This window comes from Pelodiscus sinensis, chromosome 2, assembly GCF_052426305.1.
Source record: "Pelodiscus sinensis isolate ZL-2025 chromosome 2, ASM5242630v1, whole genome shotgun sequence".
NCBI lineage: Eukaryota > Metazoa > Chordata > Testudines > Trionychidae > Pelodiscus > Pelodiscus sinensis.
In genome coordinates this window covers 159,125,539-159,413,896 of record NC_143053.1, presented here as the reverse complement: position 1 = coordinate 159,413,896, position 288,358 = coordinate 159,125,539, and the positions used below count along the sequence as shown (strand labels likewise).

At 41.5% G+C, this 288,358-nt stretch overlaps 4 protein-coding genes and 1 long non-coding RNA gene across 19 annotated transcripts; 2 read left to right on the top strand and 3 right to left on the bottom strand.

Annotated features, from left to right (window-relative positions):
• Positions 1-19,369: 19,369 nt before the first annotated feature.
• LOC142827248 (uncharacterized) lies at positions 19,370-36,832 on the bottom strand. Its single transcript, XM_089776494.1, has 2 exons — positions 36,541-36,832; positions 19,370-26,402 (listed from the first exon to the last, which is right to left on the bottom strand). Exon 2 carries the CDS (start codon positions 23,083-23,085, stop codon positions 22,012-22,014), a length of 1,074 nt encoding a protein of 357 aa, XP_089632620.1. The 5' UTR covers positions 23,086-26,402; positions 36,541-36,832; the 3' UTR covers positions 19,370-22,011.
• Positions 28,581-131,282, top strand: IKZF1 (IKAROS family zinc finger 1). Of its 9 annotated transcripts, none has more exons than XM_075921674.2 (9): positions 28,581-28,747; positions 42,912-42,965; positions 54,558-54,671; positions 95,642-95,701; positions 98,586-98,846; positions 106,930-107,097; positions 110,834-110,959; positions 116,665-116,769; positions 122,440-131,282. In XM_075921674.2, exons 1-9 carry the CDS (start codon positions 28,597-28,599, stop codon positions 123,144-123,146), a joined length of 1,746 nt encoding a protein of 581 aa, XP_075777789.1. In that variant the 5' UTR covers positions 28,581-28,596; the 3' UTR covers positions 123,147-131,282. The 9 variants fall into 9 exon arrangements, with proteins under 9 accessions (XP_075777789.1, XP_075777793.1, XP_075777788.1 ...); XM_075921673.2 differs by having other exon boundaries at positions 28,586-28,747; positions 116,665-116,799; positions 122,440-131,281; XM_075921678.2 differs by lacking the exon at positions 116,665-116,769 and having other exon boundaries at positions 28,583-28,747.
• Positions 56,047-90,696, top strand: LOC149525363 (uncharacterized). The gene is made up of 3 exons (XR_016348913.1): positions 56,047-68,191; positions 73,006-79,664; positions 79,989-90,696. It is a non-coding gene; the product is annotated as an uncharacterized LOC149525363 (long non-coding RNA).
• Positions 131,283-158,549: 27,267 nt separating the features above from the next.
• Positions 158,550-167,381, bottom strand: FIGNL1 (fidgetin like 1). Of its 6 annotated transcripts, none has more exons than XM_075921671.2 (3): positions 167,287-167,381; positions 166,222-166,273; positions 158,550-161,469 (listed from the first exon to the last, which is right to left on the bottom strand). In XM_075921671.2, exon 3 carries the CDS (start codon positions 161,467-161,469, stop codon positions 159,397-159,399), a length of 2,073 nt encoding a protein of 690 aa, XP_075777786.1. In that variant the 5' UTR covers positions 166,222-166,273; positions 167,287-167,381; the 3' UTR covers positions 158,550-159,396. The 6 variants fall into 6 exon arrangements, with proteins under 6 accessions (XP_075777786.1, XP_075777785.1, XP_006136423.2 ...); XM_075921670.2 differs by having other exon boundaries at positions 158,550-161,474; positions 167,287-167,371; XM_006136361.5 differs by lacking the exon at positions 167,287-167,381 and adding an exon at positions 167,194-167,281 and having other exon boundaries at positions 158,550-161,474.
• A 4,465-nt stretch (positions 167,382-171,846) lies between these two features.
• Positions 171,847-287,929, bottom strand: DDC (dopa decarboxylase). Of its 2 annotated transcripts, none has more exons than XM_075921669.2 (14): positions 287,677-287,929; positions 251,764-251,986; positions 241,478-241,591; positions 240,053-240,172; positions 231,104-231,238; positions 229,221-229,364; positions 219,776-219,842; positions 216,133-216,227; positions 208,721-208,788; positions 202,663-202,739; positions 197,649-197,668; positions 195,874-195,972; positions 185,814-185,915; positions 171,847-177,701 (listed from the first exon to the last, which is right to left on the bottom strand). In XM_075921669.2, exons 2-14 carry the CDS (start codon positions 251,962-251,964, stop codon positions 177,495-177,497), a joined length of 1,449 nt encoding a protein of 482 aa, XP_075777784.2. In that variant the 5' UTR covers positions 251,965-251,986; positions 287,677-287,929; the 3' UTR covers positions 171,847-177,494. The 2 variants fall into 2 exon arrangements, with proteins under 2 accessions (XP_075777784.2, XP_025033878.3); XM_025178093.3 differs by lacking the exon at positions 287,677-287,929 and adding an exon at positions 258,826-258,916.
• Positions 287,930-288,358: the final 429 nt, after the last annotated feature.

The following is a 288,358-nucleotide window of genomic DNA, read 5'->3' as shown; positions in this document are numbered from 1 at the left end:
CTGTTCAAATATATTTATTTGTTCATGCAATTGCCTGGTTTCACATGCAACAGCACATTTTGTGACTGCAAGTAACTGTGCTTGCATACATCCATTTTATATTCACACATCAGGCATCTCATTCAAAAATGTGGTTTTCTAGTTTCTCATCCAGACAAAGCAGTAAAGAATTAATAAAAAAAAACATTCAGATCACATTTTGTATTAAGAGTCCATTTATAAATGGCTTATAAAAGGTTAATAAAGGATTAATAGATATTATTTACACATTACAGCTAGGAGTAATGTATGTTGCATAACTATCTATAAATATCAGTTTAAGGTAGCACAAGTGGCTATAAGCCCTGATTCTAAGCAATCGAGGTACCTGCTAGACTTTGGAACAACCTAACTATAGATTAGCCAATATTAAAAACCCATTAGCTATAACCTGTCTTAGACTAGTTATAAATGTGTGGTTAAAATCAGATGTCAGTTTTCACACTTTTTTGTGTCAGAAGAATAAAAGCAAAACAAAGTCTATAATATAGATCATTTTCCCTGATGGGCAACAAAAACAATGAGATGTTATTAAAGAGGTTCCGGTCATTAAATATTGAGTGTGCTGCAGACACATACAAATTCCAAATGGAAGACTGAGAGTTACTGAGAAGGTTTCTACATTTTGTGGCCTAGTGTTTTATTTATTTATTTAAATATTTTTTACGCTGCCTTTCTATTTAAAATATTCAAGGCGGCTTCTTGAATATTTTACTTTAATATTTTTGGGTTTTACTATTAGAACCTAATTCTGCTCATGTGACTCGTGTAAGGCTATGTCTAGACTGCAGACTTCTTTCGGAAGAAGCTTTTCCAGGAGGGATCTTCCGAAAAAACTTCTTTCAAAAGAGAGTGTCCACACTGCCAAAGTGCATCAAAGAAGCGATCTGCTTTTTTGAAAGATAGCATCCACACTGAATGGACATGTAACTCTCATGTAAGATGTGATTACTATGGATGGAGTGGCCACCAGGACACCTGTGTGTAAGGGGACTGTTACCCCTTACTAAAACTCTGTGGGAGTTTTTTGGTTTACCAGCTTCAGAAGGGGAAGGGTTCATGAGACTGACAGACCCCAGAGACAATGGAAAGCAGTCAACACTCCAGCTCAGCCTGACTGACAGGTTGTAAGTGGGGATTGTTCTGGCTCTGTCTCTGAACAAACAAGCTGTGTGCAGAAGAGGTCCTGCAAAGACAGAGAGCTGAAAGAGGAGGACAAGAAGAAGTCCTGCAGCGACAGAACCAGACTCAGACTGGCCAAGCAGTGCAGACCCTGTGTTGAGCAGCAGACTGGCAGTGCTCAGAAAGCCAAAAGGAACAGAGAAACAACACAAGGAGCTGGAACTGGCCAAGCAGCACAGCCTGCAGCCGGATGTGGTGAGCTACTGGGACCTGCAAAGTGTGGGGAAAGGCTCTGGACTGGGAGAGGGGTCTGGCCACTTAGAGACTGAGGCTGTGTGGTCACTGCCAGTGCAAGTGTGTCCAGCCTGCAGCCCCTTGCAGCACTTCCAGGGCTTCTAAGGAAGAGACTATGAACTGTCCTTACACTCTGCAGACTGCTGTGTTGATGTCCCTGTGCTACAGAGCAGGGCTGTGTGTTCTCATTTAACCATTCTCATTGTTTCTTATTCTATTCTCTTTAATCAGTTGATGTTTAATAAATTGTATTTGCTTTGAACCTTATGAAGTGATCACTGGGCCAAGAAGGCCTGCAGTGTAAAGAGAGCACCTCGGAGTGGGGACACCCTAACTCCTGCCCCTAGTGATTACAAGGTCAGGGATTAAGCCCCAGGAAACCTGGGCCCAGCCTTGTTGGGGTTTCAAGGGCTCTGCTACTCAGGAGAGTGGAGGGGGAGCCCTCAGGATCAGGGAGCCGTGGGGTAAAGGAAGTGGGAGCGGGGACTCAGATCCTTTCGCTGGTTCATTTCACCGGGGTGTATAGAAGCCAGGAAAGTTCCCCACAAGAGCGGGACCATTCCCCCGCTTACATGTGCTTCTTCCTCTTTCCTCTTCTTTTGAAAGAACTCCCTCTTCCCCGTCCACACACACCTTTTTTCGAAAGAGCTCTTTCGGAAAAAGGCTTCTTCCTCGTAGAAAGAGGTTTACCAATGTCAGAAAAACCCCTCTGTTCTTTCGATTTTCTTTTGAAAGAACACGATTGCAGTGTGGATGTAATTCAAGTTCTTTTCAGAAAAATGGCCATTTTTCCAAAAAAACTCTTTAGTGTAGACATAGCCTAAGAGGTCTTATCATCTTATCAAGCCAAATTCTGTGATTATACCTAGTGCAATCTTGCTGGGCCAGAGTGGGGTTTTCAAAAAAGCTGTAGTCATGGAATGACTCATTGCTGCACAAAGATGCACAATTGTCCCTTCTTCCCCCCTCCCTTACTCCAAAGAGCAAACATTTTGCTACTGGCTAACGTCCCCCTGCCTGCAGTCACTCAACTGCACTTGTCAGCTTTGGCTTCTTCCGCTCCCTGAAGCGAGTACTGACTTACTCCTGTGCATCCAGACCAAAGTTTGGGCATACCATACAGCACACTGTGCGTTTACACTTCGTTACATCAGTGGGTGGCTATGTTGTCCAAGGAACAATCAAGCACACTGACTTTAAAGAGATTGCAAAGGGATTGTGGGAAGCATTGAGGTCTAGGGTAGTGAATTTAGCATCAGGAGACCTGCATTTGATTATCAGCTCATTCACTGACCTGCTGTGTGATCTTAGTGGTGTTATTTTAAGTGGGATTTTCAAAATCACTTAAGTAGAGTGCAAGTCCCATTTGGCTTTCAATGGAACTTGTACAACTAAGTGATTTAGGTAGTTTTGAGTACTGCACCTTTCATCCCTTTTATTTCTCTCCTTTGTTAAAGCACTTTGAGCGCTATTATTATTAAAGCAAGCAAGATTTGGCACTTTGTGATTATTGAAAATTTTATTAAAAACATATAACTAAAATCAGTGGAGATTCACAAATATAAATGAAGCAGTCTAAATGTTAAAGGTGAACTAAAATACTTTTTATCTGCCAACTCTTCAGATCCAAGATCTGTGTTTCCTCTTCAAAAACTGATGATATCACAAATTCCTGAACACTGCAGACATCTTCTAACATCACATTAGGTGTAAAGAAGTAACGGGGAAAGAAAGAATCCTAAATTCAGGTCTTGGCAGGTAAGTAAGGGACAGACTACTTTTCAAGTATTTTATTTGGAAAAGTTTTTATTTATAATATAAATTCTGTATGAACTCCCCCCTCTTCCTGCTTTCCAATGCATGCTACATTGCTCATGTGTCCTGTGTGTTTAATGATTTGGGACCTTAAAGAACATTTTTAAATTAAAAATAAAATTGTACTTTACCTTTAAATGATAGAAAATGCCAGTATTTTGGAATTTTTTAATATTAACATGTTGAACTGATTTATTTTCTCCATGCAAACTCAGGATAAAGGCCATTACCAGAAAGTCTCTTTTGTTTACAAATATTTAAATAACTTTGATAATTGTATTCCCTTATAAAATGTCTGTGAAATAATGTGTGTTTCATTTTGAGAGTTAATGGACCAGATCCCCAGATAATGCAAATGAGTGATTTTGATTTACACCAGCTTAGGGTCTAACCCATTTTACATAAACTTGAGCTTTTCACTGTGGGTAGTAGCTATCGTACAGAACTTTCTTGTATATGCAGCAGATGTGGAGTTTCATTTTATGAGATGTAACTTATATCAAGAATTGTCTAGTAACACCTCAACTGACAGTAGTGCAACAGTGGAATAACAGAAAAGAAATCTATCTAGGACATGTGTAAGTTTACTTGAAAGGAGGGGCAGATCCACAGCTGGTGTAAATTGCCATCACACTGACTCCAATGGATCTGTGGATGTGTCTTAGTATTTCTGAGGTGTGTGCTAGCCATAGATGCTTGGTACCTTATCCTGCTCTCATTTCAGTGAATGGGAATTGTGTCACTGACTCCAGTGGGTGCAGAATCATACCTTTACTTAACAATTGGCTAACTGTATTTTTGTGGTGTCTATTTTTTGCATTCATTTTCTCTGTAGTGTCTGGGTGTGAGAGTAGGTGGGTGCATGTTTCATGCTCATTTTATAATATATACTTATAGAATTGCACCATTAATCCAACAACCTGCATCCTTCAAAATGTTAAAGAAGCAGTATTAGCAATTACAAATGCTAATATCCATTATATTTGACCTTTCTTAAGGAGTTTCTTTACCCCTATATTACAGGCATAGAATCTTCATGGACAATTAGCTCTTTGACTACCGTAAAAATTCATGCACCACTACTTACTGATCTAACTGCTGGAGGGCTACTTCCTCAGAGAATTGTTGTGGAGGATAAGCACATATCCTCAACTAAATAAAGGAAATGAGTGACTGCTTCCTTGATACTAGTGTTAAGGGGTCCAGTGCAATTCTCTTGAACTCAGTGGAAGCCTTTCTGTTGGGTTTAATGACAGTTTGATCAGACTTAAAAAGAAGTGCTTAATATCTTTACTTTTTTTTAAAGAATACATGAAAGACTGGTGGATAAAATACAGGCAAGTAAGAGTCACTTGGAGTTACAATATTAACTCTAAAGTATGCTTCTGTCAAACATGAGTTCAGATGCAGAGCATGGAGATGCACGAGGCAGCTTCCTTGACTTCTTGACCAATGCATACCTGTTTAAACATAAGAGGATCCCAAGAAATTAAAGATCAAATAAATATGCCCTTCTTGTTGTCTGTTCAGATCCCACAAGCGGGAACTTAAATTCCAGTCTCTTCCTAGGATTTATTTATTCATGTATTTATTTATTTATTTGTTTTTTTGTTTGTTTGTACTGCTGGGATGGGAATAGGGCCATTGGTATTAGCTTGACTGCAGCTACATAAATCTCTTGCCCTTGAGTTCAATTGGCCAGAGGACATAATTTGAACATAAAAGATAGTTAACTGAATTTTTTATTGCTTAAAATCAGTATAAGGCCTTCCATATGGAACCTTTTATTAGCTCAATAGAAACTGGTAAAACAGAAGAACTATATTTGTTAAAAAGTTATTTTGTAGAAGACACACTTAGCTGGCAGATATCTGAAAACAATATATCTGGCTACCTGAATTTGGTAGCCAGTCCTCTGATTAGCCAGTCAGATCACATATATGAATAGATACTTATTGTTTTGGCTTAGCAAAGGTGATTGATAATAGTTACCAATCCTTAACCACAGACAATGAGAATGCAGTTGTTTACATAGGGTATGTTTATACTACAGTGTTATTTCGAAATATCTAATTTCGAAATAGTTATTTTGAAATAATGCGTCTACATATAAAAGGCATTTCAAAATTGCTTTTTGCTATTTCAAAATAGTGCATCCACACTGAGTGGACTCTGAATCTCATTTAAGGCTGGCCAGAACCAGGTCAGGCAGAGCATCAGGTCAGGAGTGTCTTTGTGTGGCTGCTGCCTGAGGCTATCTGAGGCCTGTGCTTAAAGGGACCCCCCCCCCGGGACAGCCAGTGTTCAGATTTCCCTGCTTGCTTGCCTACCTCGATGAGGGACAGCAAAGCATTTTGTCTCTGCGTTCTCTGGTTGCCCTCACTCGGGACACCACAGCACTTGGCAACATGGAGTCAGAGCTGCCCCTGGACACTCTGGTGCTTCTCTTGGACACGTTGCTGAGAGCCTGGCTGCACTTTTTGCAGGCTACCATCCAGGAGGTCCATCGGGGATCTGTCAGTATCCAGGAGGCCCTGCAGGAGAGCTTCCACCCTGAGTAGCACTAAGAGCCTCCCTGGTCTGCCCCACTGGGGGCTTGTGCCTCATTCCTCCCTCACATCCTTCCACTTACCCCTCCCTAACCCCCCTTCCTGATGTCAAATAAAATACACGTATTTTCATGACCACAAACTCTCTTTATTTAACAAAACTGGGGGGGGGGGGGGGAGAAGGAAACTCTTTAAGGGCTCTGGGGAGCGGGAGAGAGAGAGGGAGAGGAGTGTTTTTGCTTAAGGCCAGAGTGGCCACTGGGGTGCCCTGGGAAGGCTGGAGGCCTCCTATTTCAAAATAAGTGTCTATACAGCACTTCTTTCAAAATAGCAATTTCGAAATTGGCATTATTCCTCATGGAATGAGGTTTACCAATTTCAAAATAAGCCCTCCGCTATTTCAATTTAATTTCGAAATAACGGAATGTCTGTGTAGACGCTAGGATAGTTGTTTCGAAATAACTTTGCTGTGTAGACATCCCCATATTCATCCTGGTTTTTACACATGACTACAAAATTATTGGCAACTGAGAAGGTAAACAGTAGAGAATGTTATGATTTATCATGTCACTGCTTTCAGCCAATTATGAGACAAGATATGCTTATGTTTAGCAGATACTGATTTCTGTGTTAGGTGGAGATACAAATGCATTGATTTTAAAAGTTAATAGCTGGCATCTTGATCAATATTTATCTTGAAGGACAAAATGTCTTTATAGTCACCTATATGTATCATTCACATGTTCAATACTACAGTCAGTAAGGTCACTAGGACAGATTTCCACCCAACTAAAAAAAACTGCATTAGGATTTTTTTCCCCTTTAAAATGAACTTCCCTAGAGGATGAGGAAAGTAGAGGACCAGAAAAAGGATTATTGTTCTCCTTTGGGATAATATTTTTCACTGACATCAGCTGAGTCAGTCAGGATCCACTGATTTCAATATGCAGTACAGTGTATGAGCAGTTAATATTCCTCCAGACCTCAGCATTATTGGCTTATGCGAGGCTGAAACTAGAAGCTTAGTGGCTCATCATGTGGCTGTCTTTACTCAGCTATTGGTTAGGAATTTCTTCTTGTAGGAGTTCACTGACACAGAACTAACCATAAATTATATAAAGATAAACTAATTATAGAGTAATAGGACAATTGTGGTACACATTTCTTTTCATGATATTTATTCTCTGTCCCATAATAGCTGTAACACTGTGTTAATTATTTTTCCCTCTTCTTTATGGCTAATTTCCCTCTAATAACACCCATCTTCATCTTAGGTCTCCTGAGGCACATCACTGTGAAAAGGATACCCTGTGGGAGGGGCTAGTTTAGAGCAGCCACCAGCTCTTCTGAAACAGCTGCCTAGTTAATATTTGTTCCTGTAATGATAAACTCCATATTAAAAATATGTAATTCGTGTTACTTTGGTTTGGCATAGAAAATGCAGCATTTCAACACAGACCTCTGTCTGGGTTCTCAGATGAAGGCCATATCTAAATCTTGAAGATTCTTTTTTCTGCAAAACAACTCTAAGATAAGGTCTTTCTTTTCCATCCACGCCCTTTAACCTCTCATTTAGGCTTTCATCCTAATGTGTCTTGATTACTGCCACACAGGGCTGGCTCTAGACCAAATGGTGCCACAGGTGAGGAGAATCTTCTGTTTCCCTCCTCCATTTGTTAAATTTTTGATTACTTTATATCTTATTGCATTTCTAATCCATTTTACAACTTTGATGCACCATTTGCATTCATGATTTATGCCTGTCATATAAGACAATACATTTGCATGTTAGGATAGGTAAATCTGTATTTAATCATATGGTATCTAAGCAAATAAAAAATGTTTCCTTTTAGCTTATAGAAACTTTTTAATTTAAAGAATAACTGAAATGGAACTTCATGAAATTGAACTGTGTTCCAACAATAGGTGGACCACTAATAAACAGTGTTACAGGAGGTGACCTCCTTAGACTGTTACATTTTTCCACTTTTTGCCCCTGCAAACTGAATCATAGCATCAGAGAAATCAAAAGACTGGCCAATGGCATTTTCAAGTGATAAAATAGCAACTGATCTGTTTCAAGTTGTGCATAGTCAATTAAAATATGTTTTAATGTGTCACTGGTGACTGGAAATGTGAACTATTCACACATTAGGAAAAGTGTCCTTCAGCTCTGCATTATGAATGAATTGCAGAACTTGGTGCAGAGAGTCCTTCCCGTGTTACAAAATGTGATGGATGTTGTCCAGTTCCACACAGAGGTCTTTATCATTGATGTCCAAACATTTCCCATGTGACAGCAACTGGTGAAGGCCTGTACTGTACTGTTGTTCACCAGTGTCTTTTTCCTGCCTGCCAGCATCTTGCTTAGGTTATAGAAAATCACCCAGGTCTTTTTGTGATGCTTAATTTGTCTAAACCTTTCTTTGATGGACACTCAAAGTGTATCAATGAGCAAGCAAAAAGGTCTCTCTGAATTTTTCTTTCGAGCTCCCCATTGCCTCATTTCTGCCTTTGTAACCACACTGTTTCTTCTTCTGATTAAAACATGTTTTCTTGAAGACAGATTCATCTCCTAAGTTTTCTGCCATTTCTTTGGCAGTAATGATGGCATCTTCAAATCTGCTGACTCTGTAGGCCACAATAAAATCAAAGCAGCTTCTCATCAAAATAGTAGTGGCCATCTGTCCATCGACTTAATTTGCTTTCAATGTTTCTTTACAACAGGATATCATGCCAAAGAGACCAGAATTTGGAAGTTAGCAATGTGGTTTGTTGGGCTTTGTGTGTTGTGTCCGATTCCGGCCTTAGCTTTGATCAACTCTGCCAGTTCTATCAGAGCAGTGTAAACCTGAGTCTCTTGGTACCTCACTGGCCTTACTCACTGAGGGTATGTCTACACTACAGCACTAATTCGAACTAACTTAATTCGAATTAGTTAACTCGAACTAAGCTAATTCGAACTAGTGCATCTAGACCTAAAAACTAGTTTGAATTAGCATTTTGCTAATTCGAACTAGCATGTCCACATTGAGTGGACCCTGAACCGAGGTTAAGGATGGCTGGAAGCAGTGCCATCAGGGCATCAGATTAGGACTTAGAGCATGGAGCTGCTGTCTCAGGCTAGCCGAGGGCTGTGCTTAAAGGGACCTTAGAAAAGACGAGACTGAGGGGGGATATGATAGAGGTCTATAAAATCATGAGTGGTGTGAAGAGGGTACATAAAGAAAAGTTCTTCATTAGTTCCCATAATAGGACTAGAGGACACCAAATGAAATGAATGGGTAGCAGACTTCAAACTAATAACAGAAAGTTCTTCACAAAGCAAAGAGTCAACCTGTGGAACTCCTTGCCGCAGGAGGCTGTGAAGGCTAGAACTATAACACAGTTTAAAGAGAAGTTAGATAAAGTCATGGAGGTTGGGTCCATGGAGTGCTATTAGCCAGGGGGTAGAAATGGTGTCCCTGGCCTCTGTTTGTGGAAGGCTGAAGATGGATGGCACGAGAGAAATGGCTTGGTCATTGTCTTTGGTCCATCCCCTCCAGGGTACCTAGGGTGGGCCGTTGTCGGCAGACAGGCTACTGGGCTAGATGGACCTTTGGTCCGACCCAGTATGGCCATTTTTATGTTTTTATGTTCTAAGCTCAGGGCTCAGGGTCGGGGGTCTCACTGGACCACCTTGATTTTCATGCAAACCTGCTCCTGGGTGGCCAGGCTGGCAGCTCTCCTGCCCTAGATGGCTACTTTCCTGTGCCTAGTGCGGAAGTCGTGGATGAGGTCTACGATGTCCACACTAGACCAGGCGGGCGCCCGCCTTTTGCGGCCCCGGGCAGGCTCTTGGGAGCCGCCAGCCTGGTCCTGGGCTGAGGTGTGAGCGGAGGGCTGGGTGTCAGCGGGTGGCTGGCTTGTGCTGTGCCAGGTGCAGGGTCTGTTAGTTCGAATTAACTTTGTACTGTAGACATACCCTCAATGAGGCTTTCCTGAAGAGTCTGAGTTAGTGGTTTCACAATGAGATTAATAACATTTTCCATAAGACTCTTCCTCTTGACAGTTGATGTGACAAACAGGTTGTATTTCCTTTACAGTGCTCAGCAGAGAGGCTGCATACAAGAAAATGATGCTGCAGCTGACACAACCATGTTGAGGGAATGGCTGCCACATGGCATAACAAAAGCTTTTGGGTTCAACAGGATCCTTGTCTGGATGCTACTTCCCTTCATGTTCACACCATTGTTGTAGACCAGGGGTGGGGAACTTTTTTGGGGGTCGGGGGCTACTGACCCATTGAAAAATCAGTCGGGGGCCAAACCCCTCTCTGACATGGCCCCGATTGAGAAGGAGACACTCCCCAAATTACCCTCCCATACCAGAGCCTGGGGGGCCCAGGCTAGTGGATTCTGTGTGCTCCAGCCCCACGGTGAGGCAGCGGGGGTGCTGGAGAGCCAGTGTGGGCTCTATGTTGCTGGTGGGAGCCCTGAGCTTCAGGGGCTGGATTCAGGCAAACTGGGGGCCGCATCTGGCTCCCAGGTCTTAGGTTCCCCACCCCTGTTGTAAATTATGTCAAAGCAGTCCTGAGCTTTATTTTATTCTCATTCAAAACATTTATTAACCATCCACAGACTGGAAACAGAGGGTGCTCCTTTAGTTGGATACAGCCATTCATGTCAACAAATCTTACTGTAAATGACATATTTTCACAGTTTAATATTGGGAGTGCAGTCCATTACAGCCAGTCCCCGAGTTGCGAACGATCGAGTTACGGCCATTCACAATTACAACCAAAGCTCCCATGGAGCGGTCGTAAAGGCGGTCCCCGAGTTACGAATGCAAGCCGTGCTTATGAACAGCACAGTCGCTATGTAACTCAATGGGGTCCGAGTTATGAACAAATCGAGTTACAGCCAAGTGTCTGGTCCGTAACTCGTTCGTAACTCGGGGAGAGGCTGTATTGCAGTGTACTATTTCACTTTGTTGAGTCGCATCAATATGTTATCAAGCACCTTTCTTGTCATAAGGTCAATCAATTTGTGATGAATTGTTTTGTTGCAGTAATAATCCATAGCTTCTTTTACGAACCTCTGGATGTAGATGCTCATGCAGGACATCATCATATTTCCCAAGGAATTCTGCCACACTGAGGAAATATCATTATGTTCAGTAAATAACTTATCTGATGAGTCCCAGAAAGCCAAATATTTTTTGAGATCAGATCCTCAAGCATATTAATCCTGTGTTGGGTTTCTACATTAATAATGTGTGTGTGTGTGTGTGTGTGTGTGTTTATGCATTTACTCACCTTTAAGCCTAGGCTTGACATCCATCCATTTGAAGTAGCTTTTAAAATGAACAGGTAACTTTTCATGTTACTTCTCAGCATCTCCTAAACCAGTAGCTTCACTTGGATTTAGTTGGATTAGGTCCTGCTTTGAACAGAGGATTGGACTAGATAACCTCCTGAGGTCTCTTCCAACCCACAGTTTGGCATTTCTGACAAATATTTGGCAACAGCACCAGAATGTTTTCACAGGTGATTTCAAGTAAATTAGCCAGTACCAATTTAGTTTCTTGCCATGACTTTGCACTGACTTTGAGAAGTGTTGTTTCTGCTCATTTAGTGGAAATGTTTTATATATATATATATAGAGATAGAGAGAGAGAGAAAGAGAGAGAGAGAGAGAGAGAGAGAGAGAGAGAGCGCCTAGCCCATTCAAAATTGCATGATCAATATCAGCAGAATTTAGGATTACCAGCCATAAAGCGGGATCTGATGTATTGATTTGAGATGTGCAATTTTTCTCTCTGCTGTTGCTGTCATCATGCAAGGCTGATTCTTCTTTTTCATTTTTCTCCTTTTCAGGTGAGCCACATTCTTCTATATCATCACTCTCCTTTAAGGCTGCCAGGAAAACTGGATGATTCTCCATCACTTTCCTCACATTTTCATTCCTTATCTTCAGGTAAATCCACAAATTCCTCAGTAATAGGATTTCATTTATGCTGGCTCCTCAATGGGATTGCAGGTACATGACATGGGCTCCTAGGTATGTCTATAATTATAATCTTTAGTGAGGCTCTTTGCAGGCCCAGCAATTCAAGTTACTTTGCTATTTATCTGAAGCAGTTATATGGAATTTACGTCCATACAATCTCCACAACACTATTTTGAGAACACATGTATTATAATCCCTATCTGACAACTGGGGAACTGTAATACAGAAAAGCTAAGTGATTTGCCCAAGGTTACATATGAAGTCTATGGCAGAGTAGGGAACATGACTCCAGGTCCCCTAAACCTTAGGTTAGTGATCAAACCATTAGACTTTCCTTTCTCTATTGCTTATTTAAAGAATTACACAGCACCCACTTGGATTCTTTAACAGAAATTCCTAACTGTTATTAGTCAAAACTAAGATTTCAAATGGTGAGAGAGATCACAGTGGCAGTCTGACCACATACACATCATCATCTGAAAGTTAGAGTCATTTAGAGAGGAAACTTGAAGTACGCCCTGAGCTCTATTAAAATGCATTGGAACAGAAGACCATAGGGAGGTACAGAGTAAAAAAAGGACCATACATATGTCAGCCAGCTTCCAGAAACTACTCTCCACTGCAGAGCACCCAAGCAGTTCATAAGCACATAAGTGCAAGATCCCTTTCAAACAGATTGCCTTTGATTTTCAGACCAGGTCATTCTGTGTATTTGGGGGAAATAATTCATTTTCAATATATGGCCTGGTTACTTGTTCTTTTAAGAACTGTCAACGGGGAGGGGAGGAGGTGAAAGGATCCCTATGCTAAAAGATCAAATTGCTCTCTTGTTCCATGTATGGAGTTAACTCAGATAAGGAACAATCTGTGAACTTGATGCGTGCTTGAAGCATATGATATGATGCCTGTAAAACACTGCAGACCAAAACCACCCGTTTAATTTCCTAAAGCAAAATGTATCTATTTTTGTGTTTGCTTATTGTAAAAATCCAAATAACTGATTTTTACTGATAAAAATGGCGATAAAAAGCAAACTTTTCAGTCAAGTATTTGCAGAAAATGAATTTTAGATTCACACATGCAAGTGTTCTGAATGGTCATCTGCCCAGGGTTCAGAAACAATTAGGTGACTTATCTTGCAAATTAACAGTAAAGCAACACAGCATGAATTTTGAATATTCAGAATCAGGATACAGTGTGAAAAGTTCAGAGAGATTCATTGAATAAATAGCAATAGCAAATTAATGTGGGGAAATCATGATCTGCCCGTGGATGTTCCCTGAGAAGAAAAAGAGGATACATCCCTCAAATAAATTAGTCGCTAAGAATGATTTGGCCACCTCTATTATCAACCCTTCCACTTGCAGCCTAATAACATATTTCTGCAGGCGGGAGGTAGCATTGTGCTCCTAAATCTTTCTCGTCTGTCTTCAATGGAAGATAGATTTACAGCAGTTGAGTCTGTGGCCAGAAACTTAGGAGATGGTAATTAGTCTCTCTTAGGGTATGTCTCCACTACAAGATAGGTCGAATTAAGATACGCAACTTCAGCTACATTACTTGTTTATCTGAAGTTGAAGTAGCTTACTTGGCTTTGGCGCTGTCCACACTGCAGGAAGTTGAAAGGAGAACATTCTTCCTTCGACTTCCCTTACTCCTCATGGAAGCAGCCTTACCAGCATTTACCAGAGTGCCCTCTCAGTTTGAATTAGCGTGTCTTTACCAGGCGCACTAATTCGAACCCTGGAAGATCGACAACAGCAGCTTCGGACTTCCTCTGTAGTGTAGGCATACCCTAGAGAGATGCTTGAAGCAATTTGTAAGCTCAATTCCTTTACCTCCTATTGATATGAGTCTCTTTAGCGGGAGAATATTCTGAATTCTTTGTTTTGTTTTACGTTTGCCAGAAAATCAAAGGTAATAGTTAAAGTTGTTGCTGCTGAGCATGTGAAACATCAAAAGTAAAAGTTGAAGGAATCCATCTATCTGAATTGCTAATGCTCCCTTGAACCTAGTATACAAGATTAAAGATCATATATATGTCCAAAGATGGATCTAAATTTTCTCCCTGTTTTGAAGCCACCTTCTCAAGTGGGATCAACCTTGGCTGTCTTCCAGAGGAAATATTGCCAGGTTTCTGTGCTATTCTGATACTGGAGAAATCCCTAATAACTAGATGAATCTTGCAATGATCCTTGTGTGTGAGAAGACTTGAGCTCATCTTAATATCTTGTGTGGTTATGGGTCTTCCTTTGGCTATGTTTGCCCTGAGATATTACATTGGGACAGTTAACTGCACATCTCTGTCAAATGAAACTGATATGAAACACGGAAAAATGTTACAATAAATTCCTGTAACCTTTGATAGTCTGGAGAATACAAAATGAAATGTGATATTTTCCCTTAGGGTATGTCTAGACTACATAGCTCCGTTAACGGAGCCATGTAGATGAGCTTACTAGACGTAGGAAAATGAATTTAAATAATCGCTGCTTCATTTACATCAAAATGGCCGCTGCACTGTGCCGATCAGCTGTTTGGTGGCACAGCGGGGCAGTCTGGACGCTCTGCGGTTGACAACGGAAGCCTTTGTCGACCGCTCCAGTATGTCTCGTGAAATGTAAATTTTTAAGAGCTTCATTTTCCTATGTCTAGTAAACTCATCTACATGGTTCCGTCGATGGAGCCATGTAGTCTAGACATATCCTATAGATTCTCTCCCTTGGGTCTGTATGGAGTATACCATCCAAAACTAGAATTTTATTCCTTCTTCCTTTTTTTTAAAAAAAAGCCAATTAATTTTAGCAGGATTTTAATTGACGTATAGCCAATCTTTTCAAGCTCTGAACAATATGGGAAATTAATAGGAAAGAGTACTACAGAAAAGGGTCAGGGAGTCACAAGCTGAATTTGAATCAAAAGTGTAACAGTCTTGCAAAACAAACAAATAAATATTCTGGCCTGTATTAGCAGGGGTGTTGTAAGCAAGACACGAGAAGTAATTATTTTGCTCCACTCTGCACTGATTAGGTCTTCTCTGAGGTATTGTGTCTATTTTTGGGTGCCCAGGGGAGCTGACAGACTTGCAGGGCCCCTGAGCAAGATAGGGGGCAGTTCAGCACTCCTAGAAGGGGCAGGGTCTCGGGTGGAAGAGGCAGGGCTGTGGGGCAACCCTCAGCACCTCTCAGAGTGCACTGCACTTTGCCTCTCCCTTCTCACAACCATCTGTGGAGTGCAACAGCACCCCAGCAGCAGTGTAAAGGACCTGATGTTCCAGCCGCCACCATACGAATTGCTGGGCCCTTCCCTCCCTGTCGGTGGGCCCGTGAGTGCCACATTTCAGGAAAGATGTGGATAAACTGAATAAAGTCCAAAGAAAAGCAACAAAAATTATTAAGGTTTGTTTTGTCCGGAGGAAAGAGAGAGGGAACATAACAGTTTTCAAATACATAAAAGAATATTATAAGGAGGAGGGAGAAAAAATGTTTTCCTTAACTTATGATGATAGGACAAGAAGCAATGGGTTTAAATTGCATCAAGGGAGATTTAGGTTGGATACTACGGAAATCTTCCTGTTGGAGAAGTTAAGTACAGGAACAAATTTTCTAGGAGAATTGTGGAGTCTCTGTCATTGGAGATTTTTAAGAGCAGGTTAGACAAACACCTGTCAGGGACCAAGGTGCTAAAATAATTTGTGTAGTGCTGGCAGCCAGTGAATCAAACTCTGTATATGATTGGAAACACTTCAAGCTAAGGAGTGCAGCAGCATCTCCATCACCCCTGGTCCCAGCACGAATGGTCATGGATGGTCTAGTCCTGCCAGGAATGCCGGGGACTGGACTCAATGACTTTTAGAACTCCCTTCCAGTTCTGTGATTCAATGCTTCTCTGATAGGAAGCTTTACTGGATCAGATTTAAGGTCCCTCTAGTTTAATATCATGTCTTTAACAGTAGCCAGCACCAGATACTTCAAAGGAAGATGCGAGCGACTCCACTGTAGGCAACAGTGGGATAATCTGCCCTCAGTGGTGCTGGAATTATTTGTATAATAGCGGGGGGTACTGACCAAACTGCATAGAACCAAACTGCAAACCCTGTATAACACTGGTCTCCAACCTTTTTATGCCTAAAATCTCTTTCTGAATTAAAGGCAACCCAAAATCTACCCTGCCCCATCCCCAAGATATACTTTACTTCATGCTTGGGGGTGTGATAGCACCCCAAGCAACTCTAGTTCCAGCAACTATGTTTTTCCCCCCACAAATGTCTCACCCTGATAGATAGTTAGCGATTGACTCAAACCCTGAAGCATGAGGTTGGATATCCCTTTCAAAAATGTATCATTAAGTCTGGATCCTTTTGATATCTATCCAAATGGCCAGCCCCTTTCTGAATCTTGCTAAATTTGTGTCCTAAATTACATCCTGTGGCAATGAGTTCCACAGTCTAAATTATGCATTGTATGAACTAGACTGTTTTATCTTAGTCAAGTCTTTAGTATAGTATTACAGAAATGTAGAACTGGAAGGGAGCCCAGTGGAGAAAGATGGTTAAGCTCCATCTATGATTCAAAGATGAACCTTACTGCAAGTGAGTTGTAAAATAATTGAGTCCCCCAGCACAGGTGACTTTATCAGGCAGATAAAACTTATTTTCATTAAGAAATGGTGTATCTAAAATTTCAGTCTGACTTTTTGTTTCATGCAATACCAATTGATTGATCACTCTAACATTTGTATTTATATTTGCCAGACACAGTCTTGGAACAGGTCAATTTTTAATACTCCTTTATTTCACCTTCTCTCTCTATCTCTGTAATCTTTGGATAAACATGTTGTTTAGAAGAGATCACACAATTATTTTGCTCTTTTCTTTCACATATTTTTCATTTGTCTGTCTTGTTTCTCTTGTAATTGTTTAGCTACTTTGAATCTTTAGGGAAAATTTAGTAATCTAGAAAGTCTGATATATCAGCAACAATTTACCAGGGTTTTTCTGTGTTGTTGTTTGAGGAATAACATGGTAAAAATATGGATATGCAACTGCTCAAGTAGGTGTCACTGAGTCTTTATCTTTCTGTAACACTCCCCATAATGTTTGAGGAAAGTACTCTGTGGACCTACTTGATGTATGTTAGTAAACTGCTGATATAGGTTTCCGTTGACTCCAGTAGGTTTTGGATCTGTTTGCTAGGGTATATTATACTAGTTAAGCCTGAACTCAGTCAGACCAATGGAAATCTGGATTAAACTCCAGTAGAGTTTCTCCAGATGTACATTTATGTAACTGAAAGTAGAATTTAGTTTGTTATCTGTATGAACTCAACTAACTAAAACTGATTCACGGATAGATTATCATTTCAGCTCTGCTGAAAGATCCACAAAACTATTTTCAGTAGACCATAGATTTGGGATTTTGATTTCAATTACATTGGAGAAAATTATAACTTCATGGTTATGTATCCAGAATAATTGTTACTGGCCTTTTGAAATTAGTTATGGGGTGCTATAACCTTTAATTTTTTTAATTTCAAAACCAGCATATTCCTTGTCTGCTGCATCTTGTCTGCAGCATTATTTGAAAACACTATTTCCCCCTATCTTCCTTACGATTAAAACCATCTGATTATATCATGATTGTCGCCTGACCTAGATACAACACGGTTGTATATTGCTAGCTGGAACCTTATTAGCATTGCCTAAGATGATTGCAACGTCCCAGGTCTAGCACTATGTATCTGTGTGTTCACAAAATGTCTTCAAAAAATGAGGTTTACAGGATCTTTCGAAAAAGGTTTATCTTTTAGAAAGAACTGCGTCTAGACTGCGGTTTCACTTTCGAAATAGCATTTTTCGAAAAAAAACCCTCTGTGACGTGATTATGCAATGAAGCACAGGGAATTCAAATCCTGGTTTCATTTGCAATTTTGAAATGTCTAATTTACATCCCTCTTTCAAAAGAGGGATGTAGTTTAGACGTACCCTGAAGTTTTTTGTACTACTATAACATGAGTAATATGTCTTCCTTACAAAATGGAACAGTAACTGAGTCCTTCACTCCATTGTATTTGTAGGGTAGATAAGCGTGTTCAGACTTGAATTACACAGGTGAGTTAGAGGAAGTAGGTGATGACTGTTTAGAATGTTGTGGATTCAAATTGTATTTGTTATGCTTGGCCTGGATATGAAAATTCTTTTTGGCAAATTTTAGAAGGACGGGTATTTCAACCATCGATATAAGCACAGTCGACTGATGTGTCTGACCCTGCTTTTCTTCCACACCCAAAACTTTTCTATAATGTTTGAATTTTTAACCACATTAGTTCAATATATATTTCAAAAAAGAAAAAAAAATATTTTAACCCCACTAAAATTCTTAAATATGTATAATATGTTAAAATTAATAGAGGGAGTTTTCTGTTATATAAATATTCACTTCTAAAACATTACCTGACATAACCTCCACTCCACTTTGCCAGTCACGATGAGTCAGAGAATGTAGCAATCCCTAATGCAAGGAAATATTTCTTCAGTCACATTCAGCACTGTTGTGTTCCCTTCCCATCTTCCTTTATAAAAGCAAGCTCCTAATAATAAAAATCTAACAATGGTCAAGTAAATTCAAAGATGAACAAAGAAATCAGTAATAAAATGTATGGGATTTTTATACTATTATTTTTTTACCCTATTGGCAATTTAATAATACAATTTACACATATGGACACAGACAAAATCTGTTACATTGGTTTAAATCTGACCCATTATGTGCATGTTACTCATGCATACTTAGCCAAAGTGTGCTCTGTTATGAATTTCTGGGATAGGTCCTTCTGTTGTCTCATCTGAGGTGTAAGGATTAAATAAGTAATATCCTGAAACAGCCTCTATTCCTGTCACTGGCCTTATTTACCTCTCTACATTTTAGGAACGGCACATATAAAGGGCTAATTTTTCAACCATCCAAACACAAGTTAAAAACACCCACATCTACTCTTACTATTATAACTATTTGTTTCAGGTAGTGCTCACAATGTGCCAGAAGCTTTCTGGACATTCAGGAAAAGCTGGCCTCTGCTTTAGGAGCTCACAGACTAAGGACAGACTGGTAGACTCAGGTAAGGGAAAGGGAACATCAAAAAGAATGTTCTAAATACATCAAAAAGATTCATGATAGGCAGCATGATAGAACTAGGTTTTTATGGGGGACTTAAAAATAGAGAAGTAGTCTTTTTTCAAAAAAACTTCACTTACGTCTAGACTGCAGCCAAGTTCTTTTGAGAGTAAATCGAAATAACGCGGCAGTTTTTTCGATTGTGGTAAACCTCATTTTATGAGGAATAATGCCTTTTTTCGAAAGTACTCTTTTGAAAAAATGTGCTATTGAATGCCAACTCTGCTTTTTTGAAAAAGAGCGTCTAGACTCTCTTTTGAAAAAGCGGCTTGCTTTTTCAAAAAATCTGCTTGTAGTCTAGAGACGCTCTCTTTCAAAAGAAGCTTTTTTGAAAGGTTCTTTCGAAAAAGCCTCTTTCAAAAGTGGCTTGTAGTCTAGACGTAGCCGAGGAGTGGAAGGGTGGGTGACAGTAAAAAGCTTGATAAATAATAAGTAGGGCAAGGGAGACTGAAGGGGTGATCGCTCATTTGAATATGATGCAACAGTAGAAGGGGAACTAAGCAGGGAGAGACATGAACAAACTGATGGGAAAAGAAGAGGACTTTAGAGGCTGCATTTTCTCAGTACTGAGAAGGAGCAATATGTGTGTTTTTGGGAGGCCAGGGATGAAGCTTCCACTGTTATCAAGGCAGACCATAAAGAGTCTGAATGAGAGATTTCACTATGAGGTTAGGAAGGAAAGGATGGACTTTGGAAGGAAGTGTTCAGGTCTCTATAAAACTCCTTTATGTAAATTCAGAAGTTATGAGCCCTTACATACTCAGGTTGCAGTTGTGAAGTACCACGACGACTGATGGAATAAAGGCATTAATCCTGTAGTGGCTGCATTCACTACCAGGAACATGCCTGAAGAACTGCTCTGCCTTTGGGAAAGGTGCTCTGATTTCTCCTTGCTGTGGAAAGCACCCAAGAGTGGTTGCACTGAGAATATTCCCTCTGAGCTTCACTCCTGTTTGCAGGATATACAATAGTTGTACTGCTGCATGTGAAGTATACCAACCATGTGCCACACACATTACTTTGTATAAGATGTAACATGAAGCTGTTGGGGTTTTTTGGTGGGAAAACGGGGAGGGGGAGGGGATGTGTACTGCTCCCCTGCATTATCATTTTGTCAGTATCCTCATACTGACCTCACCTATAGAGGTGTTATGTTACCTGCCAGTTCTATTAGCCAATGAAACTGCTGGATGGTTGACAATGACTCAAACATGTAAATAGTGAAACTTCTCCGTGTCAGGAATCAAATCAGTATTATATCCACTATTTAAACAGAGATAAGGGCTTTTTAAAAAATCTGAAGCATTTGTTCTCTACACTAACTAGAATGCAGCAAATCAGAAATTCCATTACCATTATAAGAAATCAGATTTCTATCCTCCTAGTTATATTTGTTTCTTTCCACACCTTCTCTCTCTTTGTCCACATGTTTGTTTCATCCTGTTATGGCTTTTCTTCTAGGCCCTGATTCTGAAAAGAGAACCAGGTGGATGCAGTGGTACACCTGAGTGATTCTCCTTATAGGACTGAAGCCTTACATTGGAAACTCTTGGGTCAGAAGTTGTCATTTAATACAGCTTTGTACAGTGCCTGGGAGCATGGAGATACTGATCTGTTTGAGCATTCCACATACTACAGGTTGAACCTCTCTAGCCTGGCACACTCTGGTCCAGCAACATCCTTGATCCAGCATGATTTTAGTTAGCTGGATGTCTGCTTAGCATGAGTGTGGTCAAGTTACCGTGGTCCCATGAAATTAGTTAGCTGGATGTCTGCTTAGCATGAGTGTGGTCAAGTTACCGTGGTCCCATGAAATTTGTTTACAGCCACCAGTGCTGGCTCTCAGTGTTCTGTGCTTTTATTTAGCTCTAATTAACCCCTACATGTCTTCTAAGAATCCACTAAGCAGTGGAAGTGTTGCTAATGCTAGTTGATAATATTGACCTCCCATGGTCCTGCAAATTCTCTGATTCGGCACTGGTCAAGTCCTGAGGATGCCAAACTAGAGAGGTTCAACCTGTAGTACAGTAATAATAGATAAAGGGAAAGATAACCAAAGGCACAAATGACAGCTAGGTGTCCCATTACCACTGCGTGCTTGAAAATCTCCCCAAAATTGACTAAGCATGTAGTAAGAGCAATTGTGTTCCACAATCTTAATTCTATATAAACACAAATATTGTGTCTTTTTGCTCTCAGATCTGTGGGCTCCACAATTTGGAATAACTTTGGTGCTGGAGAAGCTATATGCAGACTCCACACTGATAAACTGCTATTTGGACCTTCTCCAGGAAGTGTGTATCACTATATCTACATGGATTTTAATAGTTTATTGTTGTACAGATGTTTCTTTTGGTCATATGTTAAAGATCTAAACTACAGCCTATATTGGAACAGTGATAGAAATGTAGCCGTGTTAGTCTGGGGTAGTTGAAGCAAAATGCAGGACAATGTAGCACTTTAAAGACTAACAAGATGGTTTATTAGATGATGAGCTTTCGTGGGCCAGACCCACTTCCTCAGATCAAATAGTGGAAGAAAGTAGTCACAACCATATATACCAAAGGATACAATTAAAAAAATGAACAAATATGAAAAGGACAAATCACATTGCAGAACAGAAGGGAGATGCGGGGTGGGGGAGGGGGAGGAAGGAAGGTAAGTGTCTGTGAATTGATGATATTAAAGGTAGGGAGAGTGGGATGTTTGTGAGTTAATGGTATTACAGGTGATAATTGGGGAAACTGTCTTGGTAATGGGTGAGATAGTTCAAATTCTTGTTAAGTCCTTGTTGGCAAGTGTCGAATTTTAACATGAATGACAGTTCAGAGGATTCCCTTTCAAGTGCAGATGTAAAAGGTCTTTGTAGCAGAATGCAGGTGGCTAAGTCATTTAGAGAGTGTCCTTTCTGGTTAAAGTGGCAAGAAACTGTTTTCTCTTTGTGATCTTGTCTGATATCTGTTTTGTGGGCATTAATCCTTTAGGGAAGTGTCTGAGATGTTTGTCCAATGTACATAGCAGACGGACACTTTCAGCACATGATAGCATAGATTATATTTCTGGATGCGCAGGAATATGTGTTCTTGATCTTATAACTCACTTGGTTAGGTCCAATAATGGTATCAGCAGAATGAATATGTGGACAAAGCTGGCAACGGGGTTTGTTGCAAGGGAAGGTACCAGGGTTGGTATTAGTGTGGTATGTCCTGTGGTGGTTGGTAAGAATCATCTTGAGGTTAGGTGGTTGTCTATAGGAGACTATGGGTCTGTCTCCCAGAGCCTCTTTGAGTATGGTATCCTGTTCCAATATAGGCTGTAGTTTATAGATAATGTGTTGGACAGGTTTAAGTTGGGGGTTGTAGGTGATGACAAGTGGTTTTCTATTGTTGGTTTTCTTGGGTCTGTCTTGAAGTAGATGGTTTCTAGGTATTCGTCTGGCTCTTTCAATTTGCTTTTTTATTTCTCTGGGTGGGTAGTTGAGATTTATAAATGCTTGGTAGAGATCCTGAAGCTTCTGGTCTCTGTCAGTGGGATTAGAGCAGATGCGGTTGTATCGAAGGGCTTGGCTATAGACGATGGATCGTGTGGTGTGTTCTGGATGGGAGCTGGATGCATGTAGGTAACTGTATGAGTCGGTGGGTTTTCTGTAGAGAGTGGTGTCTAATTTTCCATTGTTGATTTGTATGGTGGTGTCCAGGAAGTGGATCTCTCGTGTGGAATGGTCCAGGCTGAGGTTGATGGTGGGGTGTAGGTTGTTGAAATCTCTGTGGAATATCTCCAGTGTTTCTTGGCCATGCGTCCAGATCATAAAGATGTCATCGATGTACCGTAGGTAGAGGAGGGGTGAAAGGGGACGGGAGTTGAGGAAACGTTGTTCTAGGTCAGCCATAAAGATGTTAGCATACTGTGGGGCCATGCGTGTACCCATGGCTGTGCCGCTGATCTGGAGGTATAAGTTGTTCTCAAACTGGAAATAATTGTGGGTGAGAACAAAGTTACATAGGTCTGCTATCAGGTTGGCAGTAGTGTCCTCTGGGATAGTGTTTCTAATTGCTTGTAATCCATCTTCATGTGGGATGTTGGTATATAGAGCTTCTACATCCATGGTGGCAAGGATGGTATTATTGGGGAGGTTATCGATGTTTTGTAGTTTCCTTAGGAAGTCAGTAGTGTCTCGGAGATAGCTGGGGGTATTGGTTACGAAGGGTTTGAGAAGAGTGTCTACATAGCTGGATAGACCAGTAGTGAGCGTGCCAATACCAGAGATGATGGGACGTCCGGGGTGCCCAGGTTTATGGATCTTGGAAGTAGATAGAACAATCCTGGTCGGGGGTCAGAAGGTGATTCTGTGAGGATTTGTTCCCGAGTAGCTGTGGGGAGGCTTTTAAGGAGACAGTGTAGTTTCTTTTGGTAGTCCAAGGTGGGATCAGAGGGGAGAGGTTTGTAAAGTGTGGTGTTCGAGAGTTGTCTGGTTGCCTCCTGGTTATAGTCGGCCTTATTCATAATGACCACAGCACCCCCTTTGTCAGCTGGTTTGATTACAATGTCCAGGTTGTTTTTGAGACTCTGGATGGCATGGTGTTCAGCGCGGCTAAGATTGTGTGTCGCTTGTTGTCGTTTGCGAATAATGTCAGTCTGTGCGTTGTTGCGGAAGCTGTGTATATAGAAATCCAGATTGTAATTCCGACCGTCAGGGGGAGTCCATATAGAATTATTTTTCCTTTGGTGTTGGTAGGGGGAATCTGGTAGGTCAGATTGATGTTCAGTGGTGGTTTGGAAATATTCTCGGAGACGGAGGCGGCGAAAAAAGCCTCAAGGTCACCACAAAATTGTATCCAGTTTGTGGGGGACGTGGGGCAGAAAGAGAGACCCCGGGACAAGACAGACTCTTCTGCTGGATTGAGTTTGTAGCTGGAGAGGTTAACAATATTATCCGGTGGGTTGAGGCAGTTGCTGTTGTAGCCAGTGGTATGGAGCAGGTTAGAAAATTTATTGTCTTTTCTTTGTTGTAGGGAATAGAAGTGTGTATAGTAGATTTCTTGTCTGGTGGAACAAAAGTCTTGCAAGGTGTCAGTCGGTGTGGATGTTTGTCTTGAGATGAGACGATCTAAGTTAGAAATGTCATTCTTTATGGTTTTCTGTTTGGATACCATACTCAAAGAGGCTCTGGGAGACAGACCCATAGTCTCCTATAGACAACCACCTAACCTCAAGATGATTCTTACCAACCACCACAGGACATACCACACTAATACCAACCCTGGTACCTTCCCTTGCAACAAACCCCGTTGCCAGCTTTGTCCACATATTCATTCTGCTGATACCATTATTGGACCTAACCAAGTGAGTTATAAGATCAAGAACACATATTCCTGCGCATCCAGAAATATAATCTATGCTATCATGTGCCGAAAGTGTCCGTCTGCTATGTACATTGGACAAACATCTCAGACACTTCGCCAAAGGATTAATGCCCACAAAACAGATATCAGACAAGATCACAAAGAGAAAACAGTTTCTTGCCACTTTAACCAAAAAGGACACTCTCTAAATGACTTAGCCACCTGCATTCTGCTACAAAGACCTTTTACATCTGCACTTGAAAGGGAATCCTCTGAACTGTCATTCATGTTAAAATTCGACACTTGCCAACAAGGACTTAACAAGAATTTGAACTATCTCACCCATTACCAAGACAGTTTCCCCAATTATCACCTGTAATACCATTAACTCACAAACATCCCACTCTCCCTACCTTTAATATCATCAATTCACAGACACTTACCTTCCTTCCTCCCCCTCCCCCACCCCGCATCCCCCTCCTGTTCTGCAATGTGATTTGTCCTTTTCATATTTGTTCATTTTTTTAATTGTATCCTTTGGTATATATGGTTGTAACTACTTTCTTCCACTATTTGATCTGAGGAAGTGGGTCTGGCCCACGAAAGCTCATCATCTAATAAACCATCTTGTTAGTCTTTAAAGTGCTACATTGTCCTGCATTTTGTTAAAGATCTGTTAAACTGAAGCCTTATCTGACTCATCTCACTACAGTCGAAGGATTTCCACTGCAGGAGTAAGAATTATAGCATTAGGTCCTACCCAGACAACCTGAGAAGTTCTGAGCATCGCCTGTGAGTTGTGGATCGCCCTCCACTCACACTGCCTTGTAGGAAGGAGGCACTCATCATCTCGCAAGGCATAATTGGAGGAGGCACTCATCTGACTCAAGCAAGGTAAAATTGTTCTGACATATCTATGGTTGGTTGAGTCTGACGCTACAATGCATTCTCAACTTTTCAGGTAGAAATCACAGCATGTATGTTGTGAAATGCACTTTCCCCCCCTGCAGATATGGTTTCCTTTCCAAGACACAGAAACTAATCTGTTTGATGAACCAGCACCCTGCAAAATTTCATTTGAAAATAAGGAAGCCACTATAACCCAGAGGAGCTACCCAGCCATAACTCTGACATCATAAAATCCAACATCATTTTTTGTAGTGGGGAGCCTCTGGGTACTGCTAACTAGCTTTCCCGTTCTAACTCTGTGGTGAGTGAAACGCTCCATATGTATTTTTTCCCTGCCACGTTGGGATATCATGACACTGAATTGTTTCTTGTAAAACTCTTTGGGTTCCTTGGATGAAAGACACCATCAAAGGGCATGGTGGTATTTTTTTTAATGCAGGGGTAAGATCTTGACACACAGAGCCAAGTACTCCTTTCATTTACTCACATTGATGTGCTCCGGAACTGAAAGGAAAATTTGACTCCAAGATCCAACCCCTAGTAAATCTGTATAAAACCTTTGTAAGTCCTTGAAAATGGACTGATAATGGGAAAGACTGAAATTTTTCTCATTCTACAATGACAAATCACAGCTTTTAAAATGTGGCATACGTCAGGTACAGCTCCCTTCTTACGCTTCTGTAAGGCATTTGACTCGGTACCATATAATATTTTGATTAAAAACCTAGAATGATGCAAAATGAGTATCACATAGATTGAAAGCTGGCTAACTGATAGGTCTCACAATATAATTGTGAATAGGGAATTATCATTTAATTGGTGTGTTTCTAGTTTTCTTCAGAGACTGATTCTTGGCCCCACATATTTAAGATTTTTAATAAAGATCTGGGAAAAAAACATATAAGCATCACTGATAAAGTTTAAGACTGATACAAAAATTGGCTTGATAAACAATGAAGATACAGTGTGATCTGAATCGCTTTGTAATCTGAGTGCAATTTTTATATGGGTAAATGTTTACATCTAAAAAGAATGAATATAGCCAAACTTACAGGATCTTGGACTCGATCCTAGGAAATGGTGACTCTGAAAATGATATCAGCATTCACCATGGATAATCAGCTGAGTATGTGCTCCCAGTAAAATGCTGGTCAAATGGGCTAACGTGATCCTGGAATGCATAAACAGGGGTGAAATAATTAAGTGTACAGAGGTTATTTTACCTCTGTATTTGGCACTGGTTGACTGCTGCTATAATACTTCCACTAATTCTGTTGTCCACATGTCAAGAAGGATGATGATAAATCGGAGATGGTTCAGAGAAGAGTCATAAAAATGATTAAAGGATTAGAAAACATGCCAATAACAATTAGACTCAAAGGACTCAATCAATTTTGCTTAACACAAAGAAGGTTAAGGGATGACTTAAATTACAATCTATAAGTACCTACGTGGGGAACAAATATTTGAGAAAGGGTCTTTAGTCTAGTAGAGAAAGGTATAACATGATCCAGTGGCTAGAAATGGAAGTTAGAAAAATTCAGATTGGAAATCAGGCATAATTTTTTTAACAGTGAGAGTAGTTAATCCCATTGGAACAATTTACCAAGATCATAGTGGATTCTGCATCATCACAAAGACTGTTTTGTAAAAGAGTTCCTCTATGTATTATTCTGGGGAAGCTCTATGACCTGTAGGAGGTCAGACCAGATAATCACAATGGTCTCTTCTGGACTTGAAATCTATGAAGGGGTCTTGTTTGGGCATAATACCTATTACATTCATACTTTCAAATGGCCTTGTCTGTGCAGTCCATAACAATCTATTTGTGCAACGACTCCTGTAGAAAGAAGAGATTGACTTTAGATTTTAAGTTGGACTCTAGCTACAATTTTATTAATTGTAATATGGTAGTATCTGGAGTCCACAGCTAAGATCAGGGACCCATTATGCAGGGTGCTATACAAATATATGGCGAGAGAACAACCTTGTTCCAAAGGGGTTATAATTTAAGATCCCAATCTCATAAACAATTTACACCCAATTTATCTTTATTCCTGAGAATAACCCCATTTAAGTTATTAGTACAGCTCACATATACAAGGTTACAGTCTTTGTAGGATGGGAACACATAGACCAGACAGGACAGGAAAAACAAAAAACAACAAATAGTCTGGTAGTACTTTAAAAACTAACAAAACACGTAGATGGTGTCATGAGCTTTTGTGGGCACAATTTATGATACCCACGAAAAGCTCATGATACCATCTATGTGTTTTGTTAGTCTTTAAAGTGCTACCAGACTATTTGTTGTTGTTAAAGTTTACCCTGTACAGACTAACTTGGCTACCCCCTGAAGCTTTCGAGGATGAGAAAAGGTCATAGTATTATCCTCATTTTGCAGGCAAGGAACTGAACACATGAAGGTTACAGTGATGCATGCTCTTAACATTACTTGTGTGTTTAATTCCATTGAATCTATAGGGCCCTGGATTGAAATTTAGGAGCTAGGGGTTCAGTACCCAACTCTGCCATATATTTGATGCATGACATTGGACCAAGCACGTAAGTTCTAATCCTGCAAACATTTGATGCATGTGTTTATCTGAACAGTAGCCATGTTTTTACAGTTCGATCCATCAGGCTGTTAGAGTAAGGGCCAACCTTCCTTTCTAACCTTAACTGTGGCAACTAAGGCAGCCTTTGAATTGGTAATGTGTGCTAGCCCACCCGTGTAAATTACTGCAGGGCAGTAAAATAACACCTCATTGGAGACTCTGGTGAACATACAACATACATTTTGATTTATGTCCATATTTTGGCCGACATCAGAGGAGTTACTCTAGAGTCAAATTGGGTTCATCTGGATCAGAACCTACATTCCATCTACATCCCTCTCTTGTGAGCACTTTAGAATACCCTTGCTAAATTCGTCTGGTGCCAAGGTGGCATTTTTCTTTGCTGGCCAAGTAAAAGAGTAGGGCAGCAAGAGCAGGTGAGCTGCTTTGAGTGGTTCTGCCACGGGGCATTAATGTGAGTTGTTCCACCCACCCCTCTGGCATGTGGGCACTCTCACAAGTCTACTGTCGGGTTCCTTCCAGGTACCCTGAGAGGCTAAGCCGCCGCCTCCAATGCTGTGCATCCCAGCAGCGGGGTTGTCTCATCCCGCAGGGCATGAGGGGTTAACAGGTGGGTCCAGGCGAAGCCCCGTCCCGCTGGGCAGCGGCCTGGCGCTGCGGGGTGCAGGCGAGGCTCGGCGAGGCAAGAGGGTGTTGCCCGCCTCTGACAGCCTCGGCGAGGCTCCGGCGCCTTAAAGCGCGCCGCGGGGGAAGCGAGATGCCCGCTGGAGGTGGCCGGCTGCCGACATGCTGCATTGGAATGAGGAAGTGGAGTGGGGAGGGGAGGGACTGAGCGCGGAGCTGCCTCCTGCCGCGGCTCTGCTGCGAGGAGGCGCCGCGGCACATGGAGCAGGAGAGGACTGGAAGAGCTGTCTGCAGCCAGCCCCGGCCAGAGCAGGTACCGTACTGCGCTCCAGAGGGGCACCTGCGGAGCCGGGCAGGGCCTTGCCCCGTGCCGCCCGCCGCCTGCTCCTGGGCTGACACCTGTCTGAGCGCTTTGCTGGGCGGCAAACTTTTTTGGTTTGGGTTTGGGAGGGGGAGGCGAGAGCTCACTTTGCTGAGCAGAGGGGGCGAGGGCTGAAGGGGAGCGGTGGGGAGCGAACTTTTCTGCTCAGGGCAGGAGATCCCTGCTCCTGTGTGCGAGGGGCCAGCGCTGATGTCCTAGGGTGGTCCTGCGTGCTGGGACCAGCGGATGGCCACAAGCAGCGGAGACCAAGTTTGTCATGTACAGATGCCCAGATAAGAAAGGGCTGTTTCTTTCCTAGCAGTTGCATGTTTTGTGGGTTCGCCTCGTTGTTCTGTCTGTGGTCTGCTCACAGCGGATCCGCTTTTCGCCAGGGATCCTTATCCCCCCCTCCTCCTCAGGTAGCGTTAGCTGAGCTCCTCAAGAGTCAGTGGGGTTCAGTCCTCTAGGTGAACAATGTAAACTCCCGAGAAATGACACAAGAAAAACCTCAAACTAATACAAGGAAGGCTCGTCTGTTGTCTTTTCTTTTCTTCTAAAGAAATAAGGAACAGTGTGAGCTGAGCAATTTCAGGAAGTTGTGAAAGAAAACTGGGAGATTACAGAGGCTAAACAAGTGGTCTCTCTCTCTCTCTCTCTCTTTTTTAACCAGTGTCCCTTCTTATCCTGTCCTATGCATGAGAGCAGAAAATAGATGTGTTGAAATGGAGGCTGCACGAAAGTGGCCTACGATACTTTTGAACTATTCCCTACAGCTTTGAGAAAGAGGCAAAACCAGGGAGGATTTTAAAACAATTATTCCTTATTTCAAAAATATCAGAAGGGTGGGGAAAGTAATAAGGCAGTCAAAACATAATCCCCTTTCGGGAGCACGCTGATTCAATGTCTGTGAATCACCCCCATCACCTAAATTCATTCAAAGCCCAAGTTCAAGTAGTTTTCTCCATAAATTGCAGAAAGAAGGCAGCAGAGTGAATAAAACCATCAGAGACTTGTAAAATTAGCAGTAGCAGAATACAATTATTTGAAGATCTGGATATTTTATCTTACACATAAAAGCCTGAGCAGGTGTTTTCTTCACTGTGGTGCTGGCTTTCTCCATTAAAGATTTGTTCTTTCTCTCTACACAGCAAAACTTGGTATTTGACTTTAAAAATTAGTATAGAAAAACTTCACACTTCAGATATCATTTATAAGGAAGCTTCTAATTTTGTTTTTGTTTTAATTGAAGAAATCTGTATTACTGTTGGACAATGTTCTACAAAGTACAGCAAGACTCCCCTGCACTGCACAAAGCATCCTCTTAGGATTTGGAGAGTTATGATCTATGATAGCATTGTGGTTATTTTCTGTCTACAAATAACTCTCAAAACTACAATCCTAATGTTGTTTATAATCTCAAGCCCTTAGATGAAACCTGTGTTTTGTAGAATATAATACATTTTAAAATGTTATGGTCTATTGACCAAACATAGCTAATAATTTGGAGAGGAAAATATTTTTTTAAAAAAATGTGTAAATGAGTGTGCTAGGAATTTATACACATTAATGGAACTGGAATTTTCAGAAGGGTAAGTGCAAAGATGGAGAACAGAAACAAGACTGAGGACTTTCCAGTTCTGTTTTGTCCATAGGACAGTTTTAAACATGTCACAATAGCTGCATGTCACTTAGGTTGTATCCATATGTACCCACCATTATATAATCCTAGAAAAACACCCCCAAAAAAGTAGCCTAAAAGAGAGACTGTATTTGTTTCATGTGTTTGTGACTACTTCCACCTGTGCAAGTTTTGTAGCTATTAATTCATTTTTTAACTAAAAGACAAACTAAGGGCCAGATTCTGCAAAGTTCCGCCTATACATCCATTAACATCAATGCACTGCTCGTGTGAATTGTAACTCATGCAGGATTATGCTTTACATAAATATTGATGCTTATTAGACACAATAGCAGTCTATGAAAAGTTAACATAGTACATTTAACCTCTTTGCCCAAAGCCTGTCCAAATAATCTAAAAGGTTTGGCTTGCATCAGTTAAAACAAGGAAATTACATGAGTTAGATTGCTACTCTCAGCTTGTCCTCAACTTCCCTCTTTATGTCCTAGTATTTCAGGGATCTACTAATGTGAGGAGTTCATGAAACACTTCTGCTGAAGTGTCTAGACAAAATATGAATTAAGGATGGAGTGGCATTCTTAAATTGAAATTCCATTGCGTCTATTGAGCCACTTGTATTCCCACTTTAAAAAAAAAAATTTGTTTGTTTTTTGCTTTTAATGTACAATTAAGAAAAAGACGGGAAAAATGCTATTACTACTGTATTGTATATGAGCCAACTTTAGGCCTGGTATTCCTGCTCATGGGGCTGATATGTACCACAATGTATTACACTTCTTGAAAAGTAGTTACTAATTACACATAGGAGTTGCTTTTCAAATATAAATTGTTCGCTTACATGATTTGTTTTGTTTTTAATTCATGAGTGCACGTCAAAAAGCCAAATATGCTCATGTTAAGAACCACGTGCATGTGCATATAATTAGAAATGAAAAAAAAAAACCTCAACACTTGATCATGGACTGAGTACTTGAACTTTTAGCTTGAAGCAAACTTGAATGCCCAAGTATTAAAACCCTTTCCTCTCAAAGAAGTGCTCATGGACCCAAGAAATTGGAAGAAAACTCCATGCTCTCAGAGCAAAGTCTCTGTTGCCATACTCTCCTTTTAGAAACCACAGTCCTTATTAGCAGAACTGAGTGGGGGAAGACTCAGCTAGCTTCTACTTCCCTTTGCACATGATCCTTGTTCTAGTAATATCTAGTCCCAGAGCTGGGGCCAGCTGTAAAAATCTTGTAATAAATGTTAACTTTTGAGCATCTTGGAATAGTTAGCTTTTTTATTGGTAACATTTAGTTAAATATTTCTTTTTTACTGAATGAAGTAAATAAAAATACAAATATAAAACTATAATAAAAGGTAAAATTCAAAATCTAAGAACCCGCTTTTTGAGTGAAATCCTGACTCTGTTCAAGTCAGTGGGAGTTTGGTATTCGCTTTAATGGAGCTAGGATTTCAACTCTAATGCAATAATATCTGGAGTCATGATCTCTCTTGAGTATTTTTCTTCCAGTGGAGCTGCTTTGGAGTCACAGACATAGTGTGAAATTTTGGAAACAGTTCACATTTATTGCAGAATTAACTGTTGGTACCAGTTAAACACTGATATTGAAGGAATTAACACAGCTCAGGATTTACATATGCTTGCCCATTCCATTATATGCTCATATTAACTGCAGAAATGTAAATGTTGTTCTTTGGTGCCTTATTTATCCCATATAATGTTTGCTGAGTGGTCACATATCCTGAAGAACACTAAGTAAGATGAGGAATTTTGTAGCATGTTGCATGTGCAGAAATTGCAATGGATTAAAGACCTGTCATACATCCGGTACAGACTAAATGCCATTGCTAACTTTGGACACATTGATAGAATGCTTCGTTGTTTAAGTGTATGTATGATATTAATGCAGCATGATAACAAAATGCAGCGATGCCCATTCCAATATTACTAAAGCAGTTTTTTATTCTGTTGTGGGTTTTAAAGACTGCTTCACTTGTCACTTCAACTGAGTAACTACACTAAAGTCAAGTATGAGAGGAAAATCAACCTGTGATGTTTTAAAATAGTGGTAGATGGTTGTATTCAGTATTGCTCATCAAATACATTGGATAACTCAAAAATGATGCTACAAATCTTTCCAGATATTTGAACTTAGAGGTACTACTTATACCAACAGTTTGCACATTCAAGAGGTAAGAAAAACGCTTTAAACAACACAAAGCACAGAATAAGTTAAATGTCCTATACTGGCAGTTTGCATCTGGCAACTTTAAACAAAATCTAGAGGGTGTTTGTCACTGGTCCAATCCTGTATCTTTTTGGTAGGCAAACCTTCCACTAATGAGTCTCATATTTGTAAGGATTACGGGATTGGGCTCAGGAGTAACTTCTACTGTCAGGTTTTCTTAATATTCATCAATGTTCTTTAATGCATTTTCAAGTCATTTTTTCCCTGCTACACAGTGTAGGAGAAATAAAAACAAATGTAAAATAAATAGTACCATGTCAAGCAGCTTTTTACATTGGCAACTTTAGATGGTAAATTAGGAGCTGCACATGTGCAAATGCTGATGTGCTGCAAATATTTTAAGGTGTTCCCACATAATTTCCACTCTTAAGTCTGTGATAAAACCCTGTGTTCCAGGGAAGCATGTCATCATAGAGAGAAGGTTGGGAAACTAATTATTTTTCATTTTATACTCATCTCTTATACGGGGAGGAGACAGCATCCCTGGACAGTTAAATTCATATTAAGTGCATTTTCTGGGAATGTTTAGAAGAATATAGAGTATACGTTCAGTCATTTGAAATGCAGACAGTGAGTATTCTTTAACAATCAAAAATAAGTCTGGGAGTTTAATTCTCTGGGAAACATATTGAAAATCCCTGCCACTTAGAGTACTTTTACACAGCAGCATTATTTTGGAATAACTAATGTTATTCCAAAATAGCATGGTGCTTGTCTACACTACAAACCTTTATTTTGAAATAATTTTGAGCTGGAGGACTTCTTACTCCGACTCATGGTAACCCTCGTTTCACGAGGAGTAAGGGAAATTGAAGGAAGAGTGCTCATCCTTTGACTTCCTGCTGTGTAGACAAATCCAAAAGCTGAATTTCAAGTTAAGCTACACAATTGATACAGCTGAAGTTGCATAGCTTAATTCGACTTTAACTCTGCTGTGTACATACCCTTAGTGAGCATCCAAGTGGTAAAACATTTTCTCTTCTCAAATGTTTTTATGAGCTCCAAAAAGTCATTTGTCTGTGGAAGGGAAGATTTAGAAGTACCAAAAAAGTCTAAGAACCTTGTTAGAGGCAAGGGAATACCCCAAATCACTCTTCAGTTTGATAGTGAATTTTAACAAGGGGATGCACTAAGCCCCTTCCAGCATGTTATAAATAACTACATGTCATATTTCCCTAGTGGCTAGGCATCAGAACTGATTACAGAGGGTAAGTTCCCACAACCAAGGTCAGCTTTGACTTGCTCTCCTCAATCCTACATGTGCATGATTATGATTTAAAATTAGTAGGAGTTTTACATGTGGAATGGGCCCTAAATTTGAACAGAACTGAGAATTTTTGCAGAGAGAGGAATGGATTGTGGTGCATCTTAAAAAAACTCAGCAAAATAAAAACCCATCCTAAACCACACCTTTTCCCCCCTAAGCCATGCCCTCTTTTCTGCTCTGAGTGTTTCAACAGGAAGAGTGACACTACTTTGAGCTGAGCAGATTGTAACCAAGTCAAATTGTGCCTGCTGAGTGAAAATCTAAACCCCATATCTGCAATGACTGATGTGGTCTTAACTTTACTCGGAGAGTTGTCACACTGTGAAGTCATGTGCCTTTGTTCAGGATAATTTGAGGGTGTATCTTGTGAGTGTGCTACAGTACAACAGAATACATTTTTCAAGAGGCATCACAGGGTGCTTAAATAAAATAAGCACTAAAATATTAATGATTTAAAAAGCAATGGCAAGCATCTGCTCCTTTAGTTAAATAAGATATTTTTAATAAACACTTAAAAACTTTTCTGTTCCCCTGTTGATGTTTCATTAGCCTTTTCAGTAAAGGAGTCATTGCCTGCCTGAAAGATTGTAATCATGAAATTTACTACACACAGGAGGCCAGATCCACCACTCTGTGACTCCATTGTACATGTGTGTCATCCCAGTTAAAACAATGAAGTGACAGCAGTGTAAAACTGGAATAATCAATAGTGGATTGAATCCAAATTATTGCAAAACACAAACTAACCAAAAGAAAGAAATAGAGGAGAAAAAAATCTGTTAATTTATTTCAGTTACAGTAATTTTTCTTCTGAGTTATTTTTAACTATAGCTAGGGAGAAAATTACCCACATATAATATACTGTTCAGAGATAATCTGTCCCTTTATAATCTTAAACAATTTGAACACTGTGAAGAGAAATTAGGAAGTAATTCCACAATCTTGGATACCGGAACTAAAGCTGCTTGTCATTTGAAGAAACCAAAGTGACTGCTGATTCTTACTTCAATAAATGATCTGGGGTATTTGGCACTGAAATTTCTATCAAATATACAAATATCCCATACCCTCAACTGTTTTTCTAGAGTTACTGTCACAAACTGTTTTTCTAGGTTTACTGTGTAAAGTCATACATAAAAAAAATACAAAAAGTACAGTTCTGCATGGAATATTTCTCTAACTTGAGAAGCAGCAGAATTTAACTCTTGGGTAGTATGCTTTGTTCTTAGTCAGTCAGTTCCTTAATTTACACTCCTGACTTTTTTAGTTGGTTTGTTTATTTGATGGAGGTGAGAGTCTTTTTCTGTATGACGGTGATTTTCTCTCCTTTCCTAAAGAACGGAGTCAGAGTTCAATGATTGCTAAAGCGTGGCCATAATTAAGAAAACTGTCTCCTTATTTTTCTCATTGTGCAAAGCAAATTTTTTTAATGTATCAGCTTCTATCTTAAAGTTTGGAAGATCCTTTTTTCATTTTTCCTTTGGCTCCAATATGGGTATTTAAAAATTGCAAGAATTTGTTTTTAAAGCGAATAAAAAGGGAAGATATGTATTCTTTCCTTTTACAATATGCTATAATATAAATACAACTGAAATCTAGTAGAAAGCTAGTAAGATTATATATGGTATGAATATACTTTTTTAAAATAGCATTTGTAGTGCTCTTACAACAAGTTCCAAAAGAAATAAGAATTATATAGGATGTTTGTTTCACCTTTTTTCAAACCCTCACAGTTGTTCACGAACAATTAAATTATTTTTATAAGTACCAGATATATAAGCAAATGTACAAATATTTTGAATCTGTGCTTTTAAGCAGAGTGTTTTTGTTTGTTTATTTTTACTCTCATGTCTTGAATTACAAAGCTTCCCTCATTTTGTAGACAGGAGCTCTCAATTGAATTTTGACTTTACATTTATAATTGTTCTGTCAATTCCCATAGTTAACCAGAATTTACACTTCCCAGGAGTCGAAAAATTACTATTAAATAATCTCCTCCCTAGACTTTATGGAAAATGTTGAATGTATACTGGGTAGAAGAGAAATTGTCACAGTGAAGGGAAAGGATTGATCTTCGTTTAAAACTTCTTTTTATAGAGTCCCCTAATAGCAGTGAAAATATATTTAATAGTTATTGGAAATGCTGGAGTCCATAGTGTGATGTTCAATTTTCTTTCTCTAGAAGGGACTCTTTTTTTCTTCTTAGTTACTATTTATATTGAGTAGTGTGATGGGGAGGAAATTAAAATAGAATTAAAATGATTCTAAAGTAGCGTCATTCATAGAGACTGTGAAGTCTACTTTATTAAATTACAGTGATAAAGTTAATTATCAGCTGCTTGTTGAGATATTGAACACTTTTAATTAAAACTAGTTTACCAGTTTCTAGCAATTTTCTACATGCATTTCCACCACATCCTTCTCAGTTGATTCAGAATATGCTACATTTTACCCATACTTAATATCCTTCCTTCTTTTGCCTTCATTCTCATCTACCCAATTTGGCTGTAAAGGTCCTTTAAAACAAAATGACCTCATTTACGGTAGCTGCATTTAAAAAAATAGAAAATAATAGAAAGATAAATACTTTTACAGAGCTTTTCCTCTTTGTTCATCGTCTCTCCATGGTCTTTGGCCCAAACCTCAGCTTTAGCAGATTTGAGGGAATTATCTCAGTAACATTCTGCAGTTTGAAACCGTTTGATGCTGTTAAAGATACAACTAAACTGCAGTTATGTAGATGCATGCACCGGTTGACTTTTTTCATTAATTAGGGACCCATTCATGCCACTCCTCGCTTAGTCATGCCATTAATATGCATATGCTTTCAAATACTTGAGCAGTACAGTTCTTTGATTGTACCAGGTTTGCTGGGAAGCTATCTGGGTTGGCTTTATCGAGTTAGACCTCTTTCTGTATTGTTGAAGCTACGACTCGTGTGAGATATATTGCTTTGGCTATGGGGTTTTTTTATGTTGTATCCTGTCTGATCAAGAGCTACTGAGACTTATATTTCAAAGACCACAAAAAAGGAGACGCACTATAATAACAGTAATCATTTAAGGCCAGGTCCTGCAATTCTAACTCAAATGAATTAGGTTTACTGCTTGTATAAGTGAGGGTTGCAAAATCAGCCCTTACCCTGAAAGGCTTTGTCAAGGAGGGTTATGGTTTTTTAGAATAGACCTACTAGCTCATGGTTATTGAAATGGAATAGCTGCTGTTCCACCATCATGTATATTATATGCATTTTGGGTGGGATTTTCAAAAGTGCCTAAGGGGCTTAGGAGCACAAGACTAATTGTAAATGAGACTTGCTCCTCTGACTCCCTTAAACATTTTTAAAGCTCTCAAATTATGCACATAATTTAAGAGAGCAGTATCGTTATCTATGTGGTTATTTACTTGTGCATCTTTGAGACCTTTCTATTTAGACATTGGGGCTTAGAAATCCCACAAAATGAATAGGAAACAAGTAGCAAGGAGTATAATGTAGTTACTGAGGCCCTAACCATACTTCACAAAAATCATAATTAGTAATATAAACAAAAGGCCAAATTCTGATCTTAGATGTGCAGATGTAAATCCAGTGTACTGGCACTGAGGTCAATACTGTTACTTCAAATTTTCCTAAGTGTACTTGAGATTGGGATTTAGCCTACAGTGTATTAATAGAAGCCTTGATCCTGCAAACATGTATGTGCTTTACATAGGCGTGTGTGTTGTCCCATTGAAGTCACTCCCTAAGGGCTTAAAAAGAAGAATGAGGAAATGTTTGCAGGACTGGGATAGTATATTGGAGTCAATTTGGCAATAGGCCTTATCCTATAGTCTCTTTTTATACTCTAAAATGCCATTGGTTTCAGCAGAAATCTTGTTGCACAGGATCATTTGAATGTGTAAAGCACTTTATAAATGCTATGCTTTAATGTATATGTTTTACCTTTAAATTTGCATTGAAAAATATGAACTGAAATAATACACCATGACTCCATTTGCAGAATTCAAATTTGGTGCATTTTGAAGGGCAACATCCTGAGTTACACAAATTAACCTTACAGAGATATTTTTCCCTCACTGCACCCTAAAGGACCCCATTAACTTTTGTGCCTACATTCATCATTGATGTAACCCTACTGAGATGAATTGTAATCAATGTGAATCATTAATTTGGCTTGTTTTGGCCCCCCAAGTGGAAAAAATACATTGGAATCTAGAATGTGCATATTGGGCTAAATTCTCTTCTCACTTACACCAGTGCAAAGCAGCTGAATATGATTGGTGTTGCGTGAGTGTAACTGAGGGCATAGCTGGAGCCACTCAACTTTTCTTCAGACTATGAAAGGTTAAGTGTTTCACGTGAACGCATACAAAATTGTTCACGTGTTATCCCTTAAATGCAATGTAGTTGCTATACGCAGGCATTTCCCACAAACGCTGCATAGGCTGAGTTGTAGACAGGAGTTGTCAAGAGGAAAAAAATTATGTGCATTTCTGCATACATAGGATTTGACTAGATGGTAATCTGCTCTTTCTTTCTTTCTTTCTTTCTTTCTTTCTTTCTTTCTTTCTTTCTTTCTTTCTTTCTTTCTTTCTTTCTTTCTTTCTTTCTTTCTTTCTTTCTTTCTTTCTTTCTTTCTTTCTTTCTTTCTTTCTTTCTTTCTTTCTTTCTTTCTTATTTAAAGCATCACTTTGTGTAAAACAAGCCAAATACAGCAATTCCATTTTAGTGTGTGTTTCTCTAGGATGAATACTACCACAACTCAAAGATTTACTTTTTGTTTTCAAAAGCATTATAATTAATTTTTTCAATCCAATCTCTAGATTATTAAGAGGAAAAACTATTGGTTTCAATTCAGTTTCTAAGGAGATTTGAAGAAACTAGATGTTTTGAAGGGAGCATTGTAGATATTTTTGGTAATTGCTAAATCACTTAAATCCATATTTAGGCACCTAAGGAAAAGAGGCCAGAATTTCCTTTGGGGGTGAGCACCTACATCTTCTGTTCAAGTGAATGGCTCCTGATTTGGTGCCTAAATTTGGACTTAGGGTGTCTAACTTTAGGCACTGATGTTTAAAAATGTTGGCATTGATTTACTATTGGCATAACTGAGTAGAAGGGAGTGAAATTGCACACGCTCATGACTGTAATGAATCTGACTCACTGAATTTAAAACTATTAAAAGTTGCAAAGGGTTGATTGTTAATGTTTTTCTTTTTATTAAATAATAGTACTTTTCTCTCATGTCTAATGTTATCTACACTTCTGCTGAAATCCTTCTGTGTCCACCCATGATAAAGATTTAGTATGAACATTAAAAATTGTTATTTGGTGAGGGGAGTCCTGATGTCCTTACTCAGGGCTAAATCCTGCTCTCCTTGAAATCTATAGCAAAGTTCACATTGATTTCAGTGGAAGCAAGATCAAATCTTATACCTATGTAAAAGTCATTGAAACAGGTAGTGCTTTCATTACACAAAAACTTGGCCCAATGAGAGATTATGCCTGAATAAGGATTTCAAAACCTTTGTACAGTCACAAAAAAGGAAGAAGAAACATATTGTCCAAGCACTTAGATATGGGTCCAGTTATGCATCCCCTAGCAACACAGACCTAAAACTTTTGCTGGAGTTGGTTGGAATTTCACTGGTACTTACAATCTAAAGACTACTAGCATTACATTATTATTTCCCTCTTCAAATTAGGCATCGCCTGATTTAATTTAATTACTTTAAATTTTTTGAATGATCAATGCTGTGACTGCCATACATACATAAGACTGGTTCTGAAGTCCAAAAGATCATTTTAAAATGGCATCCCCTCTTCTTTCTCAACCAAACTAATATATTGCCCATCTACTCATTCTAAAACTCTAATCAGTCTCATGTTCCCCTCAAAAAGCCTGGAGATAGAAGTGAGCCAGAGAAAATGGACTGATGGTGAGAAAGTCTAGGCTTTCATAGACATGAAAACATGTGACATAGACATAGGCATGTGGCAGAGTGGAGGATTTCTCCTCAGGGACACCTAGTTACCAGTTCTCTTTTGTATAAACTAGGGGAGCTCCCCATTTAGAAATTGAGAAACCTTTGCAAATTTTATTCCACATCTGACTAGTTACAAGGAGCATGCAAAAAGGGTGAATGGTTTGTCCTGTTAAATGTAGGGAATTATGGGAATAATACAATAGAAAAACGTTATATTTAAAAATCCATTTCTGCAAAAGAGACTGTCTTTAGTGTATTCATTGTGGCCTATTTTGCATGTCTTCTCTGAAGGCCTAGAAATAGAGCTTGAAGCATTTTCTGATTATTCTAGACACACTGTTTCATTAATAACTAGGATTCCCTTCTAGTGTGTGTTTTCTTGGGGTTTTGTGTCGCTGGAGGTCATCATGCCACAATGAAATTATCTGTTAATCAAACAGACAGATGATCATCTAAGCCACCAAGAAATGTATAGGAATGTCCTTTTTTTCATTTGCATCCAGTGACCCATATAGGAGAACTATGGGAGTGTATATATGGAGACCGGGTTCATTTCCTGTAACTGAATGGGTTACAATTAGAAGATATTGTTGGGTTTCCCCACCCTCAGGATAAGTAGGCTGTACCTCCCACTGACTATCCTTATTAAAAAGTGGACACATTGAAATCTCTTCTGTCCCACAGAAGTTGATGTAAAGGGTGGGGTGGGTGGAAGCTTTCTGTGTTTTGCACAGCTACAATCTATTTTAGACAGGTTTTTTTAAACACATTTTTGAGGTGGAAGTAAAATTTGGGACTCAAAGCAAAACAAAATGTTCAGGTATGTTTAATAGCATTATGGCAGTTACACAGTAACTGGTTGAGGGGACAGACTGAAGGCGTGGTGGCAAAATGCAGTGGGTAAAAGTCTGCTCTTCAATCCACACAGCAGATGTGCACTCTGATACCAGGCTCTTCCTTGTGCACAAAGCTTACATTGACATGAAAGGGCGATATGCATGTGTCTAAAGAGTAGGCTGCTAGATCTGACATGCACTATGTGGGTTCAGAGACAAACTTTGCCTGGGAAGTCCATAAAATTCATTGGAAAATTAAATAGGGCAACTGCTATTTTCCACTGCCATTTATTCGGTATCATGTTACTATCTCCAGCATTTCTTTCTTTCTTTCTTTCTTTCTTTCTTTCTTTCTTTCTTTCTTTCTTTCTTTCTTTCTTTCTTTCTTTCTTTCTTTCTTTCTTTCTTTCTTTCTTTCTTTCAAAATAGATGTTTGAAGACTTGAGAAGAATGGATGTTGTACAGTTGTCCCAAATATCAGAATAGTGGTGTAACTCTTTGTACAGTAACTCAACCACTATCCTTTTGTGTTTCTAAATCTTTCATGGAAATAGATCTTCCAAAAAAGCTTCTTCCGAAAGAGAGCATCCACACACAAAAGTACATTGAAAAAGCGATCTGCTTTTTCAAAAGATAGCGTCCACACTGAATAGACGCTATCTTGTATTTAAGCTGTGATTATTATGGATGGAGTGGCCACCAGGGTACCTGTGCTTTTTCCGCTTTCCTCTTCTTTAGAAAGAACTCCCTCTTCCCCATCCAGATAAACCTTTTTCCGAAAGAGCTCTTTTGGAAAAAGGCTTCTTCCTCATAGAAAGAGGATTACCAGTGCTGGCAAAACCCCTCTGTTCTTTCAATTTACTTTCAGAAGAGCATGATTGCAATGTCAACATAACTCAGGTTTTGTCAGAAAAACGGCCGTTTTACCGACAAAACTCTGTGGTGTTGACATACTCTCCAGAGCCTGATCCTCTGCTAGTGTAAACTTCATAGTTCCACTGAAGTCAAAGAAGCTGTGACAGTTTACATCAGATGAGGACATGGCCCAAAGCCATGTAGTAGACAGAGTTTACAGGTTAAATAACTTTTTTTCTCCTAAGGTTACCTGAGTTGCCAGCACTGCACTGAAAGTTCAGTATCAGGTTGTGCTGGGAATACCTGCTCTTGTAAGCCATTTATTATCCAAAGCGCTACCAGATGTCCACCACAGGCACTCGAGACTTCAGACTTGCAGGCTTGTGAAAATTTTAACTTTATTTCTACCCACTAACGCTCAGTGTGCTTCTCCCTGGGGTTTGTGGTCACTCGCAACTTACTCTCAGAACGCTATGTGTTGCAACAGAAGGGCAGTAGCTTCCCAGTATTTGTTACCAATCTGTGGAGCTGGCCATCTGTCAGCAAAACAGGAAGGCCTAGGTTCCCTTTGTCTCCTGGGCTTGTTTTGCTATTTTAGGGAGCTTTACTTCTCCCTGTGTAGAAGAAAGCTGGTGTGGTCTGGAGCAAGGGCTCCTAAAAGAGTGAGGGCCAAAGACTGAAACTGCTGTTTTGCCCATCTGCCACTGCTGGAGGTGTATTCATTATTAATGGAGGTAGTGGCGGTTGCTGCTCAGATATGCAGCCCTGCCTGGGTAAATGAGACATTCTTCAGCAAATTGCTTCGTTTTTTGATTGCTGATTGTACGCGTGTCACCAAGCTGACTCAAGGTTCATCGATGCATGCTCAGTAAATTAGAAAGAACATAACTATGGATCAACCAAGAGAATGAATTCTGTGCCTACAATGACCCAGGGCCATTTAATTTTCTGCTTAATTTTGTTGCAGTCAGTTTGCATTTTGGGTTATTATGCAGTAGGAAATTAACAATAAATAACAAATTTGGTCCTCCTGTGCTTGTAATGATATTTTTATAAATCTTTGTAATGCTGTTTTTAAAAGGATCAAGGTCTGTGCCAGTCTGATACCCAGGTATGCAGGGAGGAAAATAAAGAGAAAAATACATTATTCTTGCCAGATAATCTTATAGTTAAATAGCAGAGGATTTCCCCCCCTCACCTCGCTTTTTGTCTTGGGTTTTCTTTTTTTTATATATGTATATATTTCACATTAACTTAATGTTTTTCCTCTCTTTCTTAGATTACTTGAGGAAAATGGAAACAGATGAGGCTCAAGATATGTCCCAGGTTTCAGGTGAGCTCCTTAAAGAATACATCTAGGATGAAAATCCTGAATCGCTGTTAATCTCTGTACCATAGTGCAGTGTTGTTTTTATTGTCATTATAATTGCTTTGAATCTTTTGTAATGCTAGAGTAGAAAGCAGGACATTATTAATGGTATCACTTAATATCAAGTCTAGTACTGCACAGACTTTTTTTAAGGGACTTAATAAATTAAGAAGCCAAGGAAAATATAAGTAGTTTTGCATTAAACCTACAGTAGTATATTCTTGGAAGCATGATCAGACTCATGTTGGGTTTTGAGGGGAAAAGAGAGCAGAAGATTGATTGGTACATGCCATTTTCAGGACAAATAAACTTCAGTTATGAAGGGAAAATATTCACTAAAAATTGCTCACCAAGTATGTTTTAATACCCTCTCCCTAAAAAAAACCCTTTTATAATGTTATTGGGCTTTGAAAGTATAGACTGGATTGATACATAACTGGGTAGATATTTAAAACTATAGCATCAATGGCATTAGACTTCAAGGCCCAGGATTATTTTATTCCAAGGTATCAACACTTTGAGAGAATGTGAAAATGTTGCTTGAGGAGGCTCATATAATAAATGGAAGAGTTAGGCCTCTAAAATTTGCCCTCTGGATATTATACTTAGGAGTCTACAAGCCCTGGGCATACCATTTCCCCCCATGTTACTTCCCTTGGCAAAACTGGAAATATAGATTATCAAGATAATACTATGCTTAGTACTAAAGTGCTCCATCTCTAGTCTTAGGGGAGCCATACAGTTTTCCCTCTCCATAGGTTCCCTAATATTTGAGCTCAGCAGTGATAAATGACTTTAGTTTTCACTTTTAGTATGCTGTCTAGAACAGGTCACCTTTGTTCAGTGAGGTCTCCATCTTGCAAAAACTTAAGCAGGTAGCTTACTTTAATAGACAATGGTCACAGTTAAAATTAAACATCTGCGTAAGTGTTTGGAGGATCAGAACGCAAAGACCACCTGTATATGATCAGAAAATGGTCTTGAACCATAGAACATGACAGAACATTTTATCCTTAAACCCCACCTGTAACTATAGTTTTTGTCTATTTTTGAAGGACAAATTATAAAGTAAATTATATAGATACAGAACAAAAATTGTGTATGTGATACAAAATTTTGTTTTTTAGAAATCTCTGTTTTCTCCTCAAAAAAAGAAAAAAAATTATTTTAAGATGAAAACCTGATAAGTTTAAAATAAAATGGTTGTGTCTCACGGAACTTTCTGTTTTGATTTAAAACGCCATTTTCCATCATAGTTTTCCACAGAAACTTTTCAGCTGTTGTATTTTTCTCAAATAATTATTCTCATTTTTATATTATAACTAAATATACCGAGCAACACAATTTCATTGCATACTGTAATAATTAAAAACTTGCTATCTATGACACTGCTGTGCCATTTTGACACCTACTCTGCCGATTGGGAAAAACAATGGAGTACAGATCTTGTATTCCTTATATAGAGGCAATTGTTAAGATCTGTTTAGACTAGAGCTTTTAGTTGTGTTGTGATTCAAATTCAACGATTCTGTGTGCTGCAGAATTGCGTTTATGGGTGCCTCATAGGGATTGGGTTCTACTGGGCCCCAGGGGTGCTGGAAACAGTTGTGTCATTCTCCACCTCCGTGGCAGCATATATCCCAGTGGAGAGCCACACTCAATGTCTTGGTGCTTAAAATTGCATTAACTTGAACTCTACATTCACCCCTTCTTGCAATGGCTGGTCAGAGGCAGCATCACTCCGAGGCAAACTCCTGCTGTGAGGAGGAGCAGTGTGATGGGCTTGTTCTCCATGGAATGGACCACTTTTGCTTATGGGTTAGGAGGCCACATTCTCTTCCTTATTCCTTGATGGGAAGATCTGAAAGAAACTCCAGTAAAATTTCTAAGGGTACGTCTACATTAAAGAGAAAGATCGAAGCTACCTCTGTCGATCTTGCAGGGTTCAAATTAGTTGGTCTAGGTAAGACAGCTCATTTGAAGTGAAAGGGGCAAGTATTCTGATGGTGGTGTTGACATCATCCATAGATCAACCATTGATTCCGTAAATCATTTCGATACCTTATTTTTCCTTGTGGTATTAGTATATATTTGCTGCATATAGCAGCATGGCCTAGTTTTAATGCCACGCAGAGTAGCTTGTGGTATGGAATGTTCTCCTGAGCTCACTAAAGCAGTTGGATGCTGCTATATCCCTTGAATGGGTGCTACTTATTTCCTTCCCATAGGGTTGGCAAGTTCTGCTGGCCAGTGGGCATGACCTGAAGGGAATCATGCCCTATTCAGGTTCCATATGCCTCCAGGTACATAATTGCAGGGCAAGGGTGCTGTAATATATGTTGGGGACAAGCTTGGCTGTTGTACAGTCCCGGAATTGAGGGGATCATAAATGCAGCTGTAAATTGCCTTGGTTCTCTTTTCCTGAAGTGTACCTACTGCTCCTGAACTATCAAAGCTGAGCCACTGCCAGGTGGCCTGCTGTGCCACTGATTTTTGCCTGGTGTCAGTATTTATGCTGTGAAAAGTAGGTATAAAGTCCCATTCAAATCAGAATGGTTGCATTTGGAAGCTATTTACTTTGCATAGTGGTAATTGGCACAAGGCGTGTCAGTGACTCAGGCCTACAGAATCAGGCCCACAGAATATAAAATGGGCATAAGTGAGATCAGAGTCAGGCCCTTTCTGTTTAAAACACAAATGTGCCCACTTCTTGGAATTCGGTGACGGTTAGCTCCTAAAGGAACCAAAACTATAGTAAGCTCAGAGTGCACCTTTTTTTCTCCTGAAAGTGATATTTCATGAGACAAGCAGTTGCAGTTCTGAAATGAAGAGAGAGCTGACGTACATTTAACCGTACTGTATCCGGCACTCAGGCAAGAGAATCAGAAAACACAGATAATATCTCACTTAACCAGCAGTGTAAATCCTGCTGTTTTTTCAGGTCTAGTTTGGGTCTAACAGTTGAGGGAGAATGAAAGCCAGTGTGAATGTTATCACCACTATCACACAAAGATCTCTCTAAGGAACCTCTGTAGTTCTCCATTTTTGCCATTTGTTGAGAAAACAGGGGAAAAGGTTTTGCTTTTGATACTATAGGCTAGATTCAAAGCTAGTGTAAACAGGCATTGCTACATGTAGCTCCAGTTCCTGGGTCTGGTTCTCTTATTAAAACAGTGTAAATTGGGAATAACTCCATCAATGTAAGTGACTTTATACCAGTTTTTAAAAGTGGCATATGGAAAAGAAAAATTAAAAGCAAAATGTTTTTTAAGTACATCAGAATCTGGAAGCTTGTTAAACAACCAGTGGGGCCTTTTGACGATCAAGATGCTAACGGAGCACTCAAAGATGATAAAGTCATTGCAGAGAAACTAAATTAATTCTTAGCTTCAGTCTTCATGACTGAGGATGTTAGGGAGATTCCCAAACCTGAGCCATTCTTTTTAAGTGACAAATCTGAGGAATTGTCCCAGATTGAGGTGTCATAAGAGGAGGTTTTGGAACAAATTGATAAACTTAACAGTAACAAGTCACCGGGACCAGATTACATTCACCCAAGAGTTCTTAAAGGACACGAATATGAAATTGTGGAACTATTGGTCATGCAACCTATCCTTTAAATTAGTGGTCCCCAATGCGGTGGCCGCGGGTCCACTGGGCCATTTCTGTGCGCCTGCCAAGTGATAGGGGCCGGCCCCGCCCTCGGGCATGCGGTGCATGGGCGGTGCCAGCCCCATGGCACATGAGCAGCACCGGCCCCGGGTACGCAGCACATGGTTGGTGCCGGCCCCGGGCATGTGGCGTTTAGGCGGCCCCACCCCCGGGTGCGCGGCGTGAGGTCTGTGCCGGCCCCGGGTGCGCAGCACATGGGCTGCCCCGCCCCTGGATGAGCGGCGCGAGGGCCGTGCCGGCCTTGGGCTTGCAGCATACGGGCGGCGCCGACCCGGGCGCGCAGCACATGGGTGGCCCTGACACCAGGCGCATGGTGCATGGGCACTGCCAGCACCAGGGCATGAGGCACAGACTCTGCCTCTGGGCACGCAGCGCATGGGCGGTGGCGGCCCCGCCCCTGGGAGCACGGGACATGGTCTGTTCCAGCCCCGGGCGCGTGGCCTATGGGCGGACCCACCTCTGGGCGTGCAGCACAGTTGTGGCGCCAGCCCCGGGAGTGCGGCGCATGGGTGGCGCCAGCTCCAGGCACGCAGCGTATGGGTGACCCCACCCCCAGGAACGTGCATAGCCTTGCCCCTGGGCGCATGTGTGGCCCTGCCCCTGGGTGCCCGGCGTGTGAGCAGCTCCGCTCCCGGGCACCCGGCAGCCCCAAAAGGTTGGGGACCACTGCTTTAAATCAACTTCTGTACCTAATGCCTGGAAGAGAGCTACTGTGACGCCAATATTTAAAAAGGGCTCTTGTGGTCATCCTGGCAATTACAGTCTAATGTCAGTACTGGGCAAATGAGTTGAAACTAAAGAATAAGATTGTCAGACCCATAAATGAACATGATTTGTTGGGGGAACGTCAACATGATTTCTGTAAAGGGAAATCATGCCTTACTAATCTATTAGGGTATGTCTACACTACCCCGCTAGTTCGAACTAGCGGGGTAATGTAGGCATACCGCACTTGCAAATGAAGCCCGGGATTTGAATTTCCCGGGCTTCATTTGCATAAGCTGGGCGCTGCCATTTTTAAAACCCCGCTCGTTTGAACCCCGTGCAGCGCGGCTACACGGGGCACGAACTAGGTAGTTCAAACTAAGCTTCCTAGTTCAAACTACCGTTACTCCTCGTGGAATGAGGAGTAACGGTAGTTCGAACTAGGAAGCCTAGTTCGAACTACCTAGTTCGTGCCCCGTGTAGCCGCGCTGCACGGGGTTCGAACGAGCGGGGTTTTAAAAATGGCGGCGCCCCGCTTATGCAAATGAAGCCCGGGAAATTCAAATCCCGGGCTTCATTTGCAAGTGTGGTATGCCTACATTACCCTCCTAGTTCGAACTAGGAGGGTAGTGTAGACATACCCTTAGAGTTCTTTGAGGGGGTCAACAAACATGTGGACAAGGAGGGTCCAGTGGATATAGTGTACTTAGATTTCCAGAAAGCTTTTGACAAGTTCTCTCACCAAAGGCTCTTAAGTAAAATAAGTTGTCATGGGATAAGAGGGAAGGTCCTTTTATGGATTGATAATTGGTTAAAAGACAGGAAACAAAGGGTAGGAATAAATGGTATGTTTTTCAGAATGGGGAGAGATAACTAGTGGTGTCCCCCAAGCATCTGTCCTGGGAATTATCCTAATCAACTTATTTATAAATGATCTGGAGAAAGGGGTAAACAGGGAGGTGGCAAAATTTGCAGATGATACTAACCTGCTCAAGATAGTTAAGACCAAAGTAGACTGTGAAGAGCATCAAAAAGATCTCACCAAACTAAGTGATTGGGAAACGACATGGCAAATGAAATATAATGCTAATAAAAGTAATGCACATTGGAAAAAATAATCCCACCTATACATACAATATGATGGGGACTAATTTAGCTACAACTACTCAGGAAGAGAGATCTTGGAGTCATTGTGGATAATTCTCTGAAAACATCCACTCAGTGTACAGCAGCAGTCAAAAAAAGCAAACAGAATGTCAGGAATCATTAAAAAAGGATAGAGAATATCTTATTTCCTCTATATAAAACCATTTCTGCCCACATCTTGAATACTGCATCCAGATGTGGTCATCTCATCTAAAAAAAAATATTGGCATTGGAAAAAGTTCAGAGAAGGGCTACAAAAATGATTAGGGGCTTGGAACAGGTCTCATATGAAGACTTGGACTTTTCATCTTAGGCTGTGTCCAGACTCAGGGTTTTTTTCGAAAAAAGTAGCCTTTTTTCGAAAAAACTTCCCCTGCGTCCAGACTCAAGCAGCGTTCTTTCGAAATTAATTCGAAAGAACGCGGCTTTTCTTTCGATGGTGGTAAACCTCATTTCACGAGGAAGAATGCCTTCTTTCGAAAGTTCCTCTTTCGAAAGAAGGCGTTCTTCAATGTAAATAGGGCTTCTTCAAAAGAGAGCATCCAGACTCACTGGATGCTTTCTTTCGAAAAAGCAAGCTGCTTTTTCGAAATTTCTCCGTGCAGTCTAGACGCTCTCTTTCGAAAGAGGCCTGCAGTCTAGACATAGCCTAAGAAAAGAGGAGACTAAGGAGGGATATCATAGAGGTCTATAAAATCATGACTGGTATGGAAAAAATGAATAAGGAAAAGTTATTTACTTGTTCCTGTAATATAAGAACTAGGGGGCACCAAATGAAATTAATAGGTAGCAGGTTTAAAACAAACAAAAGTATGTTTTTCTTCATGCAGCATACAGTCAACTTGTAGAACTCCTTGCCAGAGGATGTTGTGAAGACTAGGACTTTTTAACAGGGTTAAAAAAACAGCTAGATAAAGTCATGAAGGTTAGCTCCATCAATGGCTATGAGTCAGGATAGATAGGAATGGTGTCCTTAACCTGTTTGTCTGGAAATGGATGACAGGAGAGGGATCACGTGATGATTACCTGTTGTGTTCACTCCCTCTGGGGCATCAACATTGACCACTGTTGGCAGACAGGATGCTGGGCTAGATGGACCTTTGGTCTGACCCATTATGGCCGTTCTTATGTTAATATGTAAGACAAACTTTTTTCTTTTGTCTTGCATTTTTGTGTAAGTAACAATATAGTTACCATTCAAATAACTGTAAATCTTCAGAAACCTTTAACTGATATTGATTTCTAGAAAAATAAAGACCAGTATTTCTAAAAGAAAACATTCACTGTCTTTTTAATAATACTTTGGGCTTCTAAAGCACCTTTCTGGCCTGAACATCTGAGATGTCAAAACATTCTGTGGAGGTGCTCTGTGTTTATTGCCTTCATTGAGATGAAAAAACATCCACATGCTACTTGGATTGGTTCTGCAAGTGTCCAGAAACTCCTGTTTGGTAGGTCAGTGCTATCATTCCTATGATACAGATGGAAAAACAAGTACAGATGTTGTGGGCCTGATTCTGCAAAATAAACAATTTGCAGTATTTGCACAGGTATTTAGGGCTAGGCATTTGAGATCCTATCTGCAGAGCTACATTTGGATTTGGATACCTAATTTTAGATACCCAAGTTTAAAATTTTTGGCCTAAGTAACTTATCCAAGGCCATCCAATGACTCAGTGGCAAAGCCAGGAATAGACCTCAACATTTCCAAAAGTCTTGTAACATTTTTATAAATAAAGGTGTGTTTTAAGACTTTTTAAAAAAATTCACACCCAAATGCTAGACTGAAGCGTGTGTGTGTTTCACACACTTTGAGCAAAACTACATATAGGAGTAGAGAAAACGTGTAGGATTTGGATGTTTGTGACGTTTTAATAGCCCCAGTGCCCACTACTTGTACTACAATTGAATCCCTTACATCTGTTGTTATTCTGGACATGCCTGATAGAAATTAAATGGAGAACTGTTTCTTTTCCCCCTTTCCATTTTTAAATTCATCTGCAAGAAATGTTTGTGAGATTGCATATCTGTAAGATTACCATGCAGTAGTGATTTTATCAGAGTGTGACAATTTAGATGTAGTTAAGGCATGAAATAAGAATATCATGCTCTAGAATTCAAGAGAAAAAGCTCTAAAAACACAGTAATTATTAAACTAGTATTTTTACCTAGTCTTTTCATATACAAGGATTGCTCTGTCATGTGCAGTAGGAAAAAAGCCAGGCTTCTGTGGCAAGAGTTATTAAAATTAGCAAAGTGGAATTTCCTTCACTCCAATCTCTCAAGCAAAGCAGTGTGCTATTTGTGTAAACAGCTCCACTACAGACCACTGATTTACACCAATTGAGTGTCTAATCTTTTAATAAAACGAAACACGCCAGTACCCATATCCATCTTACAAACCTGGTTAAATGCTGTGAACTACCAGCATGCTTGCCCATTTAAATTTTTTTGGAATCCCAGAAAGAGTCTTCTAAAGATGTGAGAAGTAGGTGCCTAAATTGGGAGTGGGGGAGAGGAATAAAGTTTTATGCTTTCTATTATAATAGAATGTGGTGACCTGCAATGCCAGCTATCTATTTAAACTGGTGTTTAGAAACACAAGCCTGATGCTTTTTATGGTAACTCTTCTCCCAAATATATAGTAACCTGGTATATGTGGGCTTAAGCTCATGCACCTGAGAGTACAATAGGGCCTTGGACTTGCAAGTGGCTTTTAATTTATTTATTTTTAAGCTGTTTTGTGAAGGAAAATCTAAGACTGGGGGAGATGGTTCTCATTGGAATGACCCTTGCCCATAAGCTAAATTTCTTTGTTTTATTATTCTTATTTGAAATAGCTCAAATGTGTAAGCCACATTGCCTCACTCTCTGCCTTCACTCCATAAGATGCAGCTCAGCTTGGCAAGTTGTGACTTGCAGTGGAAGAGTGGTTGGCAGTTCTTAAGTTCCTTAAATCCTGTAAAGCAGTGAAGGAAATCACAGGGCTAACTGAACAAAAGGGCTGAGCAAATAATAATTGAAACAACATTTTAATTAGCTTACTTCCTGCTTTTGTTCTTTTTTGCTTTGAGCCCATGCTTCTTTTCCCTCATCTAACCCATCTTCACTTGGGCGGCCACATCCAGTCACTATTATTTGTCTCTTTCTGTAAATACCATGACAGAAATTAGAGATGTGGAAGACATTTTATCTTAGATAGTCTGTCCCTCTGCCAATGCGAGGATTAGTCCGTATGGTTTATCTTGAAGTTTTTTATCCACTGTAGCTTTAAATGATTCATTGGATGCTGCTCCAGCTGCTTCCATTGAGAGACTGTTGCATAATCTGATAAATTCATCAAGAAATTATCAACTTTTTTTCTCATTCTCACTTTTATTCCCTTACACCTAATTATGTAGCCACAAAATCCTTTCCTCACCACCTTTAAATACTTGTAGATGATCTTCATAAAAGGCCTTAAGCAATTAAAGCTGGTAAAGTTACTAGCGTTACACTAGCATAAGAGAGATCAGAATCCAGCCCATTGTCTTTCTTGTTCTTTGTTTCATCAGAGAATTGTCTTTTAATAATGGTGGTCTAAATTAATCTCCCAGATAACTCAATTGGCTACAGCAGAGTTGAACCAGGCCTGGATTTGTCCAATAGTGTTTAAAACCATTATAAGAAGGACTTTGGCAAGATTATGCATGCTAGACTACCAGATACTGTTATTTATACTATTATAAAAGGAGAAGTGTCCATCACGCTGTCTGTCACACAGAACATTTGTGAAGACTTGAGAAGTTTCTAGGGGAAGGCAGGACCCATCTACAGCTCCACTCCCTCCACTGAGGCCCTGCTCCCACCACAGGGAGGGAAGGAGGAGGAGCAGCATGCCGAGCTCACACGCCCCTCTTTCCCCCCACTAGGGGGAAGGGAAGAATGTGTGCGCACCAGTACTCCCGGAGCAGGGGAGAGGGAAGAGGCCACACGGCTTGAACCTCCCTGCCCCTGGGAGCAGTAGGGAGGGAGGAGGCCACGTGTATGTCTGTCACAAGGGGACAGTCAATTCTAGTATCTAAAATGAATGAAAACTAACAGAGGAAACTCACCATCTGATAGTGTAGTAATTAGGGGTAGAAATATAAATTTTTAAATGCATTGCATTTGGAACTGAAATGTTATTTTTTTTTATTTAAAAAATGGCTATGGAACTTGATTTGCTTATATTACAAAAAGCTTGCATTCAGGCTATTGGATGGCTTTCACTTTGTCAACAGGAGATCCCAAAACACAAAGTACCGTATATTCCGGCGTACAAGACGACCTCTGAAGTTAAAAAACATCCCCCAAAAATCGGGGGTCGTCTTGTACGCCGGATGCCCCGCCGCCGGAGCCCCTCCGCGGCTTTGAAAGCCTCGGGGGAAGCCGGCGGGGGGGCATCCCAGGCGCGCATGGGCTGCCCGCCCGCCGGAGCCCCTCCGCGGCTTTGAAAGCCTCGGGGGAAGCCGGCGGCGGGGCATCCCAGGCGCGCATGGGCTGCCCCCCCTCCGCAGCCCCTCCGCGCCGCCGCGGAGGGGCTCCGGAGGGGGGGCAGCCCATGCGCGCCTGGGATGCCCCCCCGCCGGCTTCCCCCGAGGCTTTCAAAGCCGCGGAGGGGCTCCGGCGGGCGGGCAGCCCATGCGCGCCTGGGATGCCCCCCCGCCGGCTTCCCCCGAGGCTTTCAAAGCCGCGGAGGGGCTCCGGCGGGCGGGCAGCCCATGCGCGCCTGGGATGCCCCCCCGCCGGCTTCCCCCGAGGCTTTCAAAGCCGCGGAGGGGCTCTGGCGGGGGGGAGCCCAGGCGCTCCTGGCGGCTTTGCTCCCGGTGCCTCTGGTCTGCTGGGGACCATCTCCAGCAGACCAGGGACACCGGGAGCAAAGGAGGCGGAAGGGCGCTGGGGTATAAGATGAAACCCTATCTTTTAATTAAAAAGATAGGGGGTCGTCTTATACGCCCAGTCGCCCTATACGCCGGAAAATACGGTAGTATCCTGTTGGGTGATACTTGATCCTGGTGCAGTGCACTGGAATGAATGAGAAAAGTCACTGGGAACTGAGGGAATTAAGTATGTTATAGGGTGAAGCCATTTTTAAGGCTTGAGGCGGTATTTTGAGCCAGCCAGTAAAAGCTCTGGCCAAGAGTGAAGCCAAGCCATAGCCCCTAGTCATTTGCAAGGAGAGCTTTTAGAATGGTGGAATGCAGCCTGCCGCCCACAGGCTGCATGTGGCCCATCATGGTTCTATGTGTGGCCCACCAGGCTTTTTGTTTACTGTTGCCCACATGCAGGGTTGCCAGATTTTGCTGGTTTCCATCCAGGTAGGTTTTTTCCTACCAGTATTACTAAAATGAAAAGCATGTAAAGCCAGTGCCCGTGGCATGAAGTGCGTACTGATTGCACACAACGTTGATAGTGTGAGGCATGTGCTCCCTCTGCGGCCAATCAAAGCACTGCTACAGTTCAGTTGACACACCCTGCAAATTGTAGGTACACATGTGCACTTAGCAAAATTACCCTATACCGAGAGACCATCTTGGTTACGAGAATGTTGCAGCCCACTGAGATGAAAGAGGGCCACTTATTGAACCCACTCACAAGCCTAGGCTGCCCTTTGCTGGGTTAGAGCATTTGACAGTATAGCTTTGATGTTAGTAGGTGTGGCACCAGAGCAAAAATCTACTTACCTTCATGTAGCACCCATAGAAAAAAGGAAAGTTTTTGGTAAACAGCATCAAATAGTTACCTTTATAATCTGTAATTGATTGTTTTCTAGACTGGATCTTTTGAGTTTAGCAGTACATGTCATGAGTACCAGAAATGAAGCTAACAAGCTTAGTATAGCTAAAATAAATCTAGCAAGGGTGTTCCCTAATATACACTTCTTCCATGCATATAACTCCCACTGCAGGAGGAGTTTTTCATGCAGGAGGAGAGCAGGCTAAGGTCCTTATAAAGTTTTTTATCTATTCCCACCAATATTATTAATCTAAGAAACATTCTTTTGTGATTTAGGAAAGGAAAGTCCTCCAATAAGTGATGTCCCAGATGATGCAGATGAGCCCATGCCTGTACCAGAAGACCTTTCAACCAGTACAGGAGGACAACAGAAGAATGATAGAGCTTTGGGTAAGATGGTTGATCTGCTGTGTTTAGAAATATTAGTTCAGTATAATATTGAAACAAATCATTGTATAGTTGACTGGTATACTAGGAAGTCTTGAGTCTCTTCATCCCCTTCAGCAGATGGTAATTCAATGAGGTTGTTCCCTGCTTTTCCCCCAGCCATCACACAGGGGAATGCCATCTGAAAAAAGGAATTAGAAACATCCTGCCACTTTGTCTCATTTCTCTAAGCATGACTGGTGGCGTGCCTCGCCCTGGAGGAGCTGACACCCTTCTCATTCTGCACAGGAAACTGTTGCACTGTAGCGATCAGTAGTAGATTATGCAGCATGTGGTTCCAGGGCAAAATAAAACATACTCCAATTTTGTTAACATGTGGAAGGAACACTCATTTTTCTGCTCTGAACATTAGGTTGGCCATGAGCACCTAGGCTCTGTGCTCTGTGGATTTCTTCAAACTCTTCACATTACATAATACAGTTTGCTCATAACTTTCACATTTGTTGGCTATTTATGTCCAACCTTTTTACAGACTGCTTGGCAGTAAGACTTGTTGTGTCTATTGAGAATACCCTGACAATCACTTGAGTTTCTTTTTCCTGTGTAATCTGCAAAATGGCCAAATCCATAAACTCACCATTAATCATAAATCAGACTGCTTTGCAAAGTGCTGGTACTAAGGGCTGGTCTACATGCTGCTTTAGTCCACATAAAAAGAAAGCGAATCCTAGTGAGCAGTAGCATGTTGCACACTAACTAGTCTGTGTGGAGCCTACTGGTGTGCACTGCAAGTCCCCCAGTGTTCATTATTAATGTAGCACTGTTTGAAATGGAGCAATGTTAACATGCATGAATGAAGTCTTTAGTGCCCGCTAGTAGAGTCCACAGTTAGTGTGCAACTCGCCAGTGCACACAGAATTTACGTGTGTCTGATTTGCACTAATGCCGTGTGTAGGCAAGCCCAGAATCATTAACTCACAGCCCAGGGTATAGGATTGGGCCTGCTGCTGCCTGTTCCAGGTATATGCCTATGTTTACCGTGAGGCTGTGTCTACACTGCACCCCTTTTCCGGAAAAGGGATGCAGATTAGACACTTTGGAATAGGCAAATCCGCGGGGGATTTAAATATCCGCCGCGGCATTTGCATTAACATGGCTGCCGCTTTTTTCCGGCCTGGGGATAAGCCGGAGAAAAGCGCCAGTCTAGACGTGATTCTCCGGAAAATAAACCCTTTTCCGGAGGATCTCTTATTCCTACTAAGAGGAATTCTCCGGTTTATTTTCCGGAGAATCACGTCTAGACTGGCGCTTTTCTCCGGCTTATCCCCAGGCCGGAAAAAAGCGGCAGCCATGTTAATGCAAATGCCGCGGGAGATATTTAAATCCCCCGTGGATTTGCCTATTCCAAAGTGTCTAATCTGCATCCCTTTTCCGGAAAAGGGGTGCAGTGTAGACACAGCCTGATAGAGTAAAATACTCGCAGATGCCTGTGCTAATGCTTGTCTCCAATAGGGTGACAAACAGAGGAGGAATTTACAGAGCCATGAAATCAATATTTCCTCTGTCTCCAGACTTGGGATTTATACCAGGAAAAGCTGAAATGTTTCTTTGGGTAGCAAAAGTCAACAAATATTAAATTACCCTCCTTGCCTCTCAGCCAGCCCCTGGGGGTTAGTAAAACCCCCTTGATTTTTACCGAGGTGCCTGAAGATGGGTTTATTTTATGGTAACACTTATAGAATACCCCAATAGAGATCATGGCTCCATTGTACTAGAGGCTATATAGACTGAATTTTGAGAGAGTCCCTGCCTAGAAGAGTTTAGAATCTAAATAAAGAAGACCGGGTGGGAGGGGAAAAGGATTCACACAAAGGTAAAATGGTTTATTGAAGCTGACCCAGCAGGCAGTGGCAGAGCAATGAGCAGAACCACCAACCCAATACTGATGCAATATTTTTCATTTTGTTTGGTGATTAAGCAAATATTCTCAAAAGTTGGAGCATAAACTTAGGCTTCTAAAGCCATAATTAGGCACCTAAAATACAAGTGCTCAGCTAGGTTTTCCTACTCTAACTGAAGCTATTCCTGGAGAATTTTTTTCCCAACATGACATCATGTCTTTTTCTTAAAATATCCTAACCAAATCTCCAGGATTGCTTTCACTAGTCTCCATGATTGAAAAGGTTGGCAGCCCTATGCTCAGCAACTTTGAAAATCAAGTCACTTATTAACTGAGGAGTTTAACTTTAGGTACCTATTTTTGAAAATGTTGGCCTTTATATCTTTGTTCACATGATCAGTAAACTGGACCTATCACTCCCCCATGATAACCTGCTATTGCAACTCATTCAAATTTTGATTCAAAACCTCCTAATCAAATAACTGGCATATATAGATAACTAAACTAGCTAATATTTTATGACATAGAATGTCTGCAACCGCACATGGAGGATGCAAAATGGGCCATGCTGACACCTACCTTTTGGGGGTGGTGCAACTGTCTTATAGGCTTCTCCGCATGCCTGTGGTAAGATTGAAAAGCAGCACATAGCTACAGGGAAGGTTTTTTTTTTAAACCCAAGCATTGTTCTTGGGGTTCCCTAAACAATCAAATATATCTCTTGTCCTCATAGAGTCCCAATAGAAAAACAGTTCATCATCTTAACTACAGCATATCTTTGTACAGTTAGTTGCATGTTTCATCTATGACTGTTGGGTATCAGGGGTTACATTCTTGCAAGGAAAAGTCTCATTGCCCTATATAACAACAAAGACAATTTGCAATACTCTGCTGTCTGTGCGCTATTCGTGATAGGCACTGAATCCAACCCTTACGTTGTTTCTCTAGACTCCAGAGATGGATTTGCTTTTATCCTTTCCAATCTTTTCTCCTGGAACTAACCATAGATTTTCTTTGAAAATTATAGTTTCTCATTTAAAAGACCTCTGTTTCATAATAACTACCCCATATTCCACACAATCTTAGTGCTGCCTTTTTTTTTAAGATGGCATTCATAATAAGGGGGACTCTAGTTCTGCTTTCATAACACTTATCAGTGCATGTTTCAGGGTCCCTCCAGCTGCAGAGAGAGGCATTTTGTTTATCATTCCATCTTTGTCAGAGTTAAGTACATGACTTTCATTTCCCATTAGCAAGGCTTGGCATGCAGCATCCATTTTCATAGTCAGTGAAATATGGCCTCCACAGGCACTTTGGTTTTATAAGGTGGCTCCTCAAGCCTGCTGAGGCTCAGCGGGAGCAAAATGGGCAGTTGCCCCAGGGCCTGGTGTTTCAAAGGGCCAGGAGCTCCCAGCCATCGCTGCTGCTACTGTGACCACGGCAGCAGCTGGAATCCCCTGGCCCCTTTGAATTGCTGCTGGTGCTCCGTGCCAGGTGCTCCTTGTGGCTGTGAGAGCTGGTGGGGGGACCCAGTGCTACACTCCAGGTGGAACTAAGGGCTGATTGCCCTCAGTCATACCCCTCTACCTGGGGCACCATCCCTTCCACTTGTGTCCCCCATGAACTAGGAACATTAGATGAGGAACTTTAAAGGGATGACATACCTCTAAGGTTGACATGTTCCAAATGGACTATTTGCTTAGTCAGATTTGTAGTTGAAACATGTAATCCCATACTCAGAAAGTTAGTTATCTTTATTTGTCCATTTAGCATGTTAAAGTTCAAAAGATCAAGCTTTAGACAGAACGATAGGCACCTTACTCCCTTTGTGCTTATGAAAATCTCCTCTCCCAAGCGCTCCTGTGCTAATCTGAGAGTGGAACCTTATGCTGCAGACCTGCTAAAAAAGGAATATACTGAACTCTCTTCCCTTGACAGGAAGTGCTTGCTGCATTGATTGGCCAATGCTTACTAGACTGTTCTGGGCATATGTGTGAATAGTAGCAGATAGTGTCAAGAATGGGGAAAAAGAACAATAGATCAGTAAACATGAGCCTACATGCCTGGGAAATGCCCCACATAAGCGCTTCTTTTCTTTGGTGAACACTGTGCAGGTACTTTTGCCTATACACAAAACATTCTTGTTTATATGTCACCAACTCAAACAGAAGTGAAGGTATGGTTGGTTCCTTGATAGCCGTAAGCAGCAGAACAAAATTCACCAGCTAAGCTTTTCTTTAGTGAGGAGTGATGGGGGTATGTGTCTGTCAGTTTTTGTATGCCCAACTTGAATCAGCTTGAAGGGACCCAGATTTTAAAGTGTTAGTGCTCAGCAGTTCATAAAAAACTTCAGGCCTCTTTTAAAGTATCTCAAGATGAACACTCAAAAATGGAGACAACTAAAATCTCTTTCACTTTTGGCCATTGTGAAAATGGTAGGGCAGCTTTGAAAATACTCTATGCAGAAGTAAACGGATCACTGGCCTCTGAGAATACCCTAAACCAGCAGAGCAAAGCACTAATAAAGAGAGTCTGGGGACTCTCAAAGATGTCATTTTATTTCCTTCATTAGCTTGCCAGCTTCTTTATGTTATAACTTCTGGATCACTGTGATATTGAATAGCTTCCTCCCTCCACTTCTATTTCTGCTGCCCTGTCTACCAAATCTCCTTCCTGCCTTTCTTCTCCACCCTAGATTTCCTTCTTGTGTTGATCTGGCACCTGTAACTAACTAACTAACTAACTAACTAACTAACTAACTAACTAACTAACTAACTAACTAACTTTCTTTCTTTCTTTCTTTCTTTCTTTCTTTCTTTCTTTCTTTCTTTCTTTCTTTCTTTCTTTCTTTCTCACCAATAACCATCTACTCTTGAGTTTCAGGATCTTTACTCCTAGAAACCAAAGGTGAGATTTAAAAACGCCAAGATGATGTAGGAGCACAAGTTCCATAGAAAGCCACTAACTTGTGCTAAGTCACATAATGCCCACTCAGGTGTCTCACTTCAATGAGAGTTTGAGGGTCTGAGCCTTGGGCCCTTTTGAAAATCCTGCCCTTTGGAGATAAGTGTTTTGTAACCTTGTATAGATGCATAGTCCAGCTTCCCCTGTTTAACTGTTAATTAAAAAGCTGACCTGCGACATTTGGTCCCCACTTGCCCTCATTCTGGGTTTGTAATAAGAATTTAGAGCAGCTGCTGTGCACTGTCACCATTGAACTTGCATTTGATAGGCAGTTACGGTTTTAGAGCTTCTCTGCCCTAATTTGAGCCATCTGTAGTCAGCCATTGATGTGCAGACCACTAGTCAAGCCCCCGTTTGCATTGGTGTAACTTACCTTCCTTTCCACCGGTGCAAAATAAATCTTCCTTTGCCTATGTTAGTTTACATAGGTGCAGCTACATCAATGACTGGTCACTGATGGCTACAATGGAAGGTATATTCCAAACTCAGATGAGGCTCCAGAAAGAAACTGTGGGCCCAAAATTCACTAATTTTCTGATCTGCTGCCTGTTAAAGGTGGGTATTCATGTTGCTTACTCACAGCAGCGGCATTAAACATTCATTTCAGAATCAAATGGGGGCAATGAAGAGAACCAGTGGCTTTGTAAACAAAAGATAAAAATGGCCTCTATCCCAGTAGCAGGTGATTGCTATGGGTTTGGAATTCATAGACCACAAGACCCCTTTTTACTTGCCAAAGAAAGTGGGAGAAAACGCCTCCCCCGCATGTTGAAATGCTGACAGACTGTGAAATAAAATGCCCAAAGTAATAGGTTTTAGAGGTCACTGGGGGATCACTCTTTTAACCCAAAGCATGATGGATTTTACTATAAACTAAAAACTCCAGTCAGTTTTCTCAATCCTTTTAAAAAAAACAAAAAGGGGGGATGTGGATGGGAAGGGTAGAGTAATATCTATCCCTCTAATATGAGTTTGTACATTATCTCCCTGCCAGACACCTAGGCTACGTCTACACTGTTCATTGTTGTGCAAGAAGATATGCAAATGAGGCGCGGCGATGAATATCCTTCTTGTGTAAAAAACCTCTCTTGCACAGGAGCCATTCTGCCGCTTATTTTCAGGAAGAACAGGTCCTGTGCAAGAGGGGTATTTTGCGCAAGAAGGAGCAGTGCAGACAGCTCCTTCTTGCACAAAAGTCCCTTCCGCAAAAATGATGGCTCATTAGGTATGCAAATGAGGCACGGCAATATTCGTCACTGCACCTCATTTGTATATCTTCTTGCACAACAATGCACAATTTGCAGTAGGAGCCTGCTTAGATACTGAACCTCAGCACCTGGCACTGCTGGGACACATCTCTGGTATCCTTTTTTTCCAGCCACCTTGACAATTCAGACACTTGTATCACTGCCTTATTAGAACTGGTCAATACCAGGATTTTTACTCCAGGATGCCATGGTGTTTTGTTTGTTCTAGAACACTTCAGCACCTGGCAAAAAGGATACCAAGGTACATAGGTGTCTGAAGGTGCTTTCTACTGCAGCTCAACTTTAAAATAGTTCTGTGGCAACCCACAAATAGGTGAGTGCAGGCAAAGAAAAAAGTGAGGGAAGGATGCTACGAAAAGAGGGAGGCAAGGCAGGAAAACCAAAGGGTAAGTGCACAGGCCAATTGGTTAAGATAAGTTCATATCACTCTGTCCAGTTAATTGCTATTTTGACAGTGGAACTGTGGGCCCAAAGCTATAAAGCATTTAGGAAAGCAACAGAACTAAACTCTTTACGGTCACCCAATATGTCTCATCCAGCTAGACTTTGGTGTCCCATAAGGGTGTGTGCTGTGTATGTATAATAAAATACTTTTGTTGTGTGTAATAGCTCAGAGAGAAAGAGAATGAATACAAAGCTGCAGTATGGTGTAACGGGTTCACTTCCATCAGTTTGGGATGGCCGCATTGCTCACATGAGTGACAAAGCACTGAGGGAACTGTGTGATCATCCCAAATTAGTGCTGGTAAAGCCTCGTATATTTTCAGGGCACCAAAGATGTAAAATAAAAGCAACTTCAGAAATGTTTTGGGAAGTTCTCTGTTAAATCTCCACACCAGTGCCAAATTTCTGCAGTATCATGAATCCAGCTGAAGTGGTTTCTGACAGAGTGGGAAACCAGTATGTTTTAGAAACTTTTTAAAATAGGGAAGCTGGGAATCTCCCCTCTCATCAAGGATAAAGCTTCCGTTTCTTCCCCTGAAGAGGCAAGAGACACTAGACTTTAAAAGGTCACTGATGCACATCTGAATATTGCCTTGAGTGGGTACCTTGACAGTATAAATGTTTGAAACATTTCACATTTGGGAAGAAAGTTGGAAATATTTTTGTAGAGTTGGTTCTTATTTTTAAAATATGTCTGAATGAAACAGCTCAGAGTTTTTGTATATTAGAGAAAATAGGGTGGAGCTGGGTTAGTGGGCAAAGTACAAAAAAGACTGTTAAAGGTGCATGATAAATTACACAAATATTATTACCACGGAAGTGGCGGGGGGGGGTGTTTGTGTGATGTATAGTTATGCACTAGGCTTGCAAAATGGTATTTTCCCATTGGATAGAATGAATCAGTGTACTACATATGTATTTGCTTCACTCCAGCAGTCCATGTACTGATGTGATGGTTGTGGAAAACTGATGAAATTCTGAAGGATTTTGCTGTGCTGCTGTGCATGTGCAATACAGACAGGTGATGGGTATTTTCAGTAGCTTATAATGCAGACTCATAGGTACAGATTTCCATGAAGCCAGTGAAAAATACTTCCCCGAACCCTGCCAAATTTCAAATCCTGCTGCAAATAATGGAGGAGTGACAACTTTGCAAAATTGCAGGAATTGTCTATAATGGCAAATGTTAGGACATTTAACATACGGTTTTGCCATATTCCTACCATAACACAGGACCCTGTGGACAGTAAATCTGGAACCTACCATAGAACCTGTGTCAAAGTCTGTTCTCTAATTATAAACAAGTGGCCCTCTTGTCTTCAAGGACCTCCTTGAGACTGTAATTTATCTTAAATAGGATAATCCTTTAAGTAGAGGAATGACTTATTTACTCAGAACACAAGAACCATTCTGGGTGGTGGAGGTATTTTTTTTTTATGAAAGTGGTGTAATTAGTAGAACTAATGCCATTTTAAGGGTGTTGAAGCATTGCTGAGCACAGTACAAATGCCCACTGGCAAATTTCATTACTCTGCAAGGGAAGAAACAAACTGAGTGTTACTTCTTCACAGTGGAAAGCAAGAGAGCAGTGAGCTTTGGCTAAACTGGAAATAAACAGCTATGTGGCTTGTAAGTACGGATACTGCGCCTGCTGATCTAATCTACGGTTAAAGGAAGTTGTTTTTTTTTAATCTGCGAAGCACATCTCTTCTGCTCTGATAAGCCCCATTCTAGCTGGGGAGTTAAAATTATCTAGCAGGATCTCAGCCATGGCTGCAGCAGAGCTCAAACATGTAGAGCTTTTGCTGGATGTGGGGGAGCAGATTTTAGACTGGCGAGGATCTTTGTGACAGTAGATAGTTAAACCTCAGGTTATTTTAAGGGATTGACTGTGTATAGAAAGCTTGGATGGGTCTTGGGTCCACCCACTTTTATATTTATTATTTGTTGTTTACCATTTGGCTCAGCCTTGCTCTCTCTAGCCTGTACAAGTTCTGACTAAACCTGAGCAAACAGTAAGTAGGGTTGTCGCAAGGCGAGAAAATGATTGGTCTGAGCTGTAATGCAAAGAGCAACTGTTGCCTGAGCTTTGGAGTAAGCTGCTCACTCTCCTATTTCTCGTGGCATATTATCTTACTGTTGCACATGTATCACTTTGACTAAGGTTGGACTGCGTGACTTAGGGACAGATTTTCAAAGATAATCAGGCCTCTGAAAGTTCAGATAGGCACCGAGTGGGATTTTCAAAAGTGCCTAGGAATGGAAGTACCATTGCTTTTGAGAATCCCACTAGGCGTGTGTCTGCATCATTAGGGGCCTGAATACCTTTGAATATTTGACCTTGTTTCTAATTAGGGGCTTTAGCACTGGTGTGCTTGCACTGATTCAAACCCCTAATATCGATGTGCGTATCCAGAGCAAAATGGAGCTTGCACTTGCACCAGTACTACAATAAGTTGCACCAATACATCATGTCAGTGTAGCTGCACCAGGGCAAATTTCCCTAATTTGGGCAGGCTTTACATTTCTGATCAGGAAGGGGGAAAAGAAAAGTTTATTTATTCCAGTTTCCTTTTCTAAATCCTTGATCCCTTAAAGTCCATGACAAAACCCCACTGTGGTCAGTGGGAAAGAGATGTGTCCCTGTATCTTTCCAATTCTATTAACTGAAGTCCCCTCCAATCCTAATCAAGATGGATCCCTGTAGAAAAATTGCGCACCAAATGCAGAAGGTTGAATTCCTAGCAGCACACCTTTTGTTCGGGATCACTTTTCATTGCAAACTCATGAGGCTTTTATTTATGGAGATAGGGTGAGGAGAACAGGCAGTTGACTTGTGAGCTAGAAGGAACCTCTTCACCAAAGTCATGTCCTAAGGAAATGACTTGTAGAAAGTCCAGCTTAGATCTCAATTGTATATGCTCCCAAGTGAGTAAGACAGAGGAAGAAGCAGGAAAAGCTGCACAGGCTGTACACGACATTAGAAAATCCCTGCCCCTTCCGCCCTTACCTATAATGAAAAACTTGTATGCTGTAAAAGATGCACATGTGAGAGAACCAAATATTAGGGATAGTGCTTTTTTTTTTTTTTTTTTTTTTTTTTTTTTTTTTTACAGTTTGCTTTTATTTCCTTGTTTTGTTTACATCTTTAGGATAGAGATAACATTTTCAAAAGTGACTTAGGGTGAAATTTTGAAATTTTAAAGATATTTAGGTGCCTAAACATGCCTAGTGGGATATTCTGAAGTACCTAGTGGCCTAACTCCTATTGAAAGCAATGAGATTTAGATTCCAAACTGTCTTTTTCTGAAAATGGGAGGTAGGTGCCTGAGACAATTAGGCCCAGATTCTCAAAAATATTTAGGCATTTAACCCCCATCGAAGTCACTGGGAGTTAAGTACCTAAATACCTTTGAGGATCTTGACCTTAGGAGCTTTTGATAATGTTACCCTGGATGTGTAGACAATTCTGTCTATAAACCAGACTGCTAACTTGCCATTAATTTCCTACTGAACAGATTTATTTGTAGTTGCTGACTGTCACCTTTGTTCCTCTCCTGCCCCTTAGACCAGTTAGGCAGAATTTTTCTTCCACTCTCTAAAGTGAATTAGCAGAGAGTTTTAAAAACAGAAGAAACTTGTGTACTCACTAAAACATGTAAGTAGAACTTAAAATTGTAAGCCAAATTTTCTGCCCTGGAAAATATATTATTTTTGAGGAAGTTGCTCTTACAGAGTTTTCAGTAACCTTGTTTGCTCTGAACTATTATATGAAGGAGATAAGCCTTCCTTTTTGGGGGGGGGGGGGAGAGGAGTTTTAACAGAAACTGTGTCCCGCAAATGATCAGAGAATAACTGTACAAGCTTTTAGCCCTTCTGGACAATTAGAATTTGAGGGAATAATCTAACAGAAATTTCTAGTGAATTTAAAGGAATGTTTTAAGTGAATTTGGAGAGGTTTTTAGCATTTTTAGCATGTGTTGTAATTTATATAAGAGGAAATATTAATTGACCGTATTTCATCATAGTGTTTGCAACAGGCTGTGATAGCAAACATCCCCACTTGGATGGATGTGAAGTGTTTGCTTCTTTTTGTTGTCTTTTTTGAAAGCCAGTGGTTCTGTGTCTTAATTTTGAATCCTGATGCAATTTTGGGGAGCAAAAGATTGGTCCTTTGTCTTTCAAGATACATTTGCATCTCAACATGGTGTGAGCAGGGTAACAGGCATGTAATTGCTTGGTATAGATACATTTTAGTGCTTGCAATGGTATCAGTAGTTGATGTTAAAAAGGAAAGTCTTCATTTGCACTGAAATGAGCATTGTTGGCAAAGGAACATTGCTAAGCCTCATCCATTCATAGTGGACAGTCTCTCTCTCTCCCTCTCTTTTTTGCAAAAACAAGGTGGGTGAGGTAACAACTTTTATTGGACCAACTTCTGTTGATGAGAGAAACAATCATTTGAGTCACTGAGAGCTCTTCTTCATGTCTGGGTAAGATACTTTGAGCAACACAGCAAAATTCATGGTTGAACAGCCTGTGAACAAATTTTGTCTGCCTACATGACAGTCTTTTCAGAGAAGACCGATATGTGTGTCTTTCTTCCTGTGCATGTTAAGAGGCCCCCGCTAGAAGTCAACTGACAAGTTGAATCCTACTCTTCTGCCTGTGAGGTTATTGGGTTGGATTCTTTAAACTGCTGCTCCTGCTTCCTGAGATGATTTACCATTGGGAGAGAGTAGGCATTTAGCTGTGGAGAACAACTTTGATTTACAGCTGTGTTTCATAGGAGCCTTGATGGTACAGGCTCTCTGGGGAATGTATTGTATTGGCCATTTTCCCACCTTAGCCAGCTTTGCCTGAACCAGCCAAATGCCAATCACTCTGCTTCATCATAGAACCTTTTGCCCTCCCTCCCCACGTACTCTCTCCTTTGCTCATGATTCTACCATATGTTGGTTACTGTAGGTGCACAGCTCAGGTTTCCATTGGAAGCCAACATAAGCATTGACTAGCATGGGAATTTTGACTAATACTGCAGACTTCCCCCCTCATTAGTTTGTACTATGGTATCACAAGGACACTCACACTTTCCTTTTTGTAGCTGTATTGAACCTTTCTCTCAGACTGAACAATTTTATCAATGAAATATGACTTGGTTGAAGTTAGAAAAGAGTTATTGAACTAAAGGGATTGCTGGAACTTTTTTATACAGCAGGTCTAGGACCATACTGTTCTAGAAAATGAAGTGGGAATTGGACTTCCCTGTTTTGTCTTGTTGGTGCCTGTTTGAACACACAGGAAGTAAATATAACAAATGTTAATAGACTAGCTAGAGTGCACAATGACTGTGAAGCCCATCACATGCAGAAAGCAAGGAATAAATAATGGTAAAGAGGTATTACTGGTGTTATGGACACATTTGCTTAATCTTACCATAGCATTGCAAGTAGATCCTAGTAAAATTGGAGTCCTATAATGGGATTATTGTGGTTAACTTGAATTTTTTGCTCCCTGCAATACAGTGCAGGAAATGTCTTATTTTGTTAGTTCTGTGATTACACATTAATGTGCCTCCCTCCAAGCCATTGCTGAGAGATTTTTAATTTAGAAATCCTTGTCTTAATTTATTTTTTTAATTTAATTTTTTATGTTGCCCACCTGGAAGCTTGAAATGACAGTGTTTCCAGTGTAAGTACACACACACTTATGTTTAGTAACATTATTTGGTGTTTTGTGTAAATATATGTAAATACACCCAATGCCAACACATAATCATACATTACACACATTTTAAAATCATATCACTCATCCACAGATTTATTGGTGTAGAGTTCCTCTTGAAGGCAGAGCTTCTCGCAATTTTTTAAAGAACCAAGGGCACTGAGGTGTGCATTTTGCAAAAGAAATACAAATATCAAAACAGATGGTTTCAAACACCAAAGAGGAAAAGATTAGTTGCTGCTAATTTAACAGTGTCCCTTCTAACCTGACAAAGGTAGCATTGTAAATTCTTGTGGGAAGTGGGCAGGAGCTGGGGAGAATACACTTACTTTTTAGTTTTATATTCACTGCATCTCTTACAGTTTGTGTGAAAGCAGTGTGCCCATGAGCGCTGTGCTGTGAGAAGAGGAAGGGAATATGAAAGTAAAATGGACCAGAAAAGTCTTTCTTTTAAAGAAAGGAACAAAATCAACAAAGCATGCTACACACCCTTGCCTCCCTCCCCACCCTTTCTTTAGAACCCCACAGGTCCCTGTTTCTTCCTGCCGCTGAGCACCGTACTCTGCTGCATGGGTTTGAGACAGTCATTAGAGGAGGCATCAGCTCTTAGGGCCAAATTCTCCTCCCACTCACAGTGGTGTATATCAGGAGTGAGTGACTCTGTTGAAGTCAGTGAAGCCATGCTAGAGTAAGTGAGGGGACATCCAGGCCATCACAGTCCTCTCAGCAGCATCTACTGCACAGTAGAGGATAGAGGGCATCCAACAGCAGCATGAATGCCAAGGGAGTTTAGCTGTTGAAGGTAGAAGCTTGCAGAACAGCAAGTATCCCTTAGGATCCAAAGGAGTGGGAACAGAGTTGACCATGGATACTCTGACTCCATAGGTTTAGCCCTTGCAATCTCTAAGGCCCCAAATAGTAGTTTTAGGTGGACGCTGTACTTGGTTTCCTGGACTCCCTGTTCCCTTTTCACAGATAGGGTTTATGGGTGGAAGGGCAAGTTGCAGTCCTCTGTCTGACGCAATGCTACTCGCCTATGCTATTAGTATTGGACCCAACTGAAGTGAAGGCAGGTTTTTTTCAGTGAGAGCAGGATTATCCGTTAGGTGCACAGAACCTCAGATGCTAAGTCACTGACTGATGTATGTGCTTTATTTCTTAAAGCAGTTACACTGGGTGTTGATCAAGTAGAGACAGAAGAGCTGTTAATGAAACTTTAAAAGGTTAGTTCATAATATTCAGCTCTTAACATATTTCTTTTAGATCTAATTTTTACTTTTTTTTATCATGTGATAGCAAATTTAGCAATGCACACTTGTACCCTTTGAGGCTTCTTGTCCCTAAAACAGTAGCATTTCCACAATCATATAAAATACAAATACAATATCTTGTACCTCTTTCTTCATATACACTGAAAGCTGATACATGCCTTCCAGCTTGATAACCTAAGAGATGTTTCAATAATAGATTGAACAATTAAATGTGGAGGAGCAATTAATATAAAGAATAACTCCAAATAGAAGTAGTTAACATTTCTATCCTGCAGTCCCAGGAAATGAGTGTGATATTTAAGGAACCACCTCCAACATGTGCAGGGGATCTACAGGTTAGTGCAAAATGCAGCATTTCACAAAGCCTGGGCTAGTGTGAGCAGAAAGCAGACCCCAGCCTTCCTGTGTGAGGCCCGGTGTTTGCTGTGTGATCTCCCCCCTCCCTCACCCCCGCCCCCTCCCCCGCGCCAGTGAGACAGAGTGCAAGTACTTATGTTACTTGCGTATTTCCTGAGAACACAGTGATCCACACATTCTGGGCTGTGGGTTATGTTTTTCACATTCAGGCATACGATGGGAGTTCATCAGATAGCTTATGGGCGTCTCTAGCAAATAGCACATTTGCATCAGCAGAAGCAATTTCACAAGACCTGCTGGGAAGATTTGCCACAGCGGGCTGTGCTCCTGCAGCACTAACAGGCACTGCACATTTGTTTGATGTAAAAGATGAGCCAGAGAAAATGAAACCTTTAACGTTTTCTTCTCTCTGCCCTCTGGAACCATGCGAGAACCACATTTTACCTTTAGATGCTGGGAACTTGGTTTGCAATTATGGTACAATTTTGAAGAAATGAGTGACCCATCTTTTGTTCATTTAGGCTATGTCTAGACTGTAGGCTTCTTTCGGAAGAAGCTTTTCTGGAAGAGATCTTCTGAAAAAACTTCTTCCAAAAGAGAGCATCTACACAGCAAAAGCGACGTGGTTTTTCGAAAGATAGCGTCCGCACTGATTGGATGCTATCTCACATGTAAGCTGTAATTACTATGACGGAATGGCCACCAGGGCACCTGTGCTTTTTCCTCTTTCCTCTTCTTTCAAAAGAACTCCCTCTTCCCTGTCCACTTACACTTTCCAAAAGGACTCTTTTGGAAAAAGGCTTCTTCCTCGTAGAAAGAGGTTTACCAATGTTGGAAAAACCCCTATGTTCTTTCAATTTTTTTTCAAAAGAACACAATTGCTGTGTGGATGTAAGTGTAGTTAATGTGGACTCTGCAGTGTAGACATACCCTCAGATGGCAAGCTCTTCAGGCTAAGAATTTTTGTGTTGCTTATATAGTGTCTAGCACAATGGACTCCAGGTCCTTCTGCGATACTATAAAAATAATAATGACTGGGACTTTCACAGGAGCCTAAAGGAATTAGATGCCAAATGCCACTGAAAGTGAATGGGAGTCAGGCATCTAATCGCAAAGGCGCATGTGAAAATACGGCCTTAAAATGCAGTTCTAGCACAAGATAAAGTGTCTGAATAAAGATAGATGTTTCATATTTTTGTTTTTGACTACCAGATCAAATTTGCTTAATTTCCAATTAAAAAGATATTTTGTAATGGCCAGCCCCCAAACACTTACTTTGGACTCTGAGAATCCAAGTGGGTTGTTTCTGGCTTTGAGGTTGTCTACACACAGCATTGTTCCTAAACAACTCCATGTATGGAAACGTATATTCCGGAACAAGAATACTTTGTTCCTGTTCAGCTAAACCCACTTGGTTACTGCAACATCCTTTTCTCTGGCCTTGACAAATGCAGTCTTGCCCTGCTCATATCAGTTCAGAATGGTACTGTAAAGATCATTCTCCTAGCTTGTCATTTTACCCGTATCACACCTTTTTTTTTAATCAAACATAAGCTGCTTGTCTTCACTTTCAAGGCCTTTCATGGCCCCACTGTATCTATCATCTCTTATTCAGAAAGGTCAACTTCTGTCTTCAACTGGCCTGTGATGCCAACATCTATTGCCCACTTGTCAGATTTTAAAACTACCAACTTTTGTGCTTTCTCCAGTGCTGTCCCTCACTCTTTGGCGCAACTGAGCATAAACATTCATAAAGCCACTTTACTCCTCTCCTTCAAATCCTCATTACAACTCTCTTATGCCATGAGGAAGAATAGTAAAGGAGCAGTATGACTCCATCAGGAGCTTTTTAATGATCTAAAAATCCAAAAGGAGTCCAGTAAAAAGTGGAAACATGTACATATTGCTAAGGATGACTACAAAAGACTAGCACTAGCATTTGAAGTCAAAGTCAGAAAGGGTAAGCCACAAAAATGAGTTACAACTAGCTAGGGACATAAAAAGAATAAGAAAAGCAAATACATTGGGAGTAAGAGAAAGATGAACAACAGTGTAGGTTCATTTCTTAGAAGGAAAGGAGAGCTAATAACTGATGACATGAAGAAGTTGGAGGTGTTTTAATGCCTATTTTGATTTATTCTTCTCTACAAACAGTTTGTTGTAATCATATTTTAGCACAATTAATTTTAACAGCAAGGGGAAAGGATGCAAGGCTCAATAGGAAAAGAATATTTAGATAAGTTAAATGTTTTCAAGTGGGCAGGGACTTATGAAATTCTCCCTAAGATATATAAGGAACTAGCTGAAGTGAGTTGGGAACCATTAGTGATTAGAGAATGGATAATTCTCTAAGATAATCACGAGGCCGCTGGGAACTGAAAAAGGGCAGATGTAATACATGCCTTTAAAAGGGGGAACAAAGAGGATCTGCGGAAAGCCAGACCTATCAGCTTAACTTTGATATCAGGAAAGATATTGGAATAAATTATTAAAAAGTAAAACCTAGAGGATAATAAGAAGATAAATAATGACTAGTGTGGATTTGTCAAAAATAAATCATACTAAATGAACTTAATTCCCTTTTTTAAAAGGTTTACTGGCATAGTGGATAGGAGGGGGGGGGTAGAGAGACATGCTATATCTTAAACTTAGTAAGGTTTTTGACACAAGCCCACACGATATTCTCATAAACTGACTATGGAAATGTGATTTAAAGTACTGTAAGGTGGGTGCACAACTAGTTGAAACACAATATTCAAAGAATTTGGTGTCAGATTTGGAGATTTATCAAGTGGGGTGCCACAGGGGGAAATCTTGGGTCCTAGGCCTAGTCAATATCTTCATTAATTATGAGGGTAGTGGAATGGAGACTATTCTTATAAAATTTGCAGCTGACACTAAACTGGGAGGTATTGCAAGCAAGTTGAAAGACAGGATTAGAATTCAAAATGACCCTGATAAGTAGGAGAATTGGTGTGAAATCAACAAGATGAAATTCAGTAAGGGGAACTGCAAAATACTATACTTAGGCAGAAAAAATTAAATGCACTACGAAATGGGAATTAAGTATGTTAAATGCTGTTTTAAAGAGCAAAGTGATCAATTGTTCTCCATATTCACTGATGATTGGACAAAAATAATGACTTTAATTTGCAGCGAAGGTTAGATATTAGGAAATATATTCGATTTTCTAACTACAAGGATAGTTAAGCTCTGGGAAAGGCTTGTGAGGAGGATTGTGGAATCCTATCATTGAAGGTGTTTAAAAACAGGTTCGAAAAACACCTGTCAGGAATAATCTAGGTTTATCTCGTTATGCTTTAGCACAGGGAACTTGACTAGGCCTATGTCTTGACTATGGAGTTTTTCCCGGATACCAGAGGTATCCCGGAAAAACTCCACCGCATCCAGGAAACGCGTCTGCTCTTCTGACATTTTTTGCGGAAGAGCAGACATACTCTTCTAGAAGCCCTGTAAATCTCATTTCATGAGGAAGAAGGGCTAATCCGAAAGAGGCGGCTGTTCCAAAATTTGGCCCAGTGTAGGCCAAATTGCAGAAAAGCCTCTTCCGAAAACACTATCAGAAAAAGCAACGCAAATTGCGGAGCACAATTTGCGCACCTTTAAAAAAACAACACTATAGTGTAGACATAGCCTAGGTGAGGCTTTCCCCATTCCATGAGGTTTAACTGTTAATTCAAACTAAGGGGTTTATCTCAGAATCGCGCTTCTCTGCCGCATGTAGACGCAGGCAGTTACTCTGCGTTAGTCAGTTTCCAAAATGGCGACCGCCCGGGAACATGCTAATGAAGCGCGGGATATTTAAATCCCGCAATTTCGGTCATCCCCATTAGCCTCCATAGTTTGGACTAGGGGGCTAGTGTAGACGTACCCTAAGAGTTTACTTTACCTGTATGGTACTGGAAAGTTTCCGACTTTCCAAACAAATAGCTTCTCTTACACAGTATGGATTTAGAAACACTGTTCAAGGAGAAAAACAATGAAATGCAAGCTGTCCTTTTGGAGCAGCAAAAGTGAGTCTCACATGATGTAAGAATTGTACAGGATCATATTCTATCAGTTCTCAGATCTTGACTTCTAATGGTGTTGCTCCACTGCATTTTACTCACCTGGTTTGTGTTTGCAGAATCATGACCTCAATATTTTAGATGTATAAGAAAGCATTCTATTGTCAGTTACACCAATAATCTGTATTATTGTAGGAATAAATTTGATCAAGGTCCAAACTGAAGGTAGTTAAATTGACAGCTGATGTAAAAAATCTTACATTTCCTGAAATTGATACATGATGTTTCATATTTTGTGTAATTTCCCTTAAAATACACTAAACCGATGCTTTAAATAGTCATAAAAAAGACTAAGGCAAGTTAATGTCTCCCATATACTAGATGAAGCATGCAACTAAGGGCTGACAGGAAGTTTGACCACATCTTTGTCTACTAGACATTTTTGAAGATTCCATAAAAGCTAGGAGAGCAGGAAATGCCTTTGCTGATCATCTTAACACATCATGAACACTTGCAAAAGGTAAATGGCCAAATTTTGGTCACTCCCTTTATGCTTGCCACAATTACAGTACTTGTTTTTGTGTTGCATAGTTGCATATCCAATATGCTCATTAGCTGGATAAAATTACTCCCCTTGATCACTTTAATATCTCAGCCCCAAACAATTGTTGGGATAGATTAAGATGTTGATAATACCTTTTGCCTAAAATTGTTTTATTTATTTCTATTACAGTGACATATAGGAGCCCCTGTGGTGGATCAGGGCTTCATTGTATTAGGCCCTGTGCATGCACACCACACAAAGACTGTCCTTCCCCAAAAGATCTTACAATCTAATTGATGTTTTACAAGCTTAATTTGATTAGGCCTCATGACACCTGTGTCAGACGTAGGTAACATTATCTCAGTTTTACAGGTGGGAAAACAGAGGCACAAATCCCCAAAAATATTTAGGCACCCAAGCATGGTGTGGGGCGTGACTCCATGGTCCTGGAAGGGGTGGGGCTGGGACAGCCATCCATCCATGCTGCCTCCAGTGCACTGTGTCATGGCTCCCTGCCTCCCTCCCCCTGCCCCTCACCAGCCCTCAGAGGCACCGTCAAGTGCTCAGGCAGCAATTTAATGGGCCAAGGTCTCTGGTCACCCAGATCCTGAAGTAGCAGCAGTGGCAGCTGGAAGGCCTGGGTCATTTAGAATCACCCGGCCCCAGGGCAACTGTCCCCATCCCTCTCCCCTCCCCACATCGGTGGGTCACAGCCCTGGGATAGAGAGGTTTGAGTGACTGCAATAACAATAGAGCCCAGGAACTGAATGCACATTTCACCAGTCAGTGGTCCAACTATTAGATCAGGCTTTAGACTCAAGCCCTGCAGGATTGAGAGATCAAGTCTGTTTCTCCAACAGAGGCAATAAAAGAACCTTGACTCTCCATTCCAGTTTGCAGCAGCACTGGTTTGGCATTAGATATTACAATAATTTAGTTTTGTTTAAAACTACATGGCCTAAAAATTCAGAGAGTGAGAATATCCTTGATATAAAAATATAGCACAAATATCAAATTTCATTATATGTGGATTATTTGGGGGAAGTTCGATGGCCTGTGTTTTACAAGAGCTCAGACTACATTATCACAACAGTCTTTTCTGGCCCTAACTAGGGTTGCCAGATGGTTGAAACAAAAATACTGAACACCCCCCCCGTCCAAAAAAAAAAAAAAACACCAGGAAAAAATTCTGTTGAAGAAAAAAAAAGGGGGGGGGGGAGACCAAAGTTGTTGAGCAAAAAAAAAAAAAAGGACTCCAAGACCTATTAAGCAAAAAATAAACCAGCATTAAAACGGCATGTCCCTTTTAAGAGTGAGTGCAGGGATAGGAACAGAGGAGTGGTTGAGCACTAAGACCCAGGAGAGTCATTGCTTCTCCTTGGTCTTTTTGCTGGCAGCCATTTTGTGCCGGCAGCCTTGCGGAACCAGGTAAGCATGGGGTTGGGGGTGGGGGAGGGGAGGCCGGGTGCTGAGTGTTCGCAGAGTTGCCAGGTGCCCGGCATTTTCGCCTCTTGGCTGGGGAAAAAAATCAGAAAATACCGGACATCTTAGGTGTCCGGTATTTTCTGAATTTTTTTTACCCGTCAGGAGGGGAAAATACTGGACTGTCCAGGTCAATACCGGACACTTGGCAACCCTAGCCCTAACACACTCTAACTTATGGAGGAGAAGAGGAATGTTAACAGCTCTTGTGCCTGATTTGCCACTGCCGTATTCTAATGTTATGCCTGGGTAATCAATGGAGACACTCATAAAGGAGGCACAGTGCAAAGATGAAACAGGCCCATTATGCACAGATAGTTCTGAGTTGTGAAGTTTTTGATATAGACCCAAATTGGTGGAAGTTGGCAGAGCATGCTTAGGTCTAGGCCTAAGTTTGCTACTGTGCTTTTGAGAGCTAAGGGAGGGTATGAAAGTTGCTTACACAATGAAAACAAATTGGCCATTCGTTTTTTGAGTGAGATTTCACATCTCATAACTGAATTTTAAACGTGCATGTTTCAGTATGAGAAAACTTTAAGAGCCAACCTGGAGACAACATGCACTTCAGTGGTTAGTCATTTCTTACAATAAAGGTACCGTTTGAACCTGTCTCTCTCTTTTTTTTTCTCTCTCTGACTGCTAAGAAGATCTGCCATGGCTACTGCAAAGCACAAAGACAGTAAAAATACATTTTGGAGACGGAGTGCACTCTGCAAATTTTTCTCACAACACTTCAGTTTTGTTTCATTTATGTAAACCGTGGGTTAAAGTTTAGACTTTACATGTTTCCCTGTGCAGAAGGCAGTGCTGGAGAAGCATTGAGAAGAAATTACAAATCAAAAAGTTGTATTTCCTTCCCTACTTCCCCCAGTGCTCCAAGGGAGAAGTAAACTGGTTATTGTCTTTAATGGATTACACCTCCTCCTAGAGTAAAGGTCCACTGGTGCTTTGTGGTGAATGGCACTACTCACTTTATTCCCTGGCACACAGATAAGCAATGTAGGAGGACTGTGCATGTGCAAATGGGAGTAAAAAGTGTGTGATTTTGCCTTTGTGCTGCTTTGTAGTGTAAGATGCTGTCTAGCCCTCAAAAGATTATAACTGAACTTTTCAAAAGTGCATATGGCCAAGATCCTCAAAGCTATTTAAGCATTTATCTGTTGATTTCAATGGGAGTTAAGCACTTACGCCCAAATATTCAAAAATATTTAAGTGATTTTGGAACCCAGATCCCACTGAGTTTCACAGGAGGAACAATATTCCCCATTTTTTAGAGATGGGGAAGTGAGACACATGATAGGTTAAGTGACTTTCCCATGATCACACAGGAAGTCTGTGGCTGAGCTAAGAACTAAACATAGATGTCCTGAGTCTGAGTCCAAGTGTATTGCCCTATTACCTAGACTCCTTCCTCCCTGAAGTCAAAGCTTAGCACATAGCAAAGTTCATTGCAGAATCAAGAAAGAGACTGTGGGCTATGAGAAAAAAGCTCTTCGTTGAAAGGTAAGTAGTGATAACAACACAAAAAGAAGTGAAGACAGCCCCTGCTTCCTGAACGCCCATTTTGATTGAAGCAATAGTGTTCTCCTTTTCTGGGTTTGCTTCAGTGTGAAAATTCCCCTGCAATGTTTTTCCTTGACCAAATAACCCACAGTGATAGGGCACAGAGCCACTGATTCCTTCATGTGTCATCAGGAACCTCTTGGCCTTTCCCGGCAGAGTCCCAAATTCCATTTTCTAAATTAAATTTAACAGCTCTACCATTCTAAAGATAAGTGGTGTTAGGACTGTCCTCGCAGGAGAGCAAAAATATCCTGTGCTTGCTAACCTTTCACTGTGGAGAATATTGATAGTTTAGTTACATAATATAGCACTATTTCTCCCCCCCCCCCCCCAAAGATTGTGTTTAAAACAGATATAGGCTTGCTTTGTCTTTCTTTCATATACATTGATGCAAACCAGGAGTAATGCCACTGAAGTCAAAACTGATGTAGAACTGGAGAAACTGATAGCAGACTCAGGCCCTATGCTTCCAGGCCAAAGCTATACCAACCCCTTTTTGTAATGTCTAACAGTGCATCCGCACAGCAGTGTTATTTCGGAATAATGGCCATTATTTCAAAATAACATGTGTCTACACAGCAATTCTGTTATTTTGAAATAAATTTGAAATAATGGGTGGCTTATTCCGACTTCTGTAAATCTCATTCCACGAGGAATAATGCCTATTCCAGAACAGCTATTTCGGAATAGCAGTAGTATGGACACTCCACTGCTCCTATTTCAAAACAGCTCCTTCCAGGGCCATTCAAACTAATTACTCCCCAGTGCCTCGTGGGGCTCTAAATCGTGGTAGCATGTCCTCATTAGGGAAGACTAATTTTGAGGCTTCCCTGTAGTATTATTCAGGGCCGGCCAAAGAGTTTGCGGGGCCCAAAGCAGCATGTTGTGGTTGGCTGCACCACGTGGCCAGGTGACTCCCAGCCAGGGCAGTGAGTGAGTAGCTCGGCAGGTGGGCGCCGGGCAGCATGGGGCTCTGAAGGCGCGGGGCCCAAGGCAACTGCCTTGCTTGCTTTGCCCTATGATCAGGCCTGGTGTTATTTTATACTATTTTGAAATAAGCTATTTTGGAGTATTTCTTCTGGAATAGCTTATTTCAAAATAAGCGTGCAGTGTAGACATACCCTAAGTGACAATGAGCTGCCAGAAACCTGTAAAACTCACTCCCACTCTCACAAAGCATTACTTACTTTTTTATTTGGCATTGTCACATCTGCCATCTCTACTAAGAGATATAATGACTAAAGAGCCTGTATGCCAGTCTATAAGTAATGATTCATATGGCTATCATCTCTGTTTATTGTTTTGATGTTTCTCTTGTTGCTGATAAAGATAAGGGCAGGCAGCATTGCAGAAACAGGTCAGATCTCCAACTGATCTTAAAAGCTAAAGGAATAGGCTGACAGAACAAAGTAGATAAATAAACAGGTGAAATAAAATACAATTCCAAGTCCCTCCCTTACCTAATATCCATTGGGTGATATTCATTCCTATGCCTGTACAAGTGCAGAATGAGCTTTATACCTGGACCTAACTGGGTTCCCCCAAGACACAAGCAAGTCATAGGACTGAAATCCAGTCATTGCTTCTTGACATTCCCTGTACAGGAGCTCTTGGCTATCAGATCCAAGAAAGCAGAGATCCTGTGCCACCTCCACTTTATCCCTTCATGCCAACCTGTTCTCACACATTTCTGCAGTATACAACTCTCACTCCCCCATACATCTGTTTTGTCCATTTCTCCTCACCCCCTCAGAGAGAGCTGGTCACTGATGGCTTTGAGAGAGCGTGCCCCAGCAAAGTGGCTTTTTATCCAGTAAAGAGCATCTAAATATGCCCTCATATGTTTTTAGTATACTTTTGTCAAGCCACATCCTGTCTTCATTTACAGGTAGTGTTTCACCACTGTATTCCTATGGGAAAGTTAGTTGGCTTTAGTCAGGTCCTGAAGTTCTACTCCATCCTGAGTCAGACAGACTCCTATTCAAGTCAGTGGGAACTAGAGGGAGTAAAATCGAGCATGGGCAAGTGGAGCTGGTTGTAAAGGAAGTTTATATTTTATTCTGTGACTCTTCTGCCTGCAAATGGAGAAGAGAAAACACTTCATATGCATTTTAAAACTCTGCTGTCACTAAATTTCATTCTGAAGTATTGGAACAGAATAATACATTTTCACATTGGAATGACTACTTAAGTTGTCCATTCTATCCACTGGCACAAGTGCATGAATGCCCATTTAGCCCATCTCTTCAGTGTTTTAACTCCTAAACTCCTTTGCTACCATCTCTTTAATGGCCACCTCTGGCAAACAAACCCATTATCTAATCAACCCTTCTTACCCTTAGAAAAAAATAATCTAGACATTCTGAGAGTTTCTTTTGAGTTTTTTTCTATTCCTTCTTGGTATGCCCTCCTTGAATTGTTCTTCCCCCAGTTGAAGATTTTTAAAATGCATCTTTCCATCAATATCTATAATTTGTGTAACTGCATCTGTGCAGAAGTTTCACATTTTGTTAACTGCTTACAATGAAAAAAGTAAAGCCAGAGAAAGACAAACAAGAATCTTAATTTAAGAGGTTGATTTAGAGTAAGAAAAGCCAATCCAGTGCTTATTTTTTGTTGTTTTTGTTGTTTTGGTGGTTTTTTTTGTTTTGTTTTGTTTTTTTGCTAAGCCACCAAGTGCAATTCCTGGTCTGTGCTTCCCTTTCTGTCACTTCTCCATAATTCTTCACATTTCGGTTAGGCTGCTAAGTTTCTGCTGGTTCCTCTTTTCCTGCATTCCTATATTTCATTCTTTGCACTTCTTCCTCTTCAAGTGCTTTTACAACAGCGCGAGGAGGATGTGGAAACCCAGTTACAATATGACATAAAAACTGCAGAGTCACAATTGCTGGTATTTGGTTTCACCTCTTGGAGTGTGGAGATGAAGGGTGAGGCAGTGGAAAGGTAAAAAAAGACCTACAAGCAGGGGAGACTGATTGTCCAAGTCTAGAATTCTATAGCAGGGGTTTGTGGTGGCGTTCTTAATATATTTGTTTAAGGTCTTGTCTGTACTTACACAAAGGTCCATGCTCTGGAGATCGCGCTTCCAGGGTTCCATTTAGTGGGTCTGGTAAGGACCTGATAAATCAACTGCTGATGGCACCCCTATTGACCTCAGTAAGGACTCTCAAGGAGTAAGGCAAGACAGGGGAGTTTCTCCCGTAGACCTCCCACAGTGGGGACGCCATGGTAAGTCAAGCTAAGGTACATCACTTTCTCCCTTGGTGTAAACCTGACCCCTGTGTTGTGTGAAGGTGAAAAAAATCTGAGGGCAGATCCTCAGCTGGTGTAAATGATCATAGGTCCAATGGTGTTAGTGGCACTATGATTATTTACACCGGCCGAGGATCTGCCCCATTGTATTAAAGCACTATTGGCCTGGATCCACTAAAGATTAAACTAGCTGCTGTAAGTATCTAGGGGTATGTCTACACTACCCCCCTAGTTCGAACTAGGGGGGGTAATGTAGTCATACGGAGTTGCAAATGAAGCCCGGGATTTGAATTTCCCGGGCTTCATTTGCATAAAGCCGGCCGGCGCCATTTTTAAATGCCGGCTAGGTCGGACCCCGTGCCGCGTGTAGCCGCGTGGCACGGGGTCCGACCTAGCCGGCATTTAAAAATGGCGCCGGCCGGCTTTATGCAAATGAAGCCCAGGAAATTCAAATCCCGGGCTTCATTTGCAACTCCGTATGACTACATTACCCCCCCTAGTTCGAACTAGGGGGGTAGTGTAGACATACCCTAACACTTTCAGTACTGCTTAATTTACCAGGCAGCTGAGAGACTCACAAAGCTGTGTGCAACTCTTGTACTATATTTTAATGAATAATGCCACTCTCTAGGCTTTGCTGTGATCAGGGGCCTCTGCATTAAGTGATTTCTTGGCCACAGAATTTGCTGCAGAATCTGTGCTTTTCTCCTTAAATATGGAAGTATGGAACCAGACCTCTTCTTTGGGAAGCAAACCCTTCAAAAGTGTGATGAATGTCAGTGGTGCAGTGTGGTCTTCCGAGATAGTTGGCTTGTCTCAAGAGATGTGTACTGCCCTCAGCCACTTCAGAAAGGCATTTTCAGGAAGCACATAGAGGCTTTCTGAAGTCTTTCAACTGGGCTGCCTGGATACGAGGCCTGAGAACTTGTGTAGGACTTGGTCCAAACTTTTGTTGCATGACCCACAGAGAGGAGGGGGGCAGCTAAAGAGACATACAATGTGGGGTGAGAGGAAATAGGTAACATGTCCAGACTGCTGGGTATGTTTGTGGGAGCAGTTAGCGGAACAGCAGCTGGAGGTTTCCTGTCAACCCCGACAAGGGGGAAGCTGTGATATGCCTCAGCTATGGCTGCAGCAGCAGAAGAGACATCCTAACTCCCTAGGGACTCAAGTTCCATAGCATTCTCTGGGTGGGATTTTCAAAAGCTCCTGTTGTTGGTTTAGAAGCCTAAGCCCCATTGAAAGTCAATGCTGTGTTTAAAACACGTACCTTCTGCCCCACAAACCAGCTTGTACTCCAGGCTGTTCAGCAAGGGACATTGATCAGATGGAGGCTCCTGCAGCTGCAAAATTGGAAGCAATGCCTGAAAAAAGCTCTGGTTATGAACTCTGACACCTAAAGAGGACAATGCACATTAACTGTTTCCCTGCTGATTGTATTAGCCGAAGAACTCATCTACTGTGTGTATCCCACAGTCCCAAGGTGCCTTCTACTCCTCCCCAGGTGCTGAAAATACCAACTAACCACAACCCAACTGACAAGCCCTCCAGCTTGCCCTCTGACAACTTCTGTGACTATGGGTCCACCTACAGCAGCATGTAAAGCACAGGCACTGCACAAGTCGCTATACTCCACAGTGAAAGGCTCAGTGAGTGGAGAAGTAGCAGGGAAAGCCTGGCCTGGAGCCTTTCCCTACTACCTCTCAGTTCAGGCAGAGGTGTGAAAGCTCTGTCAGCAAGGAGGCAGCAAGACACTGCACTTCTTATAAATAGCAAGGTAGACTTGGGAGGCAGTGCTTGGGCATGTAGACAGCTGTGTCGCCTGCACACCCTGGTGCTTAAAGCCTGTAGGGCGCTCTGCTTTCTCTACTCACCCATGATGCCTCACTGTCCACACTGCTATTTATACCTGTACTCTACACACACCTCCATAAAACCTAGAGATCGTATATGGTGCAGTTCTGTGTTGCCAGACCAAAAATCTACAGTAAGTTAAAAACAAGCATGAAGTAAACTGAAATTAAGACTGAGTAAATAACACAGGGGCTGCTGTGCTGATTAGATGACTCATTTTCATATTTAATTCATTAGACTCCCTCCAGTTTTGAATGTGGAATGAAACTGCTGCAGCCTGCAGATGTTTTAGTCTGTTGCAAAAGTCAGGGTAACTTGTCTCAGAATATATTTTAGCTTTCCACAGGCCACCTGTTGGTTTGGATAGACCAGACATATGTGAGAAGCTACTAGAATGCATGTGTGCACATTCACATATAAAAGGGACATGGCCACAATTTTCAAAAGTGATGATTTTTGGTGGATGTTTTTGGGTGCTGAACTTGAGATACCTTAAAAGGGCACAGGTGAGCACACAGGCTTTCTGAAAACCAGGGCCCTTAAAAGTGGGCACCCAAAAGTGGAGGCACCTAAAATCACTAGTCACTTTTAAAATTATTTTTGTTACAGGAATAGGTGAGCAAAAAAAAAATGTATTGGGCCTGTCCAAAGGAATGAAAGCTGACATCAGAAAAATTCAGACTAGAAATAAAGTGCAGATTTTTATCAGCGATGGTAATTAACCACTGGAATAACTTACTTAGGGCTGTAGTAGATATTCAATCACTAGGAGCTTCTAACTCAAGGCTGAGTGGCTTTCTAAAAGATACAATGGTTCAATCAGAAATTATGGTCTTGATGCAGAACTTACTGGGTGAAATTCTATGTCCTGTGTTATGGAGGAGGACAAACCAGATCATAATTGATCCCTTCTGGCCTTAAAAAATCTATGAAGCTATTAAATTTGGCATTTATGAGGGCCAGTGTATCAAATGGATTCTGTTCTGGAGGTTTCTTGCTGGTTGAGAGTTGTTTTTAGTGCCTAAGTTAACCTCTCTTGTGGGTAGAGACAAATCATTATAATTAAAGATGCTGGCACTCTGAAAATAATGAATGCTTTGTTAGTTATCATATATAGTAAGGGCATGACCTCAGCAACTCCTAGACAGTATTAAAAGTAAAATTTGCTGCATAATAGAGTGATCACCACTGAGCACTATGCTCTCCTGGTCTGTTCGCCACCCTAAAAGTAGTGCTGATATTTTTCTGTTTCTAAATCAGGACTAAGTTTCAGGGTTTAGCACACTAGCCTTTGACATCGAGAATCCTGAATTCAGAATCTTATTTAGGACTCACTTCAGCTTCCACTGAAGTAGGCATAATCCTTAGCATTGACTTCAGTGGAAACTGGGTTGAGGCCTTAGCTCAAAAGTGAGAATGAGTGTCTTGTTTAGTGTGACTGTCTATCTTATCTCAAGAGGGGTTCAGGAATTGATTAGCTAGGAAGTAATGACTGACATGCATTTGAAGAGTAGAACAGGAAGGCTTGTCCCAACATTGCTCACACTAGGTCTGATATCCCTTTCACACTATTTGTACATTAGTGGAATTCCACCGACTTTAATCGTATTACTCTTATACTGACATTGGCATCTGTGAAAGTACAATATTATTCATTATGCCTGGCCAATCCTATGCTGTCTTTCACATGCACATGAGAGGTATTCAGAATTACAGGGCAGACTTCAGTTGTTATACCACCTTACATCAGGTGTGAAGAGACTTGATTCTGATCTCATTTGTACCAGTATAATTCTGGAGTTGGTGTCAGTGGAGTCAAACTGGTATCAGTGACATCAGAATCCGGCTCAAAAAGTTCAAATTAAAAATTGCCACTTCAAATCATCAGCTTGGACAATTTGATGGTAAACTACTGGTGTCTAATACGGTGACAACAGTTTTCTTTGAGCACCAGCTTTTTCCAGTAACATACAGTAGATACTGTACTCGCAAATATCTGAGGCAGTAGTGAACCCTTTAAACAGAAACCTCAGGTCCATGGTGCCAAACTGAGGGTTTTGTATAGCCTGGAATAAAAGAAACAGAATTCAGTGCTAAGGCAGCATTGTATAGTTAAAATAAAATTACATCATATATTGACATTACTTAATAGCACAGCTAAGTAAAAGAGACCAACACATTCTAAAAGTATAAATCTAATTTCAGTACTAATAGCTTGAGGGAAAGTTTAGAACAGGCCCAAATCTCAAAGCTATTTTATGTCAATCACTGCTTAGGTTGTAAAAGTTCATCTCCCCTAAAGTGGTTACTGACTTGTAAGTCCCTCTTCCTTTTTGTCACAAATCAGTATAATGTCCCCTGCAGTTCAAGAACCCCCTTTGATGTGGACACAGTGATGAAATGAGGACAGACACATGGGGTGGATTTTAAGTGGCAGGCTGCAAGTTTTATTAAACTTAAACCCAGAAGAGAAACAATCCCTGCCCATCACCCATGTTTCTCTATAGCAGGTATTTAAAGAGTGGGGGTTATAGGGCTTCTACCATAAAACCCATAACTTGATAGGCTGTCCTCAGCCCCCTAGGACTCTCCTGGTTCTGGGTCCTATCACCACCACACACATACAACCTGTGAGTCACATACAAGGTATAGAACGGTAGGGACCTCAGCCCACAAAAACAAGGCAATCATCTCATCTCATTTTTACACTGGAAGCTGACTCCCAAGTTGTGATGAACTATCTTTTCAGCTAGGTACCAAGCACATCCCAGCTTAATCCACAGAGACTTGAAGGTGCTGCAAGAAAGGTGAAGAACTCCTTAGTTCTCTGCCAGTTAGCTCACGAAAGAAAAAAAAACCTTCTGATCCCCCAAATGGGAGATTAGCTAGACATGCAACATCTTTCAGATTGGGTTCCTGTTCCTAATTTGAGTGGGTAGGGTGCAGATGCTGGAGCAGAGCCAAAAGAGGCATCATGTGGCCCCGCTCCAGGTGAATCCTGGGAGCTGAGAAATACTGCTCAATATTACTCCCCCTCAACTGCCAATAGGTGCCAGAGACACCTATTGAGCCTCCCTAAACAAATGTTTCCCTCCTTCGCTATTTGAACTGTCCCCTTTCACCACTGATCTCATTAAGTTCCCTTAGCTGTTGAGGCAGATGGCTGGCATTTCTGAACCTCTGTCTTTTTTTTTTAATGTTGTCACTGGGGATTAGAGGACTTTTAGCAATCCCTGCTCGGTCATCTGTTACCTTAAACTCCCACAAATTGTAGATTTGTTTTAGCATTGTGTTCTGAGATATCTCAGACACAAGGGAAGCCTGCAATAAGCAATATTTGGTTGGCTGCAGCACAGAAGAGAAAATTACTTCTGAGACTTCCTCCCCTTCCCCCAGTCCCAATAATATTTGGGATCTGACTGTGTCCATGGAAAGGAAAAAGGATCTATTTTTTCCTAAAATGAGGATAAAGAAGTTAGAGTTGTGGAAAAGTGGATCAGAGAGTGAGGTAAAAAAAGAGACTTTAAAAGAATGGGACTAATGTAGATGGTTTAAGACATTTTCAGCCTGGTCCAAACTTGTGAGCCATTTGAGGTTCTTACATTACTTTTCAAAACATCCAGTTACTTTTAGCACATACTGGACATTTTCCTTGACCACAATATCAGATATATGATCCCCACATTTGCAAACAATTAGCTGCAATTCAAAAGGGGAAAGAAATCATTTTGTAAAGACACTTGCTCAAGGTCTGTCACTATCAGTAAGATCCAAAAAACTGATACAAGATTTCTGTGCAATAGTCTTAAGTGTCCTCCCCAAACATGTAGATGTCATCACAACTGTTGGCTGCACTGGTGATTTGGCAAATTATTATCAGAATTCTGTATTGGTTCTAAAATCTGAAAAGAAAAAGCATCAAAAGAATCAGATAAAGACTTCTAACAAGATAAAGGTATGCTGCCATCTCTAAGGGCTTGTCTATGGTGCAAAAAACTCCAAACCCACAACAGCAAGTCTCAGCTCCTGGGTGAAGTCCTTGCCTGATCTCAGAGCAAGGTCTCCAGCTGAAGCAGGAACTTCTGCACTGCTGTTTTCAGAATGAACCCCATAGCATGAACCCCACAAACCCCACCCAGTCAGTTGATCTGAAACTCACTGCCGTGGATTCAGGATTTTACTTCAGCATAGACAAATCATGATAAACCTGATACTTAACCAATCTCAGAATTATTTTCCCAGTTGATCTAAGCCTGGGAAGGGGGTTGATCATTTCTACAAAATGAGGACTAGGACATTATAAAAAGTCAGTTTCTCTGTTCAGTGATGTGCCTACAAAAGATGGGGTGACAAGATGCTTGTCTATTTCAACCTTTGATCTGTTCTCAAGAGCAGAACAAATGGCAACCGAAAGGGATGATATGATTTGTACACACACACACAAACACAAACCAAAGTGTGGCTGGGAGATCTCATTTTAGGCCTATCAACCGTTAAGACAGCTAGGGAACCATCAACAGTCTCTTAATATATAGTACGTTAGCTGAAGAATCTCTGGTAATGATTCTGCACTGAGCTGGTATTCTGCCGACAGAGGAGAAAAAGGAGTTTGCTTAGTAGTGATGTTATTTAAACAAATCAGTTGTATTGTTCAATAGAAGTCGCTATAGACATGTAAATTGTTCATCAAGGTTGATCAATGAAAATATTTACATTCTTTTTTGCAGAGTAATGAATACAGTGTCTTTAGGTGTGATCTCTTCACACCTAAATCATATTAATCTTATAAATGACCATTCATAATGTATTCAGCATGTACAGGGATTTTACAGAGGTTTTTTTTTCCCCCAGTGGTCTTAAATTCCTTCCCTAAGTATGCTTCACTTCACTTATAGATACCTGACCACCAACCCACCCACTAGCTGTGTTTCTGGATCCCCACCTCATTGTGACCACCTTTCAGCTGGGAGTCTCTCCTTTGTGGTCTATTCTTGTAACTTAGCAGTGAGCTTTTACCCATATTACTAGAATGCTCATTTGTGAACCCACTTGTCTCTCAGGGTCAGTAGTTTTCACTGCCTCTCTTCCCCCATTAATTCCTTACCTCAGTAAACCTCTCCTCTTCTCCAAATACTGGTTCTTCATTAGTCAGCCCTTTTATCACACTGCTACAGTCTTTCTTTATGATTGCATATCGCTCACCTTAAAATTCTCTGATATTGTCACACCTAAATCAGAAAGTGGAGTCCACTCACAGGAAGGCAGTAGATTTTGATGTTGTTAACACAGCACATCCTAGAGTGCAGCTTAACACTGATACATCTTCTTTAAGGAAAGATATGACACAGAGTTGATGCCTCCCCTATCAGGAGAGGTCATTGTTAGCATTAGGCACGAGCTGCAGTTATAAATTAGGCCAACCCAGCTGTGCTGCTCAGGGATGTTAAAAATTCACCCCTCTGAGCAATGTAGCTAAATCAATCTAACCCCTAGTGTAGCTAATACTTCTAACAACCTAACTAGTACCTCTTCAGGGGTGCATTATGTTTACACTACAAAATTAAGTTGATTTAAGTTAAGTCAGTATACAGCTACTGCAGTAATTAGAGTGGTCATTCACATTCACCCTAAGCTCCATTTGTTGGCGGTGCACATCCCGACGCGGAGCACTTCCACTGACTGGAGCATTGTGGGGCACTGACAACTGGTCCCCAGCAGCCCTGAGGCTGACAGTCTCAACTATACATGTACAGCTCATATCTGTCCCCCCGCAGCTGTCAGAGCCTGTGCCAGAGGGCTCCAGCTATCAGTCCCATTTTGGGAACTGTCATCCTGCATGCCAATGTCTACTATACGCACTAACTACACTGGCATAAGTGCTGTATCTCTCATGGACCTGGAGTGGCTATGTCAATGTAGGGGGGCACTTACTTCAGCACCAGCAGCATTCTAGTGTAGAAACTGTCATCTTTAGGTCGATGTAACCTGCCTTTAGTCTACCAAACTCTATAGTATATTGTCCAAGCTTTAGAAATCTCATCCTGAATGGTTCCTTAGAATATGTGCTAATTACTTGTCCTAAGCCAGCGGGTCTCATACTTTTTGGGCTCCGGAGTCCTTTACATGTGTAAAAATGTATGCGGAGCCCCAGCGGTCCATTGATTGTATATGTTGTACTTATCGATGTTTCCAGTTTGTCAACCTCGAGGAGCCCCTGGATATGTCTTGCAGATCCCTGGGGCTCCGTGGAGCACAGTTTGAGAAACACTGTCCTAAGCTATGCGTTCAATCTTGTATTCATCTGTGACACTCTGTGTGCCTTTCCCAGACCAGAGGAAGCACTCTGCATAAACGTGAAAGCTTCTCTCTACTACCAAAGGACATTGGTCCAATAAAAGTTACTGCCTCTCCCACCTTCTCTCTTATAAAGTTCAGGTCAGTTAGCACTTATAAATGGCACTTGATAAATGTCTCTGTCTAATAAAGCTTTTCTCCTTTCCACAGCTCATACTGTTATTGATACTTCAGGTGAATATAAAACAGGCAGCTAATTAATAGAGAAGGGCCAGAGAAACTACTTGAATTCCAACACTCCTAGTTTCGCTCCAGAGCAGAACTGTGAAGATCAGGCCCACTGAAATGTTTTAAAGCCTGTAGGATCTAGCTATTTAGGCCCTGATTCAGCATGATACTTCACTTGCTGACAGCTGAATGCATGTTTAATAGATTTAAATGGGAATACTCATATACCTAAGTACCATTTTGAATCAAGACCTTAGGTTTGATTGTTGCATCAAGAATGTGCAGAATAGGTTCCCACCTTTTAGCTCCCTCCCACTTTTGTTGGATATAACCAGACCACCTACACTGCTGCAACAGATTTCTTAGGCATTTTTCTCCACGTGGTGTGGTGGGAATTTCTTGGATAATGGAATATTAACAGGAGGCTGTGCATAAATCCCACAGGCCTAAAGGAATAGAGATCCCTTTTGTGGACGAACAGGACAAGTGGCCTTTTTCAAAGAAACTTCCCCTGCATCTAGACTGCTGCCGTGTTCTTTTGAAAGTAAATCGAAAGAACATGGCAGTTTTTTCGATCGTGGAAAACCTCATTTTACAAGGAATAACGCCTTTTTTTCGAAAGAGCACTTTCAAAAAAGGCACTATGTAATGCAAACTGTGCTTTTTCGAAAGTACTGGTTGTAGTCTAGATGCTCTTTTTCAAAAGAGGCTTTTTTGAAAGTATCTTCCGAAAAGCCTCTTTCAAAAGAGTCTTGAAGTCTAGACATAGCCACAGAAAGGTGTGGGTTTTTTTATGTCCACTCATTTACATTCACTGACTTGCATGTTATAATTACAGTTTCTCAATAAAACACCAGTCTGTTTGCATAACACAAACAGCAAAGGGCAACTTGTTTCATCTGGTAAGAGAATGTGGAAGCAGGGGTATTTTGCCCATTAGCTATCATACTGACATGCTGCTTCTATGTACACTAGCTCAGGTTTTGCGTTTGCAGTGGAAGGAAATGGCAGCCTCAGATCACCAGAAGGGTGGAGCTCACAAAAGTGGTTGTCCTGTGGGAGATAGCTTATCTGCAGGAGACTGTGTGTTGGGAATCATATATATTTGAGTAAAAGCTAAAATTGTAGGGAAGAAATTTATTCCAAAGGCTGATTGTCTAGGAACTTGAGTACAAGGAATGGTTGAGTTACTTCAGAAGGATGCATCAGGAATCTTTTATCCCACATGGCCAGTTTGCTGCAGTTGCAGGGTCTCAGAGCACTGGTGAATCTTAGCTCTAATTCTTCTTTTTTTTTTTTCTTTTAAAATCCATCTGAGAACTAGATTCTAAGCAGCTGCCTGCAGTTTCACCCATAGTCTCTTTTTTGCTCTTTTGGAATTTGTGGTAAACGACTCTCAAACAGGTGGTTGTGAAAGGAAGTCAGCCCGTTCTGTCACCAGGTTTAATCATTTATTTCAGGGTTAGCTAAACTTATATTTGTCTTACTAGTTCTGCTCTTCCTTGGCTCATTGAACTCCTTTAAGACTCATTTTTTGATGAATGTACTGTACTGGCATCTGTTCAGGTTGGTTTGTAGCAAGGAATTTGTTGCTTTTTGAGTTGGGGGGCTTTTAAAATAGTTTTTAGCTATATGAATAATATATTTTAAGGGCCACAGTTTTAGACAATCTTAAATGGTGTCTAGGTTTTGTATTGTTATTTCACATATACAATATTTAATTTGTGCCAGGCTTTGCCAAGGCTGAGCCCCAGCACCTTGACACTTGGCGGTTCGTAGCTCTGCACCTCTGGGCTTGCTGCATCAGTTATGAAAGTAAACAAAATTGCTTGAGCTCCTGCACCTCGTTCATTAAACACTGCACACAAGTAAATATGATTTATGCATGTGCCAATAGGCATTTGTACATGCAAATACAACAACTGCACATGCAAAATCACAGGCAACTTTTTAAACAATTTGGCCTCATCTCCTTTTTTTTCTGGAGTTCAAGAATCAGTCAGTTTGGATAAGTCTAGGTAGCCTATATCACGTCCCTTGAACTGGTAACATGGCCCAACCGCATAAAAAATGGGCCAGATGAGCAAACTCATAAATTTCTTTACTTCCTCCTTGAAGTGAATGGCGGAAGCAGTTATTAATTATTGCTGTTAATCTCACTATTATCTTCTGCCCAAGCCTTTGAAAATATATTTCAGAACTCCATAGAGAAAGTTTTAAAAAGGCATGGGGGGATGGATTAGGCAAGAGTTATTAATAAAAATATCAAGCTAGTGAATAAACTTTATTCATTATTTTACAAGGGAGTCCATGAATTTTGTATATTTTTGGAGATCTTCTGTGGAGAAACGCCTTGCCTGTATGTCTTGTATTTCTGAGAACAGTTTCCTCCTGTTGGTCTTGAATACTCAGAATATTTTTGAGGCATTCATAAACCCAACTGCTTCTTCCTCACCTATTGCACTACTCCTCTTTGCCTTGGTCTATACTTATTTCGAAATAACCAGTGGAGTATCCACAGTACCAAATAATGAAATGACATAATGGGCTGGTTATTTCGAAATAATAACTCCTGCTTTCCACGAGGAATAATGCTTATTTCAAAATAGAGGTTTTGAAATAGCATTAGTTTGGATGCTCCACTGCTGCTCTTTCGAAATAACTACTCCCCAGAGTCATTCAAATTACTCCCCAGTGTTTCTTGGGGCTCTAGGGGTACGTCTACACTTCCTCCCTTGTTCGAACTAGAGATGCAAATGTAGCCGACCAGAATTGCGAATGAAGCGGGGATTTAAATATCCTGCACTTCATTAGCATAATCTCGCCCGCGTGCTATTCCGCTCGCTAGCTGATTCAAACCAGGAAGTGTGCTCCAGGACGTGTTAGTTCAAATCAAACTCCTTGGTTCGAACTAACGTTACTTTTTGAGGAGTAACGTTAGTTTGAACCAAGGGGTTTGATTCGAACTAACACGTCCCGGAGTGTGCTTCCTGGTTTGAATCAGATGGCGAGTGGAATATCGCGCGGGCGAGATTATGCTAATGAAGCGTGGGATATTTAAATCCTCACTTCATTAGCAATTTCGGTCGGCTACATTTGCATCCCTAGTTCGAACTAGGGAGCAAGTGTAGACGTACCCTAAGTCAAGGTAGCATGTCCATAATAACAGAGCTTGCCTTAGACTAATTTTGAGGCCCCCCCACAGTGTGGACATGCTATTTCAAAATAGTATTTTGGGAGTTGTTATTTCAAAATAAGTTATTTCAAAATAATTTCCTGGCGTAGACATGCCCTTGGTGACAGCAACATTGTTTTCATGGCAACTAATTGTGATGTCACAGACTAAGGGATTGTTACTTCAGGTGGTTAATTTGCATCACAATGTGAGTCAAAAACTCCCCACTTAAAAACAATTCCCCCAAAACCCACTATGTCTGATTTTATTTAAAAGTCTTTATAAAAAAAATACGTGGGGATTACTGAAAATCATATATGCAGGCAGACTTTTATTAGTGTAAATGAGAATAAAATCTGATTCCATGTGTTGTCTCAAAGCTTGGGTTGATTTTCCTGTTTATTTTTAAAATAATAAATAATAATCTGTTTCTGTCTTTTAGCAATGTTGTCTGTAATTTGCTAGCAGGGATGGTATTACAGATTTTATTCTCTTCAGCACAACATTTAAATCCAGTATTCAAATCAATTGGCTCTCATTGCAGCTTTCATCTGTCTACTGCTCGAACAGTTATATTACCCTTCCTATAAAACCATGCTGTACTTTAAAGCTATCTTTAAAACATCAATTGATAGCAGCAGAATTCTTCCAACTTCCTTTACAATATGGCTGCGTCTAGACTAGCATGATTTTCCGCAAATGCTTTTAACGGAAAAGTTTTTCCGTTAAAGCATTTGCGGAAAAGAGCATCTAGATTGGCACGGACGCTTTTGCGCAAAAGCACTTTTTGCGGAAAAGCGTCCGTGCCAATCTAGACATGGTTTTGCTCAAGAAAGCCCTGATCGTCATTTTAGCCATCGGGGCTTTTTTGCGTAAAACAGTTCTTCCCTGTCTACACTGGCCCTCTTGAGCAAGTATTTTTGCACAAGAGGGCTTTTTCCTGAGCAGGAGCGTGAAACTATTTGCACAAGAAGCACTGATTTTGTACATTACAAAGTCAGTGCTCTTGCACAAATTCAAGTGGCAATTGCTTTTGTGCAAAATCTTGCCAGTCTAGACACACCCATTCACATTAAAACAAAACAAGCATTCACAAAAATTAATCCAAATACTCAGAAGGGCCTTTCCTTTGCTGCTGATTTCTAGGATCCTGATAGGTGAAAGCAGAATCTGGACTGCAACCCAAGTCCAATGTCTACACTGCACTTAAACACCACCTATGCCAAGCTCCAGTGATGGGCCAGCTGTGGGGTTTTAATTGCACTATAAACATACCCTTGATTATGAAGATTCCCTAGTGGGATTTTCAAAAGGGCCTAAGCAAGGAAAGCACTTAAATCCTATTGAAATCAGTGCAGGTTAAGCATCTAACTTGCTTACATGCTTTTGAGTATCTCACTAGGTATCTGTCTGCATCTTTAGGCACTTAAATACCATTGCAAATCTGGCCCTACAGTCATAAACTCTTTGGAAAATGCCAGCTGAAGAGAATAAGGTAAAAAATTCCGCCATGTTCTTAAGTGATTTAGGAGGCTTAGTCCCATTTTCAAAAGTTACTTGAATATTTTGTGCTAGATTTTCAAATCTATTTAGGTACAAAGATGCAGATAGGTGCCTAATTTCCATTGAATAATTCTCCCTAACTCTCCCAAATAGTTTTGAATTAATGGCCCATAAGACCCTTTGATTTTCAGTGACTCTTTAGGCTCCTAGACTCCTAAGTCACCTAGGGTTTCTTGAAAAGTTTACCTTGTATTTTTAGGCTAGAGTCAAGCTGTTGTAAGAATTGATGCACAAACACCCAGAGAGAAGATAGTATAGAAAAAAGCAGTTCCTTTTCCTAGCCAAAAAAAAAGTAGCTTTCTATATTTGTGTGTTGCATAAAGAGTCTTGAGATAGACTAGAAACTAGTGTGTGGTAAAAGAGGTGTTTACTGAATTGAGACAGTCACAGTATATAAAGAGCAGGATTTACTGTTTCACTAGAAGTCAGTTAAGCTCTCTGACAAATGTCCTGTTTATCTCACCTGACAGTATTTCAGCAAAGGCTTTTTCATTGTTCAATCAGAATGCTTTTTGCCTCAGATTTCTGCCTATTAAATTAGACCGCATCTCATGAATATCGAGTCAAGATTTCTGAGTCGGTTCCTTATAAAGCAAGTAGCTTGCACAGTAAGGATGCTTAGTGCTGAGGCACTGTGCCTGTTGTGATTCTGTAGCTTCATGGCTTGGATGGGGGAAGAGAAGGAGAGAAATAAATGAAGGAGGAGGGTAAGGGTGATGTTTCCTTTCCCTTTCTGTGACAGAACACTCTACTCAACTGCCAAATCCTCTACCAGCCAATTAGAACATTCTGCTTCCCAAGCAACCCATTGTGGTTTCTCCCACTTCTTCCCAGCTGTCAGATCTTTATGACAAAGCCCCTCAATTCTCACTCCATCTTGCTTTGCTCCTCCCAGGAGATCATGGGGATGAGTTAGGAACTTGAATATCTTTGAGTATCTTGGCCCAAATCCTTTCCTTGAGGAGCCAAAAATAACCCAGCCTCTCTCTCAGCTCCTTCTTCACTGTAACAGTATGAAATGGTGTCTGTGTAGCGAAAGCCATGATTTCCTTCTCCAAACCAACAAGAATCCTGAACAGCACTCTGCACGCACACACACCAAGAAATACAAATCAGAACCCTATCATCTGACAGACTTAATACTTACTATGCTGTAGATACATGTTAGTCGTGGTAAGGCACTGCACAGGAAGTTGGGTCTGTAACTTCTGCCGCTAGCTTCCTGGATTTCTGCAGAACTCTGGTGCAGCAGACTAGAAATCTTGCAGCAACATCTTTTCCATATAAAAATGGAGGCTTTACTGAAACACGTGTGACTAGTAGTAGAATAATCAGTGCATTAGCCTTGCTCATATATTTTGATTTTAAACAGAATTTTAAACTTTATTCGAGTTTCCAATGTACAGCAGACTGATATTACCTTCCTGTATTGTGGAAATAGTCAGGGTTAGGCAGATGAAGGATTTGGTATGTGGTTAGGATACAGAGGGGCTTTGGACACATGAGAAATCATGAGAGGAAGCTGGAGGATTGTAGGAGATGTACATTAGATAGATGGCTCTCATAATATAATGATCTCTTAAAAATCTCCTGCAATTGGCTTTCGGCATTCATCACATAATTAATTCGAAGACTTGGTAACTCAGTCTCATTGGGACCAATATATGCATTCATCACAATGAACGTGGCTTGTGATTTAACCTCCTGTGTATCTGTAGCCTGATTCACCACCACATTAGTCCAGTGTTTTGGTGGTGTAATTCAGTGGCATTGCATCAATGTAAAAATGAAGTATCACTGTGATGAATCAAGCCCAACTGTTCAGGAGCTTTCAAGATTGTCTCTAACCAAATTTAAGCATATTTTAATTAAAAGAGTAATGGCTTTACTGAATTAGAAGGGCTAGGTCTTCATAATAATAATAATAATAATAATAATAATAATAATAACAACAGATTTTATATATATAGTGTCTTATTTGTACAGTAGGCAAATAATATTTTGTTGTTTGGAAAATACAAAGTATCAGGTATTTATTGCTGCATCAGTAAATCTGAAATCTGAAATCCTGCTCCCTAAAAGACTTGTCAGAACCTCTATAGACTGGAAGGAGATCATACAAGTCTCTTCTTCCACCTGAAACCGAAAATGTTGATACCTAACCTAATCCAAGTATAAAGTTTTTGACAAAACTTTATATCTGCAAGTTATTGCTGATGCCACGCCCTGATCACGATTACAGTTACAAAAATGTACTTGAATACATTTCAGCTAATTATCTTTTCTTCCTTCCATCATGTTAAACATGTTTCCATTTCCACTGGTTTTATTCCCATTTCCTGCGGTGCTATAGCCAGGCTCCTTTTGAGAACTTTACTGCTCCTTACCTCCATGGCTATTTTTGATAATTAAAAATATGGTCCAGTTAGAGCATGACATGCTGGTGTCACCCTTTAAGTGTAATCTAATGCACCATGTATACAAGCCCTCAATTAACTGCACTGGGCTAACAGAAGTGGAAAAAAAAGCAGCCAAATCTCATTTTTGTCACTAAAGCAAATAGAGATGATTGCATAGATACAAGGAACAGCTCTCTAAAGAAAAAACAGTTGGATTAGGCCTCTAAAATATAGTTCCCTTGAAGACAAAAGCAGAGGCTTGCAAAGGGGCTCGCAGACTTACACATTCCTCTCCTTCCAAAGATTTTCCCTTGAAAATTCTATTCACAGCTCCTTTTGGCTTCAGTGGGAATTTTACCTGCAGAAACTGGCCCTATCTAGGAAGGAAGAATTGAGAGAATTGTTGGGCTCTCACAAAACATCATAAAACTTACGGAACTCTGGGAAAACAGAATGTTTCATAGGGAAATTACTATGCATATACACGAGCATTCTCCTCCTAGCTATCATTCTGCTGACCTTGCTTTATATTGCATCTTTTCTGTGCTATGTCTGCCTCTCTTTTAGGTAAGCAACATCTTTTGTAATAATAAATTCATCTTCTTTTACTTTTACTGCTAGCAATACCACAACCCAGCATTCTGTTTGCCTTCTCTGTTGCAGCTACATATGGGGCTGAAGGCTTTAGAGATTTTCACGCAATAATTCCCAAATCTTTTTCCCGTAAGTATACAGTGTGCTGTCAATTCACTGAAGGGCATGTCCATCTGGCACTTTTATTTTTTTCGTCACTTCAGTGCTCAGTAATTTACATTTGTCTGCATTTAATTACAAGAGCTACATAAGGACATAAACAATCTAATCCTTTTTTGTTATCCCCACATTAAGTTTTTCTCTTAATGAATATAAATGTTTTGAAAGTCACATTTGGCTGGGTCTGCTAAAACAGAAGTATTAGTAATTTTTGATAAATAAGACTAACTTGTTCAATAATTTATTTCTACAAGTGAGAAAGACAGGCTGATGCAAGATTGGCTGGAAACTATCATGTGACAAGGCAGTACATTTCTATTAACCAACCAGGTTACATTTTCAAATGTGTGCTTTCTGACTGCCACTGAATTTAGAGAAAATTACTAATCACTTCTGATTAGCCAGCCATGTAGTATATAAAAATGCCATGCTTTTTTTTAAATTGCTAAGAGATTAATAGTATTTTTTTTCTGGAACTCTGAATTATTCTCCTCTTTAGGAAGGAAGCTGGAGAGGAACTTGTCCCAGGCTTAGGTTGCATAGAAATACTTTATCTTAAAAACACATTAAAATATCTAGATTGACCCTATGGACCTATAGAAGAAGTTCAGCCCCCCCAATGTTAACACTAACCTTCTTTGTCCTCAACTTTTATCCTATAGCAATGCGTATATTGGGCCAAATTCTAACATCAATTACATCTGTGCAATTCCACTGGATCATTTGATTTTTGTGTGATTGTTGGGTGTAATAGAGGTAAGAGTTTGATGAACCGATTTCATATTTAGAAGAACATCCAGACCTACTATATCCCTTATGGACCTTGGTTTAATATATGTCAATATTGCATCATCTTTTATGTTGCTGATCAATATAAAATCATTGTTACTACAATGGAAGAAAATCTTAGGTCTGGACTGGATGAAAATAGGTATGTGCTAAGACAATAATTTATATCCCAGTCTTGCCGGGATATTCGCATGGCGCCAACACTAGCATTGTTTCGGCGTCAGGCTAAAGCCATCCTTTTTACTCATACTTTTACTGGGGTTTGAGTCTATATGTGTATGTTCCTCTTCTCGATGTTTTTTAGGAGCTTTTATGTCCCTCTGGGGGCTCTTATTTTAAATTTTTATATATATTTGTATTGTGTTTAAAAAATGTTGTAAGCCATCTCGAATATTTTAAATAATAGAGAGGTGGGGTAAAAATATTTAAATAAATATAAATAAATAAATTTGTCATTGTTCTGATTTTGCTGATAAAAATGAAAGTTTTTTGGGGGAAAAACTTCAATTGTAACAATCATTTTCAATTAGAAAAGACTGTTTTTCAACAATAAAAATGGAAAAATGTTGACCAGCTGTAATATAAAGGAGACGGATGGAAAGGTAATATAATACAACCCCTGTGAAGGCATAGACTGAATAATGGAATTATCATAATTGACAATAGGCCTCCCATAGTTGGTTAATTCTCAAAGGTTTCAGGTCTTTGCTGTGTTCACACAGGATAACAGTCACCTATGCAGCAGCTATGAAAGGCAATTATCACATACAAAATTTTTACCATATAGTTTATTCATATTTGAAAGAGAAAAATTAATTGATGTAATTCAACTAGTAGTACCATTTTACCTATATTACTTGACTAATTATACAGCATCATATGCATTAAAAAGGGACTTCAGGAAAAAGCAAATTTTCTGATGCGGTTCTTTTAAAGGTGTCTAATACCGGCTCCATTCTCTCATCTACTCAGACTGCTTAAGAAATAAAATGCCTATTTAAGTATAATGTGGGGGTATTTTAGATAGCTCTATTCAACCACTAGTTTATTCAACACTAGTTTATCCAGTTCCTTTATTCAGTCTAAACCATTCTCCAGTTCCCTCCTGCTGACTTGACCCTCTTCCCATCACTTGTCCGTGTTTCCTGAGGCTTTGACCTATAACCCAGTAACCTCCAGTCATGCCATCCCAAGTGCATGAGTTCTGCTCCTTTTACTTCAACCACAATTCCAACCCCAGAAATCTCACCCTCTTCCTTCTCGCTCTTTGGCTGTGGTCTACTCCACAGTGCATACTCCCACAGTAGATATAACCTACATAAATAGTGTAGCTGAAGTCAACTGTTGGTGTTTACTGTTGGTGTTTTCAACATTGTAAGGTCAACAGGGGCTGCTCTCCCTCAACTCTGGCTCCTCTTCTCATCCTGGTGGAGTATGGGAGTTGACAGGAGAGCACTCAGAAGTTGATTTATCGTATCTAAGCAGACATAAGTCGACGTCTGGTGAATCGATCGCTGCAGCTTCGATCCCCTGTCTCGTGTAAGCAAGCCCTAAGTCCTCTTCCCTTCCCACTGCCATGCTTTCTCCTTTTATATTGACAAATCAATCAATATGTGAATTCAACAGCAGTGCAACCCTCGGTCTCATCCTACTCTTAGGAAATGATGTCCTGGTAAGGCTGTCACTGGAGAACGTCAAATGTATTTTTAATGACACCCATTGTCTTTGATGGGTACTTATTTTCACTATTTGGTGTCAGACAAACTCAAACAATATGAATTCATTATTAGTCTCCTACCAGTTCATTTGGATTGACAATGCAGATGTTACTACTACAAAAATATGAAAGACTTTATCAGCTTGGTTACTGGTATCCATTGCCCATTATTCCATATGTCACTGAACTCACTTCGTTGCACATAAAAATGTCTCCATATAAGTTGCTTCTGTGCTAAGGTATATTGTACATTCTCTTTAGAAGTTTTCTCCTTTGATTTGATTGTTTCTTTGCCACCTATGTTTATTTTGTAACAAAACTGAGTGGCATCCTGTATTTTTTTTTCAGCCAGTAATATTAAAATAGAGACTCAGAGTGATGAAGAGAATGGGCGTGCCTGTGAAATGAATGGGGAAGAATGTGCAGAGGATTTACGAATGCTTGATGCCTCTGGAGAGAAAATGAATGGCTCACACAATGGCCCAGGCAGCAAAGCTATGTCAGGAGTTGGAGGCATTCGACTTCCTAACGGAAAGCTAAAATGTGATATCTGTGGGATAATTTGCATCGGTCCCAATGTGCTCATGGTTCACAAACGAAGCCACACTGGTAAGGCCTGGCATAGTTTTTCCTTTAGGGCCAAGAATTGGCCACATAAATAGGAAAAGATTTATTTTGTGAGTGTTAGAACCATGTTCCCTTTTATAATAACATTGCTGCTTCCTTAAGCATTTGAAACTGTGTTACTCAGCCGTTCCATTCTGAATTTGAAATGAAGCAAGATTCCTCCTAAAGTTAATTGGCTCCAACCCAGAGAGTCCTAAATTGAAAAGGAACCCATGATTTAAGGTTACAGCTCTAACGTGCTATTGTATAACTCAGTGATTCTTGACTATCCATTCGGGGCGGCACGGAGACTGTAAGCAGGCTTCTGGGGGGGGGTCTGCGAAGCAAGGGTGGCATTAGACTTCTTGGGGCCCAGAGAAAAACCTGAAACCCCATCACATAGGGCTAAAGCCTAAGTAATTTAACTTTGAGAGCCCCCTGTGGTGTAAGGTCTACGAGGTGATTGCCCTGCTTTCTACTCCTTAATGCTGATCCTTGCTTTTATGTGCAGAAAAACCACTGTGGCACAGATGGGCATGCAGCTTTGATAACATTTTGGGGGAGGGTCTCAGAAAGAAATGGTTGAGACCCCTTTGTATAACCACAATGAGACATACATAAATATATCATTTATTCCTTTATACCATCAACAATAGTAAATTATCCTAGTTACATTGATTCCAAAGGCATTCCATTGGCATGGTTTTTTTTAATGAAGACAAAATTACATGAACATTTTTTGAATTGTTTTGCACTATTAAGAAAATATTGTTCTCATATTTCCATCACTGCATAAAGATCATGTTATTCAAATGTCACAAATTAATTAAATTGCAAATCTAAGAATCTTTTTTCATAATTTCTGTAAACAACCATAATTGATTTCATGGCAAACACTTTACAGAATAAAAGCCCATTTTAATGATCATCTGAAACTCCTCAGCAGGACTTCAAAGAGTCATGGAAGGAAGTTGTTTTTTCACATATGGTAGCTTTTCATTATCACGATGCTGCAGCTCTTCTCTTTGGATTCTCTTGTTCTAATGAGCCTCAAAGAACATAGGAACTAATGATCATAACACCACATAGTAAGGCCTAAAAGCATGATCCTGCCATTGACTGTGCCTGAGGATGGGTCACTCTGAACTTAGTGCTGAAACTTGTCACAGGCATAGGGCTGAGCTGTATATAGCCAGTTGCAGGATCAGAGCCTAAAATTGTAGCCCAGATTGTTGGGTATGAAAGGGAAGAATTCACCTAGAGTTTCCATTTGTTGTTTTTCCGACAAAATTTGAGGAACGTCCACACTGCAATTGTGTTCTTCCACAAGAAAATCGAGAAAACATTTGTTGTTTTTCCGGCATTGGTAATCCTCATTCTACGAGGAAGAAGCCCTTTTGTGAAAAAGCTCTTTCACAGAAAGGCATGTGTGGATGGGGAAGAGAGAATTATTTCGGAAGAAGAGGAAAAAAAAAAAAGCACAGGTGCCCTGGTGGCCATTCCGTCCATTGCAATCACAGCTTACGTGGGAGAGAGTGTCCATTCAGTCTGTACTCTCTCTTTCAAAAAGCAGAATGCTTTTTCTGTGCACTTTTGCAGTGTGGATGCTCTCTTTCGGAAGAAGTTTTTTCGGAAGATCTCTTCCAGAAAAGCTTCTTCCGAAAGAATCCTGTAGTCTAGATGAAGCCCTAGAGTCATTCAGGAGCAGGCTAAATAAAATAGTTATGGGTTTTAATGTAGAGACCAGTAATGCACTAACTGGTGAAGATGCATGAAATGACCCAGAACAACCTTTCCAACTCTGGTGTTTATCATTTTAAATGCAACTGCCCAAGCTACAATAACAGAACATTGAGTAGTGATAAGCAATGATCATGGTGATGTTTAGAAATCTTTTTCAAAATACCATGTATCCTTCATGAGAAAAGCAGATATTTTGCATCTTTATTGAAAAACGCAATGAAAAGTTATTGAAAGTGTGATACTGCTATGTACTTGAGAGCTATAGTAAAGGGTTTGGTGGTTTTTCTTTCATTGAATGTTAGTGTACTTCTTTGAAAGCTGATAAAATGTCCACAAGAGTTCTTTTGACAGGCCCAGTTGGCTCAACATATAATGGTATAAAGATAATAGAGTTGCATGAATTGAAATAGACTTAATATGGAAACTCTTGTTTAGCCAGAGAGTTATTTTTAGGAAGATATAATAATATGCAAGAAGCTGTGTTTTTGGTCAGCCCAAAGCTTCTGGCTGTAGTATTAAGCTACTTGCATGATGAAGCTAATTTATTATTTGCAAAAAGTCTGATACAATGAACAGGGAGGAAAGATACTTCCATGTTTGAAAAACAAAACAAACAAAGAAAAGAAAACAAAAAGCCCTCTAAAAGTCCCTGTAGAAAAGCTTCTCAGACCTGTGAATGAATCCTGGGTAAAATTCCTGCTTGTCCATAGAGGTAGAATGAGGCCCTAAGTCTTCAGAACAGAGTTTCAGCAATACTTGCATTGAACTTGGCCAAGTGAACCTCTTTTGGGTCAGGGGCTTCTGACTCAGAGAAAACTCAGTCGGGGACCGCATACAAGTGAGAAACAAACAACAACAAAACAAAAAAACCTCACTGATATGGCCCCTGACTAAGGAGAATGACACTCCCCCTATTCCCCTTGCACACCAGAACTTAGGAGGGCCTAGGTAGTAGATTCTCTGTGCTCCAGCCCCATGGTGCGGTTTCAGGAGGGCTGGAGTGCCAGCACAGGCTCCCCAGTGCCTGGGGGGGGGGGGGGGGGGAGTCCTGAGCCTTGGGGGTCACATCCAGGCAAGCCAGGGGCCACATCCAGCCCCGGGCCTAACGTTCCCCACCACTGAACTAGGCCTTGTATAGTCCCTCTGCAAATTTCTGTGATGATCACAGAAGAGGGGTGGTAACAATACCTAGAGGGGTCAAGTTGTGTGTGTTCCAGTGTGGTTGCATGGCAGGATTTGGGGATGAGGGGAGGTGGAGACCCCTTATCTCTCTAGCATTTCCTCACAGAAGAGAGATTTCTCTCATAGAAGTTTCTGTAAAGCAGAGATGTTCATGGAGATGATACTAATGGCAGTGGTGAATAATTTACATGGGGGCATACCTGGACACAACTCTCCCTATCTCCATATACCAAAGAGTGGTAAGCAGTTCTGGGTGGACTGTATGCAACATCTTTCAAAATGGCATAGCAGAATCCACTTGTGAACATTCCTCACTCTCGGTACCCATGGAAGTATACCCTGAGCCCAAATTTCCTCTGCTTTGAAGCAGGTGGAGTCATTTATATCTGCGTAGAGTGAGTATAAAATGTTACTAACCTAGACTGACAAATTTGTACTCACTTTTTAGCACAGGTGTAAATGGATACACAACATGAAGAGCGATGGAGCATTAGGCCCAAGACCTTCAAGAAGTCCTAGTGAAGTGTTGGTCCTCTTCACAGCAACCTTTAGGATTATTAATTTGGCCCACAGGATGCAATTAAAGTATATAGCATGTAGAATGGTGCGGAAAACACCATGCATGCTTTAGTGCACTCATTAGAATCCACATCATTTTTTTATTATAAATGAAACCACAAGTCCTAAGTTAGGTTCCTTAATTGTCCTGTGAGCTTGTCTGATCAAGTCAGTGCTTTGAACAGGGTCTGATACTGAACTCCTTTTGTGAGAAAATCTTTGCTGAAGTCCATTGGAGCTCATCTTGTGCAGGGATTGGAGAAGGCGCTCAGGATCAGGATCAGCTATTCTAAATTAAAGGGATGTCAGAGGGAAATAGCAGTAACTGGTTCCCTTTCAGGTCTGTTGTGAAAATTAAAGTGGAAATGGGATACGCTATTAAAGACATTTAACTGACTATGCCGAAGCCCATTTCAATATGTGCCTGATGAGGGAATAAGCCTTGCAAATGAATTACTTTGCTGCTAATTCATGTAAAACCTGCATATACAGTGAAGAGCTCTTAAATAAATATTTGATAAATGAATAAAACCCTGGCACACTAAAACGCCAAAATATAATGACTGCCTGACCTGATAAAAAGACATAATTACATTTAATGAAAACACCTGCCAAGTGTAGATATGCAGAGTAGCACCTGATATTTTCTGCCCACTCCAGTCTGTGAGTAGCTATAAGACCCAGACTGCACACCAATATTGTTACCAGCTTCTCCTTATTGTACTAGAGGAATGCATTCATGACTATCTGGCCCCCAATCTGTTATCCGGTTGATGATATTCAGCCTATTGTTCCTTTCATGTTAAATTTTTCAGAAAGCACTTTTAAAATGAAAAAGGCATGCTTACTGATTCTCAGACCTCTGAGCATGGGATCCATTAGCCAAAGTCACCAATAGCCTTCTGCTATTGATCATTTGAAGAATTCATACACATTCTCCAGTAAGCAGGTAGGGTGGTATATTTTCACCTGTCAGGACCTGAGTGCACTAATGCACCATATTAGGAACCATCAGATATAGTGATGGCTGTGTGCATCTGACACCTAGCTTTAGGGGGACACTTAGCTAAAATCACTAATGGAGAGGGCTCTGGCCATCTCAACATCGTCCTTATTTTTCCAGCTTATGAAAATAACATATATGGCTTGATGTTGAAGGTTGCTTGAGCATCCACAATACTCATTGAAGCCAAACGGAGATGCTAGTGTTCCACACCTTTCAGAATAATCCCCATAATATCATGTGATTGGCAGAATGTTTTGGAGAGGACTTGTTGCAGGTCAAGATTGACATGCCTTGAGGGTCCTGTGTATCTGGTTTGTGTCAGTGGTTAAAGCAGTGATTTTCAACCTGTGGCTGCAGACCCCGAGGGTCTGCAAACTATGTCTAAGAGGTCCACAAAAGGTTGTCATTACCATATAGCACCTGTTTTCAACCTGAGGTCCACCAACTATATCTAAAATTTATAATGGGGTCTGCACTTCCATTTGAAATTTTTAGGGGTCCACAAATGAAAAAAAAATTGAAAACCATTGTGGACCCCTAAAATTTTCAAATGGCAATATGGACCTCTAAAAATAGTCCACCTACACATGTGAATGTGTATGTGAGTGCACTTGCAATAAGAAATGTTTTAGTAGGGATGAAAAACATGCAAGTAAGGAGGATGTGATAAACTTTGCTCAAGGGGGATTGAAATTCATCTCTATGTTAAGACCTAGCTAAGGCCACTGACACTTAAGAGGAAATTAAATAGTGCCTAGACAGGAAATCAATAAAACAGTTAAACCAGATTTCTCATATAAAAAGACAAAATTTACTTTCTGCGAACTAGTGTCTTTCATTCTGTGTGAGGTTCTCATGGCCAGTGGTATTCCTAGATAGATCCTGGACTGACTTGCCATTCTTGTTGAAGGTTATTTGGTCCATTAGGTCCCATAGTGAGTACATGCTTTTACATCCCCATAGCTGTAGAGTGGACAGTTTGGGTAGTGGGAGCAAATTTACATGGATGGACTCTCTTTTAGTGCAGAGGTATTTTCAGTTGTTGCAATACAGTGACTGAAGTATTCGTTCCCTAATAAATGCTCTTATTGTGAATTATATAGCATTAGAGAGTACACAGCTTTTCAGTCTTACTCTGCATGCCTCTCCCTGCATGCTTTTATCATCCTTATTTTTTCTTCTTTTGCTTCTCAAAGTAAAGCTAATTCAAATGATGACAGAAAAGCTGCTTAGTAAGAATTAACTGTTTCCTCTGTATTTGTGATGGTCAATGTGAACTGGCTTCTCAGTTACTGTTTCACTCCACCCTCAAAAATATCTTTTCTATTAATTGCTACAGAGATGTAGAGAGTGCAAACGAGAGGCAGACTCCATTAACCACTCAGATCTTTGCAACCCATTTTGTAAATAACCTCTTCTCAAATGATCATTTTGTACAACCCTGGGGCTTGTTCATCAGACTTCAGTAGAGCTGCACCATTTTACACTAGCCAAGAGAATCTGGCTCTTTTTTGGGAACCAGATCTTCAATGGTATTTAGGCACCAAACTCTCATTAATTCCAACAGGAGTTTAAGTGCCTAAATAATATGTGGGCCGTGATGAAGACAGGAACACGTTTCCTAAAACGGGAGATTCAGACTTTCCTGAGGACACTTGGTCAAATGCTCCTTTTCACAGAATAGTTTCCCATTAGCACAGTTTTGAATGTTAAGGAATCTGACCCTGATTATAGAGATCACCCAAGCAAAGGATTCTTCATAGATCAGAGTGAGCTTCGCTTCTATCTGTTTGTTGCTGAGCTATCTAGCCATATTATGCAGTAGCGAGAATGGTTATAGCTTGTTTTTGTATGCTTTCACACACAAGCTAGGTATTTCTAAATGTGCAAGATAAGAAGAGATGTTCATATGGGTTGGGGGGAAAAGGAAGTATTTACTGATTAGATTTTGTTAAACATGTATTATTCTTTTGCATTGTACATATCTTTACTAAAAAAAAGATCAATTTTATCAGTAAAACATTAGCTGAGTTTAAATTATTTTAGTTTTCCTTTAGGACAAACAAATGTGAGAAAATTAGTTTCAAAGGTTGGCTTGATGACACACTCTGGGATTTCTTATGGCTAACAGAAATGATAGAAGGATTTGGGGAAGATGATACACATGATTCCTTTTTTATGTAAATTGTCGCATTTGGTGCAACTTTAAACACATATGCCACTTTGCAGAAATTTTAAAATATCAGGTACCTCAAAAGAGCATAACAATTTCAAAAAGCAATACGAAAAAGCCAAAACCCCAAACAAAAGGCTGTGTCTAGACTGGCCAGTTTTTCTGGAAAATCAGCCACTTTTCCGGAAAAACTTGCCAGCTGTCTACACTGGCTGCTTGAATTTCCGCAAAAGCACTGACTTCCTACTGTAAGAAATCAGTGCTTCTTGTGGAAATACTATTCTGCTCCCGTTCAGGCAAAAGTTCCTTTTGCGCAAAGCTTTTGCGCAAAAGAGCCAGTGTAGACAGCTCAGATTTGTTTTCCGCAAAAAAGCCCCAATGGTGAAAATGGCGATAGGGGCTTTTTTGAGGACGCGTCTAGATTGGCACGGACGCTTTTCCGCACAAAGTGCTTTTGCGGAAAACCATCCGTCCCAATCTAGACGCTCTGTTCCGAAAATGCTTTTAACGGAAAACTTTTCTGTTAAAAGCATTTCCGGAAAATCATGCCAATCTAGATGCAGCCTAAAGCTATATTTACATCTTTGGTTTGGCATTCTCACTTTCTCCCTTGATAAAGTGTACCAATTTAGACAAATGACTGTGCTTCCTTAAATGGTTGGATTTTTTTTATCTGAAGTGGAGAAAAGCACAGCACATTAATATAACTCTTATGTTCATATCCTGTCTAGGGGAGGTCAGGACTTTTGTATGGAAGGTGCTGGGTTTCCTTTACACTGTCTTAACTTCTCATTTTATTTTTCTCTCTCTTTTTTCTGTCTCTTTCCTGATTTGGCTGCTTAGGGACAGACAGGTAATGGAGAAGAAATTGAAAGGGAAAATACAGGGAAAATGTAAATGAAAAGAAGTTATTATAACTGTTATAATGAAGTGCCTTTCATTTAAATATAAGAATGTAACGCTGAAATGAACTTGTGATCCTGAAATGCATTTTTAATGAGTTTCCTTTTTATTTTGCTGCTTCAGTGGCATATTTTAAAGACCCTTTGAAAAAAGCCACATTAAAAACCCCACCAAATGCCACAACATGCAAAATTGGATATTGGTTTATTCCAAAACTGCTGATCAGGAAGAGTGGCTCTTCAACACAAAATGTTGCAGTCACTTTATTTAAATGAGTTTGAATTTGCATTGTGATGTGCCATTCTGATTTAGAAAAAAAAAATTAGATTTTCAGATCAAATTGACCCAGCCAGTGAAGCGTTAAGAAACTGGCAGGTTTAGTCTGAAAGCCTCATGTTATATCAAACCTGCAGCCGGTGGAAGTCATAGAGCACCAGTGAGAAAACAACTTTCTCACTGAAATCTTTCTCTTGTTCCTATGTAAGATTTTTGTTCTCACATATTTCTCCTTTTCCTTGTAGGGGAACGCCCTTTCCACTGCAGTCAGTGTGGAGCCTCGTTTACTCAGAAAGGCAATCTCCTTCGCCACATAAAGTTGCATTCGGGCGAAAAACCCTTCAAATGTCACTTGTGCAACTATGCCTGCCGACGCAGGGATGCCCTCACGGGCCACCTGAGGACTCATTCTGGTAAGTAACCACATCCAAGCACTTTTTGGACAAAGTTTGCTTACTTCCTGGTCAGGGCGAGGTGTAATGTTCATGCTCACTGCCACTAAGTCTGCAAAGACTGCTTAGGTTAGGGTGCAAGTGGTCTCATTTCAGGCTTAACCAGCTTGGGATATGAACAAAAAGTGATTAGCTGCAAACGTTGAACAGTGAGAAAGCCTCGTCACAATTCTATTTATTTTAGCAACCCCAAATAATCATCTTTTCTTTATTTCTTGGCCCCAGGCTGGTTGGAAATTTCCATGTTGGGTTCTGATGTTTCAACCCTTAGGGGAACAACCCCTTTAATGGGACTACTTGCATGAATAAGGATTGCATCTGAGGCTATGTTTAGTCCAGAGTTTTCTCGGAAAAATGGCCATTTTTCCAACAAAACTTGTTATGTCCACACTGCAAGTGCATTCTTTCGACAGTAAATCGAAAGAACAGAGGGCTTTTTGAGCAATTGGTAACCCTCATTCTATGAGGAAGAAGCCTTTTGCGAAAGCGTTCTTTTACAAAAATGTGTGTGTGGATGGGGAAGAGCGAGGTTTTTTCAGAAGAAGAGGAAAGAGGAAAAAGCGCAGGTGCTCTGGTGGCCATTCCATTTACAACAATCACTGCTTACATGCGAGAGAGCGTCTGATGCTATCTTTCAAAAAAGATCACTTTTTCTATGCGCTGTTGCAGTGTGAACGCTCTATTTCGAAAAAGTTTTTTCAGAAGATCTCTTCCAAAAAAGCTTTTTGCGCAAGAAGCCTGTAGTCTAGATGTAGTCAGAGTGAAATGTACCGTGGTGTAGAGGCTGCTTGAGGCCTCTGGACCAGTTAAATCCCACTTAATCCCTCAAATGAAGGTATGAGTAATGCACAGGTTTAATGTTGGGTCTGAATATGAGATTATTTCCACCCATTGTGGACAACACATGATTTGTACTAAATTTTACTGTTAGATGTTTCAGATAGGGGTTGGTATTTCTTAAAATAAAACGACTCTAATGGAGTCTTATGGATAAATATTTTCTAAAATACTCATGCTTGTGCATGAGTATTTCACTGAATAAGGCTTCTTAGTGTTTAAAAAGTTCACAGCATCATGGTCCTACTGAGAAGCAAATCCAAAATAGTACCTTCACCAATAAAAGTAGCCAGTAACCATGCCAACTGGGGCTGTGATTTCATCAGGTTTCACAAATCAAGCTGGAATAAGCCTGCTGAGTATTTGGGCAGGAGGCTTCCAAGGGAATCCCCTTATGCTTCCTGTAGTGATGTTGGTCATTTGCTCTTTGAAGTTTAGCATGGAGCCAATGACCTTGTCTGGTGGTAGCAGGCTCTGGACTTACCATTTTTTTAATACGAGGCCACAAGTGCTCACTAAAGATTGCTCTGTTTGTAAAAACAGTGGTGTTCTCCCAAGTGTCTAAATAAAATTCTCTTTGGATTTTGCTTATATCAGTTCCTAATTCAGAAAACAATTGAAACAGAAGCTTAATGTTAAACTTGTGCTTAAGCTCATTGATTTCAGTGGGACTTAAGCATGCACTTAAATAATGTCCTGCATATAGATTTTTTTCTGAACTGGGTATAAATGCATTCTGCTTATTTAGAATTGCTATTTCAAGGTGATACAGTATTCCTCTTCACTTCCTACCTAAACAAGTATTGTGTTGTGCTTTATGCTATTTAGCCGCTGTAGCATTCTACTCCAAATGTAGGTGAAGTGTTTTCTGTACAGTTTGAATAAAATTTTGAGATTCTGTAGGACATGAGACACTATATAAATACACAATATTATTATTAGCAAAGTGACATCAAGGCATGCAAGTATATTGGTGATCCCAATCCAGTTCCTAGCTGACAGTGATGGTAAGTGAAACTCAAACATGAAGGTTGTATAACCATCCAAAAGTATAGCTCCTTAGCAAAACTAGCCAGTCTTACAAGTCTACAGATTTTGGGCCAGAAATCTCATGTGAACGGTCATGGTTGTAAAATTCCCCAGTACTTTCATGGTCATCATGGTAGAAACACCACAAGCAGAGCCTCTGTCTTGAAATTTCAATGCTTTTCTTTCTGGATTCTGACAAAGCCAAGAAAATAAAAATATTTTTATAAAAATTATCCAAGACTTATTTGAACCTTAAAAAAGGCTCTGCTTGGATTGGGCTTCAGTTTTAAGTAAAGGATAAAGATGGTTCTTATTTCATCAGAACTGGTGGAGAGTTGTCTACCCCCACAAAAACAGTCATCACAGTTGGCAGTCTCTGGACTTTGAACCTGAACTGTCTTCTCCTCCGTACAGTTCTTTACTCATCAAACTGAGAATTCTGCCCCACTCCAAAGCAGAGGCACATAGGCAAAGAATGAAGGAAGGTTTGTAGTGCTGCGATCTTTTCTGCCAAACTGGCAGTTGCCCAATATAATACATTCTAAGGGGTAGCGTCCAAGGTTCTGAAATTACAGAAAGTGGGATCCCAGCATCCTGAGGTAATTTTCAAATTGAGAACCCAGGATTTTAACATCATCAGTCCTAGAATTTTGCAAAGCCTTTAACTTTAAAGAAACAGTTATCAATACCCTCATCTTCATTTTACAAAACCTGGCAAACAATACTTAAACATATTTGCCAACATCCTTTGAGGTATTTGGTGCCTCTGTGGTTCTCTGATTGTGCAGTTGCTTATCATGAGTCACCAAGACAAAATTATGATACTATATTTGCCCCAGATATTTGGGTCAGTTCCAAAGCAGAGAAGGAAACCAGTCAGGACAAATGACACACCGAATGTGTGGGGAAACTGAGATTGTCCTTGTTTTGAAGATTTAAGGCTAGATTCTTTGGCTGATGTAAATCAGGATAATTCTGTTGATTTCAATTGAGCTATGCCTATTTGTATCAGCTGGTCTTTAAATTAGAGGCTACTAGAAGACTTATCCAGTGTTGCTGGGGTCCTTCAGGACAGGGGGGCTGATGGTGTATGGGGTGCAGGAGTCAGGGCAGGGCCTTGGGAATGTGGAGGAGCGACAGGGTAGGAGGTTGGGAATGTGGGGAATGTGAGAGTGAGGGCTGAAGGCGAAGTGGGGGCTCAGGTTAGGGGGTCCCATTCGTCAGAACTTTCTCTCCCAACCAGATGCCAGGGGCCTTGGCTCTCCCTCCCCTCTGATATTGCAGCCAAGGGCTGAAGCAGGGAAAGGATTTGGGGCAGGGAGGCTACTTACATGGTCTGGTGGCAGGTAAGATAGTGGAGCCCCAGCCCTACTGGCCACTCTCTTGGTGTTGTGCTTGTCTCCAGTGAACTCTTTGCATTATAGCTCTCCCCTGTGCTGACTGCCCTCAGTGGACACTTTCAGTATCACGCCCCTCCTCTATGGGCCCTCCTCTCTCCATCCCTTCCCTTTCCATGTTATGGAAAACAGTCCTATTCCCAGCTCTTCCCATTTCCTTGGCATAAACAAACCTTAACCCTGCTTTGATTTAAGATAAAAAGAAGCTGCATACCAAATTTGGTGGTCTTAGCTCTTACCACTTAACGAGTTCTTGAACAGACAGACATTTCTAAAATAAATAAATAGATAACTACATTCTCATTGTTTTTAGAGTCCCCAAAACTCCATTGATTGTTGGCTGTGTATGGTGATAGCATGAATGATTTCTTGTTGTTATCATTGTTATTGTCAGATATTTAACTTAACTCATTTGCTAATTGTGTTTTCTGCAGTTGGCAAACCTCACAAATGTGGATACTGTGGCCGAAGCTATAAACAGCGCAGCTCTTTAGAAGAACATAAGGAACGCTGCCACAATTATTTGCAAACCATGAGCCTTTCAGGCAGCTTGTATCCAGGTAGGAGTCAAAAGCAGTAAGGGTGTGCCGGGAACCTGTAACCTCCTCTAACTTATTAATTGCCAAGGAATGGTCTAGTGGGGCTAGTCAGATAATTATACAGAGTTATTTCTATACTTAATTCATATTTCATTTTCTTGGCTCCAATCTAAAACAATCAAGCTAAGATATGAAGGCCAATTTTGACTGTCAGATAGAAACATCACCTTCCAGTAACCAGCTACATGACTTGGAACTCCTTAGCTCACCAGCTGTTCAGCCTAAAGAATTCATAGGGCTGAAACTTCCCTCTTTATTTTGAGTCCTACAGATTTCAATACTCAGAGATATAAACTCTTGTTAAAAAAGTAATTTGCACCGCCAATAAGATTTACTCCAGAATGTGCACCTTTGGTATAAGGGAGGGGGGAACACACACACTCACATTCTTTCTCAACCTTGGGTCTTAGTGCACAGCAATGAGTAGGTGCTCAGTGCCAACTATTCCTCCCAGGCCAAGCAGGTGAGGCGAAAGAGAGATGAACCTTAGCTCTGCCCCACAATGCACTGACTAACCCAGAAGAGCCAATTTGGAGAGAGTGATAATTTGCTGTTGGTAGGCACCCATCCTAACCAAAGAGGAAGTAGGGAAGGAAATCATGCCACTCTGCAACACACTTTTTTCCCTTGGGCCCTGTGCACCAACACTTGATCCCGTGCTTAGGGCATGTGGCAGGGCCATAATCTATCCCTACGAGAATACTGAATCTGAAATTGTGCCTGAAATTGAGCAGTCTTGCTCAAACTGAGACTGATCATCAGAGGTGATTATACCATACATGTTTGTAGGCATTAGTTCAGGTGGAGAGTATAGTATCAATGTACAGAGGAATTTAAGGTTACAGTCCATCTGATAAAATACATTCCTTGCTTACCTTTTTGATCTTGTAAATATATATTATTCATTTCATTAAATGACAAAATGGTACATTATCTCTGACCTATTTTCAATGATGCCTTATTTAACATTGTGTATCTGTACAGCACTTGAATATGTTTTTACATGTTACAAGAAAATGTAAAGTATATGCACATAATAATATCACTGAATGTAGCTGAGATTCTTCTGACAGACAGCATGTTAAATCAGCACTCCTAATTTTATTGAGGGATTGGAAAATGTATTAATAGGAGGAAAGCTGAAACTAACATATTTCAGGCAGTGATTTTTATTCCGTAATGTGGTGATAGGATTTAGAAGCAAATAGTCTCTTGGGGTTTAAAATTTCCAGTGCCTGGCAGAAAGGTTCAAAACATCTGTGGCAAAATAAAGCCAAAATCTGTGTTAGCTTTCCAGTTACTTGCTGAAAATAAAATATTATTAATAAAGAAAAATATGCAGATGAAGCTCCAATCACTAACCAGAAACTTTAATAAAAAATAACATAGATTTATGGGACTGTGCTTATTATAAACCCAAAGCTTATATGTTCACAGCAGTTAGGGTTGTTCAGCTCAATATTTAATATCTGAATCAGATTGAAATTTGGCATGATCATAAGTAGCTCTTAAGAAAAAATGTCATACAGATACCTATTATATTTACTATGACTTTGATTTTAGAAACCAGGAGTAAAATGGAAGGATTAGCATATATTCTAACTGCTGTATTTTGCCAGGGATTCTACTTTAACAAAAATTGGTATTATTTCTCAATTGATAAACCTGATTTTCATTTTAAAAAAAAGTGTTGAAAGGCTCCCTAGCTCATCACAAACAGTTTGATTACAGATGCCATTTTTCAATTTTAAAAATATTGTAGCTCTAAAATAGTAAATATGCAACAAAGCAGTCAGAATGGGGCAAGGTCTTTTTGGAATTTAAAGATAGTTTTAAATGCATGTTTTCATATTCAGAAAAGTCAGTCTTATATGCAACAACTGCTGTTCATACAGCTTTTCAGAATGCATTATGGAGCTATTACAATGGTAATAAAGTCCCACTGATTGTTGTATTGATACTAGAATCATAGAAATGAGGAGTAAGGTCATCGGGTCCATCTCCTTGTTACTGCAAGCTTATTCTCCACAGCATAATTCCTAGTATTTTGTCTAGACTAAATGAAGAAGTATTAAGCAATCGATTTCTAAAATGCTTTTTAGGAGCATGATAGATCTCACTGGGAACCGTACTTAATTCAGGCAGATCCAAAAGAGAAGGGAAGAATGAGGGGAACCACATATTTTCTTTCATTTTGTCTGAATTTGAAGGAAATTTGGGGTGAAATGCTGGCCCCATTGCAGTCAATGGCAAAGCTCCAAGTAACTTCAGTGGGGCTAGAATGTCATCTTAGTATCTGCTATTATTTCTACAGACCTAAGTGCGAGTTTTGCTGTTGATTTCAATAGGAACAAATGAGACCCTCCAAGTAATATGTAGGATATCAGAAAAGACAAACTATGAAAACTTAATTGACTAAGCTGTACTCTTGTGGTTTAGTATGTGAACAGCATCAGTCAGTGAAGATATGGCCTAGTACAGCCATGAAGTCACACAGATAGATGTTGTAGACATATACAAATATTAGCAGGATGAAATTAAAATAAATTTCTTCCCTGTGAAGGGGGCAGTCCAACTAAGGGGATCATGTGACCTCTTCATGTGACTCCACCCCTGCTATTTTTCCTGCTCTGCCCTTTGCCAGCCAGGAAAATGGGAGAAGCCACAGCCACACCCACTGTCCTTCCACAGAGCTGCCTCTTCTCCAGCTCCCTCTGTACAGCAGCAGTCCTGCTGGAGGACAGGGCTGGAGGCAGGTTGGGGATGGAGGGAGAGAACAGGGCTTGGAGTTCTGCTCCTTTCCTTGGTGGGAGGGAGGGGAAGGTAGTGAGGAAAGGAGCAGAATGCAGGCAGCTCCTCTGGCTGCAGGGCTGCTGGTGTAACAGACAGAGCTGGAGGAGAGGCAGCTCCATGTAGGTGTTAGGGGCAGTTCGGTGACTTTTCAGTATGCCATACTGGCTATAAATAGCTGGTATGGCATAACGCATCTTGCTGTCCTCTTTCTTGGCAGTATGGCATTCACCTCTGGATATCAAAGTGGGTTAATTTTTTTGTTCCCACAAAAAATTCAGTGAAAACATGAAAACAGAATCAATTTTCAGGTGTTAGTAACCAAAACCCTCCCCCCATTTTTTTTTGAGGAAGATGTGGGAGTTATGAATGTCAATTTCCAAAAACTGAAAAAAATACTGTTTTTTTGGCATAAAAGTTTGCTTGCCATTTTTCATTAAAACCCCCCAAAACACTGAAATCATGTGCTAGCCTTCCTTTAATTCTTTGGAAATATATTGTGCTGCATTGCTGGATACCATGGATGTGTTTGCCTTGTGATGGCAATATAGGAACTGCTATTTGTCATTGTCTCCTTTAGAAGCAATGAGTATTTGTTACTTTGGGCCTTTATCAAAGATTTCTACCCTTTAGAGTCTTCTAAATTGGATTGGTAGAACATACGCTTTAAGGTATTCTTGGAAAACATCAAGAGCTTTCCTCTTTAATAGAGTGCATTGTAATAAGGATGCAACAGCAGTGCCCTGTGCTGACTGACTGATCACCTCCAGATGCTATTGAAGGTGTAGGTCACAGTCTTTAAAATCATAAATGGTTTAGGATCCAGTCACTACAGTGAGCACTTCAATAAGTGAGCAGTGTTATTCTGCAGCAGTGGTTTGAGACCTGCTAGGCTGCTCCTGCTGTTGGTTCCTAGTTGCTTCCATGGGGGCACTCTTCTCTGAGAGCACTTAACAGTGCCCTCTCCTGATCCGCCCCACTAGCCTGTTAACCTCCAGGCACAATATAGCCTAGCCTCTTCTACCAGGCTGCCATTTAAATGACATATTGTTAACGTTAGAGAGACAAGGTGGATGAGGTAATATCTTTTTTGGACCAACTTCTATGGGTGACAGAGACAGGTTTTTCAAGCTTACACAGCAACAGAAGTTGGTCCAATAAAAGATATTACCTCACCCACTTTGGGTGTCTCTAATATTCTTGAATTGATACATAGATATTGCTAGCATGGCAGTCAATTGGTTTTGCTTATTCCTTTTATGTTGGCAACAGATATTTTCTTTTAGGTGCCCAGTTAACACAACCATATAAGCATCCATAAATACGTCGGCACAATTATTGAGAGGATAACATGTGTCACCAGCATACATAGAACATAAGATAGCTTGCAGAATAAATACCTAAATCATTCATGCTTTATTACTTGATGATCAGATATCTGCCTTATAATTTCATCTTCTCGTAAAAAATAAAACTAAACCTACCACCCCATCTTCCCCCCAGAAAACAATCACTTAGTATGTGTTACACACACTTGATAATCTTCGTCTCCTTCACACGTTGGATGCTCAGAATAGATATAGTTCGTCCTCACAGAGCTGGTATTGTGGCTTTTTATTCTCATCTTCCCCCTTCAACTTCCATAGGCAATTTCAGCAAAGTGACATCACTGGAACCTTTTTCCTAGTGGCTCATAGCTCAGAATCTCTTTGCTGGGCTTCCTTTCTTAAACGTAATACTTCTTTGCAGCAGCAGGAAGTCAGAAAACAGTCTGAGTGCAGAAGGTCAATGCTCTATGATAAATATGTTTAGCCACTGGATTAGCTAAAATTGGATTTTAATGACTAACACTATATCAGGGAAGTAGAGTAATAGGGAACTGTCAGAGAAGTTGTTTTGTGCATAAATTATAGATACAGTAGTCTTCTGTACAAAATGATAGCCATGTCCCATTTCTATTGAGGCAATGGATATTGTGCTGGGATTTTCTGTTTCTAAAAGGTCGTAGGGGGAGGGTAAGTGGTAGAGTACTTCCTATCAGATGTAATACTAAAAGGCTGTGTCCAGACTGGCCAGTTTTTCCGGAAAATCAGCCGCTTTTCCGGAAAAACTTGCCAGCTGTCTACACTGGCCGCTTGAATTTCCGCAAAAGCACTGACTTCCTACTGTAAGAAATCAGTGCTTCTTGCAGAAATACTGTTTTGCTCCCGTTCAGGCAAAAGTTCCTTTTGCGCAAAGCTTTTGCGCAAAAGGGCCAGTGTAGACAGCTCAGATTTGTTTTGCGCAAAAAAGCCCCGATTGCGAAAATGGCGATCGGGGCTTTTTTGCGGAAAAGCGCGTATAGATTGGCACGGACGCTTTTCCGCAAAAAGTGCTTTTGCGGAAAAGCGTCCGTGCCAATCTAGACGCTCTGTTCCGAAAATGCTTTTAACAGAAAACTTTTCCGTTAAAAGCATTTCCAGAAAATCATGCCAATCTAGATGCAGCCAAAGATCTTCGAGCTTGGTTCTCCGGCCTCCTGCACTATGTGTCATCAGTTTGACCATTATAAAGTGGATGTAAAACTACAGAATGATCATGTTAGGCATCCATTTTGCATCAGTGCAAATAACTAGACAAGTCACAGAGCAACAGAGGATCAACTCCCCAAAGATGTAGTTGTACTTTGTACATCTTGTTTGAGGGGAACATGGTTACTGATCTAGTCTGCCTCAGGGACAATGGTACAAACACATAGAGTCAGTCTGTGCCTGTAAGTTCCAGGTTTTAGTTGGTTGCATTAAGAATGGAAAAGTCTGACTAGCACGATACTAAAATGATAGTTCCATTAGAATGGAGCATGCGTGCCTAACCCTTCTGATGTCATTTGATTTCAGTCATAAAAGAGGAAACTAACCAGAGTGAAATGGCTGAAGACTTGTGCAAGATAGGGTCAGAGAGATCGCTCGTGCTGGATAGACTAGCAAGTAACGTCGCCAAACGTAAGAGCTCTATGCCTCAGAAATTTGTTGGTAAGAGTTAAACGTTTGCTGTCTCCTAAAAAAAGCCTTATAGGGTTTTCAGTCTTGCATTATGGTTTTAATTTGTTATCATTAAATTAACAATATGTAACTATATGGGATTCCCTATAAGGGTGCATTGAAAAGGAATATTTCCTGCATGTTTAGATTTCCATCTTACAGTTTCCCTAGAGATTTCAGTATTCTTGCCTTTCCACTGATGATGACCTAGGTTTTCTCTATTATCGTCCTGGGAATTGAGGCTCCTATTCAGGAAAGCACTTAAACAGATGGAGGTTACGTTTCGTTAACTTTCCATATCAGGGCCAGACTCTTTGTGTTGACGCAGGTGTACGTAGGTGAAGATGGGCTGAACATAAGAGTTTAATACTCTTTCAGTCCTTCAGAAAGGTCAAATACTTGATTAGCTCATTTCTTTGGTTTAGTATCATTTGTAAACCTGGAAATGTTCGCCCAGTTGATGGGAATGGTAAAAGAAAAATCCAAGATCAAGATATACTTCTGCATATAATACTGTAAGAAATGTGAGCTTCCATAACATGCTTCCTGCTTTTACTAGTAGACATTTTCTTGCCCTGGTGACTTAAGTAGGAGCTTGTATACATTTTCTTCTAGTTGGTACACAGTGTGCAGAGTAATGGCAGGATCAGGCCTGTAGCAAAATCAGTCAAAGGAAATTGAATACAATGAGAGAGTATGCAATAATGTTTAGGTTCAGACTTAAACTCTCAAAAGCATGGAAACTCAAAAGAAAGCCTGAGCTTCTTATAATAGACAGAATATTTAGACCTCTCTAGTTTTTTATCACTTGCTTGAGGAGAAGATAAAAATCATTTGGAAGGAGTACATTGTAAGAATGGCTCAGAAGGGTAGCCATGTTAGTCTGTAACTTTAAAAACAATGTCCTGTGGTACCTTAAAGACTAACAAATTGTATGTATGTATGTATAGTATCATGAGCTTTTGTGGGCAAAACCCACTTCTTCAGATGAAATTGCATGAGTGGTTTTAAAGACAAGGTGAAATCATGACAGACCTGGTGAGGGAAGGGGATTCCAAAATATAAGAAGCCACAGGGAAGGATACTTGATTGCAAGAGTGGAAAACACAAAGGGAGCAACCTAAAAAACAACAAATAGTCTTGCAGCACCTCAGAGACTAACAAAAGATGTAGGTGGTATCAGCAGTAACTCGTATGGAGCAAAAGGGGTTAGAAATCATGCGTGGTGTAGAGAAGTTGAATAAAGAAAAGTTATTTATTAGTTCCCGTAATAGAAGAACTAGAGGACACCAAATGAAATTAATGGGTAGCAGGTTTAAAACTAATAAAAGAAAGTTCTTCTTCATACAGCGCATAGTCAACCTGTGGAACTCCTTGCCAGAGGAGGCTGTGAATGCTAGGACTATAACATAGTTTAAAGAGAAGCTAGATAATTTCATGGAGGTTAGGCCCATAAAAAGCTATTAGCCAGGGGATAGAAATGGTGACCCTGGCCTCTGTTTGTCAGAGGCTGGAGATGGATGGCACGAGACAAATCGCTTGATCGTTGTCTTCAGTCCACCCCCTCTGGGGCACCTGGCGCTGGCCACTGTTGGCAGACAGGCTACTGAGCTAGATGGACCTTTGGTCTGACTCAGTACGGCCATTCTTATGTTCTTAAGTGTGCCACAGAGGGACAAGCAGGGGAGTAGTAGGGATTTAAGTTGTGTATGCCCATTAAGAGAAGAAGCAGCCTAAATGTGATGGAGTAGGTTCAGGAAGCCAGTGGAAGGATTTGAGGCAGGAAATAATACTGGTAAAGCAGTAGGCATTCAGTGTTTAAGGAGTAAAATTTGAGCTGTGAGGACATACAGAAAGAGACAGACAGAAGTACAAGTGTGAATAGAGTGGGGTTAAGTGAGAGGAGAAGAGGCAGAGAGGCATCACTGAAAACACCAAATAAGATTGTAAAAGGAGAAGAGAGGGCCAACACAGATTCCTGAGAGACCTTGGTAAAGAGAGGCAGGAAAGAGGCATCACCAAAGAAGATATTGCTGATGTAGCTTGAGAGGTAGGAGGGGATCTAGAAGAACCAAGAGTCTCTGAAGCCTAGCACAAAGAGGCTTTAGGAAGAGGGCAGAAGCAAACGTTACCTAAAATGGGTGAGAGCTGAGAATTATGGAGATAAATGTGGTTTGTTCAGGAAGAGGTCATTGGACAGCTTCTGTGGAATGTATCTGGCCTGGTTGAAGATGATCAAGGAATGAGTTAACTTGGAGAAGTTTGGGTCACAAAGGTAGAAAATACATTTTTAGTATTACGGAAGAGAAGAGTGGTCGATAAAGGAAGGAGATAGGTTCAAGGAAGGGATGTTGGGCTATGGGAAATAATGGCATTTTTGAAGGCAGAGATGTGTGAGCCAGAGAGGAAAGAGGCTGAAATGGAGAGACACCGATTATAAAAGGGAGAAAATAACGGAAGTCAGGAGTTGGAGAGAACAGGAACTGAACAAGAGAGTAGATTGAGGGACTAGTGAAAGATGGTAGGAGATACATACCCGAGTCAGAAACTGGGGTGAAGGAGTAGAGAAGATATTGTAGGAGAGGGGAGGAGGAATCTCATGCCTGAATGTGTGTCATTGTATCAGGAGGTACAATAGCAGGTTTAATGAGGCAGTCAAGGATGGGGAAAAGGCGGCAGTGATTGTAAGAGCAGGACTTAATCGGAGCAGGCAATGCAGCCGCTCACGAAGTATGATGGCAGAGTTGATGACAAAGTTGTAGTGAAGGTAATACTGAAAATGTGTGAGGAATTCTGAGATAAAGAACTTCAAATTGCTTGATGATTAAGGACCAGATTCAGTTACTGGAATAAGTTGATGCAATTCTTCTGAAGGTTCTAGACCAAATTTGTCTCTTAGGCTTTTTGCATAAGGAAAAATCTATCAGCTGTGAAGACACCAGGAAGACCATAGAGATTAATTTGGTTTAGATTTTAACACAAATAAATATCCTATTTGGAGCAGGTGGGCACCAACTTTTTTTGTAATGTTTTTACCACCCTTATGCTGACAAACAATAGTGAAAGCCAGTCAAATGAGAGACATGAAAGGCAGAGATTCCTGTCATTTATTCAGAGTTGGTATAAGCCGACACCATAAAGACAGGAAATAGTTACAAAGACCGTGCTGCCAAAAAATGCCCTTTTTAAAAAAGAGACTTATCAAAGACCCCCAAATCTTCTCCTTTCTTTCCCCAATCCTCATCCTGCTTAATATGAAGTACACTGCAAGTTGCCCAAACTCCAAATCTGGCTTCCTTGTTCAATGTCCATTTTGGTAAGAAGAGAATGGATATTGAATTAATGGATTAAATATACCAAACACGGAACCATTTTTCCCCATCCCTCTAACATAAGAAAGCTATCATTTAACTACTTTAAAAAGACACCTGTTCTGATTCTCCTCACTTACACTGGCTGTGTCTAGACTGCATCCCTTTTCCGTAAAAGGGATGCAAATTAGACACATCACAATTGCAAATGAAGCGGGGATTTAAATCCCCCCTGCTTCATTTGCATAAAAATGGCTGCCACTTTTTTCCGGCTCGGAGGTTTGCCGGAAAAAAGTGCCAGTCTAGACGTGGCTCTTTCGGAAAATAAAGCCTTTTCCGAAAGATCCCTTATTCCTCTTAAAATAAGGAATAAGGGATCTTTTGGAAAAGGCTTTATTTTCCAAAAGATCCGCGTCTAGACTGGCGCTTTTTTCCGGCAAAGCTCTGAGTCGGAAAAAAGCGGCAGCCATTTTTATGCAAATGAAGCGGGGGGGATTTAAATCCCCGCTTCATTTGCAATTGCGATGTGTCTAATTTGCATCCCTTTTACGGAAAAGGGATGCAGTCTAGACACAGCCACTGAGTTTAAACTAGTGTGTCACTATTGACATCAATGGTGTCATTCCTCAAGTAGATAGAACTAAATGAGTGGAGAATCAGGCCCAGAAGCAGCATTGGTTAGAAGTGCCAGAGAAGGCATAGTTTTTTTCAGCTAAGCCAGTCAAATATAAACTTTAAGTTTAATTAACAAAGCAGGAAAAACAAGCCACTGGTTCAAAGAACACAGTATTATAGCTAAGTCATGATCCAGTACCAAACTCCAGAAAGTAGTAGTTGTGACCTCCACATTACAAAGGTCTCACTGAAGCAAACTATTCACCAGGTAAAACTGGGTATTTTATAAAGCTGAGCTCATTCACCAGTTCAAATTAATTAGGTGTGAATTTTTTTGGCAGCAGTCGTGCCATTGCAGCACTTGGCTACGTCTAGACTGGCATGATTTTCGGGAAATGCTTTTAACGGAAAAGTTTTCCGTTAAAAGCATTTTTGGAAAAGAGCGTCTAGATTGGCATGGACGCTTTTCCGCAAAAGCACTTTTTGCGGAAAAGCATCCATGGCCAATCTAGACGCGCTTTTGCGCAAAAAAGCCCCGATCGCCATTTTCGCGATTGGGGCTTTTTTGCACAAAACAATTCAAAGCTATCTGTTAATGAAATTCAACAATTTGTTTCTCTATAGCCAAGATTTTCAAAAGCGATTACTGATAACAGGGACTTAAGTTTTTGGGTGCCCAATTTGAGGCACCTTACAAGGTCTTGACTTCTAAAAGCAAGGAGCACCCATTTTTAGCCATCAGAAGTTGGGGACACAGTAACTTTTGGAAATTTTAGTTTATATGTTTGGAAACTGCTCCTTATATTGTTTCTTTGGTTGTCAGTAAATTATCTGCTATCTGATAAATGTACAGTTTTAACATTTTCCAGTGCACCTTATTGCATACTTGTAAGGTCATATTCACGCTTAGATTTAGCTGGCAAAAAAGGACTGTGCAGCAAGCTCAAATAAAGTCTCAGTCCCTGCAGAATACTAATTTTAAGTTTATTGGAATTATTTATTTAGGGAGCATTGCCTAATGCTGCTCCTGCAAGTTATACTTTTCATTACAGAAAACTTGTGAACTTTCTTTTCAAAACTAAGCCTACAGTTGGTCAGAAAAAATCTTATTTGAAGTATTTGATGGAAAATTAATTTTTGATTAATTATTTTATGAGAAGCATTTGCTCTCCCAGATTTTTTTTTTATTTTTTTGTCAATAAGCTGAATGGTCGAAAAATGAAACTAAGTATTTCTGACAGAAACTCCCATTCTCTTCTATGGACCAGGAACTTTGACAGCCTTTATCTCCCATGATGCACCATGGCCATGTAACCGCCATGATATTGCACCTACATACACCAATAGAGGGAGGTCATGGCACATCAGAGTCCAGTCAAGGGGCCCAGCCTGTGGAGAAGAATGGGAGTTTGAGGCAGCTGAACTACAACCCTTATGAGGCACCATCTCAGTATTTCAAAATCAGGGTTTTTTTGTGCTTGGCCAGAATATCATTTTTTGATTTTTTTTGCCAGAAAATACTTTCTAGTCAGTTCTGATCTAGTGCACTAGGAAATTGAGAGCTCTTCTGAGCAGTTCTGAATTTCAGATGCAGATTTGTGTGCTGCATTGCTTCTTTCTATTACAATGTTAGTGACATAGGAAGTCTAAGTGCTTAGACACATTGAATCCCACATGTCTAACTCCTCCTTGTTTTGGAATGCAGGTGAGAAATGCTTGTCTGATGTACCATACGATGCTACCACTAATTATGAGAAGGAAAGCGAGATGATGCAGACTCATGTTATAGACCAGGCCATTAACAATGCCATCAGCTACCTAGGGGCAGAATCTTTGCGTCCCCTTGTGCAGACACCTCCCGGCAGCTCTGAAGTCGCACCTCCTATCAGTTCCATGTATCAGCTCCACAAACCTCTTGGGGACAATCACGCTCGTTCCAATCATACAGCTCAGGATACTGCAGTGGAAAACTTGTTACTGCTTTCCAAAGCCAAATCCATCTCCTCAGAAAGGGATGCCTCCCCCAGCAACAGCTGCCAAGACTCAACAGATACAGAGAGTAATAATGAGGAGCGCAGTGGTTTAATTTACCTGACGAATCACATCGTTCCCCATGCAAGAAATGGCCTGTCTATAAAAGAAGAACAGAGGCAATATGATGTCCTGAGGGCAGGTACTGACAATTCCCATGATGCTTTCAAAGTGATCACCAGCAATGGAGAGCAAGTAAAAGTTTACAAGTGCGAACACTGTCGAGTCCTTTTCTTGGATCATGTGATGTACACCATCCACATGGGCTGTCATGGGTTCCGTGATCCTTTTGAATGCAACATGTGTGGCTACCACAGCCAGGACAGATACGAATTCTCTTCTCACATAACACGAGGGGAGCACCGTTTCCACATGAGTTAAAACCCCATTCCCACACAGATTCAACCTTATTAGCTGTAATACTGATACTGAAGCTGTATGAAAGACAAGGACAAAACACACCAGTTTACTGGACGGCAAAGGCATCCAGAAAAGAAAATTAGAAGACCTGGCCCAGGATTTTTCTCTTCTTGGTAGCATGCATTGCAACTCAGTTTTATAAAACAAATATTGATGTTTTTATTACAAATATTTGGATCACCAAACCTTTAGTAAGTAGGAGCTTTTGTAGTGAGGTAGTTGAATCCACTTCCTTCTAGCTATTGCTTTCCACAGACCTCTCTCCCCAACACAGTTAAGCATGTGCACAACGCACACAAATTTGGCTGAGGTCTAGAAAGGCCTTGTGCTAACATGCTGAGAGTAGGGCTCTTATACCAGACATTTTTTTTAAACTTCCCATTATTGCTTGGCTAATTGGGAAGACTTAATTAAAATAAGATAAAGTGGGACCTGTGGGTGGTGTCATGTGGACCTGGAATGGTATTGAAAGCCTAGATCCACAGGTGGCACTATTTTAGTTGTAAAGTAAAATAGCACAATATCACACACAAAGATGTGGATTTTTTTAATTGTTTTTATTTTTTATTTTTATTTTTATTTTTTTTTGCCAGCAAGGCATACATTATTTGTACTGTGAGCCATAAGGCCAGTTGTTTGAAGGACATAAGAAACAACATTTTAATACATACTCTGGAGTGGGAAAAGTGCTTTGTTGACTTTTTAAAATAAAAGTTTTCCCTCCCTATCCAATAAAAACACACCCTTTCCTTTAAAATAAGGTTTAAAAATCTTTCTGCGTAAGACAGACATTAATGTAGTATTTTTCTGAAGAAGTTTTAATTATTTATAAAAAAAAATTACATTCAGTAGGAGAGAGAGAATTTTTATGCACCCTTCTTTCATTTTGAGGGCAATTTTTAATATTGGATACAAAATTTCTACTCTCATCCACTTTGTATATGAAAATGCTCATTCGATTTGCCTAGCAAGTCCTCTGGCTAACTTTTGTGAGCTGTATCTTGAAAATTGAGCCCATTATGTTTTTTTAAAGCACCGAGATAAATTCAACAGCCATTAAAAAAACAAAAACTTACAATCCCCTTTCCTCAAAATTAACTATTTATTGTGGGCTCCATCCTGCAAGAAACTGAGCACTCTGGTCCCAGTCTAGCAAAGCACTTCCCCATTTACCTGAGCAGTCACATGAACGTAAATGGAGCTGTTCTTACGTGTAAAGATAATCCCATATTTAAGGGTTTTTTTGTTTGGTTGGTTTGTTTTTTACTGGACTGAGACCAGAGCAGGGCTCAAGTCCTATGAAACCAAACACATTTATTCTATCTCCCTACACACACACACATATACAGAGGGTCTCTTTCTGTCTCTCTCTGCAAGACCCTCCCAACTAACTGTTTAAGTTCCTGTAAATAAAAAGACATCTGAATCACAAAGATATTTGATACTAAAAACTGTCAATCTGTTTGTCTCTTCTCTAGTTCCTCTTCCAGATAGATCATTCCTCTTCCCAAACAACCTGCTGTCTTTAAGACTGGGTCATAATGATATTTATGCAACTTGGTTAAGAGTCTCCCTTCAGAAATTGAATATTTCCACAACAATACAGGTTATAATTAATTAATGGAGTTACTCAGCCCTCTGAATGTACAAACATTTCCACTGTATTCAAGAGATTGGTACTACTCCATAAACAAAAATCATATATTGCAACAAGACCATTTCTTAGGTCCTGTAATACTGTTATATGTACACACACACATCTGATTACTTATTCATATTATGAGCCAAATTCAATCAAACTGAGCGCACTTGCACTACGGATGAATTTGGCCAACTGGGTATAGTATTCTACATATGTATATTACATGTAAACAGAACAGAGGCAGCCTCGTTCTGCTTTCACTTACATTGTTGTAAATCAAAAGCAACTCCACTGAGGCAACAGAATGATAGTGGCGTATGTGAGATTTGAGTATGCTTTATACCTCCCCTTCCATTACTTTATTAAATTGTACATTCATTCCTCACTATAAGAAATTTACTTTGCAAAAGCCAAACTCCTTGGATCACAAGAGTGATATTACACGGAAAGAATGTATACAAAGCATGGACAGTATAAACACATGCAAACACACTTATGCACATTGAAACAACATTATGAACAAAAACATCTTAAATTGCAGGTACGCTATAAGAAAAAAGATAGCAATATAAACTATATCTCTGATTGTGCTCTCACACTGGTTAAATGTCATTGTCTTAAGTGAAGCTATTCTTGGTTAGAATCTGGCCCATATATATCAGGCAGGAAAAAAGCCAAGAAAGGCGCTGCTATCCATTTTTTGTGCCGAAAAGATTTCCTCACCGAGGGTATGTCTACCGAGCAAGTTATTTTGGAATAACTTATGTTATTCCGAAATAACATAGCGTGCGCGTCTACACTACAACCCTTTATTTGGAAATAATGTCAAGCTGGAGGACTTCTTACTCCAACTTATGGTACCCCTCATTTCACGAGGAGTAAGGGAAGTTGAAGGAGGAGTGTTCTTTCTTCGACTTCTTGCTGTGTAGACAGCGCCAAAAGCCGAATTAAGCTATTTCGACTTAAGCTACTCAATTAATGTAGCTGAAGTTGCATAGCTTAAGTTGACTTTAGCCCTGCTGTGTAGATGTACCTTGAGTCTGTTGCATATTCTGTGTCAACAACGACTGCACACATTGGTGAGCCAACAGCATTTAATCATGCTTCTGAGAAGAAGCTGATATTAAACTGCAAGGGAAGGGCAGAAATAACTTACACTAAGATTAGTTCATTTTTTAATTCACAGATTCTATATGATTTCTTTTTAATGTTTATGCTTTTACAGGGCCTAATTCACCTGTTCTTCATCCTCACAGCTTCATTGCAGGCTGTTCTCCCTGCTGTTCTGACCACAGAGGTACATGGTCGTTTCTGAGAGTCTCTTCAGTGAACTCTCTGCATCACTCACAGCTAACTAGACAGCTGAGGAATGTACCTTAATCTCCTGGAAACAGGGAGCTGGTTCTGTTACTGATATCCATGGCCTGCTTACTGTTTAAAGTGTTATACAATCTATAAACAAGTTATTTTTAGCTTCTGAAATGATCTTTTTCTTATTAAAGCTCAGGTCAAAGGGAAACTCTCTTTTAAGGCATTTCTTTGCCAAAGCCCAACAATAAGGGGGCCAAAATCACTATGGATGTAAGTAGGCACATCGCTACAAGAGCAGTGCCTGCTTAGATCTGTGTTGATTCTGGCCCTTAGAGCGAAATAAAATTTATGATAGTAAAGTTATATGATTTGACTCCAAGGATTTCTCTGCATTTAAATGGGGGTTCGTGTATGTCACTTGTTTTGTCGATGTGCACACACAAGAGTGTGGCTCATACATAACTGTATGGTTATGTATCGTGATAATTTTCACAGTGGATGTGTGTCTTGGCTCTAGGCTTTTCCTATTTATATAAGAGTATGTGAATGTTGTACAATAAATACAGTGATATACTTTAGTTTATTAATAAGATACAGTGTATCAGAAGGAGTAGCATAACAGCAGTAGCAGCAGCATTCCTTGTTTGTAGAGGGGCTTTTGTTTTACATTATTTGCACAAAATCAGCCTCTATTTGTTTGGAAATAAATGTATTGGTAATTTTATTTATGGGGATGAACACAGGAGGGAAAATGATCCATGTACTAGGCGCTTGTCTGTCTGCAGCTAAACAAATTGTGCCTGTAGATAACTGTTAGTGTAATCTCCCTTTTTTCCTCCTATGCTCTGGTGTAATAGCCTATCATGGTTCACCTCTACCAGGAAAAAAAGGGAGTAAACATGTTGAATGGCTTTAAGTTAAGTTGATGACTATGTTTAAAAAAAGGTGTAAATAGTAACATAGTAAGAACTGCTTTTCAGAATTTCTTCCACAGCTGTTTCTCCAGCCTGCCACTGCCTTTTCTATCTGCTATATAAGCAAGTTGTATTTACACATTTTGTTGTGACTTTAAGACTGTTGTATTTACATTTCAAATTTTTTATGAAATTTGCTTGTTTTTTTAATTAAATTATGTGTGGAAGGTGAGACACAGCTTGTAAGAGAGACAGCGTGGCAAAAGACTTGTCTTCTAATTGCTAGAGTGACATTCTGCACAGTTTAAACCCTTTTGTGCATGAGTGATTCTGCATGCACCTCTAACAGCATGAGCGCGTGTGTGAGGGGCAAAATGGAGCAAGGAAGAGAGCATGAAGTTGTGTGGCATCATGTAGCCTGATTTTCTGATCTCATCCTCACTAGTATAACCATATGGAAGTCAGTAAAGTTAAACCAACCTCATGCAAGTGAGAGGTAATCAGACCCTTAATCTTTACAGTCAGGGATTGGATATTCATTATTCCACAGCATTGATGTATTTTGACCATAAAATCCCAAGAGAGGGGTCCTCTCTGAGTCATGTGAGGGAGGGCAGGGCTGTGGAAAATCCTGCAGTTTTGTCAGCCTACACAAGGGTTTATAAACCACTAACAACTTCCTATGCTGCCAGCTTATAGGGGAAGAGAAAGGGAGGCTAAGTGCTTTTGGCTTTCACAATGCAGCCTAATTTAGGAATACCTCACTCCTCTTGACCACTACATAAAGAGGAAGGCATGCAGCGAGTAAAAGGACCCAGCCAGTGCAAATGAGAATTTGAAGCTCCTGTGCACCCACATCTGAGTCCTGTTCTCCACATTTAAGTTAGGCTTTGTGGTCTTTCATGACCTCTGCTCATCAGCCACTTCAACTCCTTTGACTCTCTCAACTTTTGAAGTAAAAAAGTTCTTTGGGCACCTGCTTCTGCATAAGAAGAGTGTAGACTCCACACCAGGGCTGTGTCTAGACTGGCCAGTTTTTCCAGAAAATCAGCCGCTTTTCCGGAAAAACTTGCCAGCTGTCTACACTGGCCGCTTGAATTTCCGCAAAAGCACTGATGATCTCATGTAAGATTGTCAGTGTTCTTGCGGAAATACTATGCTGCTCCCGTTCGGGCAAAAGTCCTTTTGTGCAAAACTTTTGTGCAAAAGGGCCACTGTAGACAGCCCAGCTTTGTTTTCTGCAAAAAAGCCCCGATGGCGAAAATGGCGATCGGGGCTTTTTGCACAAAAGCGCGTCTAGATTGGCACGGACGCTTTTCCGCAAAAAGTGCTTTTGCGGAAAAGCATCCGTGCCAAGCTAGATGCTCTGTTCCGAAAATGCTTTTAACGGAAAACTTTTCCATTAAAAGTATTTCCGGAAAATCATGCCAGTCTAGACGTAGCCCAGCTGTCCAGCTGCCTGAGCCTCAGAGTGATTCATGAAGTAAGACAAGAAGGGTATTATTCCAGCTAACACTCCTACAAATCGCAACACAGTAAGTTCAGAGCTTGCCTACCATATCATACCACTATAGCCAGGTTCAAACAAAATGGCCACGGCAAAGGAGAAGAGCTCTCTCAGAACACTAATTCCTGAGTGTGGGCTAATCGTCTGGGAAACCCTATGCTAACCCCTCACCTTCAAATATATCTGCCACCTGCATGGGAGAAGGGATTTGACCAGGTATCTAGGCAGGTGCCTTAAGCACTAGGCTGTGGGATATTGTCCTGGGGGGCAAGAGGGTTTCTCTCAGTCGCTGATGTAAAAGTGGTTCCACTGTGGACATACATGTTTAAAAAAGTCAGATGAATGGGGATGAGGGAGCTGGGTCTTCTAGCGAGTGCTCTAACCTAGCTACAGCCACTCTCTTGCACATGTACCCAATGATTCATTCTTTGTTTATCACAGCAACACAATTTCAGCAGGTGAAACTGCAGGAGCCCCACTTGTGACAATCCCATAAGCTAGTACTTTGGACTGGTGCTTTGAGAGGTGGCAAAGCCCCGTTCTAGTCCCTTCTGCTAGACAGGAGGGGGACTAAACTGAGTTGGGAGGGGGGTGGTGTCTCCCACACCCTAGCTGCCTATCCTAACCATTAAGCTGAAAGTTATGAAGGAGCACCTCCTCCCTGGTTTCTTGCAAAAATAATCTAGGTACCTCACTCCACCACTAGAATTCTTGCAAAAGGCATTTCTTCCCCCAGCCCAAATTTAGGCACCTATTTCCTAAGAAAGGGGCAGGGCTTATCACAAACCCTCATCGTGACTTCTCCTATTGGCTAGTTCCTGCCTAATCTACTGGATTTTGTGAATCACATTCAAAGCATCCATTTCTCCCCTTTTGTCATTACGGAGCCAAGGCAACTCAACTGAGTGTTTATGAATTCCAGTGATTTCTAGGCATCTAAAATTTAGGTGTGGTCACACTCAGAACTGCCACATCTATGTTATTTTGTGACTCAGTCCTTAGGGACAAACTGGGGATCATGCCCTGGTCCTACTGCTATCAATTCAACTGAGTGCTATTTGATTTCAGTTGTTGGTTTCTCTTCAGCCCTCTCTCCACTCTTTCACCGCCAAGGATAGCTACAAAGAACACAATTGTCCTGCTTGAAGGGTCATGGTAATTAGCTCACAGCACTCTGGAAATTATTTCCACTATAATTTAGTATCACAATTATTTCGCCTTTGGATCTTTTAGCAGACTCTTCATCACTACTGTTCCTTTCAAACCTACATAAACAATGGCAAATGGGAATCCATCTGGTTTTGTTTCGAAGAAGTTTGTAAATATTTTGTATAGCTGTTGATGTGTGAGCACACGTTGTGATGAAGGAAAAAAACCTGAGTGTGCGCACACCAGTTTGTGTACCTCAAATCCAAATTTGGTCAGGTAAATTTATGATTTTGCTAGCCATAATAAGCCACACCTACACAGCTTTGTTGTCTTATTTACTGTAATATACAGATATCAAAATTACATTTGAGTTTTAAATGTCATTAGGCAGCACTTCTGGAAACAAACATGGGCTATTTTAGGAACTTCCACTCACCGGCACTGGAGCAATATTGATGGCTTTCTGCAGTATTATGAACCCTTGCACAAAGCCAAAGAACACCCATTGACTTATGTGGGAGATTGCGAGACTACAACCTGTGCAAGGACCTCAGGGTCCGGTGTGAGCACACAAAATACTTCATTGCATCTTTTGCTTTGTTGAACTTATGGACTGATTACAATGGTATCTAAGTTAGAAACTGATCAGCTATAAGTGCCATAGATATGCAAAGCACAATTAACACTGCCCAATATTTTCACCCTTGGGTAACTTTACATTCAGGCAACTAAAAGTCAAAAGGTCATTTCAGAAGTGCTCAGTGCCCACATTGAAACCAGTTGGCGCTGTGGCTTCTGAGCACCTTCAGAAGTCAGGCCACTTTTACTTAAGTATCAAAATGTATATTTAGAAATCTAACTTTAGGCACTCACGTCAGAGAGCATTGGCTATCACCATCTTTTTATTATGATAAAAATACATATTCAAATTAGCTAGAAAAATCTTATTTATTCTTTACCCTTCCCTTGAGCTAGTCAGAAACTACCGGTATGCCAGCTGAAAAAAAAAGGCATTTTCAACAAAAAGCAAAAACCAAACCTGCCAACCTGTAATTTTTTTTCGGCTGAAAACCCAAATATTTTTATTCTGAAATGCTATAGCAGTGCCTCCATTCTCCAATTGTCTTGGCTGGACTCCATCTCCTATGATACACCACAATACCCTCTCTCAGCAAAGGGAGGCAGTTGCCTGGCTACACTGCATCATGGGAGAGCAGACCACAAAGGACAATGGAAGCTCAAGCTACTCAATGATGTCTGGTATTGCTGTTTTGAATCTGCATGCCATCCACTGATTTACATAGACATGCTCACGCATAGATGTCTTGGTGGATGAGCACGTAGCACCTCTCCAGTGACCAGTGCTCTGCGTGACAGCAGACATCAGTAGTTTTGTGTTTAAAACACATTATAAGTGTTAAAACTCCCACCATGCCTGGTAGGAGAGCATGGCAATACTATTATCCCATGTCACAAACAGGACGGCTGTGTCTTCACTTGCGGCTTCTTGCGCAAGTAATATGCAAATGAGGCTAAGCGTGGAATATTGCCGAGCCTCACTTGCATACCTAATGAGCCACCATTTTTTTCAGAAGAGGCTATTGCGCAAGAAGGAGCGTCTACACTACCCCGTCTTGCACAAGAAAAACCCTCTTGCGCAACGCCGTTCTTCCTGAAAAGTAATAGGTGTAACAGCGTTGCGCAAGAGGGTTTTTCTTGCACAAGAAGGGGCAGAGTAGACAGCTCCTTCTTGCGCAAGAGCCTCTTCTGAAAAAAATGGTGGCTCATTAGGTATGCAAATGAGGCTCAGCGATATTCCATGCTTAGCCTCATTTGCGTATTACTTGCGCAAGAAGCCGCGAGTGTTGACATAGCTGATGACTTGAGTACAGAGACTGTAAGGCCCAAGGTCGTTGTCTTTTTTGGGGCACACAGCATGAAAGAACGAAAGTTTGCTTTTCAGAGATGCTAACTAACCTAACTGAAATCAATGGGGGCTGCAGAAGCTCAGCACCTCTGAAAATCTGATTTGTCTGAAGCGGGGCATTCAAAACCCGAAGCACCAAAATTAAGGATATTTTTCTTAGAATCATAAAATACTAGAATTGGAAGTGACCTCAAGAGGTCATCAAGTCCAGTCCCCTGTCTTAATAGCAGGACCAACCACGCACCATCTTGTTTGTCTAATCTGCTCTTAAATATCTCCAGTGATGGAGATTCCACAGCTTCCCTAGGCAATTTATTCCAGTGTTTAACCACCCTGACAGGAAGTTTTCCTAATGTCCAACCTAAACCTCCCTTGCTGCAGAGTAAGCCCTTTGCTTCTTGTCCCATCATCAGAAGCTAAGAAGAATAATTTTTCTCCCTCTTCCTTTTAGTACCCTTTTAGGTACTAAATAAATAAATAAAGCCAAGGTAAGAAAACAGAGCAACTTTAAAAGCTGGGGTTAGAATGCGGAAATTTGAGTCCTGATTGACCATATTTATACGGCATGTGTGCAATGGTAGTGAATATGGATCAATATTCTGTGGTCCTTAATTAAGCAAAACCCCTATCTGACTGCAAATATTTCAGTGGGAGTTTTGCTGAATTAAGGACTATGGTATTGGGCCTTGTATTGTAATGTTTATTATTTTAAAAAAAAATAAGATCTCACTGCTTTAAAGAATGTCCCAGGTCATGGAACGATTCCCAGTTTTATCTGTCCCAACCACACATATTAAACATGTGAATGATAGAGGGCAGCTGCTGGTGCTGTTTCTGCTGCCACCACCGGCTGCAAATCACACAAACCAACGCCTTCCTGTCCCTTGGGAGAGAAGTGAAGGTTCTGGTTTGTAAGCAGTTAGAAAAAAATAAATCTACACCTTGCAGCAGACGGTGGGCCCTGGGCTGGCTGGGTGAGGAAGTTAATCAGCACTGAGCAGGCTGTTCGGGATGAGGCCAAACAGATGGTTAGTCTCTGAAACGGCAAAACGGGAAGCAGATGTGGCCACCGCTTCTCCCCATGCATAACTGGGAACCAGCCAGTTGGTGAGGAAATTTGCATAACAAGGATAATTTGGTAGCAAAACTGTCCCTTGAAATGATCTGCCTGGATCCAGGCACAGTTGACAATTTTCACTTCTTGTTTCCCAGTCATTGTTCAACCAGATTAAATTTTAATTCTGAATGTATAGTTTGTCCAAGTCTTTTCTTAGCTAACTGCTAGGGAAAGCAACTGTGCAATCAGAGCAACAGCAAGTTGGCACTAAAACTTGCATGATGAAATCCTGACCCGATTAAAGTCAATGCAAGTTTTTGTGGCATCTGGATTTCAACTTCAGAATCTGCTGCAAACAATATAAATGCAATGCTGAAACAATAAATCTGAGCGAATAGCCTGTATTTTAAGGTCTTTCAGGTTTATGATGGTCACATTTTGAACTTTGGTATGGACACAGGGCTGAAGCAAAACATTGTAAAGTTTTCATCCAGATCTGAATTGTTCGGCTTTGGTCCATCTCTAACAAATATGTAGTTTTCTTTGATGGATAATTTATTTGGAGTTAGCGTTGCCAGATGGTTTCAACAAAAATACCAGACACACTTGACATTACATCACAATCTACATTACATCTTGTTTAGAAAATACTGGACATTTCTATTTTCTCAATTTGTTTCCCGAACAGAAAGCTTCCAATACCAGACTGTCCGGTTCAAAACAGGACACCTGGCAACCCTATCTGGAGTGTTGGCCAGAGTATGTAAGGGCCTTATGAAGGAGCAGTAGGTTTTCACACCAAAACCTATGAAGCAACAGCAACAGCAACAGGGTAAACTAGGTTACACGAGTCTATTTCAGACAACTAGATTATTATGTTCTTTGTTTAAGGGGTAGAGACCAATCCTCTTCCTCTCTGTTCACTTATATTTTGTTTTTTGAAGAAGTACAATTGTGCCTCCTATTTTTTTTATCTGTAAACTGCAATGGCTACAAACCTAGTTTCCTGTTGAGCTGCAGCCAGAACATTAGAGTTCTGATATAGCAGCAATTCCCAGACTGCAGGCTGTAGGGCTGTTGGTAGATCTGTGGAAAACAGGCTGGGAGAGAGGGGCTTGTGGTGCTGGCTCTTCATCCTTGTTTCAAGCTGCTAAAATACATTTAAAGAACCACATTAAATATTTTATCCGTATAAGCAATTGCTGTGCTCACTCAGGGATGATTCTGAATGGCAGGGGAGGTATTCATGGGATGTTAAAAACGTGGTTCCTGGGATGTTAAAAAGGTGGCCCATAATATGAAAAGAAAATAAAAGAACCCATTTAGGCTAGGATACGCCTTACTTACTGCTCTGGTACGTCAGAGAAACTACTGGGAAGCTAACACAGAGAATTCCAGGGGACACCACAGTCCTGAAGATCTGTGTCTTCTAATATAGTGACACCATGTGAAAAGGAATTTGGGACATAACAGATCCCAGATGAGTGTTACAGCTGAATGAAGATAATATTCTCTGCTGCTTTCAATTTACTGTAGGTCAAAGAGTTTTCTTCTTTCACCTTCCTCACTTCTAATAACAGGTCTATTGCCTGAAATTTTTAGTTTGCAGTGAATAATATTACTCTGCATTGCTGCAGGCTTCATGCATTTCAGCTCTGAGCGTCAGGAGCCTTTAGATATTGTGAAACTTCAGATCTGGAGCCATACATCATGGCTTGGTCTGATCTCAGTTTAGAATAAATAAAATTTACTTCTAAAGGGAGGCATCTGATTGGATGATGTGTGTGTGAGTATGGAAACAATTGTGGTGTTAGATAACTGTTTGACACTAAGAGAAGAAGGAGCAAATCATTGACCAAAACATACATTTGCAGTAGTTAACAAACAAGAATTAAATATATTTTCTTTTTCTGATAGTTTAGCATGACATATTTGAAAGATTTTCCCAAAGCAAAAATTCCACTTTATAACAAACCCTCATAACCAGAGAAAACAAAAAGTATATGAATACACAACTAACATATAAATAGTATGTTATTTGCATAGTCTACAGAGATTTATGTAACACATGTGAAAGTTCACTGACACACGTAAGTGGTTTTTGGACTCACTAAAAATTGGTACAAAGAAGAAATATTACTTCTGCTTTGGGAACATCTGTCTTACTCTCTTTTTGTAAATGTAAAATATAGGCAGAGATGCTGATGTGAAAATTAGATAACAATAGATAGAAAAGGACTCATCCAGATCTCACTTATTTTGGTGCTTATCAAGGAAAAATCCATTGAAATCACAAGTATAAACCTGAGTTTGTGACCATGCTCAGGCAATTTAACAATGACCGTTTGCAACATTCTATATCTGGAGCTGCAGTTTCGAGTTCACTGTATTTAAAAGTCCTTTTGATAAAGAATCAATCTTGCTTTATATTCTAGAAATGTGCATGTGAAAAACATCAAGATGTTATGCGGACAACCAAAGACAAGTATTAAAGGACACACACAAAAGTATTTTAAATAAAGGACTTTTACTTTGATTCTCATCCCCCAAACCACTCTAAGGAAACTAAATAGCTGTTTGAGTTTTATAGACTGCCTCTTTTATAGGTTCAGCAATAATTCAGTCATTTAAGGTAGGGGGAAACGTACTGGAAATGATAAGGAAGTCAGAAGGAAAATGAAGAGTGGTGGAAAATTGGATGGAAAAAATTACACATCAGATTCAGCTGTGGTGAAGAAGGTAATTACTCCTTTGCCATAAAGGGATTATTACCACTGAATTAGCCAAAGCCAAAACCAGTGCACTTCCTTGGCAGTTTATATAAGGATGAATTTGGTCACTTGTCTTTATTAGCCTAATTAACAAAAAAAAAAAAAAAAAAAAAAAAAAAAAAGAGATGACTTTATGACAAACTGCTTTTGTGTGGATTTAAAAAACAAATGCAGGTGCCTTTCTCCCACATATTAAGTCTTTTGTACTTCTATAGCATCTGCCAACAGAGAATCAAAAAGCACTTTACAAATATTCATTAATGCTGTGGTTCCCAATCTTCTTGATACTGGGGACCAGTAAACCCATCATGAGCTTTTGGAGGACCAGTAACATTTTTTTTAGATATTTGCATATTCATTAAGCAAATGATGAATATGCAAATAAATTGTTTCTGGTCCTCCCAAAGCCCCCAGTGCCAACAGGAGTGGGTCCGGTCAACTGCCCTGGGCAGTTCCCCGACCCCAACCCCGAGGTATCTACTTCACCCCTGTTAAAAGGTCCCTCTCAGGCCTGCCGGGTGACTCGGCTCGTATGCGCCCTGGCGGTCGGGTGAGTAGCCCTGTGTCCTCTCCCTCAGACGCGCCTGCGTTCGTGGGTGAAACTGCGGGCCGCACCCTGCCCTGGGGCGTGTTGCTAGCTCTACTTGTCCAGTGGGTTGTTCTGCCTCCCCTCCTGGCCCCAATCCCAGCCACTTTATCAGCTGGCGCCGGCTCCCCCGGCTGAATCCAGCGCTGGGTGTTCTGCATCGGTGCGCATGGCCTTCCCCTGGGTCCTAGCGCTCGCTGGAGCTAGCCCCGCCGCCCAGGAGCATGCCCAGCAGAGACGTGACGGAGGTGGGCTCTCTCCCAAGAATCGTGCGCAAAAATTTTTTTGAGGACCAGTATTTTTTTTCTAAGGACCGGTACTGGGCTGCGGACTACACTTTGGGAAACGCTGCATTAATGAATAAATATACCACCAGCATTGCCAGTTCTTGTAATTTTACCATGAATCTCACAAAATTTCAGTTTTTTCCCCCCAAACTCCCAGTTACTAGAGATTTAAAAAAAAAAAAAAAAAAAAGAGAGAGAGAGAGAGAAAGAGACAGATGAGGTTCTCAGTAAAAAGAAATTTCTAACCCTAATGGATGTGGAAAAAAGCTTGAAAACATCACTTGAGTACCACCTACCAGCTGAAAAAGAAGAAGGCAAACACTCAAATTTAAAGATATATCATGATTATTTTTTAAAGCCAGGTGCATGACATTCAAAAGGCAACGTCTTGATAAGACTGTTATCTTCATTTTACTGAGAGGGAAACTGGGGTAGTGCTCATTTACTTACTTACTGACTGTCACAGAGCAGGATTGGGACTGGCACCAAGACCTTTTGATTCTTTAGTCTCGTGGGCAGAACAAGTACACAACCTCTCTCCCAAAAGCAAGAAGAAAACTCGTGAGTCTTCACTCTCCCTGCCTTGCTCCAACACCTGGAAAAGGACAAATTCTGACTGCCTTTAACCTGAGTTAGCCACCAGACCACATTATTTTAGGATACAAAATTCAAAATGTTTCACCATTTATATAATTTGAGGAAGGGCAATTACTTACTTCCCTCTCATTTCCTCACACAAGATTTCATAGTAACATTGCCCAAAAACTTCAGGTTGTTATTATGGCTCTCAGCAACCCACATGATCTTCTACTCCTTGCTGACAATCAAGCTTTTAAGTGCTTATAACAAGATAGGTATATAAAAAAAGCAAGAAAAAGTGCCTCATGGTGTTGAAGACCCACTTTGGTCCAGCTGTGGATGTATGATATTGGCAAAACACATTTTTAAAGCAATAAATTAAATTAGACATATTGCCCCCAGCCTGAAACAAAACTAAGGGGGCTGATTCACCTCTCAATTATTCCAGCAGAATTTGGGAGTAACTCAACAGAAGTCAGTAAAGCTACATAGCATAAGTGAATCAGACCCAAAGAAAAGGAACTGTTTCCTGAATTTGGTTAACGTGCTGACTTGCACTACAGTACATCAGGGTTGCTGAAAAAAAAAAAGTCTGCAGAACTATCAATATGTAAAATAGAAACTCAAGATAAGCTGTGGAAAGAGGGTGGGATTTCCAGAAAATAGAGAAGGACTTGCTACACCCTGCTTGTCAAGTTTTGCAGGATCACCACAGCTTCTCTGGAGAAAAAGGGGTGGAGGGAAAGCTAACAGCTTTCCTTTTGCTTCTGCTTCTCCTAAATAAACTGCTTGCCTAATTTCCTTTGCAATTAGAGAAATGTTCCTTTTGAAAACCATTATTTCCACATGCTACTGGGTCATGCACATTTTCTACACAGCATGCTGGAAACTTGCACAGTTTGGGATAATATTATTAAATGAACATTTTGCTTTTCTAAGTGTGTGTCAAAATTTAAGTAACAAACTTAACTAAGTTAGTGTGTGTGTGTGTAGTTCTTTGTCATTTAGCAGATCTGAAAAAATACCATCCAAAATCATTTATGTTCAGCAAAGCGGGGCCAGATTCTTCTTGTGTGTAATCTCACTTCATTCACCGGCCTTTTGCACCTGGCATAAATTCAGCCTTTATTGCTGCATATTCTGCTTACATTTCTGAAAGACATTTTTGTAACTTTTAATCATCACAGTCCATGTGCAATAGTTGCCACCATGTAAAATTCCAAAAAAACAAAACTGTTGAATAAAGATCTTTTTGTGGTATGTGTGAGGTTGGTTTGTTTTTTAGGCAGGAGGGGTACAACACCCTCACCAACTATTCCCTTTCCACTGACTCCCCTTTTAACACAAACACTTATGCTAATGCAAAAACAAGTTTTACCCAAGTGCATAGAATTATACATTTGTAAATGTTTGCAACAGTGCAGTTACACAAAATATCCTGGGTTTGATCCAAAACCTACTGAAGTCAATGGGATTTTTCCCATGAGACAATTCTCATATAAATTCACTTGCTCCTATTCTATGTTTCCCAATTGAAGCGCCAGTCCTTCACTGTGTACAGTCATGACATCACAGGCAGTGGATTAGGATTAGCCAGGATGGGAATAAAGAGCGGGAACAGCTGACCAGCTATGGCTCTATTTTCTAGAGAAAATGATCACATTTGCATCAAGATAAAAAGAGTTTTACTGCTAGCTGTACATTTTAGGTTTTTTGTTAGGCAGTAGAAAAAGATCAGAAATAGCCCCTTTTCTGCAAATTGCTCTATGCTGGCTTTAAAAAAACCTACCTGTGCAACAGGAAGATAAAGGAACCCTCAAAATTTAGCACAGGAAACACTGGTCTTTGAAGTTATGCTCCTGAAATTGTAATTAAATTAGAACTTAGATAGGTGGCAAGGGCAACACTATGTGGACAGTCTAGTTTTTAGTTTGTGTCCAGACATATTTTAGGATTGTAGATACTTAGTTTTCAACCAAAAATTCCAGTCCACAATAGGGACCTGAAAACCCTAAATGGCATCCAAACCAAAGCCTGGGTACTATGGGGCATGATGGAGGGAGTGCTAGGTCAACAACCCACACCTGCTTCTGTTCAGTTTGAGCTGCCTCCTACCTGCAGGCAGGCACCTGGAGAAGACCCAGAGAGTGATGGCAGGAGAGAAGTAAGCAACAGTGGCAGGACTGTGGGGGGAGAGAGAGAAAGAAACAGAGAAGGAAGTGTGGTCTTAAAGGAAGAGGCAGACCAGGGTGGTTACCGCCGCTTAGAAAGCTGACAACCCTAAATTAAATAAGAAAACAAATGAAATAGAATGAGCAGCCAAACATTGGTCCCTAGAAAGCAGGGTGAATTAGAAGACAATTCAATCATAGTGATGTTATAACATATTAGAGCAATTATGGGGGCCATCAGCTGTAACAGTATCAGAAAAAGTGTACATCTAAGAATGTTCATGAACACATTGACCTGGGAAACTGTTTGACTAAATGACAATGTCTCTGTCAGACATGTAAGTAGGAGATAATGAGTAACTCAGTCCAGTCCTACTCCTATGCTAATCATTGGAAAGTCTTCCCTGGGATCAGGTTCAAGTTTATAGTGCAAAAATACACCAAGCTATAATTTCAGCCTGAGAAGGTGTCTCACTCACCTCTCAGGTGATCAGTCTTTAAACATGTGGGAATTGGGCATCAGTTTGGAAACACAAACTACATATGCCAAATACAGTTTAGTTCAGTGCCTGCACTCCATAGTACAATTGGAGTACAAATGGCTGAATATTAATTCTGGAGCCCAATCATTTGGTGACTCAACAGAAGACATCTCTGGAACTATTAAGCTATCTGAGTCAATGAAATATACTTCCTGTTGTTGGCAGAAAGTGAGACTTTATGGTGTTCCCCCTTTCTCCCTTTAAAAACAGTGCCAAGAATTGATGTAAATTTCCTGATACTGACTGAAAAGCCTCTGACAAGGCAAGGAAATGAGCTACTAAGATTTTAGAAGAGTATAACGTGCTGTTGCCTGCCTCCATTTTAAAAAAAATTACTTATGATTTTGGGTGCTTCAGTTATTGAATGTTCAATTTACAGACACTTTCAGGGGGCCTTATTTTAAACCAGTCCTCGGCACCTTCTTCATTTATGCACACTACATAAAGGTGTCTTAAATTAGGTACTAAATACTGAGGTGCTCAGAATCACCAGTCACTTTGGAAAAAGCCATAGGTACTGCTCCAACAAAGCCGATGTAAGATTTTTAATTAAAATGTTACCTCTTTATTGCCTATGAATATAGTATGGTAACAAGAAATATCCCTCCTCATGTTTCTTCATTTTCCTTAAGAAAACTGAATTTGTATTCTTTACCACTTGGCTGTGTCTAGACTGGCCAGTTTTTCCAGAAAATCAGCCGCTTTTCTGGAAAAACTTGCCAGCTGTCTACACTGGCTGCTTGAATTTTTGCAAAAGCACTGACTTCCTACTGTAAAAAATCAGTGCTTTTTGCGGAAATACTATGCTGCTCCCGTTCGGGCAAAAGTCCTTTTGCGCAAAAGGGCCAGTGTAGACAGCTCAGATTTGTTTTCCGCAAAAAAGCCCCGATCGCGAAAATGGCAATCGGGGCTTTTTTGTGGAAAAGCGCGTCTAGATTGGCACGGACGCTTTTCCACAAAAAGTGCTTTTGCGGAAAAGCGTCCGTGCCAATCTAGACGCTTTGTTCCGAAAATGCTTTTAACGGAAAAGTTTTAGGTTAAAAGCATTTCCGGAAAATCATGCCAGTCTAGATGTAGCCCTCGAGTATGCGTGCTTTGTGGTATACAGCATGTCCTTTGCAGTTGCAAATTGTATATTATTCCTGTCTATTTTTAAAATTACATGCTCACCTTTCAGATAAGCGCTAAAGATCCTTTCTCCATCTCAAAGAGTCAGGTTCATATTTCATTCAAATTTTCAGGTGATTTTGATGTTAATGAAAACTAGCAGGTTGACAGCCCTGAAGACTAAACCTCTCTCTTAACCCAGAGAATAGATACATCACTGGCCACAACATTGCATGCCAACACTGTTCAGCCAACCTGACTCAAAGTTATTAGGAGTTGCTGCTTGAACTGTAAAATTCCAACAGTACCTCAGTCTCCCTGATTTTGTCGTCTCTGGGATTTTTGCTCAGATTGTTAAAAGGAATCCCAGTAAGCACTGTGATGGCTGATTTCATGCTCAAGGCCCATATCTACCAGTATGTTGGTATTCAACTTTTTTTTTCCAGTTGAAGAATCCTACAAACATTTCAAATGGAGATGCAAACCCCTTTGGCAACCTTTTATAGTGTGCTGACTTCCAGGGGCCTGCAGATGACGGTTGAAAACTACTGTATGGAGGTAACAGATAGAAATCATCCACTCATTTCACATGAGTGAAACAGCTGTGAGCTGGCAATGAACATCAGTCACTACCAACCTAAGCTGGAATCAGACTAGTGATTTAGAAAAAGCTTCAGATCCCCTCACCAATTCATTTAATCATTCGTCATCCACATTTATTGTAATGTTTGCAGCTACCAATTTTGTCTCATTTAATATTCAGAAGTTACAGAATACTTCACCATGCTGCTTTAATATGAAGTACCTAAACCATAACAAAACAAAACAAAAGCAAACGTGTGTGTGTACCTATCCATTCAACCAAAACTACAAGGAAGAGAATCAGGAGTTTTGCTGCTGACCAGAAAAGCGTACACACATGTGTTCAACTGATTTATTGCAATTTTAAACCTGACAATATAAGGGAATGAGATACATGGAAAAAGTGATGTATACAACCGAGATTTTTAAATTACCAAACTTCAAAATGTGCAGAACCCAAATCCACACTATACTTCTGTCTGTGCTCTGGAAGTAGGGTCTTATAGCTCTAAAATAGCTGAGAATAAGAGTCTACTGAGCCTGCTCTCATTTCTTAATGAGAGTGTTAACTTCAAAGGGAGCAGAATTGAACCAGTCTTCTTGGCTGGCTTCTGTTCTGCAGCTATCCTCTGATCCTGCTTCTGCACTAAGTATTGGTTCTTAGGGGCTTTGCCTACACTATGAGTTTTGCCAAAAGAGGCAATGCAAATGAAGCATAGATTAGATTTTCTCGTGCTTCATTGGAATAATCTTTCGGCCCGTTCTTGCGCAAGGGTGTTTTGTGCAAAAACTAGCAGTGTGGACATTTCCTTTTCTGCACAAGAGCCTGATGCTACGCAAAAGGAAACGTCCACACTGCTTGTTTTTGTGCAAAACCCCCCTTGTGCAAAAACGGACCAAAAGAGATTATGTAAGTCAAGCATGAGAAAATGCTAATCCGCACTTCATTGGCATTGCCTCTTTGGCAAAACTCGAAGCCTACGTCTACACTGCTTCACTCTTCTGCAAGAGCCTATGCAAATGAAGCACAGATTAGCATATTGCCGCACTTCATTTACATAAGTAGGCACCGGTTTTGCACAAGACGTTTTTGTGCAGAGGCACCATCTACAGAGCACCTTTTTGCACAAAAACCCCCTCTTGCACAAGAAGAGGAAGAAAAAATGAGGAAGAACGGCTCTTGCACAAGAGGGTTTTGTGCAAAAAGGCGCTCTGTAGACAGCGCCTTTTTGCGCATAAACAGCTCCTAATTAATAATGCAGTGCAGCAATATGCTAATCCACGCTTCATTTGCATAGGCTCTTGCGGAAGAGGGAAGCAGTGTAGATGTAGCTATAGTATAGCCGTAGCCAGTGTGTGCAGATTTTGGAGGTCTCCTCTCCAGATTCCTGATGTACTGTTTGGAACAGCTGAAGAAGAAATTGCTACCCAAGGAATCCATGCTGAGTGAACCCACTCTGCTCACAGTTGATGACTTTGCAAGTTTAGTTAGAGCTGTGCAGAAGTCCATGGATTGTGGATATGTATCCAAATCTCATTGCATAAATTCAAGGAACTGTAATCTTGGCGTGCACATGCTCTTCAGCCACCTTCCCCTGAAACTAGCTTTGGTGTCACAATTCTGAAGTCGGAATAAAACTAAGGCCAGGGATCAGTTCAGCACTTACAAATGTAGTATGCTGGGATTTTTCACCTGAATTGTTTGCCCAATCTTAATCTAAAATTACACTTCAGTGGACAATGTACAAATTAATAGGGAAAAATTCCTACCTTTATATGTTCCAGGTAATGTCAAGATTGTTTAACAAAACTGTCACCAATCAACATCTCAAAACCAAAATATAGCCTCTGGATTACCTTTTAAACAACTAAGACTAAATAAAATGCTGCGGACAAGTATTCAAAGTCATTAATATGAAATAATGTTCAGATTCCAGAACAGAGGAATTCATTTTGGCTTCTCTGGGTCTTAAGTACTAATAAGAAACTTCTTTGAGAAGACAACTCCATCTGGTGGCAGGTTGCAAAAAAACAAAACCAAAAGGAAAAAAAATAATATAGATGGTACTTATGCCAAGAAGAGCAAAACATAGATACTGTTGCCAAAGGGGAGAAAAAGTTATCATAAATAAGAGTAATCTGAAATGTTCTAACCCTCTGTAAATTTGAGCAGGCCTTTCTAGAGAAATCAGTTTCTACATCAGGGCTGTGTCTACATTGGCATCCCTTTCCGGAAAAGGGATGCTAATGAGACACATTGCAATTGCAAATCCGCGGGGGATTTAAATATCCCCCGCAGCATTTGCATGTATATGGCTGCCGCTTTTTTCCGGCTCGGGGTTTTTGCCAGCGAAAAGCAGCAGTGTAGACGTGATTCTCCAGAAAATAAGCTCTTTTCCGGAAGATCCCTTACTCCTACTTTCAAGGAATAAGGGATCTTCCGGAAAAGGGCTTATTTTCCGGAGAATCACGTCTACACTGCTGCTTTTCGCCGGCAAAAACCCCGAGCCGGAAAAAAGCGGCAGCCATATACCTGCAAATGCCGCGGGGGATATTTAAATCCCCCGCGGATTTGTAATTGCGATGTGTCTCATTAGCATCCCTTTTCCGGAAAGGGATGCCAATGTAGACACAGCCCAGATGTATCAGGGTTTTTTGTTGTTGTTGTGTTTTTTTAACAGCAAAAGCAAAGTGCCTGTATTTCAGGGGAAAAGTTGTTGAGCTCTGACTGGAGGTGTCAGTACTGCATCTAGAGGTGCCGGTACTGCGTACCAGGCAGTACCATTACAAAAAAAGTACTAGATGTAATCCAATCACCTTATAAATAGTCATTTAGAAGAGTTACCAAAAGAATACCACTGTAAATGAATGAGTAGTTTCATACAAATTCATTAATTCATTTTGGTGTACTGAGTTCTTTATTTAGTGTCATTCAATCCTTACCACCATGTCTGAAAAGGGCTAAGTAAGGGACTGGAAAGGGGAAGAGTAATCTTGTGGTGAAAGCACAGGACTGCAAATACCCAAGACTTCCATATGCAATATAGGGCAAGCCATTAAGTTATAGACGGGGAAAGCTGGGACAGAAAATAGGGGTTATTAAACTGACCTCCCCAGCATCTTGCAAGGGCTCATCTACACATGCAAGTTGTGCTATTTTAGCTAAACTGATATAGTCAGAGCAGTTCAAGATTTCTATATAAAATGGTTATTAACTTTTCTGTAACTAGTTATTTGAGATATCTTCAACTTAGAATCATAGAAGATTAGGGTAGGAAGAGACCTCAGGTGGTCAGCTACCCCAACTCCCTCCTCAAGGCAGGACCAATCACAACTAAATCTCCCAGCCAGGGCTTTGTCAAGCGTGGCCTTAAAAATCTTTTCAAGATGGGAGATTCTATCACCTCCCTAGGCAACCATTTCCAGTGCTTCACCACTTGCCTATAGAAATATTTTTTCCTAATATTCAACCTAGTCCTTATCACTATAATGTGAGGCCATTGCTTCTTGTTCTGTCATCTGTCATCACAAAAACAACCTAGCTCCACCTTCCTTGGAACTGCACTCCCTTTCAGGTAGCTGAAGGCTGCTATCAAATCCCGCCCCCTTCCCCCCCCCCCATCCCCGCCATTCTTCTCTTCTGAACTCAGTAACTGGGACAGGAACCTGGGAGCTGAGCCCAGTGGCCAGGAGGGAAGCCCAGCCAGGAGACTGGCAGCTCCTTGGGAGAGTCCAGTGGCCAGCTGCAGAGGGGCCAGCTGCAGAGGGGCCAGCATTGACCTCCCTTGGTCTGGCAAACTCCCTCATTTGGGATTGGTCAGGATGCCAGACCAGGGAGATCCAATTGAATTAGAAAGTACTGCCAGGGCATCAAGAAAAGTCTTTAAGCCCTTGTAAAGTTGAAAGTAATTAGGCAGGATTGATGGAGATTTTAGGGGTGCAAAGAGGCTTCAAAATGCTGTTTTGATATAGATCAGCACTCAAGTGGCCTTTCCTATAAGGTTTAACTTCTATAATCTACAACTGTATGACATGACACCATTGAAATGCTCTGTTGCACACTATTTCTTGGTCTTTGGTGATATCCAGCCATACAGTTCTGGAATTCATACTCACTATTGCCAGTTTGTTGCAAGCCAACAGAATTTTGGCATACTGGAAAATGAACCCAACCCCCCCTCGGGCCTTTTTCCAATAGTTAAAAAAAATTAATAGGTATTTCCATGCAAAAAAGCTTAGTTAACAAATTAAGGCAGTGTGGTTAAAGCATCCAGAGGTTACAAAAGGCCAAAATTAAGGGTACATGCACAAACTTAATTCTGACCCTTTATAAAGAAGTCTTTAAGCACATTATCATGTGCTATTAGTGTAGGTTTTTGTAAGGAGCATTACTGAATGTGCCAGGTTTGCAGATTTAAGAACTTGTAAGTTGGTATCTATACCACACAAACTGTTCTATTTGCAGACTTTTAAAAACATTTACTAAGAGGAGGAAACAGACTCTTAAAACTTGCTCATCAATTAAAAGATGGAGAAAATCATGTAAGAGAGGTCATCTTTGGTTTAATAGGTTTGGATGGAAAGGCACCCCTCACTTACAAACTGCATTCCTTGGTTCTGGCCACATTGAGTAAAAAGAAAGGTCTATGTGTAATAGTGTTATGCTTATAAGAAGCACACGGGCTCTTTTTAGGGGAAAAGGCAAAACACTGTGTTTATTAAGAATACAGTATCAAAGCAGCTAGCATATGTTTCACAAAGACAAGCCCACGTGCACATACACACACAGGTCCTGCATATGGGCTACGTCTACACTGGCCCCTTTTCCGGAAGGGGCATGTAAATTTCGCTAGTCGTCGTAGGGAAATCCACGGGGGATTTAAATATCCCCCGCGGCATTTAAATAAAAATGTCCGCCGCTTTTTTCCGGCTTTTAAAAAAGCCGGAAAAGAGCGTCTAGACTGGCCCCGATCCTCCGGAAAAAGTGCCCTTTTCTGGAGGCTCTTATTCCTACTTTGAAGTCCTATGTAGCCAGAAACAGCCCCCCCCCCCGGCATGCTCAAGCTTGTGCAAGGGGCTGCTTGAAATTGACATTGCAGAGATACATTGTAACAATGCATTGTCAAGCCACTAACTCTGCTATGGGAGCCAAGCCCTGTAATTGACTAAGGGCATTGTTACTTAATTGACGCCTGTTCTCTTTAAAACATTGTAACTTTACTCAGCACTCAGAGAATGTTTTAAGCAATACCACCCAGAAACTTTTGTAACTACAACTTTTATTATTATACAAAATACTGTATGAATGTATGAGAGAGTGCTTGAACGATGAATGAATGGTTCTGAGAGGTGCCAGCCTGAGAATACAGCAACAAAGGGCTGAAGAAGGCGTCAGGTGCCAGTGCAACCAAAAGGTGTCAAGTGGAGAAAACCAAGTACTGGAGGTCCACCCGATGAGATCACTGACGAGCACCTGGCAGCCTCCCTGGAGACATCAGCATGATGCAGCAATTTCCATAGACTGGCATGGGAAGAAATTCTTATAAGAACTGGACTAAAAAACTATGGAGTCAGAGTCCAAGGTTCTGCTGCCAGCCCACCAGGAGCTTCAGATGCACATCTGATCAGGACTTCGCTCCCCACTACCATCATTTGTGTACAGAGTACCTGGCCAGTATTTTGTCACAAGCAACTTCCAGGCTGGTAACTATACACAGAACTTGAATGAATGGATGTATGAATGAATGGTTATATATACACATATATATAAAAGTGTATAAGGGTTAAGTAGTGATAGGAATAAGTAGTTAAACAACGTTGTTTGCTTCTATCTTTTCTTTATTTTTTATTATTATCTTTACAATAAATGTGGCTTTTTGCCTTATCCCCCTCATAAGATCCTGCTTGCTTTTATTTGGTATAACACACACGTCATCGGAAGATTTTCCCTCAGCAGTACCCTTAGGGCCAGCAGGGAGCCCCCTGCATTGGCACTAGTATATAAGTGCATATATACCCCTGCTGGCCCCTTCCCCACTCTGTTCCTTCTTACCAGTATGGTATGAGCAGAGAAGAGGGGTGGGTGGGAATTTGGAATGGTCATGAGCAACACATCTCAAAGAATCACAGTTATGAGGTAAGTAACCGTTCTTTCTTCTTTGAGTGATTGCTCACGTGCATTCCAATATAGGTGATTCCAAAGCAGAACCTAACTAGGCAGGGGGCCAGAGGAAGAAATTGCCCCTGAGCTAAGGACTGCCATACATAAGGCAGTGTCCTCCCTGGCCTGTTGCGAAAGGGCATAATGGTTAGCAAACACATTGACCGAAGACCACGTGGCAGCCCTATGCTCGGCTCGCTTATTGGTTGGTGGAATGGAAGCCGGTGTTTGCCAGAGGGTGGCCAAGATCTTGGCAACAGTCTTATTTATAGGCAGTGCCACTCTAGAGGGGGTGTTGGCTTGTAGAATGTCAACATTTGGGTCAGAGTCCTCGACCAGCTTGTCCACCCAAACCCCTCGGTTTTGGGCCAGGCGGCAGCGGAGGTCCTAATGGGCCCTGGCATCCATAGAGGACATAGGGGACGCCGCGTTAGCCAACACTTCATCCGGAGAGGACAATGATGACCCCTTTGCAATGTCCCCCATGGAGGCACCCCTGTGCTCCGGACCCTCAGAGGTGGTCACAGAGGGAGGAGGGGGAGCCAGTTGGCTTGCCTGTCCAATACTACCTGCTGGGCCCGGGGATGAATCGCCTGGGGGCAGGGAGTGTGTCGAGGTGGGAGACCAGACCAAGGGGGTAGCTGCCGGGGAACCCAAGGCCCTGAAATGGAGGAGACCGGTCGGGGAGGCACGGAGCCCTGACTCTGGTGATAAGCCCAGAGAGTCCAAAAAAGCCAGTGGCCAGATGGCTGGGGAGGCCAGGTTTGTTGCAGCAGCGGCACCAAGATTGGCTGCCCCCATTGCTGCTGGTGTGAAGGAGACAGGTGCCGGGAGTGGTACCATGATCGGGACCGGTGCCGGGAGCGTGACTTAAGTGCCCCTAGACGACCATGCAGATTCCGCGTTGGAGTCGGAAGAGTAATCCGATGCGGACCACGGAGGCACCGACATGAAGTGTGGCGGAGACATAACCTCAGGTTTGCCGTGGTGCCGGGGCGGAGGAGGAGGCATGACTAATGCCGGTTCCTCAGGCGGGGCAGGCGCCACGGCACCTGGGTGAGGGGCTTGTCTGTTGCCAGTGCCGGTGTCTTAGAGGCCGGTGCTGACGGCGGTGCCAACTGCGGCCTGAGGCTACGCGCCTCATGCTGCTGCTCTCGGGCAGCCCGTGACAAGTGGTGCCAGGAGTCCCAGTGCCGTCTAGGCAGTGTTGCGGCAGGGGTAGGCGAGGGGAACGACTCGATGAGCATCCTAACCGCCTCCAGTGCCTCTGGGGTGGATGGGCCGAGAAGATCCTCTGGGGAGCTATCACCCCACCGCTGGGATAATCGCCCGGCCTTGAAGGCCCGGGACGTGGGCTGTCAGGTGCCATGTGCCCCACTGAGGGGCGCATGGAGGGTGCCTGCCCAAGCGGGGACCGACCTGTCCAGCCGCCTCTTTCTAGGCGGTGCCAGTGTGTGGGAGCGGCACCTGGCTCTGTGTGGTACCGGGGAAGGGCGGTGCATCGAGGCGACCTGCACCAAGACCAGTGCACTGCCCATGCTCGGTACTGGCCATAGAGCTGACTCCATTAGGCGTGCACGGAGGCAAGACTTGCATTCTCGCTTAGTCCTGGGTTTAAAAGCCTTGCAGATTTTGCACACTGATGTTATGTGCAATTCTCCCAAGCACTTCAAACAAGATGAGTGCGGATTGCTGCAGAACACAGACTTGCCGCACTTCTTGCAGAGTTTGAAGCCCTGATGGCCGGGCATGCCCTGCCGCAGGCGCACCGAGCACCGCGGCAGGGTGAAGAGGACAAACACAAAGGAGAGTCTTGAAAGTAAGTTCATAGGTACTTAACTGAAGCAGAGATAAATAATCAAGGAATTAGCAAGTGAGAGCACAACTCAAAGGGAGCTGAGGTTGTTCCAATGACCGTCACAGTGGTAAGAAGGAACTGAGTGGGGAAGGGGCCAGCGGGGGTATATATGCACTGATATACTGGCGCCACTACAGGGGGCTCCCTGCTGGCCCTAAGGGTACTGCTGAGGGAAAAGCTTCCGACAACGTGTGCACGCTGCACGCACACACCTATATTGGAATGGACATGAGCAATCACTCGAAGAAGAATTTTACATTTTAACCCAAATAATCTGTGAATAAACCCTGCAAGATGTCAGTTGCAGTGTTCCCAAGTTGTCAGTTTTGCCATCTATGCCTGAAAAAAATCTGTATTTTACAATTATTCAGAGATTCTTTCACAGCAGTGTTGTCCCTCTGCTGATTCAGCATTGGGCTGTGTCCAGCTCCTCTTGAGTTACAAGGAAATCTAAAAGGAAGCTTAATTCATTTTGTAGTCCTCACAACTTTAAAAAACAAACCAACCAACAAAACCAAACCCCCAAAACAACCCACATTCAACTCTGGAGTTCTCCAATGGTGACAGAGACTGAGGAAAATTTTAGGGTTCTGTGGGACTTCTTCCCACAATCTTTTACCCTAGGACAAAGCACCAGGTGTCTCATTCTCTGTCCCCAGAATGTACCAGGTACTTAGGCTGGATATCCTGCTCTGATAGTTGTCTGACTGTGCCCAAATATGCAATTACTCAAAATAACTTGCAGTAAGTTCGAAAACATTTCACAGTGAAGGAATTAATGTGCATAACTGACAACTCTCTGGTGAATAAAAACAAACAAACAAACAAAAACAAAAACATGCCTTCTCAACATCAGTGGACATTCTAGAGGCACAGAAAACCTCTGTGGAGAGAATCAGGTAAGCAAGACATCTTGACCCGTATTCAGGATTGCCTAACTGGATACTCCTCTCTACTGATACTTTCCATGCACCCAGTTAACGACTCTGTTTATGTCCACATTTTGGACAGGAACTTGTTCCCCTTCCCTTTAGTGACCTTACTCAAAGATGATGAGGCAACCCTCTGACTAAAAGCAGATTCCTTATCACAGAAGCCAGATAAGGAGCAGGTTGTGCAGTTCTGCTCCCTCCCACTCCAACCTCGGCAGCTAACACTCATTCTTTCCCCCACCTTCAGCCTTTTACCTGGAAGACTGGAATAGGTACAGAAAAGTCAGGAGGAGTGTCTGCTGCACATGGACCAGGAACAGAACTTCAAATTCTTCCCTTTAGCTGGTTTCTGTCTGGAGATTGAATGAGGGCTGAGGTGTGCATGCACAAAACAGCAGCCCAAATTACACCTCACCTACAATATCCACTATATTCCTGGACTGCCCACATTACATATGATTCCATGAGCCCAGCAGGGTCCTGTTACTCTCCCAACCCCCATTACCATTTCCAAACTAAAACACAGGGACACTCCAGAAGGAGACAGAAGAACTAAGGTAGAGAAGTCCCTGAGGTAAATACTTTTTTTTTTTTTTTTTTTTGCAGGATCCACAGGAATAAAAAAAAATAAATGCACACACCAAGAAAAACTGCAGAAAAATTAAAAGCAAAAGAAAGAAATAACTTGGCAGCCATAAATGGATAAGAAACAAAAGATTTTTTTTTTTAAAAAAACCCACATTGTTGTTCTTGGAGGTCAGGGTTGATACACAAGTAGCAGCATCATGCAAGCACGCACTGACATTGCACATGCTTCCATAATGGAATTCAGTATCAGCTCCATCAGGCTAACACTCCTCTAATAAGCAGCACGTCACACAAAAGAAAGAAAAATGTCCATACAGTTAAAAAGCTATAATTTATTACGTCTTTTTATAGTTTTACAAAATTTCAGCATTTATTAAATCCCTTACATATGCAGCTCACATTGGCACTTCCACATTGCAAAAGGTCAGAGGAATCCATTATTAATATGCATACATATATATTTATTTTGATTGAGAGGAAGTCTATAAATAGGCTACATTAAACTACAAAATTCTCTGGAACTACAGTTTTATTGGAACTAAAAAACAAATGGCTTATGTCTGTGATTTTGATTAAAAACAAAGTAAGTCTCATTTGAATAATAATCTTCATGGTTCAAGTCCAGCTTCAATTTTTCTCCCACCTGCCATTAAATCATAGTGACCATGTTTGCTTAATCAGCTTTCTCCCCTTACTATTTGGTATAGATGCCTCTTCATGAAAATGCAGCCCAGGACTTCAAAATACTCCAAAACAATTTAGTTTTTAACTCAAACACAAGAAACACAGAAAATGAAGAAAAAAATGAATTGCCTTAATTAATTATTAGAGCTCACCTTTCCAAGACTGTGGAAATCATTTACTTCAATTTAAGAAAAATAAAAAGACTGGGCACTTCATGTTACTGAACCACAAACCAAAAGAGTCCTGCATTTCTTCTCACTAAGGTCAACCAGCCAACAGGAATAAATAATGGGGTATTAAGGTTTCTGCTAAACAGATCCATTAAAGTGGATTTATCTGCACCATTTCCCTTAAATTGCAATCATGTCCTACTTTCTTGCCATTTTCTGTATTTCATGAAAGAAATTGTTACTGGTAGCTTAATCTTTCATTTTATACAAAGATATCTCAAGGCCATGTGTTGAAAGAGGCATATATAGGACTTCCATTCCACCTGTGTTATATATAAAATTATAGACGTGTAAGACTGTAAGACCTCATTAGGTCAAGACCCCCCACACTCAAGGAAAGACTAAGTAACAACTAGACCACTCCTGACAGATGTGTCTAACCTTTTCTTAGAAACCCCCAACGATGGAGATTCCACAACCTCTCAATTGTTCTGGTGTTTTGCTATCCTGACAGGAAGTTTTTGGTAACGTCCAAGCTAACCCCACCACACCCCCTGTTTCATTTAAGCCCTTTGCTTCTTGTTCTACCCCTTAATGGTTAATGAGAACAATTTTTTTCATCCTCCTCCTTTTCATGTACTTAAATACTGTTCTGTCACCTCCAGAGTTTCTCAAATTCTCCACATCTTTCCTTAAGTGTGGTGCGCAGAACTTGACACAATATTCCAGCTGAAGCCCCCTCAGCACATTGGGAGAAGCACATCTCATGTCTTGCTTACAACACTCCATTCTGAGATGTTTGCTTTTATTTACAACAGCGTTCCACTGTTAACTAATATTTAACTTGTGATTCACTATGATCCCCCAATCCCTATCCACAGTGGTTCTTCCTAGGCAGTCTTTTCTATAGCTCCGTGAGCACATCTGATGCTTCATCTATGTAGCTGTTGAGATTTTTCATGGGAAGACTGTACAGAAATTCAAGTGCTAAGATAATGAACTCTTGTAAAGCCATCAGAGAGGGGGAAAAAGAGACCAGTTCTTTTCATCCAGAAACTTAAAACGTGAAAATGGAGCAAAGGAATATAAAAACAGGATTTCCTTTTAAATACCTTTCCTGCCCACATCCACCTGCCAAACGAAAGCACAGCACACAATCTACTTTATCATCATGTTACTAAGAGACTACTTGTTTAAGTTTTTCCTGTTACAGACTAACTCGGCTATCTCTCTGAATCATTTTAAAGAACAATTCACCTTTATGATCTTTCTTTAGGCTGAACAGGAAGGGGGTAACAACAAACTCCTGCAGTGTGTCACAAGACAGCAGTAAGGGCAGATAAATCATATATTCCTACCTCTGAGTCCTCCCAAAAAAGAATAGATCTGTGCACTAAGGATGTAAAAGCTTAACTGGTTAATCAGAAACCCCCACTTTCAACAGATTAGACTTACCGGTTCTGGTTTACCAGTAGGAGCTGGAGCATCTCTCCGTCTGCCCTGGACAGGGAGCTGCTCCAGGCCCACAGAGCCCCTGTCCATGACAAGCCCTGTCCAGCCTCCCCACGACAGGCTACATGCTGGCTCCCTGGGAATGAGGCCAGCAACCCTTGCTGGCCCTGCTCTTGGGGAGGCAGCTTTGCTTCCACAGCAAAGACTTCCCCTGGGAGCAGGGCCAGCAGTAGCAGTCCTTGCCTGCCCCGTTCCTGGGAAGGTGACTTCTCTGTGGGCTCTACAACATAAAGCTTTAATAAGTTTTATACTGCAGAGCCTGCAGCACACGTAACTATTACGATATTGTAACCCGTAAGGGGTGACTGTGTATATTAACTATTACCAATTAGCCTAATTATTAAATTATTAAAAAGTTAAAGGTGCAACTCCAATGTCATATCTAATCACCGGTTTTGTTCTTACCCAAAGATATGGCGCGTGTAAATAAAAACTGACAATTTAGGTAAAGTTTACAACAACAAGACTATATTGTAACAAAAACAAAACACAATACCTCAAGCGAACATGGGGGCAGTCCCCTCTGAAACAAAATAACTTTACCAGAGTCTAGAGGTGCAGAGGGTGATGGATGAGTTGCTGGCGACCTCAATCCTCTGGCTAATTTAAAGCCTCGAGAGAAGACCTGCCAGGAGTCCCTCGGTGGTAGATGGCGCCGATGCTGGCGACCTCGAACCTCAGGTCCTACTGGGCCTTTGGAGAGGAACAACCAGGCATCCCTCAACAAAGTCGGAATAGGGTGTGACGACTGGCCTTCCGCACGGTCCTCGTCCTTCTTCCTGTGTTTCGGAGCAGCTGGACGGTGATGGAAGCTAGACTCTCTATTCTAATACTACTCTAAGCTTAACCTAAAAGTAAAAACCTTAACTAATTTGTGACACGCCCAACGAACAGTCTCGATGACGGCCAACGTGCGTGGACCGACGCAAGCCTGATGAACAGACACGACGACGAACACTAATCTAACTAAAATACTAAACTAAGCTAAACTAAACTAAACCTAAAGAAAGAAAGAAATGAACCTTCCGTTCATCTTCTTTCCATAAGACTCTAGACCTCTCTCATACCAATACACCCGGGACCAAGACTCTAGACCTCTCTCACACCCTCTCGCTCATACGCTAAGCCTGACCTAAGCCTAAGCCCGATGCCTGATGCAACAGCTTAACTGGCGTGGCATGGGCTTATATGGATCACGCTCATGCATATTCATGAGGGTTTTACTTTAAAATGTTTGGTTGATAAAGATGCGATATTTGCATAAGTTTAAAACATTGGTCCATACACAATATTATTACATAATCATGAGAAACCGTCCTTTCTATGAATATTCATGTGGTCAACGTTTAGACCCATGAGTATTCATTTACAGTTGGTGTAATTTAAATTCAAGCATGTCAGCAGACTCAGCAATCTTTTAAAATATATGTGATGACGAATACATACATTGATTTTACATGGCTCCCTACATATTCATTACAATGCACTGGTCAGATATAATTACAAGCATTACATTGATGTTCATTAAGCAATTTTATACAATTCTGCTAACAATATTTAATGGTTACACAGTTAAATTTTCAACCACATTTTTACATCTCTTCTGCTCACCTAGCTACAATTCCATCTGTGTCTGCAAAAGTCAGGGACAAGTCAGTAATCTTGAGAGACAATGACAACAAAGTACCTGGCAGTTCTAAAAGAATCAGCATAGACACTTGATTTTTAATCCAGAAGCAAATGGGTATCAACAGAGCCCAGCAGAATCTCTGTGTGGGGGTGTATGGGTGGGGCACCAAGGCTAAAATCTGAGAATTACAGATCAGGCCAAACCTGTCGATCCATAACCATCTCGATCTTCCAGAAGCAGTGCAAAGCTGCTGAATTATTCCAGTGAATCATAGATCAGGATATTCAACTAGGATATGGGTAGACAGGCCTATGAGCTGAATATATTCCTTTCAAAAGGCCGACCCCAACCTTGAGCCGAAACAGAAAAATAAATGTACCCATGACAAGTAGCATTTTCAATCCCATCTGACATGAACACCTTTATGTACTGAGTCAGACACCATATAGGTCAATGATAGTATTGAAGGGCAGCTTTTGGAGCTCAAACTAAGTTTTCAATCACATGGACAAATCATCAAAGCAACTCCAAGATGTGACAGTACAGAAATTTAGCTAGTTCACACACAAATATCTACAGTGCAGTGCATAACCTTTACACTCATATTCTGAGGATTTTAACCTTGTTCCTTGATGCACAAGGGGACACTAATAAATTCAGTTTAAGATGAATTCTATATAGCATAGGCGCAGGCAAAATACGGCCCATGGACCAGATCTAGCACACTAAGCCACTGGATCTGGACCATAGAAGCCTCAGCCATGCTCCCTGCCTGCCCTACTCAAACCTCATAGCTCCCACTGGCCAGTTTCCAGCCAATGGAAGTTGTCTGTTTGCAGGACAGGCAGCCCTTAAAACACCCCTCCCTTTCAGGGCTTGCAGCGTTCAGAGCCACACCTAGCCCGCACAGCTGGCTTAGGGGCATGGAAGGCTAGGAGCTTGGCTGAGGAATTTGCTGGGCTGCTGGCCAGGAATTGCCTACTGAACGAGAAGTCCAGGAGACAACTGGAAGACTTTCATATTGCAATGATCTACTCAAATATGCCCATTCCTTTGTTGTCATTGTGGTGGGTTGCATTTTCAAAAACTTAAATGGGTTGAATTAATGGAGACAGAATACATTTATGCATATTTTGAATTAGCTGTAGGAAAAGAACTAAGTTAGCTGATCAATGTTAAGTATTAAAAAACTTCTGCCTTATGCAATTTCTCCATTACTTAGTTGATAACTGTTAAGTTAGACAATGTTCAGCTTTGCTCTAGCACACTAAGTACACATAAAAATCAACTATTTAAATCATGTAATGTATACATTTCTCTTCTTCCCTACTATGAAAAAAATAAAACCCAAGACTAGCCTCATGCAGGGCATAAGATCTGTGTATGCACACAAAACAGCAATGAAAGTTTTATGAAGCCATTTACACAGCTGTTCCACCAAAAACCCACAGGTACCGCTACATGATGTATGCTGTTTCAGTGGAATAGGAAGAGCCACGACAAAGTACTTTTGAAAGTAATATTAAAAAAGGACATTTACGCTAAATTAAATGGAACATTGAAACCCAGCTACAGTTCCTCAATGCAGACTTTTTAAAGGTTTTATACGTGTTCAAAGTGACAAATGTAGAAACACTTTTTCATGTTACTTGCAAAAACTAACAGGTACTTCAAAAGGACAATTGTAAATTTTACTTCCAGTTACTTTTCCTGCACAAAAGGAAGTAGAATCTTTGCAAAACAGAGCAAATGAACAGTTCTTGAAGAGGGGTCCTCCTGGAAGCTTTATTAGATGTATGATATATAGAGAAGCACTATTTTTTTAAAAGATTAATTTAAACTTCGTTGATGAGACTAAACTCTTGGCAAATTCTTGTTACATATGATAGAACAGAGATCTTGAACTTTGGTCTACAGATTAAAAAGATCTGGATGATTTTATGATTGCAAGTGTATGCAACTGAACCTGGGCATTTTGAAATTAATGTATTTTTATAATTATACAGATGTTCAGAGCTCAACAAATAATACAATCTACTCGCCTGTGGCGAGTATATTACACCCGGAAGAGCCGGCACAAAGCGATCTGTGCCTGCTCAGAACAATCTGCAAATGCACAGACCGCAGAACTGCGCGGCTGGCGAGCAGGGCTCGCCGCCGCTTGGCGAGCCGTTTATAACCATGAACACATCTACCAAAAAAAAAAAAATCACAAATAGTATGTTCTCTTTAAAACTATTTTAACGTTGCAATGAACAGTAGTCTACAATAGAAAATTAGGTCCATTTAAATGCATCCAAATAGAATAGTTACGCCAATCTAAGTCCCAATGTACACAGCCCTAGATTGAAGGAAGAATTCCTCTGTCAACCTAGCTTCCATTTCTTAGATCACATCCCACTGACTAGAGATGTTAGATATCGAGTAATAGACTAATTGAATAATTGATGCATTTTGCATTGACTATTCAATTAGTTGATAGGGTGCCTCTGCCTTTGAAATGTGGCAACAGTCCTAGGGCTGTTCAAGGCCCACTTCATGCGGTGTTTTTGCCTTTGGAGCCTGGAGTCAGCTGGGGACTTCCCCACTGACTCCGGGCTCCATATGGCACTGCCGCTTTGAAATGCCGTGGGGAGCTCAGCGTCAGGCTCCTTACGACATTTCAAAGCAGCAGCACCCTTTGGAGCCCGGGATCAGCTGCTGACTCCTCTGCTGACCTCAGGCTCCATGCAGCACTGCCACGTTGAAATGCCACAGGGAGCAGTGTCATACTGCACATGGCGTTTCAAAGCGGCAGAACAGCATGGAGCCCGGGGTCAACGAGGGAGTCCCCAGCTGATCCTGGGCTCCACGCGGTGCTGCTGCTTTGAAATGCTACATGCAGTCTTGGAACACCCCAGCTGGCTCCAGGCAGCATGTAGCATTTCAAAGCAGCAGCGCTGTGTGGAGCCCGGAGTCTGGACCCAGGCTTCACACAGTGCTGCCACTTTGAAGTACCCCTTTCTCTTCTTACCACTTGCTACCTCTTTCTGATAGAGGCAATAAGGGGGCAGGGGAGCGACTAGTAGTTGATTAGCCTGTTAACTATCCAATAAGCATTTGGATAGTCGACTCATCGCTCACATCCCTACACTAGACCCAACAGCTCAACTTAAGGTACGCAACTCCAGCCACGTAGCATATGTAGCTACAGTCAGCTTGCCTTAAGCTGAGTTTGGCAGCCTCCCTACAGTGGGAGGCTGATGGGAGCAAACACTCCTGTTGGCTGCCCTTGCTCCTGGCAAGAGCAGGAGTACTGGATGGCAGCAAGGGTGCCCTCTGAGTTTGATTTAGTAAGTCTCAACTAGACTCGCTAAATAGAACTCTGGAAGATCTATTACAGCAGTAGTGAAGACGTGGCCTCAGGGAACTGAATAAGCTACACCTACCAGAGAATACCCCTTGTTGATGTAGTAATGAGTGCACTGAAGTACTACACTGGTGCAGCTGTGCTGCTATAGTATTTTAACAGTAGATAAGCCTGAAGAAACTCTAAAATGCTCTAATAATCCAAATTGTTCTGATATCAGTGTTTTCTATATTCTCGTACCTCTGCATAATTAAGTTCCCAGGCGGTCTTTAAAAAAATATCTAAGCATATTAATTTATTCAAATTTAGAAAATTTCTACTATATCATATTGATGTTGAAGAAACACTGTTTCAAGAGCTTTACATTTTATTCCTTTGTTAAAACAATTTGCAACTTAAATTTACATTCATACCAGAACAAGTGAAGCTAAATCAGATACTGTAAACTTTATGCAAGAGAAATGCTCCTTTTAAAAATCATTTACCAGCACTGCATTTTTTTTAAATTCCAATGGATACCTTTTGCTTGGAGACAACACGTATGTGTGATAAGCACACTCAAACATGAGAATAACACCTTTGTGTTCAATGACCACAAAGTATATTATTGGACAGAATTCTTCAGCATAGTAAAGTCCTGCAAATGGTGAGCTAGTATGGATCCTATACCTGTGTGGAGTCCTCACTTAAAAGTCATTCTGCATGGGTGAAGGGTTTGAACTATGGGAAGTGTTTATAAGCTGAGGACCAGAGAAAACGGTAATGTATGTGACAGATATAATAAAATTACCGTTTGTTATGGTTAAAGCATGCAAGTTCAATGACTCAGATTCATATACTGAACTGCATAAAATTATTAAAGAAATCATTAGCATTGTATATAAATAGTATTGGGTCTTTTTGTTTTGTGGGTGCTCTCTACTGGTTGGTTAGTGATGAGCTGTTCTTCCCAGCCATTGTGGAGGTTAAACGATATGATAGCCTGCAGCGAGAGCTCTGCACAGAAGTGCATTTTATTCTAAGAACTCGGAGGAAGGAAGTAGCATATTATCCAATCATTAATTTCTCCACATTTATTAAACGTTATTACAAAAAATTATTAAAGAAAAATAAACGGAAACATTGCAAGTTACCATTGAGCTTAATGTGTGTTCTTGTGAGAGAAAGTGAGAAACTTATGCACAATTCAGATGCAGTTATCTTCCACAGCCAAAAGTCTGGTTCCAGTGTTCATACAGTTCCAGATCCTTTGAAGACACACTGGGTCGTACAGTTTTGAAAGCATTGTCAAAGTCAAGAAAAGAAATAGGCCGAACTTGTTCAGGTGTGATGGTTGCAATGTCCATGTTCTGAAGGCTACGGATGGGACCTAAAGAAGCTTCTCGACAGAGTTGTGTCATGTCTGCCCCAGAAAATCCATCAGATTTTTTAACTATGAGATCAATTTCCTCTTCTCTTAGACAACAGTGCTCATTTGACATCAGACGAGTTACAATCTGCTTCCTAGCTGAAGCTTCAGGAAGAGGGATGTACAGCCTTTTTACCAATCTTCTTCGGGCAGCCTCATCAATTTCTTGTGGCCTATTTGTTGCTCCCACCACTAGAATACGATCTTCAGATGAGGTTGTTGCTCCATCCAACTGGACTAAAAATTCAGTTTTTATTCTTCTAGAAGATTCATGTTCCCCATCTCCACGCTGAGACAAGAGAGAATCTATTTCATCAATGAAAATCACAGCAGGCTGCTGACATCGTGCCACAGCAAACAGCGCACGGACCATCTTTTCCCCCTCGCCTACCCACTTAGAGGTCAAAGAAGAAGCACTGATGCTAAAAAAAGTAGCTCCTGATTGACACGCAATGCATTTGCCTATAAGAGTTTTACCTGTCCCAGGAGGGCCAAAGAGAAGAATTCCTTTGGGAGGACCACGTAATCCCGTAAAGATATCTGGTCTCAGCATAGGCCAGACTACTATTTCCTTTATAGTTGCTTTAGCAAAGTCTACTCCAGCAATGTCATCCCAGTTCACTGGAGGTCCATGGTCCATGATCTCGTGCATAATGAGTTCAATCATTTTTGGTTCTATGTTCTTCAAACGTTCATCCACTGGAAATGAAGATTCGGTTGGTCCAGCACCATGAAGTTTATACTGTGGCCCTCCATTTTCATTTCCATCTTGTCTTGGCACTGGAGGGACAAACTTTCCAAATGGACCCCGAGACCTTCCAGCACCCAAAGATTTTTTAATTCCATAGGATGAGACTGGTGTGCGTTGAGGCTGACACTGATATTTCTTTTGCTGGTCTACCCATAGCTGTTCTTTTGCGGTTTTAAAACCAGTTACATTGCTCTCTTCACTCCCATTTCCACTTCCAAAAAAGTTCTTGGCTTCTGTACTAATGAAGGGCTTGTAAGAATTAAGGCTGGAGATTGTATTACTGCTTTCATCAATGGAGCTATAAAATGTTTTCCTTTTTCCTGGATTTCCAGATCCAGCTGGAACAGCGGACTGATTAGAAAAAGACAAATTTTGTCCAATCTCAAAATGACTTGGGGGTTTCACAGAACTGCTACTTGCTGCTCTGTTATTACCAGGTAATGGACTTGTACAGAAACCTGCATTAGGCCATTCATTTAAAGAGGCAGTGGAGCCTGGAAGTATATCTGTAGTTCTGGTCACAGGAGGCACACTACTTTGAAGACATTTCAAAGATGAGAGACTCTTAAGAATATCTGGCCCCTGACTTACACATTTTGATGAGCTATCATAGAGGCCAGTATCTACAGCACTGTCACACACATTGAGTTTAGGCAGACCTGGAGTAACAGAGGCACTGACCTCCTTAACTACCACAAAGGCATCTGCTGGTGCCATCAGAGAGCTTTGAAACTTTTTGCCAGCTTGCATCAACTCTTGAACACTCTTTAATTCAAACACATTGCTTGTTGTCAAGGAGGACTGCCACTTATCACTGTCATTTTGCTGACATCTTGCCAAAGTCAAAATATTTTCAGCATAGTTATTCAAGCCAGTCTCTATGTTGTCAGAGTCAATAATGGCTGAGTATTTCTCTGCATATTTTTTGAACAGGTTGGTAGCACAGACCTGGGAGATCTCAGAGTTTGCCCATGCATACTGAATGTACAGAATCTGTGCACGATATCCATCTGCCTTCTGTCCTGGTGTACAGGTGTCAGAGGTAATAGCAAAGTAATTCTTCTGCCATTCATTCAGGTGTACAGAATTAGAGGCAGGTGTCTGCATCATCTACGCTGAAACAAACAAACATTTAGCATTAAGATACAAAGAAAAAAGTTAATTTTAGCAATTATTTTTTGCTGCCTTCGCCCTTATAAATTCATATATTATAAAGTTAAATTAATTGCTAACTATTTTAAGTCAGAGGGAACTCAGCAGACTGCATGACAAATACCTGGGTTGTGCACTTTACTATTCCTAAAAATCAGCAAAATATGTGCCATAAATCTATCAGGATGTAGGCTTTTCTCTCTGTCCTTGCAGACTGTTCCTTATACTAGGTCACCTAGGGGGAGCAGGCTTAATGGGAGAACTGCAGGGTAACAGATGGCCAGATGAGGTGGACTGGTTGAACACAAGTCAGCAATGATTAACCCGTATTGGAGAGAAGACTACACAGTACTAAAGAGAAGCATTTAGTTGTCTGAATGCAGAATCTGTTACAATGCTGCTAGTAGAAATCAAGAAAATACAAAAGTTTGTGGGCTGGAGAAGTGTGGGAAGAGACTGGAAAGCATAGCAGGGTTTAGTAATTTAAAAAAAATTAAAATGAAGAGCATGTGTAACACTTTAAAGTTACATCGTCATTTCAGTTAAAACCTTCTAATAAGTCACCTTTTCATATTAAAATTCCCATTGCTTTGCTTCTGACCATTTGTGAACTTTTTAGCTTTAGAAATTCCTTCAGCTATTTTTTTTTTATTTAAAATTGAGAAAGCACTTCATTTTACAGCAAAAGTGGCTGAAGCTTGAAAGATGAAATGAGTTTTTCATTAAGTTTGAAATTATATATGTTACATTTGATTGACTTTCAAATGTATCCTCTCTTTCAAGTGTACCTATCAGGTGCATGCTAGGGATGTTCATTAGCCAATTAATGCAATTTGCACTGACTATTCGATTAGTCGATAAGGGTGCCTCCGCCTTTGAAGAGTAGCAACAGTCACAAAGCTATTGCTGTACTTAAAAGGCAAAAGTGCTGCAGGGAGCACGGGACCAGCAGGGGACTCAAGAAGTTCCCTCTGGTCCTTTGCTCCCCACAGCATTTCAAAGCGGCAGCACCGCATGGAGCCCAGGGTCAGCGGAGTCCCCCCCAGTTGACCCTGGGTTTCATGCAGCACTGCCAGTTTGAGGCACCCCCTCTTCTCCCACCTTCCCCCTCCCCCCCCGTTGATATCTCTTTCTGACAAGCATTTGCTCATTTGAATACTCTCTAGTCGTTCACATCCCTAATGCATGCAACACTACTTTTTGCAAAGCCTATATTTAACAGTATTAGTACAGGCACATGTGCATGCTCAGTTTTGAAAATCCAAAATTATCTTAAGACTTCATAAAAAGCTCTTAACCTGCACCAGTATACCTTCTCCCTAGTAATTCCAGTGCTTCAGTCTGCCCACAAACTGTGTTTGTTTCACGTGTTATAGTTTCAGATTGATCTGGTTCTAGGTCTTTGGCCTCAGAGTGCATTGTGACTTTCAATAAGTTTAACACAATGACAGTGGAGTATACTTATAACCGTACATTTAATTCAGACTCCAGAATGTGTGTCACTGGTAATGATACATAAGATGGAAACAGACTTACCCAAGTCTCCCATCCTACCCTAAGTTTGAAAACCTGGCATTTAGAAAATACGCAAACTCAGCATATCTAGAATGGAATTCACAATGCCATTTTTATAGACATCTTTCAGAGGGAAGCCCATAGATACAGCCCTGTGCAGATACAAAATTGGCATCCGCAAAAATGATCTGTGGATATCCGTATCCATACCCCCGGATACAGATATAAAGCGGATATCCACAAATTTGCAGGGATCTAGACACAAAATTTGTATCTACATTCATAAAAACAAGCTGCAGATATTCACATCAGAAACCAACAGATATAAAGCAGATATGCACGGTAAAAATGTTGAGTAGCAGTTAACCGGTTAATTGAGTATCTGATGGAATTTCCATAGACTACTCAATTGATAAGGAAGGGCAATTACAGTGCTTAGTCCTAGCCTGTTCTGCGTCTCAGCCACCGCCACACCCCTATCCCCCCCATATTATTAAAGGGATAGGGGAGTTGACGTTCAAAGATGCGTGCTCAATCCCTGGTCCCACCATGTCTCAGCACACACACACACACACACACACACACCCCTGCTGCTGCTCTGCATTATTAGGGACAGGGGAGATGACACAAGAACCAGTCCCCTTAATATTGCCGAGCCACAGTGGTGTGACGGTGATGGTGAGCGAGTAGTAAATAGCACTAACCAATAAGCTCCTGCTTACTGGGTAGTTGACTTCTCGCTTACATCCTTAATCCATTGACTTGTATGGCTCTATCCAAACACCACTCAAATTTACAATATAAATGAGATTAAAACAACGATGATACATATGTGCTAAAAAATGTTAATATCACAAATACCACAATTCACAAATATAACGAGATTGCTTAAAGCTAATTTGTTTCCTATGAGTAACATAAACAAAAGATTTACAGACAGGATATAACTAAAAGATCAGATTATACTTCTTGTTAAATGAATGCACATTACTTTAAAATAAGATTTTAGGAACATTTTATAAAATACAATATGTTACAGTTTGCCTGCAGTTCAGTGGTGCAAATTCATACTATAAATTCATTTACTGCCAGCTACGTGCTTCCACTGAGTTTCTCAAAAATACTGCCCAAGTAAGTGCACCTTGCCCTACACATGAAAGTCCCAATCTTAAAATAAAGCTCATTTTTGTTTCCGTGATGCCAAGAAAAACATTTTAAATTTTGAGCAAGATGAAAGAATGAACAGGGAAATAAGTCAAATGAATAATAAAGTGCTCATGTAGCAAGTATACCTGAAATTTTGCTACCCATGGGCTACACTGATTGTCAATTTGATCAGGCCAATTTTATTAGCCCATCAGGCATTTACAATAGGGACATTACGAGGCAGGTAACTGACTAATTGTATAGCCGATATAATTTGTATCGACTACAGGCAGTCCCTGAGTTACGCGGATCCGACTTACGTCGGATCCGCAGTTACGAGCGGGGCTTTTCTCGCCCCGGAGGACTGGAGCGGTGGGATGCCCAGATGCACTGCAGTCCCGCCGCTCCCGTCCTCTGGGGCGAGAAAAGCTGCTCCACGTCTCCCTGGTCTGCTGGGGGGGAGCCCCCCCCAGCAGACCAGGGAGACCGGGAGCAAAGCCACGGAGCACGCCCGCAGTGGGAAAGCCCAGGCGCGCCTGGGCTGTCCCGCTGCGGGCGTGCTCCAAGGTTTTGCTCCCCATCTCCCTGCAGACCAGGGAGACGCAGAGCAAAGCCGCGGAGCACACCTGCAGCGGGACAGCCTGGGCACGCCTGGGCTGTCCCGCTGTGGGCGTGCTCCAAGGCTTTGCTCCCCGTCTCCCTGCAGACCAGGGAGATGGAGCAAAGCCGTGGAGGACGCGGGCGCTCCCGCCACCCACGTCTCCCTGGTCGGCTGCGAGTGGGGGGTGCAGCTAGGGCCCCCGCTCTCCCCCAGCAGACCAGGCTTTTCTTGCCTATGCCTGGGGTAGAGCAGCTGTGGCGCTGCTGGGTTGGTCCCCCAGTGCCGCTCCTCAGCGCTACTGTACCAACCCGGCAGCACCCCAGCTGCTCTGCCCCAGGCGTCCTGATTCAGCCGCTGCTGGTCAGTTTCAGCAGCGGCTGAATCAGGACGCCTGGGGCAGAGCAGCTGGGGTGCTGCTGGGTTGCTCCAGTAGCGCCGAGGAGCGGCGCTACTGGAGCAACCCAGCAGCGCCCCAGCTGCTCTGCCCCAGGCATCCCCAAGTCAGCCGCTGCTGAAACTGACCAGGGGCTGACTACAGGAAGCCCGAGGCAGAGTTGCTCTGCCCAGGGCTTCCTGGAATCAGCCGCTGATCAGTTTCAGCAGCGGCTGATGCCAGTTCCGACTTACATACAGATTGAATTTAAGAACAAAGCTACAAGTCCCTATCTTGTACGTAATCCGGGGACTGCCTGTACAAGATTAGTCAATAAGGGAAGGTGCTCTGTCCTAGCTTGTGCTGCTCTAGGAGCTAACTCCGCTGTGGCTCTTCAGTTTAAATATAGGAAGAGCCAGGTGCACAAGCTGCTTCACAGCAGCCTCCTCTACCCACCCACTTTCACCCTGCTACTTCTAATAGAGGCAGCAGTGAGGGGAGGGGGCAGGAAGCAACTGTACTGGGGGAGGGAGGGGGAAAACCAGCTTTTAAGACAACTCCTGATACAGAGGCAACAGGGCGGGAGGAGCGAGTAGTCAAGTACTCACATCCCTAATTTACAACAAAAAGGCCCAACCAGCTCAGTATTTGACAATCAGTATACTTTCAGAAAACCAAGGCTCTTGTTCAACACTACCTCCTAATTTTATCTAGCCAATATCTAGAAACTGTTGTTCAGTGTACTAGAACCAAAACCGTTTTCAAATTTTAGATTTTTTGTCCCTCATCAAAAAGCTAAGCGCAAACTTTATAGAGCTGCCAATGAAGCTTTCTAATAGACATGTGAACTTGAAAAAGTATTTCCCCATGCAATGCTACTGAATGTTTAATTACATATATGCATATAGATATTAATATTTATAGGAGTCTATTTAATAAACCAATAATAAATCCATGACATGCACAATTTCACTGTGAGTGATTAATTAAAGCTAGAACCCTTAGGAAAATCAAAGATATGCAACTACTTGACAACCTCCACGCTACATATCATCTTATCCATCCAGTCACTTACCAGTGTATACGTTCATTTAGGACACCATGAAAGTCAACTCTCAGATATCAGCCTGTAGGGAAGAAAATAAGAAAACCACACCAATCCTAATTATTGCTTCATGTTTAAAATTTCACCATTAGCAAGATAAATGGGCATCTTTAAAACTGCAAGAAGAAATCATAGAAGGGCTCCTCACCAATTAGGCCCTGACCTTGCAAAGACACTCACCTTAACTAGAAGCAGACAAGCTACTGGGCTAGATGGACCTTTGGTCTGACCCAGTACAGCTGTTCTTATGTTAGCAACTGGAAAGGGCCACCACCTGATTGCTCAGGTTCTTGAAGTTAAAGTACCTAGGTGAATGCTGGCAGGGCTCAAGGACAGGCCTGGGGTCCCATATTAAATTGGTAACAGATATTACTAATCAGGGTGTGCATAACTTTTCTTTGAAGGGAGGCGGGGAAGAGTTATAAATCAAATAAAAACATTTTAGTATCGCTTGGGTGAGTATTTCCACAACATGACTGGATTGATCTGCTTCCAATGAAGGGAGAGGAGCCATTGCCATGCCACACTCCTTGTTTGCCTTATTACTTTGCAATCGCTACAACATGGGGGAGAGGGGAGCAGTTGCCCACACCCACGGCAAGAAACTTGGACCCTTGTTCAATCGTGTTTTGTGGGGCCCAGGCGGGGGTGCCCCCTTGCCTAGTGCCTCCTTATTTCCCCTTGAGGCGCTGTCTGGCCTCCCCGCTGCAAAGCACGCAGCTTCCCACCGGTATCAGTGTGTCCACACGGGGGAGGGGTTACACCGATTTAACTCAGAGGCTGGTGACGTAGCAGGGTTCGGCCCGGGCACATGCCAGGCAAGATCCCCACGCGCAACGGAGGGCAATGGGCGCGGCCCAGCGCTCTCGTAGCGACTTGCAGCGCGCGCAACAGGCTCCGCGCGGGCGCTTGGGGGGGGCGGGGGATCGTTGCCAGTCATACCCTGAGGGCGCGCGTCTCCCCGAAACATTCGCCTCACGCGGCTACAAAGCGTCTCCCGGCGCGCGCGCACGCGCGTCTCCAAGCCCGCCCTACCTTAGCCAGCCAACCAGCTCGGCGTCCGAGCTCGGCGGGAGGGGGACAATGGAAGCGACAGAGGCACAACCAATCAGAATCCGGGGGCGGGGCAGAGCGAGAAAGGGAGGGATAAAGAGACGGGAAAATGACGCCACTGGCTCTGGGATACTCGGCCGGCGCTGCCTTCCAATAGAAACAGGGTCCGCTCGGCGGGGGCGGCGCCCGAACAAGCGTGGCGCGGTCCCAGCCGTTGAGGGGCGGGGCTTAGCGGGAGCAGCTTTTTTTTCCCCATGGAACCCCGCTCTCCTCCCCGCCTCTTGCGCGCGGGCGGGCGGCTCTTTGCAGCGTGCGGCCCTCGCCTGCGTAGCCATTGCCCCGTCCCGGCAGCTTTCAGCAGGCTCAGGCTGGAAACCAGCACGTGCCCTGCCCCCACACAGCCCCGTGGGCTTTAGGAAAATCACGGCTGAAAAGCGGATTCTTTGCCCTTCCGGGTTTTTGAATTTGTTGCTGTGTATCTCGGGTCGCTTTCCTTTCTTCAGGCTTCAGCAACCACGGGGAGCAGCTGGAAAACCCGCAAACCCGAATCCTAGAGATTTCACTTCTCATCAACGGGCAGAGCCACAAAGCGATTTCAGTTCCTGTTCTCCTGTGAAAGTTAGGAACTTGAAATCCCTTTTTTTGCACCTGGAGCTCCATATTTTAAGACACAGAATGAAACTGCAAGAATTCGCAATGCTACTGGGTGTGGCATGTGCTTTTAAGATGTGTCCCCTAAGCTTTCTCTACATTAGAAGGCCTCCCATCAGATCTTAGGTTAGCCCACTTGTGCTAATGAGGCCAGAATGCATTTTCTTAAGAACAAAATCTGTTGTTAAAACTGGACAACTACTAAGTTATACTCCACCTAAAGCATGGTTGCAAAGCATTAACAGCTTGTTTTTGTTTTAAAACAGTTAACGTAGTCAAACTTTTGGAGAGAGTGGACCTTCATCATGTATTCCATAAGATTCATGAACCAAGGGAACCGTATGAATTTTGGGAAACCTTGCAACCAAGCTCTGCCACTTTATTTGAGGTCATCTTCTGTCAGGCAACAAGAGATCATCCTTGTAAAAGACATATTGCCCTAATCCCCCTATAAGTTCTGTATGGCCCACCTTCCAGGATCAGGGCTCATGTGAATGGTTGAGAGCATATTTCAAAAATTCTGCTTTGAGCCTCACTTTTACTTTTTCATATATATTACTTTTTCTGATATATATAATGACAAAAGCCAAACCCTTAAGTGAACAGCTATGGAAGTATAAATAAATATTCAGGTGGCCTCAAAGACCATATAAATAGGTGTACAAAAAAGTTAATTACACACTCTTTAAGAGCATCTGTGAACTATAAGAATATTTAAAATAGAAATGGACAATGCTGAATTTAAAAAAAAAATCCTATTTTCAACTTGCTATGCTAAATATCTATGTTGCCTTAACTGTTTATTTCCATAGTTTGAACTGTAATGTTCCTCATTTTCCAGTATTTTGGCAAAAGCTTTCAGATAGTATTTTCAAGGGTGAAGTGTTCCATCCACAATTTCCTTTGCCCTCAGTTTAATAAATGTAGTGATTTAAATCACTGGTATGTAGGTACACCACAGTATTTAAGTATCAGTGGAGTAGCCGTGTTAGTCTGAATCTGGAAGAACAACTAGAAGTCCTGTGGCACCTTATAGACTAACAGATTTATTGGAGCATAAGCTTTTATGGGCAAAGACTCACTTCGTCACATGCATGTAGTGGAAATTCCAGAGGCAGATATAAATATACAGGAATAAGAAAAGAGTTCTAATCAAGAGGAAGGCTAGAGGTAACAAGGTTAATTCAGTCAGGGAGGATGAGGCCCACTTCTAGCAGCTGCTGTGGAGGTGTAACACCAAGGGTATGTCTAGACTACATCCCTCTCTTGGCAGAGGGATGTAGATTAGGCACGTCGACATTGCAAATGAGGCAGGGATTTAAATATCCCGTGCCTAATTTGCATAAAAATGGCCACTGTGTTTTGCTGATTCAGCACTTTGTCGGCAAAAAGCAGCAGTCTAGAGGGGGATCTGTCGAGAAAGAAAGCCTTTTTGACAGATCCCTTGCAGGAGGCATAAGGGATCTGTCAAAAAAGGCTTTCTTTCTCGACAGGTCCCCCTCTAGACTGCCGCTTTTTGCCGACAAAGTGCTGAGTCGGAAAAACATGGAAGCCATTTTAATGCAAATTAGGCACAGGACATTTAAATTCCTGCCTGATTTGCAATGTCGACGTGCCTAATCTGCATCCCTCTGCTGACAGAGGGATGCAGTCTAGACATACCCCCAAGGCTGTGTCTACATTGGCAAGATTTTGCACAGAAGCAATTGCTTTTGCGCAAAATCCTGCCTCCTGTCTACACTGGCCGCGAGTATTTGCGCAAGAATACTGACGTTGTAATGTACAAAATCAGTGCTTCTTTGCGCAAATACTCTGACGCGCCCGCTCAGGGATAAGCCATCTTGCGCAAGTATTCTTGCGCTAGAGGCCAGGTTAGACAGGCAATGTTAATTTCTTGTGTAAGAAAGCCCGATGGTTAAAATGGCCATCTGAGCTTTCTTGCGCAAGAGAGTGTCTACACCGGCACAGATGCTTTTGCACAAAAGCACTTCTTTTGTGCAAAAGCACATGCCAGTGTAGATGCTCTCTTGCGCAAATACTTTTAACTGAAAAACTTTTCAGTTAAAAGTATTTGCGCAAAATCATGCCAGTGTAGATGCAGCCCAAGAGAGGAGAAACTGCTTTTGTAGTTGGCTAGCCATTCACAGTCTTTGTTTAATCCTAAACTGATAGTATCAAATTTGCAGATGAATTGTAGCTCTGCAGTTTGAAACTGAAGATGATGATGATAACCAGAAGGCTGCTTGCGTGTGTACTCAGTGATGTGTGCTGTTTCAACTTGTGCACTTAAGTCTCCACAGCAGACCCCAAGAAAGCCACCAAAGACTACAAATCAGATAAGGATCAAAGGTTCCCGGCCAGGTTTATTGTAAAGCAAAGTTAACTAATAGCTGTCAGTAGACTCTACAGATCCACTACGCAAATGTCATTCATAACAATGGAATGACTCAATCAGTAGGAGGTCCCATTGCCCCCCAATCATACAAAGAGTGTGCCTCCCCCCCTCCAACACACCATTTTATATATAGGTACAAACATGTTACACATCACTCCTGACATCAGGTTACCACCCTCTGACACTTTAGATACCACCCATCACTCTACCTTGTAGTTTGATTAGATCATCTCTATCCATCGTGCTGTCATTAGATCCTTTCCTGATCCTGGGTCTCTATCTGTGGTCTCTGTATCTGTGGGCAGTGTGTAAGTCATGTCCAAATTCATTAAGAGAGTGGTTTTTGTCAGGATTTTTCAGAATGGACTGAAGAAAGAGCTGCTGAAAATAAGTACATTAACTAACAGTGAAGCTGTCGCTGCTTAAGGCAGTGGGAAATTTGGCCTGTGGTGGGTTTACGGGTGCGAGCTCCTCGCGCCCCCCCCTTTCGGTTTCCCACTTGGCTGAGGGGGCGGGGCTCCGCGTACCCTCCGCCTTTACTCCGTTCAGATGGTCCCTATGCGGGTCTCAATGTGGTGCGTAAGTGGGGTGCAATCACCCCCCCGCTCTAGGCAGCGGGAGGGGCTCAGCGGACCCACCAGCACGGCCCGCCCCGTGTCCGAGTGGCTGGGAGGGGTCCGGCCCAACACGGGCCCTGGGGTCCCTACCCCCTTTGTCTCACCCAAGCTGGGCGTCCGTAAGTACTGCGGCTTCGGGGGAGGGGCTTTACTTTAGGGGTGGGTGCGAGAGGAGTGGGGGACCCGGGCCCACCCTCTCCTCCGAGTCCCAGCCCAGGGCCCTAAGTGGAATGTGGTGCCTAAAGGCAGCCCTCCACGGCAGAAGGGGCCGGTACCCTAAACCCATCTGCCCACGGGCGCCAGAACGGCCCCGCCCTGGGCTGCTTCCATTCCCCCTGCTAAGCGTGCCCCCGGTCACTCACCCCGTTGGAGGCGTCTGGTCCGTCCCAACGCTGCCCTCCAGCTGCCAACGCTGTCCTTCCTCATAGCTCGGAGGCCCGGTGGCCGGGTAGTCCGGAGCGCCAGGGTGGACTCCGGCGGGTTTCCCCCTGTCTCGGCGTCTGGCCGCCGCTTTTGACGTCCCCGGTGGCTGACGTCAGGGCTTTTAGCCCCGCCCCCCCCGACGTCTTTCGGCCCGCGCCTCGCTGGCGACCCCCGCGGGGCTCCGCCCCCGGGCCGAACCGCGGCGCCCTGGCTGGGCGTTGCTCCACGGCCTGGCCCTGCCTCCGCCTCCCATGGTGTGCGTGCGCCCGTGCTGCCTGGCGCCTAAGTCCCTGGCGGCTGGATTCAGCGCCGCCGCCTCCTCCGGCCACCGCTTCCCTGGGACGGGGGGAGCCTCCCCCCCGCGGCTAGTGCAGACCCCGTCGGGTCCATCACATGGCCCCTTAAACTATTTATGATATACATAAAATGGATTAATAACAAAAGTAGATAATGCAAATGGCTTCATTTTTGTTTATTAATATTATCAATAAACCCTGTATATTTGGTTAACAGGCTTCGAACACAGATTTCAAGTACAAGAGGCTTTATATCCATACTACAAAAGACATTGAGAATCTAAACATTTTCCAAGCAAAGTCAAGCAATGTCAGAAATTCTAGTTAGGCACTAACCATAATTTTTATGATTTAGTGAGATTTTTTTTCCCTCTTATCCCCAAGTTTTCAATTTATTTTGTTCTCACTTGTGCATTTCAGTTCCCATCTTTGACCATTTCAAATGTAAGACTGGTTTAGAACACCGTTATAGAAGACAAATGGGTAGCTGGACAGAAAATAATATTGGTAACACTCACAAAATATTGTACCTTTGCAGTTTACAACATAGAAAAATAAATGATAAACAGAATCCAGTACTAAAAGACAAGAGGGGAACTGTAGTAATTTTTAATGCTGTCTCATGTATTATATATTGATAATAATCAATGTTTAGAATGTATTATCAGTGATAAACATTTTAATCTGTGATCACAATAATGTACATATTATACTAGATAAGAACATTCTGCAAGGGTATTCAAAATTGCTTAATTTTATTTTTTTCTTTAAGTCAGGGGCTGCTGAGCCACAGGAAAATCAGTTGGGGGCTGCCCACAAGTGAGAAGCAGGGAAAAAACCCTCACTGTTGCCTCTGAATGAGGAGAAAGACACTCCCCACATTCCCCTCACACACCAGAGCCTGGGGAGCCCAGCCTAATAGATTTTGTGCTCTAGCCCCACAGGGAGGCAGTAGGGGGAATGGATCACCAGCGCGGGCTCCCCAATGATGGGGGGGAGGACTGTGAGCCTTGGGGCAGATCCAAGCAAACAGATGGCTGTATCTGGCCCCTGAGCCTGAGGTTTCCCACCCCTGATCTAGCAGCTTCCTTATATGCTCTGGAATTTGGATATTCTGCTAACGTGCTCTTATTAGGCTTCACAGTCATTAATTTTAAACAAGAATCAGCACAGATTGTTTTAGCTTGTGAACAAAAGGCACAATGGATCTGGGTTAACACACTGACCCAACATTAGTTTCTAGAAGCCATTTCACCCACAGATTCATTTTATAGCTGTATAAGACTAACACCATGCCTATGATTTTTCTTCTAATCACTTACTTTTCTCAAATGATGCTTTTGTTCTTGAATTGATTACATGGCTGAGTATTTTATTTTCAATGTAGCAATGTCAACACTTGAAGGCAACAAATATATCTTCCTTAACTTCCCACTCTCCCTTTCCAGGGAAAATAGGATGCAGAAAGGTGTGAAAAAAACCTTTACTGTTTCCTTAGCAATTATAAAAGTCAAATCATCCATGCATTTAGAAGCAAGTAAATATGAAATACAGATTTTGTTGGTGCTAAGTCAGGGGCAATGTAAATCTACAGACCTTTTATTTCTTTAATTTTTTAAAAAGCAATTAGAGCAAAATCTCATTAATTTTTTGCACATTTTTACTACATTTAGAATAATTTCAGACATAAAAGGCTATTCTTTTCCAAAATGATCACTTAATGTTTGGATTATAATAGCATGAAAACAACTTTCTGGTAAACATTTGTTTCACAAAATTTCATTTTGTCAGAAATTTTCCTACCAGTTCTTCTAAAGTATTCCTTTCCATTAAGCATTTCCTATACAACTATTATGAAACAAGTTTTAATTTCTGTTCCAGAGTAATCCCAGAAAAATGCCATTGATTTCTGTGGAATTATCCTTGATATACAGTACTATCAGTGAAATCAGAATCTGACTCTTCTCATCCTGCACAGAGCCGTTCATTTACATACTGCACACTAATATTTGTTCAGTTGGTGGAGAAACTGTAATTCTTCTCTGGTTGCCAGACATGAGTGTTTTTTAATGTGAATCCTTTCAAAAATTATTTCAGTATGGGAAACCTATTGGCTAGGAAGCCAGGAGACAAAATGTCTTCCTTTGTTTTGAGACAGAATAATTTTTTTAAATATTAAATCTTAAAAGGAGCAAAATGACAGCTAAAATCCTCAGCTTCACTCAAGTCTACTGATCATCAGTATGCAGTACACCACATTTTGTGCTTACATATATTCCTAACATTTCACTTGAACTCCATTTAAATCAATGAAGTTACTCTGAATTTATAATAGTGTAGCCAAGAGCAGTGTTTTCCACAGTGGCTGTCATCTGCTTGAAAGTTGTCTGGCTCTTCAGATTGATTTATCACATCTTGCTTCCTTGCTGTTGAAATCATTTTTTAAAAATGTCTAGATACAGGGAATCCTAGCTCCTTCGATATCCATTTATTCTTTTAGATTACCTTGGAAATGACAGTCTGGAATTTATATTTTAAATGCGACTTAGTAAGATCATTGGTTCTAGGCACCATTCTCTTCAGTATCTAAATTTTATTGGGTAACATAATGACAGAGTGCTTAAACTATACATTTCCTTCAGTCTGTGGGTTTATCAGAATCATTCGGACATATTTTCAACATGGAACTTGAGTTATATTTATGGTCTACATTTTTTAAAGTAGTATTTTATACTCCAAAGTTACTAAGGATGGAACAAAAACTGACTGATGCAACAATATATCTTCTTTGACTAAGGTGGGTACAGAAGGAACATTTTATGGTCACAGTTACACTGGTATTACATCAAAGAGGTTTGTTACACATTACACCACAGAAATTTGCGGCGTTAAAGACCACTGAGTGCCATGTCATGCAACATAATTCACAGATCATTTTCCAAGTAAATCATTTCCTCATGAAGGAATTTAGAAATACAGAGGAAATGTGATGATTTAATGATAAGTGTCAGGTAGGCTATGTCTAGCCTGCAGGTTTCTTTCGGAAAAAGCTCTTCTGGAAGAGATCTTCCGAAAACGCTTCTTCCAAAAGAGAGCATTCACACTGCAAAGGCGCATCATAAAAGCGATCTGCTTTTTCTAAAGATAGAGTCCATGGACTCTATCTCGCATTTAAGTTGTGATTATTATGGACGGAGTGGCCACCAGGGCTCCTGTGCTTTTTCCTGGAGGCCTCTTCTTTAAAAAATAAATAAATTAATTAATTAATAAAAAAAAAACCTCTTCCCTTTCCACATACGCCTTTTTCCAAAAAACCTTTCAGAAAAGGTGTTCTTCCTTGTAGAAAGAGGTTTACCACTGTTGGGAAAACCCCTCTGTTCTTTCGATTTTTTTTTTTGAAAGAACGCGATTGCAGTGTGGATGTAAGTGACTTTTTTTTTGGAAAACAGCCATTTTTCCGAAAGAAAACCTCTGTAGTGTAGACATAGCCGTAGTGCACAGATTACAATTATAGACTAAATCCTCACATAACATTTCAAGATGGATCATTATGGAACAGACTGATTTGTTTTAAATCAACATAAAATATAATCCAAAGAAAGCCCTATTCCCTTTTAATAATTAGTATTCAGTTAGTTGATGAACACTGCCTCAAAGGCACTGTAGTAATTAATGCTCTCTTACATCTTCAGAGCAAGAGAATGCTTGAAGTTTATATTGCTGTAAGTGCAATATAGATTTAAGCAGGTTAGGCTCAAAAAGAAAAAGTGTTTGTCAATCTAGCATCTGTTTTCAAAATTTAATTTTTTTCTTTTTAATGAACGAAAATAGCTTTGGTAGTAAACGTGCTTGATGTTTGAGAAATCCCAGAATAGTAGCATTAGGCTGGTACATGAGAAAATGAGAACAAAATTGATAAGGCTATTTTCATTGTCCAATTTTGACATGCACTTAAATGGTAGAGATGATAAAAATAAATTAATATATTAATTTTGCTGTTCGAAAATTCTCAAGTTTAAAATTATTTTATACATAATATCGCTCACTTAAAATATGTCTATCAATTTGTAAGAAATCCCTCAATGTAAAATTTATCAAATCAACAGAAACATTTAAAACATGACCACTGTAGAATGATTAGCAGCCCAAGCAAAGTGCAGGAAGAGAGTGGGCAAAGTGAGGAAGGGAGATGTACCTCCAAGGAGCAAATGAGAACAGGAAATGGAGTGCCTCGGGAAGGGGCCAAATCAACTCAGGCCTTGCAGATTCTCCTGTTCTCCAGGAGCAATGTTCTGCATATTGCTAATTCTGCATATTGCTAATTACCTCCACATCTTCTTTGGCCCAGTACCCTATTAGGTCAATTTTTTCTTTTAAGTGGAGTAGATTCTTAAATGTTCAAAGAATTACACTGTGGGAAGTGGTGGTATCTGGGGAAGGTAGGGCGAAGAAAGAGTCCATTTTCCCTTTGCTCTATGCAGGTAGTCGGGAGAACAAAACCCTTTACATTTAAACTGTTTTCATTATTTTAAGAATTGAGTTGGTTCTTCTATATGCCAAAAGGTTGGCACTTGATTCCAGTGCCAATACGCCTACAAACATTTTATTAGGGAATCAAATACAAATAAAATATGTGCATTCCTTAGTTTAAAAGTGTTTCTGTTTCCCTAGTTTCTTGCAGCACTAGTTAAGCAGATTGACGTTTATTGAGAGAATGTTTGCGAACAAACAGTACAAGCAGCACAGTATACATTTTGATACAGGTGTAGTTAAGCGAATAAGTACATCCGGGAGCCGGTTTGGGTTTAGGGTAAGGGGGAGTCTTGCACATGGAAGCCTGGTTGTATGGCCCGTGGCGAAGCGTTAGGCGTGGCCCGCGGATGGGGCCCGCTGGTGGAGCGCCCTCATCCTCTGGAATATCATTCAAGACCCATCAGTGGGGGGAACAGAGAATAAGTGGATTCCGCAGGACGGCGGGGCGGGGGGTTGGGGGGTTTGGAGCATGGCTTATGGGGAGCCCGAAGAGAATAATGGGGAGTGTGTGGGGCCCCAGATGTAGTTGGGAAGTGGGGTGGTGAGGGGTTGTCCAGTGAATGGGTGGTTGGGTAGGGACGCTCATTCTGTAGCAGATCCAGTGGTTTAGGTGGGTTGAGGACTGGGTTTGAGAGGGTGAGCGTCCTCCCTAGTTACTTGCAGCACTAGTTAAGCAGATACTACACTGATGCAGGCCACATAAGTACCAATGTAGGCAGACAGAATTAGCAATATGCAGAACATTGCATTTTAAGAGGGCAGCTGCCTTTTTTGAAGGAAAGCTAGGGGAATAGCCACAGTAAACTATTACATCAAGAGCTATTTGATTTTTCTAATTTCGCTCATGCTGCTGGCTCTCCCTTCTAGGAAAGCAGATGTCTCCAAGTGCCACTTGCAAAACAAATAAAATATGGTAACAAATAGAACTGTAACATGATAATGCTCCTTGTTATAATAAGGTAAGTTTGGTCCTGTCTCCATAGGTAAGAACAAATAGAGTTAAAACTATGTTATAGAACTCCATACAACCCTGATTTTTACAGGACCATAATATCGCTTAGTAACGGGGCTACAGCACAACCACTAAGTCAAAATCATGGTATGATGCAGTCAGGAGACCATGTTACAACACAATTTGCTGACAGTAGTTTTGTTAGTGTAGATGGGCCATAGAATATCAATTGTCACATTCCCCACCCTCTACTCCCTTTCCCACTAAAGAAAACTTAGCAGCATGGAAAAAATCATTAACACCCCTCCTACCACTCCTAATCTTCACTGCTGCTGCTGTTGTGCTTTCAGAAGCTCAGTTGCTAGTGTTGAGATGTGCTTCCAGGCAACATGGATATGAACTGAATCCACTGTGCGGGAACAAATGGCAAAGCGTAGCACAAACTTTTCTCTGAGGTGACATGGAACCAGATGGATTCTCTTGGCATCATTTATGCTTTTAAGAAGTGCCTCATTCAGTTCATTGGAGCCCTGAAAAAATTGTAAACCAATAAATATCAACTTTAAGTTTTGGTCCCACCAACCAGCACTGTCTACCTAACTATAACACCACCAGCGGCCTGCACCCACTATTTCTTCCCAGGATCCAAATTCCTCAGTCCTTTCTCATCGGGGTATGTCTGCACTGCACAGCTATTTTGAAGTAAGCTATTCTGGAATAGTTGTTCCGAAACAGCTTATTTCGAAATAGCACATCTACACTGCAGGAAAGCCTTAAAATTAGTCAGAGGCAGGCTTCCCTAATGTAGATATGCTATCTTGATTTAGAGCCCCAGGAGTCACTGGGGAAGAATAACTTAGAATGGCCCTGGTGAGGAGCTATTTCGAAATAGCAACTGTGGAGCGTCTACGCATGCCTTATTTCGAAATAGCTATTTAGAAAAGGCATTATTCCTTGCTGAATGAGGTTTACAGATTTTGGAATAAGCCATCCTTTATTTCAAAATTATTTTGAAATAATGGAATGGCTGTGTAGACACTCACATTGTTATTTCAAAATAATGCTAATTATCTTGAAATAACGGTGCAGTGTAGACGCACCCCAAAGGTTTGTCGGAATATAGTGGATCATGGGATAATTTTTGTTATTTTGTGAATTATGGACTCCAAATGGTTGAGAAGCAGTGGTATAGGGCACACAACTTTTGGCGGAGCCAGGGTCATCAGTATCTGCAACTTTATATGAAAATGTTATTTTAGCTACCTTTCCAATATTTTAAGAGCTAATCACAGACAATTGATAAGACATTTTGCAATGAAATATTAATACAAGTTGACCCTCCCTAGTCCAACATGGGACCTGACTGGTGCCAAACAAGAGAATTTGCCAACCATGTGAGGTCAATATCGTCAAGTAGCATTACCACACTTCCACTGTTTACTGGGTTCCTAGATGACATTTAGGAGTAAATTAGAGCTAAATAATAGTACAGAAGACTGGTGTCTGTAAACAAACTTTATGGGACCGCAGGAAACTTGGCCACACCCATGAAAAATGTACATCCAGCTCTCTAAAATCATGCCAGATACCAGATGTTGCCATACCAGAGAGTGCTGAACTAGAGAGGTTCGACCTATATTTGTGAATTAAATCCTACACTCCTTACTTGTTTGAACAGAAAGATAGGACTGAAGAAAGGGGGAGGCAACTGAGTTGAATTCATGCACGGCTTAAAGTGAAGGAATGAATCCCGCTTATATTAGCAGAAATCCTAAACTAAGCCTTTCTCAAGTTCTACACTGTTGGAGAACTTGTTCTTCCATATAGTTCTTCTACTAGTGATGGCCTGCAGCTTTGCCCCTCAAGTTTATGGGGTTTATGGTATATATTAAAGAGGTGGGAGAGTGTGTACATGGTGCTGGAGATTTCATACTGATTTGCAAGAGTGTTGGATAAGGGGTATGAAGCAAAGACAGGGTAGATGTATTTGGGGTATACTGTGTACAATGTGTGTGGTAGTTAGTCCAAGTAATCCACCATCTTTTCAGTCTTCACACGACCAAATAAATTGTTGCATGTAAATTAGCTGTAGAGTGAGGGTGATATTGAATGAATTTTCTTTCATATCACAATGGTCTAGAACTCGTCATGGTACAGATACATTATATTGCAGTGCATAGCTGCATTTAGTAAAGTCAAAATGTCTGAGAATTTAAAAGTTGGACAGTCGGAGACCACGAACCCCTGTCATGATTCAACCTAGTGATATTCTAAAGAAAAAGCCTTCAACCAACATATATCTGTTTCCATCATGTCAAATGACTCTACAGACATTCTAGGCTTCAGAGTAACAACACATAGACAAATGACAATGCTGGAACCTTATGCAGATCATGTAATCAAACAGGCAGCTTTAGAAATGAGAGTAAATTAATTCTCCCAACTGTTACATAGGCAGTATCTACTATCTATAGATGGATAAACTGAGTCAGGGAGAATAAAATTATGCGCTGACAGTCATAGTGGGGGTGGCTGGGTGTCTAGACTATAGGGTTTCTTCAAAAAAAAAGTGGCCTTTTTTCAAAAAAACTTCCCCTGCATCTAGACTGCTGCCGCATTCTTTCGAAATTAAATCAAAAGAATGTGGCAGTTTTTTGGACCAAAGAAAACCTCATTTTACGAGGAAGAACGCTTTTTTTTGAAAGTGTTCTTTTGAAAAAAGGCATTCTTGAATGCAAACAGTTTTTTCGAAAGCGAGCATCCAGACTGCCGAGGTGCTCGCTTTTTCGAAAGAAGTGGTGCAATCTAGACGCTCTTTCGAAAGAGCCTTGTAGTCTAGACGCAGCCAGGGAGTCTACATAATGAAACATTAAATTATGCCCCCTTTCATTAAAGTGATACCTTGAAGTGATTTCTTTACTCTCCATTGCTAAGTGGTATGATTTCTTTTTGAGAGTGGTCAGTGTGGGGCCACTCCCAATTCCTAATGTCCCCAGTAGGGCTTTTGAGCGGCTTGAACCCCCCACTTGGATTCACCTAGAGTCATATTAATCTTTCTCCCAGGCCAACATCTCAAAAGGTCATCTTTATAAGTTAGGGGTTAGAATTGAAACAAAGTTTATTGATTTTCCAAAAGAGAAAGAAATTGTTTTAAATTGATCCTTTTAATTTAAAACAAAACAAAACATGTACTCTCATGTACAACCTATTCAGAGGGACCCATTCCTGAGAGTTTTTTCTCTATTAGCACTGCAGGATAAGACCAATGTACCTACTTTTCTAAGGGTGTGTCTAGACTACCTAGTTTTGTCGACAAAAGTGGACTTTTGTCGACAAAACTATACCAGCGTCTATACTACCGCTGAGTTCTGTCGACATAACGTCGACAGAACTCAGCAGTTTTGTCGACGCTGGTATACCTCATTTTACGAAGCATAACACCTTCTGTCGACAGAACTCTGTCGACAGAAGGTGTTATTGCCTGTAACACTGAGTCCAGACTACCGAGTTCTGTCAACAAAGCAGCTTGCTTTGTCGACAGAACTCAATGTGTCTGGACGCTCTTTGTCGACGGAAGTTTTGTCGACAGTATCTGTCGACAAAACTTCCGTTGACAAAATGCGGTAGTCTAGACATACCCTTTGTCTTTTTATCATGTCATTTTAGGGGAATCTACCTAACTCTTATAGCAGCAGGCTGGAAGTGACACTTGAGCCGCGCTGCCCCTTAGAACATATGCTATTGCTCTTTGAGTACTGTACACAGTTTGCAGAACTTTTTCAGGGTAGCCCTGGTTAATCTCAAATGTTGGTAGTTATTCTTCACCAATACGTCTGAGGTAATGCAACAATGCCTCAGTCGCTTCCGTTATACTACCCAATAAATAGGTGAAAGAGGTTTACATGGTAGGAAAATATTGCTGGTGTCAGAGCACTGCATCAAGCAGTTCAGAAATGCACTTAATCAACCTGCAAAGCTTTCAGCAGATTTGCAATAGAACATAACGAATTTAGTACACAAGTCTGATGGGACCTGTAATCCTAACTCCCTTAGGTACTTTTGATAACCTTCCCTTTAGAATACACACTATTGTTCTTTCAGTACTATACACAGTAGAATGCCTATCTTGTCCTTATGGAAACAAAAAGGTCTGAAGGCAATTGACAGCTTCCTTACTGTCATGTGTGGGAAATGATTTTTTTCTATACACCCTTTAATATGTCACAATATAAATGGTCCCAAATCAAAATCCTGAATGTAATTTATCCTGTACTTTAACTCTTGGAAGGCCCTTATCTCTATAAAAAATCGCCATGAAACTTCAACTATGTTTTGACCACTGCTCACCATGACAATGAACCACACACACTGAATCTTGTGTTGGTGAGCTTTTGTCCTGAACGCTTTGATAGTGACAGTGAAATATACATCTCTTTGGTCTGGTTGATAATCCATCATAAATCTGATGATCCTTTCAGTCTATATTAAACATGTAGTTCAACAGCACAGAAGTAACATTTAGGTGCAGTTATTTCAGGTTAAGCTACTGCTTACTGGAAAAATAGTTGTGCACATCTTTCTTCTCTTATATTCCCACAGAAGCACTTAGGGGCTGCTTTGACGCTCCGGTGTCACATCAAATTGAAGTTAGTGATGACTAGTCCCATCCCAGAGCTTTGGGAGGCAAGTAGTCAGCTCTGGACAAGCATGTCAGTTTTAAAAATACACTGTTCTTCCTGCTCCTTAGAGAAATTACCAACTTTTCTCATAATAATCTGCAGTCATGACAAACAGACCAAAAATTACCCCAAAATCGACCCATTAGCCCTCAGTTTTGTCTTTGGCCTTTAGATCACATATCACTTACTAGGCATTACTAGCACATCTGCTCAACAATGTGAAAGGAAAATGCAGAGAATTAAGAGTTTTAATTAAGTGAGACAGTGAACAAAAAGTTGAATAAAAACAAAAGTGTACAAATATTTATTCAGTATCTCTAGATATTGCATCAAGTTTTCTTCCCAAGTATACTGCTTTTATGCATTATCTTCTTATCCCTGTGTTGCAAGCAATACAGAAGAACTGTGGATGCATTAGATCTAAAGGAGATTTACTGAATAAATATTAAACTTGATTTTTTTAAATGATTCAGAGAGCAAGGCCACAGACACAACAGTAGGCATCTGTTAATGCAAAAGGTTTGTGCAAAAATGGTAAAATCCAAAAAGAGAGGGAAAGGGACATGAAGGCATTTCTGTCTTCAGGTTGCTAAAGAATCTAGTGTTGCTAGAGCCAAGACTACATTCTGCATAGTATCAAGGACATTCAGCATCTGCCCACTATTTCATAATTGTTTGTCATGAGGGTCTTACACCTTCCTTTGAGGCATTAGGGACAGGAGACTGGACTTAAATGGATCATTGGTCTGATCAAATATGACAATTCCTTTGTTGCCATGCTCCATTTCACCAGGAATGCTCTTTGAAAGTACAGAAAGCACTAACAGCTGTCACAAGCCCTACAAAAATCTCTGTGTCTGCTTGTTCCATGTGAGAAAATAGATCTAAAAATATTTTTCATGTCAGCAATAATATCCACATGCTCAAAACCTTCCATCAAGCTTTTGGGGAAAATGGTATTCAGAACTGTTAAGAGGCCTATTCTAATTACAGAAAAAACCAACAATACATGTTGCAGCTGTTCTGTCAGTGGGGAGACAGGGTGTCCTTTTCTATTGACAGCAGGAACACAAAACAAACTACTTTACTACCCTGGCTCAGTCCAGCTTTCACTGAAACACTCCTGGGTTAGACATTCATCTTGACTCCTCAACCAGCAGCATTAGACCCAGGTAACTGGGACAATTGAGAATCTGGAAAGGAGTGTCAGCAAAAATCCCATCATGTCATCAAAAGAAGCCTGGATTTGCTTAAAAGTCTTAAGAAAAGCTAACGGCACATTTAAGTGCTCTTAAAAAGAATCTTAGTGTTGTTTAGGTTCAGCATTCCAGTTCCATAGTTAGTTAACACTGGATTGAGTTTTGCATTTGAAACAGGGATTTGGTCTTTTTTACGATGTCTGAAGAACACTATGTATCCTCCCCAACGTACAGAATTTACTCTGTACAGCAGATGTACAGCATTTACTCTGAGTATAGAATTAATTTTGTGTGTTTACAAGTAAATCTGCTAATTGATTTATGAATAACAATAGTTTAAAATAGGCCTTTTTAAGAAATTTAACACTCAGATTTTGTTTTTGAATGATATTAATAGAACAATGCAGACTCTTTAAACTTTACATATAGTTAAAATTCATTGTGCATAAGCTACATTTGAATAAATTAGGTTGTAATTAAGCTACGTTATTTACTACTTTGTAGCTTATTATAATTATATAGAGTATAAACAGTTCTGGTCAACAGCTATGGTCATTCTGAAGTGATGTTACTATGGTCTCAGACTTAACAAATCATCAGTCTTCTTCCCCATCTGATTTGCATGACATTAGCTCCCCAACTCAAGCCTCTTCCCAATGCTGTTCTACTCAATAGTGCTGTTCTACTCAATACCGGACTCCCTTGAACATAACCTTATTCCCACCTATCTCTCATCTTTCATGCATATCCCTGGTTTTCTTTCCTTCTACCCTCCACCATCCGAGCTTCACCCCTCCACTCCAGGCTTCCCTGTGTCCCCTCTGCCATCTGAGCTCAACCTTTTACCCCCAGCCCACCTTAAGTCCCCTCCTCTATCCGAGCCCTACCCCAACCCCCTGGCTGCAACAGGTCCCCTCTGCCATCCAAGCCCCAACTCCCCAGGCCGTGAAGGGTCCCCTCTGCCATCTGAGACCCCACACCCTCAGCCTGCTCCTGCCGCCTTTCCCCCAGCCAGACACCTATCCCTAGCCTGCTTCTGCACCCTCCCCCCTGGCCAGACACTTACTCCATGAGAGAGGGGTGTTGGCAAGCATAGTGAGCAGGGGGCGCAGCCCCCTAGTATGTTTTAAAAATATTGTAAAGGATTTTTTTTAATGTCCTGTATCCTGAATATCTAAGCCAACTGCAAGTTAAAGACCAGATTCACCAATGTATTCTGGCTCATATGTGCTGATCTGGTGATGCAAAGCAACTATAAGCCTAACTTAATAGGTCAATGTGCACTGGTTGCATTGTGCTGCTCCAGGGCTACCCAGAGCATACCGATGAACTTGGCTCTAAAAGTTAAAAAAATAAAAATGAAAAATTTATTTTTGATACTTATCTTGAAATTATAAAAATATAACATATAACTTTTGGGGGTTTCTGGTCTGGTGTTCATGAATGACATTTTAATAATTATAAAAAACCTAAAACAATCCTACACAAAAGAAGTTCTCAGAATATTCTCCCTCCCCCACATATGAAGATGGCACTAAGAATCAACAGTACATTCAAGAATTTAAAATGAAAACAAAACACATTACTGGAATGTTGCAATTCTCCCCAAAAAGAGTATCATAAATTTAGAGTTAAGCTTAAACTGAAAAGAAATCCTGTTATGTTAAGGTATGAGAAAACACAGTTTAGGCACCCAAACCATCTTAACCAGGCTCTATAAAACCTATTTTTGGTCATACTGTTATTAAAAACAGTTTAAACTAAATCCTAAAATGCATTAATCATATGACTATTGCATAGTGCCAGTATGAAGCAAGTGTTATGATTGTTCATGTACCTTTTAACTGCATTTTCATACCGTATCATGGTAGGACTTCTTTAAATCTTACGTTACAAAGAAAATCTGGCTCTAGATTATTTCTTTGACCCTCTTTGGTTTGTGTCACATATCAAGAGTTTTCTACAATTTAAAATAATAAATAGGTTAACGATAACAATATGTAATCCAATGTGTGATGGGGCATCTGCCCTGCACTGGCCCTGTAAGGGTTAAAACCCAGCCCTGGGAGAGGGATGGAGCAGTGGATCCAGCAGCTGAGGCAGAGACAGCCAATTAGGGCCCAGCTGAGGGCAGTGTAATTAAAGGCTTCTGGATGGGAGGACACTCAGACTCGCTCTTGCTCCAGCTGTGGAGCAGAAGGGACCTGGCTGCCAGGGAAGCTAGAGGCTTCCTGACTTAGAGCAGGGCTGGGGAAGCTCTGGACAGGCAAGCTTCCAGGCTGCAGGGCAGAAAGCAAGGCCTGAGAGTACTAGGGGTGCAAAGAGGCAGCCAGAGTAGACAAATACAGTGGGTCCCCACCCCTTTGCCAATGATGAGTGGCCATTTCAGACTGCAGTTTGCCCCTGAGATAAGGGGCTAGATGAAGACTGGCAGTGGGTCATTGAGGCAAGGTGGGCTTAAGGGGTTGGGGGTTCCCTGAAGGGGAGGACCCCAGAGTTTGGGGACACTGCAGCAGGGCAGTACCAGAAGGGAGGACACCACAGTCTTGGAGGGCCATGGGTCTTAACACAAAATGGTGGAGAATAAAAGATAATATCAGGTGAGACACTGGCCAGAAAGGGGTGCACCAGCATTGAAGAGCTAATTCCCAGAGTGAACAGCAGGAGATGCTGTGGCAGTGAGTCCTGCCGTGTTACCAGTGCAATAAATTGTATCAATATCTTAAAAAAACAAGAGGAACATTATAAGCCATTGCTATTTTACCTTTAGTCGGAAGCACACCAGTCCCAGTATGACTTCAGCACAGATCTCAAATCGTTTATCCTGAAGTACCAATTTTTCAAATTCATGCGACAGTTTTACATGCTAGAGAAAGAAAAAGAAAACAAAGTCTACATTGTAGCAGATTAATCAAAGGATAACGGTTGCCAATCTCTTCACACAATTTGCCCCCAGCTCTTTACAAAAACATAAGAAGCTACTTATTAACACTCTGCTCATATTAATTTACATCTTGTTCATAGCGTTTAGAGCAGTGGTTCCCAAACTCTTTGGCATCACGCCCCCCTTTCTGATTTTTGAAAAATCCTCATGCCCCTTCCCCCCCAAAATAACAGCAAAAATTGTTGAGCAAAAAAAAAGGGGGGGGGGAAGAACTGAATAGGGCAGCAAAACTTGATGGGGGGGAGGCTGGGTCGCCTTGCGCTCCCCCATTGGAATTTCTTCACACACCCCAGTTTCAGAACCCATGGTTTAGAGACTTCATAGTTCAGAGATCTTCTTACTTGTCTGGCACTGCTGGCCCACTGAATATATTAAGGCATTTCTAATGAGCATGTCAGAGTAGTATCTAGACAAAATTGTAAAATATACTGATTTACAGCGTCATGTTTATAATAACAAATAATTTCAAGTAACAACTTTTTTATTTATCCTGAGCTAAAATGAGGTACAAATACGCCCCCACACATACTCCATTTTCTGACAAGTACTGGGAAGGAGGAGAAGGAGAAGAAGAAGAAGAATTTAGAAATAAGGCATGTAAAGAAAAATACCAGTATGTACATCAGTAATGATCTGGGAAATCTTGTATTAAGGTTGCAAACTGAAAACACATAGAATTCAGGCTATCACAAAATTAAGGTTCTTAGAGCAACATCACCACTGATACTATGAAAGCTCTATATATGAAAATATATATTTAGCAGCCTAAAGAACAGAGATTGAGTATGAAACAGTTTGTGGAAGCATAGCTACCCATTGGCTTTCCTATCCTTCTAATTCATCTTTTAAGGGAGGTATAGGAATCTGAAGGAGGAGGAGAAAAGTAGTCTGTTCCTCATTAGGGAGTCATATGAACTACACTGTTTTTTTCTGCCAGTAGATGGAGCAGCAGCAACAGCATTTGACAGGAAAATAAGAAGTTACACATCTTGTGCAGTAAAAATGGTTCTTTGAGATGTCTGTTCCTGTAGGTGCTCTTTACCCTCTCTCCTCCCCTCTACTCTGTAGTCAAATTTCTTGATTCCATGGTAGAGAATGAATGGAAGGAGGGAGGGGGAAGTTGTGCCGAGCACACAGCGAAAAGCACCATGAGGTGGCTGCTGCATACGTGTGGCACATCCAGGCATTGCTAAGAAAATTGTCTTATTGGCTGGCACAAGAATGTACCGACACCTGAAGTGGAGCACCCACGGGGACAGCACTTGAAGAAGAAGAATAGGTATTCTCATTCTGCTTGTTTTACTTGAAGTGCAGTTTCCTCACCCAATTCCCTTTCAACCACCTTCAATGGACCTTTGAAGTTACAGGTTTTTTTGCATGCTATGTCTACTCCTCAATGAGGATGGTTAGGCACATGTGGAGGAAGAGTTTTTAAAGTGCCTTAAATGTGTTAAGTATCCACGCCACAAAATAATTGTGTATTTTTGCCTTCCATACTTTGTTTTTCAAAGTTCAAGGAAAATATAAAACAAAATATTGCTTTTGGCTGAAGTTAAATGTGGAATGTTTCAGCTCATAAGGAGATTTTCCAAAAGTCAGAAAACAGAAATTATAGTGAAAGACATCTTGCGGTCTTAATTATAGCTTTTTGTGCTTGTCTCTCTCTATAAATAAAAAAAAAAATTCCTGCGGGACAACAGAGTGATGTAATCACATCATCTGCAGCCTCATACCGCCATCCCCTGGCTGCGCCTTCATCCTCAGCTGCTTGTTGTGGCCAGCCTCAGCACTGTCCCCTCTGGACATGTGCTGCTCCAGCTGTGTCACCAGGGAGGAGCTTCCGAGGCTAGGTCCTCTCTGCCATCTGAGCCTGACTCACCTCAAGCTGTGCTGGGTCCCCATCGCCATTGCCATCCCCTGCCTCTCCTGGGTCCCCTCCACCAGCCAAGCCCAACTCCACCAGGCTGTGCTGGGTCTTCTCCGCCATCTGAGCCTGACTGCCCATGGACCACCCCATGTTTCCTCCGCCATTCTAGCCTGACTCCCTGCCCCCAACCATCCATCCCACATCCCCTCCGCTATCCAAGCCTGAACCTGGCATTCCCTCTGCCGTCCAAGCCTGACCTCATCAGCCCCCTTACCTCTTCCACTGAGACCTGGCATTCCCAGCCCATTTCTGCCCCCTCCCCCAGGCCAGACACCTACCACCGGAGAGAGAGGGGTTGGCAAGCATTGCAAGCAGGAGGTGTAGCCTAGTTTCTTAAAATAGAGAAACTTAATCTAATTTAGAACTTCCAGATTAAGCACACTGCTAGCCTATGAAACCAGATATTCTTATTGCTGTTACCACTACCTCCCCATTGTTTATTACATTCATTTGTTGCATCTTGGCTTAAAATAGACTGGATGCTGTTCTGGCAAGATATCAAGTCTTGTAGAACAATAAGACCCCAATCTTGTTTGAGGCATATTGGTAAATCAAATATAAATAGAAATGGGTTCATGACTGTGAAAGATATAATGAATATACAAATATATTCACATTATATCTTATATTCTAACATACATCTATATCCTCCTAAAACCACATATTCTATATCTGTTGCCCCAGTTATATTCCACAAAACCTATGGGAATAGAATAGGCATCAGGGCACAACTGGGTTCTTTATGAGTATACGGTACTATACAAAATTTCTTGACTTTAATGGAGAAAGAATTTCACCTGTTTTGTGTTGTATATGCTTTATTTAGGTGTGGTAATTAAACTTAGTGGGGGAATCTTGAAGCCTTTATTTTTTTACTTAGTCTTTGGACAAAGTTCTCACTGAACACTATAGGTATTTTGTTTAAGTAAGAACTGAACAAAAACTTAATAAACATTCAGGATTTAGCTCATTTGTAGGCTTGTAGAGAAAACCCCAAATAGTTGCTATACATTTTTCTGGAAGACATCTCTGTCCAATTTTGCACTACAGCGTTTGCTAGACAATAAAAATAAAATCAGTTAAAGAAAATAAGCACAAAGTAAAATAAAATCAAAATGGTTGAAGTTTTCCCATTCCTGAATGGATACTATGGAAGTAGTAAGGAAAGTTCCAGTACAATTGATGCTTAACCGAGGGAGAACTTTAATAACATCAGTAATCAGTAAAGACATTGGGGGGCGCCAAGCGCTTTCAGTTTTATACAACTGAAAAGGAGAGACTACTGTTTATTTCCCAAAACTTTCAGCATACTGAGCAATTGAACTAATCACAGCTGCCCAAGGCCGTCATTGCTGAACTAGGAAGAATGGCTCATGATTGCTTCACAAAGACTGTTGAAGCACTAATAATCCAAAGTGTAGCAAATACAAAAGAGTCAAACGTTATTGGGATTTGAACTTTAAAATCCACAACACCCAAGAGATTTTGGAGTACAGGCTTCTCTCCCCAGTGTTTCAGCGTTACAGATTCTCAGACATTGGGCTAATATATATATGATGACAAATCTGAGGAATTGTCCCAGACTGAGGTGTTATTAGAGGAGGTTTTAGAACAAACGGATAAACTTAACAGTAACAAGTCACTGGGACCAGATGACATTCTCCCAAGAGTTTTGAAGGAACTCAAATGTGAAATTGCAGAACTATTAACTATGATTTGTAACCGATCCTTTAAATCAGCTTCTGTACATAATGATTGGAAGATAGCTAATGTGACACCAATATTTAAAAAGGGCTTTAGAAGTGATCTTGGCAATTACAGACAAGTAAATCTAATGTCAGTACTGGGCAAATTAGTTGAAACTATAGCAAAGAATTAAATTGTCAGACCTCCCCGTTTGCTGGGTTTCAGAGCCCAGGCTCCACCTCAAGCAGAAAGGTCTACACTACACTGCCATGTTTAGCCCTGCATCCCAAGCTCCAGGAGCCTGAGTCAGTTGACCCAAGCTCAGAGACTTGGCACTGTATGTGTTTCTTCTCAGTGCAGAAATACCCACAGAAGGCTGCAGCATTTATTCATGTCTTTTTTCACTGCACTGTATGACCAAGTATAACAAAGACAAAAACTAATTCTTGTCTCTTTAAATGCTGATTGAGAAATAGTGCTGGCAGCTTCAGGCAGGGCCATCCTTAGGCATACATGGAGTACGCAGTCACGTAGGGCACCACACTTTCTGGGGCACCACTCTGCCAGCCTGGCACAGAGGGGAAGCATATGCGTGCGCTCTGCACCGGAGCCAGTAAGGGCGCTGCCAGCACTTACGGCCCCTCCAGAAGACCCCGCCAGGCCGAGGGACCCCAGCGAGGAGGCTGGCAAGCTGACCCCGGCTGGAGAAGGGAAGCTATCAGCCCAGGTGGCAGCATTGGTAGGAGCTGGGGCTGTACCAGGGGTGGGGTCACACGTGGCATGGCACTGTGGCACCATTTTTAAAAACAGTCAAGCCATGCCTTGGAAGGAGATGCGCTGAGTGGGACGTGGGGGAGCAGAGCCTCGCTAGAGGCGGGACCGGCTGTGCTGTGATGGGCTGGGGCTGCAAACGCTGAGCGGCTTAGCTCCGGCTCTGACTCCAGCACATGGTCTGGAGCCCGGGCTGCGGGGACTTCTGGGGCCCAATCGCAGCAGACTCCAGCCCTGCAAACAGGAAGGCAGAAGGTAGGTGAGGTGAGGCAAGGTGAGGGGAAGGGGTGGGAGAGGAAGGGGCTTGTGCTGAGGGGAGGGGGGCAGGTCAGGAGAAGAAATGGGAAGACACCAAGCGGCAGGGATGCAGGAGAGACTAATGCAGGGGGCGTGGCAAGTGGAAACAATGAAGAAAAGGGCAGGAGGGGAGGTGTCAGTGGGAGGGAGGACAGGGTGATACTGGGAGAGGAGAGGAGAGGAGAGGAGAGGAGAGGAGAGGAGAAGGGCATTGGGATCTATAGGGGGAGGGGAAGGTGATGAGAGAAAGCTTGAAATCAGGGGTGGGCATGAGAAATGTGGGAATGGAGCAAGTCATGTGTGAGGGCACAGAGCGGCAAGAGCGGAATGGGGGCAGAGAGTGGTGAGGGGGTGGGCATCAGGGGAAAAAGGGGGCAGGGGCAGTAAGGGAAGGGGGAAGCACCAAGAGGATGCAGGTGCCAGGGGATTCTGGAGGTGAAGCAGAATGGCAGACAGCTGCAGGGGAGAGACCAGCACCAGAGGAGAGAGGCAGGACAAGTGTGTAGATGGAGGTGTTAGAAGAGGGGATGAGGAGGGGTAGCTCACATGATAAGAGTGGGGCTGGAGGAGTGGGCACAGGGGGGACAGAAGGGCTGGTGGAGGGGGTGGGTCTCAGGAAGGCTGAGGGCAATGAGAAGGGCAGGAGTCAGGACAGCAGAGGAGGGTGGGGGGTTGAGGGCAGCAGGTACCAGGGGAGCTGATGGAGCAAGGGGAGGAGACATGGAAGCAGAGGGAAAAGGTAGAGGTTTGTAAGATATTTATTAATAACTTGGGTGCCACCATGGCACATCCAAACAAGCCACATGTACTGGTGCACAACACAAAATTCATTTTGCTCATGGGAGGAAACTCTTAAGATACGTCTACACTGGCATGATCTTGCGCAAGAACATTTTTGCAGAAGAGTTCTTGTGCAAAAACTCTTCCAGAAGAGAGCATCTACACTGGCATGTGACTTTGCACAAGAGATGTGCTTTTGCGCAAGAGCATCCATGTCAGTGTAGACTCTCTTTTGCGCAAGAAAGCTCTGATGGCCATTTTAACCATAGGGCTTTCTTGTGCAAGAAATTCATGTTGCCTGTCTACACTGGCCTCTTGCGCAAGAACAGTTGCGCAAGAGGGCTTATTCCTGAGTGGGCGCATCAGAGTTCTTGTGCAAGGAGCACTGATTTCATACATTAGAACGTCAGTGTTCTTGCTCAAGAACTCGTGGCCAGTGTAGAGAGGCAGCAAGTTTTGGCACCAATGTAGACACAGCCTGAGATCGAACACTTCCCCCAGTCTCTCCGCCCCCTGAGTTAATGTCACACACATTGGGTTAATGAAATTGCAGGATAGTTACATGAGGGGGGGTTGGTGAGGGCCAAACTAATCCCTATTGGTAGGAGGATGGTGGGAAAAATCCTTGGGAGTCTGGTGTCACATGACACCTTTTACTTTTGGTCATGTGTCTACCTTGCCCCAAGAGCGTTGCCTCCAGAGGCGTGGCTAACGGGAGTCAGAGGTGTGGCTAATTGGGGGAGGAGTCAAAGAGTACATTTAAAAAAAATTATTTGGGTGCACACCCTAATGAAATATGCTTCGCATGCCAATGACAGGAAGCAGTAACAGCAGGGCTGGGTCCTAGAGAGCTTGCAGCACAGTCTGAGGGGAGAGATTGGCTGCTGGGGTTTCTGGGAAGGGGAGGGAGTAGGGGTGGAAGAGCAAGTTAGTCATAGGGGCACTAGTTTAATAATCTCGCATAGGGCACCATAAATCCTAAGGAAGGCCCTGGCTTCAGGGATCATCTTGTGGCACAAATAAATGAAGCACCAAGCTAGTACTAGCTGTTCTTCTCAGAAGGGCTGTCCTGACCAGCACTGGGAGTATGAAAACTATTATTTTTGAGATGTTACTGTATGTTTAAATAGAAAAAACTTTCTAAGGCCTAGATTAATATACAAATCCTTACAGATTGACAAGAGATGGGAAAGTGAGATTACATTTCAAGAGAGTTTTCATTTGGGAAACTCTTTACACTTTGCAACATAAACCATTACCAAAATTTATAAAATTCCTTTTTACTAAAACCACTAAAAGAAAATTCACCACAGTATTTTCACAAATAAAGAATGCTTCTTGGAAAGGGGAGGAGAGGGAAACAGGGAAAAGAGGTATGAACCACATCTCAACTGCTGTCAATGGGCACTGGTACAGTTTGACACAAGATTCTACCTTCCATTATGTCTATGTAACGCTACTCAAGTCACAAGTGTGAGGTCATAATTCGGCCATGGGTTTTTTTGCTTGTTTGTTTGTTGTGGTTTTTTGGGGGGGGATGGGTGTTTTTTGTTTTTTTGTTTTTGGGTTTTTTTGGAGAACTATATCACACATGTCTTTCTAGCACTCAAGAAAATAAAATTACACACACCAGCACATCTGTAAAGACCTAATCTAAAATGTTAAAATGCAGTTAAATTAGAAGCAAGGAAAGAGTCTATTCAGGAACAAGGACAGCAGTATTCATCCCTGGTTCACCTAACTGAGCTTAGTAGTTTTACAAAAGTGATGCATTTGCACTGATATTTCTGTGTCTGCTAGAAGTGTATTTCCAGATATTATGAGAAATCCTGCCTTCAAAAGGTATATATGGGACTCTTAAAAAGGATTTGCTCTCTGAGCACATAGGGAAATATTTGGGACAAAAGAGAAAGGCCAGACAAGTTTCTTGAATGTTACTAATAAGTTATTAACACTAATCCAATAAAGTAAATGCAGTCAACATGAGGATTTCAACTCTGTCATCAGAAGAACATGAGATTTAGTGCTACTTAAAACCTAGCCAGTAAATTGAATTAATTGCCATCTGCAAAACCTGGCCTGCGAGACCAGTGAAAGTTGTAATAATGACTGAAGTATAACAAACCAGAGGTGATAAAAAAGTCAATCTCATTGTTTCTCCCAAAATATGTTTAGATTTAGATTGTTGTCCAAGGGGCCAGATAGAAATTACAAGGCAGCTATGCAAAAGAAAATAAAAAAACAAAACAAAACAGCATACAACTTACATTTATCCTTCATCTGATGCTGGAAGTAGTTCTCTAGGCATTTTAGGCACATGATCAGGGAACAACTTCCTCTTATAATCTGCATAGGATTCTTTTAGAAGAAAACTGTGGTACCAGTCCTTCTGTGCCTAGAGACACTGCTAACCAAGAATGAGCAGAATCACAGGGTAGATAGCAAATTAAATATAAATCTTTACTGCTCTAGACACTGGACCAGAAACTCAGCAAGAGTAACTGCAGGATCTGACCCTATATATTTTTTTTATCTTTGATAGAAATTTCACTTGAGTTTTGAAATATATCTGGTATTTTGCAGTTTTACTTTATGTTTGCAATAGAAGTGTGCACATCAGATAGGACAATAGTGACTGCATTTACAGTGATGGCAAAATACACTGAAGCCAAAGCAGGAATGTTCCCAGTACTTATTCATAATCAGGATAAACTGTAATTTGCAGGCAACCATATCCTAAATGCACTTTCATGCAAGACACACCTGAAACTGTAGCTTCGGTCAAACTAGGTAACATGCCTAGTAAATCATGGGAGCATACACAATTCCAAAAACCCTAATCTAATATATAAAGAAGAATGTTTGTATGTTTGTGCTCTAACAACTGGGACACTATAAGACCTACCGCAACCAAACTTTCCATGGGATGACCTTTCCTCCAGGAGAAGGTTTTAAGGTACTTTTGGTCCCAATCAGGCCCAATCTCAACCAAAAATAAAAAGTAACCCACTGCACTGCAGGGGCATCCTGCCCACCCTAGGTCACGTGCCTGCCCCAAAGCGCTTTCCGGGACTCGCCCCACCCCCACGCGCACAATGGCTTGGGCATCTGCTCTGCCCCCCGTGGCTATGGTTACCAGGTAGTCTTAAAAAAAAAAAAAGGCCACACTTGATGGGGGGGAGGTACCAGCCAGGAGAGGAGTGGGGCTAGCCGGGAGGAAGGAAGGGTTTAGGAAGCAGGGCTGGTCGGGGGGGCTGACCGGGAGATATCGGGGGCGTGGCGGCTGGCAGGAAGCAGAGCTGCGGGGGAATCGGGGGCAGCGGGGCTGGCCAGGGGAGATCGGGGAGGCGGCCGGTGGGAAGCATAGCTGGTGGGGGGAGTCAGGGGGCAGTGGGGCTGGAAGGGAGAGATGGGGGGGCGGCCAGTGGGAGCGGGGCTGGCCGGCAGAGAGCAGGAGGAGGAGAAGCGGCTGAGGGGGGGAAGCGAATCGGCTGGCGGGGAGCGAGACCGAGCAATGGCGGGTAACTCTAGCTAGTTCCCTATATTTGAGGACTACATATAGTTGAGGTCAAATGCTTCCCCCTTTTTATGCCCATGCAGACCAACTATATAGTCAGTGGCACTGCGTAAGTGTAACCAAGCAACTTAAGATCCTATTTTGTATTCAATGAAATTCACGTAAGTAAGGAAATAGTAACAATTCCTGGGATTTTTACAGCCCCCTGCATGTGACTCTGGAATAGCCCACAGATTTGAGACATACTTTCCAGTTTTTAACATTATAGGCAATTAAATATTTTTGGTTCCCCGTGCAGCATTCATGATGCTAAAAGATGAAGATATGCTCAATGTGATAGTTTCCCTACACTTCCGTTTCCATGTATGTGGTTTATTATCATGGTTAGCACTCGTTACAGATGCCATACAGATGTGAGGACGGTCACAGAATTCGTTATTTTATATTATAAATAAAAAAGGTCACAGATGGCTACTCTTGCTTTGTTTTCACTCTTCCTAACCTTTTGAATATTAACATGCTTCTAGTTTATAATAAACACATAGCCACTGACGAACTCAGGCAGCAATGGAAAGTCTTGGCTTTGTTTTTATGATGCCACTAATGTGCTCTGACATCATTTCAGGGGGTCGGGTGGGGGGGAGCTCTGATGTGGAAAAAACCTCACATTCTTTCAAGATTGTGTCACAATATGGTCAATTGTTGTGACCCCAATGATCAAAACTGCTGTGATAGGATATAGGATGAGAGGCAGGCCCTTGGATGAACTGGGATGTGCAACAAGCTTTGATTATGCATGTAGATATACATATGTAGAAGGCACATAGATGTGGATTTTTACTAAGCCTCTCTTCCCTCTTCCTCCACAATACAAATTTTCCCATAAAGTAAAAGAAGTTCACCTTACGGATATACTCTTGTAGTCCCTTCACTCCATACATTCTAAACACAAACCACATTTTCAGGGAACGAAACCTTCGGCCGAGGGGGATCTGCCAATGCTGCAAGTAGAAGGAGTAAAGCATTTGAGAAGGAAGGGTCTGCATGCCTGAAAATATAAGTCCATGTACAGTGCAGTTTATACATCCAGTTTTGTCACGATCACAGTTCAAACTTCTAGAGGCTCACTGTATAACAACTTTAGAGGCAGGTCAAATCATGAAAGAATATTCAGGTACAAACTAGAAAATACACTGGCATGGTCCACACCCAATTGATCAAAAAGCAAAGAAGAGGTGTCAAAAGTTAATGATTCACGAGGCAGAGCATATATTGCTTTTACACCCACAACTCCTATTAAAGTCTCCACAAGGTGCTCAGCATCTTGCAAGATAGGGCACATAAACATAAACTTACCAGGAAAAGTCCAGGAAGAGTTTTAAAATAGTTTTAATAAATAGATTTTCATTTTAGGAGAAAATACATTTACAATTGTTTTCAAAATAACATATGCATTATGGTCTGATGAAAATATCTTAAATTAGATTCCTTCTGTTGGCCAAGTCTAGCTATCAGACACAGAATCAGAATGACATTAAACTTTTTCACAGTGGCTTTACATGTTGATTCATATTTAGTTTGTGATCCACTATAACCTCCACATCCCTTTCAGCAGTACTAACACCTACCTATTTATTCCTCAATTTTTGTTAGTTGCACATTTGATTTTTCTTTCCTAAGTGAAGTACTTTGCATTTGCCTTTTTGAACTTAATCATGTTGAATTCAGACCAGTTTGTCAAAGTTGTTTTGTGTTCCAATCCTGTCCTCACCACTTGCAACTGGGTGTCATCTGGAGATTTTATAAGCATTCTTTCCACTCAATTATTCACCTCATTAATAAGAAGTGCTGGACCTATGGCTGACCTCTGAGTGATGCCACTGGATCTGCCCCCTGCCTCAGTTTGATAGTAACACTTGATAACTACTCTTTGAGTATGATCCTTCAATCAGGTGTGCACCCACTGTGTAGTAATTTCATCTAGACCACATTTCCCTAGTTTGCTTATGAGAATGTCACTTGTGATTGTGTCAGAAAATGGAAATTAGGTTGGCTTAGGATGATTTGTTTTGACACAAAAACCTTGCTGGTTATTCTTTCTACTCCTAATGTCCTCGAGGTGCTTGCAAACTGATTGTTTAATTATTTGTTCCAATATCTTTCCAGGTATTGAAATTAGGCAGACTGGACTATAATTCCCTGTACCCTTTTTGTTTTCCTTTTTAAAGATAGGTACCTTCTCTACTCTTCTAGGACCTCAGCTGCCTTCAGGAGTTCTCAGAGAAATTGCTAACAGTTCTAAGATCACTTCAGATAGTTCATTAGGTGTCCAAGAATGAATTTCATCTGACCCTGCCAACTTGAATACAGCTAATTTATCTGTATATTCTTTAATTAGTTATTTCCCTATTATGGGTTGTATTCCTTATCCCTTGTTGTTAATTGGTATAAATCTATATAACTTGTAAACAAAAAGTTTAAAAATAAATTGGGACTGGAGTTTTAGATTTTCCTTCTTTGGGAAATTATCAAGGGAATAGCATGCTGAGCCTCTTTCACAGAAAAAAAAAAAGCTAACTGTGAGTTACAATAGGGACAATTAAAGGAAAGCCTATTTTAAAAAAAGTTACCACGTAAAAATCAATATTTTTATTATTACTGAGGGCACTGTACTTACCCTATAATCTGTAACAAGTCCTGTAAAATAAGGAAAAAAATATAAATCTGTTTACTGTGATAGCAAAAACTAGTGTGCTAAATTACATCTTTATATTTCAGTGCCACCATACATGTGGCCATGATGCTGCAAGGTTTTCTGCGGTGTTGAGTACAGTGGCAGCTGAAGGCATGGAATTAAGCAAACAGCTGGCACAATTAACCATACAGATTTCAAAAGGAGAAATGAGGCTCCCCTTTTTGTTATATTTGGGATCATGTGAATGATGACATACCAAATACCCTTTTTATCTTCCCGTTATAAAGGGGCACTTGTCTGGCAAGTATCGAATAAAACACCTGTCAGTAAATTTGTCTTGAAAAGTAGAATATGGAGAATGAGCAGTAACAGGTCACCAGCTCATCGCAGGCTCTCTGTTATAAAACTGCCATAGTCTTCACTTTGGGGAACTGGAAATCTCTTCCAGAAAGATTTTATGCTGTTGATCACCTTACTTTGCTCATTCACACTTACTGCTGGAATGGAAGGTGAGCAGTGGTGGCGGTGACTTGGTGGGTTCCGGCTGGGTCGTGTGGTGGGCAGGCAGCTGTCCTGCTTTGCTCCAGCTAACGCCAGAGTGCAGTGACGCTGTCCCTTCTGGGGCAGCCTCAGTGGACAGAATGCCACATCCACCTGGCTCTGGTGGACCATACACTGATTGGCAGGGAGAAGTGTACATTTGCCTTTATTTTACCCCTTGCTTTCACAATTTATTTGTGCACGCTAGTAAACCGATGTTAAAGCTGCACTGGCTTATATGTCTACATCTGCTTGCTTGTGCAATAACAACAATTATATGCCCAAATATATTTATATAGCATAAATTAAAAATAGACTTTATTCTATAATTATATGCACTTGATTTTAGATTTACATAGCATAAATTAAAAAAAGACTGATTATTCTACAACATTGTCTTAGGGGTAGATCTTGGGTTACACCTACATTCAAAAAGTGATCTTATGCTGAAAAAGGTTGGTGACCACTGAGCTACACTATGTGGGAAAATACTCCTATTTTTACAATCTCATCCTTCGTCCCCATACTCATTGGCTTCATTAACAAGTTGCTTTTTGTGATGATCAGAATTGTAAATTCTTCAAGCCAATGACTGTCTCTTCAGTAGATGTTTATTTAGCACCTAGGACAATGGGACTCTCATCCACATTTGGGCCCCTTCTGCACTAGTAAACTGCACACATTGACTAGCAGAGGATCAGTTGGGTCCCAAGAATAAGTCAATTTGATAACACTCTTTTCCTTTTATATATTAATAGCTATTAAAATTTAACAGTTGTAAGGCCGGTAGCAAAGACTAAGGCAACAGGTGATAGGGAACTAATCGTATGTTCCTGTGAGGGGCCATGTCTAACAATCTATTAGTGGCCCCTTTTATAAGCTGAGCAATAGAAAGCAATCAATGATTAGTCCTTCTTCTAGTGATTATACACCTTACTCTTACATTAATCAGGAGAATTTGAATTGTGGGAGCACATGTGGTATTCACAATAGAATATAAATCTGTTTCCTCCTAACGCTGCCATTTGAATCTGACCTATTCCTTGGGTTGCCAGGCAGGCTAGTATAATTTCTCTAGTGCGAGGAAGCAAATCATACACAATTATAATTACTGACAAAATAAAGACTTTCCTCTTATGGGTGTATGTAATTGCTAGAAGGTTATTAAGAATAATTGCACACAGATTGATTTTTTTTGCCAATCATTTAAATTCCTGTGTGATAGATGAATGAAGTTTAAATTGACATTCTGTTTTTCTTGGCTGAAGTTTTCCAACTGGGGTGCACACAATTAGGCACGTACACCCATCATTAGGCACCTAAATAAAAGTAGTGTGATTTTCAGAAGAGCTAAGCTCCTATATATCTCATTGAAGTCAACTGGAGTTGCAGACATTCAGCAGCTTCGAAAATCATGCAATTACTTAGGTGCCTAAATATGCATGTAACAGCTCCACTTTAGGCACTTGAATTTGAAAAATGTGGCTCTTTTATTTCTTGGAAATGACTGGCAATAAGGACATGACACAAAGCAATTAATCTTCTGGTTCAAATCTGGATCAGGTTGGTAAAGACCAAGGGATGCTGTCATCTGAGGACCTTCATGGAACATTTTGCTGGGTTACTATGTCCAGATCAGAAAAAAATATCACCACAGTTGGTACTTTTGTTGGCAGATTAAGGAGAGGAAATGGCTCTATTAGGAGGAGCACCCAGGTCAAGTAGAAAACAGTTTGGTGGACAATGTTAAGCAGGGATTACTTTTCTCTTGCAGGCACTCTACCTGCTGGTGAAAACAGAAGATCTCACATTCTAGTGTTGCCAGTTTCACTATTTTCATGACAGCTAATATTCAGTTTAAAATTTTAAAAAAGAAAGTCTATTTTCATATAAGGTAGGTAACTCTCCGTATCTATGTGTAGTCATACTCATTTAGAAAAACATTGCTCTAAAAATATATGTTTCTTGGGCACTTTACCCAGAGAGGAGGAACCTCATCTCCAAAACCTGTGCAATTTTCTGATTATTTCTTTGTTTTATATTTGAATTGTATTAAAATCAAAGTTCAGCCCACATAGCCAGGAATTAGGAAATTCCTTACATTTAGTACTTGTGTCTTTTAAAAGTTACAGGAATAGAAAAGATTACTTTGTTCTCTATCTCCAGGGTTGCCTCATTTATATTAGGATGAGATATTTGTTGAGTTTGGGTTTGGAAAATCTCAGGTCTGGGTGCCAAAATTAATGGTGATGCAACAAGAAAATGTCGTACAGCTACATTTTTTCTTATAACAAGTAATACACACCAAACAACATGGCTACGTCTACACTGGCCCCTTCTTCGGGAGAGGCATGCTAATTTCTAACTTTGGAATAGGGAAATGCACGGGGGATTTAAATATCCCCCGCGGGATTTAAATAAACATGGCCGCCGCTTTTTTTCCGGCTTGGGGAAAAGCCGGAAAAGAGCGTCCAGACTTCAGGTAGGAATAAGAGATCCTCCAGAATAGGGCTTTATTCCGGAGGATCGCGCCAGTCTGGACTCTCTTTTCCGGCTTTTCCCCAAGCCGGAAAAAAAGTGGCGGCCATCTTTATTTAAATCCCCCGTGCATTTCCCTATTCCAAAGTTAGAAATTAGCATGCCTCTTCCGAAGAAGGGGCCAGTGTAGACGTAGCCCATATGTTTACTCCTCCTCTTGTAGTTTTAGGATAGAAATCATGCATTGTAATGACCTGGTAAAGGACCCTATTTTTGATAGATGTAATTGTGTTACATTTGCAAAAAATAATTTAAGTATTTATTTTAAACTGTATCTAACAAGAGCCAGCTCCTTATAATGTAGCAATTTCACTGTGAATTTCCCCCCCCCTTTTATTACACAGTGGCAAGACAAAAATCAGCCTAATTCCATGGGAGAGGAGGGATACACAGAAGGGAAAGGCAATGGCTATGGAAGTGCAACTCAGTTTGTGCAGTTTCCTTAGCACCTTCGTGGTTGCTACCCAGAGGCTCATGTGCTTGTGGTAAAAGGGAGCATATTCAACAGAAATATTAGGAGTCAAGAGACCAGTCATTCTACAGAGTATGTTTCCATTCCAAGGCAGTAAAAGTTACTATGCAACTTATAACATTGATCAGTGGTACCTTGCACAACTATATCTGACCCTACACAATTATAACCAATTACAGGGGGCACTGTGGGTGAGGGGCAGCAGATGACGGAACTGGAGCCATTCTGCCTTGACCCATCAAGGCAGCTTATGCATGGCCAAAGATTGCAATATCTTCACTGGAATTTTACAAAGCCCTCAAATCTACACAAGGTTTGTAGGCTTGACTTACTCCCTGTCCTAGGGTACCTGTCTCTTTAAAGTGTAATGGAGCCATCTATGACTATTTCAGGCCTCCTCTCCAAATAGGGAAAATTACTGTAGCTATATGACAAGTAAATCATGTGGTTAAACCGGTTGAGGCCTGGAGATAAGGAGAAGCTTCCAGAGATGCAAATGTCTATCTGGTATCAAAGGATAGAGATGAAAGGGGCCATCTTGGAGAAGCTGAGCAAGGACTGCAGCCAGCCTGAGTTATTGGGCGGACCTTGAAGGAGGGCAATATAACTCCTGAATCAAGGGGACCAAAGGCTGAACTTGAGGGGCAAAAGAACAGTCTGATCCATGTAGTGTAAGAGAATTAATAAATGAGACACTATATAAAGGGGTGTATGTGTGTGTGCATTGCTTCAAATATTCTGATATTATCATGATTCAGTTTTATAAAATTGTTTTCCATCAACCAGCATCAAATTTTCTTCATTTACTTTGGCATTCTTGTAGATTGCAGCTAGTTATCCCATCACTCTGTAAAGCCCTGCATTACATACCAGTCACTCTCCTTTCTCACTATATTGTTCAAAAAATTTCCCTCAGTATTTAAACTTAAAATATATACAGACCGTTTTGATAACTCTATAAAGATTTTTTTGCTGGAAAACCACAAATAAGCTGGCAAAACATATCCATGCATATAGCTATCTTCCCTGTGAATAGAATGGACTTCATAAATACAAGTTAAAACATTATATTTTTAATTGGACTATTAATTTATGTAGGCTTATGACTAGAGCTGGTTAAAAATCAGAATTTTTGTCCTGTGGGAAACTCAAATATTTTGAAAATTATGAATTCATCCTGAATTGGGCAAAAAAGCAAAATAATAATTATTTTTGCAGTATAAAAAGTAAATATTTTGTATTTAAAAATATTGAATGATTTAAATAAGGGTTAGGCAATTATTTGTCTCTATAGGGACTTAAATATAGTTGAAAATCTGATCCTTAGTCATTTTTGAAAATGGGATTTAGATGATCCTAAAAATGTTATTCTGAAACTTTCACTACGTTTTGCAATTTAAAAAAAGAAGTGTGGATAACGCAGATCATAGTTAAATGCAATGTTACCAGAGTCCTGATGGCAATGCTGCAGGTAAAGAGGGTCTAATTTAAAGGCATTTGTTAAATCTGATCTCTTCTTCACCCTGCACAAAAGATCAAACATGGATTAGATTATCACAGCATTGTCTCATCTAAGAGAAAAGACGGTTAAATGTTGATTGGATAATGAAAACCAGGTCAGGAAAATCAATTTCAGTCACATTTCTAATATACTGTCTAGTCCTTATTTTGGGCCCAATTCCTGTAAATCTTTATTTACTATAATGACCCTACTTTCACAGTGGTAAGCATGAAGTCCCGAAGTTAGGATTTGCAGAATCAAACTCTAACTGCATAGTTAGAAAAACAGACAGGAAACAAACACACACAGGAAAAACAGGCATTCACAGTAGAACATGTAAGCTAATTAAGACAACAGTAAAATTAGCAATAAATACAAGATTCCTAGCTATTTGTTGAAGCAATTGCAATGTAAGAACTACCATGTCTCTGAAGGCTTGATAAAGGTTGAGCCTCTCTAGTCCAGCACACTCTGGTCCGGCAACATCTGTGATCTAGCATGATTTTAGTTATCCAGATGTTCACTTATCATGGCTGCGGTCAAGTTTCTCACAGTCCTCTACTATTTGTTTACAGCCAGCAGTGCTGGCTCTCAGTGTTCTGTGCTGTTATTTAGCTCTAATTTACCCCTAAATATCTTCTAAGGCCCCAGTAAGCAGTGGAAGTGCTGGTAATGCTTCTAGACAATACCGACCTCCTGTAGTTCAACAAATTCTCTGGTTTGGAACCGGTCAGGTCCCAAGGGTGCTATGCTACAGAAGTGCAACCTTTATAATGTAATGATCTCTGAAAGATAAGCTCCACTGAGTGTAAAACTAGTGGGAAGTGTAGCTGGATTAAGTTTCAGAAGCACAGATATTTATTTTTGCTTATAAAGGGAAGAAGCTACATCATATTGATCAGTGATAATAAATCTTTTGATGCATAATGTTTATTTATAGTGGAAGTCATTCATACAAAAAGCATTGGGCATTCTACATGACCAGTAAGGTGATTCTAGATGCTTCAAAGGTAGAGACTATTTTGTCACCATATTAGGCTTGTAAATATTTGATAAAATAACTAAGATCGGTAGTATGGGACAGGGAAGAGAAAATGGTCAGCAATCCCATTTATTGTACGGTATTCTGCATGTTCGTTTGTGAATTATTTGTAAATTTCTACCTTATACATCTAATTTCCAGTATCTTACTCTTTGTATGCATGTGTGTGTATGTGTGAGAAACACTCTATGTGCACTTAGTATCATATTCCAAAAAATAACATTTGTTCCTTATATATAGGGAGATAAGCAGCATGCATAATTTTAACTGCATTAGCTGCAGTTGAAATCAATGGGACTTGTGCACCAAGTTACACACCTACTTAATTATTTACATGAGTCATGTGGGGACTGGAGGAAACTGCTACCATATTATAGAAGTACAAGGCAATGAACTACTAGAATTAGAAGTCCACTCCTTCTGTTGCAACATCCTGTATTGATCAATATCAGAGACAGGAAATCTGATTAAACATTTGGTATGATATAGCAATTACTACTAAAAAGTACTAAATGTTTTCAGCTCCCACTCTCATTAGCTCACAAGTGGCTATATGGACTGGTACCACCTATTGTGTTGGTGAGCCCAACAAGTTCTGATTTTATTGTTTGTAAAAGGGATTGCAGGGATGGGAAAGATACAGCCTGAAGGCCAACCTGCCAAGCCTTTGAATCCAGCCTGTGGCCCATTCTGCCTGGACCCTCAGGTACAGAGCAGCCCCAAGCTGCTCAAAGTGACTGGCTGCTCCATGTGCCTCTCTGTGCCACACACCGGGAAGCTGAGAGATTGTACTGGGGGTAGAGGCAGCACATTAAGCCTCCTCTCTCATAAGGGGCATGTGGTGCAGAGAGGCACATGGAGCAGCCAGATGCTTTGATTGGCCTGGGGTTGTGGCAGGCAGGTAGTCCGCCTGAGGGTCCTGATGAGCTGCTGGCTGAGAGCCACCTCAGTAAGTGTCTCCCTTCCAGAGCCTGTCTTTGACATCCCACCCCATCCTGCACCACAATGCCCTGCCCTGGGTGATCACCCCCTCCTACCTCAGGTCACCACCCAAGCCCTGTGTACCCATTGCCCCAGGTCATATCTCCCTCCCAGACCCTGTACCCCCTCCTATACCCTTCCTTCAAGCCAAAATTCTCTCCTGCACCAATACCTCATCCTAGACTGTGCACCCAATTCCCTGCCCTAGGTCATGACCTCAGCCTTTATCCAAACCCCCTCTTGGACCCACACCTTCTCCTGCACTGAAATCACCGACCTCAAGCTCCCTTCTGCACCCAAACCCTGTCCCAGACCCTGTACCCTATCCATAGAAAAGTGCAGCCCTGGACCACTTACCAAAACCTTGGAGTGGCCTTCATCAAAAATTATTGCCTACCTGTGGGATACAATTTTTCCCAGGTAAAAGTCTCAAAGATTCTAGCTGACAATAAGAAACCATGTATTTGAGAGGGCTTTATGTAAAAAAATTGAATATCCCAAGAAAATCCTAAAAAATAAATCAATAGAGCTGCATCTGCACACACCAAGGTTTATATTTTACCCTGAATAGTTAAACTTCCCCAAAATGGATTTTAGCTTCTACCAGCGAATACATTTGTGGATATAAGTCATGTCCTTACCTTTATTTGTACATATTATTGCCTGATTTAAGGCCTCTATACATATTTTAGAAATTTCCTTTGATACCTTATGGGGGCTGAAGTTTTTCTAGAGATGCGATATCACACTAATAGACTCATTGTGATGTATATAAACTGGCTGAGATTTGCACATTAAAACTTCATAACCCCAAGTGAACAATACACATTCCTCTGAATAGAGCAGACCAGGGAGACGGGGAGCAGCTTTTCTCACCCCAGAGGAGACGGGCGGCGGGACCAGGCATCCCGCCGCTCCAGTCTTCCGGGGCGAGAAAATCCCCGTTCGTAACTGTGGATCCGACATAAGTCGGATCCGCGTAACTCGGGGACTGCCTGTACACAGATTTTTAAATGTCTGGGTTTTAGAAGAATAGGAGCAATACAATAAAAAAAGCTTTGTAATTCTTTTTGTATGCTTTTAACGTGGCATCACAGAATTATGAAGGGAATGAATTCAGGGGGAGATTTTTCAAGACACCAATGAATATGGGGGGTCTCACTGCTGTTTGTGACTTTGAAAATCTCTTCCTAAGCGCTTGAGTCTCCTCCAGTTTACCTCAGTTTTACATTAAACTCCATGAGCAGCAGGTATAAGAGGTAGGAGAAGACAATGCCTTCCCAAACTGTCAGCCCACATTCCTTTCCCAGCTCCTGCCTCTCTTCAGCCCATCTCTCCCAGTTTCCCAGGGTTGTCTGGGCTTCAGTGCTGCAGAGGTTAGGGGCCATGCCACCAGCCCTCCTGGGGCTGGGGAGGCTGGGGTTGGGCACTGCCCATACTCTGAGGTCATGGGGCTGCCTGCCATGCACTTTCCAGGGCCGGGGATCCACCCTCCTCATGCTCTGGGGTATGCTGGGGCTGCTTTGTCTGTGCTTGGTCTGGGGCCGCATGTCCCTCTGTCTTCCCCATACTGTTCTCTAACCAGGGTTAAGAAAGCTAGGGGAGGGGTGGCCTGCCCCTAAAAGTGGGAGGGATCCTTGGCTCAAACAAGGCAGCAGAGGTGGGGACTCGGGTAGGAGGGCAGGGTTGGGAGCTTGCCTCCCCCAGCCCTAGGTTCACCCACCACCCATGTATAATGCCATCGATTTAGGTCAGTGCAATCAAGAGCAAATTCAGATTCTAAAATGTCTGGAAATTGCACCATTTGGTAGCTATTTGGTGACTTACACAACCTTTCCTTTCAAAGAGTTTACCTTCACTGCTCATGAATGGCTACTGAGTTTCTTATTACCATTTTGTGTTGCCATATGAGGCCCACTGATTGATGAGAAGTGAATTGAGAGAGAAAGCCACAATAAAGATATGATGATTTATTTCATCACTTCCATTAACGGCTGTAACTTGGTTCTAAGAAGCATGAAAGGGAGTTGAGGAGGAAGCTAGAAAAAGAATCCTACCCTTCTTCTTAATGGCTACAGAGACACACATCTCATTGTAAGATAATTACCCTCTAGGGGTTTGGTTACACCACAAAATACTCTTTACTGAGATGTGACCACCACTAATAGATGAGGCAGAATCAGAACACTAGAAACAGATTGAGCTTTTGCTCATTTGCACAGCACTGTGCATAATGGAGGTCCTAGGGTGTGTCTAGACTACATCCCTCTTTCGACAGAGGGATGTAAATTGGACATTTCACAATTGCAAATGAAGCCGAAGTTTAAATATCCTGTGCTTCATTTGCATAATCACATAATAGTGCTCTTTCAAAAAAGAACTATTTCGAATTTGAAACCGCAGTCTAGACGCGGATCTTTCGAAAACAGGGCGCTTTTTCGAAAGATCCTTGTTTCGAAAGACCGAGGTTTACAGGATCTTTCGAAAAAGTGTCCCGTTTTTGAAAGAACTACATCTAGACTGCGGTTTCAATTTCAAAAGAGTGCTTTTTCGAAAGAGCACCATTACGTGATTATGCAAATGAAGCACAGGATATTTAAATCCCGGCTTCATTTGCAATTTTGAAGTGTCTAATTTACATCCCTCTGTTGAAAGAGGGATGTAGTCTAGATACACACCGAGTACATGATGAGGACTCCTAGGTATTAGAGTAATAATTGATCACAATAACCAACTTATACCTACAAAAAGAAGTACATTTGCATTAGGACTCTGATCTGGACAGCTTAGACTTAAACACCTCTAACCTAATAGCTGAACAACTCCTATTATATGGTGATATATATTTTTGAAACAAGGGAAGATGACATTGATACAACATTAAAAATGTTGAAGATAAGGAAGAGAGAGTACTAGTAATTAGTACTATTCCAAATTTTTCATTTGTTTTGTTTTTTTTTATTTTAATTTTTCAAAGTTTTTCAGCAAAAAGTGAAAGGCATTTTTCACTTTTTTAAAGTTTTATTTTAATTTTCATGGAAAATATTTACCATTTCCTGAGCAGCTCTTTTTGTAATCAGCATAATCATAAGGAATATGACTGTGAGATGCTAGAAATATTGGTTTTGTTGGGAAACTCTGACAGTACATGTGAAAAAGCTCTGCCACATCCAAGGAACACGTCTGCTTTTCCGAAATTTTTTTTGAAAAAGCAGACGTGTTTTGTCGGCATCCCTGTAAACCTCATTTAACAAGGAAGAAAGGATGTTCTGAAAGAGGGTTTTCCCCCAACATTTGGCCCTGTGTAGGCCTCTTTTGGAAGAAAAGCAGAAAAAGATCGCAAATTGCAGTTCACAATTTTGAGTTTCTTTTTCTGACTTTTCTTTGTAGTGTAGACATAGCCTAAGTCTTAGCTATGGAATTTTCAGCTATGGAAATTTTGTATTATTTTTCTTGTGATGATGATTGTTTTCATTAGGCCCTTTTGGTTTGTGAACATGATATACCTACAGGTTTGTTTCTCCATGTTGCGTCCTAGAATACAAAATGCAGTCTCGATCCTCACACATGAATGATGAAAATAATTGAAAAACATTTACAAAGGCTTTTTTTAAATTGTCCTGCTCTGAATCTACCAAAAGACCAGTCTCTATAAACAAAGACTTTTAAAGTCTGCAATCAAGACTCAGAGAAACCTTATCAAAATAGAGAAAGAAGTTTGGTGTAAGGTACAACTCATTTCTTTGCTATATCTCCTGAATTTTCATGTCTAGTTCCAAACATCAGGGCTCAGACTTGTCTCTGGTTTTCTACCACCTCAGTCAAACAATTTTTCATGCTACTGTGAATCATTCACATCAGGCAAACACTAGACAAAACTACATATTTCTATGTGACAAAGGGAATATGTATTTAGAAAGAGTGTGCTTCACCCTGAAGTTCATTATTTCTGACAACTTTACACATCCTGTGCTACTTACCACATAGCAGAGCAGTCAAAATTCACTAGGAGCCATTTGTGAGGGTTAAAGTTAAATGAATCTGCAAACTGACAGGGTTTAAAAAAAAAAAAAAGGAAGAATTAGAAAAAAAAAGTTTCAAAGCCTTAACTTATAAAAGCACTGTCAGCTTCCCCAATTGCACCAAGATTCAGGAAAGCACTAAAACAAAAGGGATGTTTTCCTGAATTGGGGATTTAAAGATAACAATGTAATTCCATCTAACGTAAATGATGGTTATGTAACTCATACACCTAGTGTGGTTCACTGTCCCATGTAGTGGCACTTAGATCACTTATAGCAAGAGATAAGATCAAGAGAGCTCTATAGCCTAAGCTAAGAGCCAGCTGTCTTTTAGCTCAAGCAGTAGAGGCTCTACACACTAAGCTCCAGAGGTCCCAAGTTTAAATGCGCCCGGTTACAGTTACAGTTACATGTGCACGCAGGGTGAAATTCACCCTGCACAGAGGACCAGCAAAAGGAATATTTATCATCTAAGCCTCATGTAAGTCTTCAGATGTCAACAGGACTATATGAATGCTCAAAGTACACAGGTTTAAGTACACTTTGCTTCTTCACAGCTATTCTGCATACACATGAGGGAGCAGAATTCAAGGTGCTTGAACACAGGGCAGAAGTGACAAATAATTCTGAGGCCAACCATGCAACCAATTTCACTGGCCTGTGGGGGCCCCCAAAATGGGTATCCCAAAGCAGTCACTGATTTGCTATACCCTAGAGATGGCTCTGCTTGGACAACCTAACTTATGGCATCTCCTAAATCTTGAATGTTTCACTTGTGTCATTGATAATGTGCTCTTTATATAGCTTTTATTGAACTTTAATATATATAATATATAAACATCTCCATCTCAATGTAAACAAAAGACATCCCACATTTTGTTTTTTATTCCATTTTCTATTCAGAGGTTCCCAGATTTCACTATTTCATAGAGTGAGAAATTAATGCTATTAATATGTACATACACTTTATATGTGCATGCACATACAGAGGCAATAGATTTTGATATGGAGCTGTGTTTCAGTAATTCTAGGCAGAGAATTAGAGCTGGTCAAAAATCATTTCTCCCTAAAATCTTTTTCATTTAGTCTAAAAGTCATTTCTCATCTGAACTAAATTTAGATACAACTTTTAACAAGTGCTACACCGCACTCCTGGTTACACAGGCGGCCCCTGACTTGCGACACAATTGGTTCCCGGAGAAGCGTCGCACGTCAGGAGCATCGTAACTCAAACCCGCATTTACGATAGGCGCCGGGTGTTGTCGTAAATGCGGGCTGAGGACGTAAGTCAGAGGTTTTCAGTCCCTTCTGCACTTACAAAAAATGGTCATAAGTGCAGGGGGTTGCAACTCGGGCCGTTGTAATGCAGGGAGGTCCTGTACATTAAATTAAACACCATCAACTTTGCATTACTGTACATTTATTCAAGGTAGCTTCCCAAACTGTTGAAGGTATGAAGGACATTTGTGTTGAAAATCTTCTCCTTTAGGTCCTATGGTGGCCATTGATTTTGAACATCAGGGACACAAAGAACTGGGGATCTTGAAGCACCAGTCTTCACCTAATAGCTATCTTTTCACACTGGTTTCTCATTCACTTCCATATCTTTAGTGAAAGGGAAATGGTTGCCCACATTGGAGGAGGTTTTTTATCCTTCTAGTATCTGAGGTAGGGAATCTATTCATAGCTGTTGAATAGTTGCTACACTGACAGATGCTGTCTGTGCTATGGATGTTGATTCATTTCCTCTAGGAACCAATAAAAATAATTAATAAAACCCACACAGGAAATTACAGCAAGCTTTATTTGCTGATAAAAAAACAGTATACGAGAGAAATGTTTCATTTGTTAGATTTTTCCTCCTCTTTTTATTACTCTGTCCATCAAAGCTGCTCTGTTTAAATTTCTTTCTTTACCAAACAGTGATATTTTCTCCATTGACTGTGGAGACAAGGACTTATCTGACACTGTGAGGGAAGCATCAGGAAATTGCAGTACCCTTATCTAAGCAACTGAGTGTCAAGTGACTCAGTGAGAGGAAAGGAAAAAAAACCCTGAGAGTTATTGGAAGAAAATTTCAACTGACTCATTTTCAAATATTAAACCCAGTCAGTTGTAGACACAGCCACAGCCTGGCATTATATGTCCCTTAGGAGGCATATAGTAACACTTCTATGTCTTGCTTTCAAAACAGATAAGGAAGTAGTGGTTATATTTGTAAATGTTAAACAACACATATAAATATTTAAGCAAAAGTCCCCCTTTCTCAGGCTTGGTTAAATTGATGTTACTTAGGTGCTCTGAACGGCAAACGTTTATATATACACTGGTATTCTATCTACTCTAGTGTAAAGATGGTAGAAATGGTTTTACCTGACATAGTAACTATTATAAATTAAAACCACTTTTGATATGATAAAATTGTGTGAGTTGTCAAAGCTAATTTTTGCTTCTTCGTGGAACAATTTTGTCTGTCTTCAAGTCCCCATTTTTGCACACAATTAATGGTCTAAAAGCAGCTGTGAGGATAGATTCCCAAGAGGAGCATATCAAAAGTGGATCTATGGTTCTCACATCTTTTAATGTTGCCTTATCACATTCCTCACTAATATGCCTAGAATCACAGTTACGAAGTGGGTTTAGGTTGCTGCCTTTGGTAGCTTAGCTTGTAGCACAAATGTGTTGAATGGTGATTAAAAGGGGCCCAAACTAAAACACTGGACACAAAGCCCTCTCCCCAAACTTTAGGGGAAATTTGGATCTGGATCGAATTTAACAACTGACTGAATAGAAGACCGAATCAAAAATCCAACATTTTGATATAATCCTGCCCTTCTTGGAATTTAAAGGAAGTCCTCTTAAAATCTTTTCACCTGATTTGGGGGTCATTTTGGGAAGGGAAGAGGGACTGGGCTGGCTGGGTGCAAGGGCTTATGATAAAATACACAGATCAATGCCTCCTCTTCCTGTACTTTTTCACAGTACCAGAGGGATGTGCTCAGGACCACAGTAAGGAAATAAGTTTGCTCAGATGACCAGATTTATACAAAGTTTGGTTTCTATGCATCACTATCCATACATTGTACAGAAGTGTGGAATACTGATATAGCTCTGGGTACAGTCAGAGGAAAGCAGAGGTTTAAGAATCCATGGAGCTTCTCCTTGTTGGTTTTGACCCAAGAACCTCTTAGTGTCAACTGACAAGAATGTATGTGGGGGAGGGGGAGTTTACAGTAGTCTCCTGATTCTGTGATGTACATTCTAGTTCACTAATGAATGTTATACGTGGTTTGAAATGAAAGACGGTGTAACACTAGTTATCAATGTTATTGTGAAATGTACAAAACATAAGAACATAAGAACGGCCATACTGGGTCAGACCAAAGGTCCATCTAGCCCAATATCCTGTCTGCCGACAGTGGCCAGCACCAGGTGCCCCAGAGAGGGTGAACCAAAAACAATGATCAAGCAATTTGTCTCCTGCCATCCCTCTCCAGCCTCTGACACACAGAGGCCAACGACACCATTTTATCCCCTGGTTAATAGCCTTTTATGGACCTAGCCTCCATGAAATTATCTAGCTCCTCTTTAAACTCTATTATAGTCCTAGCCTTCACAGCCTCCTCTGGCAAGGAGTTCCACAGGTTGACTACACGCTGTGTGAAGAAGAACTTTCTTTTATTAGTTTTAAACCTGCTCTCCATTAATTCCATTTGGTGTCCTCTAGTTCTTCTATTTAGGGAACTAATAAATAACTTTTCTTCATCAGCCCTCTCCACACCACTCATGATTTTATAGACCTCTATCATATCCCCCCTCAGTCTCCTCTTTTCTAAACTGAAAAGTCCCAGACGCTTTAACCTCTCCTCATATGGGACCTGTTCCAAACTCCTAATCATTTTAGTTGCCCTTTCCTGAACCCTTTCCAAGGCCAAAACATCTTTTTTGAGGTGAGGAGACCACATCTGTACACAGTATTCAAGATGTGGGCGTACCATAGTTTTATACAGGGGCAGTAAGATATTGTGGGTCTTATTTTCTATCCCTTTCCTAATAATTCCTAGCATCCTATTTGCCTTTTTGACCGCCGCTGCACACTGCGTGGAAGTTCTCAGAGAACTGTCCACGATAACTCCAAGATCTCTTTCCTGATTTGTTGTAGCCAAATTAGCCCCCATCATACTGTACGTATAGTTGGGGTTATTTTTCCCAATGTGCGTTACTTTACACTTATCCACATTAAATTTCATTTGCCATTTTGTTGCCCAGTCATTCAGTTTGGTGAGATCTTCTTGGAGTCCCTCACAGTCTGCTTCTGTCTTGACTATCCTAAACAGTTTTGTATCATCTGCAAACTTTACTACCTCACTGCTTACCCCTTTCTCCAGATCATTTATGAATAAGTTGAAAAGGATTGGTCCCAGGACTGACCCTTGGGGTACACCACTAGTTACCCCTCTCCAATCTGAAAATTTACCATTTATTCCTACCCTTTGTTTCCTGTCTTTTAACCAGTTCTCAATCCAAGAAAGGACCTTCCCCCTTATCCTATGGCCATGTAATTTACACAAGAGCCTTTGGTGAGGGACCTTGTCAAAGGCTTTCTGAAAATCCAAGTATACTATATCTACTGGATCCCCCTTGTCCGCATGTTTGTTAACTCCTTCAAAGAACTCTAACAGATTAGTAAAACAGGATTTCCCTTTACAGAAACCATGTTGACTTTTGCCCAACAATTTATGTTCTTCTACATGCTTCACAATTTTATTCTTTACTATTGTTTCGACTAATTTGCCCGGTACTGAAGTTAGACTTACCAGTCTGTAATTGCCAGGATCGCCTCTAGAGCCCTTTTTAAATATTGGTGTCACGTTGGCTACCTTCCAGTCATTAGGTACGGAAGCCAATTTAAAGGATAGGTTACAAACCACGGATAATAGCTCAGCAATTTCCCATTTGAGTTCTTTTAGAACCGTTGGATGAATGCCATCCGGTCCCGGAGATTTGTTAACAATAAGTTTTTCTATTTGTTCCAAAACCTCCTTTAATGACACTTCAATCCGGGACAGTTCCTCAGATTCATCACCCACAAAGGACGGTGCAGATTCAGGAATCTCCCCAACATCCTCAGCCGTGAAGACTGAAGCAAAGAAATCATTTAGTTTCTCCGCAATGGCTTTATCGTCCTTGATTGCTCCTTTTATAGCTCCATCATCTAGGGACCCACAGGTTTTTTAGCAGGCTTCCTGCTTCTAATGTACTTAAAAACATTTTGTTATTTCTTTTTGAGTTTTTGGCTAGATGTTCCTCAAAATCTTTTTTTGCTTTTCTTATTACATTTTTACACTTGATTTGACAGTGTTTATGTTCCTTTCTATTTATCTCACTAGGATTGGACTTCCACTTCTTAAAAGATACCTTTTTGTCCCTCACTGCTTCTTTTACATGGTGGTTAAGCCACGGTGACTCTTTTTTAGTTCTCTTGCTATGTTTTTTAATTTGGGGTATACCTTTAAGTTGGGCCTCTATTATGGTGTCTTTAAAAAGTTTCCATGCAGCTTTCAGGGATTTGGCTCTAGTCACTGTGCCTTTTAATTTCTGTTTAACTAACCTCATTTTTGTGTAATTCCCCTTTTTGAAATTAAATGCCAGGGTGCTGGACTGCTGAGGTGTTCTTCCCACCACAGGAATGTTGAATGTTATTATATTATGGTCACTATTCCCAAGCGGTCCTGTAACGGTTATATCCTGGACCTGATCCTGCGCTCCACTCAGGACTAAATCGAGAATTGTCTCTCCCCTTATGGGTTCCTGCACCAGCTGCTCCAAGAAGCAGTCATTTAAGCCATTGAGAAATTTTATCTCTGCTTCTCTTCCTGAGGTGACATGTATCCATTCAATATGGGGATAATTAAAATCCCCCATTATTATAGAGTTCTTTATTTTGGCAGCCTCTCTAATCTCCCTCAGCATTTCAATGTCAGTATCACTGTCCTGGTGTCACATTGGTCAATATCATTATGCAGTATATGTACAGATACTATGTAAGGATTTATGGACATACACTGTAAACATGTTCTTAAAGTTTGTACCAAGGTATTAGATACAAGGAAGAGTGAAAAACTGCTGTCAGGCTGGGATGCCACTCCCCCGTTTACATATAAATTGAGAATTGTTTTGTTTACAGTGGGTCTCCTATCTCCAGTCTGAACTGAATGCAAATAAAGGATTGTAAGATAGAAGCAACAAGATAGTAAATACAAAAGGACCAGAGAATCTTATGTTGAGGTTCCTATAAAAGATTTGAGTATACTGGATGGGGAGAAGAGGAGGAGGGACTCTTATTGAAAAGGGGTGTATGCTAGAGAGAACATTGGATGAGATAAATGTTTTTAGGTGAAAGTAACTGTTAATCAAGTTTAGTGTCTAGAAAGCATGTTATGATTCTGTTTTGCATGTAACCATTTGTTTCCAATAGCCAAAGTGTGTAAGGCCAGAAGGGACCACTGTGATCATCTACTCTGACCACCTATATAGCACAAGCATAAAACTTCTCCCAAATAATTCTCATGACTCTTCTTGGAGTTCGGTTCAACTTATGAATGTCCTCCTTAAATTGTGGACACCAGAAATGGACACAGACTATAGCATTCTGGCAGCAATGACACCAGTACCACATACAGAGGTAAAAAGAACTTTTCTGCTCATATGGCAATCCCCCTGTTTATGCATCCTAGGCTGTCATTTTTGGTCACAGAATCACAATGGCATGTTCACACACATGGTCAGCTGATTATCAACCCCCAAATCTTTTTCAGAGTCACTGCTTCCCAGGATAGAGTCCCCTACATCCTTTGTTCCCAGATGTAAACATTTACACTTAGCCATATTAAAATGCTTATTGTTTGCTTGCACCCAGCTTTTACCAGTTGATTTAGATAATCTCTCTCACTATTCCATTAATCGCTATTCTTTGACAATACACTTATTCTTGTTTTCACTATATATGTGTATATTCACACGTACACCTCCCACCCCTAATTCCATGATGTTAAGCAAATTGATGGTCCTACGATAAATCTTACAAGTTGGTATGTACTCTCCTTCAGGAACAGCAGCCCTGGCAATATTGTGAGGGTCTGGAAACTTCAAGGAACTATCTGAGTATTCCAGGATTGGTGTGTGCTTATCACTCCCTGCATAGAGAGAGAGAAGCCTGAAGGGACTGGGAAAGCAATGCTTGTACTGCCAGAGGCTGCTGGTTTCAGGGAAGTGATCCATGGCAGACACAGACAAGACTGCTTCACATGAAGGGAAGGTAATGGTGAGGTGCCACACAACCCTGGGTACCCTTGGAGAGCATCACAAACCTCCACTCCATTGAGAAGATGTCGGAATTCAGGGCAGATGAAAGCACTCCCTGCATATGCGGCATCAATATGCATCCAGATGTTCTCCTTGTTGCCTGAAAAAATGAAGAAAATTAAATAAATAGAGAATTATTCATTATATCACTTTCTTAATTTGCATTAGACCAAGTTACTGAAAAGGTTCCCAGTCTTTGTCATTCATATTTTATCAATTCAGCTAGGCCAGAGGTCTAGGTGATCAGCTGACATAGACCTCTCTTCTGCTAAACAATTCATACTCAGAGATCCTTCCCAGTTCCACAATTCTCTTAACAGGATTGAGCCCTTAAACACTCCAAGTTATATTTACTACAAACTTTCAGTACAAAATCTTAATTTATGATCAGTTCAGGATGCTAAAAATATATATTTCTTGAAAAACATCTAGTGACGTGTTAATTTCTATAAAGAAAGCTCTCAATTCTTTTTTTATTTAAACTTTGCTGGCCCCTTATAGCAATGGAGAGAACTCTAAATGATCCATTCTTATACAACATGAGTTTCTAGGGTCTTAGAGTGAACAAACTATTTACAACAGCCAATTCATTTTGGGACATTAAACCATGAGAAAAAATTGATGTATTACACATCTGTTACCTTGAATTATTCAATCAGTTGTTTTTATTTCAGCGTATGGATCTCACTGTTTACCCTATGCAACTGATTGTAGATGGTAAGTCACATGGTAGTATTTCTGGATGCTAACTGGACAACATTGAAACAAACGAACCAAAATCAGTCACAACAGCCACCAAATACTTCTGGTGCACTTTTTACATTATCTATCAATCTATTTATCACACACACACACACACACACACACACACACACACACACACACACACACACACACTGTATGTCTATACTGCATTCCTCTTTCAAGAGAGGAATGCAAATGCAGGCGAGCAAAATTGCAAATGAAGCACGGATTTGAATTTCTCACGCTTCATTTGCATAATCACATCCGGGCACTATTTTGAAATACTATATTTCAAAAAAAGAAATGCTGTGTAGATGCGGTTATTTCAGAAGAAAACCCTTCTTTTGAAATAACCCTTACTCCTTATAAAATGAGGCTTAAGGGTTATTTCGAAAGAAGAGTTTTTTTCTTGAAATAACCCCATCTAGACTCCGTTTATTCTTTCAAAATAGGGTATTTCAAAAAAGCGCTTGGACGCCATTATGCAAATGAAGCACGGGAAATTCAAATCCGTGCTTCCTTTGCAATTTTGCTCGCCTGCATTTGCATTCCTCTCTTGAAAGAGGAATGCAGTATAGACATACCCTGTGTGTGTGTGTGTGTGTGTGTGTGTGTGTGTGTGTGTGTGTGTGTGTGTGTGAGAGAGATAAATAGATTGATAGATAATGTAAAAAGTGCACCAGAAGTATTTGGTGGCTGTTGTGACTGATTTTGGTTGGTTTGTTTCAATGTTGTCTCTTGAAAGAGGAATGCAGTGTAGACATACCCAGAGAGATAGGGAGAGAGACATGGAGCAGGAAGCTCCAAAACTTAATTCCAGGGTTTAAATCAGCATTCATATGCAAAGATTAATTACAGAAGTGCTTGGTTTCTTGTGAACTAAAATTCATTTGCATAAATCTTTGTAAAAACATAAAAATATGTATCCCATCAAAAGGAATTCTCAGCTTTTATTTGAATAAATGCTCGAGGTTATTATTGCTGTTTTGCCTGAATTACTGAATTTACCTGGCTTTAGGTATGTCCCTCATTTTACGACTTATACATATGTATGTTGAGGGTGATGCTGATTGAAGCAGCACATTAGTCTTGTGCTGACCACTTCTGCACAAAGGCACTTTCACCAAAAGTGAAACAAGCCCCACTTTCATAGGTTGTTCTACCTCAATATGATATGTCCCTATTTTATGATATTGAGTCTGAAAGCTACTTCCTGAACACTATACTTATTACTAGCTGCTAAGCAAATGATGACAACCAGCCCAGGGGAACAGGATTAGGAACAGATTGAAGCACTAAAGCCTGTGTGTACTGTATACACAGAAACAAATTATTACAACACAGAGTTCAAACAGGGCAACATGCATTTTTTGTTTTGCCCTGGCATCAATTCACAACATATCAGATCTCATCCTAGTTTTAACTAGACAAAAGTTCTGGTTTTTCATACAATATCCTTGTGCCCCAAACTCTTCTTTGTGGATGCCCAAAATAGTTAAATGAAAATTGCAGCAAACACCATATGCAGGTCATGTTTTGTACAACTACCACATGTTTATTCTAAATATATTGCTACTCCAGATGCAATCTATACCTGCATGTAACTCTGTTCATGCAGTGAGCACATGTTTATCAAACACTTTTCAAGGCCAAAGCTTTCCATAATGTGTCAGGTAACGTTATCATTGCAGTCAATGATATAATCTAGTCAGTGCAACTCTCCTGTTCTAGCCCCTATTGCGTAAATGGGAGGGGTGGCGAGGAAAATACTTTTCCCCCTTTGCTTCTTAGTTCTTTTGTTTCCATAAGAAGCAAAGAGAGGACAAATTCTATCCACACTGTTCAATGGTGGAAAACTTGAGTGGACCCAAGGAAAAGAGGGTGAGGCACACACTGGAAGAATGCAGGGATGGCTTCTCCTCTGTGAGCTCTCTATCCCTTGTGGCCAGGCAGAAGAAGATGAGAGTCAAGAGGCTCCTTGATCCTCCCCCCATTCATTAATCCAGTATTGCCAACTCTCAAGCTTTTATCACGAGTGAAGGGATTTCAGAGGGTGTTGGAACCTGTCTTGAGACGATGTGAGAAGCTCCAACTTCTATGCAGCTAGAAGCTGATGGACTCTTTCCTCTCCCTTCACCATGCTTAGAGGAGGGGAGGAGGTAGGAAAGAGCCCAGCCAAGAAAAACTCCACTTCTTCTTCCTGCCCACTCCTCCTGTGAGAAATATGGACAGGATGGTGCATCTGCTCCTCTACTCCCCCTGAATCACCCAGCCCAGAAGATGTGAAGAGCCCCTAGATCTGCCTCCCAGCCTAAGAAACAGGAGTCGGGATCAGTAAAGGAGTGAAAAAACTCCACTCCTAGTTATTGGCTATATGGTGGGAACCCCGTAATCCTGCACTGGGCTCATGTAAATACCTCATATATTGGATACAAGACAGATAACAGTGATAAGTTAATAAAGTTGCAACCTGCTACTTAAATCCATCATTGTGTATCACCTAATTCACATGTGTCCTGCCTGATGCAAAATGGCAGAGGAGCTCAAAGAAGGACACAACATTCAGCTTTTTTTCATCTTCTTTAGGTGGAAGTTTTCTGACCCATTCAGAACAGATCAAAGAAAGGATCCAAAAAGGCAAGCCCATAAGCATTCTGTAGTCCTAAAATAGGTTGCCAGAAAAGAGAGTTTAAAAAAAAATCTTTGAAGCTTACCCTTTAGCGATCTGGCTTGAAAATGAAAGTTTGATGTTTGAAGAAATTTTTGAAAACAATTGCAAGTGAAAGATTTATTGACAGAATTATTACATTTGTACACTGATACTACATAACACCCAGAAAATGAATCAGCAAGAGACCATAACCTATACTTAAATTTAGAGAAAAACAGCAGAGAGAGACTTACAAATAGGACCCAGTTCTAACAGATTGTCGAAGGAGCAACAAGGTGTGGTTCCGAGTGTTGCACAAAACTGAGGAGGGGAAAAAAAAAGTCAAAACTTTAAAATCAAATTTCCAGCAAAGCCAATTACCAACTGAGACACAGCAAGCCACAAAGACCTCAGGGAATATATAGACTTCAGGTAATTTAGGTAATCTGAATACCCATATATAATTGTACCCTTCTAATCAATAGCTACCCAACAACTTAATTGTAATGTGCCATTCTGGATGTGAGACTGTTCCAAAGTTAGTGAGGGTTTGCATTAAGAATTCCACATATTGTATATCTCCAAACACTAAATTCAGTTACACAGCTGTCAATCTCTAATAGTTCTACTAACATCAATTACATTAATTCTCATTTATGACAGTATAACTGAGCTCAGAATGTGGTTCCAGGAAAAGTTATCAGTGCTATCAAAGGCTGGAGATTTTTTAGGGGCTTTTCTCTTTCAGGTCATTCTGAACACTTAAAATCAGCTTCCCCGATTCTTCCCTACTGATATATGAACTGTCTGCTGTGAACACAATGGGTCAAATGCAGATGTGATGTAAATAATGGAGGCAGTTTCACATTAGCAAGAAGATATAAGTGGGTGAATGTAAGTTGTCGTATCTTACCCTGAGAGAGGTGAAAATGTGGAGTTATAGAAGAGAAAGCAACTGATAGGAGAGTGCAAGCTACAGAGTGCAAGCTACTGTTATTTTTATCTGTATAAACATATAGAAACCCCAATGAAAATGAGGGCCCCTTTCTGCTTGGTGCTGTATATACACACACATGATGAGAGACAGTCTGTGTAATGGAGAGTTTTCAGTCTAAGTATAAATTCTAGACAAAGGAACTATTACAGGTATTAGTCCTACTTTGTAGCTGGAGAATTGAGGCCTAAACTATTATTTATTCCTAGTTCTCTGAAGACGTCTATGGCAGGGCCAGGGACTGAATCCAAATAAATTGATTACCAGTCCAGTGCCTTGAGCTAAAGGTCATCCTTCTTATGATGGACTGATTCCCTTCTACAACCTCGTACTTCTGGCTTGCCTTGGTTCATATATTACATCAATTTATGCCCTCACACATTTGCCAACACGTAATCATAGTTTTTAATGTGTATGTGCTCTAATAAATAAATATATATCAATAGAACATACATATTTAATCATTACCTAGGAATCCACTTTGGGAATAACAGACATATAGATGCAGACTAGGAACTGATTAAAAAAAACAACAACAACCTAACATTTTGGGTGTTAATCTGATGTGACCTTCTAAAACATTTAGGCTATGTCTAGACTGGCTTGATTTTCTGCAAATGCTTGTAACGGAAAAGTTTTCCGTTAAAAGCATTTGCAGAGACGTGCGTCTAGATTGGCACGGACACTTTTCCGCAAAAGAACTTTTTGCGGAAAAGCATCCGTGGCCAATCTAGACGCGCTTTTGCGCAAAAAAGCCCTGATCACCATTTTCACGATCGGGGCTTTTTTGCGCAAAACAAATCTGAGCTGTCTACACTGGCCGTTTTGCGCAAAAGCTTTTGCGTAAAAGGACTTTTCCCCGAACGGGAGCAGCATAGTATTTCTGCAAGAAGCACTAATTTCTTACATGAGATCGTCAGTGTTCTTGTGGAAATTCAAGCGGCCAGTGTAGACAGCTGGCAAGCTTTTCGAGTAAAGATATGCAAATTCAGAAATGTTAATTACATAGCTGAAGTTGAAGTAGCTTAACTCGGCTGTTGGCGCTGTCTACACAGCAGGAAATGAGGGTTATAGATGTTGTGGTAAGAAGCCTGTTATTTTGAAATTATTTTGAAATAACAGGCTTCCTGTGTAGATTCGCACTCTGTTATTTTAAAATAACCTGAGTTATTTCAAAATAAGTGTGCAGTATAAACATAGCCTCAGAGGCCAGCAACAAAACTTTAAATGTCAATTGTAAAAACTATCGCACTGCTTATCAAAGCTTGAACATAAGGAGAGCAAATACTATGTTATAAGTAGGCTTTTAAAAACACATGGCAATAGCCCTCTCAAAGCACATCTGCATCTATATTATATGCATCTCCAACAATAACTTTAATGTTCATTCCTGCTGGTATGAGATTTTTTGTGTTTATGTTTAAGGAAGGTATCCTGGTGATGGCTAACTTAATTATATGGGGGTAAAACAGTTCTCTAAAAGTCTCAGAGGACCATAGCCTGCCTTTGTATGACTTCATTCAGCCTTATAATAGCATGACAAATCACCAGACAGGGCATAAAACTCAATCTGATCATGATGACAATGACAATTCTAAGGATATTAATATTTTAGCCAATGCTAAAAAAATTGCCAGAGGCAAAGGGATGATTAAAATTTGGCAAGGCTGATCTAAAAGGTGTTTTCAGTATAACTACTGCGATCCTTGTTCAGAAACAAGTGAAATTCTGAAAACAAAGGATGTGGCAAACACATTGGTATGGGGATTTATTGATACCCTGAGATACTATGGTGTATCAGAAGTAAGAGTTCTTAGCCTTATCCATATCACCATCCCCTTTCTATATTGGGACTAGCCTGAGTTTCCCTCCCATTCAGAAATATGTCGAAGAGAGGGTAGTTGCAGTATTATTTCCCCTATTTACAGCCCCTCTTTAGGTTGAAGCACCTCAGGTATGAACTCCTGCCTTTAGGAATTATGGGGTTCATTTTAAGAAAGGGTTGAGTCTTGGTCTCTTTTATACTGGGGTAGTATGTACCCAGATCTTGTACTCACAGATGAACTGAAAATGAACTGGAGTACATGCATTTCTGGGTATTTGATTTACTCCCATAGTCAAAAAAAAGGTGCAGGTATGAGAACAGCACCTTCAGTTGAACTGTAGGTACAAAAATAGGGATGTGAATTGTGCAGCTGCAAATTGGGCCTTAAAAAGAGAAAGCACCCTTTTGAAAATGGGGCCGTGTCAGTGCATATACAAAAGTTGGCTATAAAGAACAATGATTGCCGTGATAAAGTTACACAGCTAAGGGACCTAAGTCAGGAAGTGCTAACTGTGACACACAACCATAACTCTGTTTACTTTGTACAGATGTATTATAATTAAGTTATTAGCCTTTACCAAAAGGGTGCAGTGCAGGTGTCAGTGGTTAGTGAGGGACAATAAAGGTAAGTAAGATAATTGCAGAGCTCAGTTCAGCCCCGCTGAAAGATACGGTATACTTATGTCAGCACCGTAATACGATTACACTAAGCTACAAACATACTCTCTATAATCACTTTAAGGAATGTGCCATTATAATCAGAGACTGTATACATTCAATATATATGCTCACTTGTTGGAATAATGGCTTGCTCTATAAAGAATGGCTCAGCTGTTTAAATAATTTCATTGTCTTTTCTGTAGGTGCAGGAACCCCAAAGCCACCTGCATTAATTCCCAGAAACCACTTAACCTAGCATCTGCTTTCTTCAGGGCTCTCATTACTGTGCATCAGGACTAAACAATCACTCTAACCCAATTTGTAACCCATATTACAACAGCATAATCCCATTTGTGCAGGGGGCAGGCTGCATCTCAGAAATGGAACTGACAGATCCGGAGAGCCCAAGGCGTTTTCAGATCATGTTATGTAAATGTAACATAGCTCTTGCTCTGGAGGAGAAGCAGCCAAATGCCTGCGTCACTCACCTCATGTATCATTTCTCCAAGCACACGACCTGACCCTGCACAGATATTTATAACGTCCTGTAGGTTTGGATTATAAACCTCAGGAAGTATTCCTTCCACAACTTTCAGGAGATAGTGTTCCAGTGATGCACGAGGCAGATTGCTCTGCCAACCACTAGCAGCTGCTAACTTCTATAAATGTGATGTAAATTTCATGAGACTCAGTAAAGGAATAGGGATTATCATACAGAACCTACAGAGGCATTGAAGTAGTGAGATTATTGGTTGATGCAATTGATATAATAATAACAACAGCAACCACCAAGAAAGCACATTTAATTTAAATATACTAAAGCATGTGACATACTTTATAACTGGATTATCAGTGATCTCCAGATAGGTGTCATATTTATTCATGATAACACATGAACAATGCACACTTAGCTAAATTCAGCCTCGTTTTTCCCAGCTTCTAAAATTCTAAAGGAGTGAGGTGAGTCCGTGAGGTGATTTGGACCTAACACAGTTTTGGATGCTCATCTTGTCCTTTTATTGCAAAAGACCTATTTAAAAACCAAAAATCCTCAGGATATTATACATTCCATTCAGAATCACTGCTATGTAGTTGCCAAATTAGAGCGCTATTAATTTCACTATCTATCTCTGCTTACTCTCCATACCATGCTCACCATACTGGGGTCTGTATTAATGAAATAGTTAATTAGAATAACGGTGCCTGTCTTTGTAGTGCAGCCACTTCTGGAGTGCAATGTAGCACATTGCAATGCCACCTTCTGAACAGAAGTCTTATCCAACTGAAATTGCAGGAGGAATTCAACTAGACAAACTAGAATATAGTCAGGGCACTGCATTAGCATTTTTACACTTGTGAAATCTATAAGTTTTGATGGTCATTTGCAGTCAGGACCTCCATTTTGCAACTCACCAGAAAGCGGTCGCTTCCAGCAATCTAGCTCTGATACAATCACCACCCAAAGCAGTCCAGATGCCAACTATCTGCTTGTGTATATCCTGTAAATCATCACTCAGAAGAGCTGTTTCTGCTAGAGTTACAGAGAGTCTCTGCTGGGCCTTTAGTCAACAGGAAGCTGATTGTATTGCAGCAGCACTACACACCTCATTAACTCTTTGAAGTATATTGTAACTTACACTCTAACTGCTCCATGTATCTGTACTGGCTTATGAAAGCCAATATACACACAGATTACTTATACACACATATGCAAAAATAGTTTTTTATGCAATGGACTCCTATTTTCTAATTTGTTAGAGCCTAAGTTGATATAGCATGTTGTACATTTGGACACACATATCAGCACCCAGACACTTTATTTTAGGTACATTTGTCTCAGTTTAAGAGCCTAAGACAAAGCACCTAACATTCACCGTGTGCTTAAGTCCTAACCAATTCAATGGGATCTCAGCATGCACTAAACTGCCTTAATAAACTGGGACGCTACTGCAGAGCTGGGTATCCTAGCATATTGGCCAAGTTTGCAGCTTGCTCCAAGGTGCTGAGGACCTTCTACTCCTGCCCACTTCAGTTCCTCTCAGGAGTTACTCAGCATCTCATGGCGTCTGACCCATTATTTGTCGATAGCCTGTGAAATTCAACTGTTTTCCTATGTTGAACTGTAGCTGTGCTTTGATTTTGGCAAACACCTTTTGTAATGGAAATATACACAGCTTTGCACATGGAAAAGACACATAAAAACTAGAGCGCTAGACTTGCTCCAAACTTTTACTATAGTTTGGGCTAACTGCACCAATAAATACATTGGTAGTGCTAAAAAACACCAGTGGGTGGATATAAATTCAAAGTGTGTGTGTGTGTGTGTGTGTGTGTGTGTGTGTGTGTGTGTGTGTGTGTGTGTTTATGATCTAGTAACCAAACCTTATTTATTTGAAAAAGCTGTAACATTGCTACCACGTTATTTTTATTAGATCTCCTGTTTCTCATCAGGCTTAGAAAACACATGAGCCTGAATCCCCCTTCACTTACACTGGCATATTTGTATTAATTGTAATGGAGTTATTTGTGATTTTTACATATACATTTGAGGGGAGAATCTGGCCCATGTAACACAAGGTTGTTCTTTTTTCCCTCTTCCATAGTACCTATTAAATCATTTTTGCTGAAGAGACTTCATGAACTTGGAGACAACTCAGATCCATGGCTACACTGGCACTATATCAGCAAAATTTTTGTCACTCCTGGAATGTGTGTGAAGAAAACACATCTCAAGTGACTTATGCCAGCATAAACACTTGCATGCATGGTGCTATGTCAGCGAGAGACATTCTGTGCCAACATAACTACCATGTTGTGGTGAACTTGTTTTATTATGTCAACGAGAGAGCTCTCTCCCATCAGCATAATGCGGCTATACGAGCGCTCTTACGGTGGCACAGCTCAATTGGTGCAGCTGTGTGCTATCTGCTTGTCATTAGAGACAGAGAAGGATGGATATGTTGTATCAAACTCTTTTCAGTCACAGATTCTTTTGCTGAGCTTTCTGCTCTAATGCGGCATCTCTCTCTTGAGAGAAAGCTCAGTAAAAAAAGGTGAGCAATAAAATGGTGTGTTCCTTAATAAAATGTATATTTTGTTCCTGTGACAAAGATAAAATAGCCCCAGATTACTCAAGAACAAAAGAACCGGAAGAGCAGAAAAGGGAGCACCAACACGGCACATGGGCTAATGCTCAATATGAGAGAGAACGAGCACATCTTTTCAGATAGGAGGCCAGCAATAAGAGTAATGAGATCTCATCTAATCCTCGCTGAGATGTTTTATATATATAGATAAATGGAAGGGCTGTCACTGGGTCAGGCTGAGACCATGCTTCCTGTCAAGGCTTGCTTTGCATAGCAAAGCAAACAGTGGAGACAACATACAGTTAAAACAAAAGGCATCCTTTTGTAATAGTGTCACTGAATCTGTAAACAGCTTATTTGATTTCCTTTTTCCACAGCTGCAAAATTAATAGATGGTGAATATTTATGAGGAGAGTTACATTGTGTCTGTGTAGATGAGGACTGAGCAACAAACCAACTCAATATTTTGATTGCACATGGAGGGATGATGCGGAATTGCATGGTGCGTACGAAATGCAGAAACAAAACACTAAGGCGTGGTGTTAAAGAAAAACAGAACAGCTTCACGTAATGGTTAAATCAAACTTTCACACTGTATGTTAAAGCTGCTTTATATGACTTGCTGTACAGTATTTACCCCAGGAGAGGAAACAGAGATCTCCATTACAAATGCTTTTCTTCAGCAGCAGGCTCTGTGGCACTTGTACACTCATGTAAGCAGCTTTAGCAGTACCTCCTTCATTTTGGGAAATAGTCTTATTTCTACTGGAAGGCAATTGATGGAGTTCACTTGATCATTCCAAGATTATTCAATTTCTTTTCTCCAAGGCAGGAAAACTGCATCTCCCTATACTTTGGAAATATCTGTCTTGGTCAGGCCATGATCTTTTAACACACCATAAAATCATAGTCTAGTGATTTAAGTTTAAGTCCAGTTTTCAAAAGCGACATCAGACTGACTTTCAATGAGGCCTAAGTTCCTCAATCACGCTTGATAAAGGCATTTAGAAACTAAATGACATATTTAAAAAAATTCTTCAAATTAACAGGGAAGACAAAGTACAAAGTACTCGGAATCAAATAAGATTCCTCTGAACAGAAGCTCTGTAAAAAATGGTATTTTGAACTTGTACACCTGCAGTCTTCCAATAATTTCCATATAACATTCCTTTAAATGACAAGACAAGGCTTTTTCTAACTGTCAACTCAACATGGAGAGCCAAGTTGGGCTTTCCCCTTCATTCTCATCGCTGCTGATAAAAGTTCTCTTGGCCATTTTACACTCTCTTATACACAGGTGCAACTCCATTGTCTTCAGCTGATTTGCACAGGTGTAAATTATTGGAAAATAGCAGACAATTTTGTTGATGCACATAATAAACTACAATTTACTATCTCCATGGTATTAACTCTTCAGGGCCAACAAAAGAAAAAATGCTCTAAAAACTTATTGCAGTTCTAAGTGACCACATCATATTCTGAATTCACGGAAGGAACAGATTCTATGAATAAGAAGGTGGTATTTTTCATTAGTCACTCCAAGTGTCTACACTTTAGAAAGACAACTGTACACAATCTGAAAGGATATGTAGTACGAACACTTTTCATAATACATGGATTCTCATAGGAAAGGAAAATAAAATTAAAATAAATAACGTGACTTGCAGCTCATTATTGACATTTGTCATCTTGTTGAAAAGTGATACAGTCTCTTCCACCCTTATATGAAATAGCCTCACCTTGCTGATATTCAGGAAATACCATGAAACTTATTTATTTGTTAAAGTAGCATTGAGTGTAAAGGTTTTGGCTGTTTGTTGATATTTAAGTTTGACGTTGTGTCATTTCAGGTGTTGATTTTTTTTTTTTTTTACATACACCTACATGCACTCCATAAACTCAAAAAGAAATACTCACATTAGTGACAATTGCAGTTTGGAAATTCAGTGTAAAAGATTATAACATAATATTTCAAAACAGGAGGAAATCAAGATACTCATCCACATCAATCCACCCATCTAATATAATATTCCCCTTTCCTCCCCTTTAAATGCATCGTCTCTGTCTGCTATACTTTTATTCAAATACATGGTCTCTATTTGGGAATCCACAATACACACAAGTTGCTATCAAGGCAAAGAAATGTCTCCTAACCCTCCATAGTGCCCAGGGAATCCAGTTAGGGCATGTCTACACAGCAGCATTATTTCAGAATAACAGACATTATTCAAAATAACTTTGCAAGCATCTGCACAGCACGCCTGTTATTTTGAAGTAACAAGTGCCTTATTCCAGATTCTGTAACCCTCCCTCTATGAAGAATAACACCTATTCTGAAATAGCTAGTTTGGAATAATGTGTGTGTAGACAGGCGGCTGGAGTTTTTTTTGAAATAATTGGCCTCCAGCCCTTCCCACACATGCCCTGCTAGCCGCTCTGTCCACACGCATTTTGCGTAGCTTTTTCCAAAAAAAGCTGTAGTGTAGACCTAGCCTGAGTGGGCATTGTGTTCCTGCAGGGCCTGGAAGGCAACCCGCTGAAAGTGCTGCAGGAGGTGCAGCACAGCCTGTAAGAGCTGTTAACTGCTGTAAGGAAGGTCTGGCTCCATGGCTAGAGAGCTGAGGTTTCTTCAAGGGCAACCACATCAGGCAGAGAAAAAGGCTTTGCAGTTCCTGGAGGAGATAGGCAAAGGGGAAGAACCTGAGACAGGGATGTACAGCGGCATCCCTTAATTTTGAGCCTCAGATAGCCTCCAGCAGCAGATCCAGGAAGTAACTGCTGTCCTGATGCCTGGGTGGCCTTAAATGCAATTCAGCATCCAATGAGAGTGGACACTCTATTTCAAAATAGCTCGGTGCTATTTCAATGGGCATTTGCTGTGTAGACGCACTATTTCGAAATAAGCTATTTCGGAATATTTCTTCTGGCACAGCTTATTCCAAAATTAAGTGTGCAGTGTAGAAATAGCCTTAGTTTCTTTTCTTCTCCCCTGTCCCTTGCACCCATTAAAAAAGAAGAGAGAGACTTTATGCAAAATTCACGTAAAGTGCAGAATATTCATGGAATAATCTCTCCTGTTCTAACTAGTATGCAGATCTATATGTTCCTACAGCATTGTTAAAGCCAGTACTTACAAAGAATGGGATAAGGCCAGCAGCTCTGTCTTCCTGCAAAACTTTCTCTAGGGCTGATCCGCAAACAGCAAATTTATCATCTGAAGGGATATTTTTAATCTTCACTCCGCCAATTAATCCTGCCCTTTCCACTGATGAATGGGCCTGCAATTAAATGGGTGAGTCTTAAAACATGAACCATCTACAGAAAGCTGTTTTTAATTCTAAGAAACCACACATAATATTTGATGAGAACCGCAATGTAATGGAATTGAGATTGTCCATTCTAAACTATCCAGTTGCTGAGAGTTGTGCTCTTACACCAGGTCTTAATTTACCCCAACTATATAGCCATTATAGTTACAAATCCTGCTGTAACAATATTCATTTCCCAGTATTTTTCCTGTGGTCCACATCCTACATTTATCATGTAAATGGCAAATTTCCATTTATTGCAGTGGTCTTATTTCTGCAATGGAATTTTCTTGGAGAACAGTGGGTTTGATAAGATGTGAAAAATTTTGTACAGGGTTGCAGTTGACATGGTCTTTGTCCCCCTCCATTCCCATCTTACACAGTGTTTGTCTACACATGCATTGTCCCCCTCCCTGGAGTCTTTTTTAGCTTTTCATTCCTTTTGGATTACTGAGCCATGGGTCACACAGGTTTATTCTTAATGTGGAAGTAGCTCCTATGATCTGCTTTGAAAGGTCAGCAATGTCTTAAGGCGAATCCTTCTGCAAGACAGAAAATCCCCTGACCTTCAGCAGGCACAGAGGACTGTCAGTCTCCATTTCAGATCAGCCATTCATAACAAAAAAAGAAAGACACACACAGTGGGGCTCTGCATATTAGTATATGAGACCTAGGGATCTGTGTCTGCAATCTGCATAGCACACACGCTAAAGCCCCAAGAAAAGAAGGACCACATGTATCTTGGCTTTAAAAAATCGTCACGATCCTTCCCCGCTTTTCATATCCCAACTGTTCTCGCATGTGGCCTCTGCACCATACTCCCCATTCCCAACAAAAGCAGGTGCCCTTTTTTAATTAGTTTATCTCTTAATATACAGTAAAGGTAAAATACAGTGAAACCTGACGTCTGGCCATTTTAATGTGGTGTAACTAGTGGATTAGATCAAATTAAATATCAAGTAGTGGGAGCATTCCTCCTATCTCACTGACATTTAGATAGTAAAATGTCATATTTATTGGGAGAGGTAACATTGTTTGGCCTTCTTTGTTAGGATTAGCAGTTATTAAAATGCAAGCATGGCTGAACCGGAAGAACAAAGTTTGCTTTCATGCATGGTAGAAGCTTTTCATGATCCTGGCCATGCTGAGAACTCAGTTTAAGTAAATGTGCTAATACTGCTTGCAGAAAGAAAATAGGATTATCTTGGGCAAACTTAGCTTGATACACTTAGATTTTAGTGGGTTTATTTTCTAAACCCACTGCAGTTTTTCAGGGACTAAGCCAGGTTTGTTCATAATTCATGGAGTGCATCTTTTTGTATGTCAACATTCAAGTCAGTTAGTTTATTGACCCACATTTACTCATGTTGATTAACACCTTATATCACAAACAATATATCCATTCACTTCAGTGGGATTCTTTGCAGACTAAAATAAAATAGTGTGAGATCAGGAGGCAACATTGGGCTGTTAATCAGTAGCAGTGCTTTAACCTGTTGCTATTATTTAGTGTTTGTATTGTGGTAGCATGTACGAACTGAAATTATTAACCTAGACACCAACGTGCAAGGTGCTGTACAAAGCTGGGATGAAAAGACAATCCCTACTCCAAACAGTTTACAATCTGAGTAATCTGTATAGCAGGGTGACTACATTTTTCAAGTAGAGAAAACTCTCATAGTCCCCAATGCCACTTTAGATGCACTCACCTGATCAGATGCGTAGGCCATCAGCCTGTTCATGATGTCTGCCTCTGTTAGTTCTGGGTTTTCTGATCGGACACGTCTGATTGTCTTTGTTCTGGCAGCAAGCAGGGAAACCAAGGTAGCCTCGCTGGCACTACCCTGTGGTGCAGAGAAGAGACTGCATGGGACATAGTGAAGGAAGCTTGAAGAGGGAGAGGTCCCCTTGTAACCAATGCTACCTGTTACTTTAAGGAGAATTACTCAGAAACAAAATGTTTCATGGTAAAAATCTGCCCCAAGTGAAAGCTATGCAACAATAAGTAGTAAAATATGGAATCATTTGAGAACTCTTATATGACTGTTTCCATGTGCATGGTAAGAAGCATTGATACAGGATGGACACAAATGTGCACCTAAGACAGGGACAGAAAAACTGTATATTATGCTTAAGAAATGGTATGTGACCACGTTATAAATCTCTATTTATTTTAATCTTCGCCCCTCCTTTCCTCACATTTTAGTTTATCTTGTCTCTTTGTTTTCTATGTCTGGGTGATTTAGGCTCCGATTTTGGGACTACCTCTTTACAAGCAAACCCCTGCACCTTTGTAGATCTCCAGTGACATCAGTGACCATGTAGGCACAAGGATCTGATCGCAGGAAAAGTGTCCCGGTTCAGGACAGAGACCAGATATTGATCGTCTCCATTACATCAGCATAACTGCAAAGTAACTTGATTTCCATTAAGTTGTTTTGGATTTACATGTGTGTAACTGAGATCAGAAACTGGGCCACATCTCTTACTTCTGTGGAACACTATGAAAACTGTGGCATCCTCTGTTATTAATTATTATAATTTCTTGGGACAAGAAATTTATTGTTATAAGCCATATATTGACCAGAAGAGAACCTAGTAAGCATAAAACTCTGATTCAATGTTCACTAATGATTTGATAATCATCCTTTAAAGTGCACACATGAAACACAGAATCATCAATAGATACTTAAAAACTAGATTCACAATAAGTAATGCAGCTTTTGTTCTTTCCTTGGATGTTTTATGACTATTGAGAGATGTTTGGGGGAGCCAAAAATTTATTAGTTAGAAAATATAGGAGAAGAATCTGGTTGCTGTGTGATTATTTCCCTCCCACAGCAACTAGAAACATGCTGCCATTTTTTTCTCTTGGTGACCATCAATTTGTAAACACATTTTCTCAAGTTTAGAAGTTCTGTAAAGTTTGTGCTCAAGGAATAGTTTTAAGGTCAATTGTAACCAGAGTGGTTGCCTTGGGAATGTTCTGTCCACAGATATCCTCTCAGCGAGTACAGTTGCTTCAAGAAATAGCTAAATAAACTTAAATAGTGTGCTAATTAACACATCATATATTTACACATTTGTGAAGCTATTTTCTTTCTTGAATATAGACTTGAGCCTAAAGCGACGAGGAGTCCTGTGGCACCTTATAGACTAACTGAAGTGTAGGAGCATAAGCTTTCGTGGGCAAAGACGAAGTCTTTGCCCACGAAAGCTTATGCTCCTACACTTCAGTTAGTCTATAAGGTGCCACAGGACTCCTCGTCGCTTTTGCAGATTCAGACTAACACGGCTACCCCTCTGAGACTTGAGCCTGTGACTCTTACACATCAGTAAATCCTTATTCATGCAAGCAATTCCAGACAGAGGCAGTGCTAGCCCGTTGGGGGCCCTACGCAAGATTATTTCTGCCCTCATCCCGCCCCCCCAACTCATAATAAAAAGTGAAAGGGGGAGGGGCTTGAGCTGCTGGGGGCCTTAACCAATTGCTTAGTCTGCTTATGCCTAGTGCTGGCTCTTATTTCAGCTTTCCCAAAAATGAACAGTCAATCAGACTATTCATCTGAGCAAAGTTTGCCTGTGTTGCTTCCTAGATACTGAGGGCCGTGAGATGCCTTGCTCCAGCTGCTTTTAGTGTGAGATGCCTTGTCTGTACCTCCCAGGAGTCAGCTCTCTGGCTCTCTCGGGCACTGGCAACACATGCATTCAGTCCAGGTGGGCTCTACTGTTCCAACCTAGCAATTGGCGCATTCCAGACAGTGAGTCCTCTAAGCTACTGCCTGCAGTGTCCAGCCCCTTATCCACTGGCTACTCCACATAATTACCAGACCTGCTGCCCCCAAATGAGTAGTACTCCACAGCTTGCTACTTTCACCTTTGAACACAACTCCACCCAACTCACAGCATGGAGATTTGTTTATAGAGAAGGCAAGCACAAGTATATTTAGCAAATAATAGAAATTCACATGACAGTCATCAGAAATATTGGAAACAAAGGGTTACATTAAAAGTACAGTCATAACAGCCATTTTGAGGCTAAACTCAACTAATTAGTCTAATAGAGGACCCTCCTTTCATGAGCCCAATCCCACTGGTAGCTTGCCTCCCCAATGAAGGATTCTAAGGCATCTTTCTGCACCCTCAGATATACCAGAATAGACCTTTGCTCTTCATTCTAAAGTATGGTTCCCCTCCACCAGCCCCACCTGCCCTAATTGTTGAACCATGCTTCCTTCTCTGTTTATGCCTGGTTCTCTTACCAGTCTCCCAAAAGGCATATGTTTGTCAAAGCAAAGGTGATGGTCGCTGCCATGCCAATGAAATGCATTAACTCGTTCCTCTCTGTGGAGCAGAGTCACTGATGGAGAAGTCCCACCATATTCACAATAGTGATAGAAATGTAGCAGTGTTAGTCTGGTGTAGCTGAAACAAAATACAGGACTATATAGCACTTTAAAGACTAACAAGATGGTTTATTAGATGATGAGCTTTCGTGGGCCAGAAGGAAGTGGGTCTGGCCCACAAAAGCTCATCATCTAATAAACCATCTTGTTAGTCTTTAAAGTGCTACATAGTCCTGTATTTTGTTCCACCATATTCACAGTGTTTCCAAAAAGAGGAGGAGGAAGATAGCAGGGCTCAAAAAGAAAATAACAAACACTATTATGACCTGGTTCCCCTGCAGCTGAAGGTAAAGCAATTGTAACCCACACATCTAGTGTGGTTCACTGTCCCATGCAGTGGCACCTAAACCACAGCAACAGATAAGAACAAGAGCCCTCTACAGAGGGGGCTAAAGGTCAGCTGGCTTTTAGCTCAAAGGGTAGATGCTCCTATACTAAGCACCAGAGGCCCCAGGTTCTAATCCACCCGGTGGCTGTTACACAAATTCTAGGAGCAAGCCATATATACAATAGCAGGCAATTATTTCAATTTCTTTCAGAAAACTTTTTTCCTTATCTTTTATCATGCCTTTTCTTAAGAAAGGTACCTCTAATGTGCTTATCACAAGGATATTTAATCCCCCGTGGGACTTCCTTATGAGTGTAAAATGTGCTCTGGTCAGCAAGAGTTTGACAATTCAGACCTTTAGCTAGTCAATGACAAGAGGTCAAGCAGACTTGCCTAATGTCATATAACATCAACAATACCTACCTTATGAAAAGAAAATAATTTAAAAAATCAATATAAAACCTTTGCAAAGAATGTGACTGGCTGACCTGTTTAATGGGCACATGCTTTTAGAAGGCAATGTTGCCCGATATATGTGCAGTTTTCTATTACCCTGTTTTTACGTTATTTTCCAAACCCACAACCTTACCATAGTGTATTACAATGTTTTCTGCACAATGTGGTAACAACAGTACAGAATCAGGCATAAAAAACCTGGCTTCAAGCCCTGGCTCAACTCCACACTTGCATTATCTTTGGTCACTTAGATGGATATTTTGAAACGTGGGTGCAGCACAGCAGGGTTGGCCTTTGCCTCTCTATGCCTCAATTTCCCCCTTCAATAAAATGGATAAGAACTTGCTCCAATGATTAAAGCAGTCGCTGGAGATTTGGCAACCTAGGTACAAGTCCTGATCTAACCTGAGAATGACTGTGTGAACTTGAGCAAGTCACTTAGTTTCCCTTTGCCTCAGTTCTCATATGTAAAATGGGGGTGCTGAGAGGTTAACTATAATAAAGGCTGCAAGGAACTACAATAATATGCTAGTGGTCATATAAATATCTAAAACAGAGAGATCCTAAAATATACTCTGGTTTCGCTACATACATTTTATTACTGGGCACAGAAGGATTTTATGTTTATCAGTAAGTGTTGGTAAACATTAATTTCACCACTTGTGTATGCATATGCACACACATACATACCCAAATATTTCTATCAAGAACAGAAATTTACAACTAGATAGAGGCTGTGTGAGAACTTAAAGGATGATTTAAGGTTATGTACTTTGTATATTTTCACATATGATGTATATTTTCACATAATATGTTGATAATTTGTGTTTTAACCATTAGAAAGCATTAACTTTTTGAATCACAAACTACTGTCATGAAATAATTGCTAAACTCCTCTGTGGTTTAACGTCCCCCATAAATCTCCATAAACTCTGAAAAATGAAATAGTTTAAATTTAAAAAATTATTACAAATAAACAATATTGTCCACTGAAATTACAAAAAGACCAACAATTGAAATTTGCCAAGCCTATTTATAACTAGCTAATAGTCACTTTTCATAATTAAATTCATGCTTGGCAAAACCTGGGTTGCGTAACTAACATTCACTTTGCTCGTAAATCTTTTACCAACAATTGTGAAAAATATTCCCTTTGTTCTCAAGTTCCTTGGATTGTTGCTAGTAAACTCATGAACTATGGGTTTGCTTTGCCTGGCCAAGGACTGTGGATTGAGGTTTTTTTTATTTGGGGGCTCTGTTTATTTTCAGAATTAAAATTCTTCTCCTTGTAGAAGAAACCCCTTGTAGAACACAAAGGAAATGAAGTTTCCATCTGTTTATACAGAAGTCAAAACTGAGTTGCATATGTTGCACATTCACACACGCTCTGGTGAAAAGGTTGCTTTCTATTCTTGCTCTTGTTTAAAGTACTTTCTTTTCTTTAAAGCTGCGCTCTATGCTAAGTGAACAGTGATGATACCTTCCCTTTTACTGCAGGCAAACAAAGGTTGCCATGGTGAGCAGGCTCAAGATGCAGAAGAAATATTGGCGAGAGCTGATGCTCATGTTCAGCAGAGCCCTGGGATGAAATCTTCTTTCATCTTTTGGCTTTTTCAAGTGTCACCTGGTACACAACAAGAAAGTGCTTTTTATTGATGTGGGCTTTCAAATGTAATTAACAGCCAGTTTTCACAGCCCCAGTTTATATAACACGGCAGTAGGTATTTAATGTTTGCCTTTGGAATGATTGGCAGCCTCACATTTATGTTATCTTTGCCAAACCCTTCTTACTTGTATCGTTACTGTTTCAAGAGCGAGAGGATCAGCAACAGAAATTGCCTCATCTCAAGCAGCAGCACGGAGCTCACTTTCGATTCCCAAATTTGAACGATCATTGGTATCTTACAAAATTACAGGCCATCAAGCATTGTCAGTTGGGAAGGGTGCCATTTCCTGCTGATAAACAACAGGCATAATTGCCTGCTGTCGTCAGAACAAAATCAATGCTGTTGAGACCCATAAAAAAAAAGGTTGGTTTCACATACATGCAAAACCCAAAGTCAACCTAATGTAAATATTCCTAGCACAGCTAACAGCATTGGGGTTGGAATGGAATAACTCTGAATTTACACTGGTGTAAGCAAGTTGAACAAAGCCAAGCCAAAATTCTCGACTCTCTTTAAGTAGTTGTGTTTGATACATTTTTGACTGAGAAGACCTTGTGAGCTTGAAGTGAAAACAAGCATGAATGGAGAAGCTTCTGAAACACAATATATCGTTACATACACATACAAACTAGCAGGCCTTTCCCTAGAAGAGGCATTCACTGCTGTCGGAATCTTGTTCTGTTTGTTACATGGGAAATGCAATTGACCTTCATTTAGCTGGTCAACTTTTTAATAGATTTTTGCCTTGTGGTGCACTAGAGCTTTAGTCTGCTAAGTGGATTATTTAATTTCATTATATCTTTTAGGATCTAATGATAAACTGTTTCATTTTAGTCATAAATATTTCATTTTCTTGCATAAGGGGAATAAAAAGTGCCAGAAATTTTCAATTCAAAACATTGTTTTGACATTTCCTGCCAAAATAAAACATTTCAGCCTTCTTGGATCAAAATCACTCATTCCAGTTTGTTGGACTGAACCAAAACATGATTTAATTTCATACTGGTTTGACAGTAGTCTGTGTCCCTCTTGAGTTGACTCAGTGCTTCACAGACAGTATAGTTCAAGTGCCTCAGGCTTCCATTCTCCTCTGTGGGCCATATCCCTTGGCCAGACTGCATCCCATAATGTACTTTGGATCACATGACTACTATGATGGACCAAGACTGTGCAACTAGAAGGCAAGATTTCATTGAATCATGGGATATGTAGTCCAGCCAGAGTTCAGCCCACAGAGAAGCCCCTTAGAGACACAAAGCATACATGAAAAAATTTGATTATGCTGAAATCATATTTCTTTCAAAAACATTTCAAATAAGACACCAAACCAGCTCTATCCACAGTGTTGTAATCAGTGTGCCTCCAGAGCTGACGAGTTATCAGCATTCACTTGCACTAATTTCACTTTCATTTAAAATCATCACCAACAAAAAAGCCACAATTTCCCTCAGAGGTGGCTGAGTATTTTTAAATCATGGAAAAAGTGATTAAAATATGGGTTATTATGGAGAAGTACAAGTCTTTCCACTGAAGCTAGATTTCCAGTGCAACATTTTTAACCATACACTAACCTCATGCAGTAAACATTAATTTTCAGGCATACATGTGGGAACTTATGCCAGAGTAGATTGTTCCTGGACAGCCTGTGTCAGATGGAATGAAGTATTTGAGAGAGAGGAGAATTAAAAACTAAAGCAAAAAGCCCCTGGGTTTTTCATTCTTTTGAAAAAGGCTACTGCCCCTTCCCCACTGCAATATCATCTCAAAAAAATAAATTGATAAAGAAATTCCTTTTTACATTTTTTCTTTAGTTACAATGAAAACTGCTTCCTTTTGATATGCTGGGATTGTAGTCAGTTATTAAAAGTAGTTTGTCTGTACATTAGGAATCTCATATCACTTGGATGTTGGTTTGCTAGTGCCCATATCGGAGCTGCTGTATCCTGTGAGTTGAAGTGCTAGAATCCTTTTTTTTCCCCACAGATGACAAAAGGGAGGCACAGAGAAGCTAAGACCATTTCTACACTGGAGCTGAAGAGGTAATTTTCAGATCAGGTAGAGATAGCCATGCTAGCTCTGATCAAGCTAGCATGCTAAAAAATAGAAGTGAGGCTGCTGCAGTGAACAGGCTAATTACATTTCCATGTGTAACCCAAGAAGAGTATTTTGGCACCTACCTATTCTGCCACAGCTACACTGCTGTTTTAGCATGTTAGTGCAAGTAAGTCTACCTCCATTACAGCAATACCCTAAGTAATTTGTACCAGGTCATCCAGGGAATCTGTGTCAGAGACAGGAAGTGAACCTAAATTTCTTGCGTCCCAGTTCACTTCCTTAATGACCCAACCATCCTTCTTCATATGTCAGATCTTGTAGGAGAGTATATACATCAAAGAAGAAGTGTTTGCTCTAATGGATGGAGAAGGATGGGAAACAGGGACGTCTGAGTTTTGTTACCACTTCACCACACTGTGTAATTCAAATATTACTTAGATTTATACAGCATCTTTTACTAAAGGATCTCAAAGTTCAGTAGAAATATTAATTCTGTCTCAAAAGCCTGCTGCAGCAGGTAAATTTACAGATACAATGTACAGAAGGGAAAACTGAGACTCAGGCAGATTAAGTGACTTGCCCAAGTCAGTGAGAGAGAGAGAGGCTGGTTAAAACTCCCAGTTCAATATACAGTCTGCTAAACCACACTGCCTCCCCCTTCACCAAGTTATGCATTTAATCCCTCAGCCTCAGTTTCCCCATGAATGTGAAGTCACTGATCAGAAAGGATATACAGCTAGAAGGAAAAGAGAACACTGCAATGGGGAGAGCTAACTTCATACCCTCATGTTGTCACCTTTCACATGGTAAGGACTTAGTGCAAAGAGTGAGAATTGCTAGACAAAGAGGGCTGAGGATAGTTTTTGCTTTGATGTTCACTTGAACGAAAGGTAGCAACTCTAGGACTGACCAGAGCAGAGTTTCCAAGCTAGGAAATATATATAGGGTGTCACTGAGCTACAGTTTAATAAAAACAATAAAGCACAATAAAGGAAAGTCTCAGCTTAAAAGAAACCCTCTTACAAGATGGAGTTAAGGGTGCAAATATAGAATCCATAACAAAGAAAAATCTTTACAGCTGTATAGTTCAAAGGTAACACTTGATAATGAGAAAACACCAGATTGTGTAAGAGTGTAAAAGTCAGGTCCCCTTCCTTTCCTTGTGTACCTGTCCACTCTGTACTCTGTATCCTAAAATCATCAGTTCCTAGGGCACATCCATACGGCAGCCAGGAGGTATAATGCCCTTCTTGGATGGGTGTACATAGGCTAGCTCTGATCAAACTAGTGCACTAAAACAAAAGCAAAACAAAACATAACAGTGTGACTGCAGTGACAGGATAGCTATTCATGTACAATCTCATCTGAGATCCGACATTTGTATTCAGGCATCTAGCCCAAGCTGTCACTGTACTGCCATGGCCACACTGCCATTTTTAGCTAGCAGAGCAAGCGTGTGTGCACCCACCTGAGTTGGGAGTTACATCTCCCACAGCAATGTGGATGTACCCTTCATGCGTATGCACCACATGTAGTCAACAGTGCCAATATGACTCACATAGTTCACTATATTGTACTGCTATGTTAAATAAAGGCTTATGCTCATTCTTATAGTCTGTCATTTTCTGAATCTGAAGGAGTTCCACAAAGTGGGAATATTTCACTCTTTCCATCATGAATGCTTTGGTTTGAAACAATGAGGACCTGTACATTCACTGCACAGTCTGTTTTCTCATTCCATCCTACCTGAATGACTCCTCCACCTTCTCCATTCTTCCCAGCTAAAAACGCTTCAGGCAAATTAATCATCTTTCCCAACCAATCCATCATGACTGTCTCCAGCTCTGTGCAAGCTGGACTTGCAGCCTAAAGTGGGAAATGAAATAAAGGGAATAAACCAAGCGCAAAGGTTTGATTGTTAACATTTAACATTGATCAACAGTTGCCAAGCACTAATTTCTGAGGGGATGTTTCTGGAACCCTCAGAGTTGGCTTGTGGAACCAGGGTTTATGCAGGAACCTCCATAAGCTGAGCACTTGGGCGACCACCCTAAAGAGATTCAAATGCCACCCAGCTAACTAGCAGAGCCCACAGACAGCACAGGGCAGGGAAGGCTGGGTCAGGTCAATTGGTCACCCCCATCCTCATGTTATGGAAGTGTGTGTGCCTGTATTTGTCACCTCTCCTCATGCAAACATAAGAAAGTAAATTAAAATATTCCAGCTATTTCTTCTCAGTGGGGCTAAATCAACTTGATATTAATTTGAATGTTTGTACTACATATTTCTGATTGATTGACATTGAACTCGCTTGAATACAAATAATTTTATGAGGTATCCCATATTCAGCAGGTGTCCCATACTTAGCAGAAGGAAATATGGTCCCCATAGAAATGAATGAATTCATCAACTCTTGGTAAGCCAGTAAACAACCATTTTGCCAATAACAGCTTCCAGTCCCTGCCTGGTTTCGGCTGCATTCAAGCAAGTGATCTAGAGTTGAAAGGCTATATAAACCATTCACAATCCATGGAGATATGATTTTATTTTAACACGGAAGCCTGTATTTCCCTCTATCTACTCTGCTTGGAAAATTTGTCTTCAGAATAAAATATAGTTTTGGAGGACACTTAGTTTAAAAATAACTTTGCTTAACAGCTTGGGTTTTTTTTTTTAATTCTTAGTTGTGACACCTACAATGATGATACATGAAAGAGATTAGAAGAAAAATATTTTTGTTTACATTGTGAATCTGAGAGGATTTTCTGTACAGTCATTTCACTCTTTTCTCCTATTAATTAATTAGTCTGGGTCCCCTTTTGCTTTAATATAGCAACAACGTGTTTTTATCCTGATCGTAAGAGAACTCACTGTTGTAACTGTCAGTGTCCTTTCAGGAAATGAGAGTGGATTGTTTTCCCCCTCCTATAACTACCAACCCATCCATCTTTTGGATAGAAAGTTTTCATGGTGGCAGGTTGTCATTATCAGAGTCATTCCATAGTTAGTATTTATTTATTTATGCTCATGAGTAATTTAACCTAACCCCAGTGCATAGCCCCATTGACTTCCAGGCTGACTGCTTACCCCAAATAAAATTATTCACATTCCTTCGATCTTTGCAAGACAGTTCTTTGAGATGCATAGCAACATCTACCATGATCCACTTACCCAGGAGAAGCCAATGCATCCTATGCCACCACACAGTATATCAGCAAGAAGAGCTGGGAAGGAACTGGCTGTAGGGAAGTAGGCAAAAAAGTATGGACTTTGCCAGTGGGTCACCTGTGTTGGACAATAAATGCCAATGTTAATTGCCATAATGGCACATCCAGATATCTAGCGAGCTGTCCTATTTTCAGTAAATGCTAAAGATTATGAAAGACCATGGGGATTAAACTTCAGAGACCTGAACTCATAGAATGATAGAAATTTAGGAATGGAAGAGACCTTGAAAAGCCAGCCCCTTGCACTGAAGCAGGACCAAGTAAACCTAGAGCATCCCTGACAGGTATTTATCTGTCCTGTTTTAAAAAATCCCAGTGATGGGTATTCCACACACCCCCTTGGACACCTGTGCCAGAGTTATGCTTATAGATAGAAAGTTTAGTTTTTCCTAATATCTAACCTACATCTTTCTTACTGCAGATTAAGCACATTACTTCTTTTCCTACATCCAGTGGATATGGAAACCAATTCATCAACATGCTCTTTATAACAGCTCTTAACATATTTGAAGAATTATCAAATTTCCCTCCTCCTCCGAGTCTTTTTTTTTAAGGTTATATGTGTCAAGTTCAGATCAAGAAAATTTTATCTGAAAGACTCTGCTGGCCAGGTCAGATTTTGACAAAGAGTATGAACTCTATGGAGATGCATCAGCCATTGGGCTAAGTGATGTTTTAATGAAATCAGGTTGCGGGAAGTAACAAAACACACCATTGCTTTCTTAAGTGAGAAATGGACACACACAGAGCAGAACTACTTTGTGGTAGAAAAGGAATAATGAGTAGTCCTACGGCACCTTAGAGCAGAGGTGGGGAACCTTTGTTGGGTTGGTGGCCACTGGCCCATAGAAAAATCAGTCAGGGGCCACACACAAGTGAGAAGGGAGGAAGCCATACCCTCACTGACGTGGCTCCTGATTGAGGAGAAAGAAAACACTCCCCATACTCTCCTTGCACAACAAAGCCTAAGGGGGCCCAGCTTAGTAGATTTTGGGTTCTTCCAGCTCCAGAGTGGGGCAGCGGGAGGCTGGAATACCAAGCACAGGCTTCTCAATAGTGGGGGGGACCATGAGCCTCAGGTGCAGGATCCAGGCAAGCCAGGGGCTGCATTGGGCCTGAGGTTCCCCACCCCTGCTTTAGAGACTAACGAAAATATATGTATCATATCATGAGCCTTCATGAGCAAAACCCATTTCTTCAGATGAGCTTGTGTGGAATGTAATGCCATACATGGACATAGTTACATCCCTATCTTTTTATGCCATAGTATGGGCAGTCCATTACAGCCCTATCTTTGTAACAGAAAATTTGTTACAAAGATAGGGCTGATCATTCCCCTTTAGTCTGAGTCAGAGATAGAAGTGAGCTAGTGTGGGCCAGTGCGGTGCACGGGAAAGAACGGGCTGCAGGACCTGTCTGTGCTCCCCCTATGACAGAGACTTCTTGCTCCCCCTATGACAGTGGCCCTGCCAGCAGGGTGTGGCTGCGCCTCTGTGGCAGCGCTTTGCTGCCCCTTTTGCCCAGGCAGCAAAGTTACTGCCAGACCCTACCATTTGGACTGCTGATGTGAGGTAGCAAAAGGAGCACTTGCCCATCGATTTAAAAGGGTAATTTAAAAGGACTCTGACCCCTGGGCCCTTCTAATTGCCACCAGAGCCTCAGAGCTCCCAGCCACTGGCCATGAAGTACTGGCTGGGGGGTTCTGCACCTGACCTTCCCCTTCTGCCCAAGACCACACCCTTTTTTTGGGGGGGAGGTGTCTAGAGCCACCCTTGCCTCCTTGTTAAGGACACCAGGCCCGGTGCAGAGCACACCAGTAAGTTCTGGTGTCTACTTTCACCCCTGGCCTGAGTACACAGAACCAAAGGCATTAACTGTGAGCTGTTGTACTAGAATATCATACTCCAAGAGTATGTCAAGGAGATTGTACCTATTAAATGGAAAGAAAATATTGTGGCTGATGCCTTGTCTAGACAGAAGGGTTCTGACCTACTTGCATATTCTTCAGCTAGGGCTTGATCCTACAGCAATTGTGTATGGGGTGAGATGTGCTTCTAAGCATTTCTGTATTAAAACCTTCCACATGATTTCAATGTTGTTTCTACATGATGTGCTTGTAAGGTATCACTTGAAAACAAATAACACTTTGGTCATTAACAGCATTATAAAATGCAGGTGATAACCTTATACGTGAAGTTATGTATTTCCTCTGTAGAATGTTATCAGAAAATATTTAACACTAAGGCAGCCTAGGCAAGGCAAAGGCAATATGACAGGACAGGTCTGCGCTAGACAAAGGAATGGGTATTTACCTCAGTATACATATTAGCCATAAACAAAGCTATCAAGCTAAACTAGCAGGGATTGTCTTGAGCCTGAACTTGAGAGAGAGAATTAACAGGCTCCTACATCCCATGAAGATGCTGAAGACTGAATCTTCAGGAGACCTTTGTAACTTGAGAACAAAGACAATTCTTTGGAGTATAAGGGACACATAGAGAGTATATCTTTAACCTTCACCTAAGACAACAAGGGAAACCATCATCTCATACTTCTGTGGAAGGTCCTGACTAACAGACTGTCAGCCATGCTAGACAGAGAATAATTGGTGAATCCTTCTTAAACACACAAAGACTGCAGAGAGATACATAAAATTTTACACTCTTAGGCTACATCTAGACTGGCATGATTTTCTGCAAATGCTTTTAACGGAAAACTTTTCCGTTAAAAATATTTGTGGAAAAGAGGACCTAGATTGGCCCGGACGCTTTTACGCAAAAGCACTTTTTGCGGAAAAGTGTCCATGCCAATCTAGACGTGGTTTTGCGCAAGAAAGCCCCGATCGCCATTTTCGCGATCGGGGCTTTTTTGCGCAAAACAATACCGCATTGCCTACACTGGCCCTCTTGTGCAAATGCTTTTGCGCAAGAGGGCTTTTGCCCGAACAGGAGCAGCATAGTATTTCCGCAAGAACACTGAAAATCTTATACGAGATCATCAGTGATTACAAATTATTTAATAATTTGTTACAGTACCATTCCAGGTACTGCAGTTAGGCTGACTCATTTATAATTTCCCAGGTCTTTTGAGTTCCTTTTTCCAAAGATAGGTGTGACGTAGTGGGGGTACTTGCTGGGCTGTGGTGACCCCTGCTGTCTGGAGCAAGACCCAGCAGGGAAAACCTCACTATGCAAAGGTAATGCCAAACTTGTTGAACCAGACACCCCCCATGGAGAGGAACAAAGGAAGGTGGATGCTGCCCTGGCTGGGGGGCAGGGCTGGAAGAGGGTTAGTGAGTTGTTGGCTGGAAGCATGGAGGAGACAGCCTAGGGAAAGGGACTGGAGTTTAGGGGCCCAGTCTCCCCCATCTCAAGGGGGCCTGAGGCATCTTAGCCCAGCTCTGTGACCAGATTACATCTGTGCTGTGCTGTATCCTGGAGAGGCAATAAACAACCTCCATTACACCAGCTGGTGCAGTCTGTTTGTGCCATTTTGGGGTGCAGGAGATGGGGGAACCCCATCGCGCCGTTACAATAGGTACTATGCTTGCCCTTCTCCAGTCTTCTAGGACCTCACCCTTCCCAGCTGTTAGAAAAGAAGGGTTTGATTTTTCGTATCTTTTTTTTTTTTTTAAATCTCCCTCCTCCCTTAATTTAGAAAGAAAAATCTCAAGTGAATTTAGTGCCTCTGAAAGCTCCTGAAAATGGATGTCTTTTCTATAAGCATGGGGCAGGAACAGCACAAGCAGTAGCAATGAGAGATTTCCCACACCGTCCCAGCAATGTGACTCAGCTCTCCTTCATAGGGGTGAGAGAAAATTAATACTATATGTTAATTAATTACCTGATATCCTTGCTGAGATTATCAGTAATGTTTCTAGTTAGCACCAGTATAAATCTAAGCAGCAAAAATTCTCTTTCATTTGTTTCTGTCCATAAAACTCTCCCCCCAAACCTTAAAGTTACTAATAAAAACTCAAACATTTCAAACTTCAAATCTGGCACTACAGTTTCTCGCTATAAAATTAAGCAACTCTTGAGGTCGCATACATACTATACCTCAATATAATAAACTGCAGTCCAGAATCAAGTTAATTGTACAATTGCCAGAACATATACATTCTCAGAAGCCAATGCTGTTTATGGAAACAATAGCATATCAATTTGTAGTAACAGTATTAACAATTAACTTATGTCAGCACTATAAAAACTCTGCTAGAATTCCTAAAATAATCTATCTGATGTAAGGAACTACTATTGTAAATCATATTAGGTTCAAATTACACATGCATAAGGTGCAATTCCAAAGTCTAATGTGCTTTGTAAGTACTGTAATATTTTCCTGGGATGTTTTTTGGGAATATTGGTAAGTACTCCTGATCTCCCAGAAAAAGTCTGGGCTCTATTTCAGAGACAGGAGATGGTGGGAACAGAGACTCACCCTTCCCATAATCCCTTTGCTTGATCCTTTTGAGTATTCCAATATTCACTGTATCTGAAGTGTAATCTCATTTTCCTTCAGCCAAGTCCTCCAGCCTGTCATTAATGACATGATCATGGGTGGACAAGAGCTGGCTGAATTTGTGAGGCGTTAGGGTCATTGAAAACATTGTCACACATGGGCACCCAAATGTGACGAAGCGAGTTATGGCCTGACTTTTCAGTTAATAATAATATAGAGTTGTGTTTAAGAATTCCTTCAATTTCAGTTAGAGTTGGGGGTGCTTATAGGTGGAGACCCAGGTTGTGTAAAACTGGAGCATCCAAAGTCAGTGGCCTTTTCTGAAGTTTTTAGTCTCACCTGTTGCAAAGGATGGGATTTTGCCTTTCTGACAGTGATCACTTAGAACATTCACAACATATGCTTGCAGTACTTTCCACATTTACCGCTTGAAAACAGTGCCTTGTTGCCTGGTGCCATCTATTAGTCCTTTCATTCCCCACCTTTGAAATAGCCTTGGCATATACCTTGTGGGTATTAATGCCCCAAAATACAATTTGACAGCTACATGGGAGGAGGTTTGTGAAAAAGGATAAAGAGCTGTGCAACAGGCCATAGATATGCTTACTTAAAGAAGAAAAGACCAATGATGTCACCTAACCCCTTTCCAATAGGAGATACATCTTTAATTAAATATACAGTACACACTGAAATATTCCAGGATCTAATAATTAAAAAAAATAGAAATCTTAATACCTAGGTTCTAGTTCATCATGGGTAAGATTAGGGTCTTTAGAGGGACCAGAGTGGGCTTGAATCACAAACCTTCCCAAAAATATTTGAGATGTGCAAAACTGTTTTGCTCATTTGCAGCCTTTTCCATGAAAACACCCAGGAGCTCTGTGTAGCATTGAACTAAGTTCTTTTCTAGTGGTTTGCACACATTTTTACAAACTGAAAGAATCATATGAAGAATGGATGCCATAGAAACTCCAGTGAAAGGCTCACTCCTTCCTAAAAAAAACTTCCACAGACACCAATCTCAGAACCATATGCACAGATTCATGGTGACATTCATAATCAGCCAGCAATGCAAGTGCGTATCACCAGAGCTATAATCCTGTGTGATCCTTAAAACGATGTGACATTCATCTTGGGTTAATCAAGTTAAACTGCCTACTAGCTGCGAGCCATTTACTTGATGAAACACAGTAGATTTTAACTGCACCACACAGGAAAAAGAAAAAGGACAATAGTTCAGACCTCAGTGGAGCTGCTACCCCTGGAAAAGGTGGCCATGAAAGTTGCCACAGGGTTATTGACACAGTAAATATGCAGCTATCACACAAAATGTGGTAGAGCTGGTGTTTGTTTTACTGTCAGCCTCATAGTGCTAGATAACCGTGACAGAGGGGTTGAGGAAAGAACATTGCTACAATGCCTTGGGTACAACAACACTAAATCGACACCAATGAGAGATATTTGTTAGATTTCCCTTATCCCCTGCCAAGTTTTTCCATTATGTGTTTTCTTCAGCAAAAGATCTTTTCTACAAGGAAAGTTAAAACCCTTGTTTGTTGTGTGGGTGTACCTACTATTGAACTTCAACATTTTGGTCACGACAAAGGGAAGGGTTTGTTTTAAGTGGAAGAAATAGCCATGTTCATATAGTGAAAACTCCATTGAAACTGCCTCTCCAATTTAACTAATCTAAGAGTGTTCCTCCAAAAAGCTTTAGCCCTCATTGACAGAAGGCTACTGTTCTGTTGTGTGGAGGCTGAGAGGAGTAGATACTACTGCCATTGATTCTTGCTGTTCTGAAGTCTTCAGAGGGGACATTATTTCCATGTGTCTGCCTAGGGAAAGCCTGTATGGCAGGGATCTCCACAGAGACCCATCAAAATACAGTTGTCTTATCCTTATGGTGGCTATCTCATGGGACTGTGAGTGAGGGCAGTTGGGTTCCACTTTTAACTCTGCCACTGACCCATTGTGTGACCTCAGCCTCATCATTTTACTTTTCTGTGCCTCAATTCCCCAAGGATAAAATGAATATATACTGATTTGAAAGGTGTGTTGAGTGCTATCCTTGGAAAATACCATTTATAATCCAAGTATTCTTGCAAGCTGTTTCAGTGATTTTGGGGCAGAGAAGGACTGAGAAGAGGAGGGAAATAAGATAAAAATTATCTCCCTTCACATGAAAAAGAATCATAAAACCAAATATAAACTGATACAAACCTTCCCAGAGTATAAACAATGTTACATATGTCTCTGTCTTTAAAAAAGGTGCAGGCAATTTCTACTATTCTGTAATTTGATCTATGGAAAACTTTATTCAGGACTTTCTAGCATTTGTGTGATAAAAACAACATTAACATTTCATGAAATGCATCCCAGGATACTCAAGGAGCTGATAGAGGAGGTATCTGAGCCTTTAGCTATGATCTTTGAAAAATCATGGCAGACAGGGGAGATTCCAGAAGACTGGAAAAGGGCAAATATTGTGCCCATCTATAAAAAGGGGAATAAGAACAACCCAGGAAACTACAGACCGGTCAGTTTACCGTCTGTCCCAGGGAAGATAATGGAGCAGGTAATTAAGGAAATCATATGCAAACACTTGGAAGGTAATAAAGTGATAGGGAATAGCCAGCATGGATTTGTGAAGAACAAGTCATGCCAAACTAATCTGATAGCTTTCTTTGATAAGATAACGAGCCTTGTAGATAAGGGAGAAGCGGTGGATGTCATATACCTAGACTTTAGTAAGGCATTTGATACGGTCTCGCATGATATTCTTATTGATAAACTAGGCAAATATAACTTAGATAGGGCCACGATAAGGTGGGTGCATAATTGGCTGGATAACCGTAGTCAGAGAGTTGTTGTTAACAGTTCTAAATCCTGCTGGAAAGGGATAACAAGTGGAGTTCCTCAAGGGTCTGTTTTGGGACCCTTACTGTTCAATATCTTCATCAATGATGTAGATATTGGGATAGAGAGTACGCTTATTAAGTTTGCAGATGATACCAAACTGGGTGGGGTTGCAACTTCTTTGGAGGATAGGGACATAATTCAAAATGACCTTAGCAAGTTAGAGAAATGGTCAGAGGTAAACAGGATGAGGTTTAATAAAGAGAAATGCAAAGTGCTCCACTTAGGAAGGAACAATCAGTTCCATACATACAAGATGGGAAGCGACTGTCTAGGAAGGAGCATGACGGAAAGGGATCTAGGGGTCATAGTGGACCACAAGTTGAATATGAGTCAACAGTGTGATGCTGTTGCAAAAAAAGCAAATATGATTCTAGGTTGTATCAACAGGTGTGTTGTAAGCAAAACTCGTGAAGTCATTCTGCCGCTCTACTCTGCACTAGTTAGGCCTCAGCTGGAGTACTGTGTCCAGTTCTGGGCGCCACATTTCAAGAAAGATGTGGAGAAATTGGAAAGGGTACAGAGAAGAGCGACAAGAATGATTAAAGGTTTAGAGAACATGACCTATGAAGCCAGGCTTCATGAACTGGGCTTGTTTAGTTTGGAAAAAAGAAGATTAAGGGGGGACATGATAGCGGTTTTCAAATATCTAAAAGGGTGTCACAAGGAGGAAGGAGAAAATTTGTTCCTCTTGGTTTCTGAGGACAGGACAAGGAGTAATGGGCTTAAAGTGCAGCAGGGGAGGTTTAGATTGGACATTAGGAAAAAATTCCTAACTGTCAGGGTGGTCAAATATTGGAATAAATTGCCAAGGGAGGTGGTGGAATCTCCCTCTCTGGAGATATTTAAGAACAGGTTAGATAGACATCTGTCAGGGATGGTGTAGACGGAGCTTGATCCTGCCTTGAGGGTGGGGGGCTGGACTCGATGACCTCTCGAGGTCCCTTCCAGTCCTATTATTCTATGATTCTATGAAATGGGTTCTTCAATCTGAAAAAGTCATTTCTTCAGGAGCATATTGATTTTGATGACATTTCCTAAGTGTTTAGATGATGCTATTCAAATTAATTTTTTTAATAAATTTGAAAGTCAGAATGAAATCTTTATCAAAACTTAGCATTCTGAATGACCCAAAGTAATGTTTTCAGAAAATTCCTTTTTGCAGAAAATGTCAAAGATTGTTGTTGTGTTCCAAACTGGAAAATAAACAGTTTTTTTTAATCTCAAAATTTTTCATGGAATGGAAATTCCTGTTTCAGAACAGTCCTAAATGTCATTAATTATGTAAAATCATGTGTGACAGAGCCACAGCTAGTGCCATTGGCATTCAAATCAATGGTGACTATTCACACCAGCTGAGCATTTGCCCCACAGAACATATATAGGATTAATCCTAAACACCCACATGACCTCATTGCTCAATATGGGTGCATATAAAGACCAGTCAACATTGGTAATGGTGAGCTATGGTTCCACATCTTGGCCAGTATTCTCTTAGTCAGTGCTTTTGCTATGGTCATCTCAGCTGAGTTTAGGTCTTGATCACTGAACTTAATGGAAAGACTCCCTCTGAGTTCAGTTGAAATTTTGCATAGGAAAGGAAACCAAGGATTGCGCCACAGCAACCAGTTAAGATAAAGCATATAAAATGGGCAAATATTTACATTGGCAGATGAAAAGGGATCAAATTTATCACAAGAATATACAGATTAATCAAGTTTACACTACACTGGTTCCATGTTTAGCATTGTAATTTTCACAAGAACTTTGTCTACCACAAAAGAGGCTATGCATGGTTCAGAAGCAACCCCAGTTCACTTCCTGTGTAATGGCATAAGTAAGGGGAAATCCATGTTTAAGGCTATGTCTACACTACAGCTTATATCAATATAATTTATGTAACAAAAGGGTATTAATAAACTCCTCCCCTGAGTGATACAAGTTACGCTGACATTGGTGCGCACAGTACTATGTTATTGGCAGAGCTTTTCTCATTGACGGAGCCACTCCTACTTGCAGGGGCTGGAGCAGTTACACCAAAGGGTGAACCCTCTCTCATCAACTTACAGTGGCTACATTAAAAAGCCTACCTCAAGGCAGCTGTGCCATTGAAAAAGCTCTAGTGTAGCCAAGTTCTTAGTGTTTGATAACCACTCACTCACCTTTGAACCTGCCCAGAGACCTTGAGAAACAAACTCAAATTTGAAAGACCAATGATCGCCAATCCTAACTGGGATAATAGCAAAAGGAAGTCAGGGAGTTAGTTGCGTCACTGACAATTGCTAGGTCTTGCATTACAGTTTAAATTCTGATCTAGAAGAGAATATTTAGATAGGGACCTCATGTGTTCCAAGACATTAAAAATGCCACTATTTATGGGAGTAAGTTAACAGACCAGATAGGTGGAAAAATCTTTTCTAGTCAACTAGTGATAAAAAGAAAAGCCACATGAAAGTCTTAACATTTAAACAAGAAATTCAAACCAGTGTTTTATGCACTGCATGTTGGGGACAACAATCCTGGTTTATAAAATATCTGTTCTTTATGAGTAGAAAGCATATCAACTTTAGGTCACATAAAAACGAAAGTGATGAAACATGCAGTCTCATCTAGGGTCATGGAGATTAATCCCAAGAATAGGCCCATTTTAAGTATAAATATGGGACTGAAAATTTCTAATTAGAATAGAATAATGTTCTGTGTCACATGGGTTGTCATATCTATGCTTAGAAAGCTAAGGTGTAATCCTGGCCTTACAAAGTCAATGGGAGTTTTGCCATTGAGTTCACTGTGGCCAGATTTCACCCATGGGCTTTATAATGTGTTATAACTCTGCTTTCCAGATGTTCTTACCCCTGGCATAATTATCCTTTCAACGTCTTTAAAGACATCCTCAAAGCTCTCAGGTTCCTGAGGTGCAGAGTCTGGAATGAGGGGTCTCAGGTATCCCGGTTCCACATTAGGATAGACCTGTCTCTTTTCTAGCTGCTCGTAGTAATCTGCAATGTAGTCCACCATCTCTTTCCCTCTCTTTCGGAACTCTGTGGTATCCATGCCAACTGAAGAGTCAACAAACCTAGGGAACAAAAAGAAGTTGTTTTTTAAAGAATCTCTTAAATTGGCCACTTATACAGGTGTCTAAACAATAAGAACTGGCCTCAATGGAAAAATCTTGGTTTACTGGTATGCATCTATAATCCACACCCATTCAGCACAGCATTCTGTCCCCCTGAATCTGCAGGAACACAGAGAGATTTGCCCAGCCTGCTAACTGCCTGGATTAACAAAGCTCTCTCTTTTAGCTTAAGCAGTGCAGGCTAATGCATTAAGATCCAAGGTCACAGAAGTTCAATCCCCGTTACCAATGACATAAAGACATCATCCTTTCAGTTACAGTGTTATACAAAGTATAGGATAGAGGGTCATATTAAAAGACGATGGCTACACTGAGAGGGTGTTGTGCTTATCACAATCACCACAATGATTTTAGTGTTATGTTCCCTTCCTCCATCTGTGTTATATCTACTTGTTGTCTCGTGTCATACAGCTCATTTTAAACTCCTTAAGGAGAGGAGCCACTTTTCCATTGTGTGTGTGTGTGTAACATATAGTACCATTGTACCCTGAGTCTTAATAGAAATTCTAGACACTACAACAGTTTATTTTTATAATTAATAATAATGATCTGTAATAAATAATGCTAATAATCAGCTATAGTAAGAGAGAGTCTGATTCTGTAATTTTTTCACATGACATATTCACTGATGCAGTGTCTATGTATGTTTTGAGTTCTCAGACATTGCTGGGTCAACCTCATTGTACACTGCTCAGTGCTCTCAAAGTTCTTTATAATCACGCGTTCGTATTCACAAAGTTGTTTCTCTATAACTAGAGTGGAGCTGGTTGGTGAAACACAAGTATGCACTGTGAAAACAAGTGACTACCATGCTTCAATCACACAGAGTCAGGTATTAGCTTTATAAGAGATTAACCTAAATTAGGAAAAATCTGAGCATCAAATGCAAAAAACTTACTTAGATATAAACTATCTGTGTTGGTTGTTCGTAATTGGCTGAAATCTTGAAAAGAGGTAGACTCTATTGCAGTGGTCCCCAACGTAGTGCCTGTGGGTGCCATGGCGCCCGCTGGGGCATTTATGTGTGCCTGCGGAATAATCTGGGCACACGCGATGCTAACCCCGGGCACGCGACACATGGCAGCCCCTGCACCGGGTGCACAGTGCATGGGTGGCCCCGCCCCCAGACGTGCAGCACATGAGTGGCTCCGCCCCCAGGCACCCAGCAGCCCCGAAAGGTTGGGGACCACTGCTCTATTGATTCAGCAACTGTGGTCTCAGTAGCATCACAGCAAGCATTGTCTCTCATAAAGATATGAGCCACTAGTTGACTATCAGATAAGCAAATGCTTTTCGGATAGTCAACACACTAGTCGATTAGTCACTCCTTCCTCCCCACCCCCATGTGCTCCTCTAGCAAGGAGGGGGGAAACAGAGGGGATGCTTCAAAGCAGCATGGAGCCCGGGGCTAGACCCTAGGCTTCACGTGTCACTGCTGCCTTGAAAGTCCCGGGCTGCACACAGCATTTCAAAGTGGCTGTGGTGCATGAAGCCCAGGGTCAGCTGAGGACTCAGAGTCCCCGACTGATCCTGGGCTCCATGCGGCACTGCTGCATTGAAATGCCATGGGAAGCATGGGGACAGCAGGGGACTGCTTGAGTCCCCTCCAGCCCTGTGCTCCCCACAGCGTTTTTGCCCTTAAAGGTCAGGGTGTCCTTATCAACTAATCTGAGTAAGAACTTCAGAATCAAGCCCTGTACGAATACAACTATTCACCACTGACCATTATTATTTCTTGTGTTCTTTTAAATGTGGATTCATTCAGTTTAACATTTCATTCAACATCTATATGTTCAGTGAACTATTTATATGTGGCTAAACAAACATCTGTCACAAGTTCTCCATTCTTCTGCTTTTTCTTAGTAACAAACAAATGTAAAGTGGGGTTAAAACACTTTTTTTTTTTTCACATGACATTGTCTTTCCCAAAATGAAAGTTAAAAGGCATAAATACAACAACATTCAATGTGTACTCAAATAACTTGATATTTTCTTTTGTTACCAGTTATGTTAATACTGTACTATAGTTATTAATGTGTGATATCTTGCAAATAATTTTTCTTTATAAAAGGATTTTCTGACATCTTTGACATTCAAAGATATCTCTACACCTTTTTCGATTCTATATGAGATTATTGAATTAATGATCGAATTAATTCTCATTTATATTAATAATATTAGTTTTGTTCAGGACACTTATTTCAAAATAATCAGTAGGACATTAGATTCAAACTTTGGCAAGGCTTGGATCCAATTGCTGATCCAAACTCTGTACTTGGGGCCCACTTCTACTAAAATGAAGATAATGATTTAGGATGAAATCCTGACCTCATTGGGGGTTTTGTTGTCAATTTCAATGGGGCCAGGATTTCACCTCTAGAGTATATTAACTTTGCTCTTAGATATAGCTACCTGAGTGGCACTAGATATCTCACACAAAAAGTACTCTGGATTCAACACCACAATCAAAAGAGAACAAACCTTTTCCACAAAACTGCTTCAATACATAGGATATGAATTGGTGAGAAGTGTGGAAGCATGTCTTATCTCAGAAGCAACAGAGTTCAGAATCAAAAAGATAGAAAAGGACTCCAAAATTTAAAGTTTTATTAATGGTTTCCACATTTTTTAAGCCAAAAGGACTTCCTAATGCACATGGCTTGCAGTTCTGGGGCTCGAGTTTTCATCATTTGGCTGGAAATTTCACAAACACAGGTCCTTTTTGTTGTGTCTGACAGTGCCCTCTTTTTACTCGGGTCACAAGCAATAAAGGCTCGGTCCTGTGCAATTGCTGTTGGGAGATATTCAAGTACTCCCAACCTCTGTCATGTCCATGCTACCCTATGCTTCTCATGAAGCTCTCATCATCTGTAATGTTCGGTCCTGAGGGAACATCTTTCTTCACTGTGGCTATGTCTCCACTGGCGGTTTCTTGCACAAGAACATCTTGCGCAAGGGTTCTTATGCAAGAAGTCTTGTGCAAGAAAACGTCCACACTGCCATGTGCGCGCTGTGCTTTTGTGCAAGCGCTCCCATGGCAGTGCGGACGCTCTCTTCTGCAAGAAAGCGATGATGGCCATTTTAGCCATAGGACTTTCTTGCATAACAAATCCCTGCCAAGCATCCACACTGCCCTCTTGCGCAAGAGCCCCTGCGCAAGAGGGCTTACACATGATAAAAAAAGAGCGTAACTCTTGCGCAAGGAGCCCTCTCTTACCACGCCGTACTGTAAATTTCCTTGCGCAAGAGCAGGTGGGCAGTGTGGATGCTCTGCAGATTCTTGCGCAAGAACGGCTGTACTTGCGCAAGAAGCTGCAAGTGTAAACATAGCCTGTAAGTTCTGCATGAGCTGCTTTTTTTTTTAATTCTGAGAGTTATCTGCATGATTCTTTTCAATTGTTCTTGCAAAATGTCCTTAGAAAATAGCCACATATCTCTGAACTATATTCTAATTACAATCATTCTTGATATATTCATTCCTCACTAATATTTCTGGACTGAACTGCTTGCTAATAGTTCTCTGACCTTTGTCTTAAAATAATCAGAAGATTGCCTCTGTAGACAGGAATTCCCCCTCAGTCCTCTTTCTGGGAATTGGGTTGTATTTCAGGTCCCTTAACATACAGAAATCAGATGCAAAGATTTTGTTAGCTCCCAGCAGCTGAATACACTTCCCACTCAGCTTCCCATTGTGGAGGGTTCAGCAAGCTGTCTGCAGTGATGGAGAAGAAAGTCTTTACACTCCTCCCCTTCTCCCAACCCTTTCCCAACAGGTCTTGCCAGTGGCTTCTCTGCTAGGTTTTGGACCCTTGGGGGTACAGCCTTCTAGATTCCTTTCCCAGTCACCATTCATTCCCAGGATATTTAGGTCTCAACCCTTTTGAACCCTTAAAGAGCCAAGCGAGGTGGTGGGAAAGTCTGACAACTAGGCACTACAGCCCTTCATGGCAGAATACCCCTCACAGAGCAATATTAGCAAACTGTTCTACCGGAGCTTAATTTGTGTACAGTGATGTCACCGGCATATACCATCTGCTGTTGGGGCCCAACCATGTTCCACTTGAGACAATGGACTTGTTATTGACTTCAGTGGGCACAAGAAAGAACAGTATCTCTATGCTGCTTGGATTTTGCAGGGCGGGTGGGGGCAAGATTTACTAGGCATGAGCAAGAGGCTTCCCAGTGTATAACCTAGACAGACCCTACAAGTCATATAGAGCTTGTTTATTATTTTGCATTATTATGTACATATGTTTACCTGCTTTAAATAACTATTTAGAAATAACTCGTTTCATTTTCCTTTTTAATACATCTTCATAGTGGCTACAAAGCATTGTCTTTGCTGTCAAGGTGCAATTGACCTAGGATAAATGACTCGTGCTTTCGGACTGGGTGTAACTGAATGTTGTTGTGATTCTTGATGGAAGGGACCATCTCTCACAAAGGTATGCTCACCTGGTAGTGAGAGAGATCAGAGTCACCAACGGAACTGTGATTCGACATTTAGGCTGTTATTCCTAAATAAAAAATTCCTAACTGTCAGTGTGGTCAAATATTGGAATAAATTGCCAAGGGAGGTGGTGGAATCTCCCTCTCTGGAGATATTTAAGAACAGGTTAGATAGACATCTGTCAGGGATGGTCTAGACAGAGCTTGGTCCTGCCTTGAGGGCAGGGGGCTGGACTCGATGACCTCTCGAGGTCCCTTCCAGTCCTATGATTCTATGATTCTATGATAGTGCCAATGGAGTTCATGCTTGATGTTATGTACTTGGTGCAAGTAACCAAATGCGGAGCTCACAATCAATTTAGGGATTGTCTCCTGCTACCTAACAGTCGGCCCTGAGCTTGGCACTCACGCTCTTAAATCACGTTAGGTGGCTGGACATCTGAAAAAGAGCTCTGTGTAAGCATGAATGTTTGCTCTGCTTGCAAACAGAATTTGGTCCAAGAAAAGACATCACCTCCCCCAATTTGTACTTCTGTAATATCCTGGGATCAACAGGGCTACAATGACACTGTACCCTACATAGAAAAAAGGTCAGTCACTGCATGCACTGACATTATATATACATATAAAAATTAAAGTGCTTTGGTTTTTACATTTCTCATGAGTCTATCATTAGATATTATGTTGTAGTATACATTTGCCATTATTGCCTTTTGCCTCCTTGATCAAGCTGTATCTGTCTGCTTTATAACTAGAACATTACAACAAATCTACATTTTATTTTAATGACAGATGTATGAAACTGCAGGAAAAAAAATGTCTAGTCCCTAGGTTGTATGTACTATGTGAAGTTCATTCACAATTTGTTTTGGTTTCCCTTTAAAAAAATCAGTAAAAAGAGCACCATTCACTTTTTATATACGTAAATTATTGCTTCTAATTATTATTGCATCAGTTTGCTTCCAGATACCATATGCCTGCTATTTTTATGTACACAACGACAAGTTATCAACAATAGTTCTGTGGTTTCTTTAAAATTCTGTTTCTGGTTGATAAGGGTTTTTTTTTTTAATCTCTTGTAGTTTATTAATAAGTGCCAGGAAATTTCTGACCAGAAAGAAAGAATAGATACTAGAGAGATAAAGAATATGGAGGTTTTTAATCACTAATTATTCAATGCTTTCTAACTGTATGGACATCTACTTGGTCTCTAATTCAACAGACCCAATCTGAAGCACAAAGCAAAATGACCACCACCACCTAACATCAATAACTGAATGCATATTATTAAATGCATATAGGAGACATATATACATGTATTTGTATATTATTTGGGGGGAAGTCCTCCCCAAACAACATTAAACAGAAAACTCTATTGATTAGACACCTAAAACAGTATGCACATTTCATCAACCGAGGACAGCAAAGGTTCAAAGTATTGTGATAACTTTATGCATTTATTATCTAATTATCTACCCAATTGTGGCAAAATCTGATGTAAATTTAAGTCTTGAGCTCCGCATATAGCCCCATTGGAGTCATTGTTGGGATGTTAGCCACTGAATTTAATGGCAGGAAGGTTATACTTTGATTTGCAGTCTTCTCTTAGGGGCAAAATTCCCACTGAAGTCAGTGTTCTCTAAGACCTGCAGAAGGCCCTTTATTAGATGTTTAAATTTACAGTCAACGCCGCAGATCTGATCCTGAATTGCTTCTGCACCCATTATCTTTAACAAGAATTATGCATGAATAAGGTAGTTCCTACTTTTCACTGCTTAGTACTTTTCATTTTCCTTGTCAGTATACAAAGTTACCTCATTTAGCTTTCATTCTGAGTTGCACAGCTTTTGCAATGTACTAATTTTCCACTAAAAAAAAAAAACCCCTACTGGTTTCTCTGGCCGATAGGTTCACAGATAGAATGTCACAGATAGAAATAAAATTGAATTTTTCTTATTAAGACAATACAGAAGAGAAACCTCTGTTTTATTTTTAAAGTTCTACATGGTTGTCCAGCACTGTGGCAGTTCGATTGTCAGCCTATTATTTTTTCTCTAAGGCTGTCACATACACACGTGCGTAAACCAAAACACTGGGATTCTTCTATCCGAGCACAAATAAATACAAAATAAGAAGCATACGCTAAACTGACCACACTGAGATTTTAGAAAATGCAAATTTCTTTTGCGTTTCCAAAATAAAATAGGCTGGATGTTTAAAATTAATTAACCAAACTTCACTGTGAAGTAACAAACTGTTGCATAAATCCAAGCATTTATCTTCTTGGATTTAGTAACCATGAAACTATAAGGAAAAAGAATGTTACTTACAGCCAGCTGGTGAGATTCTTTCTTCTCTGCTCTCTCTCCCCCTCTTTCTTTGCTCCTCTGTGACAGTTCTAAAGCACAGAGGATGCTGTTGTCCATTTATATAGGCAAAGTATCCACTTCTGTTTAGCCTATCAGAGCCAAGTGCTTTGCATTTTACACTCAGCAGCAGCATCTCCCCCTCCTACTTCTCCCACACCTCATCCTCAATATATTTGGGGAGGGGGGAACTATCTACAAAGCAGACCCATTCAGCTGAGCAACAACTGTTGACTGGATTTGGTACTAGATGAGGCATGGTCATGATTTGTTACCCTACTAGCACTCTTTAAATAAATGTTATCACGCATGAAATTTTCTATAATAATTACCCCGATCATGGAAGCAATGCTAATGTAAGAGAGAGAGAGAGAGGTTTTGAAGAATACATCAATACCCTTTTTCAAGGCCAGGTAGCCAAAGATAGAGAATTACACAGGATAATAAAGCTATACACACATGGAATTACTATGATGTTACATTAACCTTAAGATGTGTGTTGCATACATTTTTGAAGCTCTAACATGTTTTCAACATGCAAAAATATTTATTAAAATAAAAAAACACCCCTTTATATTTCTACAGACTTATTTTCTGTAATGCTCTGTTCCTTAGAGGAATACAGGGAATTGTCATTCAAAGTTTCTTTATAGTTTGCTTTCAAAAAGGCTATGGACCCCTCACAGCCATTGTTATATTCAAGCCCATTGTACTGGAGCTACTACAAACAAGTCTGTACTAAAGTCAACAGCATCACTTCCATTTTACAGTCATTACTCTTAAAACGAGTTAAAAATTGTTTAAAGAGTTGATCACACTTTTTAAACTGTGATTTCATGTCCATGTCTGTAGCTTAATGAGGACACAGCCAATGATGAAAAATGCTTTTATTTAAAACACAAACATACATGTACAAACAGGGACCAGGATTTTGCTGACACCTGTGTTCGACTTTATTTTGGAATCTGATTTGTTTTGTTTTTTTTCAGTTCTTGGAATATGATCGTAATCTTACCATTGCAAAATCACATGCATTCAGGGACCCAGGCACTCACATGCCTATTGCTTGAGGAGTTGTTCAGAGCAATCCAGTTCTAAAATCAATAGATTCAGAGGCGTAGCTGAGCTAGTCTGTAACAAGAAAAACTTAAAAAACAACAAATAGTCTAGTAGCACCTTAAAGACTAAAAAAAATTTAGATGATAGACAATCAATAGAATTATAGTTGCAAAGAACTTGGTCCAACAAACAGTCAGGCTACGTCTACATTGGCAAGATTTTGCACAAATACTTTTAACGCAAGTGTTTTTGTGTTAAAGTATTTGCGCAAGAGAGCGTCTACACTGGCATGTGCTTTTGCGCAAAAGCATCCGTGCCAGTGTAGACACTCTTTTGCACAAGAAAGCTCCGATGGCCATTTTAGCAATCGGGCTTTCTTGTGCAAGAAATTCATGTTGCCTGTCTACACTGGCCTCTTGTGCAAGAACAGTTGCGCAAGAGGGCTTCTTCCTGAGCGGGAGCATCATAGTACTTGCACAAGAAGCACTGATTTCACACATTAGAACGTCAGTGTTCTTGCACAAGAACTTCCTGTCAGTGTAGACAGGCAGCATGTTGCCAATGTAGACGTAGCCTCAGTGTTTTCAAAATGTTTTCTTTAAATTCATTGGAAACAGTATTTTGTTCTGGACTTAACTGCTCTCTTACAGTACGTCTACACAGCAGCGCTATTTCGGAATAAGTCCGTTATTCTGGAATAACTATGTGAGCATCTACACGGCTAGCCCGTTATTTCAAAATAATTTCAAAATAACGGGCAGCTTATTTCGGCATTTGTAAACTTCTTTCCATAAGGAATAACACCTCTTCCGAAATAGCTATTTCACAATAGCAGTAGTGTGGATGCTTCACTGCTGCTATTTCAAAATAGCTCCTCCCCCAAGCCATTTAAAATAATTACTCCCCAGTGCTTCCTGGGGCTCTAAATCGAGATAGTGCATCCACATTAGGGGAGCCTGCCTTGGACTAATTTCCAGGCTTCCATGTAGTGTATATGTGCTATTTCAAAATAAGCTATTTCAGATTATTTTTTCTGGAATAGTTTATTCCAAAATAATTGGGCAGTGTAGACATAGCCTCAAGGTATGCCTACACTACCTGCTTATTTTGAAATAAGCTATTTTGGAAAAATAACTCCCGAAATAGCTATTTTGAAATAGCGCATCCACACTACAAATCCCCATCAAAAACGTGCAGAGCTATATCGAAATAGTGCATACACACTGCCTGGAGCCTGAATCGCATTTAACTCTACTGGAAGCACCCTGGGCAGGGCATCAGGACAGTAATCACTTCCTGGAGCTGCTTCATGAGGCTGAGGCTCATGCTTAAAGGGGCTCCCTTCTATAGCCATGTCTCAGTCTCTCTCCATTGCCTACCTCCTTGAAGGCCAGCAAACCCTTTGCACTGTGTGCTCTAGTTGGCCTTGCGAACGCCACAGCATTTCTGCCATGGAGCAGGACCTGCTGCAAAGCAGTTGCTGGCTCTTAAACCTCCTGCTGCACCTCCTGGTGCAGTTACTGCAGGCTGCCCAAGTGGCACTGCAGAACCAGGACCCACAGTTCACGGTGGGGCATCCCCTCATATCTCTCCACGTGCTACTCATGCAGCACAGTCCTTCCCATCCTCCCCTGAACACTGTGCACCACCCCTTCAGGACACCAGTTCCGAGTGGTGGGACCGGATCATCAGGGAGCAGTGGGACGACCACCAATGGGATACTTTCCTAGAGCTGTTCAAGTGGCTTGCCTTTGCCCTCCAGCGACAGGACACCCCCATGTGACCCACCATCCCACTCCAGAAGCAGGTCACCATTGCTATATGGGAGCTCACCACATCGGACAGCTACCTCTCCATTGGGAACCAGTTTGGCATGGGGAGATTGACTGTTGGGGCTGTGCTCCTGCAGCTTTGACTCTCTTACTATTGTCCTAGGAGGGTGGTGAACTACTGGAATGGGGTTGCCTATGGAAGGTGGAGTGGATTCTCCATCCCTAGAGGTTTTGCAATCCTGCCTTCACAAAGCCCTGCTGCGAATGGGGCAAGTTGAGGTTGCTCCTGTAGTGGGAAGGGGAATTCCTGAGGGCTCTAGAAACCCTGTCATTCTCTGTTTGTCTCCTTCTACAAGTGGTGAGAGCTATCAACACCATCCTGCTGTGCAGGGCTGTCATCCTGGGCAACATGGACTCAATCATTGCCAGCTTTGCTGCCATGGGCTTCCCCAACTAGGGCAGGAGGGGGGGCACTGACGGCACGCAAATCCTCATCCGGGCCCTCGACCACTGGGCCTTTGATTACATCATCTGGAAGGGTTACTTTTCAATGGTGCTGCAGACCCTCCCTGGACCATCGGGGCCACTTCACCAACATTAGTGTCGGGTGGTCAGGGAAGGCACATGACACCCATGTCTTCAAGAACTTCAGCCTGTTCCAGAAGATGCACACCAGCACTTTTTTCCCTGACCACGACATCAGGGTTGGGGAGGTAGACATGCCAATGTTGATCGTGGGGGACACAGCTCACCCTTTGCTCTCGTAGCTGATAAAGCCCTATATGGGACACCTGGACCCCACCAAGAAATGTTTCAACAGCAGGCTTAGCAGGGCCTGCATCACGGTAGAGGGCTCTGTTGGCCATTTGAAAGGGAAGTTCCACTGTCTCCTCATCTGCCTGGACCTCAGTAAGCAGAACATCCCCAGGTGGTGGCGGCCTGCTGTATCCTGCACAACCCGTGTGAAAACAAGGGGGAGATGTTCCTGCCAGATTGGGAGCACAGGCTGAGCTGCTGCTATCCGGCACGCCCATCAGGGGGCTGTGTGCATCCGGGAGGCCCTGAGGGAGAGTGTCAGCCAAGGTCAGCTGTGACACTCTTCTCTGAGCATCCCCACAAGGGACTCTGCATTACCCCTGTGCACCTTTCCTCCCCACCCTTCCCTTCTCCTGCCCACCCATTCCACCTGCCCCCCCTCTCCCCCAGCAGGCCCCTTCCTGAAGCGGCACTGATGTCCCTGGGGGAAGCCTCACTACCCCCATGTTCCGGGGACAAGCAGCTATGGGAATGTGCTGGCCAGGCCGGGAGCTTGCTGGCAGGAGGGGGGGTGAAGGGGCAGCTCAGCATCCGTCCATGCTGTAAACACGCTGTGTCTGGCAGTGGCAGTGTCCCGGAGAAAGAGAACTTCTATCCCTGCCTGCTGGAGGAGAGCGAGCAAAGGTGGTGGGGGAGGTGTGAGAGAGTGGCAGACACTGCTTGCCAGGGAAGGTGCTGCTGGGATGCCCTCCACTTCCTCCCTCCACTCCCCCAGGGTGTCGGTGTCCTTCACCTCGCCACACTCAACAAGGAGTGGATGCTGCCACAAGAGCACAGGCATATGTCTGTGCCGTGTGCATCCATGACCCCATCCTCCTTCATGGTGGCTTGTGGTGGGAAGAAGACTCCCACCATGGAGCTGGGAGTAAGGCAGTCCTCTCCAGATACCCTGTGAGCAGGAGTGCAAGGTTCCTTTGTAGCACCCTTGTGTGGGTGTCTTCTCTGGACTGGCAGTCCATGTGCACCCACATACATGGGCAGCTGTGTGATCCCCAGGCCAAGAAGGCCGAGTGAGGACCGTGCAGCCCCTCACCCCCCCCCCTCCCAATTTGTGTGACTAGGGAAAGTAATGGAACTCACCTGATGGGCCTTCCCTGGATTTGTCTGAATCCTGGGTGACATCCTGGTAAGGGAGGGAACAGCTCCAGGGACAGGATGAGCTCCTGGCTGGTGGGCATGGTGTCAGTGCTGGCCTCCTCCTCCTCCATGTCTTCCTCCTCCTTCTCCTCCTCATCCACAGGGCCGCCCCATCTCATGAGGCTGACAAAAGGCATCTCCAGACCAGAGTCAACGATGGTTGTGGGGGAAGAGACTCACCCCCTTCCCAGGATGCGCTACACCTGGTCAAAGTAGCAGCACGACTGGGTTGCCATCCCTGAGTGGGAACTCTGCTCCCTGGCCTTGGTGTAGGCCTGCCTCAGTTCCTTTATTTTCATGGGCATATGCTTCTGGGTGTGCATGTGGCCCTTCTGACCCAGGCTTGCAGTCATCCAGCCATAGACATCTGCGTTCTTGTGTCTGGTATAGAGATTCAGGAGGTTTGCCTTCTCTTCCCAGATCTCAATGAGATCCAGGATCTCCGCAGCAGACCAGGAAGGGGCCCGCCTCATCAGAGCTGACTGGATTGCAGCTGTGGGGGGCTTAGTGGGAGTGTTGGGGGCTTCCATGGCAGCAGGGAAGGCAGAGCAGGGTACTGCTGTGTGGCACAGGGCTAACAGGGCCTGTGTTGTGCCACAAGCACTTTCCCCTGTGGCAGCAGCTTTAAAGGCTGCAGGGGAAGGGAAGTAATAGAGTTCTGAGGGGCGTGGACAGAGTGGTCACCAGGGCAGTTGTGAGAAGCCCTGGAGGCCAATTATTTCGAAATAACCACAGCTGCTCCTCCACACACATTGTATTTCAAAAGAAGTGTTATTTCTCGTGAAATAAGAAGAGTGTAATTTTGAAATAATGGGCTTCCTATGTAGATAGTCACCTGGGGTATGTCTACACTACCACCCTAGTTCGAACTAGGGTGGTAATGTAGGCAACCAGAGTTGCAAATGAAGCCCAGGATTTGAATTTCCTGGGCTTCATTTGCATAAAGCCGGGCGCCGCCATTTTTAAATGTCCGCTAGTGTGGACTCCGTGCCGCGCGGCTACACACGGCATGGACTAGGTAGTTCGGACTAGGCTTCCTAGTCTGAACTACTGTTACTCCTCGTTTAAATGTCCGCTAGTGCACACTCCGTGCCACGTGGCTACACACGGCACAGACTAGGTAGTTTGGACTAGGAAGCCTAGTCCGAACTACCTAGTCCGTGCCACGTGTAGCCGCACGGCACGGAGTCCGCACTAGCGGACATTTAAAAATGGCAGCTCCCAGCTTTATGCAAATGAAGCCCGGGAAATTCAAATCCCGGGCTTCATTTGCAACTCCGGTTGCCTACATTACCACCCTAGTTCGAACTAGGGTGGTAGTGTAGACATACCCCTTGTTATTTTGAAATAACGCTGCACTGTAGACGTGCCCTTAAAGAGATAACAAATCAAATGCAACAACCTTGTATTACATGCATGAGAAGAAGAAAAAAAAAGAAAGCTCTCTGAAGCAAAAATAGAAAGGCAGGCCAGTCTAATGTGACTGTGTTAGCTGCCTGAGTTCTAAAAGATAAACAAACTCCATAAAAGGTGAAACTAAAATTGGGGTATTAAAGCAATTTTTGTTTTAATCATTGGAAGTGCTCCAATAACACCAAAAAATGTTATTTTGATATCTTTTTTTTATTTTCGCTAGATCCCTTTAACTTGCCTTGTGAACTGAAGAAATGGATATCAACCGTCAGGTACAGAACTGAAATATTACATTAATCTCCACAGAGAAGACAGAATGAAGAGAATTGGAGGTGCAATAAGTTAGATGAACAAAGGGCAACTAAATAACACAGTGAAAGAAGACTAAATCAAAAGATGTAAGCATGGCCACACTGGTAATTTAAACTCAAACTCCAGTTTAGTTCCCTTATCATTTTAATGCCTCTTCTTAGATGTACAGCTCTTCCCTTGCTCACTTCACCCTTTTTAACTCTCCTCCCCAGCTGTTGATAGTCCATGTAACTAAGGTTGCTTAATAAAGTTTTGCTGTGGTAGCCACCATCAAAGGGAACTGACTTTTTTATTACAATGCATCAGTTCTGCTATGAGTACTACAGCAGTGTGAGTTCATTCAAGTCACCCTAGCAATATTGGCTATTTCACCAGAAAAACTTCGTATGACATCATCACACATTGATTGCACAGCTCACTTTTATTAAAAAAAACCAACCTGTTTCGAAATACAAACTATGAGAGTGTGAGAAGTGACAGGTAATCTTAAAAGGTTCCAAGTTCAGGATCAGTTTGAGTAAATACCCTTCACATCTAACAGAAGCAGTTTGAGCACATTATTGCACACTCAGAGTTAGATTTCTCTTCTGACAAGAAGTGGTGCTATCCCCAGAAAATGACGACACCAAGGCATTTATTGACCTTGCACTGTCCTGAGTGGGCCTTTTCGGTTTGCTAATGTATTAGGAGAAGTGCTGTGTCTGAGGAAGAGGCAACAGCATTGCTGAAAGACAATCCATCTGAGGGGGTGGGAGAGAAAACATGCTCCCAGAAGGGGCAGCGCCTTGGGCGGAAGGGGCAGGGCTGGAGGCAGTCAGCCCTTGGCACTGCCTGGAGCATGCCACGCCAGCCTCCCAGACCTTAGTGCTGCCTGGAGTGAACTGTGCAGTGCTTTGGTGATGATTTAAAGGGCCAAGGGCTCCAGCTGCCGCAGTACCATGGCAGCCAGGATCTTCAGGCCCTTTAGAATCACCAGGTCCCAGGGCAGTTGCCCCCTTCCCTCACATTCGTGGGCCTGATCTGAGCATGTCCTGTGGTATCATGGGCGGCGAGATATATGGGCTCGTGGTGTCCGTGCTCCAGCAATATTCAGAGCCGGGGCCCTGCTCCAGCAATATTTGGAGCTGGGTCTCTCCCGCCCGGTTCTGCCTGGAGCAGTCTGTGCAGGCTGAGGGTAGGACAATCTGTTCTTTCTGATTCTTACTGTTCATTCTTTGATGTTGTAAGTAGTAGTCAATTAAGGGCAATAGCCCAGAAGAAAAAGGCAATTAAGTAACAAGTATGTGTGAAGAGACAAAATGCCAGAGATGAGAGAGATCAGAGCTCCATCGCCAACCCCAAGAGCGGTTGAAGAGAAACTGAAGGGGAGCTTGGGCTGCCAGGGCTGCTGCTGCTTCTTCTTTTTTTTTTTTTTTTTTTTAAAGCAAGCATCAGAAAAAAGTAGTCTTTGTGTTTTAAAGTAGGTCTAATTCAAATAAAGATTATTGTACAAAGTCAACTTTGAACTTTTTCTTAGTGAACTTAAAATCTCAATAACTGAAGCCCTGGCTAATACCTTCACACTCAGAAATGTACATATTAATGCCAGTTATCAAACTGACACGAGGTGTCAGTGATTGCTTTATTACAAAATAGGGAGAAAGTTATAAGACTATTAAAAACCTTGAAAAATGTCTATGCATCACTAGAACAAAACCAAGCCAGTACATTATAAGATTTTGACCAATCCACTGCGTTACAAAATCACCTGACAATATTTTACAAAATCCTTGGTTTGAATATAGACATCATTATGAAACATCCATGCAGGCACAATGGTATGGTGACATTATTTTCATGATCAATTAGACATCACTGTAAGCAGAAGAAAGTTACTTTATTTCATGTAAAAGAACTTTGGGAGATCTAGTAAACAAAAGAGATTCTGTGAAAGAGTAAGGAACAAAAAGAGATAGAAAGAGTCAATTATGGACAATATTTATTTCCTTAAATATAAACACAGGGCCAAGTTCTGCTTATTTAAATGAATGTATACATGGAGTAAATCTGCTGAGGACTCCAAATTATTTTGATTTACACTCATTAATTGAGCACAACTGATTAGATTTCGGGGGGGGGGGGAGAATCAGCTAATTGTTATTGTTAAAACAGGGTCAACTCTAGCCTCATGATTACTGAAAATATTTCATCTCATTTTTTCTTCCAGACCCATAGTTTGGGAAATGCTGCGGTAGATAATATAATTCACCCAACAGCAGAAAGATGGGAGGTCAAGGTATTTACGAGAAGTGAAAAAATGAACAAGGAGTTCTTAATAAATATTTCAATCTTATTCCAACATGCACTTATTCCAACATGCAATCTACAAGCCATAGCAAAACTCTTATGTAAGAAAAACCATGCCAAATTCGCTAACTTATACTCAGGGAGCGTTTTGCTGGTTTTTTATAAAAAAGGTATAGATAAGAATATCTGCACCCAGACCCCACTCAATCTTTGTCATTTATTGCAATAAAAAAACTTAGTAAAACCAATTTTCTCCAACGACTGCATTATAAATGTTATACAAAATATTGTTCCAAAATCTGTTATATATGGAAAAACCACCTCCTACAGCTCCCAGAAGAGTGGGGGCCTGAAGAACACTGCAAAAGAAGGGGCTATATTTGTTTTAATTTTAGAAAGTATTTGCTTTTGAGGGTTATTGATCAAAAAGTGCTTGGTTGTTTCCATATAGTGAGTATCAATAATGTTGATATTCTTAGTTAAATAATTTTTTCTTACAATAGTGATATTGTGCAATAAAAGGAAACTGTTAAAGGCTTATGGTTTCCAGTCCATTTTTACATTATTTAATAAAATATATATCGGCTTACAGGATGGGCGGAGGGTGGGGTGGGGAACTAGACTCATTCTGGACACCACCAAAAATTATACAAACCTGCCGCCCCTGTAGTGGTATCACATGGAAGACTTTCTTTACATGACAGGAGTATAACCTCAGAGGTGTTAGTTCAAGGAAGCATGAGTAAGGATCTTTTGGGCAAAAGGAAGTTACACTTGCCGGGTAGAAAACCTTTAATAGAATAAAAGGTAAACAAAGCCTTCTAACGTCCAAAACATGCTATCTTATCAGGGATTAAAATGCATCCTCGGCAGAGCACATATAAACTCTCCTCAATGCATTGACTAGAAAAGAATCTGAGGACACAGATATCAGATAAAGAATCTGCAATAGCAATTGATTTCCACATGTGACTTGCAGCATCAATAACCATGACCGCAGCGCAATTGTAAATGAACATGAAGTTGTACTTTTTTATTTACTCAAGTGTATCCTACTCTCATCTCCATGAGAATTACATGTTCTTTAAAAACAAATATTAACAAAATACACTAAATAAATTTTAAGAAGCCTTACCTTGCTCTCCACATCCCCCATTTTGCACAAAAGGGCCAGTGTAGACAGCTCAGATTTGTTTTGCGCAAAAAAGCCCCGATCACGAAAATGGCAATCAGGGCTTTTTTGCGGAAAAGCGCAGCTAGATTGGCACGGATGCTTTTCCACAAAAAGTGCTTTCATGGAAAAGCATCCGTGCCAATCTAGATGCTCTTTTCCACAAATATTTTAATGGAAAACTTTTCCGTTAAAAGCATTTGCGGAAAATCATGCAAGTCTAGACATAGCCAAGGTGTTTATGCCAGGCTTTTGGCATCAAAATGATGAGTTCATAGGGCCTTTTTTGCGTTCAGACTGACATCTTGCATCAGCAGTTCCAGATCCTCCATTTTAGTGCTGACTTCTTATATTCAAGTGAAAGTTTTGTTATCCTGCACTTCGTTAACCAGAAAACTTTGTTAACCAGCATTGAGGCGCTGCCGGCTGACAACATCATCAGGCGCCTCCTTCTCCCTCAGCCTGCCTCAAGCTGCCTAACCCTTTGCTTGAGTATCTGGCTCATTCAATTAACTGGCAACCAGCATTCCCCATGAGTGCCGGATAACAAAGCTTTCACTGTATAAGCATTTCAGTTGTTTCTCTCAGACATCCTCTACTTTTCTAGTCAGTCAGATTAAGTATGGTCCTTCCACTAACTAATAGCTACCTGATTACTATTACAGTCAATACTGCATATTATAGACAGGCTACTGGGCTAGACAGGCTACTGGGCTAGATGGACCTGAGGTCTGACCCAGTACGGCCGTTCTTATGTTCTAAGCTCAGGGTCGGGAGTCTCACTGGACCAACTTGATTTTCATGCAAACCTGCTCCTGGGTTCGCATGTGGCCTTTGGTGGCCAGGCTGGCAGCTATTCTGCCCTAGACAGCTGCATTCCTGTGCATAGTGCGGAGGTCTCCCCCCAAACCTCAATGAAGTCCACGATCTCCGCACTAGACCAGGCGGGCGCCTGCCTCTTGTGGCTCTGGGCAGGCTCCTGTGAGCTGCCAGTCTGGTCCCGGGAAGAGGCGGAGGGCTGGGTGGCAGTGGGTGGCTGGCTCATGCCGTGCCAGGTGCAGGGTCTTTTGGATGGGTGCTGGCAGGCTTGCAACTGGCACCAGCACTGTAGCTAAACCGTGCCCCTTTAAGGGCTCCGGGGTCAGGAGGAGGGCAGAAAAGTATCCCTGGTTTGGCTCAGAGTGGCCACCAGGGCAAGCTGGGGAGGGCTAGCCTCTCACTAGTTCGAATTAAGTGGCTACACAGCCCTTAATTCAAACTACTTAATTCTAACTAGGCGTTAGTCCTAGAATGAGGTTTACCTAGTTCGAATTAAGCGCTCCGCTTGTTCGATTTAAATTCGAACTAGCTGTTTGTATGTATAGCCTCTATTAAAGTTAATTCAAACTAACAGCTGTTAGTTCGAATTAACTTTATAGTGTAGACATACCCACAGTGACAAGCACTTTGTATATGGCAATAGTCAGGACTTGACAAATGGCGGTGCAATCTACTTGCCAGCCCTGCACCGCGCATGTGCTAGACCCACATTGCTCATGCACGTGCCACCGGTGAATGGGGCGACCGGCTGAAATCTACTCTCCTCCAGTGAGTAGAAACAGCGCTTTGTCGTGCCCTGGCAATAGGTTAGATAAGATAGACAGGTAACCAGAAGTTAAGGAAGAGATTGGTCACATGTTGAGGTAAATGAGATGGTGTATATATCCTCTTTCCGAGGTTAGGTATCTGATGTCAAGCAACCAAAATGAGTGGGCACTTTTTTTCCGTTTTGATTTGTTGAAAAATTCAAAACATTTTTTGTTTTGGGTCATCCCAAATTTTGTATGTATGCATTGTCCAGAGAATTAAAAAAAATCCGTTATTTGCACAGTTCTGCTGAGCATAAGTCCCATTTATAATTCTCAGTGTCACAAAGAAAAAATAAAGAGATGATGATGACCTGGAATTTGACAACAAAATTAATTTTATTACATATGATCGTCTTGTTAAACATCAAATCATAAGAAGTAAATATTGTACATTATAATCACATGTTTATACTTTGTGGTCCAATAGATATGGCAATAAAATAAATACTTAAAAAATATTGTGCAGCATTTAGCCTGCATTTAGCTCTTTGAAAAGGGAAAACAAAGGCAACACCTTGGTGCTGGGAGCAAGCAAGAGAAAACAGAAAGACCTGAACAACAGGCTAAATTATCCATAAGTAATAAGCACAGAGAAAGCAAACAGATACCATATTTGCTCATATCACCAAAACATTAAAATTATTGGAACTGTTGGTTTCATTTTTAAGTGATAACAATGAGGGTACCCATATGTCCTGATTTTATAGGGATTTTCCTATATTTGGGGATTTTTCTTACATAGATGCTTCCCTATCCCTCTCTTCCCACATACCCTTTTCTCCATATTTCATACTTAATATCTGATCATCTGAAACTTAACTGTTTGTTGTTGAAATTTAAAGTTTAATGACCAAAGGCAGCTTTTCAACCGCACAAAAGCCAGTTACGGCATTGATTTTTAATAGGAGTTGAGTGCCTTATATTATAAAAGGCATCTGTATACATGTCAATAGTTAATCAGCAAGATACCAGGAGATGGCACTCAATTTTGGTAGGATCAATAAAACTTCTTGTTGCACACTGCAAATGGGTTAGGTGTAAAGAGGTGCACAAAGGAATGCCTATTTGTTCCTTTGAAAATTTCCTCCCAAAATTCTTAGATTCTTTGTGGGAATGATTAAAAACAGGTAATAATAAAAAAAATACCATGAGGGTTCATATAGTAAGTTTAATTCTAAGCAAGGACAATCATGGGTTCTATTTTAAGACGTGCAGTGTAATGGAGAATGATTGAACGTTGTGTTCTTTAAATGTCGCTAATGTTGCGCAAATGGAACCTCTGATCAAAGAACATGTTTTAACAAGAACTATTTTTTTCTCCTTGTGCAAGGAGCCATATGAAAGGCAGACACATTAGCAAATGATTGCTTTACTGTTTAATCCAAAAGTCATTTAACCTCAAACTGCTCTGGGATAATTATTGGTCTGACTAGTACATTCCTCCTCACAATACTGAATAATAGTGGAACTGAAAAAGAAATAAAAGGAAGAACTAGCTAACAGAATACATGTTTTCTCAGATCTTTTCTGCAATTTGATCTGTCTTTTTTTTAAAAAAAAGATATGAACAACCACATAATCAGTTTTTACATGTATCAAATTATGTGTTTGTAGCTTTTGGGATAGAAATAACTTTCCTGTCATTGATGATCTAAGGCCCACTGAAGTCTGAATAATAACTCTCTTCATCTATATGTGTAGATAGATAGATAGATAGATAGATAGATAGATAGATAGATAGATAGATAGATAGATAGATAGATAGATAGATAGATATTAGAGAATGTCTGACTGTAGGTCAGTCTATCCACCTGTGAGTCTATCTGTTCAAGAACTCCTTGTAAATAGTAAGAGCTAGAACCACTAAAATTGATATGCAGCTTCCTTGTATCCTAACTTAATGTAAGGTAAGGGTTTGGTTGTGCCAGGAAAACAGGATGTGCCTGGAATGGGATTGTTTTCCATGACACAGAAATGGAGGGGGCTGACAGGAGGGACAGTTATACTGCAGAGCGACCATTGGGGAGCAGTGAGCACGGGGACAACTAAACTGCCATTGGGGGGCTCACCCGGAAGAAAGTGGCCAGTTGGGCCTAGGATTTTCTATGCTGCTAGCCACTGGCACAGGTAAGTGGGCCTCCTGCCTCAAACCCCTCCTCCCCCTGGGCCTTGGCCACAGCCAAATCGGTGTGGGGGCACCAGGCGGCAGCCATGAGGAGCACCACAGGGGGCCAGGCTTCACAGCCTTGCTCCCTCCCCCAAGAATCACACCAGGGGCTGGGCTGTAGAGATGGCTGACAGTTACAGTGCCATCCACACTGCCACAGATGGACCTGGTGAGACCTCCCCCACCCCCTGCCAGAGCCCTCAGGCCTGAGTGCTCACCCCCTTCCCTGACTCCTGTACCCCCACACCCTTCCCTGATTCCTCCCTCGCAGCTCTCTGTTCCAAGTTCCCCCCACCTCCCTGCCCTGACTCCTGCACCCCTATTCCCTGCCCTGAGCCCCCACATAACCAACCCTTTGCCTTGACTTCTGCACCCTCCACACTGCCAGCCCCCTGCCCTGAAGGACCAGAGCAACGTCAGGGAAGTCTTTTAGTATAACACTAAACTGTCATGTATAGAGTTCTAGATCAGTCCTTAAATCAGTCAGTGAGCCAGACCACTTGAGTTACTATAGTGCAGTGGTCATGAACCAGTAGGTCGGAATCTACCGGTAGATCTGGAAGCCTCTGACAGGTGATCCTGACTAGTGTGATCAGGAGGCTTCCAAGTGTTGGCACTTCAGTTGCCCCTTCATGCACTGTCATGCTGCTCCTGTCCTCTGCCTTGGAGCTCACCCTCTAGGAACCTTCTGCTTGCTGTGCAGTGTGTGGCACAGAGAGGAGGGGTGGAGCTTATATCAGGCTGTCCCTCCACCCCCCTGCCCCCCACTTGTGTACCCTATCTCCACACAGAGAGAGGGATGGAGGGAGCTTGGCAATTCAAATCTGTCACTCTCATACACTGTGTCTTTGTCCTTCACACATTGTCCTTCACTCTCATCTCCTGACCCAACACATACATGGGGGGTTGTTGATACTTCTTTTACTGCTTGAAAAGTGGGTTAGTTTTGGTTTCTGACGGGTCTGTGCATTTCCTAATTTTCATTTCTCTCTTATGCTTACATTTAATTCTTTGAGTAGGGAGTTCTAACATGCCTAACCTGTCGTGGCTGCAGTAATTGCTGTTCCTGGATGCAGCTGGCATATCCCTGCAGTCCCTGAGAAAGGCAGTGCTGGGGTTCTCCACATGCTGTCCTTGCCTGCAGACACCACTCCTGCAGCTCCCATTGATCAGTAATGGGGAACTGTGGCCAGTAGAAGCTGTGGGATCAGTGCCTGTAGATGATGGGCAGCAAATGCTGTCATGGAGCCACTGCTGTACCTGCCAGTTGCTTTCAGGAATAAGCTGCCTTAACACCACTGGCTCCACCACCCAGAACCCATCTCAGTTAAACGATGCCCAGCCAAATCCTGCTTTCTGAACTCCTGTCCCAGCCCTGAACCTTCTTCTACACCCAACCTCCTGCCACAGATGTAAATCCCCCTACACCCAAACTCCTTCCCAGAGCTTGCACCCTGAAGCCCGCTCTGGAATTCAATCCCCTAGCTTTGGGCTAAGCCCAGAGCCCTTCCCTAACTCCAAACTCCTTGGCCCAAGACCAGAGCTTGCGCCTCAGCCCTCTACCTGCGCCTGGTGAAAGTGAGTGAGGATGCGGGAGGAAGGGGGATGTAGTGATCAGGGTAAAGCCTCAGGGAAGGGGTGGAGCAGGTGCGGGGCCTCAAAGAAGGGGGGAAGGAAGTGGGGCAAGGGTATTTGTGTTAGAGGTAGATCTTACATTGCACTTAAATTGAAAAAGTGATCTTGTGGTTAAAAAGGTTAGAGACCATTGCTATGGTGGATGGATCTCTAACTCAACATGTGTTCATTTATTGCTCTGTTAATTCTAGAAACTCGTTTTCAGGAAAAGAGAAAATTATAAGGCAGATGTTTCTTGTTTCATAAAGTGCCTCCAAACCAATAGGAATTGATTGACCCATTCATTATTTTAGTAGTTTTTTACTGAGATCCCTGAGAGAGAGCCACCCAAGCAACCTTGGGCAAGAAAGTGAAACTGACTGCCTGGCTGAGGATTTCACAATGGATGATGAAGGATTGCATCACTTTCTAGTGCCATTATTGCTGTCATGTTCCCTATCAGGAATGCAGTGAGGTTTCAGGGCACTTGTGAAGCTAGCAACAGGCAGATAATGGGCTTTGAGTAAAGCTGGAGTAGTAGTTTGTGGCAGATGTTTAACAGGAACATAAGAACAAAAGAATGGCTGTTCTGGGTCAGACCAAAGGTCCATCTAACCCAGTAGCCTGTTTGCCGACAGTGGCCAGTGCCAGGTGCTCCAGAGGGGGTGGACCAAAGACAATGATCAAGCGATTTGTCTCCTGCCATCCTTCTCCAGCCTCTGACAAACAGAGGCCAGGGACACCATTTCTATCCCCTGGTTAATAGCCTTTTATGGACCTAGCCTCCATGAAATTATCTAGCTTCTCTTTAAACTCTGTTATAGTCCTAGCCTTCACAGCCTCCTCTGGCAAGGAGTTCCACAGGTTAACTACACTCTGTGTGAAGAAGAACTTTCTTTTATTAGTTTTAAACCTGCTACACATTAATTTCAGTTGGTGTCCTCTAGTTCTTCTATTGGGAACTAATACATAACTTTTCTTTATTCACCCTTTCCACATCACTCATGATTTTATAGACCTCTATCATATCCCCCCTCAGTCTCCTCTTTTCTAAACCGAAAAGTCCCAGTCACTTTAACCTCTCTTCATATGGGACCCATTCCAAACCCCTAATCATTTTAGTTGCCCTTTTCTGAACCCTTTCTAAGGCTAAAATATCTTTTTTGAGGTGAGGAGACCACATCTGTACACAGTATTCAAGATGTGGGCGTACCATAGTTTTATACAGGGGCAGTAAGATATTCTGTGTCTTATTTTCTATCCCTTTCTTAATACAGTAAAACTCCATTGGTCCGGCATCCAATGCTCTGGCACTCCTGATGGTCCGGCACCATCAGGAACCCGGAAGTGCTCTGGCTGCCGGACAATTGGAGCTGCTCTGCGCCTGGCTTCCCCAATTCAACCACTGCTGAAACTGACCAGCAGCTGAATCGGTGAAGCCAGGGGCAGAGCAGCTGGGATGATGCTGATTTGGCCCATAGTGCTGCCCCTTGGGGCTGTGGGACCAACCCCCAACCCTCTGCACCGAGGGATGGCGCGGGACCAACTTGGCAGCACCCCAGCTGCTCTGCCCCAGGCGTCCCCAAGTCAGCCTCTACTGAAACTGATCAGCAACTGACTCCAGGAAGCCCGGGGCAGAGCTGCTTTGCCCTGGGCTTCCTGGAGTCAGACACTGATCAGTTTCAGCAGCGGCTGACTTGAGGACGCCTGGGGCAAAGCAAATGGGGAGCTGCCGGGTTGGCCCCGCAGCACCGAGGAGCAGCACTATGGGGCCAACCCGGCAGCACCTCAGCTGCTCTGCCCCAGGCCTCCCGGATTCAGCCGCTGCTGAAACTGACCAGCAGCGGCTGAATCTGGGATGCCTGGGGCAGTACCGGACTATCAGAAGGGGGGGGGGGGCTATGAGGGATCTGGTGTGGCATCCCCCCCCGGACTCCTCATAGCCCCCTCTTCCGATAGCCCATCATATCTGATAATCCGGCACCCCCTGGGTCCTAAAGGTGCCGGATTATCGGAAGTTTACTGTAATTCCTAACATCCTATTTGCCTTTTTGACCATCACTGCACACTGTGCGGAAGTTTTCAGAGAACTGTCCACGATAACTCCAAGATCTCTTTCCTGATTTGTCGTAGCCAAATTAGCCCCCATCATACTATATGTATAGTTGGGGTTATTTTTTCCAACGTGCATTACTTTACACTTATCCACATTAAATTTCATTTGCCATTTTGTTGCCCAATCACTCAGTTTGGTGAGATCTTTTTGAAATTCTTCACAGTCTGCTTTTGTCTTCACTATCTTAAACAGTTTAGTATCATCCGCAAACTTTACTACCTCACTGCTTACCCCTTTCTCCAGATCATTTATGAATAAGTTGAACAGGATTGGTCCTAGGACTGATACATACCCAGCTGAATACATGCTGTACAGCCCTATTTCATACCTCCAGCAAGCTTGACAAGGGATAAAGCACTAAATAATTAAATGAAATCTTTGTCTTTGTGAATACAAAGGAAGATGGATGAGAGACCAGATGCCAGCATTAAATATAAATTTCCTAGGAGGAGAAAGAATACTGAAGGAAAAAAGGATCGTGCCAGAAGAAGTGACAAGATACTAAACAATAAGGAGAATGACAAAAATCCAGAATTCTAGGTGCTGTATCCAGTAGAAAGCCATTCTGGGAAAAGAGGATCAATGGTCTGATGGATTAGAGGATATGATCAGGTATTTAGTCACTTTTCAAAATGTTCACCACTATTAAAATTTAATCTAGAGAAGTGTTAGAAAACAGGGGTATGTCTACACTACCCCGCTAGTTTGAACTAGCGGGGTAATGTAGGCATACCGCACTTGCACATGAAGCCCGGGATTTGAATTTCCCGGGCTTCATTCGCATAAGCGGGGAGCCGCCATTTTTAAAACCCCGCTGGTTCGAACCCCGTGCAGCGCGGCTACACGGGGCACGAACTAGGTAGTTCGAACTAGGCTTCCTAGTTCGAACTACCGTTACTCCTCATGAAATGAGCAGTAACGGTAGTTCGTGCCCTGTGTAGCCGCGCTGCACGGGGTTCGAACCAGCGGGGTTTTAAAAATGGCGGCTCCCCGCTTATGCAAATGAAGCCCGGGAAATTAATATCCCAGGCTTCATTTGCAAGTGCGGTATGCCTACATTACCCTCCTAGTTCGAACTAGGAGGGCTAGTGTAGACATACCCCAGGAGACTGATAAAGGCGATCTTATTAATGTGTGTGCATGGAGGAAGAGGTGTATATGTTAATTCAGGATAAACAACAGAACTTCTGAAACATATAGACTCAATAAAAAAAAGTCACTCTTAATTCACAAGAAAGAGCAGCAAATAGTGATGCAGTGGCATGGAGCGGCTCCAACCCCTTGTTAAAATTCCACCACCAGAGTGAAGGAAGGGTGATGGCAAGTTCCCTGCTTCCGATGGAGTTCATGCTCTGCTTTAGGATATTGCTAGATCAGTCTAGATAGACATGGGGCCCATCTAAAACACTGTTGAACACTTGAAAAAAAATACAAACTTTACCCAATCTTGTGCTTTTTAAAGCGTCAGATAGTTGCAAATCTGTCCTCCCAGCGAGGCTAATGCCTCCTCTCCTCCAGCTGATGTATGGAAGCTCTACACCAGTGATGGGCAACCTAGACCAATGAGTAGGCTGCATGAGTGGCCTTCCTTCATGTCAGCGGGCCACATGATTGCCAGCGGTGGGCAATCTGCCACCTGCAGCTGACTGGGGTTCTACCTGCAGCCTGGGCACTCCCTTTCTGCTCCCTTCCGCCATGTGCCTCTCACACACTGAAGGACTAGAGCCCCGCACTTTCTACTCCTTCCCCTCCCTCTCACCGCTTTTCAGAGCACCACGAATCAGCTGATTCACGCTCTGTTGCTGCTCTTCTCTGTCCTCCCCAGAGCTCAAACAGCCACACATCAGGGGATCCATGGTGCTCCGAAAGTGCTGGGAGGGAGGGGGAAGAGGAGCAAGTGTGGGCCTCTGGTGCCCCAGTGCATGAGAGGTGTAAGGGAGAGAGGGCTAGGTAGGGGGTGTGCAGGCCACAGGTGAAACCCCTATGGGCTGCCTGTAGCCCACAGCTTGCTCACCTGTGTTCTACACCCTTTTTTTCATGATCAACTCCAAGTATGTTTTCAAGTATAAATATTCAGAGCACACACACTTATTGACAATTTGCTTTGCATTTTGTTTGAATGGGAAAAAGAAATTGATTGTACTTCCTGCATCCCTGTGAGCACACACTTTGCTGGTGGCATATCACCTGATTTTTCCTGTGTGTGAAGTGTTCTCATTTTCCAGCAGTGACCAAACCAATAGGCCCACTTAGCACCATGTCTACACTAGCATTTACTTTTCTCAGGGAGTGTTTTTTCACACCGCTGAGCAACAAAAGTTTTTCTGGAATTAATTTTCTCACTGATATAGCTACTGCTGCTGATTTTATTATGTCAACATGAGAGCTCTCGCCCATCAGAACAACAGGCGCACTCTTATAGCAGCACAACTTCTGCCTGCATTTTAAATCAAAGATTATAATCTTGTTATTCATATGTTAGGCAAGGAAATTCTATCATGGGAAAGTGTGGATTTGGAGTCTATGAGGGTTTGTGACTCAGAGGAAAGGTGGCAGCTGAGAAATGTTGAAAGTCATTCAAAACGTTTCTCACTTGCAACTTCAAACAAGAGTGAGCTTGAACTTCACATGTCAAGAAATGTTCCGTGTGACATTTTGCTGGGCTTCCTGTTATATTTCGATCTTGTGTTGACAGCTGGACAGTTTAGGTCTGCATGAGAAGTGGTCTGAAGAGGTGTCAGATTACTGAATGGCATAAGTGATGTTCTCATACTGTTCTAAATAGAATCAATACCCACTTGGCCATACCATACCTTTTGCTTAAAAGAAAATGTAAAGACATACACAAAGAAAGCCATTTAGAGGGCACAAGAAGTTTTAATAATTCTAGAAAAAACAGAGGAGCTCCTCTACATTCTTTGAAGTATTATCTACTGTCACTTTATCCATTTGCTACTTATATATACACATACATAGAACTCTCTCATCATAGCCCCATTGTGTGTGTGATAAAAGGAAACACAAATACCTGAACGGCTGACTCCTGCAACAACTTTGGATCTATCTTCTCATTGCACTCCTTTCTCAGTCCATCCAACGGCAGTTATCAAGATAGGGTGAGATGAGAGTTTCTGTGGAGAAAAATCTAATAGGACCTGGATCACATCTGTCCAGTAATATAATCTACCTTGCTCTCCTAACACCTCCATTGTACCTGGAAATTCTTCCCTCAGGTTCTTGTTACTTTAAGCCTCAAGTTTGAACTTCTTGCCTTCATGGAAGCTCAAAGCTGGACTCCAACATGATTCCATGTGTCTGCAGTGAAATTTTATAGCCCTAAATGGTCCAGACCTATGAGCCTGAGTTAGCTATCCTGGGCTAGTCTTAGGTCTTCTGTTGCAGTGTATACAGATCCAAAAGGGCCAATATAGGGAGTAATGATTTCAATAAATAAATACATTTACAGGCTCAACTGCACAAGGAAATTGGCCATTTACTGAATTCATTTTCATTGACTGTCATTCAAAGTGGTTCCCACTGATACAGCTGGATGGGGACCAGCTCTATCTTGAAGGGCATGAAATATTCTTTTCAAAAACCAATTTGAATAAAACTCACCACCCACTCCCATGGATGGACCAGCTGAGTGAGTCCAATCCTTAATGAGTCCCTGAGAATGAAAATGGTTTCAAAAGGCTGGTGAGTTTCCCAGTGTGCATTGGTCATGAACTCTCTTTCTCTCCAAAGATTTCTAAGCAGCCACCTGCAGTTTTGTCACTTCACCCTCACCACTTGTGAGATGGATGTGGCATAGAAAAGGATCTCTTCACCCATTACTGGCCTGGCAGCAGTTTGATAGGGAAGGAAATGAAGAATGGATTCAAAGCAGAATGAACATAAGATGAACAGAGGTGGGCTCCTCCAGGAACCCAGGGTGAATCCTTTAGGAGATGGATTTTTTATTATCTGCACATGGCTGGGACCTTCAGTCCACAGGGTAAGTTTGGCTCTTGTAATTGTAAATGCTTGTTAAAGGGGGTTGAGAATGGAGGGGATACTCCTGAGGAGCTTTACAGGTTCTATGAAACATAGGTGCAGGGATTCATCCCCTCATATGGCTATGGGAAGAAGCAAGGACTAGAGAACATCAGCACATGCCACCAGGAGAGATGGGTCAGATAATGAGACACTCTGATGTATTGGAATAATGGGTTCTTAAATGCTGATCTAACCTGCTCTTCTTGCAGCTTTGTCCCATCATAGGACATCAAAGCTCTTTGCTAAGGGTGGACCAGTATCACTACAACCGTCTAGCAGGTGCTGAAGACAAAGTGATAGAGAGGGGCAACAGTGCAGCTAAAAACAGAATCCAGGAGTCCTGACTCATTAAGACACTGCTTTAAGACATATGGACAATAGAGAGAGAGCTGAGAGCATCGAGGAAGCCAAAGAAGGAGTGCAACGAGAGTGAGAAAAGAGAAGGCTATACAGATAAGAGAGAAAAATCCCATGACTTCAAAGTGCCTGGAGCCTCTTGGATTCAAAGTATTAGGGGGAGAGCTAAGTCATGTTATTATTCTCTCTAGCTATGTCTACACTGCACGCTTATTTAAAAATAACTCATGTTATTCTGAAATAATTTCATAGATATCATACCATAGATATATTTGTGATTTTCTTCAATAATGACAAAGGGTTTAAACCTGTCTATTTCCTCATAGTATAAATTAAAGGAGAAACCTGTGAAGGGTATGCTTGTGTTCACTTTAAACAAACTGTGATTTAGAAGGTATGTATGCATAAAGAAGCGTGCTGTGGCTCACCACACTAGGAACATTCTAGGAAAGGCCAAGGGGAGGGGGATGAGCTCAACATGTGGAGTGGAGAAGTATAAGCATGTGATGAACAAATCCATATTTGGAAATATTAAATATGATTGGCCAGAGGTTTGTGTTATGTAACTTGTTATGTAATTGCCATGTGCTATAAAATAACAAGGAGGGGCTCTCTCCTTGTTCAAGGGACTCTGGCTGATTTTTGTAGCAGGGGCTCTCTCTTTGTGCACATTGAATAAAGTCTTGTTGAATTGAATGGAATGAAGTATTGAAGACCCTTGATTCTGCCCAGTATCATTTGGTTATTCTTGGGTATCACAAAATCCCAGCACCTGAACATCTCAAGTTTCTTGGTGGAGCTTTGTAACAGGTCAAAATCTTGCTAAATACTGTTTCCGGATTGTCCATTGTTAAGGTTTATCCAAGTTGAAGTTCTCTGGGGCATTGAAAAGTGGCATGTTGATGAGATCTTGCAACCTGTTTGTTCTCCTTTGGCACTTTGACACCATGTCATGCACTTCTTGTATGTGGTTGGATGCAGGGTTACTACTAGCAAGTCAGGCTTTTAAATCAGATACAGACTGAATATAGAGATTACTTGTCAAAAAAATACAAACCAGATGTCTTCACTATCAGATCCATTAATGCTCTGACAGGTATGGCTAAAGTTAGCTTAAAAAACCTCATTTATACACATCACCACCTACTGACTGAACTATATAATACAGTGTAACATTCCATTATAGTAAGCAGCTCATCAATCTCTTCTGTGGTGAAAAGTGATGCAAATTAATAATTTAGCTTTGCAACAAAGGTCTCATATTATGTACTTCCTCCCTTGTGGTTCAGAGGTCCCATAGAGTATCTTGTGGACTTCCTTCTTCCGCTATAAGTATTTCTTGCTATATATGTTGTACTGTTAGCTTTCTGCTCTTCAATTCCTCTTACCCATACATAGTCCTGATTTCCTCTATACATATTACCTGCTGTAGTTTATGCTACTTTTTATTGGCTTTACTAGGGTTGGATTTCCATTTTTCAAAAATATCTATTTGGTTTCTTAAAAAAAACCCTCCCCATTTAGCCATTCTGGTTTATTCTTGCCTCTCTGCTTCCCTTTTTTTTTTTTTTTTTTTTGAACTAGGCATGCATGGAAATGTATACAAATGTGGTACTGTTTGACATGGAAGTTAATTCTGAATACTCATTTTATAACTTTTGCACATATATAAGGCAGAGGGGAAAACTCAGCTACATCAGCCTGTGAAGATCTATTCTGAGTGTTTCTGGAAGTTAGCAAGATGCCAACATGGAGATATAGGGCAAAATTTTCAAAAGTCTTTAAGTCACTTGGAAGATCAAGTCTCACTTTTAGTGGGATTTAGGCTCCACAATATCCTAGGCATTTTGAAAATTGAAATTTGAAAATGCCTAACTTTAGGCATCTATACTTGAGAGTTTGACCCAAACTTCTTGTTATTCTGTTTATGAGTGCTCCAATATACAATTGACATATCCCATAGATTAAAATCAACCCAAACCTCTCCTTGTCTGCAAGACACCAACTGGGTACATCGCCTATCCCCAAAGCAAACATTCCAATTTGCCTATTTTGCTTTTATGTTTGCAGTACCATTAAAAGATGTATTTTTTGAAAGCAGTCTGCTCTGCTTTTTCTTTGGTTAGTGTATCACACCTGAGCCATACAAACCATTTTGTTCAAATTACAATGGTGCTGCAAGCCAAAATTTGATCCAACTGGCTATAGCTACAAACCACTTGCTCTTTGTCTCTGATAGCCTTTGTACATTTAAACAGACTGATGCAATGAAAGTTATCAAACAGATTCTAACCCTCTTCCTCTTTTACTTGGTACTTAATTCTAGTGGTGATCTTTATATTCTTTGGTTAGTCATCTTGACAAACAGTAAAAATGGTTATACTGGGTCAGACCAATGGTTCATCTAGCCCAGTATCCCACCTTCTGACAGGGTATGTCTACACTACAAAGTTAATTTGAACTAACAGCCGTTAGTTCGAATTAACTTTGCTAGGTGCTACACATACAAACCGCTAGTTCGAACTTAATTTGAACTAGCGGAGCGCTTAATTCAAACTAGGTAAACCTCATTCTACGAGGACTAATGCCTAGTTAGAATTAAGTAGTTTGAATTAAGGGCTGTGTAGCCACTTAATTCGAACCAGTGGGAGGCTAGCCCTTCCCAGCTTGCCCTGGTGGCCACTCTGGCCAAACCAGGAAAACTCATCTGCCCCCCTCCTGGCGCCGGAGCCCTTAAAGGGGCACGGTCTGGCTACGGTGCCCGTGCCAGTTGCAAGCCTGCCAGCACCCAGCCAGCAGACCCTGCACCTGGCACAGGATGAGCCAGCCACCCGCTGCCACCCAGCCCTCCCCCTCTTCCCGGGACCAGGCTGGTGGCTCACAGGAGCCTGCCCGGGGCTGCAAGAGGCAGGGACCCACCTGGTCAAGTGCGGAGATCATGGAACTCATCAAGGTTTGGGGGGAAGCCTCCAACGTCCACGATCTCCGCACTAGCCACAGGAACGTGGCCAGAGGAACGTGGTCCGCATGGCTGACAGCCTGGCCACCAGAGGCCACCTGCAGACCCGGGAGCAGGGCCCCTGCAAAATTAAGGACCTGCGGTAGTCCTACTCCAGGGCTTGCCAGCAAGGGGCCGACCCAGAGGCCTGTCCCCGCTTTGAGGCCCTGGACCGCATCCTGGGGGCTCAGCCGTCCATGTCCCCTGGGTGGTGATCGACCACACGGCAGAGGTCCCCGTCCCTGACACTGAGGAGGAGGAGGAGGATGCCGAGAGCCAGGAGCCTGAAGGGAGCCTGCCCAGGACCCAGGACCCCCGAGGCCTGTGTCGTCCAAGGCTGGGGAGGCCTCCACATGTGAGTACTATCATGCTCCCCTTATGTGCATGGGGGGATGGGGAGAGAGGGAGCCCAGGGACCGTGCGCCTGGGCCTTGCCCACCATGGAGCAGCAGCTGGGTGTTATGCAGGGTCCATGGCCTTGCAGAGGGGGGCTGGGTGTCACCCACCTTGTTCCCAGGGAGAATTGACCGCTGCTCTTGTTTCACCACAGCCGCAGCACCTGGGACTTCAGGGCACACCACCCCACCTGCAACAGCCACCCGCATCCGGGCCAGCAGGCATGCCAGGAACCAGGAGGAGTACCAGCGGCAGCACCTACAGTTCCTGGAGCACCAGCTCCGCACCCAGGACCACTGGGTTCGGGAGGACCTGCGGCTGCGGCAGCAGAGTTTGGAGGCGCTGGAGGAGCAGGGCTGTGCCCTCAGAGGCCACCTCCAGACCCTGGTGGACAGGTTCCTGCCTCCTCCTGCACCGACCCCTGCGGCCGTCCCAGCTCTCGCTCCTTCTCCCACCCCTCCTCCCCCTCCTGCTTCCTCCGCACCCCCTGTCCCTCCTGCCCCACCCACTCCCCCCCGACACCCCTGCACCCGCAGTGCTGTGAGATGGGAGAGCCAGCAGGACCCCCAAGCCTGAGCTTTCCCTTCCCTTCCTCCCCTTCCACCCCCTTCCAGCTCCCTCCTCCCAGGTTTCCCCTCCCCTCTCCCACCTTCACTCCTCCTTCCCCCCCACCCCAGTTATGTAAAATAAAAAGAGATTTTTGTTGGCAAAACAGGTGTCTTTATTTGACATTAGGAAGGTGGGTTAGGAAGGGGAAGGGGGGAGGGTGGAAGAAGGCCCCAGTGGGGCATGCAGGAAGAGTTCAGTCCTCCTCCTCCACTTGGAAGCTCTCCCGCAGGGCTTCCCGGATCCGGACGTCCCCCCGCTGGGCTTCCCGGATGGCGGCAGTGCGGAGCTGAGCGTAGTGGTCAGCCATGCGCTCAGCCTCAGAAATCCAGGCTGGCAGGAAAGCCTCCCCCCTTCCTCTTGCACAAATTGTGCAGCACACAACATGCTGCCACCACATGCTTGGTGAGGTCGAGGCAGGTGAGGAGGCACCTAAATCGTGCTTTCAATCGTCCGAAGGCCCCCTCCACCACGATGTGGGCCCTGGTGAGGCTGGAATTGAAGGCCTAGCAGGAGGGGTTGAGGTGCCCCGTGTATGGCTTCATGAGCCAGGGCTGTAAGGGGTAGGCTGCATCCCCCACCAGGCAACGGGCATGTCCACGTCCCCGACCCTGATGTGGTGGTCGGGGAAGAAGGTCCCGGCCTGCAGCCTCTGGCTCACAGAGGAGTTCTGGTACACCCATGCGTCATGTGCCTTGCCGGACCAGCCCACATTAATGTCCGTGAACTGGCCCTGGTGGTCACACACGGCCTGCAGGAGGATGGAGGAGTACCTCTTGCGGTTGACGTACTGGGAGGCCTGGTATTCCAGGGCCCGGATGGGGATGTGCGTCCCATCAATGCCCCCCCCCCCCCGCAGTTGGGGAAGCCGAGGGCACCAAACCCACGGATGACGGCGTCCGGGTCGGCGAAGCAGACCACCTTGCAGAGCAGCACCCGGTTGATGGCCTTGATCACCTGCAGAAGGACACAGCAAACCGCAAATCACTGGGGCGCCCGGATGGCTGGGAGTGTTCGTGCCCTGACACTGCCCGCGCCCCACTCCCAGAAGCAACCCCTCATGTAGTACGGCCGGGACAGACCGACCCCTCCAGTGCAGGGCACTTTATCCTCCTCCCTCCACCCCATTTTCCCTGGGGCGGCCCATCCCCTCCTTGCAGCCCTCCTCCCCCCCGGCCCAGTGGCTGGTGAGTGCCGTACCTGCATGAGCACTGCTCCGACGGTGGATCTCCCCACGCCGAACTGGTTCCCGATGGATCGGTAGCTGTCCGGTGTGGAGAGCTTCCAGAGGGCGATGGCCACACGCTTCTGGAGGGGGATGGCGGGCCTCATGCGAGTGTCCCATCACCGCAGAGCAGGGATGAGCCACTCGCAAAGCTCCAGGAAGGTGTCCCTCCTCATCCTGAAGTTCTGGGTCCACTGTCTGTCTCCCCAGCGCTCCAGCATGATGCGGTCCCACCTGTTGCTGCTGGTGTCCAGATGCCAGATGCAGCAGGGCACGCTGGCGTCTGGGTGCTGCTGCGGCTCCTCCACGGCCCCTCGAGCCATTGCTGGCAGGCTTGCAGCAGCAAGTCCAAAAACTGCACCAGAAAGTCCAGAGCGAGCTCTGGCTCCATGTTGCCAACTGCGGCGGCGTCCCCAAAGGGAACCACCGACACAGACAGGCACAGAGAAAAACGCTTTGCTGTCCCTCGGCGAGGTAGGCAAGCAAGCGGAAAAGCTGAGAACTGGCTGTTCAGGGGGGTCCCTTTAAGCACGAGCCTCAGATAGCCTCAGACAGCAGCCACACAAAGCAACTACTGACCTGATGCCCTGCCAGAACCGGTTTCAGCTGCCCTTAAGTGCGTCGCAGCGTCCAATCAGTGTGGACGCACTAGTTCGAATTAGCAAAACGCTAATTCAAACTAGTTTTTAAGTCTAGATGCGCTAATTCAAATTAGCTTAGTTCGAATTAACTAATTCGAACTAAGTTAGTTCAAATTAGCGCTGTAGTGTAGACATACCCACAGTGACTTGTGCCAGTTCTTCAGAGAGAATGAACAGAACAGGGCAATTTCAAGTGATCCCATCCATCCATCCCAGATTAATTATTCTATATTTTGCCTCCTGTAGCTTCATAATGAGATATAGCCGTGGGAAAACTAGTTTTGTTCAATATCCAGCAAACCATGCAAACAGGAGCACAGAAAAAAAGTGAGCACCCTTTCTTATTAGCATTGAAATGATTCACAAAGCTCCTCTTGTCATTGAGTGAAATTCAGTTCCCAACAATATTTTGTTCTCCCTCGTTTTGCCCACCGAAAGCAGTCAGACCTGGCTGCTGTCTAAAGCCTGCTAGTCACCCTCTTCCCCCATGTGGGACAGAGTGGAAAATGAGCATTGCTTTGTCACTCAACACTACGCACAAGAGGCCCTCACCACAATGAAACAGTCATTTCTACTGCCTGAATCACAGGATTTCAATCTTCTACTTCCTGACTTGGCAGACTGACTGCAATTATATACCAGATTTTCCATAACTCCTACATCTGATCCCTTCATATATTCCTAGACAAGAGCAGATACTGTAGTTCTGAAGGCAGAATTTCCTTCTAAGATCCTAGCCTGTCAGCTAAGGACACTCAGCAAGGATACCCCATATGCTTTACGAGGCTGGTAAAATTGCTTTTAACTATATCAAACTTCACAAATAGTGCTTTCAAGTTAGTTATTTACAGTATTATTCTATACTCATGAAAACTTTAAATAACATTTCATTAATCAAACTTCAAACGTATAGTTGTATTAATTTTAAACAACTATATTACCAAGTATTCACCAAGTTAAATGTTTATTATGCAACTTTATATGGCGAGGCTACCAGGTTAAGGTACAGAGGTAGCTCTCCATGCTCTAAGATAAGTACATTAATGCATTCATTTGTCCTTACTTGTTTGCAGATTTTTCTTTTTCTGGTGTCTGTGGACTGGCTAATTTCTGTAGCAGTGTTACTCTGTTTCAGGAGCATATGACAAACAAACAATGGAGGAAGTCTAGTTTCAAGAAATTCCCAAGCCTTTTTAGCAATCCTGAAGATACCTACTGCCCTCTTCTCGCCAGTGTGGTCAAACTGCACTTGATTCAGTTAATCATTAAACTCCTGTCAGCCCAATTTCACTATTTTTATTGGTGCTTCTTTGCAGAGGGGAAAAATGTTCTTTGAACTAATTGGGGGCTATGCACTGATTTAGTCTTGCAAGGGATTTATTAATTTATTCATCAAACATCAATGACAAATGGAATAAAATGAACCAATAGACTGACCAGCAAGGTCACATTAACTCTTGTAGGAGCTCGGGCGGGGGGAGGAGGTGCTATTAGATTTTGTGGGGTTGCCTAGGCTCTGCGATGGGACCAAAAATGAAGGGTTCAGATTGCAGGAAGGGCTGTGGGAGAGGGTGAAGATGTTGATTGAGGGTGCAGGCTCTTGGGTGGGGCTGGGATGAGGCATTTGAGGTACAGAATGGGGCTCCAAGCTGGGGCCAAGGGGTTTGGAGTACAGGAGAGGACTCATAACAGGTGGTTGGGGAGGGATGTGGGGTCTGGAACAGGCTCAGGGTTGGGATGTGGAG

What these genes read in the sequence shown, in the direction of transcription:
- IKZF1 (XM_075921673.2), top strand. Translation starts at nt 28,597, where the DNA reads ATGCTGCATTGGAATGAGGAAGTGGAGTGGGGAGGGGAGGGACTGAGC. An exon ending in GCCAGCCCCGGCCAGAGCAG is followed by an intron (nt 28,748 to 42,911) that starts GTACCGTACTGC and finishes TCTCTTTCTTAG; the next exon opens with ATTACTTGAGGAAAATGGAA. An exon ending in TTCAGGCAGCTTGTATCCAG is followed by an intron (nt 110,960 to 116,664) that starts GTAGGAGTCAAA and finishes ATTTGATTTCAG; the next exon opens with TCATAAAAGAGGAAACTAAC.
- LOC142827248 (XM_089776494.1), bottom strand. Translation starts at nt 23,085, where the DNA reads ATGGATGTAGAAGCTCTATATACCAACATCCCACATGAAGATGGATTA.
- DDC (XM_075921669.2), bottom strand. Translation starts at nt 251,964, where the DNA reads ATGGATACCACAGAGTTCCGAAAGAGAGGGAAAGAGATGGTGGACTAC. An exon ending in AAGGTGGAGGAGTCATTCAG is followed by an intron (nt 231,239 to 240,052) that starts GTAGGATGGAAT and finishes TCTGCACCACAG; the next exon opens with GGTAGTGCCAGCGAGGCTAC. An exon ending in TGGTGTGCTTCCGACTAAAG is followed by an intron (nt 177,702 to 185,813) that starts GTAAAATAGCAA and finishes CAATTTTTTCAG; the next exon opens with GGCTCCAATGAACTGAATGA.
- FIGNL1 (XM_075921671.2), bottom strand. Translation starts at nt 161,469, where the DNA reads ATGATGCAGACACCTGCCTCTAATTCTGTACACCTGAATGAATGGCAG.